This window comes from Ovis canadensis, chromosome 18, assembly GCF_042477335.2.
Source record: "Ovis canadensis isolate MfBH-ARS-UI-01 breed Bighorn chromosome 18, ARS-UI_OviCan_v2, whole genome shotgun sequence".
NCBI classification, from domain to species: Eukaryota; Metazoa; Chordata; class Mammalia; order Artiodactyla; family Bovidae; genus Ovis; species Ovis canadensis.
This window is the reverse complement of record NC_091262.1, coordinates 80,715,289-81,000,249: the sequence shown is the minus strand read 5'-3', so window position 1 is coordinate 81,000,249 and position 284,961 is coordinate 80,715,289. Positions and strand designations below refer to the sequence as shown.

Below are 284,961 nucleotides of genomic sequence, written 5' to 3'. Positions count from 1 at the left end.
GGGTGTGCAGGCAGAGTGAAGGGGTGAAGGGAAGCGACCCTCCCCCCCCCCGCCTGTCTCCAAGCCACCCTCACCTGCAGACCTCCTGTCCTGGGCGCTTTTCTCTCTGACTGGTCTCTGCTTCTCCCCAACCAAGGAATTTCCTTCAAGGATGGAGCCCACCGCTGGGGCACTCAGATCACTTTCTGCCATGGGACAGAGACTTCTCTGACCGGGAGGGAGGGAGCGAGCCCACCAGCTTGTCCCACCCTTTCTCCTGGGTGGGAAGGGGCACTCAGGAGCTCAGCAGTACAGGATCTGCCTGATGGGTGGCCCCCAGCCCAGCCTGGGATGGGGAACGTGGGTCTTTGTGGTCCTGAGTTTGACTTTGTCTCCTGTAGGGCTGACAGGAGAAGGCAATGGCACCCCACTCCAGTACTCTTGCCTGGCAAATCCCATGGACGGAGGAGCCTGGTGGGCTGCAGTCCATGGGGTCGCTAGGAGTCAGACACAACTGAGCAACTTCACTTTCACTTTTCACTTTCATGCATTGGAGATGGAAATGGCAACCCACTCCAGTGTTCTTGCCTGGAGAATCCCAGGGACGGGGGAGCCTGGTGGGCTGCCGTCTATGGGGTCACACAGAGTCGGACACAACTGAAGCAATTTAGCAGCAGTAGCAGTAGCAGGGCTGACAGGAAGCTCCATCCTCCACAGTAGTCAAGGCAGGCTTCCTGGAAGATGTGGTGTTAAAGCCAGACTGGAAGTATGAGGTCACAGCTGCAGCTCCAGGTCGGACTGAAAGGGGCAGGACAGGAGGAGCCGGGGCTGCTGGGCTCGGGGTAGGAGTGTCTGTTGCCCAGCGCGCCATCCTGAGAGGAGGCAGGATGGGGTCGGAGTGGGGGAAAAACGCACATCCCAAAGAACTCCTTCCAGTAACTAGGCGGCCACCGCGCAGCTGCTTGGGGCATGGGTGGGTCCAGGGTCCCCGTGTGCGTCCGGCTCTGCCTTGGCTTGACTGCCCTCTGTGGTCACCTTCCCCCAGCAGAGCTGGAGCGCCCCCGCCTCCATTAGGCCACCGCACACCCTTGAAGGGTCGTTTCCAGCTGAGTGCCGGTCCCGCGGCAGCAGCAGCCACTGCAGCACCCCTTAGCTGAGGGCGCCGACTGTGACCCTCCCCTGCCTGCAGCCATGATCCGCAGGCCTCCTCCCCCCGCACCCCTTCTCCGTGGGCACAGGTCCACCCCCAGGCCAGTTCCCCAGCTCCTTCTCCCGCGTTTTGGTTCTTGACTAGCTGTGTGACCTTGGGCAAATTCCTGCACCTCTCTGAGCCTTAGTGTCCCTCTGGAGGGCCTGTGGATCCAGCTTGCACGGTTTGTTCCTGGATCCCGGGAGGAGGGGTGAGGACGGCCCCCATCAGCAGGGCCCCCTTCTCTCAGTGTCTGCACAGGGCCACCCCCCGACTCTGGCCACACACACGCCCACTGTCAGTGTCTGCCACTCACCACCGCCCCGTGGGGCTCCTGGGACTTTGTTCGCACTGCGCGGGAACTGCCTGGAACACCAGAAGCTCAAAAATATTCACGAGGGGGAGGGAAGGCTGGCCCTCCCCCAAGGCTGGCCGGGCACCTCCCAAGCCGTGCGGTCCCGCTCAGTCCTGCCAGCCCAGGGTGCTGAGCCCTGGGAAACGCTTCCCTGTGTCCTGCAGCCTCCCTGCAACCTCTGGGCCTCTTGGTGGGCCTCTCCATACCACCTGGGTGGAAACAGCTGGCGCAAAGGGCCTGAGGCAGCAGCGTGCTGAGGCGAGGCGGGGCCGGGCTCAGCATGTGGTGCGGGAGCGTGGGAACCGGGGTCTCCGCTGGGCTCGGGAGGGGCTGAGCGGACCACCCGTCAGCCAGCGGCTCAGCGGGGTTGGAGGTATGCCAGGCTCGGACACGGGCCATGCCCGGTGTGAGTGCTGTGGGCCGGCGGCTCAGCTGGCCGTTTCCTCCTCCGCCTGCAGAGCCAGGCAGCAGTGCCCGCTCACAGCCCGGGGACGGGGCGCGGGGCACGTGAGGGCCGCCCTGGGAGGGCCTCAGTCCTGGCCAGCCCGCCCTTTCTCCACCTTCGAACGCCCGCGCCTTGGGGAGGGTTCTGGCAAGGGTCGGTCAGGGGCCCCCACTGTCCCGCCTGCCCGCCCCTCCAGTGGGGGTTAACTTGTCGCCTGCCCCCGCGGTTCTCTGAATGGGGGTCGGTCCGTCAGGGGAGACACCACGGGCCGCTGGGCCCAGGGGAGCCACAGCCGGAGTCAGAGATGCTCCCAGCCACCCCGGGGACCGGCCGGGCCACAACAAGCGAGTGGACCCGGGGGCTGAGTACGGGGTGACCAGGCTCCAAAGCCAGCAGGGCTTGGGGGGCCTGGAGCCCAGTGCCGCGCCGAGGGTCCCTCCCACCCCCATGACGTCTGCGGTGGGAGGACTCGCAGCTGAATGACCGGAGCCCACATCGTGGCCGGCTGCCCATCCCGTCCAGCAGGCCAAGGTCGCCCCGAGGCGCTTCTGCCCAGGGGTGTGGGCACCACTGGTGGAGCGTGTCCCCCCCCCGCCGCCCCTCCCCTGGGTCTCGTGCAGCCTCATGAATGTCTGGGAGCAGAAGAAACAGAGGTGCCCAGGGCGGGGGCCCTGCCCGCAGTCCCGAACCCCAACCCGGGGCCAGCCGCCCTCTGGTCCTCAGATCCCGGGTCTCTGAGCTCTGCCCTCCAAAGCCCCGCCTGCGGTCCTGGGGTTGCTCAGGAGCAAGCCTGGGCGCAGGGTTCGGGCCCCTCACAGCTTCCCCTCAACCTCCAGCGTCTGATGGAGTGACCCAGGCTCGGGACGCGGCCCCCAGTCCACTGGAGCTCTGCAGGGATGCAGGCCACCGCCAGGCCAGCGCTGATGCTGTGTGGGGGGGTGGGATGCAGAGGCCATCAGTCCTCACCTGGAAACACCCCCGCGAGGCCCCAACGCCCCACAAGCCAGCCACGTGGAGACAGCAGAGCGCAGCATGGGCTTGGGGGGCCACACGGCTATGGGGGGTGGCACACGGAGGAACAGGGATGGTGGGGAGGGCTGTCAGAGCCCGGGGCCTTCGTGCTGTGCCTGGGGTGCTGGAAGGCAGCCCCCACGGCTGCTGACTCGGGGGGAGCCTCATGGGAGGAGCAGGGCTTCCTGCGCTAGGGCTGGACCCCCGTGACCACCCGGGGAGGCTGGCCCCGTGGTGCTGGCCCTCCGTGAGTGAGCTGAGAAAGAAGCCGAGACTCCTCAGTCAGGTTTATTTTCCTCTAATGAGACAGTTTCAGCATTTCAAAGTTGGGCATTCTACACTCTTACAAACTTTAGTTATTAGCATCAGGAACACAAAAACGTTGCAAGACCTCAAAACACAAATAAATACCAAATAAAACCACACACGATATACAGTAAACAAAAATATCAAACATAATAATGCTATCAGGAAGTCAGACATGTTGTTGACCCACAGTTAACAACATGATTATTGCTGGGCAATAACTTACACGGTCCTTTTGTGTTTTTTTCTCAGAAGAGCAGAACACGGGATGTGATCACTGGTCACAATCACTTGGACTGTCAAGATGGGTCCTCACAGCGAGCGGTTGTACAGACGCGAGTTTTTATTTTTTTAAAACAGGCAGATTAAAAGTACAGAGTCACGTGAGAGACTGGCCTTCTTTGGTCTTTGTTTGGGGTTAGAGAACTGAACGCAGAGGTGTGCCATCAGAGAAAGAGCCGATTCTCAAAAGTGTCTGCGTGGATGTACACTTCCTTGACCACAGACTCTGTTAACTCTACAGGTAATTCTCATAGAAATCCTGGAAAATAATGCCAGCTTTTTGTGTTTACCAATTAGGTCGTTGAGTTTGCTGTGGAAGTTATCTCACTGGTCTAAAGGGACTAGTTGGGAACAGATCGCCACTTCCTGCAGGAGTGGTGCAGCCCTCCTGGACTCCACCTCTTTTGTTGCGAGTTCACAAGACAGACTAGACACAGCAGCAGCAGCAGCAGCAGCAGCAGCAGAAATGAAATGCGAGTACTGCTTCGAGCCACTCACTCGGGCCTCTGCCAATGGGGCCGACCCCCCGCGCCCCGGGTCACCAAGGCCAGCAGAAGACGCCTCCACCCCCACCGCCCCAGCTCCCCAGGGGCAACCAGCGCCGCCCGACCGACGGCAGAGACGGCCCGGCCACCTGCCCTGGCTGCAGCCCCCAGCCGACCCCATCCGACCTGGACCCTCGGGGACATGATCTACTTTGGAAGAAACAGAGCTATCGAGATTTGCGAACAGAAGGCAGAACCATGGTCTTGGGCTGAGCAGCAGACTGGGTAACGGACACCCCCCACCAGGTCACGGAGCAAAGAAAGGAGCGCCTGGATTTCCCCCAGCTCTCTTCGGCGGCCCGGTCAGCGACGGTCTGGACTAGGAGTTACAAGCGGGGCTTCCAGCTCTGCCTGAGCCCTTTCCAGCCCTGGCGGTCAGCACCAGCAGAGGGGCGGGTTTCGGAGGGCTGAGGTGTGGCTGAGCCCCATGAGGCTCCTCGTCCCTGGCCCGTGTGCGCCCGTAAAGGCGGACAGAGATGCTGGGGCTGGAGCGGTCAGCGCCCAGCTCGGAGTGACGGTCGCCCCTCCAAGCGCGGGCAGGGAGGCACAGTGGGCCTGGGCGGCTGGAGGTGTGTGCCCCTGGGGTACACTCGGGGACCCGTGCCTGCTGTGTTTCAGGGTTCGGCCGGCTGCCCACAGGCTGCAGGCTGGATGCCAGGCCCGGCACGGGAGACCGTCCCTCGGCACGTGACGGGGACACGGGGCCCCAGGCGGCTGGGGACCCTGCAGAGACGAGCTGTCAGGAGACTGTCTGCCCCTTTCCAGCCACGGTGGCCACGCGGGCCCCCACCGCCGTCTGAGGGCCTGGTGGGGCCCGCCTCCAGGACATGGGGGCCGCCTCCTCAGCCAGCGGCGGGGCTCGGGGGGCCTGGGGGGCGGACGGCGACCCTCCTTGTCCACCTGCAGTGACCGCGCCGCCCACCCGTGGGACGGGCCTGTGAACAATTGACAGTCTCCGTGTCACCGATACAACCGCCAACTGAAAACCCCTGACCTGTGACAGGGGCCCAGGTGGGCCAGAGCCCGGCCCCCCAGCCCCCACCGGCAGGCGAGACCCTCACCGGGCCCCCGGGGCCCCCGCGGGTCTCCGTTTCCACGGCAGGTGACGGGCCGGGACGCAGGCGGGCCGACCTCGCGTGGGACTCACCGCGGTTCCTCTAAAGCACTGGAACGGCCTGTTCCGCGGGGAACCCATCACTGAGGTAATGCGAAAAATGCACCCGCGCACCATGTCTGAACCCCGTCCCTTGACCGGGGCCTGGTTGGGGGCGGGGGGGGGGGGGCCGGAGGGGACCCAATGTCAGATGGACCATGAGCCGGCCGCCCCCCAGCGCGGCCTGGAGCTCCCGCGACGCCCAGGGCACAGTGAGCCCGGCCCCATGGCTCCGCGGTGGGGCCGGGGGTGGGGGTCCATCTCCCACTAGGAGGGGCTCCTGGAAAGCGCCCCCGCCCCCCGCCGCTGGCCAGATGCTTCCGGAGTGCTGCCGACAGGCTCCCCACCCAGGGCGGGGAAAGAACTGTTTTATAACAACAGACCGAGACGCTGCTTCTGTCAGTATTGTCCGTCCTTCTAGTGAAGCAGGAGGAAGTGGCAGGCGGTCCCCGTCGGTCACGTCTGGCCTCCGGGGAACACCGTCTCGAGGCCAGGTGGGGGCTTCCGGGCGGGCCCCCTCCCCCAGGAGTCCAGGCACCTTCGAGGGAGCGGCGGTCCCGCAGCACCTGCAGGAGACCCTCCTCTGTGAGCGGACGGGGGTGGGGGGGCGGGCGGGGCGGGACCGAGGACGCCGACCCGCCCTCAAAGCAACTGGGGGGGGTGGGGCGGGGAGGGAAAGAAACAGATGAAGACGACGGAGCTGTAACTGCGGGCGGGCGGGTGCTGGGAACCCATGAGGTCACTTATGGAAGCCCAGGGACGCGGTGGAGAGGAGGTGCTTCCAGCAGGCACTGGGGCGAAGGCACACCCAGGGCGGTCGGCAGCACCAGAGACGCGGGGCCGCCGGGCACCCCTGGCCGCCCCCGCGGCCGCCGGCAGCCCGCGGCAGGCAGTCTGGGGCGCGCGGCCCGGCTGGCCCGTCGTGGGCGCGTCTTTTGGACGAGCGGCACAGATGCGCGGTTCACACACATTGGTTTCGCCTAAGAAGCACCCGTCACGTGTAGCACCCATCAGTGTAAGAGCACCCATGGAGCGGGGTGCATAGCAGGGGCACAGGGCAGGCCCGCTCTTCACAGTTGGACCATTGAGAGAAGGGGAACGGGAGAGAGGCGCCCCGGGCGGGCGCGGGCTGGACGACGGGCCCCGGGGCGGCCCTCCCCGTGAGAGGGTGGCCCTGGACGCCTGTGGCCCAGCCCCGCGGCCCGGGGTGGCGGTCTCTGGAATGCTCAGAGGGCCCCGCGGCGGGCGTCTGGGCGCCCGCGCCCGGGACACGGAGGCGCAGCTCCTGCCCGGCCCTGCCTGCGCCCGTGGGCCCGAGAGATTTGGAATCTGGGATGAGGAAGCAGCGGAGGCTCGGAGGCTCCGCGGGGGCGGGGGCCGGCGGTCGGGGCTGTGGGAGGCCCCCCCGAGCAGGCAAAGGTCTAGTTAGTGGTCAAGAGAGAGTCTGGCTGAACCATCGCCTTCTGGAATCACGGGGAACACAAAGCTGGGGTTGAGAAGCAGCAAGTCACATCTAAGGCACGTGTACAGGATGCCACCATCTCTACGCAAAGGCTGGAGCGAATGCAGCAGTTATGACTGGATGGGGAACGCGGTATTTGCTGTGGCCGCCGTCAGCGCGAAGTCGCCTGCCCACCCCCAACACTGGACACAGAAGTCGGTGTTGTCAGCAAGAGAGAGCGTGTCTGAACACATGGGGCAGAATTTTAAAAACCTACAGGATTTTGTTTAGAACTCCAAAGTTCAACTAATGCCCTATTTTAGGGTGAAAACAATTATAAATCTGAAAATGATGCACAGCATCCATGAGCAATTTTCCTTTCATAGTAATTTTGAAGTAGTGTCATTAACTACGACAGATATTGAAGGTTTACATTTCTAACGAGAAATAACAACAGATTGAATATTCTCTTTCCTATCACAAGTGATAACCAGTGTTTGATATTTTACATTTTCTTCCAAGAAATATCAGTCTATCAACGTTTTAAAATAAAATGTTTGCAGTAACAATTATCTTAGAACTTTAAATTAAAAAATGATTCTGAATTTAGAGACTTTCAAAAAAGACCTAGGTGTACTTCAGGGTCTTCTGACAAACAAATTATTAAAACAGAGACCAGATGAGGCCTTAAAAATAGACAATATACTATATTTGGAACAAGATTGCACTCTTGAATTTTAGAATGAATATATCAGAATTGCGTTATTTCATAAATTCTTCTTAACATGCTGACATGTCCAGCTATCCCCAGGTGTGTGTGTGTGTGTGTGTGTGTGTGTGTGTGGTGTGTGTATGTTCTTTTTTTTTGGTGTTCAAGGAAGAAAAAAAATTCATGGTTCTTTTCTTTAGCATATATGTTTTCCACCTTAATTAACTAGATCTTTAAAAATGAAAATGAAAACCTTCTCTGACAGCAGTATTTATCTCGTCGAAGGATAAATAATTCTCCAGAGTGAAGTGCGCTAGTCTATTACAAAACGTGTTGGGCGAGTCCTCACGCGTGGCTCCTCCCGCCGGCCCGCGGCCGCCTTCTGCCACTTCCTCCGTCCCCCAAGGTCCTTTTCTCAGCGCGAGGACCTTGCTGGAGACGGCCGGTTCAAACCCCCCAGAGGAGTTGCCTTCTGCTCGATCCGCCGCCCCGGGGACGCGTCAGGGGTCCGGCAGGTCCGAAGTATCCACTATGACTTTGATAAAAATGGTGTCGTCTTTGATGTACGTCCCGTTCTCCAGCACAGTCTGGGCCACGAAGACAGGGCACCCGGAGGCGATGTTCATCTCCCCAGTGGGCTTCTTGAAGCTGCTGCTGTTGGGGTCCGGCTTGAACGCATCCCCCAGGTGCCGCCGCGAGGACCCCTGGTCCATCAGCATGAGCGTCACTTTCTGCTTGAAGGGCCAGGGCAGCAGCGCGTCGTACTCGCCGCGCATGATGACGAAGAAGAGCGAGAGGTGCGTGCCCTTGCCCATGCCGTCCCCGTTCAGGTAGACCCTGGCGCACATCTTGTAGCCGAAGTAGCCGGTGTAGAAGGGCTGGCTGTACAGCGACAGCGTCTTGCCCATCACGGCCTCCTGCTTCCGCCGCTTGTAGTCGCGGATCTTCCAGATGAGCACGCCGTTGTAGCTGGCGGTCTCCAGGACCTGGAAGCGCAGGTCCATGTCCGCCAGGCGGATGTCGTGCACGCTCAGCATCTGGTCGTGCCGGCTCAGCTGCGACTCCAGCAAGCCTGGCGGGAGACACGGCGGGCGCGCGCACGTGACCCACGGAGGCCGGCCCGCGGGGGGCTGGAGACGCACGCCCCGGACCCCCAGCCTCAACCTGCGGGGCGGGGACATCCCGGAGCACCGGCCTGCCGCCCCCGGCTCCCCGGCTCCCCAGCTCGGGGCGACTCCCCCGGAATCGAAGCTGCACAGCGTCCTTGGCCGGTTTAAGCCGGCCCCACGTGCATCCCCGTAATCGCGCTCCCCCCACCCACCCCGCTTAATCCTGCTCAGGAGGTTTTAGGACGCTCGCTCAGCAACCCCCCTCCCCTCCCCTCCCCAACGGCAGGCGGCTTCTAGGCATCAGCCACGTTGCCGGGCTGGCCGGGTCCCCTGCCGCCTGCTGGCCGCCTTCTGTCCCCTGGCCTTCCTGAGCAGCCCCGCAACTCTGCCCGCAGGCCCGCCCCGCCAGCATCCGCCCTGCCCTCTGCGCCTGGCGCAGGAAGCCGGGGAGCCGGTCACCCCGCAGGCCCACGTCTGTGCCCGCTCTCCCGCACAGCCGACCCCAGCATCGGCCTGGGTCACGCGGGCTCACCTGTGTTGCGCGCCACCTGCCCTGCGCTCTTGTCCACGCTCTCCAGCTCGGTCACCCGGTTCTGGAGGGACTCCACGCTGCTCTTCATGCTGTCTGCCTCCTCCCAGTTCTGCCGGAAGGGCCGGATCTCCTTGTCGAGCTCCTTCAGTTTCTCTGCTTGGCTGTCGATGACTCGCTTCCAAATCAAAGTGTCAGAAAGGCAGAACACGGTTAGGACCTGCTGTGGGGGCCGTGCCTCTGCAGACCCCCGTCGGCCCCCACAGGGCGCCTCCGCTCGGGCCCATGGGCCCTCAGGGACCCCGGCCCTAGATCCAACTGCAGGGCATGCAACCCCCATGTCCCTCTCTCCCAGCGTCTCAGCTGGACCTGTGAAGGCCTCTGTCCCATAAAAGGTCAAGTGACCAGCAGGCGTGGAACTGTGAGCCTCCAGGGCCAGAGGGGCCGCTGTCTCTGCGGCTGCCGGGAGCACCAGAACCCCTGGGTCCCCCCACTTCCCCTGCTGCAGAGAGAACCTCCTCCCCAGCAGGATAGGCCCCCAGTGAAGCCAAGAGGCCAGTGCCTATGGGGGGTTTCTCCCTCGATGCACTCAGTGCCCAGTGCCCTGTGCTCCCCGTGGCAGAAGAGCTCTGCTCTCACACATGTGGCTGTCGACAGAGAGGCTTGATTTAAATCACTCAGAAACCCCCTTTTCCAGAAGCACATGACCACAGCACACCTGTAACCATCACTGGAGGGGGCCTGGGGCTGAACTGGGAGGTCCAGTTGGCAGGTCTGGCCTGCCCACTTGTAGATGAAGCCAGGGACCTGAAGGGTTTTCACCTCTAAAAACAATCTGCATTTTTGAAACAGAGCACCTGAAGGGGGGCGGCTTAGCGCCTGGAGCTGTGGGACAAGGGGGCCACCCCCAAGGCTGCGGGCCAAGCAGGGGGAGCCCCAGGGGCCTGCCAAGATCACTTCTCCTTTTGGGGCCTATTTTTAAACCTCGAGGTTTCAGCGCCTTTGCTGGCTCTTAATAACCTTGAAGGAACAAACGTGTAAGCATGTGCTACTTTTCGGGGTAAAAATTACAGCGTTAATCTCCCTCATCTTTCCAAGAAACCCTGGTATCAGCTAACATCTAAAAAGTAAAGATGACTTCTCTACAGAACACTTCTTTCCACACTGGGAGCACTTCACTTTCAAACACACATGATAAGAGGCATGGTCGGCTCACAAAGTCTGTTTTCTGGGGCCAGTGCTGTTGATAGGCATGAATGCTCGCAGCCACCATGAATGTTTGACCCGCTCAAGTGACAAAGCGACCACCCAGGCTGACGTGGGTGCTCATGAGGATGGAGGGCGCTGACGGAAGTCTAGACTGTCAGCACGGCTCCGAGGGGGCCCGCAGGGCTGCTGAGCCTGGGGTAAGCGCGGGGCGGGGCGGCTGAGGCCAGCTGCTCCTCACTTCCGAGCCCCCCGGCAGGGACCGCACAGGACAGCGGCCCGAGGCCACGAGGCACTCTGGGGACAGAAGCAACCGTGATGCCCCCACTACACACCAGGGGCGAGGAGTCAGCAGGCGGGGCCGGGCAGGAGGGGACACGGGACCGAAGGAGCACGCATGCACACACACACACACACACACGGACACACAGGGCCGGGCAGGAAGGGACATGGGACTGCAGGTGTGCGCACACACACACACACACACACAGACAAGGCCCACCCACTGCCTAGAAGCGCTCCTCTCACAGCAAGGGGAATGTGAACACACACACACACACCCACTACCTAGGAGGCGCTCCTCCCACACCAGGGGACCCTGCAGCCATGGAGCAGCCCTTGGCTGGGTGGAGGCTGTGGGTGAGGGCGGCATGCAGACCCGCCCACCCTTCCCTGCAGGATGCAGTGAACACGACCTCATGGTTGACGAGTCATCTCCGCCTAGCCACCACAGTGTCTCTGTAAACACAGACCTTAAATGCAGGTGAGGGTTTTATTAGAAAAAAGGGAGGGCTCAGGAGCTGAGCCGCGTGGCACAGACCGTTCAGAACCTAAGTACACCCTAGTCAGGAGACCCGCTCACAGGGCGCCAGCCTCTCCGTCTCGTGCTCGGGCCCCTTGGGGCTCACATCCCCGTCTGTCACTCGGCCAACGCGGGTGGGTTCCAGGCTCAGCAAGGGGCCTGGGGACAGGGTGGGACTCACTGACTGGGGGACCACCTCGGCATCCAACTGTTCAAGGAGAAAGGGGCTTCCCTGGCGGTCCAGCGGCCAAGCCCGTGCGCCTCCAGTGCTGCGGCGCAGGTCCCACCCCTATCAGGGAGCCAAGACACCACGTGCCGCGAGGCACCGCAAGAGACAAAACAGAAACGTTCTTCACAAGTGAAGTATTAACAAACTGCCCTTCCAGGGATGGAGAACCAAACACGCTCTCTGGTTCCGCCTCTTTAAGACCCTCTGCCTGCCCTGCCCGGGGCTGTCAGGCTGCGCTCCTCGTGGACTCCTTCCAAGCCCGCCCTCAGGGTTCAGACAGGGAGGACACCACGCAGAGAGCTACAGGCCTGTTACCAGTAGGTGGTCCGAGGCACAGGCTGAGGAAAGGCTTCCTGGAGGAGGTGGCGTCTACCCTGCCATCTGAGGTGTCCCAGAAGGAGCCAGAGTCGGGACAGGAGGTAGGGAGAAGGCCCGGCCCGCCGCAGAGAGAGTGGTGAGGCGGACACGCGCAACAGCGGCCAGGCAGGCAGCGTCCCCAGCCGCGGTCCAGCCAGTGAGCCCTCCCCCGGCGGCCGGAAGGCTCTGCGGGGGCGACTGAGGTGCAGGGCTGAGCCAGGCTCTGTGGAAACGGTGGCGGAGGGCACCCATGACCTCAGTATGGACTCTCTCATTTTTTTTTTTTTGGTTATAAATGAACCTACTTCTTCATACATACAATGGGATACTACGCAGCCATAAGGAGAGTGAAATAATGCCAGGTGGCAGTAACAAGGATGAAAGTAGAGATTATCAGGTGAAGTCAGAAAGAGACAAATACCATGTGATATTACTTACGTGTGGAATCCAAAATCGGACACAAATGAACTCTTCCACAAAGCAGAGACAGTCCGACATAGAGGCAGACTGGTGGCTGCCGAGGGAGAGGGGTTTGAGGGAGGGATGGAGTGGGGGTTGGGGGTCAGCAGACGAAAACTATCATACGTAGACCGGATACACAGGGTCCTGCTGCATAGCACAGGGAACTATATGCAACACCCTGTTGCAACGCCATAACAGGGAAGAATGCCAACCTATGTCCCGTCACTGCTCACCTGGACCTGTGGCAACACTGCTAACTGGCTATACCCCAATAGGAAATAAAAAGCTGGACAAAGGCAAAATGTATATACATCACTTTACTGACCAGAGCATCTAGTCAAAGCTATGGTTTTTACAATAGTCACATACGGATGTGAGAGTTGGACCGGAAAAAAGGCTGAGTGCTAAAGAATTTATGCTTTCCCATGTGGTGCTGGAAAAGACTCTTGAGAGTCCCTTGGACTGCAAGGAGATCAAACCAGTCAATCCTAAAGGAAATCAAGCCTGAACATTCACTGGAAGAGCTGATGCTTAAGCTGAAGCTCCAACACTGTGGCCACCTGATGCGAAGAGCCGACTCATTGGAAAAGACCCTGATGCTGGGAAAGATTGAACGCAGGAGGAGAAGGGGGTGACACAGGATGAGATGGTTGGATTGGCATCACGGACTCAATGGACATGAGTTTGAGCAAGCTCCGGGAGATGGTGAAGGACAGGGAAGCCCAAGGTGCTGCAGTCGATGGGGTCGCAAAGAGTCGGACACGACTGAGCGGCTGAACAAAGCAACACACGTGTGTGTAACTGAGGCACTCTGCTGTGCAAGCAGTAGTCAACACTGTAAATCAACTACACTTCAATAAAAAAAAGTTTGGAAACCATCACATTAAAATAAGAATTAAATTAAAAAAAAAAAACGAACCCCTGCCTATTCATTCTTCCTTCAGTTGCTGACATGCTTAGTAAGTGGTTTCAAATGCAGCGCCACTTCCTCGGCCCTCCGGCGCACGCACCTCCAGGCCCTGGGCCGGGCGCCGCCGCTAGCCTGCACACACGGGCCCTGCTCACGGGACGGCAGCGCAGGCCTCAGTCCCGGCGTGCTGACCGCCGCCTCCGGGCCCGCAGCAGCCCTGCCGCTCTTTCAAGCGGCACCCTGCTTTCCTGGCTTGATTCAATACCTGTGACTGGCACCTTTTCAACTATGACCTGATGTTTCACTGTGCTTTTCACTGTCTCCGGACAACTACCAGGTTCAATACAAATGAAATTAATTTAATAAATCCCTAAGAATTAAAAGCATCATAACTAACCTCAACAATAAGACGGGAGGCAAGACGATCTCAAAGATGCTGTGACTCTGAGCTATTAGAAAAATTTCACCTTCCAGGTGATTTAGGGAAGCACTGGGCGCAGGCACAGGAGGACCATTCTGGCCACACAGGAGTGACTCTCGCCTGAGAGTGTGGCACACACAGGAGCTGCCACCCTGAAGGCGCCCGAGTCGGCCACTGTGAGGACAGCATCTGGAAGAATAACCTGCAACAAGCACCTGGTGGAAGCCCGAGTGGGTTACAGAAACCAGGAGCCACGGTCTCATCAGGTGTGTTTAGGCACCACCCTTCTCAGAGCAGCGAGGGCCTGCGTGTTTGGGATGGAGGTGCCTTTGGGTCACTATGGCGAGATAGAGTGATGTGAGCACCTGCGTTGCTGGAAGACTCAGAACAGAACAGCTTGGCTTCACTTCACTTTAGGAAGTGAAACTTTACACATAGCTACTCAGGACCAACACGAAGTCTTAGATGATATTCATAAAAGCGGCTAATTTTAAAAAACCTAGGCTTCAGTCTTATTTCACCAACAATGAATCAGAGGCACAGGGGAAAGGGGATGGGGCCGGGCCTCCAGGAACAGGCGGTGGGGGGCGCCTGCAACCTTCCAGGCCAGTTGCAGACCGAGGCGCCCCACGAACCCAGGCCGCCCCGTGAACCTAGATTACCCTCAAACCCAAGCCAGCCACAAACCCAGGCCACCCACGAACCCAAGCCAGCCACAAACGCAGGGCGCCCCACGAACCCAAGCCAGCCACAAACCCAGGGCACCCCAGGGCACCCCACGAACTCGTGCCATCCCGTGAACCCAGGCCAGCCGCAAACCCAGGCCACTTTCCCAAGTTTCACTTAAGCAAGAGAAACAAGCTGCCCTGTGGACAAAGGTCGGGCCTTTGGCTCAGATGTCTCCCTGAGAAAGTCCTGGCAGAGAAGACAGACATATTCCCTCCGACCCAGCCATAGTCTTACACCTCTTACCTGTAAATGGAGGATTTTGGATTCATTATTTCGAAGCATTTCCTTCTGTCTCTCAATTTCAATTTCGAAGCTACATATCTGGTTGTGCAGACTCTGTATGCTCTTGTTTTTTTCTACACTTTCATTCTGCAGCAAGGAAACCTGAAAAAAGAGAGTCTTCAATTAAGCAAACAACACAGTCTTAACGTGAATTAACAACAATTCTAACACGAGCAATGAAATGTTGACAACACGGGCCTTCTGTCCACTCACTGGAAGGAGTTCCAGGAACAAACCCCTCCCCACAGGAAAGGGGGGTCCTGGCCATTCAACAGGGACCCGAACCGTGGTTCTCAGAACCTTTCCTAGGAGTCAAGTAAGATGAGCCAAGTGCCTTTCAGAACAAGCAGGACTAAAGACAAGCTTTCTAAAGATTTTGCTGAAAACAAATAAATCTTTTATCAGAGTGGCTTTCAAACTCTGATGAGGAAATAGCGGGAAACACCTCCCTGCCGCTCCGCTTCTCGGTACATACCTTGAACACGGGTGCCTATTCCTAAAAACAGGATCACAAAACCAAACCTGTCCTAATCAATTATAACGTACCTGGCACTTTCTATTCCATTTTACTTTAAAAAATGCTAGCTGCAACCCAGTAAATTATTTCACAGCTACCAGTGGGCCACTTGCCGCCCTATGAGAAGCTCTCAGCAGAATGAGGGAGCAGGAAGGGGAGGGTCTCACACGTGCCACAGGGAGTCCTCGGGGCAGCCCGCCACCCCACAGAGAGGAGGCGCAGATGGCGGAAGGGGGTCCCGGGGGTGGGGGTGTCGGGGGAACTGGGAGCGCCAGGGGATGGCGGTGTTGGGGGGATGGGAGGGGCACCAGGGGATGGGATGGCCGGGAGACCACGGCGGTCCAGGAAGGGCCTGCTGGGGAGCAGTCCCAAGCCCACTTTTGACATTTTCACAGTTCCTTTCTGAAAAATAATCAGCTCCCAAGAACCAATTTACACAGGACTTAAAAGCCCTGGGGTGAGGAACTCAAGGACAACTCTACAAGGTGTCTTTTCACAATGTTTCCACAAGAGGCAGTCTGGACGGCCCTGGTGGCTCAGTGGTTAAAGAATCCACCTGCCAATGCAGGAAACTCAAGGGTACTTCAACCGTCGGAAAGGCTCCCTCTACCAATGGCCTTCTCTGCCCACAAGCGCTGGGCACCTCGCCCCCAACCTCCCTCCCCGCCGCCCGGAAGACAGTGCGTCCCATCGCGGCTCCACTCGGAGGTGCCCTCTAATACTGCCAGCACCTGAGGACCACCTGGCCACATGACAGCTCACGGGCGTCTCAGGTGGCATCTGGGTTCCTGACCTCGTCCCTGTGAGGAACCACTAGCCCCAAATCAGAGTCCTGCTTGGAGGCAGTGCCTTTTGGGTGCTGTCTCAGTCTGTTTTATTTATAACAAACGTGTTTACAAAAGAATACAAAACCTGCAATAGATAGTTCAACTCCCTTACGGTTTCACGCAGCACAAACAGACTCTTCTTCCTAAAATAGGCCGTCTCACTGGTCCTCAGCTTCCCGCACAGGACCAGCTTGCAGCATCCAGCCTGGGGCATGGGTGGCTGGCAGCGGTGTTTTGCTTCTTCTAAACTTACAACTCCGTCATTCCCATCTGCTGAAGATGGACACAGTTCCTGGGCCCCGTAGTCTCACACCCCCAAAAAGAGCAATCGTGCACACAGGCTGGCCGCTTTCATACGACTCTCGGTGATATTCCCCAAACCAACGGCAACTTCCTCTGCTGCGAATCAGGCTACCTGACCTACACTGACCATCACACACCCTGCCACACCGAACTCTCTCCTTTAAAAATTGTTATCTATTTATTTAACTTTATCTCTGGCGGTGCTGGGCCTGTGCTGCTGCACACGGGCTTTCTCTCTCTGCAGTGACCCGGGGCTACTCTCTGGCCACCTGATGCGAAGAGCTGGCTCACTGGAAAAGACCCTGATGCTGGGAAAGACTGAAGGCAGGAGAGGGGGGCAACAGAGGATGAGATGGTTGGATGGCATCACCGACTCCATGGACAAGAGTTTCAGGAGGCTCCAGGAGTCGGTGATGGACAGGGAGGCCTGGTGTGCTGCAGTCCACAGGGTCGCAGAGTCGGACACGACTGGGTGCCTGCACTGACTGAGTGGGGCTGCTCTGCGGCACGGGGCTCCGGCCCCCCACCGGAGGCAAGTGGCTCTCTTGCTGCTGAGCACGGGCTCCAGGGCACGCAGGCTGAGCTGTTTCACAGCATGTGCGATCTTCCAGAGCCAGGGATTAAACCCTGTTTCCCCTGCACTGACCGGCAGATTCCTACCCACTGCGCCCCCAGGGGAGTCCGCCACATCAAACTCTTAATGTCTTTATGGAGGGATTGTCCTTAAACTCAGTTTTCTTTACATATTTTAATCAAGGATCCCAGCCCCTGGGTGCCAGCAGACCCCCACTTTCACCTGCCCACCAGGTAGACACCGCAGGCACAGGGAAGCCCACTGGCAGGTGTGTTTCCCAGAATCCATGCAGCAGACGGAGCAGGGTCCCCCAGCCCGAGACCCTCCTCCCTGAGCACACCCTCCACCCCTGCCTGTCTAGGGGTACTCTAAGACTTCCTTGTGACTTAAGCTTTCGTAAAATATAAGATGGGTGTTTTCAGGTCTGGATTTTATAAAACAGTTTTGTTGTTGTTGTTGTTGTTGTTGTTTTAAAAGTTTGACTGTGAATGTAGTAATTGGTCTTTCTGAATCAACTCAAATATTCTATTTTCCACCCTAGATGAACAAAATAACTCAAGATCCAACTGAACAATTCCACGATGAGAAACAAATTCCCCCTTTAAGAAAACACAAACATCTCCCCCTGTCGTCCGGGTTGGCTCTTGGGCCCAGAGAAGAGATGCCAGCTTCTCATGGACACAGGCAAGGATGCGCAGGGCATGGCTGGCTGTCCTGAGTCGGGGGTGGGGGGGTGGGCCTCAGGGAGGGGCTCACCCCTGAGCAAAGTCACGGGAACAGATGTTTCAAATCTGCCCCCCTCTGGCTGGTGTGTGGTGTGTGCAAGGGGGAGGACGGCTGGGGAGGGCGTGTGGGCCGGGCAGCCGGGTCCTGGGGTTTCCAACAGTGCAAAGAGGATGCTCTCAGGGTGCTGGGGTGGCAGGGCAGGAGGGTGTAGGACGGGATGACCCCTGTCTCCCCCTCCTGCACCTCTGGGAGCCCTCCTGGTGGCAGCCCTGCCTACAACTGAGGGGCGGACACATCCCCCAGCCCCGCACCGCGGTTACATAACCAGCACAGCTGGAACAAGACCAATTCACTTCACAGGAAAGGAAGAACCTTTTAGATAAATGAGAAGCCGTATCTGTGAGAAACCAAAAGCCCTGCGATCTGTGCCTACAGTTTGAAAACCCAGAAACAACGCATTCTTCAAAAAGAGGAGAAAAAGGGATTCATAGGTAAACCGTCGCTGAACTCAGAGCAAATATGTGCTCATGGGAAAGTTATAAATCATTCATGTGACACAGATTCTGTTTCACGGTCAAACAGAAGGCTCCTCCTGTCCCACGCGTGTGTACACACAGCACACAAAGCCTTTCAAAGCTTCTCATCTCCAGCTTAAGCATTTATACTAAAAAAATATTTAATGTCATATTTAATAAACATCTTTTGATTTAAAACTTTACACTCCTTCGAGCACATTTACATTTTAAATTGCTTGGGTTTAACACTCAAAACAAGATATTCAAATCTTTACAAACCTTTAGAAAGCAAACATCAACCCCCGGGGCTGCCGTAACTCATCCCAGCGCCCTCCCATCACACGCCCTCCCTTTTCAACACACGTTTGCTGAATATCAAATTAAGTTCTTATTTTTGTATACAAGCCACAAGCCACAGTGGGAGATTTATAACCTTTTTCTGTCAAGCCTTGGAGGTTTTCATCCTTTCTTTGGGAAAGCAGACCTGGCGAGCTGAGCACCACAGAACAAACGCCCCCAGAAAGGCGTGTTCTGTGAGCAGGCGCCTGCGCTGGAGTGCAGACCCCACAGCGGGGCTTCGAGGAGACGCCCAGGAGGGCAGGTGTGTCTGGGGAGGGGCTGTGTGGCCCCCCCAAGCTTCCATAATCAACTGTAACCCTGGGATCCCACGTGCTGCGGGGCAGCTAAGCCCGTGCAGTGCAGTGAAGACCCGGCACGGTCCACAAACAAAAACGGAGCAAAACAGTGACCCTGCTGATGTGGAGGCGGCCTTTCCTCCTGCCTCTTAGAGGAGGACCACACACGTGGCACCGGTGCCCTTCCGGATTGCGGCTGGCGGACTTTCTGTCACAGCCAGAGAGCGGTGTTCGGGGCCTGTGCGGGCCACAGGGTCTCCGTGTCGACACTGCCATCCCGGTGTGGAAGCAGCCGCAGACCGTACTGAAGTGAGTGTGTGTGGCCGCGTTTCAACAAAGCTTTATTTACAAAAAGACGGGGGTTGGGGGTGCAGACTGGAAGTGACAATCCCTGCTCTTACTCAATACTAAGAGAATCACCATGTGAGTTTTTAAAAAGCACTTTATACACACTTGGCAACTGAAAAACAAAGAGCAAGCTAGCAAGCTAACAAAACCACACACCTTCATTTATAAACTCAAGATTGCTTGAAAAGAATTTTACTTTTTTGACACTTCATGCTGTTTCTTTTATCCAAAACCCCTTACTAAACAAAAAGAAGGTTTTCCTCTTCACACAATACGAAGAAATTATTAGAAGCCGGCAGAAGCTGGGAATGGCAGGGCGTACCTTCTTCTCCAGGGAGTTGCTCCACTCCTTGAGCAGGTTGACGTGCTGCACCGCGGAGCTGGCCTCGTGGGCCTTGATCTGCTGGTTTGTCCCCTGAGAACGAAGAGGAGATGCGGTCAGCCAGCCTCCCTCGGTCAGAGGCTCAGACCCTCAGACGACCTCACGCCAGCACCACACACGAAGGCGGGGACTGAACCGGGGAAGGCTCACAGAGCATCTCCAGCCTCGGAAGGGCGGCGCTCAGCGGCCCCTGAGCTACTGTGTGCAGGCGAGGGGGCCACACTGAGAGGAGCCGAGCAGCTCAAGGACGAGGCGCTGTGATTCCACGCCCACTGCCTCGAGGCCGTGTGCTCCACTCACCCCTCAATTTACCTATGCTTCAGACTTCCAACATGAAGAAATTAAATTTCAGACATAGCCCTTTTGTTCCTTAGCAAGTTTTCTGCACTAAAATATAAATGAAAAACGTTGAGACATCTACAACTAGATGCTGCTACAATAATCTAGAGAATGTGTAATCCAAGTAGGATTCTAAGTAATCTGTTAAGACATTAACTTACTAGTGAAATACTAGCATCATAAAATGCACTGTCCCTAACTATTCTAAGTATACTTAGAAAGTTACGTACAGAACATAAACAATCTACAGAGTACATAAGATGTAGACCATCTCAGAGTCAATAATGAGCTCGTGGAACAGTACTTCATGTACCTGAGAAAACAAGCGGTGTAAGAATGTGATTTGGTTTTGATATTGGAAAATTTAAAAGCCATGGCAAGCATTTTGATGATCTCCAAAACATATACTCTGTACATAGAATATTCATATATATATGTTCATACAAGTATTGCTAAATATCAACATATATATATACATACACAGAATGAATGGCATAGAAGTACATACGACATAACAGCGGTGAGGGCTCAGTCTCCTTAAGAGACAAGCGCAGGGAAAGCGACACTCGTCCTCACTCTCAGGCTTTTTGCTTTCGAAGAAAATGCTGAGATGCCAATATCTCTGCACTGATTTCACAATAACGTATTGATTATACATAAAAATCAAATATAAAATGCTTTAACTGAAGTATATACTGCCCTTTGATAGTTCTAAAATCAAGATATACATTTCAATGAAAACTAGTTCAAATTCACTAGCAATCTTAGGTGTGTTAAAAAAAATCACTTTCTAAGAAAATGTTGAGATGCTAATATCCCTGCACTGACTTCACAATAACGTATCGATTATACATAAAAATCAAATATAAAACGCTTTAATTGAAGCATATACTTCCCTTTGATAGTTCTAAAATCAAGATATACATTTAAATGAAAACTAGTTCAAATTCACTAGCAATCTCAGGTGTGTTAAAAAAAAACAAAAAAACCAGGAACAGGTTTCTCAGGGCATAGGCACGGCAGTGGAGGAGACTCCTCTCCACCCGGCAATCTGGGAGGTGTGGCACGTGCATGGGCCGCGCTAAGAACACACTTGTGTGCAACCCTCACGGCTGTGCACAGGAGCACACGCTGCCAAAGCCGTGTTTGGGCGCCACAGTCCACCTAGAAACCCCGCCCCGCGTCCGTCCTGCTGGTTTCAGTGTGATCCTTCTGCTACGGCATTAACTCCCCCTCAGCTCAGGCGTCCACCTGAAGTCTCTCGACACCCCCGGCCGGAAAAGTGGGCCCCCAGTGGCTGCTGCACGCGGCTTCGTCACCCGTGTGCAGCTGGTGACTCAGTGCCATAACAAAATGGAAAGCTCAGAGCTTGCATGTTAAAATGTCGACAGAGTTAACTTTCTCTCATGGCGTAATGTCAGCGACTGGGAAGGACGAATGTCGGATACTGACCTGAAAAACGCAGCCATAGCGCTTAAAACTACAGGTGCTGGGGGCATTGACACACTCTGACAAGTGTGCACTCAACTGCAACGGGAAAGAGACGTGAGTTGTGGCACAAACGTTTGCATGAAAATGTTCAAACATATCAAGGGCACAGGTAGCATCTGGGTTCTACTATTATGAACAGGGTTTATCGGCAGGTGTGTTTACACCACCGGCTTCCTGGACTTCTACCCAGTAAGTATACAGTATCATCACGTGTATACACATATATACACCAATATACAAAAATACATTTACTGTAACATTTCTTACACTTGCGGCTTTTTTAAGAACAACTTGTTTTGTGACACGCTGTCTGCAGAATTTTAAAAAGAAAGGGAAAAAAAAACATAAACTGAAAAGCACATTTAAAGACCATAAACAAAAAAATTGCATGAAACACAAAAAAATATAAAGCATTCTGATGCAGCTGGGCCACACACCTGTATACAGGAGACAGAAGTAGGTGTCTCCCCAGGGAAGCGCACACAGGCGCCCCCACCCCCCACGCTCACGACAACTGCAGAGGGGACTCTCCTGGAAAGACTCCCTCCCTCAGCTTGCCCAGAAATTCATGTGGCTTTTCAGAGACCCGTGTCATCCTAAGGGCACGGATCTGAACGTGCCCCCCTCCACTTTGCGGAGGACAACTAGGAGGCGCTCTGCTTCAACGTCGGCAAATGGCCAAGCACACACCGCTCAGGGTGCCCCGCAAGGGAGGAGGGAGTGGAAACATCTGCATTTTATAGACACGGGGTTTTGCGTTAGGCTAACACAATCTTAAAGAAAATCTCTTTCTTTATTGGAAACTCAAGGGACAGATCTTCTTCAGAGAAAATGATTAGACCCTGAATTAGCAGAGCGGTGTGTGAGCGCAGCGCAGGGGGGCCTGGGAGTGCGTTCTCCCGGGAGCCAGCACTTGAAGGACACTGCTCTGGTGGGTGCAGGTGGCCACAATGCCTTTTCCTCTGTTCTCTGGGACAAAGTCCCCTCCCGCCAGGTCCGTACTCAGGATGAGAGGGAGAGGCTCACAATACGGCCTTCCTGCCTGTGCCAGTTACAGGACAGGCCCGAGGGACCCAGCTGCCCACTGCCAAGGCCGACCCGGTGGAAGGTCCAGGCCTGGGCGGGGTGGTGGTGGCCACACCTGGAAAAAGCACCCAGGAGGCATGTGGCGGGCGACAGGCACAGAAACTCAACAGGCGGCCACGTGTGCAGTGACGTCAGTTTGAAAATCATGAAACATTTTCTTTCACTGCCATCGGTACAGTCGTAAATCCAACCAGCTAACACTTGTAATGTTAAAATTGGGGACATATCGAGTTTAGCACTATTTTCTACAACTATAAACTCAGGGTTGTACTTTCCCTAAATTGGCTTCATCATCATTACTCTCAGAGCCCTACAGAATTTAGGGGAGCTTGGGACTAGAGCAAGAACCATCTGTAAAAGGGCACCTTTCACCAGAAACCCGAGATCAATGCAGGTTTAAACATTTTTAAAAATAAAGCTAACTTAAAGGCAAATGGAGACAATTTAGTTCCTAATATAGATAGCCCTGCGTGAGTCAACACTAAGGAAAGTATATGGAACCCTGGAAGTTATTTCTACAGCAGCCTCTTCGTATGTTCACTTGAACAGAGGGGCTTCCCAGCCGTGGAGACAGTGCCCTAGCTGTTCTCTGAGGCATGGCCAGGGGCCCAGGGACCACCATCACACCCAGCGAGACTTGCCCCTGCCCAGCAGGGACGTCCCGGGATGGGCACCTCGGTGAGAGGGGCTCCGGGGTCCTGCTTCAGGGACGGGAGAGACCAACCTCCCCAACTCCTGCAGTATCCAGGTGTCAAATCCCAGGCGGCTGACAAGGGCTGAGGTGAGCAGGCTCCTCAGGTCAGAGTGCCCAGGCCCAAGGGTGCTGAGAGTGGGGACCAGGGCTGCAGGCACCCTGAAGCCCATGGCCGCCCCAACGGCTCCCAGAACAGCAGCGAAGGGGACCCGGGCCAGGACAAGGTGAAGAAGCACCGAGAAGCCTTGGAACTGTTCCACCTGGATATACTCTGGTCAGACAAGGCGACCGCAGGATCTACCTGCCTCAGGGACAGTGGACCTGAGGGCCGCTGTCGAGGCGCCTCCCCTGCCACCTGCCACCCTCTCACCCCAGGGTAGACCCTGCAAGGCCTGTGTGGCCGAAATGGCTCAAGTATCTCTCAGTCAACTGACCTTCCTGAGACAGTGGTAGAGTAATTTCTCTTCTACAGATTTAAACCTAAAAACCGTTGCCCCTTCCTGCACTGTACATATTCCCGTTTTCTCAGTTCTCAACAGTATTTTTGCTCTGAATCCACCACTCTGTAGCTTTTAACTGCTTGTTTCTGAAATATCTGATTTCCAAGAACAGCATGAGGCTTTGCATTGCTCTGCTCTATCACCACTGTAGTCTGATGACCTCGGGCCTCGGCATCAAGGGGGAAGAGGGGACCACAGGACGCCCAGCCCCTGCAGGGGCCCAGCCGCAGCCCTCACCTCGCTCCTCAGGAGGGTCTGGACGCCGCACTTGTGCGGGCAGGGCACCGCCACGCAGGGACACTCCGTATCTTCGTGTTTCTGGAGGAGAGAGAGAGACTGTTGCCAACTCTGAAACACACGACCTGCCTTCCTTCAGAGGCTGCCGGCGCCCCCATGAGGCCCCCATCACACCTGCATGGGCCGCTGTGTTACAGAAGCGTGAGTGCTGACAAGGCGGGCCCTCACCAGAGCCACCCAGACCTGACTGGTTGGAGCAACTCAAGAGGGGGGTCACTCTAGTTCAGCCCCGCCCCAGCCCACCTTCGTGCCCTCTGGCCGCGTCCCCTAGGCCGACGCTGCCCCACCACCTGCGCCTGGCAAGCTCGCTCACACGGGGGTGGACACCAGGGCCCAGCCTCTACTGGCTGGGGCAGACACTTCCCCTCTGGCTTCTCAGCTTAGAGTCTGGAAACGATGCTTCTCAAGAGCCTAAAAACAGTGTGATCCCCAGGAATTTCAATGACTGTCCTGAGAGTGTGCCTGGATTTCCTTTAATGAAAAGGCAATGTAGGTATGTGCCAGTGTGGCCGTTCTCTGATGGCACAGATTTCAACACAGAGCCTGGGTGCTGGCCACTGCCGAACTCTGTGCCATGGGCACCTGCTGGCACCTGTCCAGTACACCTGCCACCCGCAAAGCACGGGCCAGAGCTCCCGCAGGCCAGCAAGCCCAAGCGGGCCTGGAGACAGCACCTCCAGACATGTGATGGAGGCCACACAGGGAGACCCTAGACCCGCTATGAAACACAGCTGTGGGGCCAGGCTTCAGAGGGCAGCACTCGGCAGGAGGAGAGACAGCGGGCTCCCCTCAGGCCTAGGACACGCCAGTTCTGCCGGCAGGGCCTCCAGCCAGGCTGCACCAGGGCAGCACTAGCCACGCACTGTCTGACCAGGAGGTGTGTGGGCCAGGGACAACAGTGCCCGCCAAGGACACTTCTCTGGCCTATGAGGCCAGTCATCCTGCCACCTGCAGTCCCTGGTCTGGATCAGCCTGGCAGGTGGGCAGTGTGGAGAGGACCCCTCTGCTCCCGAGCGCGGTCCTGGAGGCCCACAGAGGCCCCAGCGCCTGCAGCGGGCAAGCCCATGGCTGTCTGGAGCTCATCGGAAGGCTCTTGGCTGGACTGAGCCTGACCAGCACCTCCCACAAGGGGACCCCCGGGTACTGCTGAGAATCCCTACGAGTTCCCCAGTGCCAAGTCAAGGTGTCCTGCGTCTTTCAGTGGGACGTCTCGGCCAGATGGCGTCACCTGTAGGCGGGGAGTGATCAGATCTCCCTCGGAGGGCAGCGGTAAGGATGGAGTCAGTCCTGGGCCTGGAGAATGGGCGTGGCCAGTGCTCCAGATACCAAGCCCCCCTCCCAAAGCTCCCATTCACCCGGCCGGGCCTGCCTTGGCCTTGGATCAGCCTGGCCCAGGACAGTGAGGAGCACGGATGGACAATCACCCCGCGGCAGGGGTGCGGGGAGAGCGCCTGGGGGTGGGGTTGCGGGGGGAGCGCTGAGACGACTCAGGGGAGGGGCCGTGCACTGGGGAGGGCAGGCAGGGGGCAGTGGGAGGAGAGGCTGGGGCCTGCACGCCAGGCCAGTCAGGAGCTTCATGTGCGCCCTGCAGACCTGTGCAAGGATGATCAAAACAGGCTTTTCTGGCTATCGGAGGGTAAGCGTCTCACATGGGATTTGGGGGGTTTTGCCAGTTCTGTCACACCTTCCCATCTCCAACAGCGATGACTTGCAATTCTTTAACGTGTAGCTATCAGCACGCTCTTTATCTTACGCATTTCTATTTCCTGTGACTTGCCATTTATAGCTTTGCCCACTTCAGTGGGTTGAACAGTGACCCCTGAAATATCTCCCTCCCAGACCTCAGAATGTGACCCTCTTGGAAAGAGGGTCTCTGCAGATGCAATGAGTTAAGAGGTGACCCTTGGCCACCCTTTACAACTCTTTGACTTTTCACAAATTAACAGAACTGTTCAAAGAGAATGATACTCTATAATCTCTGGGCTAAATGGAAGAGATTTTTTTCTGATGCTTTATGCTAACAGATTAAAAAAACAAACTCAAAAATACCTGACACGCCAATACTATAGTTCAAAGATAGAAAAGAACTGCTCATAAGACCTTGTGGGTCTCCGTGCTGTATCAGTCTATACCACAGAACACAGGACAAGGAGGAAAGTCAGGATGACCTGGGGCTTCGGGCCTAAGTTAAACTGTGCTTTTAAAAAACAGACTTAAGGCCTGAGAGGATGAGGCTGTATGAGAGTGGAAGAACAAGACCTGGGAGCCGAATTCCGCCACTACCAGGGCCCTTTCCTGGCGGGGGAGGAAGTACGGGTGTGGCTGCCTGCTGGCGCTGGGGCCCCGGGGCCCAGAGGGGCTGCACCAGCATGACCCCCAAGCAGGCGTGTTCCCCACAGTGATCACAGGCGGACAGAAAGTAAGATCTGCCCCCAAACGCGCTGCAGGGTCAGCACCCTGAGGACACGCCAGGACGTCTCCATCACTGAAAGGTAGGAAGATTTACGAGGAAGGCCTCCTGGTACAACTCAGGCCCCAAACTTGCAGCTGCCGCTCTGCGCTTCTGCACCTGCCTCCTCTCCACAGTCAACACATTTAAGACCCCTTGTCAGGTCAGATGCCACTTCCTCTCAACAGCCCTCAAGGACCCTGTCTGGCCAGGTGAACCGGCCCTTCCCACAGCGGCATTTACACAGTTGTATAACTGGCCGTCTCCCCCACCAGATGGTGGAGTGAAGGGGAGAGACTGTGATTTGTTCTCTTGTGTGTCCTGGGCAACTAGCTTGGGGTCTGCTGCTCCAGCGTTTCAAGCCACCACGAGCGATGGTGTTATTCCAAAACCCGCCTCTTCGCAGGCTTGACTGAAGCTTAGAGTGGGTTCCTGACAAGCTATTTCACTCACATGCTTTACAATTCTTTCTCAAATGAAAATTAATTTCTGAATTCTATTCTGCAAATAGAGGTAATTGATTTTTGCAAGAAGCAAAGTATAACTTTGATAGCAACATGGTAATATGTGTAAGGTCGGCAGGACTGCTCATTGGGTACATGTTGCCTTCATTCAAATTTAATTACTAAAGAAGTTATTCAATTATGAAAAATACTATGTCTATTTTCCAAAGGGGAGGGCACTTAAAGGTTATTAATAACCAGAAACAACAATCAAACAGACTTCACCAGGGAAGAAAGTCACAGGCACAGAAAAGTTAAACAAAGAAGGTAAAGTGGAGGTTACAGGGATTACTCTCACTTCATACAGAAAAACTAAGACAGCCGTTTCTAAATGGGGGTCAGTATGTACTCCCGAACATCTGCCAGGAACCAGCCGGTGGTCCTCAGGCCTGGCTGCCTGTCCAGGGACCCTCTGTCTGCTGACCCACCAGTCACTGGCCTGGCGGGTTCAGAAGCCCCACCCAGCCCCAGCTCCGCCCCCCGCCCCGGCCTATCTCCCTCTGGGACGTCCCCCTCAGGGCCCTCCCGGGCTGGCCGCCCCTCCACTGGATGACCCCCCCATGCTTTGCAGGCTGTAAGCACTGTGCACCCAGGCCTCAGGCCTTGACTGGCCCTTCTCTCTACTCGCTCCAGGCCCTGGGCTGCCAGGACCAACTATTAACATACCCTGTGGCACAGACCACTCCCTCCTCCCCAGAGCCCGCTCTCTCCCTCTGAGCCACACCTGGGCAGGGCACTCTGGTTCACCCACTGCTCTAGTTACAAGCACTGGGCATCCACTCAACTCACACTCCGTGCTCAAGCCACCGGCTAGTCCCACTGGCTCTGCGTAATGCTGACCAACCACATCTGCCCCTTGCTCAGGGCCACCCCGACGCCCACCGCTAGTCTGCTCCCATCAACTTCCCACCTCACCCCTGCCCTGTGTGAGGCAGCCCCTGAAATCCACCTGCTGAGTCGGCTCCATCTCGGAGCCAGAGCTGCCCGTGGCCGCTCCCCCTGCCCTGATGCTCTTCCCGCATCGTCCCGACGGCCTCGGAGGGGCCCGCCCTCACCACCCCTGCTCCCATCTTTGTTATACTTATGACCTCTTCCCACTGGAAGATGAGGTCACCCTGAACCCCTAGCCCCTAGAACAGCGCCCATCACACAGTCGGCACGCAGTAAATATGTACTCAACAAGCCAATGTTCAACAGTGTCCACACCGCTGACTCTTTTGGAAGCTTGTCCTCCATCCCAACATCTGTTTCTCTTTAATTTACATGTAAGTGATCTGATTCTAACATGCGCACAATATAAAACTGTGTGGAAACAAGAGAGGCACGAAAAAACGTTAACTTCTCCTCTCTCTCCGAGAGACAGCTGTACTTCAACGCTGTGGGATCAGTCACCCTGCTGAAGTGATGGTTCTGTCTCAGTGTCTCGGAGCCATAGAATGGTTAAGCGATCCGACAAGATTCTGAGGCTATTCCCTGGGACAAGTGGAAAATTCTACCTTTTTTTGAATAATCAGTCTTCATTTCTTTTTCTTTTTTTTGGCACCCCAAATGACAGTCGATCAAGGCAATGGAAAATGCTAATTGCATAAATCAAAACGGGCAAAACAAATACAGCTTAGCTCTGAAATAAAGTCAGATGAAAATTGCTAGTTACGCCTATCTTTTCTCTTTATTTCTGAGAGAACAGTCATTTGACAAGCTACTCTGTGGACAAACGGTGTCTGGGTGGAGCCAAGGTGGGGAAGCGAGGACACTGCACCTGCAACGTGACCATCGGGACCTGGCTCTTGCAGTGGCTGCACGTGGCCTCGCGGTATTTACAGGCCTTCTCCACGTGGTCACGCAGGTCCTTCCTCAGCACTCTCTCTTTGCAGTCAGCACGGACACACGGAAGCTCCTCAAACTGGCAGTCATTCTTCAAATGCACCTGGAAGGCAGACCATTCGGCGTTCTCAACTGGCAGACCTCCAGTCTGAAATACCAATTCTAGCCTCTATGCAGTCAAATCCTATGCAAGCGTTTCCTATCTGCTGCTAGACCAGTTTCCCATAGAGAAGAGTGACCAACGTATCAAGAGATACTGAATTTCATATTCCATTTAGTGATTACTCAAACCATATTGCTTTTGAAGAACTAAGTCAATTAACCTTTCTTCCTGGATAAATAAATGGTTATCCGCTAAGGACTTCATTTTATTCTAATTCAAATATCCTTCCAGGATTAAATATATGTGATAGTAATAAAAAAAAATAAGAAGTTACATGGAATTTTATGGTTATAAAAAGGAGGAAGTGTAAATGGGCCTTCTATAATTAACAGTCAATTCAGATTTCTTTCTATTCTAAATAGGGCAGGGTGCTCAAAAACCAATTGACATTTCTGCCTGTGATGTCATAAAAATAACACTTGACACCCAAGTGGCTCTGCCTGCTCTCCTATTTGGTTGTGTCTGAAAGATGGATACAGACATGGTCTTAGGGGCTCCATGGTGCTGACCGGGGACTGGTGTTTCTGGACGTCTCACCACACTCACCAGCAGGTGCCCCAGGGCCAGCTGCTCCGCACAGCCCCGGCCCTCGTTCCGACAGAATATCTGAAGGGCCAGAATCTCCCTCTTGCAGCAATTATCCTTAAACACCTGAAATTGAAAGATAGCTATTTTAGAGGATTAAGATTTCTTAATCTCCACATGCCGCTACTTTAGACAAGGCAAAACCACTCTGAAAAGTCATGAGCACATCCCTGAAGAGGGCTCACAAAGCACTAAGGACCGTTTTAATGTCTAAGTGAGTAGAATGAAGGAGCCATCCCCACTAAGAGACACAGTTCACATGATACAACCTTAACTACCAGCTTTTAATGGATAAACCCAAAGTAAGCAAGTTGTACTGAACAACTGAAGATCACTTTGGAGCATCCAAACGTTTTAGATGGACTCTGACATTCTCAGGACGATCCCACACCAGGACCGAGTTCACACTGGGATCCTGGACACTCCCAGGCCCCAGCCTTGCTGGGAGCGGAACCTCCCATGGAGGAAAGGGGCGATGGGAGCGGGTGCTACAGCGTGAGGCCTTGCTGGAGGAGCAGAGAAACCACCGTAAAAGACAACGAGCGGCAGATGGTTTGTACAACATTTACCTTGGTCCCTGCTCTGAAGGGTGTATCACTTGCAACTAACTCATTTTTCACCAAACGGAAGGCATTAGCTTGCTATTTAAGAAACTTTAAAAAACACGTTGCAAAGATATAGTTAATCCAATAATGAAAATGTCCCCCTTTGAAAATGAAAACCCTCCTTTAATTTTCTTTTTCCCTTAGAAAACAAGTACTCTCACTCCTTCTAACATCACAAGCTACACCATCCTAGTACTCAGGCACTTCTAAGAAACCCCCATGCACTAATGCTCTGTAACAGCAGAAAATCAGAGAGCTCAACAGGCTTTTCTTGACTCCACAAGTAAAGAAATAGAATCAACAGCTGCTAAGAGTTAAAAATAAATTAGTTCGGAGGCAAATCTAATCTTAGGTAAACATGACTTTTTTAAAACAGGTCATAATTTAAGATGTTGAAGTCAACAGAGTAGGTATTTTTAACCAGTAAGAAATAATGTGATCACAGAAAATGATCCTTCTGTGCCACTAAGTTTCTTTTCTTTTCTTTGGGCTGCCCCTCCTGGCTTGTGGGATCTTAGTTCTCTGACCAGGGACTGAACCCAGGTCCACGTCAGCAGAAGCACAGAGTCTTAACCGCTGGATCACCAGGTAATTCCCTAAGTTTCTTAAATCACTTGAGTTTAACTTTGGTTCCCTAGTGGCTCAGATGGTAAAGAATCTGCCTGCAAAGCAGAAGACCCAAGTTTAATCTCTGGGTTGGGAAGATCCCCTGGAGAAGGGAGTGGCAATCCACTCCAGTATTCTTGCCTGAAGAATTCCACAGACAGAGAAGCCTGGTGGGCTGCAGTCCATGGGGTCACAAAGAGTCTGACACATCTGAGTGACTGCTGCTAGGCTGCTGAGTCACTTCAGTCGTGTCTGACTCTGTGCGACCCCATAGACGGCAGCCCACCAGGCTCCGCCATCCCTGGGATTCTCCAGGCAAGAACACTGGAGTGGGTTGCCATTTCCTTCTCCATGCATGAAAATGAAAAGTGAAAGTGAAGTCACTGAGTCGTGTCCAACTCTCACCGACCCCATGGACTGCAGCACACCAGGCTCCCCTGTCCATGGGGTTTTCCAGGCAAGAGTACATAACTTCGTAACTTAGGGAGAAAAAAACATAGATTGAAAACATAAGAATGACAAAAGTAGAGAACTTCAGGGCTGAGAAAGAGCTCATATCATTTCTGCAACCATCCCATTTTACAGATGGGGAAGCAGAGGCCCTGGGGCGGTGCCATCCTCAGTGACCTGCCCAGTGGCTGAGGTCAGTCTCCCGGGGCCCAACCAGACCTACATTTCCCCATGAGGATCCCTTGCTTATTCAGTCTCATTTACAAGTCTTCATCAAATTCCATAATCATTCTTCAGCTATCAATGCCATTGAAAAATAGGGATAACAACTCTGACGAATGAAATGAGGCACTAAAAAGTTCGCCTCAGCCACTGTTTCAACCTCCTCTCTCAGTCACATTGGTTTGTTATTTAGTCGCTCAGTGTCTGACTCTTTGTGACCTCATGGACTGTAGCCCACCAGGTTCCTCTATCCATGGGCATTTCCCAGGCAAGAATACTGGGGTGGGCTGCCACTTCCTCCTCCAGGGGATCTTCCTGACCCAAGGATGGAACCTGTGTCTCCTGTATTGGCAGGTGGGTTTTTTACCATTGAGCCACTGGGGAAGCTTGTTATATTGGTTAGATAATCGCTAACAGGTTTCCATGTCAAGACAACGGGTAGAGCTGAGTGAGCAAGCCACAAGTCCCCATGCGAACCGGTGCTGCCGAACAGCAAGGCCGCGGGAAAACCCGAGTAAGAACTTCAGTGTACAATTTAATGGCCTACACTTAAAAAATGGTTAGGTTCATTAATCTAAATATCAGAACCACATATTTTTATTGATCTTTTAAGTACTTCAAGAACGAGTGGTTTCAAACGAGAAGTGTGCCCGGGAGGGCTTGGCAGGGTGCAGACGACCACATGGTGGGTGAGAAGGGCCCGGGTCCCTGGGTGCTGGGCTGCGGGACCCTCACGAGCTCTGAGGCACCCTCGGCCACACAGGGGACGGGAGAGCTGAAAGTGCACATGTCTAATGACTTCCAGACACTGCGTGGGGCGAGAGAGAGCACATTCAGTGGGGCCCGCAGACCAGCACCATCTGAAGGCTGAACGCAGCCATCTGGGAGGCGGACCCGAGATAACAGCGCACATCCCCCACCCAGGGTCTTGGAAGGTGAAACCATGACTGACCCAGGGGAGGAGGCAGGCTCGGGGGCTGAAGCACCTGCCCAGCATATCTGCCCAGTGTGTCGGGGTGCTTACAGCCCCCCTGCCTCGACCCTGCTCCGCCAGCCGTCAGAGCCAGGGAAACTCAGAGCCAGCGTGCGAGATGCAAACCTTGCGGAAGGCACCACCCAGCGCAACACGGGGACCAAACAGCTTATTAAAAAACCAGGAATACCTTGTCTTTGATGATGACTTCTTGACAAGCAGTACATTTTGGGCTGGAGGAGCTGAGGGGAGAGACACAGTAAACGCGTTAGAGGGCGAGCACCTTCTCATCTGAACCCACTGGGAACCCTGAGCCATTCCCTTAGGGGTCGTGTCTGCTGTGCAGAGCTCGGAGAAACAGGGCTTCAGGATGCCAGGGTAAGTTTGGTTTAAATATGGTTTAAACGGGAGAAAAGGGTTAAGATTCTTTTTTAGTAGTGATTTTTCATAAGGAAGTTTTTCAGCAGAGCAGCTGAGATCAGTCCCTCTTGGAAAGTCCCTTTCAATTAAAAGTGAAATTTCATTTCAGAAACCAAAAGCAGCTCCCCGCGGAGGGGCTCTGCGGCGTGAGTGTCCCCAGCTCCCCAGAGGGCCTCTGAGCAGTGCTGCCTTAGCAGCACAGAAAGTGCCGGATCCGCAGGCTATCTCTTCACAGCTGCAGAAAGGCTGATGGAGTGCCAGGACTTGAGTCCCATGGGAATCGAAAGCTGAGCCTGTCTACAGAGACCACGAGTCTCCTACATCACTCTTGTCCCCAAACTCAGGACGCGAGCCACTGCTCCCTAGCTGCCCTTTTTTGGACTTGAGTCTCACCCCCATCCTGTGCTGGAAACCACCTCCGAGAGATTAAAAATAAAAAACTAATTTTGAGTGCTCCTTCCTTCCAGGGCCCCTGCCCTCGACAGCCTGAGGGCACTTGGCATCCAGGCCAGGGGGGCACAGTGGGAGATCCTGGAACAGCAGGCAGGTGGGCAGGGGGGTCCTGGGGAGGGGGCGGGAGATTAACAGGCTTTAAAATGATAGCTCGCTCATCCAGACTTCACCAGCACGGAGCCTGTGCTCACCTGTTTTAATCATGGGACTCTCTGAGCAGCCTTAGAGCCCAGGGCGCCTGGGGGGGAATCCCCTGACACCTGCCAAAGGCAGAGCAGGAGGAGCCCCAGGAGCAGAGGAGGGTGGAAACTGGAAGAGACCCCGCCCCCGCCCCCCCCCACGGGCCCCCCCAACCCCACGAAGGGAAAGCGGCACCCTGGGGCTGCACTGCCGCAGTCACTAAACTCCGTTCCAGAGCTGAGTCCTCAGTCTCGGGGGAGAGGACAAGAGCTCAGCAGCAAGTCCCCAGAGGGGACCCTGGGGAGGGAGGCTGCCCCCAGCGGAGGGCTGGATGAGCCAGGGCAGCCTTCCCGGCTTCCGCCCGCCGGCGGGGCCCAAGCTGAGCACAGTGCTCGGCATCCTGCCGGGCGAATCCTGCAGGATGAACCAGCACGCTCCGCTGTACAACTCCAGCCTCCCTGACGCTGGGGGCTTTGCATGGCGTTAATTCACAACGACATGCCCTCGGGGGCTGCTGCGAGCTCCCTGACACTCAGCTCCAGGGCGTCCTCTCCTTACCGAGGACCTGCCCCCCACATCCCGAACATGTTGCACATCCCCTATCCTAGGGGATCGCCCCAAAGGGCCCCACCATCGTCGGTGGACGGGGTGGCTCCTCCCCAGAACGTGAGCGCCTCCAGCAAAACTGGGCCCCGCAGACAGGGGACGGGGGCCCCAGGGGAGAGACCTCACAGGGGGAGTTGGGGAGGGCTGCCCCGAGACTGCGGCGAGACCCAGGCCCTCCAGCTAGACGCACCTGAGCAGGGCGCCCATGCAGGTCTCACAGAAGCGGTGCCCGCACTCCGTCTGCTTGGGGCTGCAGAGCACCAGGCGGCACTTCTCGCACTTGTACTTGTCCTCCACGGCCTTGACAAAGCGCTCCTTGTAGCCGCCCTGCTCGGGGACCAGCACGGCCGGCCCGGCTCCACGCTCAGGGTGCAGCTTCAGCGGGGGGTTGGCAGGCAGGGTGCCGGCCGCATCCAGCTTCTTACTGGGCTCCATCCTAGGAGAAGGGGGTCCATCAGAGCGGGGATCTGGGGGGGGGGCTCCCCGTGGGCTTCCAGCCTCCAACACCCAGGCCCCTGCCCGGGACCTGCTGCTGGGAAGCGCAGACCACATTATTAAGGCTCTTCAATTTAAAATGCAGATGCTGCTCTGGTTCTACGGACCGGACCGTTCTGACGGGAGGCTCCTGTCACCCAGCGACCACCTCCCTTGGGCGGGCTGCCTGGCCCCCTTCTCGAGCCGGCCCCGCAGCCTCGGACCCACCCTGAGTGTGCGGGACCCGGTGCCCAGGACTGGACGCCAGTGGGGACGCTGGGCCTGGCCAACCGCACGGTGACGGGTGGCTGGTCCCCACCTGCAAGGCCCTGTCCCAGCAAAGTAGGAGGTGCCTGGAGACACAACGGAGCTCCTTTCAAAACTTACCAGGTCTCTCAAGATCAGCTGTGCTCCTGCTCAATCCATCTATTTCTGCTGCTGACACAAATAAGGGCCAAACGCCTTCTCCTTATGAGGTGCTAGGCGTCCACCCACCCCTCCACTCCCCTCAGCCCGAGGCTCCCCACCAGCCAGGTCGGGCCAGACTCGGGTTCTGCGGGAACGGGGCATGCTGCACACCTGGCCCCAGAGCAGCTGGCAGGCCGGGGGCAGAGGCCGCGCTGCCCGAGAGGCTCACTCCTCACGCTGCCTCTTCCCGCCCCTGGACAGGGCCGAAGGGAGGCACGCCTGTGGCCAGGACGTGCAGCAACCATGCAGGAGGCAGTGCCTGTGACAGGAAGATGACCCGTGCCCCAGCCACACGGGCGTTACTTTTAACAAAAAGCACACTACTGTGCAAAGCACAGGAGCCTCCTGTGGCATCAAAAAAAAAGATTTCAAAGTGACCCCAAAAGGCCAGCGACCCTTTGCTCCCCATCACTGATTAGAATCCTATTTGTCAAGACACTAAGTAGGAAGGTGCCTGTCCGGGAAACGGGTCAACCAGGAGTCGGCCTGCTGCCACGGGATTGCCTGCCCATTCTCCTGCCAACGCTGACCCCAGCTCCACCCCCTCCTCCCCACACCCCTCCCGCCTTCTCATGGAGCCCACCCTGGTCGGCCCACTCAAGGCCCGCCCCGCGGTCCATGCTCCCAAGACTGCTGCTTACAGCTTATTTACTGCCTCACTCCCTGAGGCAGGGCGTGGGTTTGGATCTGCTTTGTTGAACAGATCCTGGACACCCGGAATCACTAGGGCCTGAGGTAAAAGATTCTCATTACACATCTGCTGAGTTAACAGAGGGAAAGGTGAGGTCTGAGCCACTCACAGCAAACTGTGTTTCTGTGAAGCCAGAAAAAAGAAAAACTTCAGTTTTCAGAACTGATCTCATAGCTTCATGCCTTGAAAACCTGTGCTTAGATCAGACGCTACTTGGAACTGTGGTTTAGTATTTTATCCTATAATGCGTGAGGAACGTGTGCTCCATAAGTAAACAGTTTTCAGTGAGACGTGTTTGATTCTTCGGTTGTGAATTCCTATTTCAAATATAAGAGACAACTCAGGATGAAGCTAATGACAAACCGTAACTGTTTGTTTACCTATAACTAGGTATAGGTCACATGTCCTCTGAACAGACAAGTGAAGAACACAGGTTTGGATCCTTGGTTTTTACAGGCTGCTTAAGAAAGTGAGCACGCACCAAGAATCGCAAGCACATGAGCAGAACCTCCCTGCAGCCTGTCCTGAAGGCAGAGCCCAGGCCTGCCAGGACTCCCCTGGAATGTGGGGTGCTGACCGGGCACATGTGCCACACACCCCAAGGGTGCCTCGAAAGCCCGCCCAGAGCCCCCGTCCTGCCCCACGCATGGTCCATTCCTGAGCTGAGCTGCTGGCTGGATAACGAGCTTCCAGGGATGGAGAGAAGGAAAGCACCTGGGCAGGAGAGACAGGAAAAGCATCAGCCCTCCTTGAATACTCGCAAGTGAGGTCAGAGAAGACGATCGGAACACGGCGCATCCAGGCCAGGCAAACCCCAGAGCCCCGGAGCAGGAGCTCCATCAGCAGGGGTGGGGGGAGTGGGCGTGCCTACTAACAGGAACAGGGCTTCCTGGGCGACCCAAGGGTTCTGGAACTGGGCACAGGGGTGACTGCACACTCTGTGAAGAGACTAAAAACCAGTGAGCCGTATGCTTTAAAGGGGGTGGACTCTATGGTATGTGAACGATACTTCAATGTAAAATCTAAACAAAGAGTATTTCAAAGTACCTGTTTAAGCCAGTTCCATTTAGGTTTGGTTAATTTGTGACATTTATACATAGCGTCATACACTTTAAATGTAAGACTAGAATCAAAGTGGCTGTGCCCTATGCTGGGGAAGGGCCTCAGGAAGATTTCTCTGTCAGAGTACACGCTCGCAGAGAAGACAATGAGGCCCAGAGGCGGATGCTCTGCTGGTGTCCGCGAGAGTGTGCAGACACCCAGGATCAGCACACGCACGTGGAGGGAGCGCAGCTCCCCCTTCCTCCGCACAAACCACGCTGCGTGTGCAACACATGCACACCAACCACGGCTCTCCTGGCCTCACCGACTGCACCCCGGGCCTCTCTCCACAGCGCCCTGTAAGCACGCCCCGTATCGCGGGGAAGGGCCACACGGCACTCCACACGGACGGCACTCCACGCGGGGGCACTCCACGCGGGCGCCACCAGTTCTGCTCACGGGCAGTGAGGCTGGCTTCAGCTGATGATATAAACGACCCGCGGAGAACTCTCCCGAACACACCTCTGCACACTTAGGCAAGCACACAGCAACATGGCTGCTGGGTCAAAGACCACGTCCGTTTTAAAATACACTGTTATTCAGTAGCCAAGTCGTGTCCGACTCTCTGCGACCCACGGCCTGCAGCACGCCAGGCTTCCCTGTCCTTCACCATCTCCGAGTCTGCTCAGACTCATGTCCATACAGAATCACTGCCCAGTATCTTTCTAAAAGGGCTGTCCATTGCATGCTTCCTCCAATGGTTAGTAAACTGTTAAACACTGCTTTAGAGGACAACAGCTGGTTTTGCTCCAATGCTGAAGCTCTGACTTTCTTTTGGCCTCAGCCGTGTTTTCTGGAGGGCACTGCTGGCCGTGCGTGAGCAAGTCTCAAGTTCTCCCGTGGGTTCTCGTCTCCTCAAGAGCCGCCGGTCAGCACGGCTGTGCAATGTGGGAGGGCACACCTGCTGGCCTCCCACCAGGCGGGAGAGGCCTTCTCAGGTGAGTGGCTCTGCAGGGGTTGCCGAACCATTCACATTTCATTTCAGCAGGTAGCCAGGTACCTCCAGCACACATGGCACTGCGCCTTGCTTGTCAGGGAAAGGAGGTGAGAGAGACTGTCCCCGCCCCTCGGGAGCTCTGCGGGAGTCGTGAGGAAGGGGGGTGCTCCAGGGGCAGCAGGGGTAATGGCGGCAGGAGCAGGAAGCACCCCGTGAGAACTTGCAGAGGCTGCAGGTCCTCAGACTGGGAGGCTTGCACCCCATGCTGGGAGATGGGGCTTCCCAAGCGGGACTTGGGGCAGAATGATCCCAGCTCTAGTGGAGGGCAAGGCAGACACACACAGACGCAGCACGGCTGGGTGGGTGGGGCAGGCGGCCAGGTCCTGGGGGCTCCGGGGGCGGGGGGGGGGGGGGGCGGGTCGGACAGGCCTGGCGTCCGGCTGCAAGTGGCCTGGGTGGGAAGGCAGGCCTGGCGCTCCTGCCCTGAGGCAAGTCCCCGGGCACAGCTTCTGTCCTCAGTTCTTGTTTTCCCATGGAAAGCAGATGGCGCCCCTGACTCTCGCGTTTTCGGGGATCACCGAGGCATTACATGCAGGGTCCCTCCGCAAACCGCAGCACGACACCCAGAAGATACTCTCCTCCCGCTGGGTCGGGAAGTCCACGAGCATCAGCTGCTTCCCCACTCTGGACAGCTTACAGCCTTGTCAAAAAGCCCTTGCTCAGCAATTAGGCAAGAAAAATAAGAAACAAACAGCTTCCAGACTGGAAAGAAGAAGTAAAACTATTTCCATTTTCGGATGACATAATCTTGTGCATAGAACATACTCACGAATCAACTAAAAACAAGCTGAACTAATAAACTTGTTCAGTAAAGCTGCAGGATATAATAGTTCAGTCAGTCAGTCGTGTCCGACTCTCTGAGACCCCCACGGCCTGCAGCACGCCAGGCTTCCCTGTCCATCACCATCTCCCGGAGCTTGATATCAACATATAAAGTCCAGCTGCATTTCTATAAACTAGCAGTGAACAATTCAGAAATAAAACCGAGAAAGCAATCCAATTATGAGTATCAAAAAGAATAAAATATATTCTGAGAATGATAAAACATTGTTTTTTATGCTAGGTGGAAAGCTACCCCATGCTCACAGACGGGAATGCTTAGCATTGCTGAGGTGGCACCGCTACTCAGCCTGACCTACAGACCCGTCTACACCCAGACCTGAATCCTAGCTGGGGTTTTTTTCTTGCAGAGATTAATAAGCTGAACCTAAAATTCACATTGAAATATGAGGGACTCAGAATAAACAAAACAATCCTGAAAAAGAAGAACAAAGTCGGAAGACTCACACTTCCTTATTTCAAAACTTACTATAGATGAATCAGGACACTGATTACTGGTAAGAAGGACAGACAGACAGTCAATGAAGCAGAACCAAGAGTACAGACAGAAACGCTCACGTTTATGGCCAGCTGGTTTCCAACAAGGGCACCGAGCCCGTCGCTGGGGAAGGGGCAGGGTGTGCTCGGGCCGGCCAGCTCACGGCCGGCCAACACCTGTGGGACACCTGCATCCTCATTCCCAGGTGGGCAACTCAGTTCAACTCTAGTACAGATTCATGGAGAACAGCGGGGTGGGCTCTAAGTCCTCCCTGGCTGATATCCTCTGCCTTTCAAGAAAATGTACTGTGTGTTCAGTTCAGTTCAGTCAGATCAGTTGCTCAGTCATGTCCGACTCTTTGCGACCCCATGAACCGCAGCACGCCAGGCCTCCCCGTCCATCACCAACTCCCGGAGTTCACTCAAACTCATGTCCATCGAGTCCGTAATGCCATCCAGCCATCTCATCCTCTGTCATCCCCTTCTCCTCCTGCCCCAATCCCTCCCAGCATCAGGGTCTTTTCCAATAAGTCAACTCTTCACATGAGGTGGCCAAAGTATTGGAGTTTCAGCTTTAGCATCAGTCCTTCCAAAGAAATCCCAGGGCTAATCTCCTTCAGAATGGACTGGTTGGATCTCCTTGCAGTCCAAGGGACTCTCAAGAGTCTTCTCCAACACCACAGTTCAAAAGCATCAATTCTTTGGGGCTCAGCTTTCTTCACAGTCCAACTCTCACATCCATACATGACCACAGGAAAAACCATAGCCTTGACAAGACGGACCTTTGTTGGCAAAGTAATGTCTCTGCTTTTGAATTTGCTATCTAGGTTGGTCATAACTTTCCTTCCAAGGAGTAAGCGTCTTTTAATTTCATGGCTGCAGTCACCATCTGCAGTGATTTTGGAGCCCCAAAAAAGAAAGTCTGACACTGTTTCCACGGTTTCCCCATCTATTTCCCATGAAGTGATGGGACCAGATGCCATGATCTTCGTTTTCTGAATGTTGAGCTTTAAGCCAACTTTTTCACTCTCCTCTTTCACTTTCATCAAGAGGCTTTTTAGTTCCTCTTCACTTTCTCCCATAAGGGTGGTATCATCTGCATATCTGAGGTTATTGATATTTTTCCTGGCAATCATGATTCCAGCTTGTGCTTCCTCCAGCCCAGCGTTTCTCATGATGTACTCTACACATAAGTTAAATAAGCAGGGTGACAATATACAGCCTTGATGTACTCCTTTTCCTATTTGGAACCAGTCTGTTGTTCCATGTCCAGTTCTAAACTGTTGCTTCCTGACCTGCATATAGGTTTCTCAAGAGGCAGGTCAGGTGGTCTGGTATTTCCATCTCTTTCAGAATTTTCCACAGTTTATTGTGATCCACACAGTCAAAGGCTTTGGCATAGTCAATAAAGCAGAAATAGATGTTTTTCTGAAACTCCCTTGCTTTTTCGATGATCCAGCGGATGTCGGCAATTTGATCTCTGGTTCCTCTGACTTTTCCAGACACATAAAAACGATTCTGGGCGATGTCCATGCAAGGTGGGAATAAGAATACAGCAACAACAAAACCCCAGTGCCCGGCACCCACGTGACAGTCACCGTCGCCCCGTGCGCCCCACCTCAGCCGCCCCCTGCCTCGCTCCAAGCCAGTGCCAGCCTCAACTTTGCACTTACAGTTCTCGTACTGTTACACATTTTTCTTCTTAAAACATTTTTGTCTCTTTTTAGCCTCATAAAAATGATATACCATATGCAGCCCTCTGCCATCAGTGTTGTTATATCAATGTTACGCCACGTGTGCTGTGAGCAGCTGGCAGGTTTCATTCACTTTTTACTCAGCAAAATGCTGCTCAGTGCACCTACCTATCTTTTTATCACACTGCTCCCATTTTCTGCTGGCATGGACACTCTGTTCTGAACATTCTGGGGCATCTGTCCTGGGGAGCTTTCTCTAGGGCACACACTCTAGATCACGGGACTAGTGTTAAACAAACTGTGACCTGCGGTCATATGTGGTCAGTCGCCTGTTTCTGTTAGGCTCTCAAGCTTAAAACGCTTTTTACATTTTTAAAGAGTCAAACAAACAAATGAAACAAAGGCAACCATGTGACAAGACCGTATACATTACCCACAAAGCCTAGAATATTTACCACTTCGCCCTTCAGAGAAGAATTTGCCAACTCCTGCCCTGAACTCCACATCTAGAGTTCACAGGAACGGCTGGTTTGCAGGGTGTAGGCGTGGCCAGCTCACAAGCTTCGCTAACCCACCCTCTCACCAATGCTGGGCACCATTAGACAGCTTAATTTCCACCAATCTAGCAGGCACGAGGGTCCCTTTTCTTCTTTACTCTGATAATTAAATAGGTTTAGCATATTTTCATATGCTCACTGGCCATTTGTGCTTTTCCTTCTGTTGAAATGCCTGTGTCTGAATTTTTTAATTGGGTTATTGGTCTTTTAAAATATTGATTTGTAGAGGTGATTCATATGTTCTGACTGCTAATCTCTTGTTAGTTACATGTATATGTTTTCCCCTTAGGCTGTGGCTTCACTTTAACTTTCTGTATTTTAATGAAGTGAAGTTCTTAATTTTAATGTAGTCAAATGTATCCTTTTAAAGGATATCTTTATCTGTACCTCTTGGCCTTTTAAAAAGATTCAGGTTAGCTTATGGGTGATGCTGATGAAAAAGGACAACCTAATATACAGGGAACCAAACTGAAGGCAGTTCTATCTCTATCACAGAATCATTTCCAAAAGAAGGATGTTCTGCTTAAGTAATGGGCCACCAACTATGTCAAATAGACTCACATTACTCAAGGGAAATATTCTACCTAAACAAGAGCTTGTTTAAGAAAGAAATTACATGGACCCCGAGCAGGGCCCAAGGTGCAAGCCCACGCTCTGCTCTGTTGGTGAGACGGTAAATGTGGGCCTCAGCTGGCCCACGGTCCTCCCTGGTGCCAGGACAGGTGGATGAATGAATCCGCTCAGGTTTACCCATGATCCCAGACTCCACCGATGATCCCAGACTCCTCTGACAATCAAGGTCACTGTAAGAAGCCAGTTCTAATTGAAAGCATACAAATCACCTAATCACCCCCTAAAACAACTAAGACAATTCGATGATATCTTTAAGTCTTAAGACAATTATCCACTGACTGTGTCCTGAAGAAAAGGAAGTTTTGGATTTAGGAAGACCATCACTGGAGGCGAATTTTCCACAACCAGCCCAGAGGCAGACGGTAGTGAGAGTGAGCACTGCTAAAGCTGGCCACTGGTGGGTGTGTCCTAAGACCACACACAAGGTTAGGCAGGAGAACCGCCAGAGTGAACCTGCTTCAGGTGCCCGCGCATCTACATGGCAGGGAGGGTGAGAACCTCAAGATCATCAGAGGAGATAAAATGTCTATCTGCAAGACCAAAGTCTGCAAAAGCAACAAGGGAGGACACGGAGATTAATTTCTCTCTCATACTGTTCACCACTGTAAGCCAACTTAACTCCTTTCTGAAATCAGGTGGGGTGGACATAAATGAGGCAGATTCAAAATTGGTCACCAGGTTAAGAACAGACGTGAGCAATGTCAGTGAAGACGGCTGAGTATGTAACTCCAAAGGTTCATCCTTCAAGAAAAAAGATGGCAAGATCTGTCAGAAACAACCTGTGTGGAACTCTAAAAACTAAACAGAAAGCTTACAGCAATCAGAGGGATGCTTAATCAACAGCAACCTGCTGCACCTCGGTGAGGACAGTGAGCTCTGCAGCGCTTTCTCCAGCCCCGGCCCCTCCCCAGGAGGCACTGGCCTGGAAGACAGAAGCCTGTAACCCCAGCACGGAGACTGGCTGGAGGCTGGGGGCCGGTGGAGCGGAACACACTCACGTGCAAAGAGTTTCGGGAGGAGTTACAGCCTACCTGGTGGCTCCCCAGAAGGCCCGCTCAAACGGCTTGGCCCCATCAGACCCAGGACTCTCCCAGCGCTGAGGCAGCCACAGGGGGCTGGCGGACTGTCCTAAAAACACTCAGAGGCAGACAGATTAGTCGCTGCTGCCTGGGCCAACCAGTAATGGTAGAAGAAGACGAGAGACAAACCAAAAGGTTGACAGGAAATACTGGGAAACGAGGGCTCTGAAGAGCTCCAATGTGCTACCAGGATCCCAGAAGGCCACGCACATGCTCAGGGCTGTGTGCACGCTCAGGAGAGATGCAAGACCCTGAACTCTCACCTCCGGCTGACCTTCAGGTTCTGTACAAGCAGGAAGTGATGCTAAGGCAAACCTGTCAACTGCCTGGCGGGGTGCTGAAAACACACCCTGATGCACACGAATACCCTGTGGGAAGAGATTTGGAGATAATTTTGGTTCCAGGCACTTACAGAAAATCTCTGTCTGATTCTTAGCTGACTACCACACTGGTGGAACAGAGACTTCAGTGACTACGCATGATAAAGAATGTGGACTTCACAAAATCAGCTCAAAAAAGTCATTATGCAAACAGTTAACTAAAACAAGCAGCAAGAAATACTGGGGAGAATCTCATTTCCATCTTTGCCATATTATAATATTCAAAATGTCCATTTTCAACAAAAAATTTTAAGTCAGGCAAGAAATAAGGAAGCATGGCCCATATACAGGAAGAAAAAAAAAGCAAGTAATAGAAACTGTCTAGGAGGAAACCCAGACATTAGACTTACAACTGTCCATGAGTTCAAAGAGATACAGGGAACTGTGTCCAAAAAAGTGAAAGAAACCATCTGAACAATGTCTCATGAAATAGAAAATATCAATAAAAATCAATAAAGTTTAAAAGGAACCAAATGGAGATCCTGGAGTTAAAAAGCACAATAATGGAAAAGAAAAATTCAATAAAGGGGCTCAACAGGAGAGCTGAATAGACAAAAGAATGAATTAGAGAACTTGAAGACAGGTCAATTGAGATTTGAAGATAAGACAATTGAGCTTATCCAGTCTACGTAACAGAAGGAAAAAATAATAAAGAAAAATGCAAAGAGCTTAGAGACCTATGGGACACTATCAGTCATACCAACATATACATTATCCTGGGAGTCCTAGAAAGGAGAGGAGGGAGGAAAAAAAGGTGAAAAGAATATTTTAAAATATAATGGACAAGAATTTCCTATTTTTGATGAAAAGTATTAATTCGCACATTCAGGAAACTCAACAAACTCTATGTGGGTTAAACTCAAAGAGATCTATACTAATACACATTATCATTGAACTGCTGGAGGAAAGAAGGAAAATTTCGAAAGCAGCAAGAGAAGTGATTCCTTACATAAAAGCATTTCCTCAATAAGATTAACAGTTGATCTCTCATCAGAAACAATGGAGGGCAGAAGACAATGGGATAATATTTTTGAATGGCTGAAAGAAAAAAATATCAACTAAGAATCCTCTGTCCCTGGCCCCCCTCCGCAAAAATACCATGTTTCAAAAATGAAGACTCAACAAAATACTAGAAAACTAAGCCCTAAAGCACATTAAACATATTCTACACCACGATCAAGTGGAATTTGTCCCAGGAAGGTAAGCGTGGTTCAGCATAAGAAAATCAATCACTGTAATACACCACAGTAACGGAACAAGGGTAAAATACACATGATCATCTCAACTGGGGTAGAAAAACAAGTGGACAAGATTAAACACCCTTTCATTTGAAAAAGATCCTTAGAAACTAGGAGTAAGAGGGAACTTCCTTGGTATGGGGCTTCCCTGGTGGCTCAGATGGTAAAAGAATCCACCTGCAATGCAGGAGACCTGGTTTCAATCCCTGAGTCAGGAAGATACCCTGGAGAAGGGAATGGCTGGAGAATTCCACGGACAGAGGAGCCTGGCAGGCTACGTTCTGCTGCTGCTGCTGCTGCTGAGTCGCTTCAGTCATGTCCAACTCTGTGCGGCCCCATAGATGGCAGCCCACCAGGCTCCCCCATCCCTGGGATTCTCAGGCAAGAACACTGGAGTGGGTTGCCATTTCCTTCTCCAATGCATGAAAGTGAAAAGTGAAAGTGAAGTTGCTCAGTCGTGTCCGACCCTCAGCAACCCCATGGACTGCAGCCTACCAGGCTCCTCCGTCCGTGGGATTTTCCAGCAAGAGTACTGGAGTGGGGTGCCACTGCCTTCTCCGAGGCTACAGTTCACGGGGCCACAAAGAGTCGGAAACGACTGAGCAACCAACACTTTCATCTTCACTTTTCCTTTACATGATAAAGGATAAAAGGTATTTGTGAAAAACCCACATTTAATGGTGAAAGATCAGGAAGAAGGGAAGGATGCAAGCTTTCACCACTGTTACTCAATATTACACGGAAATTCTACCCAGAGCAATTAGGCAAGAAAAAGAAATGAAAGGCATCCAAATTAGAAAGAAATTAATAAAACCAGCTCTATTCACAGATGATATCATCCTATGTATAGAAAACCTCAAAGACTGCACAAGAAAGTAACCAGAACTAATAAAAGAATCCACCAAAGTTTCAGGAAACAAATGCCGACAAACATCATTTCTGTTTCTATACAACAGCAACAAACAAACTGATTTAGAAAGTAACTCCATTTATAATAGCATCCAGAAGGATCAATTACCCAGGAATAAATTTAACCAATACGTGAATGATTTGCTCACAATCGCTGAAAGAAAGAACACATCATTGAACAGTAAGATATTTGTGTGCTCCAAAACAAATCTATGTACATGGACTGGAAGACAATATTATGATGGCAATACTACTTCTGATGGTTAATATTATGTGTCAACTTGTTGGGGTCACAAGGTACCTAGATATCTGATCAAACATTCTTCTAGGTGTTCCTGTGAGGGTGTTGGATGAGTTTAACATTTAAATAGGTAGACTGAATAAAGCAGACTGCCCTCCCTAATGTGGGTGAGCCTCCTCAGTCAAATGCCTAAACAGAACAAAAAGGTCTGCCCTTTCCCCAGGTGAGGAGGAGTCTTTGTGCCTATCTTCAAATTGACACACTGGCTTTTTTTCCTGCCTTCAAACTAAAACAGAAATATTGGCTCTTCCTGGATCTGAAGCCTGGGTTTTGGATAGAAACCACATCCTTCCTGTCCCTCTTGATGAAAGGGAATGTTTCATGCAAAGATGGGCACAATAAAGGCAGAAACAGTATGGACCTAACAGAAGCAGAAGGTACTAAGAAGAGGTGGCAAGAATACACAGAAGAACTGTACAAAAAAGATCTTCATGACCCAGATAACCACGATGGTGAGATCACTCACCTAGAGCCAGACATTCTGGAATGCAAAGTCAAATGGGCCTTAGAAAGCATCACTATGAACAAAGCTAGTGGAGGTGATGGAATCCCAGTTCAGCATTTCACATCCTAAATTAAGATGATGCTGTGAAAGTGCTGCACTCAATATGCCAGCAAATTTGGAAAACTCAGCAGTGGCAACAGGACTGGAAAAGATCAGTTTTCATTCCAATCTCAAAGAAAGGCAATGCCAAAGAATGTTCAAACCACCACACAACTGCACTCATCTCACACGCTAGCAAAGTAATGCTCAAATTCTCCAAGCCAGGCTTCAACAGAACATGAACCGTGGACCTCCAGATGTTACAGTTGGACTTAGAAAAGGCAAAGGAACCAGAGATCAAATTGTCTACATCTGCTGGACCACAGAAAAAGCAAGAGAGTTCCAGAAAAACATCTACTTCTGCTTTATTGATTATGCCAAAGCCTTTGACTGTGTGGATCACAGTGTGGAAAATTCTTTAAGAGACATTTGACCTGCCTCCTGAGAAGTCTGTATGCAGGACAATAAGCAACAGTTAGAACTGGACATGGAACAATGGACTGGTTCCAAATCGGGAGGGGAGTACATCAAGGCTGTATATTGTCACCCTGCTTATTTAACTTAAATGCAGAGTACATCACGCAAAATGCCAGGCTGGATGAAGCACAAGCTGGAATCAAGATTGCCAGGAGAAATATCAATAACCTCAGATATGCAGATGACACCACCCTTATGGCAGAAAGCGAAGAGGAACTGAAGAGCCTCTTGATGAAAGTGAAAGAGGAGAGTGAAAAAGTTGGCTTAAAGCTCAACATTCAGAAAACTAAGATCATGGCATCTGGTCCCATCACTTCATGGGAAATAGATGGGGAAACGACAGAAATAGTGACAGACTTTATTTTTTTGGCTCCAAAATCAATGTAGATGGTGACTGCAACCATGAAATCAAAAGATGCTTTCTCCGTGGAAGAAAACTTATGACCAACTTAGACAGCATATTAAAAAGCAGAGATATTACTTTGCCTATAAAGGTCCAACTAGTCAAAGCCCAAACTACTGGTTTTTCCAGTAGTCACGTATGGATGTGAGAGTTGGACCATAAAGAAAGCTGAATGCTGAAGAATTGATGCTTTTGAACTGTGGTGTTGGAAAAGACTCTTGCGAGTCCCTTGGACTGCAAAAAGATCAAAACAGTCAATCCTAAAGGAAATCAGTCCTGAATGCTCACTGGAAGGACTGATGCTGAAGCTGAAGCTCCAAGACTTTGGCCATCAGATGGGAAGAACTGACTCATTGGAAAAGACCCTGATTCTGGGAAAGACTGAAGACAGGAGAAGAAGGGGATTGACAGAGGATGAGATGGTTGGATGGCATCACCAACTTGATGGACATGAGTTTGAGCAGGCTCTGGGAGCTGGTGATGGACAGGGAACCCTGGTGTGCTGCAGTCCATGGGGTTGCGAAGAGTCAGACATGACTGAGTGTGTGAACTGAACCGAACTACGCCATTAGCCCTCTTGATTTTCAGGCCTTTCGACTTAGACTGGAACTAAGCCATTGGCTCTCATAGCTGCCAACTTACACTGCAGATCTTGGGACTGTCCTGCCTCCATAGCTGTGTGAGTCCCAATTCCTTAGAATAACTATCTCTTTACACGCACACACCGTATTGGTTCTCTTTCTCTAGAGAACCATAACAAACATACTACCCGAAGCAATCTACAGATTCAATGCAATCTCTATCAAAATTCCAGTGGCCTTTTACAGAAGTGAGAAATCTGATTCTAAAATTCTGTAAAGCAATTATCCTTCAATTAAAAAATAAATTTTAAAAATTCACATGGAATTGCAAGAGTCAAAACAGTATCGAAAAAGAAAAAGAAAGGTGAAAGACTTATCAAGCTTACTACTTCAAAACTTCCTACAAAATGACAGTAATCAAAATAATGAAATACTAGCATAAGGACAGGCATGTAGAAAACAGAACTGGGAGTCCAGAAATAAATTCATACATCTAGAGTCAAACGATTTTTGACAAGGATGTCAATACTATTTAGTTGGAAAAAAGAAGTCTCTGAAACAACTGGGTATCCAGGGAGATGAATGAACTTAGACCCTGCCTCACTCCATACACGCAAACTGACTTAAATGGATGAGCGACTAAAATATAAGAGCTCACACCATAAAGGGCTTCCCAGGTGGCGCCAGTGGAAAAAGACCCATCTGCCAATGCAGGAGAGGCAAGAAGTGCAGGTTTGATCCCTGGGTCAGAAAAGTCTACTGGAGGAGGTCATGGAACCCACTCTGGCATTCTTGCCTGGAGAATTCCAAGGACAGAGCAGCCTCCTGGGCTACAGTCCATATGGTTGCAAAGAGTCGGACATGACTGAAGTGACTCAGCATGCATGCAACACCATAAGGTTTAGAAGAAAACACAGGGACAGGTTTTCATGTTGCTGAATCTGGCAAAGGATTCTTAGATTTGACCCTAAAAGCACAAGCAACGAAGAAAAATAAGGGAAATTGGTCTCACAAAATTTGAAAACTTTTGTATATAAAAGGACACTATCAAGAATGTGAAAAGACAAAAAAATGGGAGAGCTATTTATTTTCTTGGGCTTCAAAATCACTAAGGATGGGGACCACAGCCATGACATTTACAGAGGCTTGGGCCTCGGAAGAAAAGCTATGAAACTTAGATGGCGTTATTACAAAGCAGAGACATCACTTTGCCAACAAAGATTCGTATAGTCAAAGCTATGTTTCTTCCAGTAGTCATGTACAGATGTGAGAGTTGGGCCTTAAGGAAGGCTGAGCACAGAAGTACAGACGCTTTCCAAACTATAGTGCTGGAGAAGACTCATGAGAGTCCCTTGGACAGTAAGGAGAGCAAACCAGTCTATCCTAAAGGAAATCAACCCTGAATATTCATCAGAAGGACTGATGCTGAAGTTGAAGCTCCAATACTTTGGCCACCTGATGCAAAGAGCCAACTCATTGAAAAGGATGCTAATGCTGGGAACGATTTCGGGCTGGAAGAGAAGGGGATGACAGAGGATGAGATGGTTGGATGGCATCACTGACTCAATGGACACGAGTTTGAGCAAACTCTGGGAGATACTGAAGGACAGGGAAGCCTGGGGGACTGCAGTCCGTGGGGCTGCAAACAGTCAGACATGACTTAGCAACTAAACAACAAAGAACAACAAAATCTGCAAACCACGTGTCTGATAAGAGTCTAATATCCAGAACAACAAAGAACTCTTACAGCTCAACAACCAAAAGACAGACAACTCAACCAAAAAATGGGCAAAGGAGGTGAATAAACACGTCTCCAAGAAAAACACAGAAACAGCCAATAAGCATATGAAAAGATCTTCAACACCATTAGTCACCAGGGAATTACAAATCAAAACCACAGTGAGTTATCACTTCACACCCACCAGGATGGCTATGATTTTTTTTTTTTAACAAGGTAAAACAACAAGTATTGTTGACGACGCAGAGAAGCTGAAGCCCTCATATATTGCTGGCGGAGACAAAATGGATTCGTTTTTTGTGGAGAACGTTTTCAGTCTCTCAAAAAGCTAAACACAGAGTCACCAATACGACCCAGCAATTGCGCTCTTAGGTGTAGACCCAGAAGAGCTGAAAGGAGGGACTCAAATCAACTGATGTGCAGACAGGTTTATAGCAGCATCATTCACAGTGCTCAAAAGGCAGAAACAACCCAAATGAGCATCAACAGATAAACGAATAAACAAAATGGGGGGGGGTGTAAATATTACTCAGGCATAAAAAGAAACGGAGTGATGATGATACAGGCCACAACATGGACGAACCTGGAAAATACCACGCTAAGTGAAAGACGCCAAGAACAAAAGGCCACACAGTGCACGATTCCATCTGTATGAAACGCACGGAACAGGCAAATCCAGAGGCAGAGAGCAGAGCGGTAGCCTAGGAGATGAGGAGAAGGACCTCGATGGTTACCTGCTTCGTGGGTCCAGGGTTTCCTTTTGAGGTGATGAGAATGTCTGGGACCAGAGGGAGGTTGTGGTTACAACCTGTGAACGTACTATACACCACTGAATTGCTCACTTTAAAACGGTTAATTTTGTGTTCTGTCATGCCAATTTAAAAAAACTATCTTAAAAAAAAAACAAACCACCACAAGATACTACTTCACAGCTATTAGGGTGGCTGTAACTTAAAAAAATGGAAAACTTCAAGTGTTGGTGAGGAATATGAAGAAATTGGAGCCCTCGTACATTGCTGAATATAAAATGGTTCATCATCACTGTGGAAAACAATTTGGCAGTTCCTCAAAACAGTTAGCAGAGTTACCGCGTGGCCCAGCACCCCTAACTCCTGTGCACACACCCAAAAGGAGTGGAGAAAGGCGTTTACACGGTTACTTGCACACGCATGTTCACGGCAGCAATATTCAGGACAGACAGGGCCATTCAGCCCAGAGGTCTGTCAAGAGAGGGCTGGATACACAACGCTTACATGTGTCTATAACGTACTGTTATCAACCATAAAAAAATAAAGCGCTGACACACGGTACAACATGGGAAAACCCTGAAAACGTTTCGCTAGAGTAACAGGAGCCAGAAACAGAAGGCCGCGCGTCGCACGACTCCATCTCTGTGTCACGTCCAGAACAAGCAGATCCAGGCAGACGGAACACAGAGTCGTGGTTGACAGGGGCTCAGGCGAGAGGAGAGTAACAGAGAGACTGAACGGAGTTTCTTCTTGGGATGAAAATGTCCTAGAAATAGGCAGCGATGATGGCTATACAACACTGTGAATATACGGAATAAAACCCACTGAACTGTACATTTTGAATGGTTTAAATGACATTTTTTGTAAAAAAAAAAAAAAACAAAAATAAAGTTTTAATAAAAACAATGGGGTCTAAAGAACTTAGACACTCTGATTTCTTTCTTCATCACTGAGCTTGATAACCACTCCACACCAACCCTGGCAAAACCATAGCAGAACCCCAGCTTGCTCTTCGGCTGGAACAATGCCTGCTGTAGGTACAGCAGCAAGAGCTGACACTATGCTCAAAGACCCGCAACTAAAAGCCACTGGTAAAAAAAAGCTCCTTGGTTCTCATTACAATTCTCTAAAGCAAACAGACAAAATTAACCTGCTAATTTTATCTAAAATACCTGCGATGGTCATTTCTCACCTACAAGTGTACCTGTTCATTCACGCCCACCTGGGGGTGGCCAGGAAACCCACGTGTGCCCCACGCGGAGGCTGACCACCCGAAGCATCAGTGAGTAAGCAAAGTCCCATCTCTGGAAGCTTCTAAAATGGGGGACTTGTGGCAACCTTTGACTAGATTTCTTGATTTAAAATAAATACCTTTATTTCACTTACTTTTATGTGGGTATAAAATAGTTAAATTTTCCCTTAATCCTAAAGTTTAGATGTGACAATTACAGGTTAACAAAGCTTATGCTTAAAATAATGATTGTGCTAATGAAGAAAAATGATGCAAATTCAGTCAAAGGCCTTAAGGAGATGGTGGAGGCAGCTTTCAGGGACCTGCAGACTGGTGCTGAACAGCCTGATCTGGGGAAGAGGCTCAGGCGTTGCAACACCCACAGACGGGAAGCACATGGCTCCGGTGAGCACACGGGGGCATGCGGAGATGGGAACCCTGGCCCCAGTCATCACTTCACCTTCCCGGCCTCATCCCAGCATTAGGTCTGGAAAGAGGATATCTGCTTCCACACACAGAGAAACGTTCTGCCGAACAGGAATGGCAGACACGCCAGGCGGAGACAGCACAAAGGGAGTGACCGTGAAGGGCAAGTGTGGGCTCGAGAACGGCCCCCTACGTCGGTGTGCTAGGAGGACTCCGACAGGAGGCGGGACCAGAGCCCCAGGAAGCAGCGGCCTGGGCAGGCGTGCCGGGCCCACACCGCGGGGGAGGCGGGCAGGGAAGGCGGGGCCTGGCGTTCACAGGGCGAGAACTCCGATGCTGCAGCTTCCAACGGAGCAGAATTACTGCTCTGTTACTACATGTTTACTGCTTGCTACGTGTCTAGGTATTTTGAGGCCACATTTTATCCAAATGAAAAAAAGTCTCTATTTGAGACATCGGTTTCATAAAGTTTTAGCTTCTAACCAGCTTCTCACTCAGTTGAGGCATCAGTCACTCAGTCAGTTCAGCTGCTCAGTCGTGTCTGACTCTTTGCAACCCCACTGACTGCAGCACACCAGGCCTCCCTGTCCATCACCAACTCCCAGAGCTTACTCAAACTCATGTCCATTGAGTCGATGATGCCATCCAACCATCTCATTCTCTGTCGTCCTCTTCTCCTCCCGCCTTCAGTCTTTCCCAGCATCAGGGTCTTTTCCAGTGAGTCAGCTCTCGGCATCAGGTGGCCAAAGTATCGGAGTTTCAGCTTCAGCACCAGTCCTTCCATATGAATATTCAGGACTGATTTCCTTTAGGATGGACTGGTTTGATCTCCGTGCAGTCCAAGGGACTCTCAAGAGTTTTCTCCAGCACCACAGTTCAAAAGCATCAATTCTTCAGTGCTCAGCTTCCCTTATGATCCAACTCTCACATCTTTACATGACTACTGGAAGAACCATAGCTTTGACTAGACAGACCTTTGCTGGCAAAGTTGAGGCGTACCTGGACTCAGAAACACAGTGAAGAGCCAGACTGGGTTCCCTTCACTTTGCTCTGCATCTCCATTACGTTGATGATTTATTTTATATCCCTTGCTTTGGTGGTTTAAGTTGAGCTACACTTGGAGATTAGAAACTGGAAACAAACGCACATCTGCTGACAAAAGGGTGTTCCAAGGGTTGGAAAGCCCGGGGAAAACCAAAAAAGGGAAGCATCAGATAAACAAAGAAAATGGCTCCTGCCAGCAAGAAAGTGCTAAACAACAGAGATGCAGGAAAACCAGCTCCACGTCAAGCCCAGGAGAGAGATTAAAACAGCATCCATGCGAGGCCAAGGAAGGGAGAAAGCCACAGGCAGACAGGTGTGCCCTGTTGATAAGAAAGCGCTCTGGCAATCCACAGTTATGCAGACATTTCAGCACACGGACTGCTCAGGACACCTGATGCCAGACGCTCTGCTCAGGGAGCCGCCTGTGGCTAACTCACTGGGAAAGCACAGAGGGGCCTGGACTCTCACCCAGACAAACAGGCCGCTCCTCATCGCACAGGAAAAAGCCCCGCATAGGAGAGAGGGAGGGGGAGAGAGAGACTGATGCAGGCAGACGGCTGGAAAGGAACCTGATTAAACCATGATACGAAACTTGGTCTCAAATTCTTTAGGAAAACAATAACTGCCTGAGACCCAGCACTGCCAATATTGCTCAGTTCAAATGACTTAGGATGTTAAACAAGGGTTCATTCAACTCTGGCTGCTCCTGGACCAGGGCCAGAGCCCAGCCATCTGGACAGGAAGGAGCTGAGGGCTCCGTCTGCCTGACAGCGACTCAGGGCGGGCAGCACCTTTCCCAGAGAGGCTGCCCTGAGTCAAGCCCGGCCTGGAGGCTCGGGGGCTGCACGCTGTGAGAAGGTGCGCTTTCCTGAAGCACCGACTTGACTAGGAAGTCAGAGTGAGAGCATGAAGCGTGGCGCCACTCAGGAGTGGATTACAGCATTAAACCACTTGGAGGATACAGGCAGGAGATGCCAAAAGTCAGCGGCTCTGAGCTCTGCGCTCCTGACCGCTCCCTCTCGCCAGCTTCCCCTCTGCCACCGGTGGTGCACACGCGGGAGCTGTTCAGGTGCTGATCCAGGCCCCTTCTCTGTCCTGCTGGGTAATCAACCTGCACAGAGGAGCCCCTGCTCCGAGCCCCACGCTCGCGGAGCTCCTGGACAACCTGCTCCCCCTCAGCTGCACGGGAGTCCCGTGGTCAGCGCAGCCCAGACGGAATCTGCTGTCTTCGGCGCTTCCCATGGCTGTTGGGCAGGCCTCGACCTACTCAGAGACCCGCTCTCATCTCGGGGAATGACGCTGTCACCCGGCTAGCTGCCCACGGCAGACCTGCCCTCGCCTCCCTGATTCTGACACACAATCACTCTATAATACCTGCCGATTCCATGGCACCGTCACGACCCTGCTTATAGGGCGCTCACTCCGTGGCCAGGGAGACGCTCTCAGGCACAGTTTCCTCATCTGCAGTCTCTTTCAGCTAACACAACTCACCCTGAGTTTCTAGTCCAAGTCTTTGAGTTTAACCATAAGGAAAACCGGGCCACGGTTGGGAATGTACTTGCCAGGTCCCAAAATTACTAGGGAATCTGCAGCTGGACAAATTGATGACTTTTATATGCAGGAGAAACACATACTGAATAATGCCGACATATTTCTAAGTTACTCTTCCTCTATAAGGTAACAACCAACATTGTGGATCGCTAAACAGCTGTTAAAATGGATGAGGAGAATCCCTGTATATGGCTATGCCGCAAGCTCATGATATGTTGTTAACTTTTTTAACAGATGGAGAAAAGCTCGTACTGTACACTGCTATTTTTAAAGAAAGAGGGCTGTGGGCACAGACACACACAAGTATTTATATTATAGTAAGTGAGTGTTAGTCGCTCAGTCGTGCCCAACTCTTTGCGACCCCATGGACTGCAGCCTACCAGGCTCCTCTGTACGCGAGATTTTCCAGGCAAGAATACTAGAGTGGATTACCATTTCCTTCTCCAGGGGATATTCCCAACCCAGGGCTCGAACCTGGGTCTCCTGCAGCGCAGGCAGATTCTTTACTGACTGAGCTACAAGGGAAGTCCATATTACAGTAGATAAATAAAAAACGTTAAAAATGTTACCTGTGGAAGAGAGAAGAAACAGGCTATAAAGATCAGAAAAGAGAGCTAGATTTCTGAAAATACTTTGGCTGTTCACCAAAAAGGTCCAGGACAGTAACCAGCCCTGCAGCAACGATGTACAGGTTGTGGTCACGAGACACCACGCTCTATAAGAGGGAGCCGGAGCTGCTTAGAGAAACAGCCAGCTCCAGGTCTGGGGAGAAACAGCACACACGAATCTACAGACTCTCCCCAGTTTAGAGAGCAAAGGACAAGGAGGCAACGGACAGAGGCACCACCGCACAAGTGGCGCAATCCCCCCATCTACGGGAACAACAGCTGCCGTGTCTTACAACACGTCACGTACGTTTAAACTCACGAGTTTATACTGACACTTCTTCCCTGGTCACTTGAGAAGCGGCTATGAGACCGTCTCATTGTTTCGAGAATCCATAAAGAGAAAGAATCAGGCATTCGTCCTACTGCTTCCATCTGAACCGTCCCTTCAGTTCAGTTCAGTTCAGTTCAGTCGCCCAGTCGTGTCTGACTCTTTGTGACCCCATGGATTGCAGCACGCCAGGCCCCCGTGTCCATCACCAACTCCTGGAGTTCACTCAAACTCATGTCCATCGAGTCGGCGATGCCATCCAGCCACCTCATCCTCTGTCGTCCCCTTTTCCTCCTGCCCCCAATCCCTCCCAGCATCAGAGTCTTTTCCAATGAGTCAACTCTTTGAATGAGGTAGCCAAAGTATTGGAGTTTCAGCTTTAGCATCAGTCCTTTCAATGAACACCCAGGACTGATCTCCTTAGGGTGACCAAATAGGATTTCAGTGAATCAAGGCAAAGTAAAGGATGAAACTTTCACCATCATCATTTGCAACCCCTAACGACCATGGGTCCAGGTGCTGAGCACCATGAGGACCAGAGCAGATGCAAGTACCGCCACCTCCGAGCACTGAGCTCAAAGGCTCAGCCGCTCGAACCTCTAGATCCACCTCCCACCTCCCAGGAAATAAAAGGAGAGAAGAACGCGTTCCATGTAAACGGGGACACCCCTGACTACAGAACAACTGACACAGAAAACGCCAGGAAGAAAAGGGACGGGGCGGAGCAGTCAGCGACTGACAGAGACTCAGGAGGCAGAGCAGCTAAACGCAATTGTTTGGACCCTGTTTCAAACTAAAAAAAACTGAGACTATTGGGGAAAACTGAATGGTACTGTGATTATGAATAAAACTAAATACCAGTTTTCTTGATGCTTCTGAATGTTATCAAAAATAGCTGTGTATTAAATCTCACTTTGGATGCAAACATTTCAAACCTATTTTATATTCACGCTAATGTTCTAAGATATGAAAGAGTTCTTAATTTCAAGAATAAAATGCCACTCAATCACAAATTAAGAGATTAAAACACAGGGTGTTTTGTTTCCTTTCAAACTCCCAGAGAAAGACAGTGAAGAAGTAAGCAGTTCCTGTATCAAAGATGCAAGCCTCGGCTGGGCAGGCCTCCACGCGCAGCACTGGCACCTCTACTGCGGCGGCGCCCTCCCCGGGCAGGAGCACGCCGCCAACCCGGGTTTCCAACCTCATCAACTGTCACTAAGCCCTCAGGGGCAATGGCTATTACTCACAGAGTTTAACGCTGGTTTAAAAGGAGAAAAAAGAAGTCAGAAACACATACCCAAATACACTACCACGGATCCCGAAGACACTCAGATACACCTGTTACAGAAAGAGACTGCTAACACCGAAAATGGGTAAGTTCAGGATGTTTCCTAATTTAACTACTTCACTGTCAGGCAAAGGCACACCGGGAACAGCTGGAGAAAAACCTACGCAAATGGAAACTTCTAGTGACATACCTGTATGTTGTATGCTGCAAGAGGATATATCTGACCTTGACCAGGCAGGAAGAAACTTCAATAAAGAAAGAAGCAAAGCAGAGTCAACTTTATCCTTCTTCAGATACTGTAGTGGAGTCCCTCACCTAGGAAGTAAGAATGACACGTGGTTAACTCACATGCGGAAAATTTTTTAAAGCTTTGAAAAAACTGAATTTCAAAAATGGAAATTTCTAAAACGTGATAAAGTAAGAAGCTCGAGAGAAAACATTTTTAATCATTCTATATACACGTATGCTTTGGATTTTCTGCATTTTTTGAGGTGAACATAAATTACAAAGGCTGGGTAACTTCAGATAACTTTTTTAAAAATCACTTTTATCATGAAATAGAACTATATGTACATAGTCAAGCACAAGAAACACGTATGTGCAGGTTCATCAGGTTATTAAACAAAACCCCAACTACCACCCAGGCCACAGAGTGGGGCACTGCTGGGATCCCCAAAAGGCTGGGTGCCTTCCTCTGACCCCTAACCCTTTCCTTCCCCTGTAAGTACCAACCACTCTAACTTCCTGTGATCCTACCTCTGCTTTTCTTTAGCCCACCCCTAGGCTTGTAGCTCTGGTCGTTTATTTTTGCCAGCTCCTGACTCCTACACAGACGTGATCACACAGTGTATATTCCCTCGTCTCGCTTTGTTTTTGCCCCATTGTTGTTGCTGGCCCTGCTGTTTATCTTCACTGCTGTATATTATTCCACTGTGCGACACATCGTCGTCTACTCACCATTCGGTTTCTGCTTTGGAGCCAACACAAGCACTCCTAAGATCTTTCTGGCACAGATCTCTTAAGCATTTGGGGGTAAATACGTCTAGTGCATATATACATGCGAGAGTGACCGCTAGACTGTGAGGTCAGCATATATTCAGCTCCACGACATAAAGCTAAACAGACTCTTCCCACAGCAGCTGTAGTGATTCACACGGCTGCAAGAAGGGGAGGAGAGTTTCCACTGCGCAACATTTTCAGAACTTGTCAGACTTGTTCATTCTTGGTAACTGGATGGCTATGTCCTGGGGTCCTAAGAATTCTTATTGTATAGAATTTTATAATTATTTTGACGAAAAACTCATGAGATTTTACATCTAACAGCTGCTGCGAGAGAGTATTTTGAAACCAAACACTCGTGCACTTTTCCAGGTGTTACCACACTCCAATTTCTGACCAGTTGAAACCTCACACTCTTGGTCCACCAGCTTCCAGAGACACTGGTTACAGATCCCAGGCACAAGGGGATGGTGTGTGTGTGGCTGGCCAGTAAGAGCATCCTATTCCTGGTCAGAGCTGGTTCATCTCTGTGAGCACACAAAACCCAAATCAAAATGAATCAAGTCTTTCCTTCCTCCTCTGGGACTTACAGAGATTCTCCCTCTTTCCTGAAGAACTTGAACTTGAGCACATGGGCGTCAAGAGGCTCTTTGAGGACAGAGCAAATAAGGAGGACGACACCAGGGGAAGGACCCAGCTGCAGCCTGCCCTGCCCGAGGGCTCTTAATTAGGTGGCCAATAAAGCCCCCTTTGCTGTTATCAGCTAAGGCCCAGTCACATCCCAAAGAGCCCGCACTGATGTGATCAGTCATTATAAAACATGGGTTTTAATCTACTCAGTAAGCCACATAGGTCAATAAAGGCAACACGTGTACATACACACACAACCTTAATATTTTTTCAATCACATTTTATAAATCAAAATGGTTTATCACTCAAACTTAAACTATAGTTCTTGCCAAAAGGCAAGTTAACTCTGAATGTTTCTTTGGCAAGAGAATGAAAAATCAATAGCTGTAAAGTATTTGTCCTTGTCTGCTATAAACACACTAGTATACCATCCCTACTGGGTTTTAGTAACAAAATTATGATAACCTCATAAAATAAACTGGGAAGTGTTCCCTGGTTTATTCTGAGGAAGTTTTTGGGTAGAACTGGAATTATTTCTTCTTTGAAAGTCTGGTGGAATTTAACAACGAAGCCATCAGTGCCTAAAAATTTTAATTACTGATTCTATTTTTTTAGTGGTTACAGGAATTTTTTCTGTAGCTACTTTTAGAAAGCTACATTTTCCAAGGAATTTGTTTATCTCATCTAATTTTCACATTTACTGACATGATGCTATTTCAACTCATGACTGTTGCTGAAGCTCCAACACTTTGGTCACCTGATGCAAAGAGCTGACTCACTGGAAAAGACCCTGATGCTTTTAGAAAGACGGAAGGCAAAAGGAGAAGGGGGCGGGCAGAGGATAAGATGGTTAGATGGCATCAATAACTCAATGGACATGAATCTGATTAAACTCCGGGAGACAGTGGAGGACAGGGAGGCCTGGCATGCTGCAGTCCACGGGGTCGCAAAGAGCTGGATGCAACTGAGCTACTGAACCACCACAGCGACGCTGCACTGGGAGCTCAGAGTCTCAGCCACTGGACCAGCAGGGAGGCTCCCAGCCTTGGGCAATTTTTATAAATCTCTACGCGTGCCTGAAAATAAAGTATAAGATGCAGACTTTGGATGGAATATTATTTATGTGTACATTAGACCAAGGGTGTTGCTCCTATGTAAATCATCTGTGCTTACAGGGTTTTTTAATCTGTCAAATACTGAGACATGTATCGAAATCTCTACTATAAACTGTTGTTGTTCGTTGTTCACTCACTAAGTCAGGTCCAGCTCTTTGAGATCCCACGAACTACAGCACAACACGTTCCCGGTCCTTCACTGTCTCCCAGAGTTTGTTCAAACTCATGTTCACTGAGTCGATGATGCCCTCCAAGCATCTCATCCTCTGCCGCTGCCTTCTCCTGCCCTCAATCTTTCCCAGGATCATGTCTTTTCCAGAAAGTTGGCTCTTCACATTATGTGGCCAAAGTACCGGAGCTTCAGCTTCATCATCAGCATCTGTCCTTCCAATGAATATTCAGGGTTGATTTCCTTTAGGATGGACTGGTTGGGTATCCTTGCAGTCCAAAGGACTCTCAAGAGTCTTCTCCAACACCACAGTTCAAAAGCATCCATTCTTCGGGGCTCAGCTTTCTTTACAGTCCAACTCTCACATCCATACATGACCACTGGAAAAACCATAGCTTTGACTAGACGGACCTTTGTTAGCAAAGTAATGTCTCTGCTTTTCAATATGCTATCTAGGTTGGTCATAACTTTGCTTTCAAGGAGTAAGCGTCTTTTAATTTCATGGCTGCAGTCACCATCTGCAGTGATTTTGGAGCCCAGAAAAATAAAGTCTGTCACTGTTTGCATTGATTCCCCATCTATTTGCCATGAAGGGATGGGACCAGATGCCATGATCTTACTTTTTGAATGCTGAGTTTAGGCCTACTTTTTCACTCTCCTCTTTCAGTTTCTTCAAGAGGCTCTTGAGAGCGGTTATCATCTGCACATATGAGACTGTTAGTATTTCTCCCAATAATTTTGATTTCAGCTCACGATCCATTCAGCCCAGCATTTGTTCCCTCTGCAGCATACAGCCCTGACGTACTCCTTTCCCAATCCGGAACCTGTCCACTGTTCCACGTCCAGTTCTAACTGTTGCTTCTTGTCCTGCATACAAGTTTCTCAGGAGGCAAGTAAGGTGGTCTGGTATTCCCATCTCTTGAAGAATTTTCCACAGTTCGTTGTGATCCACACAGTCAAAGGCTTTAGCGTAGTCAATGAAGCAGAAGTTTTTCTGGAATTCCCTTGCTTTTTCTATGGTCCAACGGATATTGGCAATTTGATCTCTGGTTCCTCTGCCTTTTCTAAATCCAGCTAGCACATCTGGAAGTTCTTGGTTCATGCACTGCTGAAGACTAGCTTGAGGAATTTTGAACATTACCTTATTTGCATGTGAAATGAGCAGGAGTTTGAACATTCTTTGGCATTGTCTTTCTTTGGGATTGGAATGAAAACTGATTTTTCCAGTCCTGTGGCCACTGCTGAGTTTTCCAAATTTGCTGGCATATTGAGTGCAGCACTTTCACAGCATCATCTTTTAGGATTTGAAATAGCTCAGCTGGAATTCCATCACCTTATTAGCTTTGTTCACAGTAATGCTTCTTAAGGCCCACATGACTTCGCACTCCAGGATGTCTGGCTCTAGGTGAGTGATCACACCATCATGGTTATCTGGGTCATGAAGATCTTTTTCATAAGTTCTTCTGTGTATTCTTGCCACCTCTTGTTCATCGCTTCTGCTTCTGTTAGGCCCTTACTGTTTCTGTCCTTTATTGAGCCCATCTTTGCATGAAATGTTCCCTTGGTGTCTCTAATTTTCTTGAAGAGATCTCTAGTCTTTCCCATTCTATTGTTTTCCTCAATTTCTTCACACTGACCATTGAGGAAGGCTTTCTTATCCCTCCTTGCTATTCTTTGAGAACTCTGCATTCAGATAGGTATATCTTTCCCTTTCTCCTTTGCCTTTTGCTTCTCTTCCCTTCTCAGCTATTTGTAAGGCCTCTTTGGACAACCATTTTGCCTTCTTACATTTCTTTTTCTTGGGCATGATTTTGGTCACTGCCTCAGGCACGCCGAGTCTACCAGAGCTGCTGCTCCTGCTGCTAAGTCGCTTCAGTCGTGTCCGACTCTGTGCAACCGCATAGACGGCAGCCCACCAGGCTCCCCCGTCCCTGGGATTCTCCAGGCAAGAACACTGGAGTGGGTTGCCATTTCCTTCTCCAATGCATGAAAGTGAAGTCGTTCAGTCGTGTCTGACTCCTAGCGACCCCTGGACTGCAGCCTACCAGGCTCCTCTGCCCATGGGATTGTCCAGGCAAGAGTACCGGAGCGGGTCGCCACTGCCTTCTCCTAACTCCTTGTATACGGTGCAGTTTTGGATGGAGTGTTACTTATATGCACATTACACCAAGGGTACTGATCCTACATAAAACATCTGTGCTTACAGGATTTTTTTTTTTGCCTGCTTAATCTATCCATTACTGAGAAGTGCTGAAATCTCTACTGTAACTATAAATCTGTCTATTTCCCCCGCCGCACTTATGGCAATCTCTACTTTGGATATTCTGAAGTCATATTATGGCTTATCCACGTTTAGAATTATTATGACTTCCTTTTGAATTGAACCTTTTATCATTACAAACTGCAGCAGAGACCACATGTTGACCAGATTTTTCCCTTCTACCTCCTGGGCACAGCCTCTCCTGCAGTGAAGTCTGGTTTAGGACCTGGGCTCCGCCTAACAGGATGCAATCCTAATATACACCACCTCACCCTCCAGCCCAGCCGTGAACACCTGCGTGATTCACTCCTTCCGCCCCACACAGAGGCGCCTGCAGAGTATCCCGGGCCTCAGGAGATGGCAGAGATGGGGGGAAGCAGCTGAATCCCCAAACGACCATCGAAAAAACATCTGCCAACCAGGACTATGTGTACTGAACTTCATGCAAGCAAGACATGAATTTGCTTAAACTACTGACTGCTTTGTTAAAGGAGCCAGCTGCCAACTGTATTAAGTGAAATGACACTCACTATCTCCAGAACTGCTTTTTGCTTTAAACTGTGTTTTCTCTGACACTACAAAATCCTGCTTTTGGCTAGAGTTTGCAGTTTCTTTTTTTTTTCATTTTTCTTTCAAATCTCTTAATCTTCATGCTTTAGGTGGGTCTCTTATAAACAAAATACAGTTGAGTTTTTAAAAAACCTTATTTGATATCTTTTTTTAAAAATTCAGTTCAGTTCAGTTGCTCAGTCGTGACTGACTCTTTGTGACCCCATGAACTGCAGCACGCCAGGCCTTCCTGTTCATCACCAACTCCTGGAGTTCACCCAAACCAATGTCCATTGAGTTGGTGATGCCATCCAGCCATCTCATCCTCTGTCGTCCCCTTCTCCTGCTGCTCTCAATCTTTCCCAGCATCAGGGTCTTTTCAAATGAGTCAGCTCTTTGCATCAGGTGGCCAAAGTATTGGAGTTTCAGCTTCAACATCAGTCCTTCCAATGAACACCCAGGGCTGATCCCCTTTAGGATGGACTGATTGGATCTCCTTGCATCCAAGGGACTCTCAAGAGTCTTCTCTGACACCACAGATCAAAAGCATCAATTTTTCTGTGCTCAGCTTTCTTTATAGTCCAGCTCTCACATCCATACATGACCACTGGAAAAACCATAGCTTTGACTAGAAGGACCTTTGTTGGCAAAATAATGTCTCTGCTTTTTAACATGCTATCTAGGTTGATCATAACTTTCCTTGGAACATTTAACTCCACTTACCTTGGAGACAGTTACTCACTTTTAGGTTCAATTTTCTTTTATTTTCTTTCGATTTGCTTCTTTCGGATTCCTTGCTATCATTCTAGTCCCCCAGTAGTCTGCACTTCACATACTGTTTCCACTCTTTAGTAACTGCTGTGGAAGCTCTAATGCACAGGTCCTTATCAAAGTCCAATGTCAACCAACACATGTACCTTTCTCTTGGACAGCAAGAGCCTTGAAACGTCGACTCCGTTCACCGTGACTTCCAGCCTCACTTCTGCTGCAGAGTCCGTGTGCGTGCGTGTGCATGTGCTCGTCATGATGGACGTTTTGCGCGACTCTCCGCAGTCATCCTGCCTTCCCTTCATGGTTCCCACACCCACATCGCTGGGCCTCACGCTCCCTTTGCTGCTTTCCGTCCATGACTGTGGTGGGTTGCACTGCTTGACTTTCTGGTGTGAAAACCACCTCTATTTCCTGAGATAAGCTTTCCTCGATTATTATGTAATGTCCTTTCTATATGCCGCCTGGTTGGCTCTATCTGCTAAACTTTGCAGAGGATGTGCGCATGACGGACAGCGCTCGGTGGCTTTCCTCTCCTAGAGTCTCTGTCTGATTTTGCTTTCAGGTCGTGCTGGCCTCACAGAAGGAGACAGGAAGCATTTCCTCCTCTTCTGTCTTCTGGAAAAGCTTTTGTCAGATTGGTATTCTTTCTTCTTTAGGTGTTTAGTAATTATCGGTGACGCTATTTGGACGTGGAGTATGCTTCACGGCAAAGATTTCAACTACAAATTAAACTGCTTTAATATAGTCATGAAAGGCTATACACTTGCTCTTGAGTAAGTCTGGTGGTTTATGTCTTGCAAGGGGCTTGTTCATTTTACTGAGGCTGTCAAATTTATAGCGTAACGTTATTCACAATACTCCTTATTACCCTGTCAAATTTACTAGCGTAACATTACTCACAATACTCCTTATTACCCTGTCAAATTTACTAGCGTAACATTATTCACAATACTCCTTATTACCCTGTCAACGCCTACAGGATCTGTAACAGTGTCCTCTTTTACATCCAACTAATCACAAGCTGGAATCAAGATTGCTGAGAGAAATATCAATAACCTCAGATATGCAGATGACACCACCCTTATGGGAGAAAGTGAAGAACTAAAGACCCTCTAGATGAAGTGAAAGAGGAGAGTGAAAAAGTTGGCTTAAAGCTCAACATTCAGAAAACGAAGATCATGGCATCTGGTCCCATCACTTCATGGCAAATAGATGGGGAAATAGTGGCTGATTTTATTTTTCTGGGCTCCAAGATCACAGCAGATGGTGACTGCAGCCATGAAATTAAAAGACGCTTGCTCCTTGGAGGGAAACTTATGACCAACCTAGATAGCATATTCAAAAGCAGAGACATTACTTTGCCAACAAAGGTCCGTCTTGTCAAGGCTATGGTTTTTCCAGTGGTCATGTATGGATGTGAGAGTTGGACTGTGAAGAAAACCGAGCCCCGAAGAATAGATGCTTTTGAACTGTGGTGTTGGAGAAGACTCTTGAGAGTCCCTTGGACTGCAAGGAGATCCAACCAGTCCATTCTAAAGGAGATCAGCCCTGGGTGTTCATTGCAAGGACTGATGCTGAAGCTGCAACTCCAATACTCTGGCCACCTCATGCAAAGAGTTGACTCATTGGAAAAGACCCTGATGCTGGGAGGGATTGGGGGAAGGAGGAGAAGGGGACAACAGAGGATGAGATGGCTGGATGGCATCACCGACTCGATGAACATGAGTTTGGGTAAACTCTGGGAATTGGTGATGGACAGGGAGGCCTGGCGTGCTGCAATTCATGGGGTCACAGAGTCAGTCACGACTGAGTGACTGAACTGAATGCTTCCCTGGTGGTGGCTCAGCTAGTAAATAATCCGCCCGCAATGCAGGGGACCTGGGTTCAATCTCTGTGTTGGGAAGATGCCCCGGAGAAGGGAAAGGCTACCCACTCCAGTATTCTGGCCTGGAGAATTCCATGGACTATCCATACGGTCTCAAAGAGTTGGACACGACCGAGCAGATTTCTTTCACTTTCAATGGCAATTAATGTTTTTTTCCCCCCACAGACAAGAGATCTTTCTGGATAAAATAAGCATCTTTAACTCATCAGCTCACCTTGAAATAACACCACCGAGACACAATGCGCCGTGTTTCCATTCCTTCCCTCCCGAGCCTTGTGCCACTACTGCCATCCACTTCCCTCTGCAAGGACTGCGCGTTCCCAAGCACATTGCTAATTTTGCCAATTCTTAAAGATTTTAAAATTAAAAAAAAATTAAAATAAAAAAAATTAAAAAAAGGAAAAAAAAAGTCTAAAAAAAAGATTAAAGTGTGAATATTCACCAGTCCGTGGACTGTTTCCAGTTCTTCTCATCCCTTTGGGTAGAAATTTCCATCTACCATCTTCCTTCTACTTGAACCTCCTTTAAGCTTCTGGTTTGCACTTCTGTTGGCAATACATTCTGCCAGCGTTCCTTGGTCCAGAAATGTTTATTTCACTTTCGTTCTGAAAGATACTTTCACTGGGTACAGGTTTCTTCCTTTTGGCGCTTTAAACACGGCAGTTGTCTGCTGGAGGCAACAGGTTCTGATCAGAGCTCACTGACCTTATTTTTGCTCCTCTGTAACATGTCTTCTTGCTGCTTTTTAAGACTTTTTTCTCTTCATCACTGACTTTTCAGTAACTGGACTCTGTGGACCTTAGTATGATTTTGTCCACTCTATTTGGAGTTTGTGAGCTTCATGGTTTGCAATCTTCATCAAATGTGGACATTTTTCAGCACTATTTCTCCAAATACTGTTTCCGTTCCTTCCTCTTCTTCGGGAACTCCAGTCGCACGCATCTTAGCTCCGCTGATTCCGCCCCACAGGTCACTGACGCTCTGCCACTCTGCTCAGCCTTCCTTGTTCTTTGCACCGTATTTTGGATAATTTCTATTGCTGTGTCTTGAAGTTCACTGATGTCTTCTGTACTGCCAGTTTGCTATTCGTCTCTGTATGTTTCGCCTCTAAAGTCCTCGTTCAGTCTGTCTCGTATCTGTCACCCATGCTCGCCTTCCTCATGAATGTGTACAACTTGTTTATATCAGTCATTTCAATGTCCTTGTTTGCTAATCTCACAGCTTTCTACTGACTGATTTTCCCCCTGGCTACGATCACATCTTCTTGATGCTTTGCATGCCTGGTAATTTTTATTAGATGCTGGACACTGAAACGTTTTTACATTGTTGGGTGCTGGATTCTACCACATCATTTTAAGTACAGTTGGGGCTTTGTTCTGGAAATGCAGTTAAGTTACCCGGAATCAGTTGGGGTAGGTGTGTAATGGTCTTTTAGTCCTGGACTAATTCAGCCCCATTACTGCAGTGATACCCTTCTGATGCCCTAAACCAAAGAGCTGTTCTGAATCCACCCTCACCAAGATTAAAAACCACGCTTTGAAAGGGCCTGACACATCACCGTGGGTGGTGGGAACGCCATCTCAGCTCGTGTGGTGCCCGCTCTTCTCTGGGGCTTCTTTTCCCGGTTTTGAGGTGCTTTCTCTGGTGCGTGTATCAGTTCAGTCAGTTCAGTCGCGTCCGACTCTTTGCGACCCCATGAATCGCAGCATGCCAGGCTTCCCTTGTCCATCACCAACTCCCGGAGTTGCATGTGTAGACCAGCCCAAATCTTGGGGGTGGGGGTCCTTCTGCAGACCCCTGGGGTTCCCTAAGTAGCTCTCTACTCTCCTATACTTTGGCCCTCAAATTCTAGCTGCCTGTCCTCCCCAAACTCTCATCTGTTTTGCCACTTCAGTAAGGCTAGGGGCTGTTTCGTTTCTCTCCCCTGACCTGTAATGCAGAAACTGTCTCTAGACCAGGACTGGCAAACTATAGCCTGAGGATTAAATCCAACTTGCTGCTGTTTTTATAAATAAAGTTTTACTGGAACACATCCATGGCCACTCATTTACATACTTGGTATGAAAGCAGCCACAGAGAGTACCAGAGTTGAATGGGGTTGTGATAGAGACCATCTGGTCTACAAAGCCTGGAGACTCTCTAACTGGCCCTTTATCTCAAAAAGTTTCTTTACTCCTAGCCCTAGAGAATAAGCTAGAATACTTACAGGGTTCATTCCACTTGTTTCCCTTATTTCAGGGAACACAATCCTAACCTTCCTGTTAACCGATGTCTGAAAACTATTGTTCCGTACATTATGTCCGGTTTTCAAGTCTGTGAAGATGAAAGTCAGGTTTGGGGCCGGGGTGAGGTTAGTGAAGCACTTGCCACAGGTACAGATTTTCAGGGAGTGACAAAATACTCAGTGAGGGGGTAAAATCAAAATTAATGCAAAAAATCTATGTGAGGCAAAATATCAACGTTTTAAATAAGGATAGTATCAGTAATAGTGTGGAGCCAAGCCATCCTGGAGCTGAAGCAAAGGAAAAATTAACACTGACCCTGTCTTTATTTAAGATTTGACATTTTTCCACCACGGATTTTTTTTTTTGCATTAAATTCGATTTTCTCAAAGTATTGCATTAAAATGTTATCAATCTCAACTACTGAGTTTTCTGGGGCATCCTGAAATTCGGCGCCTGAGGCCAGTGCCTCACTCTCCTCAGCCCTCTTGCTGTGTCCGACTCTTTCCGACCCCATGGACTGCAGCCCACCAGGCTCCTCTGTCCATGGGATTCTTCAGGCAAGAATGTTGGAGCAGGCTGCTACGCCCTCCTCCAGGGGGTCTTCCCGATCCAGGGACGAAACCAGCATCTCTCACATCGCCAAAATGGCCAAGTGGGCTCTACTTCTTAGCGCCACCGGGGAAGCCCCCAGCCCAATCCTGGTGGGCAGTAAACCCGGTGTCTGTTATTTCATCAAAGGGAATGGACGACTCCAGGAACAAGTCTCTTGCCAGGCAGCATCATACTAATGTGTGACGACTACAAGGGTTTCAGTGTTTTCTCAGAAACAGAAAATGCTGCAATGTGAAGAGCCATTCTGCTCTAATTACTTCTGTCTGCAACTGCAGTCTGCTGTGAGCAGTTCCCATACGCATCCATGTTGTAGACAGGAACACAGCGTGAGAATATAAACACTTGTCATTAAATAATATATATGCACGCAGACAACGGGACTATGAAACAATACCATAATTATGTAACAGCTGGTCAACACATCTGCATTATGACGCATAACAAGAACCACCATCCACAGCCAAGTGCCACCGAGTCAATGCACTGACTGGGGAAAGTTGGGGAATGTATTAATTGCAGGAGTTGCAGGAGTCCAGGCTCTGAACACACGAATTCAACTCAAAGCAAATCAACCAGCGAAGTCCCTGTCCCAGTGCGGCAGGAGCACCGTCTTCGGAAGCCAGCCAGCTCATCTCCCAAGCATCCCCAGCTCCCGCTCCTCTATGGCGAATGGAACAGTAAAGCACTGGGCAAACTGAAGACACCCATCCACGCGCCAAGCAGAGGACTGCTACACAGAGTCCAGTTTCTGCATATGATCCATTTAGTTTTCTAAGGCACAGATGCAGAAACATGCCTGCAAGTGTGACGACCAAAATGAGCATTTTTCTTTTCAAAAGATTTGTCTGGAGTAGTTGCTTTACAACGCGGTGTTAGTTTCTGCCGCACAGAAGAGTGACCCAGCCAGACCCTCTCCTTTATGCACATCCACCCTCTTTGCTGCGGATCTCCTTTCCTCTCAGGCCGCCACAGAGCACCGAGAGCTCCCTGCGCTACCCAGCGGGTTCTCGCCAGCTGCCTGTTAGTCTCTCAGGTGTAGCATCAGTGTGTGCGCATCAGCGCTCGTCTCCCGGTCCCTGCCATCCCTTCCCCCTTGGTATCCATTCGTCTGTTCTCTACATCTGTGTCTCTATTTCTGCTTGGTAAGTAAGATTGTTTATACTGGCTTTTTCAGATTCCACATGTATGTGTGAATAAATGACATCTGGTTTTTTCTTTCTGACTTACGTCACTCTGGATGACAATGACTGTCTCTGGGTCCATCTGTGTCTCTATAAATGACCCAATTTTGTTCTTTTTTACGGCCGAGAAATATTCCATTGTGTATTGTGTACACACACACACACACACACACACACAAACACATCTTCTTTATCTGCTCCTCTGTTGATGGACATTTAGGGTGCGTCCATATCCTGGTTATTGTAGACAGTGCTGCAGGGAATATTAAGGCTCCTGTGTCTTTCTGAACTATGATTTGTTTTTCCTGGGTATATGTCCTCCCAAAGAGTTTCTTTTCTTCATTTAAAACACTATGCCAGCAATAACTATGGATCTAGAGATAATTACACTAAGTGAGGTAAGTCAGACAAAGACAAATATGTGGTATTACCTGTATGTGGAATCTAATCTTAAGAAAAAGATACAAATGAACTTACCTACAAACTAGAAGCAGACTTACAGATACTGAAAGCAAACTATGGTTCCCAAAGGGGTGACCTGGCGGGGAAGGACACACTAGGAGCTGAGGCCGGACGTGGGCGACGTGGCGGGGAAGGACACACGAGGAGCTGAGGCCGGACGTGGGCCCACCCGTCCATGTGACACAGGCAACCAGCAAGGACCTGCTGGACAGCACAGGGGACGCTACTCAGTCTTCTGCGATAATCTACACGGAAAAGGAATAGATACGTGTACACGTATCGCTGAATCACTTTGCTGTACGCCTGAAACTAACACGACACTGAAAATCAACTCTACTCCTCCAATAAAATGAAGATATTTTTGAAAATATGATGGTGTTAAATTTGGTGAAGAAATAAAAAACTATGAAATGAAAGGTTTTAATGTCTGTGAATAAACAGTCTAGAACTCATGAAACTCAAACAAATGTAACAACTCAACACAATGCAAACTCAGGAAGACCGTGCTCTCCCCTGTGTCCTGACCTGGCCTGAGGCCAGTCGCCCCCCAGCGTGCTCGCCCTCAAGCCTGGCTGGCCCAGCTCCATGCACCACGAGGGGGGCTCACCGCACCCCCACCCGCCGTGCCCCCTCTCTTGCACCCTCTACTGTCCTGGCAGATACTTCATCCTCAAGACTATATTCAAGGGCCTTGAAATCTAGTTTTCACACTAATTCTCAGTTTTTCACTAATTTTAGGTCTGGGACCATGATCCCTGTAGTCTCCCGCAGGTGCCAGGCACACAGGGCAAGCCCTTGATTTCCGTGGAACGAGACTCCTTTTAATGAAGGTGGACTAGACCCGCATCTTTCTGCCATCCTTCCCTTCCCAGGGAGAGTGGCCCTTGGCACACCCTGGTCTGTACCACGAGGACGCCAGTCGCACCTGACGGCGGGCCTCCTGAAGACACAGCCATGCCTCCTGCACGCTTGCATCCTCAGCACTTGCAATGCGCCCACCACACTGGAAACACTCAATACATATTGCAGCTTGTATTTTAATAGTTATTATTAACTCAGCCTTGCAGCTCTTCGTTTACTCCTCACAACTCTACAAATACCTTTTGCCTTCCCACCTCCGTTATGGAGATGAGGACACAGAAACAAAGATTCAGCAACTTCGCAACATCACCCATGAGCAAGTGAGGGGCGCCACCTGTCCCCGGGACCTCTCTTCTTCACCTGCGTGTCTGTCATCGGATAGTGGCTGACTCAGGTTGTTGTGGGAATCCACACAGATTTATGCCGGAAAATCGGATTTGCTATTTGCACACTCAAATTATCTGTAAAAGGTAATACAGTCCAAATTCCTCCTTGGTCTATTGAGGAACTAAAAGAATGACATTTAGCAACCTGTCCAAAGTTCAGAGTCACCAGGACTAAAGCCTGGTATCAAGGACCAGTGCGCCCTCTGTGCGAGCTTGCCACGATGGCTCTGCAAGACGTAAAACACACACCTCAAAATTCCCAAGACGCCAGCAATCCATAATGGAAGCATTTGCTCTTTCTAAAACCAAGCATCGTTTCTCACTGTTTAGAATGTCAGCACTGACATCCCTGGGTTTCTTTATCCCCTTACGATGAACACATCACACTCACGACCAGATGGACTTAAAAAGCACCTTTAGCTGAGCCAAGCAAAGCTAGTTCTGACTTCAAGAATCTTTATCACTAGCGGAGACCTTGGCTAGGCTAAAGCAAACTTTCTCACATCATTTAAATAATTGTTTGCTTAGTTTCTAGCTACTTCAATATGAGAACTGAATGGAATTACTTTGCTTACTTTTGAAAACCATTATCCGAATAGATCTGAACAAGGACGAGGAAAGGAGCTAAGAGTAAATGACTGCCCCATCGCACTGGGTAGCAGGGTTAGTTAAAGCTGCCCTTGGTGAAACAAGCCATGGCTTGGAACTAAGAGGCAACGGTGAGTTTGGTTTTGTTTCTGACATTGTCATAAGTTTCTCTGAAGTCTTCTTACTCCCCTGAAATGGTGAATGAACACCCATTACCACTCCATACTTACTTTAGTCTTAAAATATACACCTGAAATATTTTTATACAGTTATGTTGAAATTTATATCAATATTTAGTGTATTTTTGTGATCACTTTGAATTTAATATTCTTCACGCTACATAAAGCCTCTAGAATAAACATACTTCCTAATCAAATCTGACCCCTGTTGCTAAGATTGCTAGACTCCCCAGTGCAAAGTTTCCAAAGTGGCATCTGCCTGTTCACATCATTTTAACTTAGAACTATACAAAAATGTGAAACCTTGTCAAGTCACCCTGAAATTTTCACCTAATCGGTCTTTCAAATAAACTCCATTCTGCAATGTTGGCTTTTGCTTAATAGAGTTATGATTCACTGCAGTTCACTCAGTGAATTTAAACAGAGGTTTATTATGCAACATCAAATCTCTTTGGTTTTCCCCTAAATTAATCAATATTTTGAACACAAAATACTCTGTAAACACTTTTTATAAGAATAAAATGCTTACATTAATAAAATTTTCCATCAGAATAATGTGAAAATAAATCTTTATTTGCAGGTTAGAGCAGTGCTGCTCAGCTATGCCAGGACAGACGGGACCCGGCAAGCCAAGCGCGCCCTGACGAAGGGCAGGGAGCAAACATGTCCACACCGGGGGCCCAGAGCGCCGGCTCCGTGCCCTGCACCCAGCCCCCGAGTCCCAGGTGGTGCAGGGCAGGCGGGGCAAAAGCGAGGCCTGTGTGACCCCAGCGGCCATTCTCACAGGTGCCTGATAGATATTCTTGAATGACTTGTCCCTTCCCACCATCTGGCACCTGTCATGAGAAAAATGAAAGAGAATTTCCTATAAAGTATCAAAAGCACCAGAACAGGTTTTACTAGTTTCTCAAAAACGACCTCATCCTCCTAAAGAATCTTTATCACTGAACTGGAAGGATCCCTCCACCTCTGTCCCCCTACAATCCACTGGTCCACTTACAAGAACTTGAGGGAGAGCGAAGGAGGGAAGAACCCACACAGAGTCATCTATTCTTAGTAGTTTCCACATCCTTGGAGGAGGAAGAAAATAGAACTATTCAATGACTTGAAAAAATAGGAAGCTAGTAATGGAAAAAAGATTTCTTGGCTGAATCAGAAAACACTTGAAAACCTCCAAGACAGCTCCACAAAGGCAAGATGGGTACAGATCACAACCACCTCCCCGGAGAAGAACTCTGGGACCCAGTCTCCCCGGGAATTCCGGAGCATCCAAGTGCCCAGGGTTGGGCAGGCTCAGCGCGAGGAGGAGGGGGCAAGCAGCAGAGGGCCCGCTTTCCAGAGCTGCCCGCCCGGGGGGGGAGTGGACGTGAGCAACGGGAAAACTGCCCAAGGGAGGCACGCCTCATCCAAAGGAGCAGAAGAAATCAACGATTTCTGAAATTCTCAAAGGGGCTCATGCTGAACATCAACTCAGTTTCTGGTTTTATAGGGGAAAAAAAAAATCCCATGATAATCCTAGGGCATCAAACATTTTGCTATACTTCTGTTTGATTTTAATGAGTGTGTGCATGTATATATAATGAGTATATATATATTTATACATATAGTAAGTGTATAACACATAAACATATACACTAACATATATTTAGCACAAGGATGTAAGTACATATACAAATATAATAATATACTATATTTATTAACAAACATTAGTGCTTGATAAAAACTAATAAATATTAACTGAAAGAGTGGGTTGCTGGCCAGAGGTTAGAAAATGTGTTCACTGAAAAGATACTTTTCGGGAATTCCCTGGCAGTCCAGTGGTCAGGACTCTGCGCTCTCACTCCTCAGGGCTCAGATTCAATCCCTGGTCAGAAACTAAGATCCCACAAGCCATGCTGCATGTCCAAAAAATAAAAGAAAGAAAGATTCTTTTCTTCTCACATTCTTTTCCAAGTGACAAACTAAAACCTCCAAAGTAATTCACCTTCATGCATTAAATAACATTTCAAAAGTATCTTTATTGAAGGTAATACAGGAGCTGTTTTTCAACAACTCATTAACAGAAGCCTTGTTCTAAATTAATATCATAAACAGAACTTTTAGTGGCACAAATCTCAACGTAGAAAACAAATCTGTTGTAACATGCCACACTACTCCTGGTGATGAATGACAAAATCGTCCAGCGCGATTCTCCAAGTCCAAGGCAGAACAAGTCCGTGGGTTTGGACTTGAAGTCCCAGGCCAAGATTCCAATACCCTGGGCAACAAGATCTATGGCTGGGGGTGGGGATGAAGGTCACCCCAGGAGGCGGGATGGGAGCCCAGAGGCCAGGGCTCAAACACACCCCTCTGCACCCTGGGGTGGGTTTCAGTGAAAAAGACGGAATGAAATCCTTTCCTGAGGTTTTAACATTTCACAATCAATGTCTCAATCCCCCAGAGGATCAAAGGTGTGTGTTCAGGGCGCAGCAAACCCAAGCCCCATCCTGACTAGCTCTTTCTCTGTAAGCTGGGAGTTCAGGGACACAGTTAAGATGCAACAGTGGAGTCTCGCGGGAGACAGGAGTCATCTTGTTTCAGATGTCCTACTGCCGAGCACAGGCTACAGGGCAAGCGTGTGAAAGGGGTACTTGTGCTGACAAGGATCTGAAGACCCCTGCAAGATAATCCTAATTAATGAATTTGCATGTGAAATGCCATTTTGTAACATGAAGGGAGCTTCCCATGTGGCTCAGAGGTAAAGAATCCGCCTGCTGATGCAGGAAAAGCAGCTTCAATCCCCGGGCTGGGAAGATTCCAGAGGTACGAACAGCCACCCACTCCAGTATTCTTGCCTGGGAAACCCCATGGGCAGAGGGGTCTGGTGGGCTACAGTCCATGGCGTCACCGAGTTGGATACGACTGAGCAACGGAACAGCAGCAGCAAACACACACACGCAGGCCTGAGACAGTTCATCATTTTTAATTGAGTGTATTTTTTTTTGACTTGCCAAGATACCTTCCTCCTTCAATTAAAGGAGTTTTCATTCTTCTAAACCAAAGAACAACTGTAATGAGATGACACTGTGGGACCCACTGCAGGTTTATCGCAGGTGCCTGACACGCGAACCGCGATATTCGCGACCAGGATGTGAACAGGGGAACAGTCCAAGAGTGCGCTGGCCTTCTTCCCCGGGGCTTCAGCTCGTCTAAACTCCCTGGGGAACTGAACACCTTGCAGTTTATTAAGGCATTTGCTTTAGAGGCCTGATTATTAGACTTTTTTTGACCATGCAGTAGCTGGAATCTTAAATCCGAGAGGAAGGATCAAACTCGCACCCCCCGCAGTGGAAGTGCAGTCTTACCCACTGGACCACCAGGAAGTCCTGGGGCCTGATTAATTAGACTCTTAGCTAAGGCATTTAGATTACATGATTCCATTAAAACAACAACAAAACCAGCGTCTCCCAAGATCTAAAAAGCAGAAATGTTCTCCGGCTGAAAGGTTACTTCTAAGGCTCCTGACGCAGTTCCCCTGACAGGTAATTTAACCTCACTTCAGTGACTGACCCCTGATCCTGGAGGAAATCTCTGAAGTCCGCATGCTAACCTCCTCACTGTCCCAGGTTTCCCCACATTTTACCGCATGCCCACTAAGTGACGGGGTCTAGCCTGCCTTACTGCCTCCGTCGTCTTCGCCCACCACCCCCAAAGCCGACAGCCCTATCACTTTCCAGGGGCTCCGAAGCTATTCAGACACTGCTGAGCTCCTGCCGGGTCCTGAGCCAGAGCTCCAACCTGCCAGAGGTGGGGGCTGCCCTGCTGAGGGCTCTGGGCCGGGGCAGCAGCCGGGCGCTGAGAACCCACTGCCCCGACGGCCCCGCAGCCTGGGCAGGAGACGGGCAGCGCCAGCCCCACCTGTCTCAGGGCCAGAGACCCGGCAGGTGGCACAGACGGATCCTGCGGCTGGAACGCAGCCCTGCTCCTCGGTTCACTCACTGCCTCCAACGGCGGAGATGCCGGACTGGCCCACAAAGCCTAAAACATTTACCATAGCAAGTGTGCTGACCCCTGGCCTGGGATGTCAGCAGCCCTGCCCTCCGTGGGCTGTCCTGGCTTCCGCCCAGGTGGTCAGCTTCTGCATGTGCCCACAGCCCACAGTGGGGCATGAGCACGTGTGGTACTCATGGAGGAGGTAGGCGCAGGCGCAACTCGGTCTGAATCTGCCCCCGCCCAGCAAACGCCACGTTCCTTCTCTCTTGACAGGGACGCGTCCAGAGACGCCCTACCCTTGGGCAGCACGGTCTCTGTCCCTCCAGCACTTTCCTTACTGCCCTCTCCATGAAAACCCAGTTTCAGGCACCCTCTTACCACAGACCCAGTGTGAATCCCTGCACATAACAGATGCTCAAAGGGTTGCAGCCAAGCCCAGTTCAATTTGCCAGGTTAGCGTCTCCACCCTTCCACGTGAATTCACACATTGACAAACCAGGTGGAGCTCGTGGCAAAGAATCCGCTGCCAATGCAGGAGCCGCAGGAGACACGGGTTCCAGCCCTAGGTTGGGAAGAGCCCTGGGGGTAAGAAATGGCAACCCACTCCAGTAGTTTTGCCCAGGAAATTCCATGGGCACAGGAGCTTGGCAGGCTACAGTCCACGAGGCCGCATAGAGCTGGACAGGACTGAGCAACTGAGCATGCACACATCTCAATAAGCATGTCCTGAGAACCTACTAGGTCCCAGACGCACAGCACCACAGCTCAACACAGTGTACGGGAATTCTAATCTTCCGCTTGTATGTGTCTGCTGAATAAACTAGGCTAAGAGTCTGATGATCATTTTGAGGTGATAAAATTGTGCTGGATGAACAACTGGGAATGTACAGAAAACTACTGAACTGTGCGCTAGAAGAGGGGAGAGCTTACATTATGCAAATTATCTCCCAAAAGCTGTTATTAAAATTTTTATAGCTAATTATTTTTTTAAAAAAACAGTAATTTCTTAATTTTTCTACATGCAGCGTGTAATAAAATGCCATATCTAATATTGGTGAATGGAAACACTAAGGACTGCAGTAACTAGGCTTCGTAATGTTGTTCAGTTGCACGGACTGCAGCCCACCAGGCTCCTCTGTCCTCTGCTATCTCCTGGCGTTTGCTCAAAGTCCTGTCCAGTGAGTCGGTGATGTTATCTAATCATCACATCCTCTGCTGTCCCCACCACCTTCTCCTCCTGCCCTCAATCATTCTCAGCACCAGGGTCTTTTCCAATTAGCTGGCTCTTCGCATTTTGTGGCCAAAGTTAGAGCTTCAGCATCAGTTCTTCCAATGGATATTTGGGTTGATTTCCTTTAGGATTGACTAGTTTGATTTCGTTGCTGTCCAAGGGACTCTCAAGAATCTTCTCCAGCACCACAGTTTAAAAGCATCAGTTCTTCAGGCTCAGCCTTCTTTATGGTCCAACTCTCATATCCATACATGACTACTGGAAAAACTATAGCTTTGACTTTATGGATCTTTGTCAGCAGAGTGATGTCTCTGCTTTTTAAGATGCTATCTAGGTTTGTCACAGCTTTCCTTCCAAGGAGCAAATGCCTTTTAATTTCATGGCTGCAGTCACCTTCCACAGTGATTTTAGAGCCCAAGAAAAGAAAATCCATCAACGCTTCCACTTTTTCCCTTTCTATTTGCCACGAAGTGACGGGATCAGATGCCATGATCTTAGTTTTTGAATCCTGAGTTTTAAGCCAGCCTTTTCACTCTTCTCTTTCACCTTCATCAAGAGGTTATTTAGTTTCTCTTTACTTTCTGTCATTACAGTGGTTATCATCTGCATATCTGAGGTTGATATTTCTCCCAGCAATCCTGATTCCAGCTTGGGATTCATTCAGCCTAGTGTTTCTCATGATGTACTCTGCATATAAAATAAATAAGCAGGGTGACAATATCCGGCATTGCCATACTCCTTTCCCAATTTTGAGACAGTCTGTTGTTCCACGTCTGGTTCAAACTGTTGTTTCTTGATCCACATACAGTTTTCTCAGGAGGCAAGTAAGGTGGTCTGGTATTTCCACCTCTTTAAGAATTTTCCACAGTTTGTTGTGATCCACACAGTCAAAGGCTTTAGCGTAGTCAATGAAGCAGAAGTAGATATTTTTTTGGAATTCCCTTGCTGTCTCTATGATCCAATGGATGTTGACTATTTGATTTCTGGTTCCTTTGCCTTTCCTAAATCCAGCTTGAACATCTGGAAGTTCTAGCTTCATGTACTGCTGAAGACTAGCTTGAACGATTTTGAACATGACCTTATTTATAGGTGAAATGAGCGCAATTGTGCAGTAGTTTGAACATTCTTTGGCATTGTCCTTTGGGACTGGAATGAAAACTGACCTTTTCCAGTCCTGTGGCCACAGCTGAGTTTTCCAAATTTGCTGGCATATTGAGTACAGCACTTCAACAGCATCATCTTTTAGGATTTGAAAAGGCAGAACTGGAATTCCACCACCTCCACTGGCTTTGTTGTAAAGCTTCCTAAGGACCACTTGACTTGGCACCTAGGATGTCTGGCTCTGGGTGAGTGATCAGACCATCCTGGTTATCCAGGTCATTAAGACCTTTTTTCGTTCAGTTCTTCTGTGTATTCTTGCCATCTGTTCTTAATATCTTCGGCCTCTGTAGGTCCATACCATTTCTGTCCTTTATTCTGCCCATCCTTGCATGAAGTATTTCCTTGATATCTGCAGTTTTCTTGAAGAGATCCCTAGTCTCTCCAATTCTATTGTTTTCCTCGATTACTTTGCGTTGTTCACTGAAGACTTTCTTATCTCTCCTTGCTATTTTCTGGAACTCTGCATTCAGTTGGGAATATCTTTTTTCCTTTGCCTCTCGCTTTTCTTTCCTCAGCTATTTGTAAAGCTTCCTCGAACTATCGCTTTGCCTTGTTGCACGTCTTTTTCTTGGGGACGGTTTTGGTTACCACCCCCTGTACAATGTTACAAACCTCCATCCATAGTTCTTCAGGCATTCTGTCTATTAGATCTAATCCCTTGAATCTATTCATCACCTCCACTGCATAACCGTAAGGGATTTGATAAACCACCCCAAACAGAGCGGCCTAAACCTCCACTTGTCTCAGCCTCTGTGGGCTGCGGATCTGGACTGGGCACAGCTCTGCTCCACGGTGTCTGGGGTCTTGGCTGAGAAGCGAAAAGAGTAGAATGCAGAGTCACCTGCCAGGATGTGTCTCGCCTGCTGGGAGGCTGCTGACTGAGGCCTCAGAATGGCTTTCCCCACAGCAAGTGTCCCCCAAAGAGAAGCCAGGTGAAAACTGCTCCGTGTCTTTAAGACCTAGCTTGGAAGGCACACAGCATCACTCCTGCCATGCCAGCGGTGGAGGTGGGTCATACACCCGGCCCCAGGTCACAGAGAAGGAGCAGAGACTCGTCTCCTGGCCAAAGCCCCATAGTAAGGCCGTCTGCAGGACGGGAGGCGCCACTGAGGAAAACACGGTCTGTAAGACAATCTCAATCTTCCGGAAGACCAGCAAATTAAAAGTCTGGGTTGGGGGACTCCCCTGGCGGTCCACTGGTTAAGACTCTGAGCTTCTAATGCAGGGGGCATAGCTTTGATCCCTGGTCCGGGAACTAAGACCTCACATGCCAGGTGAGGTGACCAAAATCTTTTTTTAAAAAACTCTGGGTTAGCCAGCATTTAACATGGGATGATGTGTCAGTCGCTCAGTCGTGTCCGACTCTTCCCGACCCCGTGGACTGTAGCCCACCAGGCTCCTCTGTCCACAGGATTCTCCAGGCAAGAATACAGGAGTGGGTTGCCATTCCCTTCTCCAGGGGATCTTCCCGACCCAGGGATCAAACCCAGGTCACCTGCCTGCAGTGCAGGCAGGTTCTTTACCATCTGAGCCACCAGGACCCTATCAAGTTGTACTTTACACCTCGTGAGCTGAACCTCTTATTATCTGTAACAAGGTGTAACTTTGAGGCTGCACCCAATATTGCTAGGTTATTCTGCCCCAGTGAGCACAGTACTGTGACCTTGAGTCAACAGGTGATGATTCAGCTTCACCCCCGGTGACCACTGGGCAGTGAGCTTCTCTGGAAAACACCTCAGACAGGCCCAAGTGCCACTGTGAAGGCAGAATTCATTTGGGCCCACAGGCCGCATGCCCCACGCACTAATCCCTCAGGATGGCACGTGGCCTGGGGGCAGAGCTGTGCCCTCCTCCACCCCACCCCTGGAGTCTCCAACACATTGTGCTCAATGAGTGGTGGAGGAGAGAAGAAGGGGAAGGCAGGAATATTCACAACTGTAAACTGGAGAGCACTACTTCAGTCCCTACGGTAGGTCTTTGGATAAAAAAGGAAAGCGGAAAACAGCGGCCTGAGAGCACACCTCTACTGTCAGGAAAGGACCCTCAGGAGGAGGCCGAGCAGGCCTCTGGTCCCCGAGCTGGCTGTGACCTGCTCGGGGACCCTGACCAAGCAGCCTAACTCGTCTGGGCCTCGGTCTCCTCCCGGTGAGATAAAGGACTGTCAGGTGGCAACTCCTAACCAGGGCCTGCAGGTGGGGCACACCCAGCGCCACGAGCCTGGAGGCCGAGCCTTCTTCAGGATTAAAGTTTAAACTATATGGTCCGAACGTCTGTGAACAGCGAGAAGGAGGGCGAAGTGTCCTCTGGGAACCTGAGGCTTCTCTCAGGAGCCGTCCTTGCCCCGGGGCTACCTCAGACCTCAGCCCCCCCGGCAGCACTGTCTAGACTCTTTTCACAAAATAAAAGCAAACAGGTATTTCAGTCCCATGCAGTCAAGACATCAGTACAGTTTCAATGCACAGGGGAACTGATCTGCAAACAACCAGACTGCACACATTTCCAACGAAGACAGACACTAGGCCTTTCTTATTATTTTCACAAGTTTGGAATTTTGAACGCGGGTCTTTCTAACTGGGGCCTCCCTCTCCAAAACCAACCTCTCAGACCTCCCGGAAGCAGAAGCAGACAGGGCCGCCTCCCTGGAGCCGGGCGCTCCCGGAGCCCCGCGGTGTCGCTACAGAGCTCCTCAGGTGGACGGAGCTCGGCAGGCCCGCACCAGCACACAGGGCGGCGACCACGCTGGGGGCCTTCGGGACGGCCAGCCCACGCCAGGCTGCCCGCCGGCAAGCCAAGGGCCAGGACACTGCACACACACGCACACAGGCAAGTCAAAAAACCACCTCTCAACCGGAGTCTGTCGCCAGGAACCGAGAGACCGAGGCGGATGTCAGCAGAGGAAGACGGGAGCTGGAGGGACAGCTCTGGTAACAGAGAGGGGGGCGCGTGGCTCTGGGGAGGCTGAATTCATTTACACTCATCGTGAATGCAGGCTCTCGGCTGGAACATCTCACTTAAAATGCCAGAAGGTTCAGAACCCATTCATAAGCTTTCTGGAATGCATGCAGTCACCATGGCAACGCTGACATTATACTTCTTGGCGCTGCACATATAAATTACCACCCATAATGCATTTAATACAGTTTGGGGCCACCAATTCAAAGCAAAATAAATCTGAGTTCTGACTCTCAGCCTGCCTCTTAGATAAACAAAGAGGAACAGCTGGAGGGAGATCCAGCTGGCCCTGGGATGGGACGGGGCTGCACACACAGGGATGCTCAACTGAAGGCCGACGAGCACCGAGGACACCAGACCTCACCGTCCGGCACCAGACTCTGCGATTCTGAAAACCAAAACGTTCCACACCAGATTCACGGAACTGTCGCCCCCTAAGTTAAAGATACAGCACATTACATCCATAGCTACATCCCTGAAATTCGACTGTGGCTGTTAGCAACGCAAAGAAAAGGCAGATCTCTTTAAAGAACATCTTTTATGATTCATTTCAAGCGCATCTGTCAACACAAATAAGGTGGCTGTTCAAACGTCCAAACTGTCCTTAATAAAAAACCAAAGTTTTTCTCTCTCAGGTTAGAAGACATCTCCTCAGTCATAATTCTTTGCCTTCGTCGGGGATATTGATAAATATTTAAAATACATGTCATGCATGGTTTACAAAGTCCCTTACCTTCTCATAATCCACCGTGAGCACAGAGAAGGAGACAGAATCGCCGTGCACAGACTGCAAAGGCATCTTCAGCCTCGCGTTCCCCGGCAGCCCACTGCATCAGTAACTTCACGGAGCTGCTGCAGGACAGGCCTGTGCTGGCCACAGTGCCCACAAAACCCACTGACCAGCCTCACCACTGACCGGCTACGTCCAGGGGGGCATCGCCTTCTCAGTCTCCTCCTTCAGACTGCAGGCCGCGGGCCGCGGCTGTGGAGGGGGGCAGGAGACCTCCCCGCCGGTTGCTGCCATATTAACAGGCACTTTGGTAGCCGCTGCATTGCAGTCTTTCTGAAGCAAGCCACCAAGCTCAGAAGCAGGAGCGCCGGAGAGAGACTCCCCAGCACAGGAAGCTGCCTTCTGAATCACAAAGATTTTCTAAAGATCTTTTAAAAGACAAATGTTGCAGAAACCTGGGGTGGGGGGAGAGGAGAGCATTTCTAGATTTCCAACCTGCTTCCTGCAGGCTGGCGAGTTCGTGGCTTTCACTGGAGGGCGGCTCTGACCATGTGCTGTGCTGGGTGGAAATGCGGAGAGGAATGAAACGCGCTTGATGACATACCGTCTTCACTGCTCAAGTGCCCCGGTGAGAACCCTGCACCTCTGCTGCCTCCCGCCAGCCCCGGGGCCCAAGGGGAGCCCCCAGCGGCCAGAGGACTCAGGCCAGGAGATCCGGGAGCTTTGGGCGCCCGGGTGGCAGCAATCACCCTGAGCGCCCAGCTACCGCCTCCGACAGTGCGCCTGAAATCCTGAACCGCAGCCACACAGCCAGCCTCAGGAAAGACACCGGGAACAGCAGCAGTGCGCCTGCTAAGGGACCTTTGCCTTTCGTCGCCTCATTCGGCCCACCCCGTGAGCCGCACCCACGTGCTGCCTGTGAATGGCCGTGAACGAGGCCGAGCTCACCGTGCCGCTGGCGAGGGCAGGCTGGGGGTGGCAGCACAGGACAGGTCATCCTGGGCATGAGGACTGGGGCATGGGAGGGCGGCCGGCTCAGTGAGGAAGAACACCTCACAGGAGCTGATGGACGGGCACCCCCGGGAAAAAGGGGAGATGAGGGCGGCAGCCCTCGAAATGGTGCAGTGTCCCCAGCACACATTTGCGACCCCCTGCAAGAGTGGTTTCTGCCCTGAAGCCCATGGGACCCTCAGCGCCACCGCCACTGCCTCACAGACACCCAGGCACCCAGTCCCTGAAGCACACGGTTGCCCTGAGCACCTGGCCACCAAGTGCAGGGGCCAGAGCCTGAACTGAGCAGGGGGCCCTGCGCCAGGCTCCCCACGCCACCACCTTTTGGAGACGCCAGCTGCCTGCCCCGGCTCCGGTGCTCCCCACCGAGCCCCACCCTGAAACCGGGGCCCAAGGGGCAAGTGAGGGGTCCCTCCTCCAGGGACATGAAGTGGCCCACGGCTGCCTGCAGACGTCCACTTTTCTCCCGGGTGGGGGGTCCTGCTCCGCCTTCCCCTGTCCACCTGGCTCCCCTCATGCCTCCAGCTCCGGAATCTCCTCCAGGAAGCCCTCACCACTCCAGCCCCTTCCCACCACAAGCAGCAAGCAGCAAGGCCCTTCCTCTGGGCTCCCATCTGCCCTGGAAGTGACCACGCCATGAGGAAATGAGGCTGAGTGCCCGCAGAGCCCAGCATCACTGGTGCACAGGGGCGGGGGCAAAGGGCAGACCCCCGGCCCCACACCGGAAGGCACCCCCCATGTCACCTCCACCTGAGGCCCAGAGGATGTCAGCCATCGCCCAGGTGGGAGCCCCAGCATCACCCCACCACTCACACGGGCCCCCAGCCCAGGTCCAAGGGCTCCGCCTGGGGAAGAGGGTGCTTCCAGGGGCTTCACGCCGCGAAGCAGGAGGGAGCATGTTGATGGAAACATCACAGCCTTCCCACCCCGTCTCTCCCCAGGGAGGTGTGGTGTGAATAAATGAATATCCTGGATCAAACCAGGTCACCTCGAGTCAGCTCCCGACTGCCTGGATAACTCACAGCACGAGGTGGCTGATCAGAAGGGAAGGCAGAGAGGCGGCATGGGGACACCATGCTTTACAGACACTCACTGGAGTGGTTTAATGGACCCAGAGGAACTTCCATCAAACGTCTCCAGGCACAGTTAGAAGCTCCCCACAGACTCTCCCCTAGATGCTGCCTTTCAGATCCGGGATCAAGGCTGCTGTCTGCAGCTGCACTGCTGTCTGGCCACTAGAGCCCAGTGCTCTGGCCCAAGCGGGTTCTCCCAGGAGGGTCTGGAGGAGCAGCCAGGGGTCTCACCTCAAGACTCTGTGCCTCCTGGAACAAGCAATACCTCAGGACGGGCCAGGGAAGCTGCCTGGGGCTGAGACCCGGCCCCCAGGTCCAGCACCGAGAGCACTTTCAGGGCAGTGCCCTGGGGGAGACGGCGTCCCCAGGGAGATGGGGGAGGAGGGGGAGCAGGCTACAGGACCACACAGGACCGCCGGCCAGGTTCACTGCCTGAACACTGAGGGTGGCGAGTCAGGCCCCCCGCCTGCCCAGCTTCCTGCTGTCTCCACCGTCCGCTGAGCAGGCAGCCAGGCTCCGACATGAGGAGTCAGGTGCTTGCATGACTAGGGGCCGGGCAGAGCTGCCTGCTGTCTGCCCTGGACCTGGCACGAACCTCCTGGGGCGGGCACACAGCCCGCAACCTCTCAGCCTGGAGCTGGGGCAGGGCAGAAAGGGTGCCCCGTCTCCCTCTGACACGGTCCCCCAGTCGACCGCTCGCTCTTTATGAATCTGGAATTTCCTGCCGACAGAAAAGGAGTAAGGCTTATTCTATGAACCTGAGTGTTGATTCGATTCACTGCTATAACACACGTGAAAAGTTGCTGAAAGCATAGGCTTCTCAAAACGTAGACACAACTGTTACAAAATAAAGCCCGCATCCACAAAGCGCGCGATCACTTCTCCAAGCTTGACTCAGTTCAGACACATGATGAGAGACCTGAAGGGCTCTCCCCACTCACTGAAATGACCACACGGAACCTGCTTCTTTACTAAAGAGCAGTGATGAAATTCACAACCAACTCAGGCAATCAGCTAATGCTGTTAATGCACATTTACATGAGCTCCACACAAATTATGGAAACGTCCCTACAGATCTCATCTGGACACTTACCAAAATGCTCAAGAGGATCACGACTATCTTAAGGTGTTTATTACTTCAAAACAGACAACCCAGTTACCAAAGTTAACCTCAAAAGAGCCAAAGGAGTGAGCGTACGCTGCCTGAAGGGGACATACACAGACAAACCACTCACTCAGTCACCCCGTGCAGCTGGGGCCAGGGAACAAAGGGGTGTCCCTCAAGAAAAGCGGGGGGAAGAACCCAGGAAAAATACAAAATACAGGTAAGGGTTAGTTGGCTTAGAAGCGGAACAGACTTAATTAGCTGCAGAAAAATCTACAGGGACACTCACTTGATGAGTGTCAAATGTGATGTGATCTCAGGAAAGAAGGGGCTTCAAACGTGAAACAGGAGCCACCAGGTCACCAACAAAAGGCAGAGAGGCCCCAGTTACAAGCAGCAAAGCTGCTTTACACATTTAAATGGGAACCTGGACAGTATGTCAAAGAAGCATCCCCAGCCAATGCCAACACCTCCAGGTCTGCACCCGAGACACGAGGACGTCCGCCTCACGAACACCCGCAAGTGACTATCCCGAGGCATGCTGTTCACAACAGCCAGAAAGGCGACGTGGCACAAAGGTACCAGCAGGCTGAATGAACAGTGCCTCAGACACACAGCGCGTCCACACGGAGGCGTATGATTCAGCCACAAAAAGGAGCAGTCTGCCGACGTAGACCGCCATGCGGGCGAATCCTGAACACACGATGCTACGTGAAAGAAGCCAGACACAAGAGGCCACGTGCTGTGTGACTGAGGGCATACGAAATGTCCACGACGGGCTACGGCCGCACAGCTCGGTGGACACACTAAACCCCACTCAACTGGACGCTGGGAGCGGGCGAACCGCACGGTGTGGCTACACAGTCCAGCGCACGGCCACGTGTCTGGCCATTAGCCTCCCTCACTGAGGCTCAGCGCACCATCTAAAAGAAACCAAACAGGGAACACGCTATGAGTCTTCATTCTGCCCCCCCAAAACGCATTATTCTGGGGGTGCCCCTTCCAAATAGTAGTAAATAAGCTTCTCACTGTTTAGAACAAATCACAACTGTTTTTGGTAACTCCTTCTCCCCCACATCTCAGAGTTCAACAGTTTTGTAACAAGTAAATTGATCTGAGCTTTAATGTAAAATAGAAATCACACCTACATGCAAATGTAGCACTTTTGAACACAACGGAGGATGCTCATTAGGGAAACTAGGCACCCACCACCATCACCAAAAAGTGCTCATTAGTTTTTTCTGCTATGAAATAAATATGAGCACTGGGGTTTTTAACATCCAGAAATATTTGTAAGACGTCAAGTCAATACAGTCAAAGAAAACACTCGCACTAACTGAACATGAAACTCACAAAAACAAAAACAAGCTTCTGTAGAAAACAACAGATTGATAGAAAGACTATTTCCTCCACACCCAGCAAACAGCTCCCACTCACTCCCGTTGCTGTGTGTCCATCTCAACGTCCTCAACAACCCAACCAACAGAAGGCAATGTGCCATCTGAGCAGTTCTGTCATTGGCTGAAACCGTCATTACAATAATATGTGTTTCTATTTTCCGCAGGAAGAGAATCATGTCTACTCACAATTCACAATGAGTCAACCAGTGTGTAAAATATTTTACATAATGGGAAAATTTATCGTGACCCAAAAGTTCAGCGTGTTCTCATTAAGTTACCAGAAATTACAGATGTGAAGATTCTTCTGTTAACTTAACCAAAACCAAGAAAAGAAACTTACTCAGATACACACGCGTTTTCGGTTTGGTAGAGCTGATTTTTTTTTTTTTAACGCTACTGTATGCATTTCAAATTACTCAGATTGGTAAATCCATACTTTAAGTACTGAATAAAGAAAATCTGCATGCTGACAACATAGGTAGCTTGAAACTGGTTTTGACGCTGCGTCACTTGCTACCTAAACAGCTAAGCGATGCCAAAACCTGGCAGAGGAGGCTTCAGGTTTTGTAAACACCCCTACGGTGAGGTGGTTTTTCCAGAATTATGATACCATCTCATGAGTGAATTAATGGAGCCTTCCCAGTGGGCCTCACTGCGAATGAAAACGCCTGTGGAAAATCTTATACGCAGTGTCGCAGACAGTTAACATTTTCTCACACGGTCCGGTCACTGTTGTGTGTCCGTGTTTTTTTTTTTAACAATCCCAGGAGGAAAAAACACATAAGCAATTAAAACACACACAACTTTTCTATTATGACCTTTTACAAAGCCCTCAGTCTTCTATGACGCTCTAAAGGCTGCCCTGGGAAACTGATCCGTTTATACAAGCAATACAGATGCAAGCATTGCAAACTACACAATCTACCCACACGCACACCCTGAGAAACCAAGTACTTCCAGGTCTATAAGCATAAAGCCTCTGCAGCAAACACAGCATCACCAGATATTTTTATGTTACAGGCTAGTCCCCCCAAAAGGGTAATTACAAAACACGAGGAGGAGTCTCTTTAAAACGCTGTTAAGTAAATTACTTGCAAATACTGACCACAAAACTCTGGGTAATGCCAACATTAATCACTCATAAAACCCCAGAATGTGTCTCGAAACAAGATTTTACAATACAAACTCTGTTCTTAACTATCTTAAAATACATCGCAGAAGACCGTTCTGACAAGTCTTTTTGAAAACTACAATGTCTCTTATAAAATCTAAAAGACTGAAAGTGTGTTTCTGATTCAGTGACATGGCTCATTACACCTTAAGTTCAGTGCCTTGGACAAAAATGATTCTAAATCTTTGGAAAGGCTAATCTTTAATACACATGTTCAGATGAGAGTTAATACAATCTACATAATTTATCAAAGACCACAGGAAACTGTCAGAAATAACACAAAGTGACATCTGCTTCAGGAATAAAGTTTTGGACCCCGTATCCGTTTCAAATGCCTGAAATACACATTTTGAGGCATATTTCAGTCTTGACTCTTCATTTTCTAACAACAAAGGGCAGCCTTTCCTGCAGCCTGGCAATTAAACATTTTTTTCAAAATGCACACACCATACCAAAAAGCAGGTAAAGTTTTTTAAAGAGTTCCATTTACGTCAAAAACGCATCTTAAAAACAGTAAAGCAGAGCTATATTCATATTTTAAAAGTCAGAAAACACCTATTAAATCCACTCAATGTTGAAAAGTCAAAGCCATGGTTCTTCAGTGAGAATGTGAGAGCTGAACCGTCAAGGCTGAGTGCTAAAGAACTGGCGCTTTCAAACTGTGGTGCGGGAGAAGACTCTTGAGAGTCCCTTGAACAGCAAGGAGATCAAAACCAAGCCATCCTAAAGGAAATCAACACTGAATATTCATTGGAAGGACTGATGCTGAAGCTCTAATACTTTGGCTACCTGATGCAAAGAGCTGACTCACTGGAAAAGACCCTGATGCTGGCAAAGACTGAAGGCAGGAGAAGAGGACCACAGAGGTTGGGACGGCATCACCGACTGAATGGATATGAGCTTGAGCAAACTCCAGGAGACAGTGAAGGAAAGGGGAGTCTGGCGTGATACAGTCCACAGGATTGCCGAGAGTTGGACGTAACTGAACAACAACAAATGCTGAAAACTCTTGGCTCAAGAGGGCACAGAATGAGGGCACAGACAGGCCAGCCTGGCGGAGGGCCTTCCCATTCTCCTTCCGGCCCCAAGCTTAACTCGCAGCCATGGAGGGCACAGAGGTGAAAGGGTCTGAAATAGAAGACCCCCTCAACACTGTGCAGCACCCCTGAGCCCCCGGCCAGGCTGCTGGGGGACCCAGGATGACGCAGGACAGCCCATGTCTACAGCCTGGCACCAACATGCCCTGCACCGCATCCAGTGCCCTGCAGCCAGCTCCCTGGGGACACGCTTCTCCAAGCAAAGGAGGCCGGTGGGGACAGCAAACCCTGTGACCAAAAGAGGTGCCCTCCCCAGGGTGCTCCTCCCAGCATATCACAGGAGGGCTGCGGCCGGCTCCCTTCTTTCCAGCACCAATGCCTAAAAACCAGACATGCACCCAAACTGGCCCACAATCTCTTATCTGAGTCCCGAAATCCCAGAAGCTCTGAAAACATGTTTATAACACACCTTGGCACGGCGTCCGCCCCACTCACCTGGACGGGTCACACCTGCTGCAAAGCTCTTACTGCCTGATGACAAGGTACTAGGACCTCCTACAGCATGTGGTCTATTCACACATTCCATCCTAAAACCTCAAAATTCCAAAGCCCCAAACACCTTGGCCCCCAAGCCGTGAGGGGTCATTGAAGCTCTGGCTGCACAGTGACCCGAGCGCCCGTGGATGGCCAGGAGACGGCAGCAATCTGGACTCAAAGTCTGGGTTCACACATACGTTTGGTTCTTGTGTGCACTTTCTGGGTACACGCGTGGCAGACCCCTTAGCAGAGGCTGGACACACCAGCTGAACACGAGGCTGCAGTCCCTGCCTTCGTGGAGCTCAGAGCCCCACGGGGAGACCAGGGAGGAAAGAGCGAGTCACACCTGGCAAACAGACACCAGTTGCGGTCAGGAGAGCGCCGCCGCAGTGGAGACCCTGCAGAGGCACCTCGAGAGGCCGGGCAGGCCCTGCTCTGGAGCTCAAGAGGGCGACGGAAGAAGGAGCAGGTCCCCAGGAGGTCGGGAGAACTGGGAAGCAAGGGCCCTGTGACCCAGTCATGCACATGAACGTCCCGTTACAGATCAAGCTCCAAGCCCCGGCCATCTCATCTGTCAACACAAAGCGGGAAGAGAAGGCCCCACAGGCTCCCGTCCCATCCCATGAAGTCAACCCGACTGTTCACAGCACTTTCTGCCGAGGAGGCGGCAGAACTGAAATGGCGGGAAAGGGAAAGTTTTAGTCGCTCAGTCGTGTCCGACTCTTTGCGACTCCCATGAACCGTAGCCCACCAGGCTCCTCTGTCCGTGGAATTCTCCAGGCAAGAATACTGAAGTGGGTTGCAGTGCCCTTCTCCAGAGGACCTTCCGACCCAGGAACTGAACCCGTCTCTACTGCATTGCAGGCAGATTCTTAACCGTCTGAGCCACCATGGCGGGAGGGGCTTTAATTATACTAAAACAGTATAGGAAGGAAAGAAAGCAGGCCACGCGATTAAGTCCCTTAAAAGGCTGGCTGGAAAAAAAAAAAAAAAAGGCTGGCTGATGCCTGCCCTCAGCTCCCTCAAACCACTCTGCCAGAATTAAAAGCCGCGCAGTGCCGTTGTTAACCGTTTCGCAGAAACAGGAAAAAGGTTCACTAAAACGCCTCCGATGGGCGTGGCGCCGCAGGGCCGCTCTCCGACCGACGCCCCGCGGCTTCCCCCACGCACAGCGAAGCGCCTGCCAAGCAACCATTAAGACGCACAGACAGGGAGATTTGGAGCAGCTGCAAAAGCTCTATTAAGCATAACAAAATGGGTAAGTGGATCTCAAACTCTTTAAGGTTAAATACTCACTTGGGTGAGATTTAACAACACAACAATAGAATACCATAATGAAGTGGCTTCTCAAACTTTTCCACCAAAATACACCCCAAGGCACCTGAGAGAGAACCCCGAGGGTAAGCATTTTGAAGTGAAGTCTGAGGTTTCATATTAAAAATTCATGCAAATTTTACATCTAACCCCACAGCAACTCCTACCATCCCCTTCCCCTCCTCATCACTCTTAGCTTTCGGAAACACTGGCAATCTGAACTTTCCTCATCCTTCCCCAGGGGAATGGAAGGCCTGCTAGGCTACTCGCCTTCTCTCTGGAGCCCGTCAAGAAGCCCACCCTCCACGCTGATCCTGGCCCCCAGCCCCTGCGTCTCAGGCTCTCTCCCGGACCACTCCCACCAGCATGGGGCCCGCAGCGATGGGGTGGAAGAGGCTGTCTAGCCCCAGCTCCCCACCTCCTTCATGCTGTTCACTCACAGCAAACTTTTCAAGGAGCTGTCAATACACAGTCAATACACCCCATCCTCCCTTAAAATCCTGCACCTGCCACCCTACGGCAGCTGACTGACACCATTTGGGTAGAAGTCCTCAAAGACCTCCAGGTTCCCAAGTCCAGTGGGCGGCTCTCACTCAACCTGCCTGATGTCCAGTAGCTTTCCTGACTCCAGTCCCACCTCCTCTGTGACTTCCAGGCTGGTCCATCTCGTTACCAACTCAGCATCTCCATGTGAGCCCCCTGCCCTCGGACCCACCTCCAGCAATCCCTGGCTCAGGAAAAAGGCCCCACACAAGTGCTCAGTCATAAAAACTGGTCCTGCCTCACACGCCCCACACCAGGTACACCAGTAAAGACGGTCAGCTCCATCCAAGTATATTCCCAATCCGACTACACTTCTCCCCAAGCTCCAGCCCCACTGGCCTCCTTGCTGTTTCTAAGACACACATATTCCCACTGCAAGGTCTTTGAACTTTGACCCCTCTACTTAAAACTGTTCCTCTCCCAGATCTTCACATGACTCCCTTCCCTGCTTCTGTTTTGGTCCCTATGTAACCGTGACCTGCTCAGAACGGCTTCCCGGATGCCCCTGCCACACGCCGGCCTACATAAGCCTGCTTCTCCATCCTCTTCGGTCACTCTTCACCAGCCCGATACAGCTACTGGATGGCTGACTGTCCCTTTCCCCCATTAGAAGACCAGCTTCGAGGGGGCTAGAACCTAGACTCACTCACCACTGTGTTCCCAACTCTTGGAACAGAAGCCAGCTCAAAGCGAAGGTGCTCAATGTTCACTGAATCTGTCTGCAGTCTTATTTTGAAAGATTATTTTTTGTTCATATGAAACATCACTCACTCACTCAACACTTTAACACAAGAGTTTGCATGCCCCTGATCTGGCAGTTCAGCAAACACACTTCCAAAGTCCTCCTTATGAATTCAGACCTAGCTACATGATCAACTATCACAACACTGTATAAAGCAGAGAAAACCGGAAATAGCCTAAGTGTTCAAACAACCAAGAACTGAAACAAGAAAGCTGACACAACCATGTAATCATGCAGCCCATCGAATAGGCTGCCCTTCTAGTTAAAATCGGTTCCGTCTAACCTAGAGAAGAGAACCACGCGCTCTTAAATCTACTAGTAGCTACATTGGAAAGGTTAAAAAGGTCAACTTCAGTAATATATATTATCTAACCCAATATAAAATTTGTTGTTTCAGTAAGTACTGAATATAAACAATTATTAATGAGCTCTTCTGTGGGTTTCCCCCACACTCTCTCTTTCCAGGCCACACTTCCAGCACACCTCAGTCTGGACTGGCCACATTTCACATGCTCACCGTGGCTCAGGGCTGCTGTGTCGGCCCAAGTTTAGACTAGGAAAAAGGAAGATGCTCGGGATTTAATAAGTGACACAGAGAAAGTGACATGTTGCAGAAATTGATGCTAAAATGCATGAGGGAATGCAGGGGACTCAGAACAGACAAAAGAATCTTGAAAAATAAGAACAAATTTGGAGGATTCATTATTCCCAATTTTAACACTTACTATGAAGCAAGTAATCAAGACAGTATTGGCATAAGGACAGACATAAAGATCTACAGCAAAGAATTTAGAGTCCAGAAATAAGCCTTTGCATCTGTGGTCAATTAATTTTGACAGGGGTACCAACACCATTTGAGGGGGGAAAGAACAGTTTTTACAACTAACAGACAAGTGGATGTCCAGCTGCAAAAGAATGAAGCTAGACCCCTACCTCACACCAAACACAAAAATTAACTCAAAATGGATCACAGGCTAAAGGTAAGAGCTAAAACTCTGAGAAGAAAACAGGAATAGATCTTTCTGATCTTGGATTAGGCAATGATTTGCTTAATCATAACCAAAAGCACGAGCAACCAAAGAAAAAAACCAATAAACTAGATGTCATCAAGGTTAAAAAACACCTGTGCATCAAAGGACACCATCGAGAAAGTGAGAAGGAAGACACCTTACAGAATGGAGAAAACAAGTTATAAACCACGTATCTGATACAGGAATTGTACTCCGATTACGTAAAGGACTCTTATACTCAAGGACAAAAAAGACAACCCAACTTTAGAAATGGACAAAGAATATGAATAGACATTTTCCCAAGGAAGTTATCTAATCGGTCACTAAACACACATAAGGATTTAACATAACTAGTCATTAGACAGGTGCAAACCAAAACCAAAATAAGCTATCATTTCACGCCCACTAGAATGTATAGAATAAAAACGACAGACAGTAACAGTGTCTGGTGAAGAGGCGCAGAAAGCGGGGCTTGCGTACACTCCTGACGGGAATGGAAACTGTCCCAGCTGCTTGGAAACCAGCCTTGCAGTCTTTCAGAATGTTACACACAGAGTTACTGTGTGATCCAGCTTTGTTTACAACAGATACAAAAACTTAGGTTCTCACAAAAACTTTTATAGGATTTTTCATAGCAGCATTATTTATTATTATAAAAATAATAATTCTCCCCTAAAGAGGAAACAACCCAATGTACATCAACATGATGAATGTATAAACAAATGTGGTCTATCCATAAAATGGAATATTATTTGCCTACAAATATTACTGTTACACGCTACAACATGGATGAACCTTGGAAAAATTACACTCCGTGAACAACACCAGGCGCAAAGGACCACATGCCGCTAAGTCGCTTCAGTCCTGTCCGACTCTGTGCGACCCCATAGATGGCAGCCCACCAGGCTCCCCCGTCCCTGGGATTCTCCAGGCAAGAACACTGGAGTGGTTGCCATTTCCTTCTCCAATGCATGAAAGTAAAAAGCAAAAGTGAAGTCGCTCAGTCGTGTCCGACTCTTCGCGACCCCATGGATGGCAGCCCACCAGGCTCCTTCGTCCACGGGATTTTCCAGGCAAGAATACCGGAGTGGGGTGCCATTGCCTTCTCCGAAAAGACCACATACTACATATCAAAATATTAACAGTGGGGAGGTGATAGGAAATATTTGCTTTTTCTAAGTATTCTACCATAACTACACTGGCTTTTTTCTTGAAACAAACAAAACACACACACACCCGCACACACTCACACCACTCTTTCAAGCATTAAAGTCCTGGTACGGGGGCAGTGTGGCTCTTGGAGCTCAGCAAAAGAGTGAAAGCAGAGGCTGGCCGTGCGGATGAACCCCTTCTGAAGTCCACAGGGATCCGTGTGTGTGCACTGTGAGCTCCAGCGGGGCTCATCTCCCAGACAAGGGGTCCTAACAGGGCACACTGAGCCACACAGCCCCACCAAGGGGATGGCTGCGTCCCAAGACTGCGGCAGGTCTCGGGAACGTGGTGCAGAGGGGGCTCCGATGGACAAGCCTCGGGGGGTGGGTTGGGGCCTTGCTCTCCCAGGACTCGCTGTCAGGACTCCTCAGGGATGACCCTAGTGCAAACAAGACCTTTCTGAAGAGTTTGGTTCAAAAAAGCAACATTTACTTGGCTGGAATACAAAGTCAGCCCATCTGAGCAACTTTGGATGACGCCGAGAATCCAGATGTTAGAAGGAAGGCCTTCACCAGCTTCATACTCATACAGAGACCAGGGTTCTGATTGCTGCAAAAAACAGTCCACATGCCAATGGTCCCCCATCAGTGAGGGCTCAGAATCAGTCAGGAGCGCCCTTCCTTTGCTCAGAAGAGAAGACAGTCCGTCCCGGGGAATCCAGAATGTCTGTCCTCCTCAGGGCTCCCCTTCTACTTTTCACCTCTCAGAGAATACACGCCTGGGTGGACTGACGGAGCGCACAAAACTGAAATCCTCATACAGAGGTTTAATGGTGGAAATACAATGATGGACTTCAGCAAGGATTCTTCCACCTTTCTAGAGACTCATTCAAGTTCCTCAGTCGTCGTGGTCGCTGAGACCTCGCTGATGTCTGCTGCTGACCAGGAAACGCAAACAAGCGTGAAAAGCACATCGACCAAGCTCCAGTAGGAACGCGGGACCCAAGAGCACACTGAGCACCATCGAGTCAGAGGCCTATTTAGCAGTACAATCACTTCTGAGGAACTCTTTTACAGTTTGAGAGCATGACTCAGAGGGGGAAAAAAGGACTATTATTTCAATGTCTCACAATTAAGTCTAATCATGACATCAACATTCTACTCAGGAGCTTCTGGGGGCTCACGGGTGACTTCGGTGTCGAGTTCAAGCTTGCTGGTATTTAGCTGTGCCCGCCTTAGTCCCCACGCCCAGGCTCTGCCCCACTCTGCATGATTCCGGGCACCTGTGCTCCCCACCCCGGCTTCTCTCTCCCCTTTGGCCCTCCTGCAGCACCCCGCCCCTGCCACCTTAAAAAGCAAAATGTTATTTATCCTATAAAACGCCTGCTCAAATTTTAGTCTTTGTAAAGCACTTCCTGACCCTTAAACCAAGAGTCAGCAAACACTACATTCTCTGTAAAGGACAGATAATAAATATTTTAGGCTTTGCGGGCCACTATTTTAGGCTGTCTCTGGCACATACTCTTCTTTGCTTATTTTTAAAAACCATCTTTAAGCCTGTCATTTCCCAACTGCGGTTCTCAGCACCGGGACCCCCACGCCGCCCGGCCCACCCCAGTTATTTATGCACACGCCCTCCACCACACCCTCAGCGCTGCCTCCCGTCTAGCAGCTCACAGTCCGCGAGCCTGCCGCTCCTCAGGGCCAAGAACAGCCTACTTCTATCACCCACTGCACTGTAAAATACTAACACGTGGGAGGGGCTTTGTCCAGGAACCTTTTAAAACGATCCCTTTTGAACAGACTATGCTGAATTTTAAATTGCTTATTTAAGCATTTTCCATCACAAGTAGCTAAAGAACTTGTTTTTGGTACAGGAGATTTCTGCTGAGCTGCTTGAACACGTGAAGACTGCCTGGAGGTAGACGTGGCGAACCTCCTCGGGTTCATTTCAATGAGATGAACTTCGAAGCCAAACTGAGGTTCACCTTCAAAGATCGGCTTCTGTCCACACAGGTCTTTAAAATTCTATGCTGTGAAAGATTTTATTATAAAACCTAAAAATAATCCTCCTGTGGTATACACACTCTGCTTCCAGGAGATATGTAATCCTCAATCTTATCAACAAGCTCAGAACAATGCAAATTGAGACCAGGACTCAAATTCTTCTAGAAATGATCAGGTGTTAGAGGATGACTCTCTGCCTCATTAGGAAACTGGACCTTCAGCATCTCCAGCTTATTACTTCTTGCAAAATAGCTCTGTGTCCGGGGTCCACCTACTAGACAGGCGCAGAAGCATCTCTGAGCAGCAAATCATTTTACATAACTTCTCTGCCATTTCCCTTCTCACAGGCTGGGAATCCCTCTAGCTCCTGACTACCTTGGGCCTTCTTTCGTACTCAGCTTTCCCCTTGGAAAGTTGTGAATTCTCCACCAGCAGCCTGTGGCAGAGGGGACAGGGCCAACTGGCCCCTTTGTGCCCACTTCCCACATCCTGCTCATCCGAAAACCCGAGCCAGTTACACACACCGTGACTCGGCTGTGAATGCCTGAAGCGGGCGTTCTCTCTAACAAAACAAGCCTTCACTTCTTCAGCCCTGACTGGGGCCCAGCAGAGCATACACAGCGATAACCGGCCTTCCTTCTAGCAGCCATCTGCATGCTGGAGCAATTGGCACCAGCTTGCTGTTTCCTTTTTCTGGAGGAGGCAAGACCTGCTAGCTCACCATGCTTTACTTCAAAAGCTAGCAACAGAGTTCATGCAGGACCATCTCCCCGTGCTGTGTGAGAACGGTGGGATATAAGCCAAGCTATAGGGACCAGAGGACCCTGGGGAGGTGTGGGCACCGCCGCCCCGCACAGCACTACCGCAGCTGCTAATACTCCAAAAGAGGAGGAAAAAAACACCTAACAGAAAAATCCCCTCTGCAAAAACCCCAGCTCTGCGGGAGGAGGGTGGCTCCCATGAGTCACCCACTCCTCCTCCCTGCGAACGCGCCAGGTGAGTGACTTCTCACCTGAACACTTCTGACTTGGAGGACGCAGGCTGCCAGGACCGGAATCCAGGCAGGGCGCGGGAGCACCGCGCGGGCCCTCCGAGGAGGACACGGGCAGGGCAGGCGGAGTCCAGGGGAGGATGGCCACGGCCTGGCCAGGCAGGTTCGTACGGGAAGAGGTCCGAGGGATGCCAGACCGTCTGCACTCAGCCAAGAAGGACGGTTCGGCGCCTGGTGAGTAGGAAGCTGACTTTCTGGACAGCAGGGGGAAGCCAGGAGGGTTTCCAGGGAAGGGCAGGAGGCAGCCCAGGCTTCTAAACGACCTCTCTGCCCACCGTTGGGAGCAGGGCCCGAGTGACCCAGGGGGAGGCAGAACTAGCCAGGGGCCGCCAGTGTCAGCGAGAGGCCCGGCCCAGGCAGGGGCCCGGGAGGTGGAGATGACCAGGATGTAGGCCCGAGCGCCTGCGAGGGGACGAGGGATCAAGGCCCACTCCCCAGTCTCCTGGCCGAGCAGCTGCTGGGAGGCGGGAAGGAGTCCAGAGTTCTCTCGAGGACCAGTTACGAGACAGCCAGGTGAAACCAGGCAGCCTCAGGTGTGCTTGGCCCCGCCCGCTCAGGGCATGCGGACAACATGCCCCTCCTCCTTGGTGGGTGCAGGCACCCGGCTCCTGGCTCCTCGAGGCGCCCTGCTCTTGGCCTACCCTCACTGCCCTTCACCCCACCAACCCTCTCTCCCCAAAACCCGCCTGTGGACGTCCCTCTCGGTCCTCACGGCCCAGGCCTCAGGACAAAGGGGAACTGCCTACACTCAGAGGTACCTTGTACATGCCGAGGACCCAACCAATCTGTGAAATCAACCCTTGGGCTAGTCTAAAGCTCAAAGAGAGCTACGGGTCAAGGACATGAATTGGGGAACTTGGGAACCACAGCAGGAAAATTCTTTTATTTTTCTAATGATAGCTACCAAAAAATTCCCATCCTGCTGACCAAAGTTTCAGTGTAAACTAGGGCATCGTGAAAGGGTTTATCCAGACTGACGAGAAGGACACCGGGCTTCTGTTCCGCTGCTGGTTATAACACACCCTCCCCTTGGGCAGGACTGATGCTCCGGGCCCTGGGAGCTGGAGAAGGCCCACAGCACCCTGCCCCATGCCCGCTGGGCAGCAGCACCCTCACCCCCTGGTGAATCTCCAGACACTGCCCAGTGTCCCCTGGGGACAAAACCGCAGTCCCCTCCCCCAGCTGAGAATGACTATCCAGCCTGAATAGTCTTTTTCGTATTATTGACATAGCCAAGGAAACAGGGAAAAATTTCTATGTTTCAACCGCTCACTTAAAAACTGACCCAAATTACATCCTCTAGTGAAACTTCCCTTGTAGCCCAAACGGTAGAGGATCTGCCTGCAGTGCAGGAGACCTGGGTCTGATCCAAGAGTCACACTACTGAGCAGCTAACACAGACAGCGAAACTGAAAGCTAAACAGATACTTACACGCGAAAATCTTTGGAAGGGCTGCCCCCTGCTTCCTCTGAAGAGCTCATCACAAGCCTGTCCACTTCCCCAGGACAAAGGTTCCTGAGAAGAATGCCCACGTGCCCAAGGCCCTCTAGGCACACGCCAGAACACGGCCCGGGGAGCTGTCCTTCTCACGCGCACACAGTGGGGGGAAGCACATTAGTGTGCGCAGGTGGCTCCTCAGCGCCCTCCCTGAGCGTCAGCCTGGAGGGGGAGCCCCCAGACGGCTCGGGCAGTTCTCACTCCAGGCCCCGCGACATGGGGACCCTGAGGAGGGCTGCCTGCAGCCCAGGGGTGAGGCCCTCCTCAAGGGGGCTGCGAGCACCCTGGAATCCACAAACCAAGGGCAGAGACAGCCTCTCACGGGCGTTCTCTCTCCCTGTCACTGCTTTCATGCTCACTGCTCTGTATAAAGGTTAGTTAAGTCTTACTTAAATCACCGGAGGCATTTGTAATATCAGATTCCCACATCAGTCTACCACAGAGTTTTGAGGTTTTAACTTTTCCCTCCCACCTTAAAAGAGCACTCAAACACAAAGCAAGCATCCAATGTGTTTCTCAACATGCCCCCTTAGGTGACTGGTGATGGTGGTACCCAGATCAAAATTTTTAGAAGCTCAAAACTGGTTGCCAATTACCTAAATTATATAAATCAAAAGACACCAAATATACATGGAGAACAAACACTCCCTTAAGGATCCAAAAAAGGAAAACTGAAGACAAGAAATGTAAGGATTAAAGAGACGTCAGTCTCAACACAGACTGCTCTGCCCAAGGGAGGTCAAGATCTTTCCTCTTGCCTGTTAAAGAGCAGGGGCAGGCAAGGGGGCCATGGGAACATGGGCACATTTTCTTGTCTGGAGGGTCAATTTTGATACACAGAAAGATATTTTAGAGGTGAGTAATATTAGAACATATATAGGTGAATGCAAAATTCATATGAATTTCAGGAAAAAACAGACCACAAAAACCCCGTCTGGCAAACGCGCTGCCTCTCAGCCCTCTGAAGGGTGCGCGTCCACGGTCCACTCTTCCAGCACTGGGGGCCTCCCAGTGGGAAGGCTGGGACACGCTGATGCTCAATATCCGCCACTGTGAACCAAGAACAGCCCGCCTGTGTTCCCAGCCTGCGACGGTCACAGATCGGAAGCATCCTGATAAACACACCCGAGAACCCAAGGTTCTACATCTCAAGAGAAAAATCAGTGTGGGGCCGGAGTCGGGGCGGGGGGTGGGGGGCAGTGTTTATAAAGGCATAGACATTAACATACTACTATTTCTGAGCGTTTAACCAATTTCACAGGGTCACCTCCTCCAAGTCAAGACTGATACCTGTGCACGTTCCTACGGTACACGCAACAGCAGGATGCCTCACAAACGACAGGACAGGCTGAGAGAGACGGAGACTGCCCGCAGCCTGGCTCCCAGCCACCACGTGGCACTGCCCCAGGGGCCTCCCCGGGCACAGGCCACCAGGGGAGGCTCCATCATCCCAAAGCCCCCAGGTCTCTCATCCCCAACAAGAACCTCCCTCCTCTACAAAGGCTCCTCCTAACGCACCTTCTCCCCTTGGCTTGAAATCTGATTAAGTAGGTGCCTTAAAAAAAAAAACAAAAAAAACTTCCCATGTTTTCTATTTCCAGGACTAATTTCTAAGCCCTCTGCCGGCAGGGACCATGTTATACACACACTTTTACTCTCCTGGGACATACAGCCCAGATACATGTACAGAATAGATGATGGATACCCAGCTGCAGATTCAATTTACTTCTGATTTGTAGAAAATATTGAATTACCTGAAGAATAAAGTCTGGCATACCAAATATAAAGGTGCTGGGAAAACAAAGGAACCAAATGGGGAAAGTGTAAACCCAGAGACAGAGGAATTACAAGAGCACTAACAGCTGAGTCTGCAGGACGCCTGCTTGTGGCGGGGAGTGTTACACATGTACTCACACGTTACCATCATCTGTACTGACCGCTATGACCACCTATATTCGAAGTCTCTGCAGCTCCACAAGCCCTTACCCCAAACTGAGGCCAGAGGTGTTTCAGAGTTCAGAATTCAGATGTGTTTTAGAGTTCAGAACTGTCTGGATTTTAGAAAGGAAATAGTGTATGTATTATGCATTACATAACACTCCCACTGGAGTCTGGGACGGCAGCCGTAAGAACACACATTCACTAACAGTCTGCAGTGAAACACAGGAATATTCATACCAAGCGAAATAAAGATTATAAAAAGCATCACATCAGTTCAGGCCAGGTTTTGGCACCAAACCTGTGACAAAGCCAGCGTGTTTTCAGAACTCTGCGGCTTCAGAACCGCGGCTGAGGCACCAGGGGCCACCGTGCCGTCCCCGGCTCGGGACGGTCAAGCAGCTCAAGTCCACTCGGCCCCAAAGCCTGCGCTTCGCCTGCGCGCCTGCTGAGGCCCGGGACTCACAGGTGTGAGGCAGGCCTGTGACCCCGTCTTTCCAAGGGCCAGGAACCATCCTCTGGGGAGAGAGAAGCGAGCCTTCTGACTACACCACAGGCTCAGCCCTGCTGGGGGCACAGCAGCATGCCCCTCGGGGCCCTTTAAAGATGTTAGGGAAATCTGATGTGCGGGGCCTTGGAAGAGCTTGTGGCCCCTTCTAACAGTCTAATGCACAGCTGGGACTCAGAGTCGCTGGGAACGGAAGCCTCCAAGAAGGCAGCCTGCCGTCGTCAGGAGAGCCACTGACGCGTCCCTACTGCCCATCGGAGGGGCCTGGGACGCTTCCAGGGACAACCAGGACACGTTATGAAGTTCTTCAGGGATGGATGGACAGTCCAGCCACACAGGGCTCTGTGGATCGGAAGTCTTCCCTCCCCCGAAACCAATGAGACCCTAGACACACCACAGTAGAGGCCAAGCGCGAGGGGAAACCGCGCATCAGTTCAGAATCAAGACATCACCGCCGCCCGCCGGGGGACGAGCAGCAGGAGGCTATGAGGAGAGAGAGAAGTGCAGGCACTCAGGCTGTTGCGACGCCACGGGCACGAACTGGTGACCGGAGAGAATCCGCACACACCCGTCAAGCTGGACTTCGCGGTATGTCCCCTAGCCTCCGACTGACAGGGACGTCGGCCTGCCTTTCCTGCCACCAGGGAGGCCAGCGCCCGCCGAAGGCGCCCCTCACGAGGAGGCCCCCGAAGAGCCTCCGCCGCACGCGTCTGCCCCCCAGGGCCACCACAAACCCAATTCCATCTCCCAAATCCCAAGTGCGCAGTCACCTTCTGCACGCAGACCCAGGCCGCTCCCGACGGGACTCGGACTCACTCCAGCCTGTTCACCATCTGGCCGCCAGTGCTCTGGAGAGGCTCCTTTGGTCAAAGTCCTCGTAGAAACAAAGCAAGAATCCCATTCTGATCCCTAACTTACGGCCCCATCCCGTCATTCACCCCCTTTTATTTCTGTTGCACGGCTTTTGGGGCCACACAAGACAGCACAAGGGCTGTCTCCTCAGTCTCAGGGAAGGGTGGCCATCACCTGTGTTTCAACAGGCCGGACAGCAGCTGCCCAGCGCGACCCCCACGCCAGCAACCCAGGAGGCCAAACCAGAGAGGTGACCCTCGAGTCTCAGGCGAGTGGATCTGCTGTGCGACGCTGTGGACCCGCCCGGGGCTCTCACTACCCCTCCCCTCATCCCCGCTTCTCAAAGGCGAATGCTGGGGCGCCTGCCCCAACACTGTATGCCAGAAGCACACAACCCATCTGGGTTCACTGCTGCTGCTGCTGCTGAGTCACTTCAGTCGTGTCCGACTCTTCATGACCCCATGGACGGCAGCCCACCAGGCTCCTCCGTCCATGGGATTCACCAGGCAAGAGTACTGGAGTGGGGTGCCAGTGCCTTCTCCGCTGGGTTCACAGGTGGAGAGGAATTCTGCTCAAGATGGACCACACCTCCCATCTCACCCACATGTTATTTAGAGGATATCTATCAGACTGAACACAAAGTTCATTTAGGTTTTTCCATACCATCTAACAACTTGAACAAACTTGGTGACAAATCCAGTATGTGAGACCTTGGACTTTAGACTTCCGAGCTTAAGGTTTTTGTGGCTGTTGGGATGGAATAAATATATTTTACATGTCAGGAAACATGAATTTCGGGGTCCAGAAGAGAAGGCTATGGACTGAATTGTGCCCCCTCAAAACTGATATGTTGCAACTCTAACCCCTAAAGGAAAACTCCAATCCTAAAAGAAACTGATCCTCAATACTCATTGGAAGGATTGATGCTGAAGCTGAAGCTCTAATACTTTGGCCACCTGATGCGGAGAGCTGACTCAATGGAAAAGACCCTGATGCTGGGGAAGACTGAACGCAGGAGGAGAAGGGGGCACCAGAGGATGAGATGGTTGGATGGCATCACCGACTCGATGGACGTGAGTTTGAGCAAGCTCCGGGAGATGGTGAAGGACAGGGAGGCCTGGTGTGCTGCAGTCCATGGGGTCACAGAGTCGGACACGACTAAGCAACTAAACAACAATTCTAACTCCTAGTGTGATAGCATTTGGAGATGGGCCTCTGGGAAACAATCCCAGTAAGAGAAGATACCAGAGAGCCTGCTTCCTGTCTCCCCACCATGTAGGACATGCTGAAAAGGGGACATGCCTGCACTCCTGGAACAGAAACTTCACCTGGAGACTGAGCCAGCAGACAGCTTCACTGTGGACTTCCAGCCTCCAGAACCACAAGAAATAAGCTCCCGTTGCTTAATCCACACAACTTGTGATACTGTGTTAGGACAGCCTGAGCTAACACAGGCCTCTTTCACAAAGTATAATGTCCCAGGTTGAAATGAGCAGTCTGAGTTTCTCAAGAACAAGAGTGTCTCAGTTATTTATACAAACATACACACACATACACTTACACACACACACCCCTAGCATGTAACAGCATGACTAGCCTTCATGAAGTGCTTCATAAAAGTTTGCCGACTCCAGAAAGTAAGCAGAGGGGGAACATACCTCAACATAATGAAGACCATATATGACAAAACCACAGTTAATATCATACTCAGTGGTGAAAGGCTAATAGTACTTCCTCTAAGATCAGGAACAAAACGAGGATGCCCATTCTCACCACTTTTATTCAACAGAGTTTTGGAAGTCCTAGTGAAAGCAGTCAGAGAAGAAATAGAAATAAAAGGAATTCAAATTGGAAAAGAAGACGCAAAACTCACTCTTTGCAGATAACATGGTACTATAGATAGAGAATCCTAAAGATACCACCAAAAACCATCAGAGTTCATGAATGAATTCAGTACAGCTGCAGTATACAAAATCAATATGCATAAATCAACTGCATTTCTTACATACTAACAAGAAGAGAAATTAAGGAATCAACCCCATTTACCACGGCATCAAAAAGAATAAAATACCCAGGGCGGGGGGGAACCTACCTAAGGAGGCAAAAGGTCTGTACTATGACAACTGTCAGACACTGATGAAAGAAACTGAAGATGATACAAACAAATGGAAAGATATACTGTGTTCTTAGAAGAGTGAATATGGTTAAAATGCCTATACTACTCGAAGCAATGTAGAGAGCCAACACAATTAAATTACCAATGGCATTTTTCACAGAACTAGAACCTACAAAGAAAAAAAGAAAGAAAAAATTTTGAAAGACCCTGAATAGCCAAAGGCATCCTAAGAAAGAAAAAGGGAGCTAGAAGAATCAGCCTCCCTAACTTCAGATTATACTACAAAGCTACAATACTCAAAACAGTGCTGTACCAAAAGAAACATAGATCAGTGAGCCAGGACAGACACCCCAGAAATAAACCTGTGCACCTGCGGTCAATTAGTCTACAACAAAGGAGGAAAGGATGTACACTGGAGAAAAGACAGTCTCTTCAACAAGCAGTGCTGGGAAAACCAGACAGAAATGTGTGAAAGACTGAAATTAGAACATCCTCTAACATCACCTGCAAAAACAGACTCAAAACGGATTAAAGATCAGACTTTCCTGCGGGTCCCGTGGTTTAAAATCTGCCTGCCAGCGCAGGGACATGGGTTTGATCCCTGGTTCGAGAAGATCCCACACGCTGGGGGGCAGCCAGGCCCATGCCTCACAGCTACTGAGCCCGCACTCCAGAGCGCGTGTGCTGCGACAGCCGAGCCCGAACACTACCAACTACTGAAGCCCGTGTGCTCCAGGGCCCGTGCTCTGCAACAATAAGCCACCACGAGAAACCTGGGCACCGCGCAGGGAGAGCACCTCCGCTCACTGCAGCTGAAGACAGCCCGTGCACAGCACAGACATAAATAAAATAAATTAAAATAAAAAAACAGGAAAAGTCTTTTAAAAATGGATTGAAGACCTAAACATAAGACCAGATACTATAAAACTCCTACAGGAAAACATAGACCGAACACTCTTGGACATAAATTGTGCCAATATCTTTTCAGATCCATCTCCTAGAGTAATGAAAATAAAACAAACCAAAACATGAGACCTAATTAAATTTAAAAGCTTTTGCACAGCAAAGGAAACCATAAACAAAACAAAAAGACAACCTACAGACTGGGAGAAAATATTTGCAAACAATGTGAGCAACAGGGATTAATTTCTAAAATATACAAATAGCTCAAACAACTCAATATAAAAAATAAAAATTACTCAATCTAAGAATGGGCAGAAGACCTAGACATTTCTCCACAGATATGCAGACGGCAAACAGGCACACGAAAAGCGCTCAACATCGTAGTTATTAGAGAAATGCAGACCAAGCCACACATCGGTCAGAACGGCCATCACCAAAAAGAATGGAGGAAAAGGAACCCTCCTGCACTGCTAGTGGAAATGTAAATTGCTGCAGCCACTATGGAGAACAGTATGAAAACCGAAAGCGGCTCAGTCGTGTGCAACTCTTGCGACCCCATGGACTATACCATCCATGGGATTCTCCAGGCCAGAATACTGGAGTGCGTAGCCTTTCCCTTCTCCAGGCGACCTTCCCGACCCAGGGACTGAATCCAGGTCTCCCACATTGCAGGTGGATTCTTTACCAACTGAGCTATCAGGGAAGTCCAGAGAACAGTATGGAGGGTCCTTGATGCTGCTGCTACTAAGTCGCTTCAGTCGTGTCCAACTCTGTGAGACCCCAGAGACGGAAGCCCACAAGGCTCCCCCGTCCCTGGGATTCTCCAGGCAAGAACACTGGAGTGGGTTGCCACTTCCTTCTCCAAAGCATGAAAGTGAAAAGTGAAAGTGGAAAAAAAACGAAAAATAAGAGTTGCCATCTGATCCTGCAATCCCAGTTCTGGGCATATATCTGGGAGAAACTGTAATCCAAAAAGACGCATGCACGCCAGTGTTCACAGCGGCACTGCTTGCAATACCCAAGGCATGGAAGCCGCCTAAGTGTCCATCAACAGAGGAGTGGGTAAGAAAGCACGGCGTGTGTGTATATACTGAGCAGCGGCATACTACTCAGCCGTAACAAAAAGAAAGAAATAATGCCATCGGCAGCAACAGGGATGGACCCAGGTATTATTACACTAAGCAAAGTAAGCAATACAGAGGAAAGACAAATGTCTTATGACATCACTTATCTGCAGAATCTTAAAAGATACAGATTAACTTATTCACAAAACAGAAACAGACCAATAAACATAGAAAACAAATGTATGGTTTCCAAAGGGGAAAGGGTGAGAGAGGGTTACCACATAACACACCATTATACATGAAATAGACAAACAACAGAGGTCAGCACAGGGGACCATACTCGATATTTTATAATAACCTATGAGGGAAAATGTTTATGCATATGTAAGTAACCGAATCACTGCTATATACCTGAAACTAATACGTCACAGTAAACCAACTATACTTCAATAAAATTTCTCTTAAAAAGTTTGCTGAGCTAAATAAAATCTGGTCAACGTCCATATTTAACTGTTTTCCCTTATACTCTTCACACACACACAGCACTGAAATTGGCCGAGCACCCAGCAGATAAACGCGTGCTCAAACAATGAGTGTCTGCTGGAAACCTCCTCTACTCTCTCCTGGGCTGAAACTTGCAGGCTCCTTTAGCCTTAAGTACCGTATTGCCTTTCTCTGGTGAACTCCTTTTTTAAGGCTTACTATTCCGTTATCACAATAACCACTCTGGTCACCACTATTCCTGTCTAGCACGAAAGAAAACAGAGGTTGCAAAGGGTAAACGTAAGTTACTGGAGGCCACAAAGACTGTGGGTCTTGTGCACGGGTCCCGGCGCCTGCCAGAATCTTGTCGCCCTGTAGCAGGGCTTCCACTGCTGGGAGGCCCCTATCCCCCGAGCGCCACCTCTCCAGACCCTGGCTCACCAACAGGTGGTCCCCACGCTTCCCATCACTTCATGTAACTGAGAAACTTTTTACGTCTGCAGTGTTATACTTAAAAGAACACAATGTCAAAGCTTTCAGAGTCCTACCTTTCGCCGTGAATGCCACTGCCCTCCTGACCCCTCATCTTCCCCAGTCTGCTCGTCTCATCACCCTTCTTTAGCCCCTATGTTGGTCACCCCTGGGCCACAGTCACACAGTCACCACATTCTGGTACAGACTCCTACAGGTAATAATGAATGAAAAAAGTAAGTAGTATCGAAAGAACCATCCCCCCAACCTTGCAGAGAGCAACTACTTTCTTCCTGATGACAAAGCCACGGCCAGAAGACTTCTGGAATTCATAAAAGAATAAGGAATAGGAGGCCCACAGCCAGAAAATTATATATATATATATATATATATATATGTTGGGGGAGAGGGCTTCCTTGGTGACTCAGAGAGTAAAGAATCTGCCTGCAGTGCAGGAGATCAGACCTGGGTTCAATCCCTGGGTCAGGATGATTCCCTGGAGAAGGGAATGTTTACCCACTCCAGAATTCTTGTCTGGAGAATTCTCCATGGACAGAGGAGTCTGATGGGTATGACTGTGCGGGTGGGCATGCGTGTGTGTGTGTATAATATGGGTGTTTATGTACATGTATGTGTGTGCGTGTGTGTGCATAGTGTGTGCGTGTACATATGTGTATGTATTTACGGGCTTCCCAGGTGGCAGTAGTGGTAAAGAACCCGCCTGCCAATGCAAGAGATGCAGAGAGGAGACTTTGATCTCTGGGTCGGGAAGATCCCCTGCAGCAGGAGATGGCTACCCCACTCCAATGTTCTTGCCTGGAGAATTCCATAGACAAAGGAGTCTGGCGGGCTAAGGTCTAGGGGAGTCACAAAGAATTGGACATGACTGAGCAAACACATATATATTTACATAAAACTTTACTATAAGAGGCCTCAGATCATCTAGACCAGAGGTTTTTACATCAGGCCTGATGGGAGGCATCCAGAAGCTCCCAGGACTCCCTGAAATTTCACGCATTAGTCACTCCAGTGTGCCCACCACACAAAGGGACACTCACACTACTTTGGGCAAAGCTTAGATGCCTAGGAGTGATGGGCATCTGGGAACACAGGCGAGCCACGCTTGGGAAACACGAACCTGGGCGGCTCTGTGGCACTGCTCCTGGGCCAGGGCACTGCCATGGCAGCGCTGGGCAGGCAGGGCTCTATGCGGGCACGAGCAGAGGGTACACGTGGGCCACAGCTCCACCCCGCTGCACCCCTATTATCCCGGTATTTGGTGGCTTCACTGGAACCAAAGATGCAGATTCCTTCTTTCATGATTTAAATCCACTTCCTCCATCCTCTCTGACCTCATCACATCTGCTCCCACTCAAACAGTGTTGCAATCATCTGCAGAGATAGGCAGAGAAGGCAGATTTACAGAAAATGAGATTTCTAGTTAGAACCAATGCAGCTGCACCTCTGCACATGCTGTCAAACCCTAACTTTATTCTAATAAATCCCTACTAGAATGATCTAGAGCGAAGAGAAGGAAATTTGGGATATAGGCTTACTAATATATTCTTGATGAAATTTTGTTTTAAGAACAGAGAATTGTAATACTCTTCAAAATGAAAGTGAAGTCTTTAAATAACTTTTAAAATGAACTAATAGGAGGGAAATTTCATAGACCCAAAATTATTCCTGAGAAACCTCTGACAACAGATGATCAAGGATGCCTGACTAAATATAAATCACACATTTCATATAGGCAATTACCATTTTATGAAGGGGTGTGTCCACTCGTGAATTCTTGGTTTAGAACACAGAATGCATTTTCTCACCAAAGAGGGTGACACGCAACCGCTGGCATTTCCATTTTAGCCCACAGCAGCCTCTCTCAAGACAGTAAACACAATGTGGATATTGTTGCCAGCACCACGGAGTCTAACCACTACAGGTAATGGGTTAAAGAAGGCACAAGCTGCCTGCCACTCCTCTCGACAACAGGCAGGCTGTGTCCCCTCTCCTTAGTCTGGGAGTACGCTGCGGGTTCTTCAACTAACAGATGCAACGAGAGTAACGCTCCACCCGTCTGTCCGCTCCACTTCCTCACAGCAATCACTCTAGGAGTCTTTGGGTGCCATGTAAGAAGTCCAACCAGCCAAGCAGAGAGGTCACCTGACGAGGCCCTGGCAGTACGTGGAAAGTGAGGAACCACCAAGCCTGGCCTTCTAACCATCCCACACACGTGAGCACTGCCATTCTGGACCCTCAAGACCAGATAAATACTAGTGAGCAACTTCAGTTAATGCCACACAGAGCAGAAGGGTCACCCAGCTAAACCCTGCCTGACCAACACACAGAACCATACTATCTAGTAATAACAACAAATTGCTGTTTTAGGTCACAGATGCTTAGAATGGTTTGTTCCTCAGCAATCATTATCTAGAACAATCTGTGGGTTTTTCAGGAAATAACAGAAGCTCTGGAGCTGGAATCAGGAATAGAGTCCCTTCCTCCATTCTCCAGGGTTGACACTGAGTTAAGGTGGTAATGTCAGCCAGGATTCTGCTAGCTATTAGCTACTGGGGAAGCCTCGTGTTGGAAAGCAAGCAGGTACATACAATGATCATTATCAGAGAGCTTTCCCGTCTGCTTCAAAACCCTCCTAAAAATTTTATACACACTACTGAGGACAGATTTCAAAATTCTGAAGAAACACAATGTACAGTCACAATGCAGTTGATACCTTGATACCAAAGCCAAAGATACAAATAAAGAAAACGAAGGACCAATATTCTATGTAAACACAGATGAGAAAACTCTCAACACAACAGTAGCAAACCAAATCCAACAACACGTTAAGAGGATTACGCACCATGACAAAGTGAGACGTATCTTAGGAAAGTAAGGGAGGTTCAACACACAAAAATCAACTAAGGGAGCATACCACATTAATAGAAGGAAGGAGGGAAAACCAGACCCAGAGAAAGCATCTGACAAAATTCAACCACCTTTCACTGCAAAATAATCAGTATGCTAGGAATCTAAGGGAACTTCCTTAACATGACAAAGGGCGCTTATTTTTTTTTTTTAAACCACATATAACTTCATGATCACACTGAAGAGTTTTCCCCTAAGATCAGGAACAAGACAAGGACGTCTGCTTTCATCCCTGCTATTCAAACTGCAGGAGCAGGCCCAGCCGGAGTAATGGGACAAGAAAAAGAAATACAAGGCACAGACACTGCAAAGACAGAAACAAAGCATCTCTATTTGCTAGTGACATCACTATATATGTAGAAAATCCCATGGAATCTACCAAGAAAACTGACAGAGGTGATAATACCTAAATTCAGCAAGGTTGCAAGGTATATTATCAACACACAAAAATCAGTTGTGTTTTTATAAACCAGCACAATTCAAAAAGAAAATTAAAGAAACAATTCCATTTATAATAACATCCAAAAGAATATAATACCCAGGTATAAATTTAACCAAGGAAGTGAAAAATTTATATACTGAAACTATAAAATCTTACTGAAAGAAATTAAAGACATCTCAGTCATGAATTGGAAGATTCAGTACTATATGGCAATTCCCCAAAGCAGATTTAATGCAATCCCTGTCAAAATTCCAATGACCTTTTTGAAGAAAAAGAAAAACTGATCCTCAAATTAATATGGAGCTATGAATGGTGCCAAGCAGTCAAAGCAATATTGAAAAAGAAAAATAAAGTTGGAAGACTCACACTTCTCAAACTTACCACTTCAAAACTTTTCAAAAAGCTAAGATAATCAAAATGGTATGCTGCTGGCATAAGGACAGACATACAGACCAATGGAACAGAACCGAGAGTCCAGAAATAAATGCAAACACATATGCTAATTTATCTCCAATAAAGGTGCCAAGACCATCCAATGGAGAAAGAACAGTCTCTTCAATAAACGGTGGTGGGACAACCGGATAATCAAATGCAAAAGATGAAGTGGGAGTCCTACATCACTTATAAAAATTAACTCAAAATGGACCAAAGATCTAAAGCTAAGAACTGAAACTATAAAATATACGGGTAAATCTTCATGACCTCAGATTTGGCAATGGATTTTCAGGTTTGATACCAAAAGAAAAAGGAAAAACAACAACAAAATAAAGTGGAATTCATCAAAATTAAAAACTTTTGTGCATCAAAGGACATTATCAAGAATGTGAAAGAACCACCAACAGAACAGGAAAAATATATCTCAATCATAAATCCATTAAGAGTTAAATACCCAAAACGTACGAAGAACTCCTACAACTCAGCAACAAAAGAGACAACTCAGTTAAAACACAGGCAAAGGCCTTGAAGGCATGTTGTTTCAAAACAGATACACAATGAAAAGAGGTTCAATATCATCGGTCATTAAGGAAATACATAACCACCATGAGATACCATTTTACATCCACTAAAATAGCTTTAATCCAAAAAAAAAAAAAGGCAAATGCTGACAAAGATATGCAGAAATTGGAACCCTAGTACATTGCAGGTGGGGACAAATTAGACACAGAATGACCATATGACCCAGCAATTCCACTCCTAGGTATATTACGCAAGAGAAATGAAAACACTGTGTCTACACAGAAACATATACGTATGTGTGTGTGTGTCCACAAGGATTAGAGGCTCCAAGGGTTAGAAGAAAAGGCAGGATAGGGGAAGATTACGTACTGAGTACAGCATGTTTTACAGGGTGATAGGAAAGTTCTGAAACTAGGGCAAGCCCCGTGGTTGCATAAAATTGTGACCACACTACATACCATTGAACTGTACACTTCAAAATAATTAACTGTTATGTAAATTTTGCCTCAATAAAAGAAAATTTGGTTAAACCACTGATCAACTCATACAAACATCTGAGTATCTAACATACTCCAGGCACTCTTCTAGGAAACGGGTTAAGATGATGGACAAAAATTGAAAATGCAAGGTAAGTGACTAGAGAGTGAAGGCAGGGGCCATCTTAACCAGGGTGTTGAGGGAAAACCTAGAGGAGGCGACATCCGAACAGAGACCAGAACAAGTTTCATACTATCACGCTACATAACGAAGAAAACAATGTACTAAAATATAGTTTTAAACTTATCAAAAAATCATATGTAAAAATTGCTAAAAAAGGGAGGGCCTATCTAGAGACATTCCTTTTTGTGCAAATAGTGATTTTTAGTTTCCAGATATTTCATTTTTTGTTAAACATACTTTCTTTACAGTCCAGTAATGTGCTGCTTCTCCCCCTCCCTGCCTTCCAGCGCCAGGCTCACTCCCAAGACAGCTACTGTTCGCCTTGCTAGCAAGCATCTTCTCCCTTCAGGAGCCCACGCAGGAAAGGAATTCCCACTCATGACCTGCCGCGTCCCCACATCCACTCACACTCTCACTTTCAGTCCTCACAATTATCCCTTCACAGATGAGAAAACTGAGGTTCAGAAAGGATAAATAACTTACTATCACAGTGACCTAAAGGAAGGACCAGAATTCAAACTGGGTCTGACTTCAGACCCAAACTCCTCCCACATGGAAACTCATCCCATCGGAGATGGCCCGAGAACATTTTGGGCCAGACTGGGAAAATACGATGAAGCGGCCCTGTCCTTAAGAAGCTTGTCATAGCAACACTAGAGATCTGTCCCAGGTATACCAGAACCTTCCTCAAGCTGGAGAAGGCAGGGCAGTCCTCCCCAGAAACATGAGGCCCTTACTCTCTCTCCCACACAATGCCTCAACCCCACTGCCTCTAACCTGGCGTGAGGACAAAGAAGATCTACCCTCTGTCACTTGAGGAACCTGACCTTGAGACCTCAGGGTCCAGCTGAGACCCCAAGTACACAGCCCTCCCCCTGGCAGGTACGGATGGCTACGGAACACGCCCCCGCCTCTCAGTCCAGGCATTACCAGCTTCATCTTCAAAACTTTACAGTGGTTCCAGCAGAAGCGCCACATAAAATCTTCAACAAAATACCAGTGACATCATTTCCTTGCTAACTGTGGAGGTTTCTTTGTCTTTAACTCATATTCCCATAAGCGATCCGCAGTTATAATTAAATTCCACATGAATGGGTGGAATCTGTCCATGTTGGGCTGTAACCAGCTCTCTCTAGAGTGACCAGGCCTCTGAGACTTGTTCACCACTAACAAGTTAATATTTGTAAAACCCTGTAAAGACATAATGACTACATACTATCGTTATTACTAGACTACCGGTTTGAATGTAAATTAAGACAGAAAGGGGAAAGAAAACACATTAGTAAATCAAGTTTGGGACCGCTCCTCAGCAAGAACCACAGAGCAAAGAATGCCTTCACTGATCTTATTAAAAGGACGTGAAGTGCAGGGTAGCTGCTGTAGGAAAATGAAACAGAGAGAAGGGATGGAGCACCAGCAGGAAAAGAAGTCCATACAGGCAGAACAGACGCTGGAGCAGAAGAAGGGCCGTGTGAAAAGCATATGCTGGAAAAACACACGATGTCAAACCTCTAGAATCTGAAAGCAAAACTAAAAAGTCTAGAATAAGAACAAGATCTAAAAACGGATTGTAAATTCAGCCTAAACTGACCACAGAGCCGAGTGGTGAAAACACTGACTCTGGAGGCCAGCAGGCCTGAGGCTCTTCCTTTTCCCCATCTGTAGAATGGGGACAAGTCTTCTCTCCAGAGCCAGGCTGGCACAGAGGCAGCGCCCAAAGGCAGCCCGTTTCCTTCTGAGGCCGGCACCCTGATCGGCAGCCACAGAGAGCCCCGCGGGCTCTCAGGCCCGCCCCTCTCGCTCTCTCTCACCGTCCCCGGAAAACACCTCTGCGCCCTGCGCCCCGGCTCCCACAACGCCTCTGCCCCTCCGACGCCCACCACTCCCCCAGCTTACTCGTCTCGCAGAAGCTCCTTGAGGGCAGTGCTCACACAGTGTCTTACTTCACTTTTTAGCACTAGCAAACTAGCCCAGCTCCTGGGTAAGTTCTCCCTAAATATGTGAGTTGATTAATTTTCAATTATCCCAAACTGGATAGAGGCCAAGCAGCTTCCCTGGGGCCAATCCTGGGGAAATGAAGACTGCAGGGGGCAAGGGGGAAAAAAAAAAAAAACACCTCTACTCTGGGTGAACCATGCGGGCCTGCCAGACAATGGACTGACTTGGGAGCCCTCCTCACCCAACACTCTCAGCCAGCTGCCTCCCGTGTAAAAGGAGGGAACTTCTCTCGGACATCTCTCCCGTCCATCTGACGCATTAGTTTAGCTCTTGAAGTCCTCTATTACTACAAAAATTAACATCAGTAGAAGGTTCTTTCACCCATTTCTTTCCTAAGAAGCAAGTCTGCGCCTGCTGCTGCTAGTCCCATTTTACAGATGGAGACACTAATTCAGAGAGGCCCAGCAGCCACTCTGGGTTCTGCTGGTGTGCAAAAGGGCAGGACTGGGATTCTGATCTTTAAAGCTGGTGCCTTCCGCCATGCCCATACTTCTCAAGCCAGAAGGTGGATGGCCCCTAAGACATGTGGCAGGAATGCCAGGGGACCCTCACCAACCCTGGGGGAGCCAAGGATGGACACAACGCATCTTCTGGAGAATCCAATGCACTCAACAACTGAAGGGGGCAACGTGTGTTTACAGCAAAAGAAAAAAAACACAAAACAGACCTATTACTGAGTACAGTGTAAAATTCCTATTACATTTTAAGAAAAAACTTAATGGGCTTGGACTCCTATCAAGGGCTTGAGACATACTGAACTAAAACCATGCCTTTCCCATAGAGAAAAGCCTTCTGAAACCAGAACACTTAATTTACCCCATAATAACATTTCAAACACTAGGCTATATTAATCCAAAAAGGACAGAATTTAATTTCCAGAATAAAGTTGTGACTCCCGGGCATTACTGGGCAAGGCAGGACTCAGGAGAACAGATTTCCTTGCGTTTCCTCTTTAAGTCATTCAAAGCACCCAGGGAAGTTAAGATGCTGGATGAAGACCCCCATCTCACAAGCCCCCTCACACAACAAACCTGGGAGCTAAGCACCATCAGAAGTGGGGGCAGAGGGAGCACAGTCCAGAGACGCGGCCACAGGGCGTCCCCACCTACAGACACATATGCCAAACCACACGGAGCCACGAGGCGAGCATCTGTTACATCCCTCTTCCTTCCCATACTTGCAGATTCCTGACGCGAACACTGACGGAGCGGCAGTCGACCGCGTGCCAGGCCCTGGGGGTGTCTAACCGGCACCCCGCTACCTCAAGTGTACGCACATCTCCTGCCGGACGCTCACCTTCCAGGGGACAGTCAGTCACTGAAAACCTTCACTACAATTTGACTCCTGGAAACTAATGTTTTAGTATTTTTGATGCTACTGTCATCCTGAAGATTACATTATCCCAATCGATTAATAAATTTAGCTTCTGTCTCCACTCAAAGAAACCAAGTTCCCAATAAATACGCTTATGGTTTTTGCCACAGAATGGCTGTTTTAATTGGAAAAGAAATTAGGATATCAGAACAGCAGGCATGACACCTTTCTTGGTGGAATGGCCTCATGAGAAGTTACCAAGTAACCTCCATTAAAAAAAATACAGGGAGTCAGGAATTTCGTGAGGCTCCAGTGGTTAGGACTCTGCACTTCCACTGCCTAGGGCCCAGGTTCAATCCCAAGATGGGAAACCACGATCCCAAAGCAGTGCACTGTAGTCAGAAATAAACAAAGAAACCCGTGGAGTTGTGCACCAGTGTGGAGGAAATCTTACAGAAATGGAAGCCATGAAATGAACATACAGGGAGATTCTCTATTTCTTGAGAACTGAAGAGACTTAGGTCACTTCAGCATGGCTGACAGAGCAGTAGGTTTGAGGGTGTCCCCTGGGGAAGGGGCATTCTAACACTTACTCCCCTCCCCACCACATTTTGAGACTTTCCACCTATAGTGAGAAACGGCAGGGACAGCCAAGTGCGGCCACCCAGGTCAGGGACCACCGCTCCGTCCCCTACCACAGACCTGGCGCACCGCAGGGCAGACCTCTTGGTCACAAAGGGCCTGGAGGGGGCCAGGGGACAGCATGGGAAGCATTACAACCGGAAACCCACTGGCCACCAGCATCACCGAGACCGTGTCTACTGGCATAAACAGGACCGCAGACCGTCAGACGCCATCTTCCCAAAACTAAGTGGGGCGGGGAGAAGTCCTCTTCCTGCCAATCTCAGGGTGGGCCCGTGGCACTGGCCTTCTTAGCACTGGGTCTCAACACCCACTTCCCAGAAGCCTTCCCTGACTACCCCGCCAGCCAGGAGCTGTCCACCCTTTCCTGAACCTCCACCATACTTCCAGTCCCCCGCACGACCCGCTCATCCACTTTAGTCTCCTCTGTAGGACTTTTCTTGCCTCTTCCTAGTGGAACTGCACTCTCTAGCTGAGTGGCCAACTTCCTGAAGGCAGGATGGTGAAACCTTCATTGTCCCTCTCCCTTCCGGGCACAGGCTTCAGTCCTGGTGCTACCTGGTCAAACAGTGCTGGTTTCCGGCTTCCTCCTCCCCCGCACAGGGGCTGAGGCCACGCTGTCAAAGGCAGGTGCTGCAACTCCCTCACCCGAGCACGGGAGCCAGAGAGTTATGAGAACTCAAGGCACAGTCACTGAACATCAAATTCAAGGAGAAAAAGACTCCCCCATTCCAGCCGTGATCTACTTATCCTGCAGAATATAGATACTCAGCAAGGGATTCCAACGTGATTGCTGGAGCTGACAGAAACCCACAACAGTCACCCGCATTTATGGCCTCTCACCACCTGCCAGCCTCCCCCTCAACAAGTCTGCACAGAGAGACAAGCAATTCTGGCCCAAAAGGAGGTTTCAATGCTTGATGACAAGAACCTCCCCTTCTCCTTCCTGGAGTGGTCAGTCCCCCAGGCCTCCCTGTGTTGGGCACACCGCAGTCGATGAAGGCCCTCTAAAGGGAGAAAGCCATTTCGTACTGTTTAATTGTGAATACTAGACCTCACCTGAGCACACATAATGTTTTCTTACATTTTTTTCCTTTTCTGTTGAGAGCTGCACTGTCTCCTACTCCATGAGCAGCTGTGAACCCAAAGCCAGCTGCAATGGCACAAGCCATCCTGTCCCCATCCGCCTCTCGACCGCCCTCCTGCCCGCAGGCATCCAGCCCTCTCTCGCTGGCTCCATTCCCTCTGCCCAGAGCAGGTCTGAGCATCATCTCCACATTTAGGCCTCGGCTGCCTCTCTCTGGTCACCTTCCAAAACCACTGGCCTTGCCACCTTCTTTTTTCTCACTTTGGAGCTCTTTCCTCAGTTTCTCTCTGTATTTCAAGTCAATATGATGACTCTCCTCCACCAGCAAAATAATAATAATAATAATTTTCCTTCCTCACAGAACACTTGAAAGAAGCATGCAGGAGGTCGGGAATCCATGGGATTGACACAGAGGCCCTGGCTACATGAGGTTTCCTCTGCTAAGTTAACAATTCTTAAACTGACCATTACAAGGAAACTCAGCTATTGCATAATATTTGACAGGTTAGATCACTTGCTGTTTGTAGAGTCTTGCTCTACAGAGATGAGAAAATAGAGACGGGCAAATTTAACGCAATTTCCTTTGTTTGCTTGAGCTAGCCCAGACTTGCAACACCACAGTGACAGTTTTTTCTTAAAGTACAGCTTTAACATCATCAAAAGGGACTTCAACGGAGTGATAAACCATTCTTGTCCTTCAGCGTATTAGCATATCTATCTCGACAAACGCCCCCCTCCCCAAGGTCCTTCCCGCTCTGCACAGCAAAAAATTAAACGAACTCTTGTAGGGGGTCTTTACAGAATCAAAACCCCAAACGCGGGGGAAAACAGCTAGAAGCAGCTCAAATGTTTCAGTTAAACTAAGGACTCTTTTCAAGACACAAACAAGAGTAGGAATATTTTGATTGTATTAACAGAAACCACTGGCCAGCTGCTACTGCTGGTTTCCAGTGGAAGATCTTTACACCCTTCTTTACAACGAGTGAGGCCATCTTATTAACTCCAAAATGAATGGACAGCATCCAAGAAAAATAACTGGTTTTCTTCCCCCCCTCACAGAAAAATTCACATGAACGTCTTAGGAAAAAGGGAAAAAAAATGCTGGAATTCTCCCTGCCGGCTCTCTGCTGCCGTGGCTTTTCTGCACTGTGACAGCTGGAACAGATGGCGTCTGGGTGAGACACCTTACATCTTAAACCTCATCCCTGATAAGGTCTGATTTTGACTAGTGGTTCTGGAATCCTAGGTCTGTCAAGGTTTCGGTCCTGAACACCTACTCACCAGATTTCCAATCCTGTGCATTTTAGGGTTTTCACACTAATAAGGCTTATTTTTGTTTTGGCCAAAAAATTCGTCTTGAACTAATTTTCAGTATGTATATACTGTCACCACACAACAGTGAAAAAGCAAACACTTCCTTTCATTTGCAAAACGAACGTACACAATCTTGCCAGACATCCTTCACATGCTGCAGTCTTTTGAACAGGCCATTTTCAGAGATGTGAGAGACGGGAAAAGATTCTAGCACCAACTGATGGTTCACTTGGTCATCTCCTTAGATAAGGATTTTATAGACAAATGCAAGATTACAGAACACACAACATTTCCAAAAGCTTCACCAGCAAATGCTAAGAAAAAAATAAAAATTATGGCTCCCCTCAGTTGTATGCTGTGAATGTAAATTAACAAGCGGCAACAACGCTCAACACAGCCTTTATGAATCCACAAAAATAAGTGAATAAATCACACACACACACACACACACACACACACCCCCTCATCTCATTCTGAAAACTAATTCACAGCTTAAAAGAAAAACCATGAAATAAAATTGCTTCCTTCAACGGACAATTATATGAAAGCTTCTTAGATTTCAAAGCACGTCCACAACACTCCATCGATTTCCATTTTGTTGCTATGTTTTCAAGAGAAAGGTAAAAGAATTTTTTTCCCCACGAGATTCTTTCTAAAGGCCTAAATATTAAATAGATGTCCCCAAACGGGGTGAAAACGTGGCAAAGTGTGCGTGAGCAATTAACCCAAGGAGGAATGTGTGCCTTTCGCCCCAAACTGGATCCCAGTACCCGCCTGCCTCCGAGGCCACTGCAGCTCTTCGGTTATGAATCAGTCAGAGGTTCATCTGCAGAGGAATGACTCAGTATAAACTTTTAAATAATGGCTTAAAAAAAAAAAAAAAAGAACCCAAGCCAGCCCAGGGTGAACACGTTCGGCTATGGAGACACCCGAAACGGTCCGCTCCTCACCCCGCAAAACAGCCTCGTCGGAGATGCTGATCTCTCGCCACCCCGGGGGTAAGGGGGGGTCACGTTTCCAAGCGGCTTCGGCGCCCCGTTTCCTGAAAAGCTGTGGGAGCCCGGGCCCGCGGGGCCCTCGGCCGGGCCGGGCCGGAGGACAAAGTTTCCCGAAGTTGAGGCGTCCGGGGGGCGGGCGGGCGCGGGCTGGGGCGGGGGCGAGACGGCGCCGCACCGGGCACTCGCCGCCGGGCGCCAGGCCTGCGCCGCCCCGGCCCCGCGCCGACCGACCCCGCGCCCGCCCGCCGCCCGCCGCCCGCCGCCCGCCGCCCAGGGCGCGGGATGGAGCCGCCGGGGATGGAGCCGCCCGCCGCCCGCCAGGCCCCTTACCCGCGTCCGCGCCGCCCGGCCGGCTCAGCAGCGCCGAGCGCGTCCTCCGCCGCGGTCCGCAGCGTCCTGCTCCCCGGGCAGCCCCATGTCGGGGGGCGGGGAAGGGCCGGCGGCCGCCGCCGCCGCCGCCGGCTGGAAAGTCCCTGCTGGGCTGCAACCCGGCTCGCGCACGCGGCGGCCGCGCCGCGCCGCGCTCCCTCGCCCTCACGCACCCTCTCGCAGGCACTTCCTCTCGCGCGCTGGAAATCCCCGCCGGCCGCCGGAGCGCGCCCGGGCGCGCGCGCGCCCCGCCCCCGCCGCCCGCCCGCGCCCGCGCGCGCGTGGGGGCTGCGGGAGCCCGCGAGAGCGGCCGGCTCTCCGCGCCGCCGCCCGGCGCGCCCCCGCCCGGCCCCGCGCGCGCCCGCCGCCCGTCGCTAAGGCCCTCCCCCCGGCGCCCGCCGCCCGGCCTTAGCAACGGCGCCGCGGCGCGGGCGGGGGCGGGCACGGCCGCCCTCAGCGCCGCCCCGCCCCCGCGCGCGCGCGCGCGCCCGGCCCCCGGCGCCTCGCAGCCCCCGCCCCGGGCGTCCCCCCCTTTCCGGGTCGAAAAGCCACGCAAGCCGCGTGGGGGCCCGAAAGGTGCAGGTCCCCTTAGGGTCGGGAGCCATGGCGTCACGCGTTTCACCAGCGCGGCCACCCTCACTCACATCGACACACATTGAGCACACAGGCTCACACTACTCACTCACCGACACACAGCCAACTCGCGTTTTTACACATGCTCAGACACACATGCTCACAAGACATAGACACGCTCGCAGACACACAGTGCACACGCCCTCCAAGACACACTTGGTCACAGACATGCTCTCATGCGCTCATACTTGTACATGCATTCACACACTCGCTGACAGCCATGCGCCGTCACGCCTGTGCACACTCACACATACACACCCGCTCCTCCACACCGCCCCCTCTCCAACACAGGACCAGGTGGTGGAGCTGAGGGAGACACCGCTGTCTGGGCCCCGCTCCCCATTGAGGGGGGGGCTCCTAACCCTTTGGTTGGCCTTTCCTTGCTGCCGGGGCCCCTCCCACACCCAGGAAGTTGTGTCTTGATCGAGTGTGAAAAACGTGGCCAGTCTGCCACAAGCTCCCAGAGCGCCCCGCTGGCCTGTGAACCCCCTCCCCTCCCTGGGCCCCAGGCCTTCTGGGGCACCCGTTTCTCCACAGGCCTCGGCTCTCTGCCCCCCTCCAAAGTCCTCTAGGTCTGTGTATCCGACCTGTTTGGGCCTGGCACGATGGGGAACGGCAGAGGGCATCTCTCCGTGAGGCTCCAGGCCAACCAAAGAGCAAGGCCATCTCTGCACCAGTTGACAGTCAACACCGAGGGGACAAAATGGCCTGCCCCGTTTCCGCTTCCTCAGAAGGTTCATGGAGATCTCCAGAGCCGAGGCCAGTGTCACCAGCTTAAGCCAGTGCCCCTTCTTATACGTCTCCAATGGCTCGTCGAATAAAGGCAGGAAGTTCAGCATCTCCTCCAGAGGCTTTCTCTGTGGAACGTTCCAGAACTCTCGACAGTCTGGTCAGGCTGCTGGAACCCCGAGTGTGCTTGTTCTCCAGCTGCAGAGGTGGGGCCTCGCTCTCTAGACTCTCAGTCTGCAGCAGCGCCCCTGCTCGGGCCACTTGCTCAGAGGACACAAGCTCCCTGAGTTCAACCCGGAGAACCCAAGATGGCTGTCGTCCCCCCAGCAACCATGTGGAGGTGGCGGGTCGGCCTCGGCCAGCCCTGCGCACAGACCGCTGGGCTCTGACTGGAACCGCGGTCACCAGAGGCGCTCCCCTCTCGGCGGCACGGGGTGCTTTCCCTTCTGCTCCCGAGCCTTGGGTGTCCTTTCCTGCCTGTCAGAAGCCTTAATGGCTGCTGCTGCTCCTCAGACCAGGGCCCGGGCTCCAAGGCCCCTGTGCATCTGCTCATCTCCTCCCAGGTCCCCCGGGCCGGCTCGGGCCGCACTCCCACCTCCTGCCTCAAGCTATACTGGGGTCTTTTTAGGACTTTGCCAGAAATTCTCTAGGCTGGACCATTTTTTTGGCTCTTTTAACACAAATAACAAGGTAGAAGTTTCAAAGACCCGTCAGAGGGGTTTTCTACAACTCGCCGTGCTCTCCACCAAAGCGGTGCCAAGCAGCAATGCAGGATGAAGACTCAGGTACGGCCACGGCTGAGCCCCCTGCTGGGCAGTGAGGACCTGCTCCCTGTCTTCTCCCCGCTTCCTCCCCGCTTCTTTCTCTTCTCCAACCTTCTGAGCAGTTCTGGACCCTCTGCTTTGGGGAGTTGGAGGGCGCTGCAGCACAAAGTTTGCCCCGAAGCAGGAAACCGCTTTGGGGGGCCGAGCGTTCCGTCCTCTGCAGTTACGGCCGCTGGGCAGCAGTGACGGACAGCCAGGCTGGCCAATCACAGCGCTCCTCACTGCGTTTCAAAGGCTGAGCTCTCTGTTCCCTATGGCAACGTGGGACAACAAGCTGACACCATTTCTGGACAAAGAAATTTCTCGCAGGAATTTATGTAGCATTACATGTTCTGTTTGCTGCATTTCTGGGAGCAGTGCACACAGGATATTGGAGTGACTCACTTAAGTATAATGGCTCAGAAGCCATTCCTGTTTTTCTTCTGACAGAAGGGGAAAGTGCCCACTGGTTAGTGTTAGGGTTCTAAAGGGGTTTCCTCAGACTCTCCCGGACAATCAGACCCGCAAGGGACAGCTCCCCACTCAAAGGCCGGTGGCCGGTGGGTCTGATTGGACTGAAATGTGCTGGCAGCTTCTCCCACTCAAACGCCTGGGCACCTCGCAAAATAAAAAACCATTAAACTAATTGTTCAGACAAGTGTCTTCCAAACTTTTGAATGCGATTCACTTTACAAACCGGTTGTGTGTAACGTGTGGCATTTATATACACACATATATACACATATATGTAGCAGATGCTTCATCTCAAACATGTATTCCGATATTTTCTATTTCATTCCATTTATTTATTAATGCTGGTTTTGACTGTCCCAACTCATCGTGGGTTCATGGCCTGAAGTTTGAAAATACTACATTAGATTAAAAGAGCTGCTGAAGATGGTGGAAGTGGCCTGGGGTTTGGGGTGGTCATCATGGGAAGGCACCCCTCTTCTTCCTGCTCTATCACACATTTGCTCTGCAGTGTGGGGCTGCAAAGCCAAGGACCCCAGTCCCCCTTCTCCCGCCCAGTCCTGTCCTTGAAGTAGGCCCTGGCTAACATCAGAGGTGCACCAGCAAAGAAGCAGGCTGCCAGTGCCCCTTCTCTGGACAAGGACTGCCAAAAACAAATGCAAAGGAAATGGGGCCTGGAGAGGCCCAGGAGGCCTAAGCGGGGTGTGCAAACACCGCCATGGGTTTTGTGCAAGTGATGAGACAAAGGGAAAGCAAGGTGGGAGATTTGGGTAACTGGCCACACAAGGTGTTAATTTCCTCTCAATTCTGTGGGCCTCTTGGGGATGAAGTTGTCCTTATTTTAGGGAAACCTGTTTCGGGATTTGTGTGCACAACTGTACACACATCACCGCCACCACCATCTCTGGCTCCTCCCCCCAGTCCTTCAGGAGGACATGAGTTCCAGGTAAGGCCAGCCTCCCACAGGCAGCCTTGATCAGAATCCCCCACTCAGACTTCACTTCTGAAAAACAGACTCAACTCCACCAAGAAAAGGGATTTTTGTTACTGCAGGCCTCACAGGAGACAGGGAAGAGGGTTTGTATCAAGGTCACACAGCAAAGTCCCAAAACCCACAGAAGCACAGTGCCAGCCTTCAGTCCCACTCAGAGACTCCACCTGTCTTTGTGATCACCGTTCCTCTCCTCCATCCAGGGTTGGGGGGCTCCTCATAGCCTCTGTGTTACCCCACACACACACAACAACTCAGCTCTGGCCTTAGCTGGCAGACCTCGCTCAGCAAACAAAACTCAGTGGTTCCTGGAGCCGCCCCCTCTGGGCACTCAGCTCATCCCACCCCAGCAGCTCCACAGTGAGCGGTGCTCCCCACACACACATTAGAAATGAGGCGGGAGAAGATGACTGGGTCCAAATCCAGTGTTGGATTAATGAGATAAACGGTCTGAAGAGTACAAGGATTCTAAACCATCAGAAATGCAATACGCCATCTCCTTAGGAATAAAGGCATCTCTAAAGGCTGGTGACGGCAAGCCTGAAATGTCACATGCTGCTGGATCAAGACATCTTGTTCCACCTTTGCCTGGTCCTTCCGTTCGTGTGGTCAAGACCTGCTTGCTGAGTGTGACCCCTGCTCGCCTCTCTTCTAGCATGAAACCAATTACGTGCTTGTCCTTTGGGAGTTTACCTTCTAGCAGGTGGAGACCAAGCAAACAAATCACAAGCGAATCTGTAACAGGAGGGGAAGAGGGAGGCCTGGAGCAGGTGGTCAGGGGTCCTGAGGGATCAGGGGCCATTTGAGTGCAGGCCCGAGGGCAGAGAGGAGGGTGCCCTGTGAGTATGGGTGGGGAAATCATCCAGACAGAGGGAACAGCGTAGGCAGACACCCTGAGGTCAGCAAGGCCTGGGGAGACCAGTGTGGCCTGAGCCCAGTGAGAAGGAAAGTCACAGAAGATGTGGGGGTTCCAGTAAGGAGAGTCACAGAGGATGGGGGTGAGCGCAGGGGTGAGGAGGCAGGGCCATGTGGGGTCATCAACAGGACCTTGGTTTTGCTCCGAGATGGGGGCCACTGTGAAGTTTGATGGATAACGTGTTCTATCCAAACGAATCCTGTAGCTATCTTATTTTATTGTCCTTCAGCACCCGGCAAATCCAAACAGCGGGGCATGACTTGGCTGTGGGGTGAACAAGGTCACAGCCGAGGATACTCGGCCCTGGCGATGGCGCACACTGGTGTGAGCCCACAACTGGAGCGCTGGAGGGGGCGGGGAGCCCTGGGACCCAGTGGCCCACATCCGGGACTCTTCCAAAGAAATAAGACCACACACAGGAGACTACTAGGCACCTCCCACCTTCAAAGCCAAAGAGAGGGAGTGGGCCCTTTTCCGCCAGCCAGCAGGGCGATGCGCCGAGCCCAGGCAAGGCTCCGAGTGCGGCGTTTGCTACCAGATGGGGGCGAGGACCCACGGCCCATTGCCTGGAGCCGGGGTTCCAGCCACAGCCCCGCTGTCCCCACAGAGCAACCTCTGCAGAGCGGCTCTCAGTGGCCGAGTCCCATGGTTGTCACCTTGGGCCCCACGGCTGCCTGTGCTCACCTGCTCCCCCCGCACTGGTCTCCAGGGAACCTCGTGGACCCAGGCAGATTCAGCCCAGGGCCTTGGCCCACACCACTCCCTTGGCCCAGAACGCTCCCCTCAGCTAGCTACAGGATTTACTGTCTCTTCCTTTGGGTCAGAGCCAGCTGTGAGGATTCTAGATGAAAGATTTGTCCCCGGGGCTTACCACAGTGCACCTCCAAATGCCCCCTGGCCCGACACGGTGGAAAGAGGCCAGGGACGAGCTCCCCAGATATCCTAGTGATGAGTTCCCTTGGAAAGTTGAACAGGAGGAATTCATTCAAGCGGGAGAATTCAAGACCAGGAATCGAAAAAGCAGAACTCAACTCATGACTAACTGATGTTAGGAAAGCACTTTTTACCTCCCTGCCCCCGGGTTTCCCCTTTTGTAGAGCGGAAATATGATGGCCTGCCTGACCCCAGGGGGCTTTGAGAAAGCGCCTGGTGCCAGTGGGGACCCTGTGGCCAGCGTGTCCCTGGGAGAGACCACGGTACCCCGAAGGGAGGCAGGGGCTGTATTTCCGATGCTGTTGCTTTTATTACATGTAAAGGGTGCACCCGGCTTTCCCAGAGCCGGAGGGATTGTTTTAATTTCAGGTGTCCACGATCAGTTGCCATGAATAAAGATCAAATGCTCCGTTGTTTTTCAGGGATGTTATTAATGCTTTCCCATCACACTTTGCCAGCCCTTTGTGTGATGTTAAACTGATGACAAACTTCCCTGTCAATTCCCTGAAAAGGATTTTCTGAGGGACTGGTCCTCAGACCCACACAGTGGATACAACAAGCTGTCAAAATTGCGCTAACCCCTTTATGGGAGAGGTGGTGTTTTAAAAACTGCAGTTTGCAATCTATTAATTGGTTGAAAAATCAGTTGAGTGGGTGTGACCAGTATCTTTTTTAAAAAATGAGATAAAATAAAAATAGGAAATAGCAAAACGCTTCACGCTTACTAGGTGTGAGTGACTCGGATCAGTGTAGTTTTGTGAACTTTGGTTTTTGTTCTGCATGGGTATACACAACTAAGCTGGGCTGTCTTGAGGTAAAACGTATTTCTTGCTGTGGGTTCTGGAGCAGACGTTTGAAAAGCCGCCATGCTAATGGAGTCACGGCTCGGGGGTCTTGTTTAAAAGTTATTTTCCTCGTTACCTGCTGACATCTGTTTTGTGTGTCCTGCCAATTGGAACTTCCACCTGCTCTGGGTGAAATACTCAAAATTAGTACAGTTTGAGTTAATGAGGTTTGTTATATTAAGCAAAATAAACAACGGTGCGGTTGAACTCGCATGCATCCTCCTGAAGATTCCTGAGTGGAGGATGCTGGGCTCACTTCTCCACAAGTGACTTCTCCATGTCACCACCAGAGGCTTCGGTCCACTTGGCCAAAGTGGTTTCCTTGCTCTTTCCCTGGTGGAAAGCCCTGGGCAGCCCTTAAAACATGTGACTAAGGGAAGCAAAGCATGAATGGACGGATGAATGAATCATTGGCGCTGCCCCAGGCTGAATCATTCCTGTCCGCTCCGTGTACCTCGTTTCACTTCATCAGCGAGTCCCCAGGTAGGACTCTGGCCTGAGGATGGACGCAGGGCTGGGGCCAACTCCAGGTCTCCACACAGGAAAGGTTTATGGTCTGGTCAGCTGTCTAGAGGAGCGTCCGAGGGACTTGTCCTGAATCCTCACTGCTGGAACAAGCACGAGTCCTTTATTTACCATGTGGATTTGGGGTAGGCCTGGGGCTGTTGGAGACTGGGGCATCTTTGGCCCCCCTCTGGCCTCACCACTGAGTGTGGACTCAGAAGAAACCCGAGCCCTCTCCTCCCCGCTACCAGGCTCATGAGGAATCCACTCTAGAACCTGTGGACTTCAGGTTCCGGGGAGCTGCCATGATGACCAGTTCTGACTTTGTTCTTTCTTCCCAGGTTGTATCTGGGGCGGCCCAGTTTACTTGAGTCTTGTGATTCACTTGAAATCTGTGATTACAAAGTCAACAAAAACTAGAGTTTCCAAACTGAGGGGGTGTTTTCAGGCCAGAAGCATAAACTGAGGCCACTGGTGGGTGAGCCGGCGTGGAGGAATGTGTCCGGCCTGTCCTTCCACGATGGGGACTGGGATTTCTGGAGGCTGGAAGGATCTACTTGGTCCTATAACTGTCACATCTCCTCCGAGTTGGGGAACAGGGACGAAAGGAGCAGCAGATTCATAAATTTAGGTTCCTCTTACACCTCTAGCTAACCAGTTGTTCTAAGATGCTAATTTCCATGAGTGATTTGCAACGTAGGTGATTTTTCATAACTACCAAGTGTGAATTTCCCTCTATTTTTCAACGTGGACCCAAATAAGCTCATTTCACAGGGGGAATCTAACTGTACTATGTGTGTACAGTCTCGGGGTTTAAGTAAAAATTCGTTTCTTTGTAATTAGCAGGCTTCCTAAATAACCCTGCTTTATCAGTGTAACAAGAGTTTGCAGTGCGCCAGCTGGATTGTCCTTCTGAAGGTGGCGAGGAGAGGCAGAGCTGGCTTAAGGAGCCCTGAGGACATGACTGAAGGGACAGGATGGGCGTCCCCGGGCTCTCTCCTGACCCTGGGGCCCGTCCCTGCACCTCCCAGGTGGTGTTCTAGGGGATAATAATAGGCACCCGCCGGCTTAAGTCAGTGGGTTCACATGAGACCGGAGGCCCCGGTGGAAGCAAGGCCTGCGGGGGCGGGGGGCACTTGGGCACCGAAGCTGGGGCGGCTGCCCCGGTGGCTCTGTGACAGGAAACGGCCTTTCCTCCCTTGCTGTTTCTTTTTGAGTGTGAGGCAAACTACAAAATTCCCCCACAGATGGTTAAGGAACCAAAATCGGACACTCTCACTCGCCTGGGGGGATTTTACTCAAGGGACCACTTGACTCTGCAACTCCGAATGCAGAAGCTGGGACTCAGAGCACAGGCTGCTCTGGGCAGCCTCTTCCAGGCTCCCGGGAAAGGCCCCTTGGACCCGGGGCCTCGCTCTGACCCTGCGCTCTCGGGAAGTAATTTGAATAGGCAGGGGTCTGTGTGAAGTTGCTAGTTAGGTGATGGGACTCAGGCAGACGTAACATCTGTTGATTCCCCAAAGAAAATAAAAATTAGGAAAGGATTAAGGAAGACTCCCCAGTTTGTCCAGAGCCTTGATTCCACTTTTCACCACCATTTTTAAGGATAAAAGAGATTGATTTTGCCCCAGGATCAGAAAAAATAACATCCATCTATGTATCTCTATAGCCATTACTTCATCCATTCAGACACTGTGGCATTCACTGGACAGTTGGGGTTTGCCCAAGCCCGGTCCACCTGTAAACCCCCAAAAGCTGCCCAGCCCTGGGCCCAGGGGCACTGCAGCTGCCCATCCTGTGAGCCCCACTAATGTGGCTGTTATCTGCCTTGGAAAGCATCTCCCCTACTCTCCTCTTTTTTAACCTCACTCTGCCTGAGCTTTGACCCCCTGGGATGGACCTGGACACGGGGCAGCCATGAACTCGCTGAATTTGTCTTCAGAATTGTGTGTTCTGAGTTTTTTTCCCCTGGTCAAGGACCCAGCTGTCACCATATTGTCAAAAGACCTGAAACCCCAATAATGCAATAGTATCTCTGACATTTGCCCAGAAAAACAAGACATTCTAAATTTACAACTCCTGATACCTTTTGTAATCAGGCAAAATCCAGTAACATCGTTTAGCTACACACATAGAAGTTAGTTAGCATCCTTTCAAAAGCGCTGGAATTTTTTCCAAGCCATTCTCTGCCACTCACAACCCCTCATCATACCTTCCTATTGAATGCCCTGCCCTCACCATCTCCACCTCCCTCCCTCTTCCTCCTCTCCCCCACTCTGTCCCCCCCATGCCCACCTCTCCCCCGACCCTTCCTCCGTCCACCACTTTCCACCTCCTGGGTGGTGAAGGGTGTCATTCAGCCCCAGACTCAGCTGTTAAGCAAAGGCTGAAGAGAAGGCAGGCTCCGTGGGCTGGGAACAGAAGCCAACACCTCTAGATTGCATCGTAACCCCGAAAGCCGCAACCCCAGGATCCACGTCTTTCCTGGCCCTGCCGGCTCTCCTAGTCCTTGAAGACTCTAGGTCCTCCTGTCTTGCAGAGCTGCCCTCCCAGAGCTGCACATCTATTCTAACAGGATGGAGGGCGCCCCGCAGGCGCGGAGCAAGTCCAAACAAATTCCAGTTCCTTTGGAAATGGCTGCTTCCAGAGTTCCCGATAGAGAAGATCTTTAACCAGCCCTTACCACCATCCCTTCTGCTGGGCAACCACAGAGGCACCTACTGTTCTGGAAGTTCCTCTCCTGCTTCGTCTAGTGGAAAGGAGGTTAGAGGGGCAGAAGGGCTTGCCGGAGACTAGGAGGATCCGTCTGACCAGAGGGCCCCAAGGTGTAGGAGTTTGCACCAACATCCAGGTGCTTTGAGAGGCTCTGGGGACAGAAAGACAAATGAGATAAAAAAGCCACACACATGGCTTCCCAGGTGGTCCACTGGTTAAGACTATGTATTAATATTTCCAAGGCAAGGAGCATGGGTTTGATCCCTGTTTGTGGAACTAAGATCCCACATACCGCATGGTATGGAATGACAAATGGTGCTAGAAAACCTGAATATCTCTTTGCAAAAACAAGCAAAAAAAAAGCAACCCCCCCCCCCCACACACACACACAAGTTTGGACACAACACCTCAAGTCCTGGGGACGTCCCTCCTTATCTGTGTTCTCCACTATCTAAGATCGGTGCATCAAAAATTAGATCAAAATGTAGGGGCTCAGCAACATTGTTAATCAACTATGTGTGTGTCAAATGTTAGTTGCTACAGTCATGTCCAACTTTTGTGACCTATGGACCGTAGCCCACCAGGCTCTTCTGTCCACAGAATTCTCTAGGCAAGAATATTGGAGTGGGTAGCCCATTCTCTTCTCCAGGGGATCTTCCTAACCCAGGGGTCGAACCTGAGTCTCCTGCATTGCAGACAGATTCTTCACCATCTGAGCCATCATAGTCCAATGCAAAACAAAGAGTTTAACTTTTAAAAGTAGGAGCTTAGACCACAACGATCATCTTTTTATCTCTCAAGGTTTCTGTGGGTCAGGAATCCAGGAAAGGTTTAGCTGGGTAGGGTCTCTCTCAGGCACAGTCAGATAATAGCAGAGGTGAACAGGGTGGGGCTGGCGGGTTGGGCTTCCCCAGAACACAGCAGCCTGGGGGCAGCTGGGCGGGAGGAGAGCTTCAGTCAAGGGCAGCCAACAGGCAGGACCTGCGTGGTCCCTGATAACCTTCCACTGGAAGTCACACACTGTCACTTTTACTGTTCCCTGTGATTCCAGGCAAGTCGCCAGCCTGCCCAGTTTCAGGGGAGGGGACACAGACCCCACCTCTCAACAGGAAGAGCATCCAGGGCACGCCGTGGAGACACATGTGGGACAGGAAGTGTCGCTGGACCAGCCTGGAAATGCCTTCAGCACAGCAGGGTTCCCTGGAAGCAGCGCTGGAGAGGGATTTGGGGGCATGTGGTCTGTTGTGGTTCAGTCGCTCAGTCATGTCCAACTCTTTGTGACCCCATGGTCTGCAGCACGCCAGGCTTCCCTGTCCTTCACCATCTCCCAGAGCTTGTTCAAACTCATGTCCATTGAGTCAGATGTCATCCAACCATCTCATCCTCTGTCTCTCCTTTCTTCTGCCCTCAATCTTTCCCGGCATCAGGGTTCTTCCAAGGTCAAAGTATTAGAGCTTCAGCTTCTGCATCAGTCCTTCCAATGAATATTCAGAGTTGATCTCCTTTAGGATTGACAGGTTTGATCTCCACGCTGTTCAAGGGACTCTCAAGTGTCTTCTCCAACACCATAGTTCAAAAGTATTTATTCTTTGGTGCTCAGCCTTCTTTACAGTCCAACTCTCACATCCATACATGACTACTGGAAAAACCATAGCTTTGACTAGACGGACCTTTGCTGGCAAAGTGATGTCTTTGCTTTTTAATACACTGTCTAGGTTTGTCATAGCTTTTCTTCCAAGGAAAAGCATCTTTTAATTTCATGGCTACAGTCACCATCCACAGTGATTTTGGAGTTCAAGAAAATGAAATCTGTCACTGCTTCGTTTTTCCCCATCCATTTGCCATGAAGTGATGGGACCAAATGGACCATGATCTTAGTTTTTTGAATGTTGAGTTTTAAGCCAGCTTTTTCATTCTACTCTTTCACCTTCATCAAGAGGCTCTTTAGCTCCTCTTCACTTTCTGCCATTAAAGTAATACCATCTGCATATCTGAGGTTGTTGATATTTCTCCCAGCAATCTTGATTCCAGCTTGTAATTCATCCAGTCTGGCATTTTTACTCTATATAGAAGTTAACTAAGTTAACTAATACAGCCTTGTAGTATTCCTTTCCCAATTTTGAATCAGCATCTGCTTTCAATAAAAACCTGAGAAGAAGGGAGGGAAGGAAGGAGAGAGTGGGAGGGAAGGGGAAAGAGCCCAGCACGGGTGTGGGTCAGGTGCAGTCTGACCCCAGACTGGTGCCCGGTGGGCTTGGGAGCACAAATCACACCACAGCTACCTGCTCCCTGCAGATAGGGGGCCAGCCTTTTGTACCCTCACCCAGGCAGAGAGGAGGGATATAAACTGGGGGTGTGATTCTCATGAGCTGAAGCCTCTCTCTGGAGGAGAAGGCAGCTGATTCCGGGCCAGCGCTCACAGCAGCGGGGGAATCGATGTGTCGGCCTGTGAAGCTGGTCTGGGGGCTCTGTGCTAGTCTGCAGAATGACTGCAAGCTCCACCCACCCCTGCATTCATGCCCTTCTCTTTCGATCAACAGGAGTCTGTCTCCTCCTCCTCAAGTCTGGGTTTGGCCATGGGACTAGCTTTGGCCAATGAGACATTAGTAAACCTGATGCACGCAGAGGTCTCAAAAGTGCTTGTGCAGGGGCCTTCCTGGTGGTCTAGAGGTTAGGACTCTGCATTTCCAACCCAATGGGAGTGGGTTCAATTCCTGACCCCCCGCGGGAACTAAGATCCCACATGCTAAGAAAATATATATTTTTTTAAATTAGAACATATTGTCTCCTTTAGTGCTTGTGTGTGCATTGGTTTATGCTTTCCTATGGCACTTGGAACCTTGAGACTATGGGAACAAATCCAAGCCAACTCCCAAGAAACCACATGGAAGGGAACCAAGGCATTCTAACCAATAGCTTTCATCTGCCTTCAGCTGCCAGAAATGTGTGTCAGGCCACCCTGAATCAGGCAGCCTCAGTGGGCCATATGAGTCAGCCCAGGCAAGACCAGTAGAACCGCTCAGCTGAGCCCAGCCCAAATTGCTAACTCACAGAATCAAAGTGTTATAAATGCTTGTTATTTGAAGAGATTAAGTTTCTCAATTGTTTCCCACACATCAAAGCTGACTAATATAGGCACCAATGGTGTCCACTACAGAAATCTAGCTTCCCTAAAGGCTTGCTGACCCCCTATAATTGCAGGGAGGGAGAAAAAGAGGCACTTTCTCCTGGGTCTGGTCCTGGACCTCTAACTCTGGCACGCTACTCACACTGACCTGCAGAGTGAGTCAAAGACCAAGGCTATTCCCTGCATAGCCAGAGGCCACCGCCCCATAAATGAAACCCGTGGCCAAGCTGGAGGTGTGGGGGCACTAAGGATCCTGGAGGTATGTAGGAATAAGCCCTCAAGGAATTCCCAGAGTAATGATCTCCAAGCCCTTACTTTTTGCCCTTAGGTCTCTGACCTCTGGGGCCCCAAATTTGGGATCCAGGTAAAAGTCAGGGTCACCGGGTCATCTTTCCAGTTGCCACGGCTTCAAATTAGATCCAGGGAGCTTTGTCAGCAGGTTTGGGAAATGCCAAGCTGTCCCTTGCAAAAGATTTTTTGGGTCTCTTGGATAAGGATTTCAATATTAAGCGTTAAGATTTTGCTATGATTAAATTCTCACTGGGCACAAGGAAAGAGCTGTAACTACATTTCAATGTAGCATTTGAAGGGATTTAGTGATTTTCCATTAATTTTTTTTTAAATGTCAAGGGTATATATCTTTCTTCGAGGACTCAGCCTATGGCAAATTTCAGATTTAAAAAGACCCAGCGATGGACTTACAAGACCAAGAAGGGGAGGTGAAAATCTACAATTCAAAAATTATGAAGCCGCTAAGTTTTCAGTTAATTCAAAAATCATCTCAGTGGAAAATTTTGTAAGCTTTCCATGCATAATCAAAGAGATCTGGTTTGGAATCGCAACGGAAATGAACCATTGTAAGAGCTTGCTTTCCGACTCAAATGATCAGCCTCAGATCAAAGGCGCTGGTGAATGAGCAGATCTCATTACCGAGAACCCAAACGAAGGACCCCGGTGACGCTACAACAAGGAGACAGGTCAAGCCCTCCCCCTCCCCTTCCCGGCCTCACCCTCCCCCAGCCCTGCCTCGCCACCAAGAACGTATGCAGAAGGTTCAGTCTTCAATTTTATGGAGCAATGAGATTTGTAGTAAACAGTTATTAGCTACTTAGTAAATACAATCAGAATTCTGGCAGCGCTTGGCATGGCTATTTTATTAGAATTAGCTAAGGTTTACTTGCAAGTCTAAATGGATACCACAGAGCAAAGCGGTGAAGACATGAACGTGCAAATGAGAAATTGGTGCTGATCGCAGCAGGAGGGCAGGGTCTTCCTGTCTCTGGGAGCCAAGGGCCTGGTCAGGGAGCCCATGCCAGGGCAGAAGTCCACCTCTGCTGCCTTCTATACCCTCTGCGGGCAGGCACCTTCATCTCCCCCTAGCACAGTGTCCGGGGAGAAGTGGGCCTGCAGGTTACCCTCTCAGGGCAAGGGCTGGGAGCATCTGCTCCAGAACACAGATGGCTGAGATCTGCCCAAGGTTCCAGAGCCCCCAGACGGCGCAGCCCAAACCACAACCTCCTAACTCCCACTCCAGTGCTCGGAACACTCTGAGCCCACCCGCTAACCCTTAAATAACCATGTGCTTCCACCTCGGAAAAAGGACTCTCACCCATGACACCACTCCTGGGTACCTACTCTAGAGGAATAAAACTCTGTTCTCAGCAGCATTCGTCACAGTAGCCAAAAGCCAGAGACAGCCCCATGCCCGGCAGCTGATGACTGGTAAACGCAGCGTGCTGTGGCCACGCCACCGGCTACGGGTAAGAGGAACAAAGCATTGTCACCTGCTCTACATGCACGAGCTTGACATCACCACGTTAAGTGGAAGACGGCCAGACACAAAGACCTATGTGCTGTCGGAGTCCCGTATATGAATGTCCAGAATCGGCCAGTCTACGGAAAGTAACCCAGTGGTTGCCTGGGGCTGGAGGCAGGGAAACGGGCGACCACTGAGCCTGAGTGGTTTCTTCTGGGGGTAATGAACTTGTTCTAAAATTGAATGTGGTGATGGCTGCACAACCTTGCAAATATACCAACAACCACTGAACTGTACACTTCAAAAGAGTGAATTGTATGGTATGCAAATTACATTCAATTTTTTAGAAAGGACTTTCGCTGGACGGGCATGGGTGACACTGTGAGCTCCCGGTCCAATCCCGGCTCCCCTACTGACCAGCTGTGGAGCTTTGGGTGATTTATCTCGGCCTCTGCCCTCCGGTCTCCCCGGCTCTGGAGCTGCCGAGGTGATCAAGTGAGCCACCTGGGGAGCTGGGCTTGGGACCAGCAGGGCTTTTAAACAAGGCAGCCTCAGGAAACACTCAATGGAGGTCCTTCCAGTTTCTAGAAGTTTCTAGAAAGAATTTTCTCCTCCCTCAGGGACCTCAGGCTGACCTCAACCTTGGCAGAGCACAGCTCCATCTGAGAGTTTCGTCACAACAAGGTACAAGTGGCTTTGATGATAGCCTTCGGCAGAACAAGCCCAGGGATCTGTATTCCAGACCCCATGGGCCCACCTCCCTGGCAGAGCCCACCTTTGCGCTGTAGTCCAAGCCCTGCCCGGGGTGCCTCAGAAGTAACTGCTGATTGGCTAAGCCCATGAGTCTCCTAGCCAATGATTGGTGTAGCACAGAGCACATGACCCAATCCTAGCCAATGAGATGGGGGAGGCTGGCTTCTGAGGGATACTGAGAGAAGTTTCTTGGCTGATAAGCAACAGAGAGCAGAGATGACTTGTTTCCTTCTTCTGTTGGTTGGGGCTGCAGGTGACACAGTGGTCTCAGCCACTTTGCAGCCACCTGAGTATGTCAGGGCAAAAGCTGGAGAATGGCCCTTCAAGATGCCACCGTGGGGGACTCCCTGTGTAGTCCAGTGGTTAAGAATCCGCCTTCCGCTGCAGGGGACCTGGGTTCGATCCCTGGTCGGAGAGATAAGATGCCCCATGCAGGGTGTGGGTGTGGTGGGGGGCAACTAAGCCCTCAAGCCACTACTACTGAACCTGCATACCGCAGTAGAGAGGAGCCTGCACCCTGCAACGAAAGGTGCTGTGTGCTGCAACTACGTCCCAACACAGCAATAGGTAAATATTTTTTAAAATAAAATAAAGTGAAAAGTGAACTGGAGCCTGCACGCTGCAACGAAAGGTCCTGTGTGCTGCAACTACGTCCCAACACAGCAATAAGTAAATATTTTTTAAAATAAAGTGAAAAGTGAACTAAGTCCCAACACAGCAATAAATAAATAAATAAATAAATTTTTTATAAAATAAAAGTAAAGTGAAAGGTGAAAGTCACTCAGTTGTGTCCCACTCTTTGTAACACATGGACTATATAGTCCATGGAATTCTCCAGGCCAGAATACTAGAGTGAGTAGCCTTTCCCTTCTCCAGGGGATCTTCCCAACCCAGGGATCAAACCCAGGACTCCCGCATTTGAGGCAAAGTCTTTACCAACTGAGCTATCAGGGAAGCCCGGATAAAAATAAAATGATATATTAAAAAAAAAAAAGATGCCACTGTGTGGTGAATTGGTCAGCACAGAGCTGCTCTCCCTGGGAAAGGACACATGGCTCTCCTTGTTGTTTAATTCAGCTGGATCTGTAGCTGAAGTGTCCCAGCTGATAGTTTATGAGGCGCAGAGGACCCCAGCCTGTAATGACGAGGGGTGATTTCGCTGGTACAGGGCGTCTCATCTCACCAGAGGGACCGCCAGTAGGCATATTTTCCCAATAGATTTCTAACTAAGCCACCGGGTTGTTCTCTCCTGGAGTCACATGCTTTCCTCTCCAGGGCGTGGCTGCAGAGAGTGTATTTCTTCTTCTATGATGGATAGGTGTGCTGGGCTCTAGGACTAGTTGCTAGAAAAGAAAAATGACGCCTTGCTTATGTACGAACTTCGCCATTCACTTGAAGTTTTCTCTGTGTGTCTGATCCTTGACCCTAAAATAGAGAGGATATCAACCCCGCTGATGCTGTGACCTAGGACTCTTCTCAGAGGTACCCTGAGAGGCTGGAGCCGGCATCACATGCTTCTTCCTGGCTCAGGGAGGAGCTGCCAGGAGAAAGCTCCCATAAGGCCTTGGAGAGATGCTTGCTCCAGCCTGCAGCTTGGGGTCCCCTTTAGGAGACTGTGGTCTTGCAGACCCCGGTCTGTCCTGAAGGTCAGGAGGCTGGGGCCAGCTCCACCTCTACCTGAGCTTCTCCTGTTGACCAAGAGGCCTGGAGGATTTCCATCCGCCTCCTATCACAGGTGTGCTATGCTTCCACCGTGATGGCGGCAGGTGGCGGGAGGAACAAAGGGCCACTCTCGGAAGCGCCCATTCATTCACTCACTCATTCATCCTGTGACATGAGCTGGATTCCTCAGGCTCCACAAAGGCAGCAGTGGTTCAACTGCTTCTCCAGACTCAGAAAGAGAGGAGAGGTCTTCAGGCAGTGAACCCAAGGCGGGCTGGGGCGGAAAGACACCAAAGTGCCGTGCACTCTGGACACGAAGGAGCGGCAGGGACACCCCTGGGGCGTCACTGGCTGTGCTGGGAAGGGTCAGAGCAGCTCTGAATCCTACCTGTGGGCTCCGGGCACAGGCCAATGAAAGAAGAGGGGCAGGATGCTTGAATCTCTGAACAGAGTGTAGACCGAGGCGGCCCCGGGGCGGGCTGCTGTGACCAAGCAGGCCTGGGGCCTGCTGAGGGTCTGCCGCGAGCAGGCAGGAGGGCGGGGCTGACGTGAGGTGGGCTGAGGCTCTGTTGGCAACAGGACTTGGTGACCACCTGGCCATCGAGGGAGGAGTCGAGGTGGACGCTGAGGCTTCGAGGGCTCTGGCCTGGGCGCCTGGGGCGGGGGTGCAGGGAGAGTGGGTCTGGGGAGGGCGGGCGGCACGACCTTGCTCGTGGGCAGTTTGAGGCTCCCGTCCCATGTCCTGGGGAGACCCGAGGGAGCTGTGGGGCAGCAGGGGTGCTGGAGCTCAGGGCTGGGGGCCGTGGACGTGCAGACAGGGGCCCCACAGTGGAGGAAATGCACCCACAGGGCCCCAGCCGGGCGGTCCTTCTCGGCAGGGAGCCTGGTGGACCAAGGCTGAGTCCTGGCCTCGCTTGGTTCCTGTGAGCTTGAACACCTCAGAGGACGAGGGGGGAGTCAGGAGAGCAAGAAGGAGGCCTCGGTGATAGACATCGCCTGTGGACACTCATCGTTTAATTTAGGGTGGTAAAAATCACTCAGACTGAATTTCTCCCCGAGGTGCTGGAACTCCCCACTTTTAGAACGGGGTTAGCTCCAGCAAGAGCGAGGCGAAGCCAGCTCTCTGGGAGACCGTCCAGGTCTCCTCCAGGCTGGCTGGCTCCATCCTGGCCTCCGTCTCCCCATGACCCATCACGATCATCAGACCTGCTCCCTCCCGCGATGTTGCCCATGGAGTAGCCCTCACCCTTGAACCCGAGGCCCCAGGTGAGACAATGAGCCTTGGCCACTTTCAAGCCCCTGCTCCCCGCTCACTCCTTCCTCCAAAACCGAGCTTCCTCTCCAAGCTTCCAGCAGAGATTTATAAAGATTTAATAGCCGAGGGCTGTAATGAGAGCTTAGATTATTAAGATCTCATTTCTCTTTGAAAATATCTCATGAAGTATTCTCCTAAATAATTAAAACTAAATTCCACCTATCAAAATAAATGAAAAGGCATGTTTGGCTCCGGGGTGTCCTCAAGTGACTTCTCAGGCCACCAGCTCTCTTCTGTGGACTCTGTCCCCAGAGGAATTGGCTTAGAGTCCTGGCCTTTCTAAATCCATTCTCTCCTTCTCTCAGGCCTGGGTTGTCCACAAGGACACTGGCCAAGTTACTGACCTTCCCAATATGCCGCCATCCTGAAGATAGTCAGGTCCAAAAAAATCATGCCGACATCAGATGTTGACGCCAATTGGCCAATCCTAAAATAAGGATTTATATATATATTCTGAGAATGCAGTTTTAGGAGGCGGAATTCAACCTCACTGGATGCCAGCGAGCTCATCACCTCCAAAAGCCAAGAGCTTGGGCCACTCAGGCTCTCATGCCCAGGGCCAGCGATGCCCTGCAGAGCCCTGATCTGGAAAACCAGGGGTTGCCGCTTTATGCAGTCTGCCGGCTGGGCCCTCCCAGCATCCCCATGGCCCCGCAGCTCAGTCCTCCTGAAACCACCGCAGACACGTTACTCAGCTCATGAACTCACAGAGTGAGTCCAGACGCCAGAGCGGCTAATTAAAGAGCGCCAGGGGCTGTGTCTGCCTCTGAGGGGTGGACATATAAAAGCAAATAAGACACAGTCTTCCCTGGTGGCTCAGCCGTAAAGAATCCACCTGCCAATGCAGGAGCCGCAGGAGACTCGGGTTCGATCCTTGGGTCGGGAAGATCCCCTGGGGGAGGGCATGGCAACCTACTCCAGTATTCTTGCCTGGAGAATCCCATGGACAGAGGAGCCCGGCGTGCTACAGTTCGTGGGGTCGCGGACAGCCGGACACGACTGAAGAGACTTAGCACACATGCATTACCCTGAAAGGGCTTTGCTTTAGCAGGGAAGGAGCCAACATGCGCACAGTGTGGTCAGTACGGGTGGGGGACCCAGGGCTCAGGGCCTGGGGTCATCGAGTGGGGCTCCCCAGTAGAGGGCAGGCCTGAGCAGAGTGAGCTGGCTGAGGGGTCCAGGCAGGGGGCCTGGCAGAAGCAAGAGCTGGAGGGGGCACAGGTGGGGGAGCCCCGGGTGAGCCCCAGAAAGGAGGGACCTGGTCGGATGTACGCTGATGGGCATCCTGGAGAGTCCCTTGGGGGCCCCATGGGGGCTGGACCAGAAGATCGGGGCAGATGGAATGGGGGAGCAGGTTCGGGGCAGCACAGGACCACGAGCAAAAGGTTTGGTTTAGGGAGGTGTCGGAGGCAGACGGGCTGGGGGCTGGCGAGCTAGGTGATGTTCTGGATGGCGGCTTGGATGGCTGGATCGACGGGGGTGCCACCCGCTGAAATGGGGGCCTGGGAGAAGTCACGGACCTTGTGAGAAGGGCTGGGTGGGGGCTGGTGATGGGAAACAGCAGAAAAGCGAGTTTCCAGGACAGCGTGGTTAGTCATCCAGCGGTGCCCCTCCCAGGACCCACCAGAGGCCCTGCAGCACACAGACCAGAGACTTCCACCAGATGACCTCCCTGCCCCGAGCGGAGGTAAAATCACCTATCAGAGTGAGACCCTCCAGGAATGCCCGGGGGCCCGGAGGCTTTTCGGAGGTGAAGCCTGGCTGAGCCTGGAGCGGGGAGATCCCTGGAGGAGGGGGAGGGCCTGTGGGGAGAAACTCAGAGGTTGTCCGTGGGCAATGCTCACATGAGCCAAACTGCCCTGTTAAATGAGCACCTGAGCCAGATGCTTCCCAGCAAGAACAGAACGAGGATGGCAGGAACCTTTCCGTGGTGGCCCTGTGTGTGAACCACACAAGGTCAGAGGTCTGAGCAGGTACCTTTCTCAGTGCAGACATCTGAGACCCGTACACGGCAAAGGGACGTGCTCTAACTGATCAGTGTGGTCTGATGGCTTTCCTTTGGGTGCTCTGAAGGGCCCTGGGGAAGGGGTGTCCCCTTCCAAATCATGCTTGGGGGTCATGAGGGACAGTCCGGCCACAGGTGCACTTGCCAAAGGGGAGGGTCCAGAAGACCTTGGATAAAACCACTGCTCCCGAGCGAGTGTGGGGACCGGAGCCCACCGGGCAGGCAGCCCTGGGAAGGGAGGAGGTGCGGCTGGGCTGGAGGAGCCAGGACTGTGCGGGGCCTCGGCAGGATGGAGGTTGTCTGCGCAAAGGCAGAGACGGGGGCCTGGGCTTGGGCCCTGCATGGTAGGGGGGACAGGGAAGGGACGGTTCTGCCGAGAGCGAGGAGATCAAGGTGCGAGAACATCTGGCTGCTGACTCCAGAGGGTCCCCAGGTGGCTTTGACCTCCAGCCCACATGTGACCCAGGAAGCAGGCCAGGTACAGCTTAGGGCCCATCAATTTCTCAGGTTATGAGAACGTTCCACTGAAAGAACATGCAGGCCAGTTTTTCTGTGAAATAATCTAGGGGTGTTTATTGTAAGAGTAGGGGCATGCTTATTGCTTGGAAGAAAAGTTATGACCAACCTAGACAGCACATTGAAAAGCAGAGACATTACTTTGCCAACAAAGGTCCATCTAGTCAAAGCTATGGTTTTTCCAGTAGTTACATACGGATGTGAGAGTTGGACTATAAGGGAAGCTGAGTGCCAAAGAATTGATGCTTTTGAACTGTGGTGTTGGAGAAGACTCTTGAGAGTTCCTTGGACTGCAAGGAGATCCAACCAGTCCATCCTAAAGGAGATCAGTCCTGGGTGTTCATTGGAAGGACTGATGCTGAAGCTGAAACTCCAATACTTTGGCCACCTGATGTAAAGAACTGACTCATCTGAAAAGATCCTGATGCTGGAAAAGATTGAAGGCAGGAGAAGGGGGTGACAGAGGATAAGATGGTTGGATTGCATCACCGACACAATGGACATGAGTTTGGGTGGACTCCAGGAGTTGGTGACGGACAGGGAGGCCTGGCGGTTGCAGAGTCAGACATGACTTAGCGACTGAATTGGACTGAACTGAGGGGCGTGCCTCACTGACTGCACTTTGCAGATGCTGCAGTTTTACAAATGGGAGGTTTGTGGCCACTCTGCCTCGGGCAGGCCTGCTGGTACCATTCTGCCAACAGTATTTGCTCGCCTCACGTGTCTGTGTCACAGTTTTGCTAATTCTTGAAATAGTTCAGGCTTCTCATTATCATTTGATTGGTGACCTGTGCCCAGTGGTCTTCACTGTGACTCCCCTTAGGCTCAGACGATGTGGTAGAACTTTTTAGCAATAAAGTGTTTTTTAATTGCGGCATGTACTTCTTTTAGGCATAATGCTATTTATTGCTCCATATTAACAGATCACACCTAAGTGTGAACATGACTTCTATATGCACTTGGGAACCAGGGAATTCACGTGAGTCCCTTCATGATGGCATTTGCGTTACAGCTGTGGTCTGGGACGGAACCCGCAGTATCTCAGATCTCTCTGGATGATTTTTGTCTGTGGGTCTCAGTGAAGTTATTTTCATCTTGAGTTGGGAGAAAAGCCATGAGGCTCAATTTTCCTAACTTGTCCCTGGGTTAAAAGAAGCCTCCCGGGACCTCCCTAGGGGCCCAGTGCAGGGGGCCTCGGTCCCATCCCTGGTCAGGGAACTGGATTCCACGTGCTGCAGCCAGGACCTGGAGCGGCCACATAAACATTTAAAAAAAGAACTCTCCCCAAACCCTAGGTGTGCACTGGTTGCTCACCCTGGCCCCCAACCCCATCGACCCCCTGGGGCTCCCCAACTCCCCTCCCACCTCAGCCAGTACCCCACCCTCCAGCCCTGTCCCCAGTCTCTGGAGAAGGAAGATGCGGCCGTCGGTGGTGGCCTCAGCCTTGGCCCAGCTGGCTCTTCCCGATTCAAACCCTTGTGGGGAAGGAGGAGGGTGGTGAGGGACCAGGAGGGGACAGGGGAGCCCCTGAGCGTGGCTCCCAGAGAAGCCGTAACGTGCATCTGAAAAGGAAGCGCCTCTGCCCCGTGGACACCATTAATAATGATAAAAAAGTAATAAGAGGCTGCCCTTCCCCTGCTGCTGGGCCCAGCTCTCTGAGCGCACCTCAGAATCACCTCACTTGATCCTCACTGCCGCCCCACAGGAGCTTGCATCATCTCTGTTTTAGAGAGGAGAACGATGAGGCCAAGAGTGGGGAAGTAACCCACCCAGGGTCACACAGCACCTGAACCCTGGAGCGGAGATCTGAGTGCAGCCGCGGAAGCCTGGGCCTCCCGCCTTCCACATCACCAGCGGCCCCAGCAATGAGCCGAGCTCAAGGGCAAGCTCACGACTCAGCAAGCACACACAGCATCAAAGCAGACACTTTGAGATGGGCTTTGTCTGTCTTCCCAGCCCCTAACAACCCCACAACGGGCTCCTGGGGTCTCAGTGACTGCACTTCAGAGCCCTCCATGAGTCCTGACCTCCCAGCCCCCCGACTCCTCTCCCAGTCTGGGTGCGGGTGTAGCTGCACTGGGATGTCTGTCCTCCTCTGAGCGGGTCACCCCGTGACCTCTTCCTTGTTCCTGCTCATGGGAGACCAGGTTCCGGGGAGTCTCTGAGTCCTGGGCAGGCAGCTCCCCGCAGAGCCCGTTCTATGAGGTCCTGGTGCTGAAAAGCAAAGGGCTTTGCTGATCTTTAGCTCTCCGGGCGTTTGTAGAAGCAGACCTCCTTGTCAGCATCACGGTGTTCTTTTCTGGGGCCAGGCCCCAAGGCCCAGATCTGACGTGTTCTCTGGGTGTCCCTGTCCTGAACCCCAATTTCGTCACAGCCCCGGTGGACAGTGCCGGGTGAGGCCAGGTCCTATGTTAGGCCCGCCCCGGCTGGTCACAGATTTCTGGCCCCAGGGGTCATAGGTTTCTCAGAAGCCAGGGCGACCACCCTGCCCCTCCCAGTAGAAAATGTTAACCCCCCCAGGGGTGACCCTCAACCAACTGGACCGGAAGCCACTGGATAAACACCAGCCTCCCCTCCTTCTGACCAGCCATCCCGAGGTGTGTGATACACACTTTCTGGGCGTCCACAGCAGCCTGAACCCCGGGAGCCCCTGGGACAACAGGGCCTTCTCTCTGCCTGCAGGTTGCCCCCGCCTCCCGGGATCCCCTGGACAGAACTGCTTGCTCCCAAGCTCTTTTTCAACTTCTGCTTCCCAGGCACTCACTGCGCACTGGGACCTCTCTGAGCCCCAACCTCCTCACCTACAAGGGGGTATAAAAGATCGCAGGCCACCTCGGGAGGTCAGACAACTGATCCCGGTGTGGCCTGGGCTGTGACCATATGGCACCGGGCCCTGCAATCTCCAGGGCAAGACACGGAAGCTGAGAAATGTCCTAACGCGGAGTCTCGCTCTTGGTACTTGTGGATGCCTGGTGTATTCTTATTTGTTGATTGTTGGTGTAATTTTTGTTGATTTGCTGATTATCATTTGTTGATTCCAGGTCTGCACAGCCACAAATATTCACGTATCTCCAACCAAGTTCCCTGCTGTTTGCCAGCTCATTCAAGCAAACCCCAGAACATCCTAACTACATGCTCGCCCCCCCGGATCGTGGACAGGAGAGGGCCCCTCCCCCGCTCGCTCTGGGAGAACACACGCCGATTAGTGGGAAAGGTGTTGCCAGCGGGTAAGCAGCTCACAGAGAGGTCAGCTCCGGCCAGCTCCGCGCATTCAGAAAGCCGACTGCAGTGGAGGGGCCCCACTCAATGGGAGCCGCTGAGGCTTTGGGATGGGCTTCCCTGATAGCTCAGTTGGTAAAGAATCTGCCTGCAATGCAGGAGACCCCAGTTTGATTCCTGGGTTGGAAAGATCCCCTGGAGAAGGGAATAGCTACCCACTCTAGTATTCTGGCCTGGAGAAGTCCATGGACTACACAGTCCATGGGGTCACAGAGAGTCAGACACGACTGAACAACTTTCACTTTAACCCCGGGCAGCCACACACCTCGCTGCTTCCCCTCCCCTGGGTCCAGCCCCTGGGACTGGCACCTACCAGTTGCCACCTGGGTTGTCGCGATAAATCGTGACACGCCAGCATGCCAAGGAGGGTGTGCAGAATGGGCGATAGCTAACGCCATCCCTATGGAGGCCCGGCACAGCTGCTTACGGTGGGCAGGGTGCACGGGTGTGGCGGTTAGCAGCATGGGAAGCGGGCAGCTGGTGCACAGGGCCCTGAGTTGTTTTTTAATTAATTAATCGATTGATTAGTTTCGGCCGTGCTGGGTCTTGGTAGCTGCGTGTGGATGTTTCTCGAGTTGCGTCCAGTGGGAGCTCCTCTCTGGTGCAGCGTGAAGGCTTCTCACTGCGGTAGTTTCTCTAGTTGTGGAGCACGGGCTTCAGGAGTCGTGGCTCCAGGCTCTAGAGCACAGCAGCTTAGTAGCCCCGTGGCATGCGGGATCGCCCCAGACCAGGGACCGAGCCTGGGTCCCCTGGATTCTTTACCGCAGAGCCCCTAGGGAAGCCCTTCTGCTCTTTTTTTTAAGATTGTATTTTTTTATGGGTTTTAATTTTGTTATCTATTTTTAGCCACGTTTTGTGTGTGGCATGTGGAACTTCCCTGACCAGGCATCGAACCCATGCCCCCTGGAGTGGAAACAGAGCCTTAACCACTGGTTCAGCAGGGAAGTCCCAGCCCTGCTTCTTTCACAGCGACTCTGCCACAGGTCCGGCTCTGTGGCACTTGCAGTGCAGCCTGGTCCAGACGCTGGCTGGGCCCTGATGCCCAGCTCTGCAGAAGAAATCGCTGACCTGGGAGCTGGGGGACGCAGGGCACATTGCTGCTGTGGGCAGAGAGGTCTCTGGGGCCCAGAGAGGCTGGGACAGTGTTTACAGCAGCCTCAGAGCCCAGGGTGCTAAAAATAGCTGGGGCCTTGCCCCTGAACCCACTCCTCCTGGCCGCCTGGCAGGTGGTAGGACAGGAATAGACCCCCAGCATGGTGGGCACAGGCTGCTGGCACCTCACGGGGTGGGAGGTGGGGGGTCACCCTCCAGTTGCGGCAGAGGAGAAGCCTAGCGGTGGGACCCCAGATCCGGGAGCTGAGCTGCAGCAGGGACGAGGGAGGGGGGATCGGGCCCTCGTCCTGCAGGGCCGCGGAGGCAGGCAGTTCCCACTAAGTGTTTTCCAAGGATGGGTGGAGGAAGGGCCCTCTCCCTGTCCACGATCTGGGGCGAGTGTGCAGGCAAAACATTCTGGGGTTTGCCTGAATGAGCCAGCAAACAGCAGGGAACGTGGTTTGCAATACGTGAATATTTGCGGCTGTGCGGACCCGGAATCAACAAACGATAATGACGGGACAGGCCCCGCAGCTTGAGGCCAAGCACAGCCCCAAAGCGGAGCCAGCGCTGGGGGTCCTGGCTGTGTGAGACGGGGGCATTTGCACTCTTGGGGTGCACCTCCTCACCTGCCCTCGGGGACCATGAGCCTGTCCTCACAGGGGGATGGGAACGGGGGACTGCAGGGAGCAGGCAGCCCAGCCTGGCACCCGGCTCAGGGCTCAAGGGAGGACCCAGTCTCCTGCGGGCGACGTTTCTCTGGCCAGGGTGGGACAGGTGGACATGAGCTGGGCATAAGCACTCTGTTCCCAGGGCAGAGGAGACGGACGCCAGGCCCCCACCCAGCCTGCCTGGGGTCCCCGCCCCGCTGATAAGAATAAGCTACCACTGGACAGCGTTCCCATCCAGAACTTCTGAAAAGTGACACGTTCTGGAGGCTAAAATGGTCTGATCACCAAAATACAGCAGCCGGGGCGCCAGACGTCCGGGCTGGAGGGCCAGCCCACAGTCTCTGCCGTTCAGCTCATGTCTTCAAAATACCGCACCCTGGGACTATTCCCGGCGTGGCCAGAGGGCAGCCTGGCTTCCCAGCTTGGGTTTGGAGCACTGTGGGGCCTGGCACCTGGGAGCTGGGACAGGTACGCGGCCAGGGCAGGGCGTGGGGTGGGGTGCTGACCCCGGCCCATCACCAGGAGGTGCAGATTTGGGGTCAGGAGAATCCCACATGCCCCCTGGAGAAGCTGATGACTCGCAAGGCTAATCTGGGCTTTGAGAGGGTGCCCATAGCACAGCCCTGTCCCCACGAGACCGCCGCCCTCCCTCCAGGTGGCAAATCCACCATCACACACCCGCGTCCCCGTGCAGCCGGTGGTCATGCAGGAAGCTCCCTGCACCGGGCAAGCTGCCTGCAGCAGGGGGCACAGGCCCGAGCTGCAGCCAGCAGGCGTGGGCTCCCTTTCTGCAGCAGACCCTGGCCAGGACAGAGGGACAAACAGGCTGGAGGGGTGGGGACAAGCGGCGGCCCCCTGCCTCCAGGGCCTCCCAGAAGGGCCTGGCCCTCACAAAGGGCCTCCTGCCAGCAGGCGCTTCAGGCGATGAAGCTGGTCTGTCTGGGCCCCGGGAAGACAGTCACCCCCGCAGTCCCGAGCGGACCAAGCAAACAGCCCTCCCCGCCTCCCCTGCCCCGGCCGAAGCCTCCTGAGCAGACAGACAGGGGCCAGCTCTGCCCCCGGGCACTGCGTGTACACTTGGCGGCTGTCAGGAAGCATTTGCCTAGGCTCAGGGACCAGTGCTGGGCAGCACCCGTCTCTCACGGCTCACTTGAGACTGCTGTCACTGTCTGCCTCCTCGCCTGCGGCTCGGGACACCCCAACAGGCCGCTGCCCTGCTGGTGGGAGCCGGGTGGGCATCCCTGTGAGGCCCAGGCATTCCCCAGGACCCAGCCCTCAACCCCTCTCCTGCCCGGCTTGGCCCCTCGCCTTGAATCCCTGCCGGCTCTCCCAGCCTGCCTCCCAGGGTGGAAGGATGGGGAGAGGAGCGACATCCCGCCCCTGTGCACCGTCCACCATCTTCCACTGAAGACCCCTCCCCCGGGGATCCTGCCCCATGCCTGAGCCACCACCTGCATGCCCAGGACCCAGGCTGCAAAGGCTGACGGTCCAGGCGGGACGGAGGGCCCTCAGGGGCACAGGGGCAGGGTCCGGGAGTACAGCAGCCCCCAGGAGGGGGCACAGGGAACAACGGGCACTTGGCTTCCACCAAAGGCCTCTCCCCTCAGTGTTTGGGGCTGCCGCCGGCAGCTGATGCCCCTCAAGGGTGGGCTGAGGGCAGGACAGGGATTCGCTCCAGACTTCTCCTGGGGTCCCTGTGCCTGCACCTCCCGGAGAGCCGCCACAGTGGCTTCTGGGGGACTTCGCACCCCAATCCCGCTTGGGGGTCCTGGGGACGGCAAGGGCCCCAAAGGCACTGTGTGCCCCTCCCCATCCATCCCCTACACGGTGCCTCCAAGGGTGCTTCTGGAAGTTCCTAGAGCCCAAGGTTTCAATGGGTTCACCCCGCAGCCAGGCAGCACCCCCAGAGGCCTGTGTCCACCATGTGGGCCTCAGGCACCCTCCCCAAGGAGCCGGGTAGGGCAGCGTCTCTGCCGAAACCACGTCCAGCAGGCGCCACCCCCCCTACCTGCTGCCCCGACGCTGAGCTGCTGCACCACCGCCCGAGGGTCCTTCCAGAACCAGCCTCCTCCCAGGTATGGAGAAGCCCCATCCTGGCAGCTCCTTCTCCCAGACCTGGGGTGAAGGGGCATGCCTGCTGCTACCGTCCAAACCCTTGCCCAGGCCGGCGCCCAGGGGCTCAGGCATGGGGCTGGGTTCCAGGCCAGGGGCCCTCAGCGGAAGAGGGTGGACAGCGCACGGGGGGCTCCTATGGACCCTCCCTCCGTCTTCCACCAGGACCTCTCCTGGGAAGCAGACGCCCTCCCTGGCCAGCCATGGAGACCCAGCGGGCTTCTGCCCATCCAGAGTGCTGATGGTCCCAGAGACTGGGGTCCTTAGAGGCCCAGAGAGGACCCCGTCCTGACAGGGGGCGGCAGGGAGGGAGGGCCCCAGCAGGGGCCCTGGAAGGACCCGGCCTGGGCTGAAATCCCGCCTCAGCACTTGCTGCTGCTGGGCTCTCCAAACTCCGGTCTCAGTAACAAGGGGGAGGAACAACGGCTGTTGGAGGATGAAGGCCTGGAGGGTGACTCACCGGGCACGGCGTAGGCTCCGGGGGGTGGGGGTGGGGGGGCATGCTCAGAGGATGGGCTGGGGCGGGTGGCAGGGAGAGCCAGTGCTGGGGAGGCGGCAGGACCCAGGTGGCCATGGCTCCAAGCCCAGGGGCTGGTCTCAGTGGCTGGGGTGGGTGCAGCCTGCGGGGTTGCTGCCCAGGAGCCAAGGCAGCCAGGTCCCAGTGGAGGTGCTTAGGTCGCGATGTAGGTAGGGGCGGTTGCCAGCAGCAGGGCCTCCTGGCCGGGTTCTCAGCCCCTCGCAGGTTCTGTGGACTTCCCAATCCTCTTCCTGGAGTCCTGCGTCACTTCCATACCCAGCCGTTCTCAGGATGCTGAGACAGGGGTTCAAGTCTCCAGCTGCGATCACAGACCCGCCTCCGCCCTCTCATCAGACTTTGTGTCCCATGTTTGGAAGCTGCTTTCAGGTGCATAACCGCTTACAACTTTACGTCTTCCTGATGAACTGACCCTTTCATCAGTAAGAATTGTCCCTCTTTGCCTCTAATAATATGCTTTGCCTTAGAATCTATTTTATGTGATATGAACACAATCTCTCTAGCTTTCCTAGGCTGCTTGCAAGGTACACGCGTACCCACGTTATTGTGCTTTGCAGATATTGGAATTTTTACAAATTGAAGGTTTGTAGCAACATAGTATTGTCAGATGATGGTTAGCTTTTTTTGGGGGGGCAATAAGGCACTGTCAAATTCAGGTATGTACACTGTATTTTAGATAATGCTATTGCACAGTTAATAGATTAGTGTAGTGTAAATACAGCTTCTTTCCCCCAAACTTTAAAGCATTTTATTTTGTATCGGGGTATATCTGATTACCAATGTTGTAGTAGTTTCAGGTGAACAGGTAGGGGACTCAGCCATATATATGCATGTATCCATTCTTCCCCCAAACCCCCCTCCCATCCAAGCTGGCACAAAACATTGAGTAGCCCCACGTGCTATGCAGTAGGCCCTTGTTGGTTGTGCTGTTCTTCGTTGCTCAGTAGTGTCCAACTCTTTGTGGCCCGTGGACTGCAGTTCACCAGGCTCCTCTGTCCATGGGGATTCTCCAGGCAAGAATACTGGAGTGGGGTTGTCATTCCCTTCTCCAGGGGATCTTCCCAACTCCGGGATCAAACCCAGGTCTCCTGCATTGCAGGCAGATTCTTTACCATCTGAGCCACCAGGGGTAGCCCCATTGTTGGTTATCTATTTTGAATGGATAACCACTCCCAAACTCCCTAACTAACCCTTCCCCCAGTAAAGACCACTTCCATATGCCCAGGGAAATAAAAAACTTCCCATGATTTGCTTTACTGTGATATTTGTTTCATTGCAGTTGATTTGGAATTGAACCCACAGTATCTCTGAGGTCAGTCTGTATCTCCTTTTCCACACTCTTACTTACTGCCCATCTGTGCTTTTGTGTATAAAGTGTGTCTCTTGTAGACAGCACAAAGTTGAAACTTGCTTTTTTATCTAGTTCAGTTCAGTCACTCAGTCATGTCCAACTCTTTGTGACCCCACGAACCGCAGCACACCAGGTCTCCCTATCTATCACCAACTGCCAGAGTCTACCCAAATCCATGTCCATTGAGTCGGTCATCCCCTTCTCCTCCTGCCCTCAATCTTTCCCAGCATCAGGGTCTTTTCAAATGAGTCAGCTCTTCACATCAGGTGGTCAAAGTATTGGAGTTTCAGCTTCAACATCAGTCCTTCCAATGAACACCCAGGACTGATCTCCTTTAGGATGGATTGGTTGGATTTCCTTGCAGTCCAAGGGACTCTCAAGAATCTTCTCCAACACCACAGTTCAAAAGCATCAATTCTTCAGCACTCAGCTTTCTTTATGGTCCAACTCTCACATCCATACATGGCCACTGGAAAAGCCATAGCCTCGACTAGACAGACCTTTGTCGACAAAGTAATGTCTCTGCTTTTGAATATGCTGTCTAGGTTGGTCATAACTTTCCTTCCAAGGAGTAAGCGTCTTTTAATTTCATGGCTGCAGTCACCATCTGCAGTGATTTTGGAGCCCCCAAAAATAAAGTCTGACACTGTTTCCCCATCTATTTGCCATGAAGTGATGGGACCAGATCCCACAGTCTTCATTTTTTGAACATTGAGTTTTCAGCCAGCTTTTTCACTCACCTCTTTCACCTTTATCAAGAGGCTTTTTAGCTCCTCTTCACTTTCTGCCATAAGGGTGGTGTCATCTGCATATCTGAGGTTGATACTCCTCCCAGCAATCTTGATTCCAGCTTGTGCTTCCTCCAGCCCAGCATTTCTCATGATGTACTCTGCATATAAGTTAAATAAGCAGGGTGACAATATACAGCTTTGACATACTCCTTTTCCTATTTGGAACCAGTCTGTTGTTCCATGTCCAGTTCTAACTGTTGCTTCCTGACCTGTATATAGGTTTCTCAAGAGGCAGGTCAGGTGGTCTGGTATCCCCATCTCCTTCAGAATTTTCCACAGTTTATTGTGATCCACACAGTCAAAGGCTTTGGCATAGTCAATAAAGCAGAAATAGATGTTTTTCTGGGATTCTCTTGCTTTTTCCATGATCCAGCAGATGTTGGCAATTTGATCTCTGGCTCCTCTGCCTTTTCTAAAACCAGCTTGAACATCTGGGAGTTCACGGTTCACGTATTGCTGAAGCCTGGCTTGGAGAATTTTGAACATCATTAGCATGTGAAATGAGTGCAATTGTGTGGTAGTTTGAGCATTCTTTGGCATTGCGTTTCTTTGGGATTGGAATGAAAACTGACCTTTTCCAGTCCTGTGGCCACTGCTGAGTTTTCCAAACTTGCTGGCATATTGAGTGCAGCACTTTCACAGCATTAGCTTTCAGGAATTGAAATAGCTCAAAGGAGGAGCCTGGTAGGCTGCAGTCCATGGGGTCGTGGAGGGTCGGACACGACTGAGTGACTTCACTTTCATGCATTGGAGAAGGAAATGGCAACCCACTCCAGTGTTCCTGCCTGGAGAATCCCAGGGATGGGGGAGCCTATGGGGTCACACAGAGTCGGGCACGACTGAAGTGACTTAGCAGCAGCAGTAGCAGCAACTGGAATTCCATCACCTCCACTAGCTTTGTTCATAGCGATGCTTCCGAAGGCCCACTTGACTTCACATTCCAGGATGTCTGGCTCTAGGTGATTGTGAGTGATCACACCATCATAATTATCTGGGTCGTGAAGATCTTTTTTGTATAGTTCGTCTGTGTATTCTTGCCACCTTTTCTTAATATCTTCTGCTTCTGTTAGGTCCATACCATTTCTGTCCTTTATTGAGCCCATTTTTACATGAAATGTTCCCTTGGTATCTCTATTTTTCTTGAAGAGATCTGTAGTCTTTCCCATTCTGTTGTTTTCCTCTATTTCTTTGCATTGATTTAGTGCAATAGTACATACATTGTAATTGGAGTTTTATTCCATCTCCATAGAATTTCAGTTGCAGTTAGGTTAGGTTTAGGTCTGTTATCTTGCTACTTATCTCTTTTGGTTCCTCTTTCTAGTCCTTCTTTTGTGTTAATACAATATTTCTTCGAATCCCATAATTTTCCTATTGGATTTCCAGCTGTCTTTGCATATGCAATCAGTGATTGCTCTAGAGATGAAGCATTTCAATGTGTCCCAGTCTGCATGGGATTGGTATTGGATTCCTTCAGGAAAAACACAACCACGTGCCTCTCTATTCACGCTGCCATCCATATCGCATTTATGTCATAACACAACAATGCATGTGAAAGAAGTGAAAGTTGCTCAGTTGTGTCTGACACTTTGCAACCCCATGGACTATACAGTCCCTGGAATTCTCCAGGCCAGAATACTGGAGTGGGAAAAAAAAAAAGAATACTGGAGTGGGTAGCCTGTTCCCTTCTCCAGGGGATCCTCCCAACCCAGGAATCATACCCAAGTCTGCATTGCAGGTGGATTCTTTACCAGCTGAGCTATCAGGGAAGCCCAGACTGTGTATAGTATCTCTAAAAGGAATTAAGAGGGATTTCCTTGGTAGTCCACGAGTTAAAACTCTGTGCTCCCAATGCAGGGGGCCTGGGTTCAAACCTTGGTCAGGGAACTAGATCCCATATGTGACAACTAAGATTTCACACACTATAACTAGAAGATTACACCTGCCGCAACTAAGACCGGTGCAACCAAAAAAATACATTTGTAAAAAAAGGAATTTAGAAAAGCGGACATCATACAGTGTGCCAGGGGCTTCCCTGGTGGATTAAGAATCCACTTGCCAATGATGGAGACACAGGTTCACTCCCTGGTCCAGGAAGATTACACGTGTTGAGAGGCAACAAAGCCCGTGGGCCACAACTGCTGAGCTCGTGCTGTAGAGCCTGCAAGTCACAACTAGAGAAAACCCACGTGTAGCAATGGAGACCCATCACAGCCGGAAAAAAAAAAAAGTGGGGGGGGGGCGTGCCAGTTACCAGTTTGTTGGCTCTCAGCTCCACGTGTACCCGCCTTTGCCCTGCTTTGTGGAACTGGCGCTGGTCACAGGAAGCTCTCTTGCCTGCTGGACGATGCTAGGTTTTGTCAATAGAGGGCACAGGAGGGCCACTGCAGGGCCAGTCAGCCACAGCTCCTCTCCGCGGGCCCAGGGCTTTCATCCCCTGGTGGTGGAGCCGCCAGCAGCTGGCAGGAGGCCCACCGGGCTCCCTGGCCACTGTGGTCACTGCCTAGGACCCAGCTTCAGCCGGCATTGTTCTGCTTCTTCACCACTGCCAGCTGCACATGCCACAGAGGTCTGAAGCTCAGCCTTGTGGCAGTGGTGGTGGTGGTGGGGGCATCCCACCTTCTCAATTTATCCCCGAGCCGTTTTCCGCATTTGTATTCCTGTAATCCTTCAAGTTCTCTTTACCCATCTCTTTGTTGTCATTGTTTAGTTGCTAAGTCGTGTCTGACTCTTATGACCCCCATGGACTATAGCCCACCAAGCTCCTCTGTCCATGGGATTTCCTGGGCAAGAAGACTGCAGTGGGTTGCCATTCCCTTCTCCAGATCTTCCCGACCCAGGGACTGTACCCAAGTCTCTTGTGTCTCCTGCATTGGCAGGTGGATTTTTTACCACTGAGCCACCTGGGAGGCCCGAACCATCTCTTACCAACCTGTAATTCTGTGTTCAAAGCTCTCTGTTCAGATTGTGAGTGATTTCTGTCTTCTGCCTGGATGCTGACTGGTAGATCTAGCCCTTTACTCACATTTACCACTCCAAGCGCCGCCCATGCTGACCCGTAGCTCAGAGGTGTCATCGGAGGTCATTTCCATTTACCCTGAACAACTTGCTTTAGCACTTCTCATGGTGGAGATCTGCTTTGTGACATATTTCCTCAATTTTTGTTTGCAGAAAAGTGTCCTCATTTTGCCTCCACTTTGATAGTTTGAAACTTCAGCACCTTGAATATGATATTCCAAAATTTTCGGGCTTGTTTTTTTCTGTTGAGAAGTCAGCTGTCAGCCGGAGAACTGTTCCATATAATCTGTTGTTTTTCTCTCACTGCATTTAAGATTTTCTCCTTTAGCTTTAGCTTTTGGCAGTTAGACTATGATGTTCCAAGGACTGTTTTTACCTGCTTTAGGTTCAGTAAGATTCTTGGATCTTCAATGTTTTCCACAAAATTTTGGCTGGTTTCACCTTTATTTATTTCTTTAAAAACATCACCTGTCCCTCTCCCCACTTCCTTTCCTTCTAAGACAATTACATGCATGTCAGCTCCTTCATATTGCCCCCACATCTGAGGCTCTGTTCATCTTTCTTCTTTTTTCTCTTCATTTTTAGGGTTAATTCTTATTGATCTTGAAGTCCACTCATTCTTCTGCCATCTCTAATCTGCCATTCAAACCATCCAAAAAACCCCACAAATTTCTAATTTCACTTTTCATACTGTTTGGCTCTTGAAATTCCATTTTTAATAGTTTTTAACTATTGAGTTTTCCTACCTGTTCACTAATTAAAATAACTAACTTTAATTATCGATACATATTTATAACAGGTGTTTTGAAGTCTTTGCTAAATTCAATATCCAAATCCACTTGGAGTCAATTTCTACTGTTTTTTTTTTTTTTTTCTCCTGACAGTGAATGATATCTTCCCATTTCTTTGCATGTCTAACTTTTGGTTGAAAACTAGACATTTCAGACAACATATTGTAGTATCTCTAGATTTTGTTGTGTTCTAAGCATGACTGTTTTGCTACTGTTATTGTTCTAGAGGGAAGTTAATTTGCCTATATTCACACTGAATTCTGTCTCCCAAGGGAGGGTGCGGCAGCTGGTCTCTTGTAGGCACAGCTTTTCTTTCCCTGTTCCGCTGGGGATACTCCCCTCTGCCTGCATAGTTTGGCCATCAGTCAAGGATCTCAGTAAACTTGACACTCAGAAGCTTACCCTCTGTGGTTTCCTTCCTTCTGAGCATTCCCTCCGAAATTCTCGGCTTTCTCCCAGCACCAGGTTACATCCTCTGATATCTCAAGTGTACGGCTAGAGCTTTCTACCACTTATGCTGTACATAGTTAGGGAATGCAGTCAGATAAAAAGCAGTAAACTCGCAAATATCATCTAGGTTAGCTGCCTTCTAAGAGTAGACAGATTCCTGCCTGTTTTTCACTGAGTCTGCAGCACACGCGTAGAACTGTGGTCAGCCAGGGATTTGAGCTGCAGGTTGACTCAGATTTTTGGTGTTATCCCTTCTGTGGTTCTCTCACATCCAGAGGCTCGCCCGGGTTTTCTTTTGGCTCTGAACTCTGTTCTCTGCTACTTGAGGTTGACAGGGATGTGGTGTTCTGCGTGTTCTCCTCTGCTATGGCAAAGGGCACTGGGCAGCATCATCAGTGGGAAAACAAACTCTCGATTCTTAGCTCTTGTGGTTGTTAAAATTTCAGGAAGAATATGCCTCTCGTTTCTGTCTGCTTTGGGGTGCTTTGCAGTTCTTTTTAGTATGTATGTATTTGTCGGCTGTGCTGGGCCTTCGTGGCTGTGCAGGCTCTTTCTTTAGTCGCAGCGAGTGGGGGCTTCTCATTGCGGTGGCTTCTCTTGCTGTGGAGCGCGGGCTCTAGGGCGCGCAGGCTCAGCAGCTGCGGCTCCGGGCTCTGGAGCGTGCAGGCTCAGCAGCTGCAGCTCCCGGGCTCTGGAGCTCAGGCTCAGTAGCTGCGGCTCTGGGCTCTGGGGCGCAGGCTCAGTAGCTGTGGTGCACGTGCTCAGCTGCTCCACTGCATGTGGGCTCTTCCTGCATCAGGGATCGAACCTGTGTCTCCTGCATTGACAGGTGGATTCTTTACCACTGAGCCACCAGGGAAGCTCTCCAGTTCTTTTAAATAGTTGGCATGTATTTGTTTTAGTATTTTGCTAAAATTTTATCATAGTTATATGCAGGTCGGGCGGCCTGACCACTTCACTCCACCATCAGACTGGAAGTCTTCAATACTTCCAGTGGTAAAAAACGTGTAACATAAAATTTACCTTTTTAACCATTTAGATGTGTACAGTTCAGTGGTGTGAAGTACATTCACATTAACCATCACCAACCATCTCCAGAACTCTTTTCACCTTGCAAAATCCAAACAGTATACCCATGAAACAAATACCCTCTCCCCTCCAGCACCCGGGAGCCAGCATTTCACCGTCTGTCTCTGAATTTGCCTATTCTCAACACCTCATGTAAACGGAATCATATAGTATTTTTCTCTTTGTGGCTTATTTGACTTAGCATAAAGTCCTTGTAATAGACTGAATGTTTGTGTCCCCACAAAACCCTTATTTTGATACAAGGTGGTGGTATTTGGAGGTGGGGCCTTTGGCAGGTAGGTAATTAGGTCGTGAGGGTAGAGCCCTTATGAATGAGATTAGTGCTCTTATAAGACATTTCAGGAGGACATTTTTGAGGACACAGCAAAGATAGCTGTCTAGAAACCAGGAACAAGGTCTTCATCAAAAACCAAATCAGATGATGCCTGGATCTTGGATCTCCCAGCTTCCAGGGCTGTGAGAAATACATTCTTTTTATTAGCTCCCCAGTTCGTTATTTTGCTATTAGCAAGCCAAGTGGACTAAGACAGTCCTCAAGGTACTTCCATGCTGTAGTGCATCTCAGATCCCCTTTGAGACTGAAGAGTATTCACTTGACACATTTGTTTATCCATTCATCTGTCAAAGGACGCTGGGTTGCTCCCACTTTTTCGCTTTCGTGAATAGCGCTGTTGTAAACATGGGTGTACAAACACTTCTTCAAGACCTTCCCTTCAATTCTTTGGACATATTTCCAGAAGCGGAATTACTGGGTCAAATGATAATTCTATCTTTAACTTTCGAAGGAACCCAATTCTATCTTTAACTTTCTAAAGCCCTTCTAAGAACTCCCTTCTTTTGCTTAATTTGGCCAGTTTGTTCCCGTCACTAGCAAACATGAGTCCTGCAGATGCGCACCGTCGGCCCAGCCTGTGGCATGCTCACTAGGATGACAAGTCAGAAGACTGCAGACTGCCAGGCTCCCTGGAAACTAGAGCCAGAGGTAGAAGCTCTTTATCAGTAAGAGCAAGGCAAGGAAAGTTAGGAATAAAGAAAGCAGCAAGAGCAAATTTAAGAAGGTGCAGGGGTTTCCCTGGTGGCTCAGATGATAAAGAATCTGCCTGCAGTGCAGATCCAGGTTCATTCCCTGGCTTGGGAAGATAACTCACTCCCGTATTCTTGCCTGGAGAATTCCATGGACAGAACAGCCTGGTGGGCTACAGTTCGCAGGGTCAGAAGCGACCAGCACTTTCACTTCCATTTCTGAACCAGCCATAGCTTCAGGACAAACTGATTTGTTCAACCTCATGATACATTGGCAGTGAGGCTGTATGAAGCTATACATCTCCGCAGAGTCCAGGGTGTGAGGGAGAAGAATTAACAGGCTGAGTCCAGCCATCCTCTATGGCTGGAGTTCGGGGAGGGCATCAACGCCTGTCACAGTGCCGTGGCTACCGAGAAGATCCTACTGTGTTTGGTACTTCAGCAGCAGCAGGAAGTCTCTGGGCCGGAGGCAAGGGGTTCAGAGTCTGGCTATGAGGTGAAGCGTTACTGGAGTTTCTTGAGCCACAGGAGCCCAGGAGTCTCTGCCGCTGCAGCACACCCGAGTCCGTGATCACGGCAGCAAACAAGCCGACGCAAGGATTACAGAGCAGAGCGTGCAGGGAGGTCTAGGGTGATGTGTAAAGTGAATGTGGGATGGGGTGGAGGAAGGGCACACACAGTCAGTTATAAGGCGGATAAGTTCTGAGGATCCAACGTGCAGCATGGTGACGATCCTACAGTAGTACTATATCGTGGGGCTTCCATGGTGGTCTAGTGGTCAGGAGCTCTCCTCGCAGTGCTGGGGACTCAGGTTTGATCCCTGGCCGGGGAACTAAAATCCCACCTGCTGCAGAGCAATGAGGCCCTCAAGCCACAGTGAAGATCTGACACAGCCAAAAATTGGCAAACAAATAAATATACTCTATTGTATACTTGAAATTTGTTAAAAGTAGATCTTAAATGTTCTCACCGTACATCTTGACAATATCGAGCCTTCCAATCCATGAACATGGGATGTCCTTTGTCTTTAATTTCTTGCAGCAACCTTCTGTAGTTTCCAGTGTACAAACCTATTCTTTCCTTGGTTAAATTTATTGCTCAGTATTTTATTGTTTTTTAAAGCCACTAGAAATGGAATTGTTTTCTTAATTTCCTTATCAGATTGTTCACTGTTAGTGTATACAAAGTATAGACCGATTTTCATGTGATTTTTTTATCCTGGCACTTTGCTGCATTGATTGGTTTTAAGTTCCTTTGTGGAATCTTTAGGATTTTTTACATATAAGATCATATCATTCATGAACGGAGATTATGTTACTTCCTATCCAATTTGGATGCCTCTTATCATACTTTTTCTTGCCTAATTGCTCTGGTGAGGACATCCAGTACTACACTGGTGAAAGCAGGCATCCTTGCCTTCTTCCTGATCTTGAAGGAGGCACTTTCACTCTTTCACCACTGAACATGACGTTCACTCCCGTATGGCCTTTGTTATGCTCAACCCTTTGCCTTCTGGACTCTGGTGTTTCTCATGAGAAATCTGCTCATTATCTTACTGAGGATCCCATGTGTGTGCAGAGTTGCTTTTCTCTTCTCTTGCTGCTTTCCAGATTCTCTTGGCTTTTGACAGCCATTATAACATGTTTTTGTGTGGGTCTCTGACTTCATCTTACCTGGAGCTCGTTGAGATTCTTGTATGTTTACATTTGTATCTTTCATAAAACTTGGGAAATTCTTGGCCATTATTTTTTCAAATATCCTCTCTGCTCCTTTCTTTTTGCCTGGGACTCTCACAGTGTGTACAGAAGGTGGTTGCAAAGCTTCTCCACAGGGTGGCAGGATGTTCAACTACAAGAGAAAGCACAGGTTGATGCTCACATTATGACTGCTAAGGTTCTGTGGGGTGAAGCAAGTCCATGAGTAAGAAGAGTTGGGGTGAGTGACAGTGTGTGGTGAGGATACTCGGAGATGTGACTCACTGGGGCCACTCCTCCAAGAGTCTTTCCTACCAGCGAAGTCAGGGAAAAGGGGTCATCAGGCCCACCTCTGTGGTCAGGGCCAGACAAGGGCAGAATTACGTCCCAGTGCTGCTGTGAAGAGGGCTGACGGAAGCCCGGGCCTCACGGTGCTGCTGGGCAGGATTCACCGGGCACCACCAGGCCCTGGGCCCAGAGCCCCAGGCTACAGAGGAGCTGAAGATCACCCCCCACGAGACCTCCATGGCTGGGTGGCCTGAAATGGGACACGGTGGGGAAATTTCCAGAGTCCTCTCTGGACAGCCTGGTGCCATGGGAGGAGGTGGGGGTGCCCAGGCCTTAGTTGAGGAGGTCAGCTGGACATCAGGTCCAGTCAGCCCTGGGCACTACGCAGGTTCAGGGGCAGGTGTGCAGTGACCAGCAGGGCATCCAAAACCAACTGTTGTGATGACGGCAGCGTGAAATCAGGATCTGTTCTAGAGACGAGCAGCCCTGGAGACATGAGTTCCCTTGCAGGAAGAGAGAGTGCCCATGGCCAGCATTGGCAGAGGCTAAAGGCGGGAAAGGACACTCTACAACTGGCCCTGGGGCCTGGACTCAAGATGGGGAGCTGGACCGTGCTTGCTGGCAATGGGGGAGCTCAGAATGGGCCCGGCCTTGGGGGCAGCCAAACTGAAGAGGGCCCCCCTCACCTTTCGCACAGCAGTTCGGCCACCCGGCGGCCACAGCAGCAGGGCTGGCAAGGAGCGGTCTGAAGGTGCGCCCACCAGCTGCCAGCTGAGTGACCCTGTGCCCGTCGCTGCAGCACTCTGGCCTCGGCTCCCGCAGACACAGGGGCAGGGGTCGGCGTGCACCTCGTTCACAGTACAGTGTTCCGGAGCCTCGGAGCAGGGACGGCCAGGGACCAGCAGTGCCAGTGAGCTGTCTAGGATAGAGGGTACACAAGAAAATGGCTCCAGGGGTTTTTTCTAATTCTGAACATACTAATTACGGGCACTGCCCGTACAAATGCTACAGGTGAATATGTGGGCACGGAGGTGCCTTGTCAGTAAGTTCCTGTCTGGTAAGAGAGCGCCACCAAAACCACTGGAGAGCCACTGGTCTAGGGGTAGGGCTGGAGGTGGGAATTTGGGAAGAGAAATGAGGGCTCCGTTTGAAGGCCCATGAACCGTGAAACACTTGGTTCATCCCCTGCTCGCAGGAGACGAGGCGACACACACTCCTGAGAAAACTGGTCTTTGTGGAGGGAAGGGTGAACCTTCTGTGGGGCATCTCCTCTCTGCAGGCCCCTGAGCTGGACCAAGCCGTCTCCAGGCACTGCCTCGGGTAAGTCAGACGGCTATCGTCCCTGCTTCACCGATGAGGTGGCTGAGGGGGCGACTGAGGCCATGTCCCAGGGCCTAAGGAGGAAGCCACACAGTAGAGCAGAGCCTCTGGTGTGTCCAGCCCCAACTCAGGCCCTTTCTGCTCATCTAACTTGGGAAGACATTCTTTTCCCAGTCTCGGTCTCCCCTAAGACCAGGATGGAAGGCCCTTTGCGTGAGGCTGCCATGAGCGTTACATCAAGCAAAACATGTTTGGTCCCTGGAGGCCAAGGCCATCTTCAACAAATCAAGCAATTAATACTAAAAACCACAAATAATTTCCTATTCATGATTATGCAGAATATAAGAGCTAATTGCTACTAGATTTACTTTTCAATCAGTTAAGTGTCACGAGCCACCATCTGCCAAATAACTTCATTCCATGAAGAGTCTTGGCAGGAGGACAAGGCGCCCCCTCCAGCAACGCCTGTCCTCAGGCAGGACGTTGGCCTGAGGCCTGGGGTCACCAGCAGCTGCCCAATCCAGAGGCCGGGGAATCCCTGACAGAAACCATAGCTGGAGAGCCACGTGCCAGCGTTCAGCCCTACCCCGTCCTCTGACCCTGACGGCCAAGGGGCAGCCTTCAGGAGGGAGTCTGTGTGCGGTGCCTGCAGGTAACTTAGCTGCTCCCCATCTCCAAGCAGCAGCGACATTCACCAGCCTCGGCGTTGAGTGGGGACCTAGACTGAGACAGGGGTCACCGTGGAGCCACAGGAAGTTCCAACACCCTCCAGTGGGTGGCAAGGAAACAGGCCCGTCCCACATAAACCACGGGGTCTGCAGGGACGCCAGGCCAGCTGTCACGCCTTCAACTGTCACCTCCTCAGGGATGCCTTCCAAGAACGCCCCAGGTGGGACGATCTCTCCCCACGGCCCACTTGGATTTGAGAAGCACTGCCTGTGGCATCTCGGCTGGAAGGTGTCTGTGGAGCGTCTCCGGCCAGGATTCTTGGTCAGCTGGCACGGTGCGTGTGGCACCTTACCGGGGCGGGGCGGCGACAGCGCACGGGGACGGAGGACCAGAAAACCAGGCTGCACAGAGCACTCTCCAACCTCATTCCTAATGTACCAGCACCAGACCTTTAATTCCAGTTCATTTTTTCCTCAGTCCTTGGGCAATTAAAAAAAGGCAAATAGCTTGAGAAAGAAGCAAAGGGCCCGGAAAACCCCAAACCTCTCAGCTCATCCGTCTCTGGATGCCCAGGAATCAGCAGCCGACGAGTACCCCTCCCCTCCGGGGGCGGCCATCACAGACCACAATGGGGCCTTTCATCCTGCACACAAGGGCCAGCAGGCGCTCATTCTTCTTCTTCAACGTGCTGACATCACAGCTCTTTATTCCACAAGCCTATTATCGCCAATTGTGGGCACAGAGATGACTATGACAGTCTTGGATCTCATGAAAAGCTTGTGAAACACCTTGGATCAAAACGTTTAATTATCACAGAGTTAGGAAGGGCACAGGGCAACAGGTTGCCTCATTCACAGCTGATGGAAAGAGAGACTGCTACAACCCCTCTGGGAGAAACACACCACTATGTGTCAAGTGTCAAAGTGAACCAATTTCTGGACTCAAATTCCAATCTTAGATATTTATCCCCACAACTACACTTGCCTGTAGGCAAAATGACATAGGCTGGCTCCAGTCTTCTGATATCACATGATTCTTCACTGACTATCAAATGACACAGTTTAAATAAACAGTTACTGTCGTAACTGGATACCATGAAACCAGTGCAGAGGAATGAAGCAACTTCCTATCCATGGGTTGGTGTAGCGGTCTAAGGTACCACTATGTGAGGTAAGAACAGTATACACACTACAGTCCGCCTCTGCATGTACCCGTGGACGGGGAGCCCGTGGACAGGGAGGGCTGACTGCACCCTGCTACAGGGGCAGCTCGAGTATCCTTGGATCCTGGCGTCTGTGGTGTCCAAGAACCGATCCCCCACATACTGACGGAGAGACGACTGCACGTTATCTGCATGGAAACGTATGTGACACGTGCAAGTGAGCGTGCATGCTTGTACACCTGCTGATACGCTCTCAGAGGAGGCGCAGAAGGGGCGGGTGGCTGGAGGCCACAGGCGGGGAGCTTACGTCCCACTGTCTGCCTTTTGTAACAAGCATGCTGGTTACCTATTCAAAAGAAGAGCAAACGTAAAGCCATTTCTTTGTGGTACAGTACGAAGAGGAAGTGCAGAGACATGTAAGTGGCAGAGGCCCTGAGACTGGTTCCTCTGCTGAAGGTGGAGCCCTGAGCTGTCGGTCAGGACTTCAGGGCCCTGTAGGGGGGTGTGGCGTTGTTTCTGAGAAAAGCAGAGATTGGCCCTGCAGTAGGCATGTGATGTGGCTTAAGACAGAATGAAGGGCTTTTCTGGAATGAATGAGCTTTTCTGGAAGGCAGAGGGAGCGTTTTAAGCGGGAAAGGGCCCTGATTATGGCTGGGAGATGCAGGGTGAGAGCGAGCAGGAAAAGAGGCATGTCAGGGTTAAGATGAATCCGGAGCGAGAGCATCAGCTCAGGACATTGGGAGGGGCCTGAGCTGTCATGGGACGTAGTAATGGAGGAAGGCCCTCGAGCTGGGGGTCAGAGGCAGGCGACACCATGTTTCTAGTTTGATGAGCTTGGACATAGCAGTGCCACACACGGAGGAGAACTCAAGAGAGCGCAGTGAAGAGGGGGAACTTCATCAGAAGCCCAAACAGCCCTCACTGGGCCCACCCCAGCTGCCAACGTGGCCTCCTCTGTCCCTGCCGCACACCCTCTCAGTCTCCTGGAGGAAAGCCTGGCCCTGGCCTTGGCACTGGCTCCCTCTGGGTCTGGACCGGAGTCACCTCCAGAGACACGTGCTGACGTCTCTGAGCCTCTGAGCTCCTTTCCCAGGGGCCACCCCTGGCAGCACTGCACACACGCTCCGCAGACACTCAGCACAGTGACTGCATCTGCCAGGCAAGGGCCTCTGGGAAGCATCACGCAAAACTCATTCACTAAGGGAAGTCGCCACACAGAGCGAGCCCACCTGTGTGTTTTACGTGTTGTGTGAGGCAAGGCTGATTTTTATACAAGTGTTATCTAACCAAATCCTACATTCTGGCTAAAAAGGACCACAGAGATGGCCACTGGGCACTCACAGAGGTGATTCAGAGAGGCACTGAGGCCTGGGCCGTGTCCACTGGGCTGACCAGACGCAACACAGGCAGTCATCTCGCCTTTTCTCTCCCACAGTCCCGTGTCTGTGCTGAGGCCAGCAGCCATGCGTCAAAGCCCACTGGAGCCGAAAAACCATTAACAGGAAAAAAATTCCTCTCATCAAACCTATACATTTAAGTCCTCAACTATCACAAACGTAACAAATTCATGTCCACTGATTTGATCCAACCGTAGGATCATCATATATTATAAAATAAAAAAAAATGTAGTTCAAGTAGATCTAAGGGTTAAAAACAAAAGCACCCCAGCCATGTGCTCCCACAGTGCACAGTGCTGGGGAATGGACACTTTCAGAAACCCAGAGGCCCCAGGCAAGAGGCAGGGAAAACCCACTTGGTGTCAGTCAGGGTGGGCTGCTGCTTTGATGGAGCCTGGAGGGTCAGAACAGTCTTTTGTTTCATATTTTATTACATCAATGGCTTGAAAATTTTTATTTAACTTCAGCAAATATTGGAAATAGAAAAATGAGTTCTGCAGAATTTCACAAATAAATCTTTCAGTCTCTACTAACAAATGTTATCATTCGATGGCTAAGCAATTATAATGCTATGAACATTCACCACAATGAATGTGCTGAAATAGAAAACAGGCAAAAAGAGACATTAAAATATTACTTACAACAGCATTATTACAACATATTTTCTTTAAAATTCCAACATGGATTTTTATCACTTCAAAAGATATACAGCATTTCCATTATATTTGCAAACTTAACCTTATACATCTTTTAAAATCTTGAAAAAATTTTTAAGCAATCTAAAAAGCACTTAGCAAAGTTGGTAAGTCTACGTAATGGAATACCATCTGCTCCAGTACAGACTCGAGTTCCGGAGAAGGGCTGTAAACACTCATTATCATACAACATGCATAGGCTGTACTGACCTTCCTTCGCTGGACTGTGACGTTACTGCAATTGTGCTTCACTCTAAGGAGGGAACGCTGCAGAGGTCCGGGGAGTGGCAGAGAGAGGGTTTGTTTTGAGCATTGCACAAGATCACTAGATTCAAATTAGCTAACCACCTCGAGTCAACTTGAGATAAAGTCTCACTCGATATCACAAGCTTGAATCCGGGGTCACTCAGTTTACATCAGGCTAGACAAGAAACGAGGCTCTCGGGTGAGCTGGCTTCATCCGACCTTTGCTCATATAAGCAGGGATCCAGTTAGTGTAATGCACTATTTGGCTTATTTTTGGTATGCAATTATACCAATAGTACAATCTGATAATCAGAAAGACAAAAATAGGGCATAGTTGAAATTAAAGTGACAACGAGCACACTTAGAGTGGCGTGTGGCAACAGTCAGCTTTCCAAATTCAACTACGTTTTCTTTTTCATTTTTTGATCGGAGGTTTACGACCATCAAAGGATCTGGCAGGTTAAAAACTATCCAAAGCCATCTTGAGGAACTGATGTTTGATGGGCGTGGACGCACTGAGACGACGTGGGGAGGCGGGGTCTACACTAACCTCGGGGTCTGGCCGACTCCGGCGCTGCTGCCCCATAGCTCCCCACTTAGCAGGAGCAGGCAGGGCTGCTTCCTGCTTACAGAGTGATCCTACAGAATCCATCACTGTTTCAGACCAGTCAAAACAATATTCAAGTAACAAGATGTTCAAATGAGTAAGTGAAAAAATGTTTACCTAACACTTTACACATCTACATAAAATTAAATAAAACAAACTTTTAATGCATATGCAATACAATTTATATCTTTCAGGATTTCTAAACTAAAAGGTAAACTATCATTTGCTTCAATGGTACTATATTTTGCACAATAACTTATACTTAGGAGAAATTTTCCACAAAAAAATATATATAATTATGACATTCACATTGATAATTTTTAAGAAGACAAAGCTTAAGTGAACACTGCATCTGAAGCAGCAGTCATCATGGACCCTTACACATCCAAACACAACCTGCTGACGCACCCAAGTCTTGGTATTGTAAAAAGGGTCGTCCCATAAATAAGACCAAACCACTTCACTTCTAAAGGGAAGTGATTTCTTGCATTTACAACATCATTGCAAAGACAGTGTAATGAAACAGTTTAAAACACAGTGCTATCTTATGCATGAAACTACAACGAAGGCAGTCAGGCAAAGACAACTATCTTTTTTCCTTCTAGCAAATGAAAACCACACCCCCCTTTCCCTTGGCGAGAAAGCCAAAACCCAGTGGCCACAATGGCAAGTACACCAGCACCATGACTCTTCGGGACTGGAGACCACCTGTCGCCAGGAGCCAGGTCAGGGGATGTCTGAGCACAGACGGGCCTGGCACTGCCGGTGTGCCCGCCGTGCAACACAGACCAGCACCAGCCCTGAAGCACTGCCAAGCGGGATAGACTCTTGAGGGACGGAGCCTGGGGGTGAAGAGAGGAAGCACAACTGGCAGACAGACCACTGCAGCGAGGTGCCCACTGCTTCTCTAACGAGCAAGGAGGTCTGGAGAAGAGGCCAGGTGCAGCGGGAGCCTCCAGGCCTACTGTACCCTTTCAGCAACGTGCAAAACTCCTGTCACCTCTTGCCCGTGTTTTCCTGCCATGTTCCAATTAGGTGGCAGGCTCACGACAAAAACAAAACGGACCCTGCACAGTGACCACTGTTACTGCGCTGCCCGCCTGGCACGAGCAGCGGGGGCGCCGGGCTCCTTGGAGGCTCTTCCTCACCAGCCCTCATGTGACCAACAGACACTGCGTGCAGGGACAGGTAGGTGATGGGCGCCGGCAAAGTCCCGTCTCACTCCCTTTCTGATAACCTTTCTCCAGATTTCAAAAAAAGAAGTACAATTCCAAACATTCTAGGTGTCTTGCTGACCCTCTTCCTAAAGAGAAAATCAGCTGACTTAAAAAAAAAAAAAAAAAAAGCAAGGTGCGTGGGAGTCAAAACAACAAATTTTAATTGCATATTTCAAATTCTTAAGAATTCTGTTTATGCCTTAAAGCATCTGGAATTTTTTTCTTTTTGGTATTGAAAGCACAAAAAATACTTCATTGATGCAAAAACCAACAAAAAAAAGCTCCTTCCACATATTTAGTGCAGACTGAACCGACCACGGGCCAGGGAATGGGGCACACCAGGAGGCACGGCGCAGTCTACCCTAAGCCCCTTCACAGGCCCACAGCCCAGCAAGAGAATAAAAGTGATTCTGGAAGTTTTAGAACATTTGTTAAATATCTGTACTTGTTCCCAGCCCAACCAAAAGGCATCACATACCCCTTTGCAGATGGTTTCTTCCCACCTGGACTCACTAGAACCAGTGACCGAACACGCCCCTGCCTGTTCTGTAACATCGAGGGGGCGGTGCTTGCACGGCCAGTACATGACAGAGAAGAGGCGACGTGGAGAGAGGGGCAAGAGGCCAGGTGTCCCAAGAGGACAGCGCCCGAAGAGCACAGAGCCTTGACAGAGCCGCCGCCAGCCGGCCGCAGGCCCATATCACCGCCCCACGTGACATCGAGCATCCGCACTCTGTCAAGCACCTGCAGCAAGGCCTCCCCGTCTCCTCATCTCAGTGATATCATCTTTGGCAAGCAATCAACTTTAAAGAAGAAATAAGACACTGAAACAGAAAAGAGGGTTGAAAACATGGTTGCCAAGAGGAGAAGGCACCAATTCCCAATGTACAAGCACCAGGTACAGTGTATGGACACTCTTGGAGCTCGGGGTGGGGAGGGGAAGGAGAAGACGGGGCGGCGCCCATCCTGGGGTGACGATGCTGAAGGCAGCGAGTGCTGGGGTCCACGATCCTCCAAGGACAGCGCAGAGAATGAGCTTTCTACCACACGGGCAGGGAGAGGGGAGAGATTTAAGCCAAGTGAATTTATAAACCATAATTATACCTACATTGAGGGAAAGGGGAGCTGTATCAAGCTGTTTGGCACTATAAAGGTTATGACGCAGTCTGCCAATATGCGGTGATTTCTGAAGAAGCATGATATCACTTAGGTGGATGCCTCAGAAAAGAACAAAGGAAACTTCCCAGAAGGCCAACGGGTCACAGTTACTCTGAAAATTACATTATGCACAAAGTAGGGACTGCAGGCCATGCAGGAACAGAGTCGCACCTCCGAGTGACTCCTTGTTCCGAAGCCGCCAATGGGGAAGAGCTGCCGTAGGTGGGCCGGGGCTCCATGGGGGCGGCGGGCCCCGGCGTCGCAGAAGCGTGCAGGCCACAGGATCCCCGCACTGAGGCGGAGTGAGAGACACAGAGAGCTCTCGGGGAAGCGGCCTCGCACGAGGAACGAGCGAAGAATTAAGGCAGGTGTAGCCCAGGACTGCGAGTGTGTGCCTTTTTGGTAATAGCTGCTTGTCCACAGAGCTGTGATGCGGATGGCTGGGTGAAGTCTGGAGGTACCTGAATCCTGGAAAATGCAGGCGTCCACACCAAGCGCTCAAGCCACCAGAGTGTCTCAGGAGGCAGATGAGTATCTGACATCAAGAACAGAAGCAGCCTGAGCAAGGAGGAAACAGAGAAACACAGACAGGTCACCAGAACGCGCTGCTGACTCTGGTCTGGGGCAGGCCCCCTACCCTCTCCAGCCCCACAGCTCCCAGGCCAGGGTGCAGAGGTGGAGGCTGTGCCAGGCCACGTGGGCAGGCCTCCATGGCCACGTGCCCTATGAACTGTGCACCCGGGGCGAGTTAGCAGGGTCCTAGTCAGCAGCAGGTGCCCAACACCATGGTCCACCTCACAGGGTTAAGGGGCCCGCACAGGGCCTTCAGGTGCCCTGCTGGGAGTCCCAGCACCCACGCTGGTTAGCAGACAGCTGCAACATAAAGGCTGTAGCTTCTTATAAACTTCACAGGCCTTTCTAATTCTCTACTCTCATTTTTAAAGACTGACTGCTGGACCTAGGCCTCAAGATCACCGAGGGTCTCAGAGCTTGCTGCTCCTCCATGGTGTCTTATTTCTAAGGAAACAGCCAAACTTAAGAGTCCAAAATCTGAAAACAGCTGTGCCTTCAGGTGAAACCCCAATTTAAGAGAACTGTTACTAGTGAAATCAATTTCTCCTTAATAGTAATACACTCAATCGCTCTACACTTTTAAGTGAGAATGTTTACCTCCAAACCAGTCACCTCAGCATCATTCCACGCCTTTCTGACACCTCCCCGGACTCCATCTGTGCCCAGCCCTCCCCAGAGAACCCTGAGTCTCACACGCTCAACCCTCGTGGGTTACTCTCCCTCCTCAGCTCCAAAGGAAGAAAGCCCACAGCTGACAGATGACCATGAACTTCTCAAATCTGCCTGCGCTGCATAAACAGGTAAGACCCGCGGGCAGGCTGGACACCAGCAGACATCTTTCTGAGCTGCTGGACTCCACAGGAATGGAGAAATTACAAGCACACTAAGTTCTGAGCACTGATCAGACAGACAATTAGCTAGTTCCCTTAGGCCCTTGGTGGACACAGAGAAGCAGCTGGTCCTTACAGATTAATTTCCTTCTATGGGCTAACACAGAGACTGGAAAACCAGGGTGGCAAAGCAGGAGGCCTGGTGCCTTAAGAAGCATAAGAAGAAAGGGACTAAAGAAAAGGAAGGACAGACCTTCTGGGCTAGCAAGACAGGAGGAAACATCAGCTGACAGATTAAGCCAATCAACGGATCAGGTCTAGGAAAATGATGACTCTGCGTCCTCAACCTGTGAGCAAATTTTTCATGCTAATTCTCTGGGGCCGGCTATGATGAAATCTGAAGCGGAAAGAGATCTGAGTTTCCTCTCATTTCTGCTTCATGAGCCTTAAGTCAGAAAACAGACCTGGAAGAAAGCTTTCATTCTCCAAGTTCTAATGGCCCTTCCCCAGTAATCATCATGTTCTCAATGCTTCCTAAACTGAGTCCAGGACTTCAGGGAAGGTAATCTGATGTTAAAGGGGTAACTAGCTGTCAGATAAAGTCACTGCCCCAAGATAAAAACACCCCTTTTGCCTCTGTGCTGTCCCGTCCGTGGGCAGGCTGGGCTGGGTGGGTGTGAGTCAAGGACCACTGCACTGCCAGCACTAGAGACTGAACACGACTGCAGACATTTTCTGGGAGCAAAGTCTAAGCAGTCTAAGGAAACTGGTGTGCTTCTGAAACTGCCTCTTCTGACAGGTGTAGATGCCTCAAGGCCCTTTCTTAAACTGGCATATAGACATGGAGGGGTGGGGGTGGCTGGCAGTGCCATGCTCTCAGGGCACCCTCCTCACAAGGCTCATGCATGCACAGGTTGGGGGCCTCCAAGTTCTGCAGCCAGGCTCTGGGAACAAAGAGTCACAGGACAACACAGAAGAAGTAACTTCAAGTCTTTCCTGCCTCGTTTGGGAAAGATTTTGATGATAAAAGTAATGAGCAAATTAATCCTCACATTAGAATTCTCCAGGCCAGAATACTGGAGTGGGTAGCCTTTCCCTTCTCTGGGGATCTTCCCAACCCAGGGATCGAACCCAGGTCTCCGCGGATTCTTTACCAGCTGAGCCACAAAGGAAGCCCAAGAATACTGGAGTGGGTAGCCTGTTCCCTTCTCCAGGGAAACTTCCTGATCCAGGAATCGAACCCAGGTCTCCTGCATTGCAGGTGGATTCTTTACCACCTGAGCTATCAGGGAAGCCCACCATGTCAGTGAGCAAATGCAAAAATAAGTGGATGGTGTGCACTCCCACCCCCTAGCCCTACACACTGTCTGTGGGGAAGGGTGAGCATGCAGGGGGCAGCCCCCTGCCGCAGGAAGCAGGCAGGCAGCAGACAGACCCTGCAGCCTCAGCAATCCCCCCTCAATCTCTGCCGACTGGGCCAGTGGACTCAGTGCCACCACCCAGGAGGTCACAAGAACGTTAGTTCCACTCTGGAAATGCCAAGTAACCCAAGACCTAGGCTTGTCCCCATCAGTCCTTTACCCGCTGGCCCCCCAACAGCAGCCAGGCTGGAGGTGTGGCCGCAGAGACGCACCAGGAGCCTGCAGACACCCCTGTAAGCTCACACACCTCACAGGGAACGACTCACAGCTCACATGACTGAACTCTCCCGATCCCCAAGGCACTTCTAACTTACCGTTTCAGGGCCAAGTGGTTACTGTATTTAAGGAAATACTGGTAATGTGAAATATTCTGTGGCTAGAGAAAGTAGGGTGGACTTAAGAATTTGTCCAGGAATTCAAATGTGAATACGTACACAGTGACCAAGAAGTGACTAGTCAACATATATTACAGCATTTACGGGTAAGAGTCATTACTGACACAGCTGAAGCCTAAATCTATTTCTACAGCTGGAAAAGGTCATCAGTGAAGAAAGCAACTGGAAGTCGAGCATGAATCCCGCAGAGACCAGCTGCTTCAGACTCACCTCGTCGTCCTCCTCAGGCATCTTGATGGAGCTGTCTGGGGACTTGACAGGTTTCTGGTTGCTGGGACCATTCTCTTCTTTCCCGTGCTCTGCCTCCCATTCTTGTAAAACTTCATCTATGTTGAAGCGGCGTCGATAATTTACAAAAAAGTTTTTCACTTGCACCACTGATTTGTTCCCAATCACATCTGAGATGGCCTGGAAATCTCGGCCGTATTTCCTGATGGCTAAGGATGGAAAAAAGCGTCTTTTTCAATACAAGAGAAAAATAATAAGACACACACTCACACACACACTTGAGACTCACCCCTGATCCAGATAAGGTAGCACGGGGGCTCCTAACAGCAGACACTATCTTAGTGTAGAAACCAACAGGAAGAGCAGCACGGCAGTCTGCATGAGAGCCCGGTCACAGTCTGCGTGACCTGTCATGTACAGTCTGCACCTTCTCACCACACACCACATGGTATAACTGAGGTCACCCAGCAGCTATCCTGTGCTGTGGACATTCCACACAGGCCTTTCCAGGGTCCCAGGACTAGAACACCTCCAACCTTACAGCCCTAACCCTCACTCTGTCCTTTCTGACTATTCAGAACCCAACAAGCAGCTGCTAAAATGAAATATGCCTTGAGACACTGAGACTTCTAGATTAATTTTTACATCTTGTGAGACATGGGAAAGGAAAAAAGCAAAGCCCAAAGGGAATGCAGAAATTCAGCTAATATGATGCCCACTAGAAGGATGTCAGCTCACAGGAGTCTGTTAAAGGTGAGCAACATGTTGAGAGCAGGCTGGGGCACAACTGCCTCCGGAGGCGACTGCTCTGCCTAAGCTCTCTGTTTATAAGCAGAGCTTCTAAGTTTATAAGTACAAGCTTCCTACCTTGTACGGCGAGCAGCTGCTCTTCCGTGGTCCAGCGGGCGTTGCATTTCTGAATGACCTGGACATCCAAATGAGTCCTGTTAGCACACTACATTTAGGCATGGGTGTGTCCTTATGAGGATTAATCAATCTTATATCAGAATGTTAACATCAACTAGGGTTATAATAAATGATGTCTATACCTTTCCTTCTAGAAGATGTGTACTGGAGACACAGATAGTGAATTCTTAAACACATAAACTTGGGTGTGACTTCAAAGATGATATTTACATAATCTTACCTCTGGAAGTCGGTATGGCTCTATTCCACCATCAAGTTTTTCTTTTAGAGCACTGTTCGTCTGTTTAATATTCTGAATCTAAGAGAAACAAGATTCTCATTTTAAAAATGAAAGACTTTTATAAAGGCATGAAAAGAAAACAAAACTATGAAAGTTAAAAGAAACAAAAAGCCAAGAGGCCAAGAGGAAAGCAGTTTCTGGTCTATATGACAGCCCCAAATACAAGGCCCCTATCGCATCCTTTGAGAGCAGCTAACTATTAATAGATGTTTTAATTAACTTGCTGAGGGCAACAAACAAGGAACAAACAAGGAAGGGATGGTGGTAAGAAGGTTCCTGCACACACAATCCTGATCCAATAGCTCGTTAACAGGTGCCCATCTGGACAACAGAAGGCACAATCTGAGTCTGACACCGACCCAGCGCCTGTGCCCCCACCACAGAGTGGAGCTGGGGGAGCAGAGCAGGCAGAGTGAAGGCAGAAGCCTGCCCTTCAGACTTCTTGAACGGGGAGACGAAAAAAGCTATTTTTCCATGAGCCTAATTTTGAGCAACTGTAACTTCTTAATTTTCTCACAAATTATCTTTTCCACATTCTTGCTTTGATTCGGTGGACCTAATCTTTCACTGAGCTTGCCTAATCAAAAGAAAGACACAACAGGACAAACCATTCCATCAATTCAGGCCTGCTCCTTAATTCTGCTTGGACTCCTGAGCAAGCTGGGTCACAGATGGGGCCCTTTTCACTCCACTCTAGGTAGAGGGGAATTTCTGTGCCAGGCACCAGGGGAACTCTGGCCCCAGCACTTTCATTCTTGAGTATCACTTGAGCAAATAAGAAAGCAAGCAGAGGAACATGTTCATTTTTCCAAGGGAAACACCAAAAACATTTTGTGAGCAGAAAGTGCCCTAGGCAAATGAAGAAAAGCAGCACTCTCAGAGCCAGGGAAGAGGTGGGAGATGAGTAGAGATACTGTCATATGGGCACTTCTAATACTTGTCTCTCTAAACCTTTTCATACTTATACAATTTTCAAAAATCCCACTTTCAACTACTTACATTTCATTGATTTCCAGTTTCACAGATCCTTTCCTCCTGTGTTTTACTTCTCAAAGGTTTAAAGGCATCCGGCAGGTGGGGGAGGAAAACAGGAAAGACTTTTCGATGCTATGGGACCAGCAGGCAAGTAAATAAGACCAGCACTCCTAAGGACCAGAACCGACCCTGTCTGCCTTTAGTAAGGGCCTCACAGTCTACCCGTCATGCAGCCCACTCCAAATCTTTTGATAACAATGCCACATCAGAACACAAAAACAACTGAAAAGAAAAATACTGGAAACACACACAGAACTCATCCTACAGTAAAAACCATAAACTAGCACCATGCTTTACTGAAATTTGCTTTAGTTTATTTTGAAAAGGTATATAAATCAGAAGAAAATACCCCAAACTTACTCAGAGTAAGTAATTCCAAGCTCTCAGACCAGCATTAGTTAATAGAACACTCTCTGATAATAAGGAGGAAAATCTTAGATTCTTCTCAGACTTTGCAGTTACCAACAAACCAGGCACTCAGATTATGTTCCCTGAATTCTGAAAATGAAACCCAGAAACTTCCAACATGCAATGAGCAAATTCTCAAGTCAGGGGTCTAAAATACCCCGTTTCCCCCTCTCCTCAGGCACTCCAGTTACTCTATTCGTTCTAGCTATATGTTTATAATATATGATACAAAGCTGAGAGAGTACGTGAGATCTATTTATCTATCTATATTGCACTGGGATTAAGTGATATGTATCTTCCAAGGAGACCAATCTGTTTAGGAATCACATGCATCTTCTAAAATCAGTGGATAAAAGAGCATAGACATTAAATGAGTGGCTACAAGGTAAAATATCCACAAGCTCTGAACTAAAAGTTAGCTCAATATTCTCATTTACCTACAGGCCTTCTTCTAATCATTTGTGTTTACTAATAAGTGTAAGAATAGGGGTTGGTTGACAGAATTATGCCAACTGGAAAGGAAGCCAGAGTGGCAACCAGCTAGATGAGACAGAGGATAAGAAAGTAACCAGCATGAAAAAAAGAAACAAACAAAGCAGTCCACTTGGCTTGGGGTCTTACCGAGGGCTCCTGGCTGAACACAACTTTCTTTTTCCTGCTTTACTGCGTATTTAGAGATTCTTTTCTAACGTCAGACCTTTTCATTCCCTCCACCCAGCAAGTCCTGATGCAACAGGAAGTTGTCTGTTGGCTAACCTGTCCCCAGTCCCCATCTCACTGTATCTTTGACAGCAACTGAGGATCTCCTTGGAGCTAGGAGGAGCTGGGCTGCAAAGCCCTGGTGCATAGAACATCTGGGAGGTTCTGAGGAGGCAAGAGCTTTTCCTGCTGAAAGGGACAGAAGGATCAGCTCCGCTCCCCCTCCCTCTTCTTACTGCCCTGAACACAGGCACAAAGGTGATGAAATGGCTTCTGCAGTGTCCAGCGTGAGGCCACAAGCAAGATGAAAACCCTAGAAGCTAAGGATGCAGGAAATTCTGAAAGAATCTGGGGACTCTGAGAGCAGCACTGAGCAGAGGAACTAACCAGCAACCACTGATGTTGGAATTTCTTGCTATTTTATAAGAATAAAAAAGAAACAAACAGCTCACTCTTTGAGACATTGTTAGTCACGTCTTCGGTTACCATTAGATGAATGTGTCCCAGACAGAGGACCAGATGTGGGGGTGCCCAGAACACAAGGCCTACCACGTGACTGACCACCATGGAAGTCTGGGAGTGCAGCTGGCAGCAAAGCTAAAGGCTGCAGAAAGCAAACAACTGGCCTCATCTCCCAGTAACTGAAGACTCTGAGAATTCACTCTTTAGTAATGTCAACTCTGGGCAGCTACTTTCAAATAAAACATTCTTGCTCTTGATCCTGGCTCTGAAAACTGAAGGCTCTCTATCTACCAGTAACAGCTCTGTGGGAAAGGGTCTCATCCCCTTTCCATGTTGCTACTGCACAGCACACATCAGAAACTCACCTGGCCGTGGGACTGAAGCCCCGGGAGAGGGAGAGGAAATGCAGAGGGGAGCCCGGCCCTAACCAGACAGCCTGCGCCCCCGCTACACAGCGTACAAGTCCTCATGCATCCTGTACCATCAGGCAGACAAGGATGAATTTCCTTGTTTGACAAGAGGCCCAGAAAGATTAACTGATTCTCCTCAGATTAGAATACAGCTCTGCCAGTGGCTGGGACAGCCAGCCAAGCCCATGAGTCCGTGCGGCTGGCTCGGCCCTGGGTTGTGCACCTCATGCACCAGAGGACAGACAGGCCACAGAGCAGGCCGCCCTGCTCTTCTCGTCTCGTCCAAGCGGCGAGAACTGCCAGTCCCTAGTTCACCTTGAAGTCAGGGTGGGGGTCGGGGGAGATGACTAAGGCAAGGACAACACTGGGCCACTCGGCTGATTTCTCAGTTTGACTTCTATGCAAAATCAGACCAAAAGGATGAGTCATTTCCCACACGAGGCACAAATAATCAGGAAAGGATTCATTTTAGAAGCACTATTCTTTACAAGAGCACCAAAAAAGTACCAAACATGTAGGAGTAACTCCAATAAAAGAAACAGAAGACTTGTTCCCATCAAGAACTACAAAATTTTGGAAGAAACAAGATCACAGAAGTGCGGGGACAAATCATGTTCATGGGTGAGAAGATGTTAACTCTCCATCTTGATCTATAGATTCAACAGCATCCCCTCTAGGAAAATTACTTTTCTGGAAATTGAGAAGGTGATTCTAAGTTTTACATGGAAACACAAGGGCAGGGATCCATGACACGTTGGAAGACTCCCCTACCACGAAGCGCCATTTATAATCTGTGTATCATCAGGACCATGCGATGCTGGTGAAGAAAGGAGAAACCCAACTCCAGACCCGACCCATACACACGATGGACACTAGATTTAAAACAAAGGTCCCATGGCCTTCTAACAGGAAGAGGGCAGTCTTTAATGAATAGTGCTTGGTAAACTAGATATTCATGTGGAAAAAAAAAACAAACAACCCCACACATAACAACAAAGAAAAACATTCCAGGTAAACTGAAGATCAAAACGCAAAACAAAGCTTTTAACACAGTGCCTCATGACCTCAGGAAGGGTTCCTAACAGAACTTGAGAGTACCCACCACACAAGACAAGAACAAGAAACTGGACCACCTCAAAACTAAGAGCATCAGTTCATCAAAGATACCACTAGGAGGGGCTGGGGGCAATTCAGTGGCTAAGACTCCATACTCCCAATGCAGCGGGTACAGGTTCGACCCCTGGTCAGGGAACTAGATCCCACAGCCGCACCTAAGAATTTGCATGCCACAACCAAGACCTGGTACAGCCAAATAAACAAATACTATGGGAAAAAAAAGGTGCCACTGAGTGCGTAAAAAGGCAGGCCTCCAAATGGGAACGTGAGACAACCCCCTGCCAGCCCCATAATTCCACAACGTGGGCACAACAGAGTGGTGGAGGGAGGCGCTGCTGGTGTCCAGTGGGTGGAAGCCAAAGCTCTTACAAGACACACAACAACTCCCCACAAAAAGAGTTATCTGGCCCAAAAAGTCAGCTGTGCTACGATTAGGAAATCCTGCCAGGGTGCAACCAACACTCACACAAAGTGACACAAGCAGCCTGGGAGGCAGTTCTCTAGCGCTGGATGTGTGCAGGCTCAACAACCTGGCAGCTGTACTCTGAGGGGTGTCTCCAACAAGCACACACACACAACGCACCACGAGGCACATAAACCATGTTCCTATCAGTACCCGGTGACAGGCAACAAGGGGAGACAGCCCAAACTCAAAGTAAAATAGGAGCAGGGACAAAGGGGAGATGAACAGGGTGCCCGAGACCATGTTCCAGGTCTTGACCAGAAAGAGGCTATGTGGGTGTGTTCATGTAATGAACATCACTGAGATCTGTATCTAGATCGATACGGATATGTAAAATTCAATTTCATGATTAAGTTAGGAGAAAAAACAATCAACAGGCCTAAGATCCTCTGTCCAATTCCTTAGAAACAGAACATTCCTCTGAGATTTGTGAAGCAAGTGGGCCGTGAGAGCACAGCTGCAGTGCAGGGCACTCTTCGCCAGGATGGGGCGCACGGCACCTGTCGTTTGATCGACACCAGCTCCAGGTCCAGTTGTCTCAGCACCGTGGTAGCAGCAGTGGCATTGGCAGAAACAGCCTCCACGTCTTCTTGAGAAAGAAACATTCCTTTTGGAGGTTTCCTTTTTGCTCTATTTTTAGCTTGAGTACTATGTTTTTCCTTTTTGATCTGAGGAATCGTCTCAGTAGGGGGCACCTGCATGGTACACGTATTTGATAAATGAGAAAGTGAAAAAATTAAAATGTCAAATGAACAGCAATAAGCATATTTTAACATGGCTCCAAACAATCTAAGACAAATACCATGCCATATCAAAATAAGCATCCACAAATTCTAAAACACAGTTAACAGACAAAGAACACTCGCTAAATAAACAACTCAAAGTGGACTCTACTTCCTTCCTTTATTCTATAAACCTCTGACAAGAAGCATTCCCAGCTTCTGGGAGAATACAGGGAAGAAAAATTATCCGTGCTCCCTCCTGGTGAGCTGTGTATATACGAATAGGGAATGATTTCATCCTAACAGTCCCCAGCAATGTAGACAGACATATGGCCACAGAAAGAAAAAAAAAATGGTTCAGCACATGTATAAGGATCCACTTAGATTCCTTAAATCTTGATAGAAGGTTATAAAAATTAACACTTCAATATGAAACTTGTTTATATACCCCTTTTTGAGATGACACACTTTCCATGGCATGTAACCTGCTTCAAAAACTATAAGCTGTCATTCAGAAATGTGTGACTGCTGCTTATTTTTTAAAATGCTCTTTCTAAAACCAAAACCTTTGGAAATGAAATGTACTCACATGTTGGCAAGGAAAGGATAACATCCTATTGGTAACCATTTTAATAAGAAGTTTAGGTTAACTGATTATAATACCTTGTTAGTCTATTAACACTGGCTGGTAAAGCTGAAAATACATTCAAGCTTGTTGCTTCACATTTTAAGACAGATAAAAAGACCATGCAGACTATGATGGTAGCAATAAGCTCTCAAACAAGTGGTAATAAACAACACATAAAAATCTGAGTCAGCAATAACCTGTGTTCTATAATAGCACGGTGCCGGTCACCTACTAACCAAGTCTGTTTTCATACATTTTAGCACGTTAAGAAGCTAAGAAACTAAATAAGAAACTAACCATTTTTCTTTTCAAATCAGAAATTTTGCTATGTAAGTAAGAATTATAGAAATTAATATAAAACCAAGCCTCTTCTCTTTCATTTAAAATGTTCCACTGAAGAACCTAATAAATAACAATGCATCAAAAACAAAGCTTACTAAAAACTGCAAATTCAATCTGATTTCACAAACAATGTAATTTAATCCTTAAAATGATCTGGGCACTCATAGATCACTGGTGAGAGTGCCATCCAGAAAGTATGACCAGTTTCCTATTTGATAATAATATACTATGCCAAAAGAAGTCTTAAGATCTAGAATATTTTGACTCAATAATTCTACTTCCAGAAATTAATTCTAATGGAAAAAATTAAGTGCACAAATATGTAGTTATGTACCAGATTTCAGCATTAATTATAGGGAAAAAGACTGTTAAAAATTTGTATAAATCAACTCAATTATAAAAGATTTGTATGACAGAATAACAAACATACTGCTATGCATACAAATATATCTGACATAAAAATACATCCAGGATTAGTAGTAGCATTCCTCAAGAAACTGGAAACAGTGTTGCCATGTGGTTCAGTGACCCCTGGACCCCTGGCAGGCTACAGTCCGCTCCTGGGCATATATAAGGACAAATCTGTAATCCGAAAAATACATGAAGCCCTCTCTTCACAGCAGCACTGTTCACAACAGACAAGACATGGAGACAACCCAAGTGTCCACTGACAAGACGAAGGGATAAAAAAAGATGTGGTACGCATGTGCTGGAATCACTGCCTTGTCACAGTGAAGGGCTTGTCTAACTCAGTGAAGCTACCAGCCAGGCTGTGCAGGGCCACCCAAGACAGACGGGTCACAGCAGAGTTCTGACAAAATGTGGAAGAGGGAACGGCAAACCACCACCACCCCAGTATACTAGCCACGAGAACCTCACAAACTGTATAAAAAGGCAAATAGACTCGACACCGAAAGATAAGCCCCCAGGTCGGAAGGTGTCCAATGTGCTACTGGGGAAGAGCGGAAGACAACTCCTCAGCCATAAGAAGGAAACAATGCTATCTGCCACAACGTGAATGCAACGAGAGTATCATATTAAGTGAAGCAATACAGAGAAGGACAAGTATCACATGATTTCACTTATATGTGAAATCTAAAACAGAACACAAACAACCTTATCTATGAAACAAACAGAATCACATACAGAACAGACTTGTGGTTGCTGGAGGGACAGGGGGTTGGATTGGGAGTTAGGGACTAGCAGAGACAAGCTATTATATATTTAATGCAAAAACATGGTCCTATTATATATATAGCTCAGGGAACTATATAATATGGCAACCTACTTCAGTATTCTTGCTTGGAGAATCCATGGACAGAGAAGCCTGGCGGGCTACAGTCCATGGGGTTGCAAAGAGTCAGATGTGACTGAAATGACTGAGCATGCACACATGCACGTTTTACACAGAAGGTCCTCTGGGAAGAGTCACCAAAATGTTAACAGTGATGGCGGGTGCGTGCTCAGTCACTTCAGTCGTGGCTGACTCTGCATCCCCGGACTCTTCGCATCCCCATGGGCTGTAGCCCACCAGGCTCCTGTGTCCATGGGATTCTCTATGAAAGAATACTGGAATGGGTTGCCATTTTCCCCTCCAGGGAATCTCCCTGACCCAGGGATTAACCCCATGCCTCTGGCACTGGTAGGTCTCCCTGGTGACTCAGCTGGTAAAGATCTGCCTGCGGTGTAGGAGACCCTGGGTCAGATTCCTGGGTCGGAAAGATCTGCTGGAGAAGGGACAGGCTACGCACTCCAGTATTCTTGGGCGTCCCTTGTGGCTCAGCTGGTAAAGAATCCGCCTGCAATGCTAGAGACCTGGGTTTGATCCCTGGGTTGGGAAGATCCCCCGGAGAAGGGAAAGGCTACCCACTCCAGTAATCTGGCCTGGAGAATTCTGTGGACTGTATAGTCCATGGGGTCACCTGAGCAACTTTCACTTTCACTCCTGCATTGGCAGGCGGCTTCTTTACCCAAGACTTGATAAAGGTTGATGATATTATAAGCCATTTTCATTTTTCCCCTTTTGTTTAGCTGTATTTCCTACATATCTATAAAAAAGCATTTATTACTGGTATATTTTTAGTTTAGGTATGTCTAGACTCTTTTGTTTTTTTCATACTTCGGTACCTTCTGAGACAGAGAAACTTTTAGATTTTAATGAAACAACAGACACTTATTTGAATACATGTACAAGTAATACCAATGCTGGGATTCCACACTCCAGCCTGAATGGGACTCCAGGGGACGGACACCAGGGGGCTTGGGACCTCTGCCCAGGTGGTGGGGGCCGCATTAGGGACTGCCTGCAGGCACGTATGTATTGTGGGGGTTTCCACTGGGCCACAGTGACAAGGCCTGATGTCCTCAGAGGGTCCTCACGGATCCTACATGTGCTTTATTCAGTTATGAATCAGCGAAAGAATCCAAGTTTATCACCCTCATTTCAAAGGCTAAGATCACCCAGACACCCCATTATTCTCAGTGAACAGTTTATAATAAATAAATGCTATAAATATACCCCCCAAAGTCATATATAATTGCGGGGGTTTGTGGGCCTCTTGAATCCACAGACTAAAAACCTCTGGCATCATGGTTTTTAAAACGTGAGAGATTAAAGCTTCTCCATGACCCAGAGGTCATAGGCCCCAGGCGCCCACAGGAGGAAGGAGCCCCAAGGCCGAAAGGAGGGCAAGAGGCCCCTTTCTAACCTTCTGAGTGAGTGCCCAGCAAAGAGGACAGTGAGGACTGCTACCCTACAGAAAACCTCTCATTAATGCCATCTTCCCCTTTAAGGCTTCCTTTCTTATATTTCTTGGCAAACAAAACTCTTAAGTTCTATAAAGCAAGGTTCAGTTCAGTTCAGTTCAGTCACTCAGTCATGTCTGACTCTTTGCGACCCCATGAATTGCAGCCTGCCAGGCCTCCCTGTCCATCACCAACTCCCGGAGTTCACCCATACTCATGTCCATTGAGTCAGTGATGCCATCCAGCCATCTCATCCTCTGTCGTCCCCTTCTCCTCCTGCCCCCAATCCCTCCCAGCATCAGTCTTTTCCAATGAGTCAACTCTTCGCATGAGGTGACCACAGTATTAGAGTTTCAGCTTTAGCATCAGTCCTTCCAAAGAACACCCAGGACTGATCTTCTTTAGAATGGACTGGTTGGATCTCCTTGCAGTCCAAGGGACTCTCAAGAGTCTTCTCCAACACCACAGTTCAAAAGCATCAATTCTTTGGAGCTCAGCTTTCTTCACAGTCCAACTCTCACATCCATACATGACCACTGGAAAAACCATAGCCTTGACTAGACGGACTTTTGTTGGAAAAGTAATGGCTCTGCTTTTGAATATGCTGTCTAGGCTGGTCATAACTTTCCTTCCAAGGAGTAAGTATCTTTTAATTTCATGGCTGTAGTCACCATCTGCAGTGATTTGGGAGCCCCCAAAATAAAGTCTGACACTTTCCACTGTTTCCCAATCTATTTCCCATGAAGTGATGGGACCAGATGCCATGATCTTAGTTTTCTGAATGTTGAGCTTTAAGCCAACTTTTTCACTCTCCTCTTTCACTTTCATTAAGAGGCTTTTTAGTTCCTCTTCACTTTCTGCCATAAGGGTGGTGTCATCTGCATATCTGAGGTTATTGATAATATTGTTTAAAAACTCATACATACCATGATATCTCTTGAAAGTGAAAGTGAAGTCACTCAGTCATGTCCAACTCTTTGCGACCCCATGGACTATAGCCTGCCAGGCTCCTCTGTCCATGGGATTTTCCAGGCAAGAATACTGGAGTGGGCTGCCATTTCCTTCTCCATGGCATCTTCCCAACCCAGGGATCGAACCTGGGTCTCCCGCATTGTAGGCAGACGCTTTTACCGTCTGAGCCATCAGGGAAGTCTCCTATATGGCACTTAATATATTAAGTAGACTAAGGAAAAAGAATGCTTTACTTTGAAACTAGTAAATGAAATTTATTTGCCTTAATAATACTAGGGGAAAAAATACCTCCTTTTTGCTTTCCTTGTTTTGATCAATCTCCATGTCAATGGGGTTATTTCCATTTGTTTCTTCCAGTTCATCCTCACTGGAAGACAAAAACAAGTTACTGAAAGATTATTTTGTGCTAATTCTATTTAATATACAAATATAAGCAAGAAATTGATTTAATATAAAATCAGTATATGTTTTCAGAATGTTGAGAAAAATGTTTTTAAAATTCAAATAAAATATCAACTCCATAGTTCTTTTAGTCTAAATGATTAAAAAAGCTATTGAAATAGGTTTCTATCTCCCAAACCAAGCCTAGAACACTGTCACTTTATATTTGTAAAGTGTTTTCTCTCAACTGAAAATATCAAATTTAAGACTTTAATTCTCCTTAATTATCTAGTAGAGGACCAGGACATGATCATTAGATATAACTGAGAAATTATTCAAGAACACAGGCTCATGATATTGGGAATAAATTCACCCACAAGTAAAATCTCATTTTCATGTCCCATCTGTGTTCCCACAGCTACACAATTCTGAGAACTGGAGGTTTCTGGTGGCCTGAAAAACTCAAAGTGAACTTCAAAAAGAATGCTCACACCGATACGGTGCCTCAAATGCTTTTGTTTATATTCTTCCATGAGGTATTAGCAAAAAAAAAAAAAAAAAGCTCTGTCGGGGGTAGGAGCTTTACAAAAATTGAGCATGACAGCCCCCAGAGGCCAGACACCTGCCTTGTCTGCCCGCAGCTAAAGCCAGCTGAGTAGGGCTGGTGGCACCGCACTCAGGGCTTTGAGTGCCAACACCCCTTGTCTCAGGGGCCCACCCCGGTGGGACGCCCACCAGCACCCCGTCCTCTTCTCTCTCGCCCAGGCCCGCACTATAAGCAGTTCTGGCTGAGGAAGGCGCTGAGAGGAGAAAGGGCTGGGGGCGGAGGGGATTCTCCCCGGCCCTGCCATTCCCTTCACAGGCAGGTCCCGCCAGAAAGTCAGCCGTCTCCTGGGGTCTTCCGGGGCCTGTGTTCCTCCTCTGTCTGCTTCCTGATGGTGGTGCAGGCGCACAGGGCAGACGGGAGCAGCCTTAGGCGGACAGAAAGTGAGAACCTGGGCATGTTCGCCAAACTGTTATGGTTCCACCCTCAAGGATGACAAACCCCAATCTTTCTTTTTTAGATTTAATTCTGATTTCAACTTAGCAAACTGCACCTGTTTGTAGTAATAGATTTATTTCACAAATGGTGAATTAAACCTAAGGTATAATAAAAACAAAAAATGTTAATCAAAAGTTGCTAACACTAAAAACAAATTCAATAGTTTGCTGCTTTTCTTTGGTTACAGAGAGTACTGATCCATAAATAGACCCACTGGTTACACGTGATACAGACCAAAAAATATGCAGACTGTCAAGGTCAACAATTTCACAGAATCTTACAGCTGGAAAGAGCTCTGCAGATGTTCGTCACATTGCTCTCATTTTATACTTGTGCCCAGACCTTAGAATTCTCCAGAAGTGACACCCGATTATCAGCTTGTCCCCACACGCCATTCCTTTCATTTGAAATCATAGAACACTCTCCTGAGACAGGGCCATGAAGGCCACAGAGTTTATTTTATTGCTTCATTTTATTTTTGCATTGTCAATTTATAAAAGTAATATATTATAGAAAACATAATTTTTAAAAGCCACCTATATTCCTAGTAACACAAAACTCATTCTGTGTCTTGCCTTCAGACCTGAGGAGACAGAGGCCTGGGAATGAGTGCATGGACCCCACCAGTAGGCCTCTTACTAAGACCAGAACCCACTTCCGTGGGCGAGCACAGGCTGCCTCCACACCTCTGCTGTACAAAAGGCTGAGGGCATGGTGTCTCAGGTGTGTCCTGCACACCGAGCTGTCCTTAAGACTAAGCTCCTTATAAAGAAGTCATAAAAGGATCCCCTACCAGCGCTCTCGCTCACATACACAGAACAGATGGTCGATAAAGGGAGGAAGGAAATCTAAACTGCAGATTTTTAACAAATCAGACATAAAAACATGTCAGCTGAATCCTGCAGAAGTACATGAGTGAATTTCAACCCCGGAAGTAAGAGATTCCTTTTTGCTAAAGGAGACACCCCTAAGGGGAAGAGAGGAATGTGTGGGGAAGTTCACTCACTGTGACTGCAGAATGCTGAGGAAAGATGCCTTCAGAACGTAACACCCTGAACGCAGCTCATCTGTGTAAATTTTGGGTCCACTCTGAAGGCCCTGGGGAAACTGGTCCCTCTCCCTTTCCTCTGTGTGTCCACCTGCTCCTAGAGACGCCAGGGCCGTCAGAGCTCCCCGGACGGCTGGGATACCACCCGTGCCTACTGACCTCTCCTCCCGCTCACGCTTCTGTCTCCGAGCATGGCGGTCCATCACGCTGGTTTTAGTCCTCGTCTTCTTCCAGGAGTAGTAGAACTTTACCAGACTTGCTATAGATTTATCAGGAAGCTGGACAGAAGAGATGAGCTGGTTCAGGTTTAATCTTTAAAGATCAAATGTGTGTACATATATTTCATAAGGATCACGCTCACATATTCAGAAATGTCATAAGTCACAGTCATTTTTCTCTGAATTCATAGAAGAACCCTCATCAATACAGTTTCAAATGACTGAAGTTTTGACTCCAAGTGAAACTTGGCCCATGAAAGACTGCAGAGTCAGTTTAAGGTGAATCAGGGTTTTCAGACTGCTGAAGCTTCTAACATAATTTCTAGGTTGTTTTTGTGACCGTCAATTAGTGTTCATGGTAGGAGTCCACCAAATACCATTCTAAAATGTGAGAGATCAGCAGAACTCCTCAGGGAAACAGTGCCTCCAATGCCACGCCTCACCCACTCACCATCAGAGACCCTGTCTCTCAAGACAGAGAGAACTCTAGGCAGTCCTGACCCAAGAGCTGGGCTGGGGGAGCTATCAAGCAGGGAGGTGCAGGGAAATGTTGCCCACCCAACAGCTCCCACTGCACCAAACACAGGACCTTTCACACTGGAGGAGGGCAGCCCTACTGGGGCACTGGAGGGGGACAGGGGGCTGGCGCGCACACACAGTGGTCTCACCTACTCACCATTTGTTGGATTCTATGAAAAGTTTTCCCGTGAAAACTAAAGGCTTGCTCAAACAAGACTTTATCTTCCACAGTCCACTCATCTGGGAAGGGGGTAAAGTTGGGCAAATCAGCCAATGATTTTTCAATATTATGCTTATGCCAAAAGAGCATCCCAAGAGCCTAGAAAAATAGTATCAGTGAAATTTTTAGACCAACAATGTGACTAAAACATCGTGGAAATGAGGCTGGCAAAGGGGAGCACATTGTACACCTTGACAAACACACATGGGAACTCACAGACAATGCCGCTGCGTGCCCCTCTGTGCACTAACTCGTTTATCTCAGGCCCTACAAGGTAAGTCCCCCTCTCCTCATGACTCAGACTGGAATACAGGGGCCTGTGAAACCCAGTCTGATGGTCACAGTGGACAATGGCAGAAGCAGTGGGCTCTGGAATCTGCTCTTATAAAAGGGTCACACTCTAGTGCCAGTGGACATGAAAAGAGGAAGTGACTCAAAGAGCACGCCACTGTTTTTCTTTGGCCAAAAAGTTCAAATATAAGAGTTTTGTTTTTCAGCTCAGAAAGGAGAAAAAATACAAATGAGTAAGGAACAAAGTAGAAACAAGAGAATTCAGGAATACTCTTCTAAGAAAACTCCCCGTAATTCTACTTTAAAGTGGAAATAATCATACTTTGGGAGACCAAAATCCTTACAAATTTCATACAAGTGCACTTAGCAGTCACCCAATAATAGTTACACTTTCTAAACAAAATGAAAAATTAATAATTTCTAAGCAGCTTTGTGAGGTTCAAGAGCAGGTTTTGGAGAAAGAGACATACATTTCTTGCTTCAAAAGATTCTGTAACTCCCTTCTTGTAACTGGCTTCCCTAACAGTTCTACCAGGTAAAATAACCAAAATTGAGGCCATGGCAAAAAGAAAGGGTCCACGTCTATGTAACCAAAATTAGTGGTATCCTTGGGCATTAGGGTAAATGAAAAAAAATTATTTATAGGCTGTAAAATCTATATCAATACAAAGGAAAGTATTAATCTAACAAGGTGATAATCTGAAATAACTGTTACTAAAAATAAGGCTGAATAAGATATCACGCTTCTGGAGAAAAATTAATCTTGTGGATTTCTCATTAATTGGCTCCAAACAATTCTTAACACCTGAGTAAAATTTTACAACCTGAAAAATGATTCAAAACAATCAAAACAGGTCTGAGTAGATTTGAGTGTGACAACATGCGTCAGGAAACCACAAGAACAAGAAACAAACCATACATTTCAGTAAGAAAGCACTGTGCCCAAGTACCCACTGAGAGCCACTGCTGACCTGGGCAGCGAGGACCGGCAGAGCCCACAGACGCCCCTCCAGGCCAAGGGTCTCTACTGCTTGTCTCAGGCAGTAACAAGTGGATCAGAGCCCCTGTAGCACTGCCAGTAACCACCAGGCATGGCAATGAGGAAACCACGCTGCCTAACACACAGAGCACGAGACACCTGACAGGTGAGCTATAAAACCCATTTTAAACAACAACAAAATCCCACCGTTACCTGCTCCATGTTGTACCCATGCTTCTCTTTGGCAATGGCGATGTATTCATCCACTGAAAAACAAGACAGGAGGCCGTGAACAAGAGCAGGCGGGCACGGTCTATGGGCACCAGAACTGGTACTAACTACATGCTTCAGGCTCCCACGCGTGAGGATGAAGACGAAGGCAAGACCGGAGTGAAGCAGAGCTACACAGTGTCACCTCGTTACGGATCTTACACGCACAGTCTCACAGAGAAGTGGCGGAACGAATAAATACAGCACTTATTTCTGGATGCTGAGGTTATGATACCGGTTTTCCCTTTTTTTAAAACAAGGTTCTACTTAAATTTTCTTTTCTTTTTTTTTACTTAAGTTTTCTGTGATAAGCAAACATTACTTTGGCACTTGAAAACGTAATTATTTATAAATAAAAAGAAATATGAAACGGGGGTTTATTCTCAGACGCAAGAGCAAGCAACCTACTTTCACGATAAAGAAAATCTCGGCAATAAACCACAGGAACAGCACCGAGTACTTGCTCTCCAAGTCCGGCACAAGGTGGCGAGCGCCAGCGCGCACTCACGAAAGGAGCTCGAGGAGACTGCCGGGCTCACGCTCCCTCAGCTGCCACCCCAAGGAGGGCCCACATCCTCGCTATACCTCCCAGGCTTTCTCCCGGAACAGGAAGAGACCACTAACCAACAGCACCTCCTTATGCTCCTGTGTGACTCTCCTTACCAACTACAAAAGCAAGACAAACTCAGAAAGGAAAACGCAGGTGGCACAGAATTGCAGGAAACAAACACGCACTCCTTCCAGCCCTAAGACCCTTCCCTCAGATCTCACTTTCCAGGGGCAATGACCAGACTCGCGCTGAGGGGACAGGCTGAGGGGCAGAGCGAGCAGAAGACGCCTGAGAGCCAGAGCGCCTGGTGATCAGCCACACCGCACCAGCCTCCCTAACTGCAGTAAAGCTGACCACCAAGTAGGAAACAGAAATCAACTCTGAGAATGAATTCAAGTTCATTAGCATATATTCTAATACCAGGGGGGATTTTTTTTCTACTGACAAAAGACCCAATTTAATTCAGACAGTAACTACATATAGTGCATTTTAATAGTAAGGCACTAACTTCTGTTTTTTTTACATCTAATATACTCACAAACTGACTGGCTACTCCACTCAGAATAGAGTAAAACTCCCATTTACCTGAGAGTCAGTAAATGATAAAGGCCCTTGTTTGTCCCCAAAGTTGAAACTGGTGATTTTTTAATTGGGGGCTGAAATGTTTCAAATTATGTCCCTTGCTTATTACTTCACAACAGGGTAAATTATGCCAAATAACAGAAAAATGATGGAAAGTTCTTTAAAAAGAAAAAAAAAAAAAAAAGGTCTTGAAAAGTAAGGTTGCTAAAGCAGGGGCTGCATGCCTGCCTGAGAGAAGCCTAAACGCTGCCCGAGGCACCCTAGACCCCGGGGATGGACCTCAGGTCAGAGGACAAAAGCCAGGTAATGAGATGTGCTCAAGTCAAGAACACGTGAGAGGAAGAGAGAAAAACAAACTACACTCAACTGAGGGTCAGCCCTGGAGGTCTGCTTTACGGGTTCCTTCTTTTTATAAATATCTGCTGAATGAACAATAAACGCACCTCAAACTTCTGCAATATAGTCTCTGCAAGCATACAGGTTTCCAGAAGCTATTATTTACCTTAACAGAGTACGGAATGTGTGGTGTGTGCACACATTCGGGCATGTGATCCCCAGTCAGTCCTTCGATCTTTAGGCAAGAAAACGCACAGGCCGGCTGTGATGCAGGAGCCCTTGGGAGCCTGCCCTGCCCACCCTCTCAGGGCAGAACCACAGTCTGCTACAAAAGTAACAGAGTCCACTAAAATGGTCCCCACTGTTTCTGATCAGATTTCCCTAAAAATATTACAAGGGAAACAAAAGCTTCCTTTAGATGCTTTTTCTATCTTTATCTGTTCCTTTGTTTTTATATGAAAAATTAACTGGTGGTAGGACCAGTAAAACAGACTAAAACAGTGGATCCCAGCTGCTGCTGCTAAATGCAGATGTAACATCTGCCGTGTTGTACACAGATTGCTGGGAGAAATACCAACAACCTCAGATATGCAGGTGATACCACTCTAATGGCAGAAAGTGAAGAGGAACTCAAGAGCCTCTTGATGAAGGTGAAAGAAGAGAATGAAAAAGATGGCTTGAAACTCAACAGGCAAAAAACTAAGATAATGGCAACCAGTTCTATCACTTCATGGCAAAAAGAAGGGGGAAAAGTGGAAATAGTAACAAGTTTTCTTTTCTTAGGTTCCAAAATCACTGCAGATGATGATTATAGCCATGAAATTAAAAGACACTTGCACCTTGGAAGGAAAGTTATGATAAACCCAGACAGCGTATTAAAAAGCAGAGATATCACTTTGCCACCAAAGGTGTGCATAGTCAAAGCTATGGTTTTTCCAGTAGTCATGTATGGATGTGAGAGTTGGACCATAAACAAGGCTGAGCACCGAAGAATTGATGCTTTTAAACTGTGGTGCTGGAGAAGATTCTTGAGAGTCCCTTGGACTGCAAGAAGATCAAACCAGTCAATCCTAAAGGAAATTAACCCTGAATACTCACTGGAAGGACTGATGCTGAAGCTCCAATACTTTGCCCACCTGATACGAAAAGCCGACTCATTGAAAAAGATCCTGATGCTGGGAAAGACTAAAGGCAAAAGGAGAAGCAGGTGACAGAGGATGAGATGGTTGGATGGCATCACCGAGTCAGTGGACATGAGTTTGAGCAAACTCCGGGAGACAGAGAAGGACAGAGAAGCCTGGCATGCCGCAGTTCATCAGGTCGCAGAGTCGGACATGACTTAGCAACTGAGCAACAACAACAAACAGCAAACGGTGGCTTTTTAAGTCATATCTTTTAGGTGTTCTTAGAGATCACCCTCAGGACTCAAACCTAAAGCAAAGGAAGAAAGACCTGTATCACAGCTACTGAAGTGACATCACCTGCCCTTGAAGGTTCGAAGAAATAAGTTAACATACGGGGGACCTTGCAGCTTAGAAAAGGGTTACCGTCTGATACCTGCCAGTGAAAACCCAGTTTTTCATTCTTTTCATTGTCCCCCTGCCCAGTGTTCAATAAAGGTTAGACAAACATCTGCTGAATGAATGCTAGCGTACTGTGATATGTACAATGTTAACATTTTAGGTTCTTTTACTGGCAAGGTGAAAGGCAGCACCTATCATCAAAAAGGCTACAGATAACAAATGCTGGAGAGAGTGTGGAGTAAAGTGCACCCTCCTGCACTGCTGGTGGGATGGAAACTGGGGCAGCCGCTAGGGAGAACAGTGTGGAGGCTGTTACCACAGAACACGTGATCCCACTCCTGCACACACGTTGGAAAAGACAGAGGCCCCGACATTCACAGGAGCACTGTTCACAAAAGCCAAGACACGGGAACAACCCAAGTGCTCACTAACAGGTGGCTTAAGGAGATGCAGTGCATTTGTACGAGGGACTACTGCTCAGGCATAAAAAAGAATGAAATATTGCCATCTGCAGCAACACGGATGAACCTAGAGATTATTATACCAAACGAAAGACCAATATTATATATCATGTATATGTGGAATCTGAAAAATAATACAAATCAATGTATACATAAAACAAACAGACTCATAGACACAGAAAACAAACCTATGGTTACTGAAGGAGAGAGGGAAGGGGTAGATAAACTAGGGGCATGGGATTAACAGATACCAACCACCATACACAATAAGACAAGTAACGAGGATTTACTGTATAGCACAGAGGATTATATTTAGTATCTTGTAATAAGTTATAAAGGAAAATAATCTGAATATATATATATATAAACCTGAACCACTTTGCTCTTCACCTGAAATTAACACAATACTGTAAATTAACTATATCTTAACTAAAAGAAAGAAAGGGAAGTAAAGAGAGGCAGCTCAGGTTAGGTATGGGGTAAGAAAGACTCAGGTCAAATCTTGGCTCTGTCTGTTGATAAAATGCGTTCGTATCCAATGGTGCCTGACAAGCACTGTATTTAAGACTGTGCTACCCTCAGCAACTTGCTCACACCAGCAGAGCTAGGTTATCCCGTAACTGAAAACTACACCACGGAGGGAAGGCCTCCTTGTCCCCTGCTACTCAAAGAGCGCTCTGGACCAGCATAAATTCAGCACAGCCACAGGCACAGACAGTGCTGTGACAGGCCTTGTCTCCCCTGCTTGCCCTCTCTGAGCCGTCCCCAGCCCTTGTTCCCTTTCATCAGCGGTGGACAGGGACCCCTACCTCAGCTTCTGTGCTCTCAAGGCCCTCCCCACTACCTGCCTGGCTGCTTTACACAGCCTGCCAGGAGCTGTTGGCAGTTCATGAAGAAAATGGAACACTTTTTGAAACCTCTCGCAAGGCTTTCTTAAGTAAAAATGAGCTTTCAATCTCAAAAAACAAAACTGACTCCCACCTGCTCCTATGAAAAACAAAGGATGACTGGATATTTGAGGTGGGGGACAAAGATGAAACAAGGGAAACAAGAAAAGTACCAGCTGCCTGAGACAAAGAACGCAGGGGGGGTGGGGGTGGGGACATTCCCAGCACTTTCTATTATCTGGCAACAATAATCTTGATTTTGTCTCTAGAAGATTAAAGGTTAACCAGAGTTCATCCCAATCTGGGGCAAACAGCCACTGCAGGCAGAGTGGTTGACTGAGTGTGATCAGGTTGACGAGCAAAGTCCACGGGGCTTAGGGAAAGGCCCAGGCTCTGCCCCCACCAGTCTTCCCCAGTGCACTCGGGACAGGACCGGGGTCATGGGCGAGCTACAGGCAGACTTGCCTTGTGCAGCTTAGCTGACACTCTAATCTATCATCAGAAGTAGGAGACTCAAACACAGCGTTAAGTGTATTCTGCTTTAAAAACAATCCTATCATTGCATAATGCCGTGTTTTTAAAAACCTGAAAGCTCCTACAGAAACAGCCAGGAAGAATGGGCTAATCTTAAATTGTGATGGATGCATCACTCTAATCCTTTAAAGAACTACACAGACTACACAAACCATGCCTTTTTCGACAACAACTTACCATTATGCAGAGCACAACTGAATGAGTTGTTTGGGGGGTAACATCATTTAAAGGTAGAATGTGTGTGAGATTCATCAAGAAAATGTACAAAATTTAACAGAGCTTAGTCAAACATTTACTGAACTACCCTCACTACGTACAGAACACCGTATTAAACAGCAGGCCAAATACAAAAGAAAGACGATCTCCTGCAGTGCCGTGACCCAACACACAGGTGGCAGAGGAGAAACGAATGCACGCGGCAGCAAGTGCAGTCGCAGGGCAGCCTGAGAAGGCAGTGCCGCTGCTGACGGCCACTCAAGAGAAACTTCCTGAAGACTCGACAGCGGTTCAGTTCAGTTTAGATGTTCAGTCGTGTCCGACTCTGTGCGACTCCATGGAGCTGTACTGATTAACAAAAGTCACTAACGTCTGAGAATCTGCTACATGCGGGCCACTGGTCTAAGCTCTTTACCAGGCTTCTCTTTTTAATCCTCTCCAATAATTCTACTATCACTCCCATCCACAAACGAAGACATTGAGGTGCAGAGAGGTTAGGTCACTTGGCCAGGGTCACACAGCTGGCAAAGGCAGAGACAGGACTCTTGTATCAATGCACCCCCAGTGTTTGGCCCCAGGACCCATCGAGTTAAACCTCGGTTAGCAATCCTCTCTCCTGAGTAAGGGAGACAGGAGAAGCTCACTTCAGATAAGGACAGCTCCATGGCAGAGAATGCTGAGCAAGGCAGCAACACAGTCTATTCCGTTTGAATGGAGTCAAGAAAACAAAACTGTGGTGAAGGAAGTGACGGAGTCAGAAGCTAACAGACAGATGACTGCCTTGAGCAAAGCTTCATAGGTTTCTATATTCATGTTCTAACCTGATGATCTAAACGCTCCCAGTACCATTAGTAAGAATCTCAAATTCGACTGCAAAACTGGGAAGAATGCAGAAGAAAACTGCCACAGTAACCTTAACTCACCCTTCCCTCCCCAGATACTGCAGCGACTTGGAATACTTGTGATCCTGCACAGTCTATGCAGAGCAAGAGGCTGACACCTTTGCTGAGAACAAACCCACAGCCCTAGGACAGCTGTAAAGTTTTTATCATCATATTTACTATAGCTTCAGGTGCTGCAAAGGAAATACGGTACCACTTTCTCTCTCATAACTCAAAAACAGCATGCTAAAGTTTTCTTCAAGAATATGATAGATAACAAATATTGTGGCATCTCCTTGAGCTATTAAAATAAGAAATGAATCATCACCATAACTCGCTGAGAATCAAAAATGAGCTTGAATCGGTTAGGTAAAGCAATTGTGCCACCTGGTGGGCACACACATCACTACAACATTTCAATGATCCCTGTGTTATCTGGAGGTGGGAGTAGTGGGCTGAGACTCAGCCAGAGACTCAGTCAGGCTATGATGAAAGCACCAGTCCCTTCTTGTCAGGGATAAAATATGCTTCCTTTATGACAATGCCATTTCTTAATGTAGTTTTGTTAGAAGCCCACTTTAGAGAAAAAGTTCCCCCCACCCTCTGCACCCAAGTAAACACTACAAATCCAGCCCAATCTCACAGACAATCTCATCAAGCGAAATAAGAAACACGAGCACCTCACTAAGCCACACACAGTGGCATTCAGCCGCGAGCATCTATTCCTACCTGGTCCACCCAGAATCAGCAGATATGACTCTGGACACATCCTCCCCCACCTCAGTGCCGCAGGGCCCTCCTCTAAGAGTAGGCAGACCATCGTGCCTTCCAGGGCTAACCATTTAACTGTTAGATTTACACTTGCTTGTGTGTTGCATTAATTTTTTTTCCAATAAAAAGATAAGTGCACTCCTCCCCGTTTACTCTAGTACTCACACACAAAGGCATATGCCTATTCTCTGTTGTAGAAACTGATCATCACTGGAATGAAGGACATTTAGTTGTGACTAATCAAAATAACCATCCTTCTCCTTAAACATGGCCCAAGTCTGTGGCAAGGAGTAAGATGCACGCAGTGGCAACTCGCCTGCTAGCCGCCTGTACCCCATCACAGCACGTCAGCATCTGATGGCCACGGCCCCAAGGCAGCTGTGCCCTCAAGCCTGTCCTGTCCACTCTCGGGAGCTGCTCTGTGCACACAAGCTGAGGAAGGAACCACGCTCACAAGGTCTGCATCTTCCTCAATTAAAGGCAACCTTTCCTGACATTAAAAGAGGGAGAAAAAGACTAACCCTTGACTCACCTATAATCTCACAGTGAACTACAGTGCAAACAGCCCTGGACGATGAGTAACAGCCCTTAAGTTTCTATCAGGAACTTGCAGCTAAGTCCATTTCATCATTTGTCAAATAAGAGGTATTTTTATAAATTCTCTGTACAAAAATATACATATACATAAATACTCAGAGGCACCGACTCAGTCCCTGAACACCACCAGAGCCATGTTCTATTTCAGTAGTTTCCAATCCTGACTGATAAGAACTGTCTGACAAACATCTTTAGAATACTGACTCAGGTTCCACCCTGTTTTGTAATGTATGTGTATCAATATGCATGTGTGTTCATGTTTATGAACATATGTGTGTGTGCATGGATGTATACGTATACTTTATGCACATATAGAGCTTCTAGTAAAGTATGATGTGTGTAGAGAAAAGCACGTATGTAAGGATACAGCTAGGTTCATTTTCAGGAGATGAATACACTCAGATCAAAGAAAGAATCCAATATGCTCTTGATGTTATGGGTTTGTTTTTATAATGATCCCAGGTGACTATGATCAATCAATGAATTAGAGAGTAACACTGATGTGTAAAGAACAGTTCCCATTTTAATGTGACAGAAACCACCTCAATGAGCCCAAACATTTAAACAATTACACCAATATCAGAACTACAAAAATGAGGAGAAATGTGCTTTTTATGTTACTGTAAAATGAAGTTTCTAAATTTGTGAGTTGTGAATTTTAATCATGTGAAAGAATTTCCTTTCAAGCCTCCAGCTGAGGGGTTATGAACAGGGGAGAAAGGTGGAACAAAGGAAAGGAAGATCAGACAGTATGGTCTCTACAGTGTGGTCAAGAAGGGGCCCCCCCAGGGACACTTCAGCCATTCCCAGGAGGAGGGGAGGGGACAGCACCATGTAGAACTCAGCAAGAGGGATGCGGACAAGGGGAGCGGGCTCTGGTTGCGCCCAGAGGGCAGAGGTGGGCTCAGACCCCAGGGTGCCTAGTGGCAACTGTCAGGTCTTCTGACTTCAATTTACAGTCATCTAGAAAGGTGTGAATAGAGACCCTGACACATTTACTATATATTTCTATGAAAGTTTAGGCATTTACTACATACCTGTGAAACTTTCACTCATAATATAATTTTGAAAATGGGTACTGAAGTCATATGACTTAATACAGAAATAACTTTTTATATGCAGGTCCAAGGATGGTTCTCATCCCCTAAAAGCTAAAACTTACTTTAAAATCCCTAATTTGACTTGATTTTAAGTTCTATATGTCTACCTGTTGAAAGCGTTAATTTTTTTCTTTAAAGTTCGGAGAGGTGATTTCCAGTTTCTCTCACTGTCCGACGTCCAGATTCCATTATGGGACCGAACCGTCATTTGTGCCTTTGCCCCCTAAATATCATGTCATCACTTAATCAAGTAATTCGCTACAATAGTGTTCATAATAATGCCCAAATGCCATGTTCTCATCTATGCTACTTGGACTTATCCACATTTCCTCTACATGAAATGCGTCTCTGCACATTTTCTAGGCATACTCCAAAGGTTGCATCCTTCCTTAAGGAAGTTTTACTTAGACACACCCAAAAGCAACTGTGTAATATCAGTAATACTTTAAACTTTTTGGTTTATTAAATCAGACAGCACACCAAGGGAGACCTGTGTGATAAGAGCTCAAACCAGAAATCTAGACCAACCCTGGCTACTAACTAGCTGAGACCCTAAACATTTGCCCTAACTTCTCCAGATCCCAGGTTTTTGCAACTAAAAGGAAACAGCTGGACTAAAGGAAATACATATAAATGATCTGTTTACATTTCATTGCCCCCCTCTTTGTGCGTCAGAATATAAACTTCCTGAATCCCTCCCTCCAGGTACCTACCAGGCATACAAGACCGCTCAATAAAAATGTGAAGGAAATCAATTCTCACTGAATAAACACAAATTCTATATAACTCTAACTGAGATCCTTTTGGAGGAAATGTGCTTTTTAAAAAATAAGAATAAAAATATAAAAAGAAAAGACTAAATTATGGTGTACCCATACTTGTTAGTTTCAGTTCAGTTCAGTCGCTCAGTCATGTCCGACTCTTCATGACCCCATGAACTGCAGCATGCCAGGCCTCCCTGTCCATCACCAACTCCTGGAATTCACCCAAACTCATGTCCATCCAGTCAGTGATGCCATCCAGCCATCTCATCCTCTGTCGTCCCCTTCTCCTCCTGCCCTCAATCCATCCCAGCATCAGAGTCTTTTCCAATGAGTCAACTCTTTACATCAGGTGGCCAAAGTATTGGAGTTTCAGCTTCAGTGTCAGTCCTTCCAATGAACACCCAGGACTGATCTCCTTAGGATGGACTGGTTGGATCTCCTTGCAGTCCAAGGGACTCTCAAGAGTCTTCTCCAACACCACAGTTCAAAAGTATTAATTCTTCAGCAATCAGCTTTCTTCACAGTCCAACTCTCACATCCATACATGACCACTGGACAAACCATAGCCTTGACTAGACGGACCTTTGTTGGCAAAGTAATATCTGCTTTTCAATATACTATCTAGATTGGTCGTAACTTTCTCTCCAAGGAGTAAGCGTCTTTTAATTTCATGGCTGCGATCACGATCTGCAGTGATTTCGGAGCCCCCAAAAAATAAAGTCCGACACTGTTTCCACTATTTCCCCATCTATTTCCCATAAAACTAAATAATTGTAAATATATTCAAACAGAACAAAGTCCCAGATAATATTGTCAACAGAAAACTGCTAAACAGCTCATATATGTGATTTAAAAATTATACACTTATTAATATGTATAAACTTACTAGGAAAAGTATATAGATATATAGTAAATAGTAATTATAAGAGGGCTTAATTGTCTACATTATACATTCTATATTGTTCAAAATTTCTACAACAGCACTTATTTTTATAACCACAAAATAATCGTGTAAACTTGCAGTAACCCTAAGAGGAAGAACTCTAAGCAGTTACTTATGAAGAAAGAAACCAACACAGAGAAAGCCAGTGATCTACAGACATCCTTACACATGGGGACATCTCTGCACTTCTAGTAGATGTCCCCAATCTCCTGCTTCTACATAAAATCAGAATCAACTGTTGGACAATCAAGATTTCCACTTTCTTTCAAAATAAATGAGAAAGACAAAAAGAGACTTCTTTTTTGTCTATATACTGGGAGGGAGAGAAGCTGAGGGGGAAATGACAGATGGTAAAGAGAATAAATTATGTATATTTGTCCCCATTGACACTATAGTTACATTTTAGTTATGATTAGACGACTACTCAAAGAGTGTGATCCCCAAAGCTCCACAAGTGGAACCTAACTGACACCATGGATTACACTCACATCCTCACACTTGGGCAGTTAAGCAAACTCTCATGGATCCACAATTCCACTCCTAAGGATGTATCTTCAGTTCAGTTCAGTTCAGTCGCTCAGTCGTGTCCGACTCTTTGTGATCCCATGAATCGCAACACGCCAGGCCTCCCTGTCCATCACCATCTCCCAGAGTTCACTCAGACTCACGTCCATCGAGTCAGTGATGCCATCCAGCCATCTCATCCTCTGTCGTCCCCTTCTCCTGCCCCCAATCCCTCCCAGCATCAGAGTCTTTTCCAATGAGTCAACTCTTCGCATGAGGTATCTTACAAAATACTAAAAACACAACAATGGCAACAAAAGAGAACAAAGCTCTGTGATTCAGTTTTTCACCATCACCTTCTTTTACAATAGCAACAAATTAGAAACAATCTAAATTTTAAAGAGAATGGTTAAATACCCAATACATTCATATGATAAAATATTCAACGTTATTTTAAATGTTCACCAGGGGTCCAACAAGGTGACAAAGGCAAGTCACTGTTCAGGAAGATAATATGCACTCACACACACAGAAATCCATCACCTCACTTACAAAAACATGCACAGAGGAAAAAAGGGACTGGGAAAACATCCCAAAATGTTTACCAACAGTTATCTCTGGGTAATGAAGTGATAGGTGAGGTGAACTGTTTCTTCTTCATACTCTTCTGTGTCTTCTGAACTTTCAATAATATATAAATGTTACTTTTAGATTAGTTTAAGAGTTAAAGTTTTAATCAACAGTATCAGGACTTACATCAAAGCTGCAAATTTATTTTAGGCATACCACTGTTTAAAAATCCATTACTGTTCATATTCTGTTCTTTACGTCTAAGTCTAGGAAAACCAAGCTAATATTAAAATTAAATTCTGACTCCCAGGATTTTCAAAGGTAATATAATAACAGCAAGAGTTAGTACATACAATCTTCAGTGCAATAACAGCAGGAAGCAACTGGAATGAAGAGGGGGCTGAGACCTGATGCCTGTGACCTGAGGGACACATCGGGAGCACCAGCTAGGGTGAAGATCAGCAACACAGACACTCCCGGCGCCACTACTGATGCTCTGTGTTCACAGCCTCTTTAAATTGTGGAATGCCATCTGTAACATGGGGACAAAAAAGTCCTCTTCCGTTACAGTAAAGGCTGACTGATACAAGAATATGGAAAAGCATTTTAGTCCAATGCTCAACAAATGCTCAACATTCTTAATGTTTAGTTCTGGACATCATAATTTAAGAGGGGCACTGTGATTAAATAGAATATACCCAGCTGTGCAACAGAGATGAAAAAAGACTCCAAAACTGAAGCAAGAGGAAACCCTGGAGGCCACCAGGCAGAGTTAGCTTGGACAGGGACAGCAAAGGTGGCACGAAAACTGAGCACCTAAGACCCAAAGGGAAGCAAACTTACTCAGCAGAGATCAGAAAACAAAGCTTAAAAATCACATGGACACAGATTTTCAGCTCTGTTAGAAGCAACAATATGTTTGAGCAAATGATCAAAGGGATAAAGCCAACAGGAAATACGAACAGGACTTCCTTCCCCAGCACAGCAGGGCATCAGAAGCACCAACACCCCTCCTTCTGCTCTTGCTTCTTCCATGACACACTCCTCACGCAGTAGCCTGATGGAGGCAAAACTAAGATGCTCTAAAAACCAGATTAGATTTGAGATTACTTTATTCTTGCTAAATTTAGCATTACTAAGAGCAGTTGAATTTCCTGTGCTCCACAGAGGGTACTGCATTTTAAAAGAAGATCCTTTTTGGTCAAAATTAACCGTTTCTTTACCATATGAGCTCTCTGCATCTTAAATGTGCAAACATGCGTGTCACCTGTGTAAGAGGGGTACACTCAATGTGCATCACCTCTAACTCTTACATGATGGAGGAAACCTGCTGACACGACTGTGAAGCACAACCTGGGAAATTCCGGTCGAAGCCTGAGAGCACAGCCTTCATTCACAATTCAAGTTTCCTGACCAACACTTACCACTGATGTTTTCTAAGCCCTAACACATTTTAGCGCACTGATTCTTATCTGATTTCTTTCAAAGAGCCCTTGAAAACCCCAGTTTTCTCCAGGAAAACATATATAAACCCCACCCCCCAAAAAGGCATGTGATTTCTGAGTTCACAAATCCCCATAAATTTCATCCATAGACAACCCCACACACACTGAATAATTCTCAAAGAGGGGAATTTAGAGTTTTTTCTGTCTTTAAAGCTATGACAAAAACAAAAACTTTGAAAACAGCAAAGACTTATGGCAATATATCAAATATAAAATTATTCTTGCCTGATCATCTGAGCAGAGGGGACAGAAAAAGTGAAAAGGCAAAGTTGGGAAATACAATTAATCTCACTCTAGGATCCCCATCCCTTAAAAGAAACCCCAAAGTAGCTCAGAATATTCATGCTCCCAAAATGTAAACACAAAAGAGCCAAGCTCTGCTTCTGACCAGGCTGAATTGTACATCATGAAATCTGTTTTCAATAAACACATGTGCCTTCTGTAATCCTTCCACTAAGGAATCTGTTCAACTCTTCATCTTTATAGATCTATAAATTCCCAGCTGAAGGAGTTATACACTGAATTATCATTTTCTTTCCACTCTGAACCTTTCCTCCTAGTTACTTCAGAATATTAGCTACTTCCGCATTTACATATAAAGTAAATTATGAAACCATACTTTAAGAATCTTTAAATCATTATGACAGGATACAACAAAGAACATATTTTCAGATTCTTCAAATTACTTACTTAAAAAATGTAAAATAAATGTACTATATCTAGAGACTTTTAGCTACAAAGGTAACTCTAAAAGTTTGGAGTAAATAAGAAAGATGGAAGATAAAAGTACTTTAACACTTACATTTTGCTTCTGATAGATTTTGATTAGGTGACCAGACCAGCATTCCAAGATTGTCTCGTTCTTGACTGCGTTTTGCTAGTTTGGCTTGGGAGAAATAAAAAAAGAAAATTCGTATTAAAAATTTAGCAGACATACTACCACCACCACTCTGGTCTGTTTTAAAACCTCAGAAGATGATGACATCACCCAGTCTACTGAAATCTGCCCCAATGGAACCTGCGCATTTAACATGGGCAGGTGTAGGGGGAGTCCTGAAGTTTGCTGAAACATTTCTGCTTCCAAGTCTTTTTCTACCTAAACTTTTATTTATGTAACAAGCACATATGAGGTAGGTGTGATTGCTATTCTCATTTGTGAGGTGAGGAAACAAACAGGTCACTCAGCCGCTGGGAGGCAGACCTGGCTGAGCTCACGCTCAGCCGGGACGGCTACGGCACCTGAGGGTTAGTCACCACCGACTAAGATGCTCCACGCCCAGACGGGGACTCAGAGAATGGAAGCTGATGCAGCATGGGAATCTGCATGTGGCAAGCTGTTCAAGGATTCTTTTCAAACTATGAATTTTTCACGTGCGCTTTGAATAACCTTACCCTTCACTGTCATTAGCGTACTGGTTATTTTAGTGATTTGACAGCAGGAATTCAAAAATTCTTTTAACAACTTTAAGAAAGAACATTATGTATGTGTTTAGTTGCTCAGCGTCCAACTCTTTGCGAGCCCATGGACTGTAGCCCACCAGGCTCTTCTGTCCATGGGGATTCTTCAGGCAAGAATACTTGAGTGGGTTGCCATGCTCTCCTAAATGGGACCTTCCCAACCCAGGGATTAAAGTCACGTCTCCAGCACTGCAAGCAGGTTCTTTACCGACTGAGCCACCAGGGAAGCTTTTTAGAAAGAATAACCAACCGTTTAAAAAGATTTAAATTGAAAAGAAATATGTGAAGTGCATTCAAATTCTTAAAAATCTGTGATACAAAACAGTAGGTCAAAAGGTATACAAATGACATGTACAACTGGACTAACCACAAACAACAGTCAAAAATTAAGATATTATCTTCAGAAGGTACAAAAGACTCAAGAGACAAGAGGCTCACTAATCAGTCTTTAGACTGATTTAGATCCAAACTCATTCATTCTAAAGACATTCTCTTATTTTACCTTTTTTTCTTTAAATAAATTCCTCTGAAACATGATGAAAGTTTTGCAATCTACTTCCAGAAAAAAATTCAACTTAAACACACACACCAATATAAACATACTTTTATAAAATTTATCAAGTCCTGTTTAAGAATTCCTGCTTTTATGAAGTTGCCAGATCTTTTGATCTTATCTTTTATATAAATTTGTATAACAATGTATTCTAGATTTTAATGAATTTATGCACTTTTGCTAAAATCTGTGTGGCAGCTACTTTAAAGAAAACTGATGGAATGGTGGGAAGGCAAGACTATGATGAACAAGGCAAGATTAAAGGTGGAATTTACCTGCTGGGTAGGAACAGGGTGTAATGAACAGGGACACTGGAGTATGATAAAAGATGGGAGTGACTGCTTTTAAGTCACTTTTTTATATGGTTTTTAAATATGGTTCTGACTTTTAGAACAATGTTAAGGCTACACAAAATCTAAAAGTAAAAATAAAGTCAACAAATACTCGTGTGAGGATGGACCAGACATGGAATACGGGCTTTCGGTATTTCAAATAAAAATCCAAAGTCAAAACAGAAATAAAAGAATCCACATTGAGAAAGCAGAATTAAAACTGTTTTTATTCACAGATGACATGATCACCTGTGTAGAAAATCTACTGTACCTACAAAAAGTTGTTAGAATGAATGAGTTTCGGCAAAGTTGCAGGAAACAAGTTGTTTCAACTCAATTTCTATATATGTGTGTAATCAAAAATCAAAATCAAAGAATACCCCTATTTAGTTGATAGATGTGATAGACATGGGCTTCCCTGCCTGCAGTGCAGAAGACCGGGTTTTGATCCCTGGGTCGGGAAGATCCCCTGGAGAAGGAAACGGCAACGCACTCTAGTATTCTGCCTGGAAAATCCCCTGGAGAGAGGAGCCTGGCAGGTTACAGTCCATGGGGTTACAAGAGTCGGACACGACTGAGCGACTTCACTTTCACTTTGGGCTTTCCTTGTGACTCAGATGGTAAAGAATCTTCCTGCAATGCAGGAGACTCGGGTTTGATTCCTGGGTGGGGAAGATCCTCTGGAGAAGGGAATGGCAACACTTGCCTGGAGAAATCCATGGACAAAAAGAGCCTGATGGGCTACAGTCCAGGGGGTCAAAAAGGTTTGGACACGAATGAGTGACTAACACGTCAGAGTGAAGACAAACACTGAAAACTGCTAAATATTTGAGAGAAACTAAAACTAAAGATCTAAGTAAATAAAAAGATATATCATGTATATGGATCAAAAAACTCAAATATTATTAAGGTAGCACTCTCCCCAAAGTGCTCTATAGATTCAACACAATGCCATCAAAATCCCAGTATACCTTTTTGTAGAAATTGACAAACATTCTAAAATTCCTGCAGGAATGGAAAGAACCTAAAAGAGCCACAACTACTTTAAAAAAACAGCAAAGCTGGAGAACATACACAGTCTGAACTGAACTAATCATGAAGATTCAGTAATCAAGACAGTGTGGTATTGGCACATAGAGAAAGGAATGGAACAGAATGGAGTCCAAAAACAGAACCCCTTATATAGGATCAACAGATTTTCCACAAAGGTGCAAAGGTAAAATTCAATGGAGAAAAATAATCTTTTAAACAAATAATGCCTGAACAAATGGATATTCATACTTAGAAAAATTAATAGATCTAGTCTTACTCATATTCAAAAATTTGTTCAAGACTAAATATAAACCCCCAATTATAAAACTTGTAAAAAATATTTTTTATTTTAGGTTTAGAGAGATCTTATTAGATAAACATCCAAAAGCACAATCCATAAAAGAAAAAAGTTTATAAATTGGATTCATCAAAGGTAACAACTTATTTTCAAATTCTACTAAAGGGATAAAAGCCAAGCCAAAGACTAAGAGAAAATAATTATAAACCACATATCTGATAGAGACTTGTATCCAGAATATATAAAGAACTCTCTCAAGACTGAACAATAAGAAAAACCTCAACTGTCAAGAAATGGGCAAAACATTTGAATAAATACCAAAGAAATGGATAGCAAACACATGGGAAGGCATTAAACACCAACAGTCATTAGAGAAAGACAAAACCACATGAGATGTCACAACATACCTACTACAAAGTATAAAGTTAAGAAGACTGACAATGCCCACCATTGGGCCATAATGTAGAGAAATCAGAACTCTCCTAAGCTGCTGGCAGAAGTGTGAAATGGTACTATCCCTTTGGGGGAAAGCCCAGCAAACTTCCTAAAATTGCAGTGTATCCATTTAAAGGAATAAACCTCAGCAATAAAAAGGAATGAACTATTCAGGCACACGGTATGAACGAATCTCAGAAGAATCCTGCTGAGTGAAAGCGTTACAGACACAGAAGGGGAGATGAGAAAGGATTCTGAGGTGCTAGACAGAAACTGGTGCTTACCAGTAAGAACCAACGGGTTTTAGTGTCCACAGACGTACATATGTGTGCATACATAAATACATTACTGATCCCGGTTTGTCCACCTCAAGACTAGACACAATGACAACCTAGTAAGAAAATGAGCACATCTAGCTGTCAAATCTTGGTCTCTAACTACCATTCTACAATAAAGGAAACTAGATCTCCATAGGATAATGGTTGACTCCAGGCCTAGGAGGGCTAGGACAGGAAAAGTGTAAGAGAACCTGGAATATTCTGTTATGCCAGGAGGTAGCATGCATGCTCAGTCACTTCAGTGTATGACTCTTGCAACCCCATGGATCTTAGCCCGCCAGGCTCCTCTGTCCACGGGATTTTCCTCACAAGAATACTGGAGCGTGTTGTCATTTCCTCCTCTTCCCCACCCAGGGATCCAACCTGTGTCTCCTGCATCTCCCGCACTGCAGGAAAATTCTTTACTGCTGAGTCACTGGGGAATCCCAAGCGCTAGCAGAGTGCTCAAAGAATGATGGAATCTATCTACCATGGATCGAATCTGCAACAATCTGAGCAAAATAAATGATCATAATAAAATAATAATCCATAAATCATGAAGTAATAATGATCTATGAGTTCATACTGACACAGACAAATGGACAGCATAAAGGCAAATGAGGCCACAACAGCCAGGTTGAAGCTGGATAACTCCCACCACTCTGCTTTAAGACTCACTATATGAAAGCACAGTATTCAGGCAGTATGGTATTGGTAAACGAGGCACACAGATCAATGGAACAGATGGCAGACCAGAAATAAACCCATATAAATACGGTCAACTGATTTGAAACAAAGATGCAAAAGCAACTCAATGGAGAAAGGGTATGCTTTTCAACAAAGGGTACTTTAATAATCGGAAGGACTTCCTTGGTGGTCCAGTGGTCAAGACTGCGCTTCCACCGCAGAGGGCGCGGGTTCGATCCTAGATCAGGAGCTAAGATCCCACATGGTGTGTGGTGTGACCAAGAAGTATTTTTTTTAATGGATCTCTATATGCAAAAGAAGTGAAACTCGACCTATTCCTCATACCTTACAGAAATTCAGTTCAAAATGGATCTTAAATATAAACCGACTCTGTGCGACCCTGTGGACTGTTCCCCACCAGGCTCCTCCATCCATGGGATTCTCCAGGCAAGAGTACTGGAGTGGGTTGCCATTTCCTTCTCCAGGGGATCTTCCCGACTTAGGGATCGAACCCCGGTCTCCTGCACTGCAGGCAGACACTTTACCCTCTGAGCCACCAGGCAAATATAAAGGTAAAATCTAAAGCTACAAATCTTTTAGGAAAAAACATGAGAAAATCTTCATGAACTTGATTAAGGAAAGCATTCTTAGATATAACACCAAAAGCACAATCCATAAAAGTTAAAAACAATAAACTGAGCTTAACAAAAACTCAGACTGTGAGAGAACATCTGCGAAGCACGGCACCAGACAAGGACTTGTACCCAGATCAGAGAAAAGACATTTAAAACACGACAGTAAGAAAATAACCCAACTTTAAAAATGGGCAAAAGATTTAACAACTGTTTCACCAAAGATGGCACATAAGCACATGGAAAGCAACATCATTAGCCATTAGGGAAATGCAAACTAAAGCCACGATGAGAAACCAGTGTATAACCATTAGCACTTCAGAGATAGATAATACCAAGTACTGATAAGAATAAGGAGCAACTGAAGCTTTCTGACAGTGCTGGGATTGGTGCAAAATGATAAAATCACTCAAGAAAAGTTCTGCAGCTTTAATCAGATACAACTGTATTTAACGAGTGACTCAACAACTCTATCTGACTATATACCCTACAGAGTTAACCTACATGCATGCATGTTAAGTCGCTTCAGTCGTGTCTGAATCTGTGTGATCCTACAGACTGTAGCCTGCCAGGCTCCTCTATCCATGGGATTCTCCAGGGAAGAATACTTAAGTGGGTTGCCATTCCCTTCTCCAGGGAGAGTTAATATATGTTCACAATAAAACCTGCACACAATGGCTTACAATTCACAACTGTCAAAGACTGGGGAAGAAACTCAAATGCCCTTCAAAAAGTAAAAGGTTAAACAAGCTGGAAAGGTTAAACACAGACCAATACTACCTAGCATTCAAAATACATGAACTACTGATAGAGCAGCAACGCGGCCATACCTCAAAAGCTTACACACTGTGTAATTCCATTTATGGGACATTCTGGGATAGGTGAAAACTATAAAGGTAGGGAAGGAATGGAAGGAAGGCTAAGAGTTGTGTGAGGTCATGTTTTGAGGAGATGGAGCTGTTCTGTATCCCAGCTGCAGGGGCGGCTACATGAAACTACACATGCCCTGACACTCACAAACACGGACGCCAAATACCAGTCCCTTTCGCTGGATGCAATCTGAATACAGAAAATGAAAAGAAAGCAGTGCCATTCATTTCTGGACAGACACTGATATCTGCTGAAGGTGTTAACAACTCTGCAGCTGCTCTCTTTTGTTCAGTAGAGCTTTTATTGAAGTGTCATTGATGTACAAGATTTTTATAAGTTATAGTTGTACAACACAGTGATTCACAACATTCTCCTCATTTAAAGTTGATTACCAAGTGTTAAAAACCTTCCCTACCTGGAGGGAAGCTGAAGAAAGACAAGGAAACTGAAATTATCAGTTGCCATCAAGGGAATTCGCACTGCCAGTGGGAATGTACATCGGTACAACTGCTTCAGGGAAAGCTGGCAACGTATGAAGCATAGATACTCTGCAACCCAGCAACCCATTTCTAGATATAATACATGTATCAGCTGCAATGCTTTTCAAAGTGCAAGTTAGGCCAATTTACTGATTGGGTCCTAACCAGCATTTTAAAAAAAAAGAAAGAATAAGAATAGAAAACACCAGCATATTTTTCAAAGCTTTTAAGTACCTGCCTAGAGATTTCTTAACACAGGTGTCAACTGGGCTGGTTGTAACACCAGGCATGGAATCCAGCATTAATCTAGGAGCTATAGCTTTGGCCGTATGAGCTGACATTAAGTAAGGAAGAAACCCTCCATCCTGTGGGTGTGTTTTGTCTAATCACTGAAAGGCCTTATGGGGAAAACTTGAGATTTCTCTGCCTCAACACTGAGCCTCAGCTTCCTCCTGCAGGACCTGCCCTACAAAGTTCACACGTGCTGGGCATCCATGGTCACAGAAGTCAATACCATAAAATAATGTCTACACACTCACCCACACACCACTGCTTCTGTTTCTCTGGAGAATTCTAACATGGATGGTCATTACAACACTGTTTACAGTGCTATAATGTGGCAAAATCTTCAAAGTCCATCCACAGGAACTGGCTGAATCACAGTATAGATATCCAAAGGGACCAAGCACAGAAAAGAAAGGAGTCGAGTGGTTCTTCAAAAGCCTGAACAGAGTCACCGTAACTCAGCAATTCCATTCCTAGGTGTACAGCCCAGAGAAAGGAAAACGTGAAAGTGAAAAGTGGAAGTGTCAGTTGCTCAGTCATGTTCAACTCTTTGTGACACCATCCACGGACTGTAGCCCGCCAGGGTCGTCTGTCCATGGAACTCTCCAGGCCAGAATACTGGAGTGGGTAACCAGTGTGTAGCCACATAAAAACTTGTATACAAACTTTCACAGCACTATTCATAACAGCCAAAAGGTGGAAACCATCCAAATGTACATCAACTGATGAATGAATAAGCAAAATTTAGTCTATGTATATGATGGACTACTATACTGCCACAAGCAAGAATGAAGTATTGATCCATGTTTAGTATAGATTCAACCTGAAATCATATTGAAAGTGAAAGCAGTCTGTCACAAAAAAAGACATAGTATACAATTCCATCTATATGAAATGTCCAGAGTAGGCAATTCTATAGACAGAAAGTAAGTGAGTGGTTGCTAGTGGGGGTGGGGTGGAGCGACTGTTACTGGGCAGAGCATCTCTTCACAGGGCAGCAAGAATGGTCTAAAACTGAGTAGAGAAGGTTGCACAATCCTGTGAACACCCTGAAAACCACGGATTTGTACATTTTAAACAACTAAATTGTACATTTTGTGAATATCTTAATAAAGCCATTATTTTAAAAGTGAGAAAACTTGTTTCTAGCCTAAGTATTTTTTTAATGAGTAAATGAATTAAAATGTAAAAATATCAAACCAGAGATAAGAAAAACCACCTCGTAAATTTAAACAGTGGATAAATCCCAGAAAAGAAGTGGGGGCACTGGAGTGAGAGGAAAAAATGAAATTTGTGCTTTTTGTTCCACATACTTTCTTATTGTTTGGAGTCTCTTCATAAGAATGCATTCAAGTAATACATGATTAAATTCTCTTTTACAAAAGAAAAGAGAATTCATTTAAAACTTACAGAGAATTATTTCATGATTGCAATTTTATATCTCTTATGTTGCTCATTTCCTAAAAACTGGAAAACCTGCACAGATTACTTAAAAAAGAAAACTAAGTATGTTTCCAAAATTAAAGAATTTAGACCTTTCATGGGGAAACCCACTGCAATGGAATAAAGGCAAGCAAAGCCTCACTAAGTTCCAGGAAACGCCGTCTCACTCAGTTTCCTCGTGTAATCACAGGGAGGCACATAGTGCCTAAAAATGTGGGCAACAAACAAACAACTTGAAAACCTACAACCTATTTCTTGTTTACTCTCCTTGACCAGCAGGAGGAAAACAATTTTAAGCTAACTTTCCTTGAGGATTAGCCTCTCAGACTGCCACGATAAAAATATACTCAAAGAGGACAAATACTCAACAAAACACTGTATGCAACAGTTTGCAGACACTGGACTTCAGACACTGCAATTAACAAACACAGAATTATAAACACATATGGAATGCTTAAAGAAACAGAAGTGGGAATCACAGAAATGAGTAAGCAACAAAAGAGCAAACACAAGGACATGTATAACAATGTTAGCCCAAAACCAAAAGCACAAAAGTAAAAATAAATAAGTGGGACTACATCAAAATAAAAGCAAAGGCATTTATCAGCAAAATGAAAAGGCAACCTATTGAAAACCACTGAATCAAAAGAGAAAATACTTGCAAATTTTGGGAGAAAATACTTGCAAACCATATATCTGATAAGTGACTAATATACAAAATAAAAAAGAACTCATACAACTTCACAGCAAAAAAAAAATTCAATTTAAAAATGAGCCGAAGACTCAATTAGACAGCTTTCCAAAGAAGATATATAGGTGGCCAACATGTACATTAAAAAAAAAAAAAGCTCAACATTATTAATCATCAGGGACATGCTATGAGGTGTTACCTGGCACCTGTTAGAATGGCTATTATGAAAAAAGACAAGAAACAACAAGCATTGGTAAGAAGGTGGAGAAAAGGCACACTGTCAGTGGCAATGTAAACTGGTATGGAGGTTCCTCAAAACTTAAAAATAAAGCTATCATATGATCCAGCAATCCCACTTGTCTGAAGAAAAGGAAAGCACTAGGTCAGAAAGATGCATGCACCTCAGCGCTCACAGCAGCAGTGGATGCAGCAGCCAGTGCTGGCAACAACCTCAGTGGGTATCCATGGGTAAAAGAATGGACACACAGGAATACTATTCAACTATGAAAATGAAACGCTGCCATCTGGCACGATCTGGGTGGATCCCGAGGGCAGTACTTAAGGAAAACATGGCAGAGACAAACACCACATGAGCTCACTGATGTGGAATCTGGAAGAGCTCAGACACAGAAAATAGCAGTGCTTACCAGGGGTGGAGGGCGGAACGGGGTGATATCATGAGGGGAAGATCAAAAGGTGCAAACTTTCAGTGCTAGAATGAATAAACCATGGGGATGTAAGGAACAGCATAGTGACTATAATAACACTTTACTACAAAAAATAAACTCAAAATGATTGAAAGACCTAAATATAAGACATGACACCATAAAACTCCTAGAACCGAACACAGGCAAAAAACTCTCTGACATAAATTCATGCCAATATTTTCTTATATCGGTCTCCTAAGGCAAAAGAAATAAAAGCAAAAATAAACAAATGAAACTTAATTAAACCTAAAAGCTTCTGCACAGCAAAGAACACCATCAGTGAAACAAAGAGACAACCTACGGAAAGGAAGAAAATATTTGTAAATGATATGATCAACAAAGTGTTAAGATCCAAAACACACAAACAGTTCACACAATTCAACATCAGATAAAGAACCCACTCAAAAAATGGGCAGAAGATCTAAACAGACATTTGTGCAAAGCAGACATACAGAAGGTCAAGAGGCACATGAAAAGATGCTTAACATTGCTAATTATTAGAGAAATGCAAATCAAAAGTACAACAAGGTATCAACTCAAACCACTAAGAATGGCCATAATCAAAAAGTCTACAAGATAAACACAGATGAGGGTGTGAAAACAGAACCTTCCTACACTTCCTGCAGCTGCTCTGAAAAACAGTATGGAGGCTCCTTAAAAAGCAAAAAATAGGACTTCCCTGGCATTCCACTGGTTAAAACTCCATGCTTCCAACGCAAGTCGAAAGGGTCAGGGAACTAGGATCCCGCATGCTATGTGGTACAACCAAAAAAAAAAAAAGAGCTACCACATGATCCAGCAATGCCACTCCTGGACATAAATCCAGAAAAGATGAAAATTCAAAAAGATACATGCACCCCAATGTTCACAGCAGCACTATTTATAATAGCCAAGACATGAGAACAACCCAAGTGCCCATAGACAGATGACCGCCTTAAGAAGATGCAATGTGTATACAAATCAGTTCAGTTCAGTCACTCAGTTGTGTCTGACTCTTTGCAACCCCTAGACTGCAGCACACCAGGCTTCCCTCTTCATCACCAACTCCCGGAGCTTGTACAAACTCATGTCCATTGAGTTGGTGATGCCATCCAGCCATCTCATCCTCTGTCGTCCCCTTCTCCTCCCGCCTTCAATCTTTCCCAGTATCAGGGTCTTTTCAAATGAGTCAGTTCTTCGCATCAGGTGGCCAAAGTACTAGAGCTTCAGCTTCAGCATTAGTCCTTCCAATGAATATTCAGGACTGATTTCCCTTAGGATTGACTGGTTTGATCTCCTTGCAGTCCAAGGGACTCTCAAGAGTCTTCTCCAACACCACAGCTCAAAAGCATCAACTCTTTGGCACTCAGGTTTATGTTCCAACTCTCACATCCATACATGACTGCTGGAAAAACCATAGCTTTGACTAGACAGACCTTTGTCGGCAAAGTAATGTCTCTGCTTGTTAATAGGTTGTCTAGGTTGGCCATAGCTTTTCTTCCAAGGAGTCAAGTGTCTTTTAATTTCATGGCTGCCGTCACCATCTGCAGTGATTTTTGAAGCCCAAGAACACTGTTTCCACTGTTTCTCCATCTGTTTGCCATGAAGTGATGGGACCGGACGCCACAATCTTAGTTTCCTGAATGTTGAGCTTTAAGCCAGCTTTTTCACTCTCCTCTTTCACTTTCATCAAGAGGCTATTTAGTTCCTCTTCGATTTTCGCCATACAGGTGGTATCATCTGCATATCTGAGGTTATTGATATTTCTCTGGGCAATCTCGATTCCAGCTTGTGCTTCATCCATTTCATATGTGTATACATATGAACACACACTATAGAATATTACTCACCCATAAAAACAGAATCAAATATTGCCATTTGTGGCAACATGGACAGACCTAGAGAATGTTACACTTAGTGAAGTAATGCAGGAAAAAAACATTTTATGGTATTACTTAAATATGAAATCTAAAAAATAATAAAAATCAATCTATATACAAAGCAGAAACAGATTCACAAACATAGAAAACAAACATACTAAAAGGGAAAAGGGCAGACGATAAATTAGAAACATGGGGCTAACATAAAATCTACAATCTACTATACATAAAATAGGTTAGCAACAATGAGGTACTGTATAGCACAGGGAATTATGGGGCTTCCCTGGTGGCTCAGATGGTAAAGAATCTGCCTGCAATGCAGGAGACCTGGGTCGATCCCTGGATCGGGAAGATCCACTGGAACAAAGAATGGCTACCCACTCCAGTATTCTTGCCTGGAGAATTCCATAGACAGAGGAGCCTGGGGGGTTCAGTCCATGGGGTCACAAAGAGTCAGACATGACTGAGTGACTAACACTTTCACTTTCATTTGGGGAATTATATTCACTATCTGGTAATAAACTATAAAGGAAAATAATCTGGAAAAAATAGATACAGGACTTTCCTGGTGGTCCAGTAGTTAACAATCCAGCTGACAATTCAGGGCTCACAGATTTGACCCCTGGTTGGGGAAGATCCCACATGCCAGAGAGCAACAAAACCCATACCCCCACAACTACTGAGCTCCCATGCCACAGCTACTGAAGCCAGGTTCCCCTAGAGCCTATACTCCACAAAAAAGAGAAGTCACCACAGTGGGCAGCTCACACACTGCAGCAAAGAGCAGCCCTCGTTTGCCCCAGCTAAGGGCAATCCTGGTGGCTCAGTCAGTAAAGACTTCACTTGCAAAGCCAGAGACCCGGGTTTGATCCCTGGGTTGGGAAGATTCCCCTGGAGGAGAGCACGGCAATCTACTCCAGTATTCTTGCCTGGAGAATCCTCATGGAGAGAGGAGCCTGGCGGGCTACAGTCCCTGGGGTTGGTTGAAAAGAATTGGACATGACTGAGCGACTAGGCACAGCACAGCCCCAACTAGAGAAAGCCTGTATGCAGCACGAAGACCTAGGAAAGCCAAACATAAACATTACTGTTGTTCAGTTGCCCAGTCGTGTCCGATTCTTTGTGACCCATGGACTGCAGCACGCCAAGCCTCCCTGTCCCTCACTATCTCCCGAAGTCTGCCCAAGTTCATGTCCATTGCATCAGCGATGTCATCCAGCCATGTCATCCACTGACATCCTCTTTTCCTTCTGCCCTCAATCTTCCCCAGCATCAGGGACTTTCCCAGTGAGTCAGCTGTTCATCAGGTGATGAAAACACTGGACCTTCAGCTTCAGCATCATTCCTTCCAATGAGTATTCAGGGTTGATTTCCCTTAAGATCGACTGGTTTGACCTCCTTGCTGTCCAAGGGACTTTCAGGAGCCTCCTCCAGCACCACAGTTCGAAGGCATCAACGCTTCGGTGCTCTGCCTCCTTTACAGTCCAGCTGGCAATACCATAGTCTTGACTATAAGGACCTTTGTTGGCAGAGTAATTTCTCTGCTTTTCAAGACACTGTTGAAAACTTTCCTGCCAAGATGCAAACATCTTCTGATTTCATGGCTGCAGTCACCATCCGCAGTGATTTTGGAGACCAAGAAGAGGAAATCTGTCACTACTTCCACCTTGTCCCCCTCTACTTGCCATGAAGTAAAGGGGCTGGATGACATGATCTTAGGTGTTTGGTTTTTTTTTTAAATTTAAGCCAACCCTTTCACTCTCCTTCACCCTCATCAAGAGGCTCTTTACTTCCTCTTCGCTTTCAGCCATTAGAGTGGTATCATCCACGTATCTGTAGTTGCTGATGTTTCTCCCACCTATCTTGATTCCAGCTTGTAACTCATCCAGCCCGGCATTTCTCATGATGACATCATATAGACTTAACAAACAGGGTGACAGCAGACAGCCCCGTCACACTCCTTTCCCAATCCTGAACCAATCAGTTGTTCCATACAGGGCTCTAACTGTTGTTTCTTGACCCGCATACAGGTTTTTCAGGAGACAGGTAAGATGGTCTGGTACTCCCATCTCTTGAAGAGCTTTCCATAGTTTATTATGATCCACACAGTCAAAGGTTTTGAGGTAGTCGATGAAACAGAGGTAGATTTTTTTCTGGAATTCCACTGCCTTCTCTATGATCCAGCCAATGTTTGCAATTTGGTCTCTGGTTTCTCTTCCTTTTCTAAACCCAGCTTGGACAGCTGGAAGTTCTTGGTTCACATAACGCTGAAGTGCAGCACGCAGGATTTTAAGCACGACCTTCCTAGCATGCGAGGTAAGTGCGACTGTCCGATGATGAGCACATCAGCACCACCCTTCTTGGGAACTGGGAGGAGGGTTGCTCTTTTCCAGTCCTGTAGCCACTGCTGCATCTTCCAGCTTTGCTGACATATTGAATGCAACACCTTGATGGCATCGTCCTTTAGTGTTTTGAAGAGTTCTACTAAAATTCCACTACCATCCTAAAAGCATCCACTGGCTTTATGAACAGCAGTGCTTCCCAAGGCCCACTTGACTTCACTCGCCAGAATGTCTGGCGCTGGGTGACTGTTTGCACCATCGTAGTAATCCAGTTCATTAACATCTTTTTTGAACAGTTCTTCTGTGTAGAGTTTCCATCTCTTCTTGATCTCTTCAGCATCTACTAGGTCTCTATCATTTCTGTCCTTTATTGTGCCCATCTTCGGGGCAAAACGCTCCCTTGATATCGTCAGTTTTCCTGCAGAGCTCTCTGGTCTTTCCCACTCTGTGTTCTCTTCGAGTTTTAGGCACTGTTCACTGAAGACCTTCTCTCTCTCCACGCTGTCCTTTGGGGTGTGCGCTTAGTCATGTACACCTTCCCCTTTCCCCCTTGCTTTCTGCTTCTCTTCTTTAGCTATTTGTGATGCCTCCTCAGATAACCACTTTGCCTTTTTGCTATTTTTCTTTGGGATGGTTTTGTTTACTGCCTCCTATACAATATTACAGACCTCTGTCCATAGTTCTTCAGGAACACTATTTACAAGTTCTAATCCCTTGAATCTATCCGTCATATTCATAGGGCATTTAAGTCGTACCTGGCTGGCCTAGTGGTTTCCCTGTTTTCTTTAGTTTAAGCCTGAATTTTGCTATGAAAAGCTGCTAATCTGAGCCACAGTCAGCTCCAGGTCTAGTTTTTGCTGACTATATAGAGCTTCTCCATCTTCAGCCACAAAGAATGTAATCAATTTGATTTTTGTATTGACCATTTGGTGATGTCCATGTGTAAAGTCATCTCTTGTGTTGTTGTAAAAGGGTATTTGCTATGACCAGTACATTCTCTCGGAAGAATTCAGTGAGCCTTTGCCCTGCTTCATTTGGTATCCCAAGGACAAACTTTACTCCAGGTATCTCTTGACTTCCTACTTTTGCATTCCAATCCCCAATGATGAACAGAACATCTTTTTTTGGTGTAAGTTCTAGGAAGTCTTCATAAAACTGATCAACTTCGGCTTGTTCGGCATTAGTGGTCGGGGCACAGACTTGGATTACTGTGATACTGAATGGCTTGCCTTGGAAATGAACCAGTATCATTCTGTTGTTTTTGAGGTTGCACCCAAGTATTCCCTTTTGGACTCTTCTGTTGATTATAAGGGCTACTCCATTTCTTCTATAGGATTCCTGCCCATAGTAGTAGATTTAATGGTCATCTGAATTAAATTTGCCCATTCCCACCCATTTTTGTTCACTGATTCCTAAGATGTCGATATTTTTTCTTACCATCTCCTGCCTGACCATGTCCAGTTTACCTAGAGTCATGGACCTAGCACTCCAGGTTCCTATGCAACACTGTTCTCAGCAGCATTAGATTTTACTTTCATCACCAGACATATCCACAACTGAGCACTGTTTCCACTTTGGTCCAGCCACTTCATTCTTTCTGGGGCTACTAGTAGTGCTTCTTTGCTCTTCCCCAGTAGCATATTGGACACCTTCAGACAGACCGGGGGGACTCATCTTTCAGTGTAATATCCCCTTCATGGATCACTGCCTTGTCATGGTGAAGGGGCTTGCATAACTCAATGAAGCTGTGAGCCATGCTGTGTAGGGCCACCCAAGACTAATGGGTCATAGTGGAGAGTTGACAAAATCTGATCCACTGGAGGAGGGAACAGCAAACCACCCCAATATACTTCCCTTGAGAACCTTATCAACTGTATAAAAGAACAAAGATCAATAAGTAAATTCAAAAAAAACACACACAATAGAAAACATCAACTAAACTGACTGTTGACTCTGAAAAGATAAAATTGATAGGCCTTTAGATAGACTCATCAAGGAAAAAAAGAGAGCTCAAATCAATAAAATCAGAAATGAACAGAAAAGGTTACAACTGACACCACAGAAATACAAAGGATCACAAGGGACCACCACAAACAATTATATGCCAATAAGATGGACAACTTAGAAGAGACACAGACAAACTCCTAAAAATGTACAATCTCCCAAGACAGAACCAGGAAGAAATACAAAATATGAACACACCAATTACCAGTAATGAAACTGAACAAGTAATTTTAAAAACTCTCAACAAAGCCTAGGACCAGACAGCTTCACAGGTGAATTCTATGAAACATTTAGAGAGGAGTCAACTATCCTTCTCAATCTATTTCAAAAAATTGCAAAAGAAGGAACACTCAACTCAGTGAGGCCAGAATCATTCTGATGCCAAAACCAAACAAAGATATCACACACACACACAAAATAAAATTATAGGCCAATATCACTGTCACAAAAATCCTCAACACACTATTAGCAAACCAAGCTCAACAATAAACCAAAAGGATCATAAACTATGAGCAAGTGGGATTTATCCTAGGTGTACAAGGATGGTTCACTATCTGCAAATCAATCAATGCAGTACACTCCATTAACAAACTGAATAAAAAAATCAAATCATCATCTCAAAAGATGCAGACAAAGCTACGGACAAAATTCAACATATATTTATGACAAAAACTCTCAACAAAGTGGGTACAGAGGAACCATACATCACCATAATAAAGGTCACATATGACAAGCACACAGCTAACATCATACTCAACAGTGAAAAGCTGAAATTATTTTCTCTAAGAAGAGGAACAAAACAAGAGGCCCACTCTTGCCACTTTTATTCAAGATAGTTTCAGAAGTCCTAGCCACAGCAATAAGACAAAAAGAAATAAAAGGAATCCACACTGAAAAGAAAGAAGTAAAACTATCACTTTTTGCAGATGACATAATACTATACATAGAAAACCCTGAAGATGCCACCAAAAAACTACAAGAACTCTTCAATAAAGTTGGAAAAGTTGCAGGATACAAAATTAATATACTGAATCTGTTGCATTTTTATTCACTATCAACCAACTATAAGTAAGAAAAATTAAGAAAACCCCAGTTACCATCACATCAAAAAGAATAAAATATCTAAGAATAAATGTAAGGAGGTAAAAGATCTGTATATGGAAAACTATAAGACAATGATGAAAAAACTAAATGATATAAACAGAAGGAAAGATATGCCATGCTCACGGACTAGAAGAAATTAATACTGCTAAAAGGATCATACTACTCAAGCCAATGTTCAGACTCAATGCAACTCTACCAATGGTATAAAAAAAATTCCAAAATTTCTATCAAAACATAGGACCCTGAATAGCCAAAACAATCTTCAGAAAGAACAGAACTGAAAGTGCATGCTCCTTTAGACTTATAGACTAAAGACTTATTCTAGACCTCAGACTGTAATACAAAGCTACAGTCACCAAAACAGCATGAGCCTGGCACAAAAACACACACACAGATCAATGGAATGGAATAGAGAGCCTAGAAATGAACTTGCACTTCTTTTTGACAATTAATCTACAACAGAGATAATATATTTCATGGCAAACAAGGGGGAAAAAAGGAAGCACGGATAGATTTTACTTTCTTGGGCTTCAAAATTACTGCAGATGGTGACTGCAGTCATGAAATTAAAAGACGTCTGCTCCTTGGAAAGAAAGTTATGTCAGCTCTAGACAGTGTATTAAAAAGCAGAGACATCCTGTGCTGACAAAGGTGCGTTCCATCAAAGCTATGGCTTTTCTAGTCACGTACGGATGTGAGAGCTGGACTATAAAGAAGGCTGAGCATCAGAGAATTAATGCCTTCAAATTGTGGTGCTGGAGAAGACTCCTGAGAGTCCTGTGGACCACAAAGAGATCAAACTAGTCAACCCTAAAGGAAATAAACCCTGAATATTCATTTGGAAGGACTGATGCTGAAGCTCCAATTCTTTGGCCACCTAATGCGAAGGGCTGACTCACTGGAAAAGACCCTGATGCTGGCAAAGATTGAGGGCAGAAGGAGAAGGGAGCAGCAGAGGATGAGATGATTAAATAGCATCACTGACTCAATGGACATAAATGTGAGCAAACTCCAGGAAACAGTCGAGGACAGGGAAGCCTGGCATGCTGCAGACCATGCAGTTGCAAAGAGTCGGACAAGACTCGGCAAATGAACGACAGCTACAACAAAGGAGGCAAGAAGAAGCAACAGGGAAAGACAGCCTCTTCAAAAACAGTGTTGGAAAAATTGGACAGCTATATGCAAAAGGATCAAACTGGACAACTCTCTCAAATCATCCACAAAAATAATTTCAAAATGGCTTAAAGACTTAAATGTAAGACCTGAAACCATAAAAATTCTAGAAGAAAACATAGGCGGTAAGCTCTGTGACATCAATTGATCTTGGTAATTATTTTTATATGTCTCCTCAGACAAGTGAAACAAAAGCAAAAATGAATAGGTCTCAAATCCAAAAAGCAAACAACCCAATCAAAACTGGGCAGAGGACCTGAAGAGACACTTCCAAGAAAAACATACAGATGGCCAACAGGCACATGAAAAGATGCTCAACTTCACTAGCCATAAGGGAAATGTAAATCAAAACCAGTGAGATTACCACTTCACATCTACTAGAATTGCTATTATCAAACTGAAAATCACACAGTCGTGTCTGACTCTTTGCGACCCCATGGACTATACTACAGTCCATGGAATTCTCTACGCCAGGATACTGAGTGGGTAGCCTATCTCTTCTCCAGGGGATCTTCCCAACCCAGGGATCAAACCTAGGTCTTCCGCATTGCAGGCAGATTCTTTGCCAGCTGAGCCACAAGGGAAGTCAAGAATACTGGAATGGGTAGCCTATCCCTTCTCCAGTGGATCTTCCCGACCCAGGAGTCAAAGCAGGGTCTCCTGCATTGCAGGTGGATTCTTTGCCCACTGAGCTATCAGGGAAGCCCTACTGTTTTTTTGTGTGTGTTTATGTGCCTTTCCCTTCTCCAGGAGATCTTCCCAATCCAGCGATTGAACCCACATCTCCCACATTGCAGGTGGCTTCTTTACCAGCTGAGCTGCAAGGGAAGCCAAGAATACTGGAGTGGGCAGCCTATCCCTTCTCCAGAGGATCTTTCCGATAGCTCAGTTGGTAAAGAATCCACCAGCGAGGCTATTATCAAAAAGACAACAAATAATAATTCTCGGTGAGAATGTGGAGATAATAATTCTTGGTGAAAATGTGGAGAAAAGGAAACACACACTGTTGTTGGGAATGTAAATTGGTGCAGCTGCTATGGAACAATATGGAAATTCCTCAAAAAATTAAAAATAGAACTACTATATGATCCAGCAATTCCACTTCCAGGTACTTATCCAAAGCAAACAAAAAAACATTAATCAGAAAAGATATAAGCACCTCTACGTTCACTGCACTCAATATGTCAGCAAATTTGGAAAATTCAGCAGTGGCCACAAGACTTGAAAAGGTTTGTTTTCACTGCAACCCCAAAGAAGGGCAATGCCAAAGAATGTTCAAACTACCACACAACTGTGCTCATTTCACATGATAGCAAGGTCATGCTCAAAATCCTCCAAGCTATGTTTCAAGTACATGAACTGAGAACTTCCAGATGTATAAGCTGGATTTAGAAAAGGCATAAGACCCAAATTCTCAACATTCACCGGATCACAGAGAAAGCAAGAGGATTTCAAAAAAACATCTACTTCTGCTTCACTGACTACACTAAAGCCTTTGACAATGTGGATCACAGCAAACTGTGGAAAATTCTTAAAAGAGATGGGAACATCAGACCACCTTATCTGCCTCCTGAGAAACCTGTGTGCAGGTCAAGAAGCAACAGTCAGAACTGGACATGGAATAACAGACTGGTTCCAAACTGGAAAAGGAGTACTGGTCAAGGCTGTATATTGAAACTCTTATTTAACTTATATGCAGAGTACATCATGTGAAATGACCACCTGGATGACTCACAAGCTGGAATCAAGATTGCTGGGAGAAATATCACCACCTCAGATGATACCACCCTAATGGCAGAAAGCGAAGAGGAACTAAAGAGCCTCGTGATAAGGATGAAAAAAGAGTGGAAAAGCTGGCTTGAAATTCAACATTCAAAAAACTAAGATCATGGCATCCAGTCCCATCACTTCATGGCAAATACAAAGGGAAAAAGTGGTAACAGTGACAGATTTTATTTATTTTCTTGGGCTCCAAAATCACTGTAGATGGGGACGGCAGCCATGAGATTAAAAGACACTTGCTCCTTGGAATGAAAGCTATGACAAACCTAGACAGCGTATTAAAAAGCAGATATATTACTTTGCTGACAAAGGTGTATATGGACAAAGCTGTGGTTTTTCCAATAATCATGTTCAGATGTGAGAGCTGGACATTAAGAAGGTTGAGCACTGAAGAACTGACAATTTTTGAACCGTGGTGCTGGAGAAGACTGTTGAGAATCTCATGAACAGCAATGAGATCAAACCATTTAATCCTAAAGGAAATCAACCCTGAATATTCATGGAAGGACTGATGCTAAAGCTCCAATACTTTGGCCACCTGATGCAAAGAGCTGACTCACTGGAAAAGACTCTGATGGTTGGAAAGATTGAAGGCACAGAGAAGGAGAAGGAGGCAGAGGATGAGGATGGTTGGATGACATCACTGACTCAATGGACAGGAGTGTGAGCAAGCTCTGGGAGATAGTGAAGGACAGGGTAGCCTGGCGTGCTGCAGTCCATGGGGTCACAGAGTTGGACACAACTTAGTGACTGAACAACAACATGTTCATTTAACAGCCAATAATCAAGATACGGAAGTAACCTAAATGCCCATCAATAGATGACCACATAAAGAAGATGTGGTATATATACGCAATGGAATACTAGTCAGCCATAAAAAAGAAACCTTGTTGGTTGCAAAAACATGGATGGACATACAGGGCATTATGTTAAATGAAATAAGTCAGGGATGGAAGGACAAATACTGTATGATTTCACTTATATATGGAATCCAAAAAAAGGAACGAACAAACTATAGAGTTATAGATTCAGAGAACAAATAGGTGGTGCCAAGAGGTGGGGTGAGGAGGAAAGAAGTAGATGATAGAGAATAAGAGGTACAAACTTTCAGTTGCAAAATGTGTCACAGGTATGAAATGTACAGTGGGGAATACAAACAGTAATTATGTAGTATCTTTCTATGGTGACATAGACTTATTGTGGTGATCATTTTGAAATGTATAAGAATACTGAATCACTATGTTGTGTGAAGTAAAGTGAAGTGAAAGTCGCTCAGTCATGTCTGACTCTTTGCAACTCCATGGACTGTATTGTCCAGGCCAGAATACTAGAGTGGGTAGCCTTTCCCTTCTCTAGGGGATCTTCCCAACCCAGGGACTGAACCCAGGTCTCTTGCATTGCAGGCAGATTCTTTACCAGCTGAGCCATAAGGGAAGCCCACTATGTTGTGTAACAGGAACTAACATAGAGCTGCAGGTCAATTAAAAAAAATTTTTTTTAATCACAGAAAAAGACATTAGATTTGGGATTACAAGGTTGGGGAGAGGGGAGGGATGGGATGAAGGCAGTCAGACGGTTCAGTTCAGTTCAGTTCAGTAGCTCAGTTGTGTCCGACTCTTTGAGACCCCATGAATCACAGCACGCCAGGCCTCCCTGTCTATCACCAACTCCCAGAGTCCACCCAAACTCATGTCCATCAAGTCAATGATGCCATCCAGCCATCTCATCCTCTCTTATCACCTTCTCCTCCTGCCCCCAATCCCCGGGGTCTTTTCAAATGAGTCAGCTCTTCAAATCAGGTGGCCAAAGTATTGGAGTTTCAGCTTCAGCATCAGTCCTTCCAATGAACACCCAGGACTGATCTCCTTTAGGATGGACTGGTTGGATCTCCTTGCAGTCCAAGGGACTCCCAAGAGTCTTCTCCAACACCACAGTTCAAAAGCATCAATTCTTCGGTGCTCAGCTTTCTTTATGGTCCCACTCTCACATCCGTACATGACTACCGGAGAAACCATAGCTTTAACTAGAGTGACCTTTGTTGGCAAAGTAATGTCTCTGCTTTTCAATGTGCTGTCTAGGTTGGTCATAGCTTTTCTTCCAACGAGCAAGCATCTTTTAATTTCATGGCTGCAGTCACCATCTGCAGTGATTTTGAAGCCCAAGAAAATAAAGTCTGTCACTGTTTCCACTGTTTCCCCATCTATTTGCCATGAAGTGATGGGACCAGATGGCATGATCTTCATTTACTGAATGTTGAGCTTTAAAGCCAGCTTTATCACTCTCCTCTTTCACTTTCATCAAGAGGCTCTTTACTTCCTTTTCGCTTTCTGCCATAAGGGTGTTGTCATCTGCATATCTGAGGTTATTGGTACTTCTCCCTGCAATCTTGATTCCAGCTTGTGCTTCATCCAGCCCAGCATTTCGCATGATGTACTCTGCCTGTATCAGGCTTCCCTGACAGCTCAGCTTGTAAAGAATCTGCCTGCAACGTGGGAGACCTAGGTTCGATCCCTGGGTTGGGAAGATACCCTGGAGAAGAGAAAGACTACCCACTCTAGTATTCTGGCCTGGAGAATTCCATGGACGGTATAGTCCATGGGGTCACAAAGAGTTGGACATGACTGACTTTCACTTCACTCAGACTGTAAGTTAATAAGCAGGGTGACAATATACAGCCTTGATGTACTACTTTCCCAGTCCATTGTTCCATATGTTCTAACTTGCTTCTTGACCTGAATACAGGTTTCTCAGGAGGCAGGTAAGGTGGTCTGGTATTCCCATCTCTTTAAGAATTTTCCACAGTTTGTTGTGATCCACACAGTCAAAGGCTTTAGCGTAGTCAATGAAGCAGAAGCAGATGCTTCTCTTATTTTTTCTATGATCCAACGGATGTTGGCAATTTGATCTCTGGTTCCTTTGCCTCTTCTCCAGCTTGAACATCTGGAAGTTCTCGGTTCACATACTGTTGAAGCCGAGCTTGGAGAAGCCTATATACTCCAACAAAGTTTTTAAAAGATACCATCACAGACAAGAGGAATCTAAGGAGACATGGCAATTAGATGTAATGTGGTATCTCGGATGGGATCTTAGAAGAGAAAAAGTAAAACTAAGGAAGTAAAAATAGGAAATATATGGACTTCAAGTAATAACAATGTATTAACAATGGTTCATCAATTGTAAGAAATGTACCATACTAATTTAAGACAGCAGTAGGGGTGCTGGGTATGTGGGAACTCTCTGGATTGTCCTGGTAACTTCTGTAAACCTGAAATTATTCTAAAATAGAAAGTTTACTTTGAAAAACCTCCATTCACAGCTTTCCCACTGTCTTCAGAATAAACGTATGGCATTCCAATGCCTTGCACAGTCTGACCAGCCTTTCTAACTCCACGCCCCACTCTGCCAACAATCATCCCCATGTGATAACTAGGTCACTAAGCCTTTCTGCTCTCTCACATATTTCCTCTTACACTTCCTTCTCACTGCAATGTTCCTCTCTATCTTTTCCCACAAGCTAACTGCTACTAGTCCTGTAAGACAGCCCCAGGATCACCACCTTGGGAAAGCCTGCCCTGACTCTCCTAGAACAGCTCAGTAGTCCACCCCCTCACCACTCCTGTATCACCAGGGACAGCTTCTGTCACAGCTTAAGACTTCGACAATGGTCTCCATAAAGACACAAGCTGCTGTGGAAAGAACAATGACTTTGTAAGTTACACTCAATTATTACTGGTGGCAATTATTACCAGAGGCTTTGGGGTCAGTACGATCTAATTATTACCTATTAATACTATGTGCCAGTAACAGGGTTAAAGTACTGTACCTATCTATGTCATAAAACACACAAAACAGCCCTGTGAGATAAGAATTGGTTTACCTTATGAATCTTTCTATACAGTGGCCATTATCTGAGGTCCTGTCTGAGACTGCATTCCTACTTTGCCACTTTGCTGCCCAATGAGGATGAACTCAGCTTCATGGATCCAGGATCCGAGAGCCTGGGCTTCATTCAGAAAGGTACATGCTAAGTACCCAATACATACTTATCACTCCCTTCAGTCTCCTCTGTTAGACTGGGGCCCTGGAGACTTCTGTGTCTTCACTGCCTGGACCGTGACCAGGGCTTCATAAAAGCTGAATAAACTGGAATGCATAAAGTAACAAGTTAGGCCGCCAACTAGTGGAAAGTTTTAGGAGGGAGTGGTATGATGAACCCCTCCACCTCTAGAAGGCAGGTCTCACCTCCCCCCAACCCCCCAACACCTCTCCTCAAAGAGGACAAGAATCTAGCCTGACAAGAAGGCCATTTCAAACATACAACGATGTACAATATTTCCAGCTGACAACACCGGGTGCAAACCTTCCTCAGTTCTGGTAACCTGAGTCCAACCAATCCTGATCTCTGTCCCTCTGATTCTTCAAGGAATTTAGGTTCCGATCAAATGCTACTGAAGTAAACGCTACACTAGAAAATGCACGTGTATGCTCGGATCCTTTCTAATTAAAAAATGTTGCATGAAGGGGGACCCCCTCCAGGGCTGGAAAGGGCACTCTTGTCTGACACTTGGAAACGAACTGTCCAAAGAGACACGCGTGCTGACAAAGCAAGAGATTTTATTGGGAAGGGGCGCCCGGGAGGAGAGCAGGCAGGTAAGGGAATCCAGAACTGCTCTGCTGCATGGCTTGCAGTCTTGGGTTTCATGGTGACATGAATAGTTTCCAGGTTGTCTCTGGACAATCATTCTGACTCAGGGTCCTTCCTGGTGGCACACATTGCTCAGCCGAGATGTATGTCAGCAAGAAGGATTCTGGGAGGTGGTTGGACACGTGGAATCTCTTTTTGACCTTTCCCAAACTCTTTCTGTTAGTGGTGGCTTGTTAGTTCCGTGTTTCTTACCAGGACCTGCTGTTGTAAAATAACTCACATTGAATGGTTACTATGGTGCCTGGCCAGGGTGGGCAGTTTCAGTTAGTGTGCTTCCCCTAACAAAAACATCATGTTTTCTCTCACTCTCCCTGACCTATCAGTTCAGTGCAGTTCAGTCGCTCAGTTGTGTCCGACTCTTTGTGACCCCATGGACTGCAGCACGCCAGGCCTCCCTGTCCATCACCAACGGCTGGAGTTAACTCAAACTCATGTCCATTGAGACGGTGATGCCATCCAACCATCTCATCCTCTGTCGTCCCCTTCTCCTCCTGCCCTCAATCTTTCCCAGCATCAGGGTCTTTTTCAGTGAGTCAGCTCTTCGCATCAGGTGGCCAAAGCATTGGAGTTTCAGCTTCATCAGTCCTTCCAGTGAATATTCAGGACTGATCTCCCATAGGATTGACTGGTTTGATCTCCTTGCAGTCCAAGGGACTCTCAAGAGTCTTCTCCAACACCACAGTTCAAAAGCATCAATTCTTCAGCACTCAGCTTTCTTTATAGTCCAACTCTCACATCTATACATGACACTGGAAAAACCATAGCCTTGACTAGACGGACCTTTGCTGACAAAGTAATGTCTCTGCTTTTGAATATGCTATCTAGGTTGGTCATAACTTTTCTTTCAAGGAGTAAGTGTCTTTTTATTTCATGGCTGCAGTCACCATCTGCAGTGATTTTGGAGCCCCCCAAAATAAAGTCTGACACTGTTTCCACTATTTCTCCATCTATTTGCCATGAAGTGATGGGATCAGATGCCATGATCTTAGTTTTCTGAATGTTGGGCTTTAGGCCAACTTTTCCACTCTCCTCTTTTCACCTTCATCAAGAGGCTTTTTAGTTCCTCTTCACTTTCTGCCATAAGGGTGGTGTCAGCTGCATATCTGAGGTTATTGATATTTCTCCTGGCAATCTTGATTCCAGCTTGTGATTCATCCAGCCCAGTGTTTCCCATGATGTACTCTGCATAGAAGTTAAATAAGCAGGGTGACAGTATACAGCCTTGACGTACTCCTTTTCCTATTTGGAACCAGTCTGTTGTTCCATGTCCAGTTCTAACTGTTGCTTCCGGACCTGCATACAGATTTCTCAAAAGGCAGGTTAGGTGGTCTGGTATTCCCATCTCTCTCAGAATTTTCCACAGTTTATTGCCATCCACACAGTCAAAAGACTTTGGCATAGTCAATAAAGCAAAAATAGATGTTTTTCTGGAACTCTCTTGCTTTTTCCATGATCCAGCAGATGTTGGCAATTTGATCTCTGGTTCCTCTGCCTTTTCTAAAACCAGCTTGAACATCTGGAAGCTCACAGTTCACATATTGTTGAAGCCTACAGGTGTCTTGAACTCAAAATCAGTCTTCTCTAGAGAAAACATAAACATTTTCCTTCCATTCTGTCAATCTAACAAACTCATTCCTTAATACCAATGCAATATTACTATGTATATAATCTTTAAACCAAAACAAGGAGGGACAAAACATTTCCAGCACCATTTAAATACACAGTGAAAAGTTTTGTGTTCTGGGTCTCCCTATTTCTCTTAACACTATTCTAACCAGCAATGTCACAAAAGTACACTGGGTCCCAATGGGCAGAACTACTGATGTTTCACCACCAGGCACACCAAGAAGGGAAAACCCCTCTGGCCACCATCTGACTAATGGTGATACACCACCACCATGAGAAATACACAGGGCTGGTTTATCCTACACAATCATCCCCACGTCTGCATGGCCCAGGGAAAATTTCAGTCACTGAACTACCAGTTGAGGACACAGCTTTAATATTGTACCCATTTATTAATTAGAATCTACTTATAAAGAGTTGGGTTGGGGAAATGAGAACATGGAATCCTTTCCAAAAGTTTGGCAGAGAAAGATGTTAGAGAGGAATACAGAAAAACTGGCAAAAAGCATTGACAGAATACTGACAATTGACATAAATTAGTTTAGCTTTCAGAAGGGCAGTTTAGTAATGTTTACCAAAGCCTCTAGCAATTTATCCTAAAACAAAATCATCATAGAGTTACATAAAAACTCATCTACCAAGCTGCTCATCAAGCGCTGCCGAAAATGGCAATAAACTGGGAACAACTCAAACGTCCAAGAGACTTTAAAAGTTTGATATAACGATACAAGGGAAACTATGAACACTTTAAAAGAAGTTGCTTTTTTTTAATGTACATTTAATAACATGAGGAGACAATACACCAACTAAAACAGAGCAGACTACAAGAAGCACTGTATGTTACTGAATCATCCAGGGTAACAACTCACGTCCACTTACAATTACGTTTCTATTAACATAACTCCGTACCTAGGAAAACCCCAATATAGCCCACTCACCCGGCTGGGCTGCCTTGTAACAAGAGCACCTACTGTCCTCGCAGATGCTCCCTCCCCAAGGCTTCTCTCACAGCTGAAGACTTAATAAATGATTAAATTGTTGACACTTAGTAAGAAATTATTTCCTTCCATCTGATGTCTTAGGAAGTTAGGAGATGCTTAGAGTATAAACCCAATGACACAGTTTAATCAAAGAAAAAGGAATGATTATCCAATCTATTGATGGAATTAAAAAACAGCACTATGGATCAAATTCTTTAAAATCTTCATAATTATTGCTGACTCTTCCATAACTAATCCAGATTTGTGAGGATTTTATTAGCTTCTTGCCTTCTTAATCTCTCTTTACAGTGCTTTATCCCTTTGAAAAAATTTTGGACGTCCTTGGTCCCACATGGGTGCATGCTAACTCAGTTTAGTCGTGTCTGACTTTTTGCAGAACCATGGACTGTAGTCTGCCAGGCTCCTCTGTCCATGAGATTCTCCAGGCAAGAATACTGGAGTGGGTTGCCATGTTCTCCTCCAGGGGATCTTCTCCACCCAGGGCCTGAACCTGCGTCTGTGTCTCTTGCATTGTTGGCAGGTGGGTTATTTACCACTGAGCCGTGCAGGAAGCCCCCCATGGTCCCATAAATGGTCTTTAAAAACAGCACTACGAGAAATCTAACATGTAGAATAAGCATACTTTCCGTGGCTACAATGCCATTAACCTAACTGAACCCAAGATACTGTGAAACACTTTGCACCCAAAGGTTAAATATCTATGCTTAAAACAGAACACATGAAACCAAATTTAAAATAAGACTTTTTGTTGTAGTTTTAAATAGAAATTAGGGAATTCCTCTCTTTTTGATATACAGTGATATACAAACAACTTAGTAATAGACTTTGGGGGGTGGGTACCACCTGTAAGCAATGGGTCTCACTCCTGTAAGCAATGAACTTAATTGGGCATATAGTCTGAAGCTAGGACTATTACTATTCTAATTCAAACAGTAACATATAAATACAAAAATCACATCATATCTCAGAAGAGTTTAGAAATACCACAATACACAATTTTACTGTTTTCTTTTCTTTTAAAAACAAATCTAAGCCAATTTATAAATCACACCATATTAACAAAACCTCTATCCTTAATATTACAGCTGAAACTAAAAACTGTCATACAATGTTTTCATTAACATACTAATCTGGTATGCAGATGACACCACCCTTATGGCAGAAAGTGAAGAGGAGTTAAAAAGCCTCTTGATGAAAGTGAAAGAGGAGAGCGAAAAAGTTGGCTTAAAACTCAACATTGAGAAAACGAAGATCATGGCATCCGGTCCCATCACTTCATGGCAAATAGATGGGGAAACAGTGGAAACAGTGTCAGACTTTATTTTGGGGGGCTCCAAAATCACTGCAGATGGTGACTGCAGCCATGAAATTAAAAGACGCTTACTCCTTGGAAGAAAAGTTATGACCAACCTAGACAGTATATTCAAAAGCTGAGACATTACTTTGCCGACTAAGGTCCATCTAGTCAAGGCTATGGCTTTTCCAGTAGTCATGTACGGATGTGAGAGTTGGACTGTGAAGAAGGCTGAGTGCCAAAGAATTGATGCTTTTGAACTGTGGTGTTGGAGAAGACTCTTGAGAGTCCCTTGAACAGCAAGGACATCCAACCAGTCTATTCTGAAGGAGATCAACCCTGGGATTTCTTTGGAAGGAATGATGCTAAAGCTGAAACTCCAGGACTTTGGCCACCTCATGCAAACAGTTGACTCATTGGAGAAAACTTTGATGCTGGGAGGGATTGGGGGCAGGAGGAGAAGGGGCGAGGATGAGATGGCTGGATGGCATCACTGACTCGATGGACGCAACTCTGAGTGAACTCCGGGAGTTGATGATGGACAGGGAGGCCTGGCGTGCTGCGATTCACGGGGTCGCAAAGAGTTGGACACGACTGAGCGACTGAACTGAACTGAACTGAACTAATCTGGTAATATCACATTTTAAAAATGTTGGAAAACCAGATGCCTTCAATTTCTTAACACTAGTCTTAGAAAAGGAACATCTCGTTTTAATTCAGCACAAATGGAAAAGTTAACTTTATTATATAAGATTATTAAATTATAATAATTTTATTATAAACAAAACTTATTTTTGCTCCCTAAAGTAACCTATGCAAAAATTTCTGTTCAAATTTTTATACTTGTTAGGGAAATCACAACAAATACCACTTACACTGTACATCAAATTCATAGAACAATTTTATTAAAAAGCAGCAAAATGTTCATGTTCATCAGATCACATAAAGCACACAAACTCTGGTTCACATCCACAGAGAACCCATGATGATGAACCGGTTAAATAGATGGGTTCAAACTCAACCTACTGTAGGTCAGAATTCTAGGTGTACTGCCTACAAAGTTTAAGACACTGAAAAAGTTCCTTGGAAAGAAGTCTTCATTTTCTCAAATGAAAAATTGACTACTCTTACTATGAAAGCCAGTGTTTGGAGTAATACAAGCAAAAAGTACCACCTGAGAAAAACTGAACATAACTTTCTAAGTGCTTCCCAGCTATGGCTCTCTTCTCCTACATTCCAAACCACTGACCCAGGCCCTCAGTGCCTTGTTCAGGTCGCAACATCTTTATCAAACTCTCTGCCTCCTCCCCTTGCCTCCAAATCCAAACTTGTTCCAAACAGATTCAGGAAACATCTGTCTTGCCTGTGTAATTCTATTTCACATTACCTCATGTAACTCTACTTCACATTTTCCTCCAAGAATTTCTCCGAAGTTCATGCCGGCTCCTAACCTGACTTATAATGTTACAGCTACAAAGAACTTCACAGTCTGCCTAATTTACAAGTGAGGAGACCATCCTCTAGAGACATGCAGTGTCTTGCCCAAGGTGATTCAATGCCAAGGCTAAGTCTTTAATACAGGCTCCCACTTCTATTTCAGTCCCCAGCTCTCAGCCACACTTGATCACATTTAGTCCAGACCTTTCAGGCTCAGGAAAAAAGCATGGTTCCTTGTCATGGTGCTGTGGGACTTCACAGAAATTTCTGTTAAAACAAAGTAATTGTTCTTGTTACTATTATGTTACCTGGCACCAGAAGAGCCAAAATACCAACAGAAGGCTCATGAGCTGGAATGACTCTGCCACCTAGCCACTCATAACGCTGGTGAGAAGACATATTTGTTTTGATAGTAGAGATCTCATAACTTTCTATCAACCAAACAAACCAACTTATTTATATGCAAATAGCTAAGCTCAATAATTTATCCAAATATTTGTTAAGATACTATGTAAAACACTTCAGTTAACAGTTAAATTTTAAAAAGCCCAATAAGCCAACAGAAAAATGGGCAAAGAAGCTATTTCCTAGAAAAAAGTGGCTTCCCTGAAGAATTCCAAGTAATTTATGTAAATACTCCCTTTCTCCAGGAGGTGGAGCTTTACTTCCCACCACTCCCTTGTGAGCTGGACTTAGTAACTGGATTCCAAAGAAAAGAGCAGGAAAGAGGGCGGGGTAACTCTACGGGAGAGAGATCTGGTTACCATTACCTTGGCCAGGTAATCAAGGTTAACATGGCATGGCTCTGCTCTCTTCATGATTCCAGCACGTACGCCATCCCCGCTCCCCCCACCCCCGACGCACACACTCTAATGTGATGAGAAGTGAAGGGAAGTCTGCCACTGTACAGTCTTCCCCAAACCCATTACACCAGCCTCACTGTAAGAAAAAGGACAGATAAATTCAGGAATATTCTACAAAACTCCTCAAAACTCTCAAGCTCATGAATAATAAGGAAAGACTGATTAACTGTCACAGCCCAGAGGAGACGGCAGGCAAGACAGTTCAATGCAATATGGAGACCTGGACTGGATTCTGGAACAGAAAAGGCACATCAACGGGAAAACCAGTGGAAGCTGAATAAGGCTGAGGCAACAGCGACGCAGCAGCGCTGGCCTCTTCCTTCGATGCTGCGATAGACGGGAATGGTAACGTAAGAGGCCAGCACCAAGGGGCCCTGGGAGAGGGGCCTGATGATCCACAGTGTACAGGAAGGGGACAAGGGCAGTAGCCATCGGCTTCTGAGAAAGTAACACCCCCAAAACTTCTAGAATTAGAGCAATAAACATAAGAAAATGTCAAAACTACAATTTGCAGATCATTTTTAAAAAGATCACTCATCAGAAAGAAAAACCCTGTACTTGTTTCAGACAAACAATGCAATGGGAAACTGTCCAGTTAAAATTTTATCCTTAATAATCATACCTTAGGAGAAACATATGAAGTTTAAAATCTCACTAGATAAATAAACCAAATTATCTAATATCAAAAAGGATGGGTAAGATCTAAAGTTTTGCTTTATACTACAGATAGCTTTTCCAGGGTGATGACAGCCATTTTAATTATATGCCAATTATGAAAATTTTTTTCATCTTCAAAAGCCATTAATTAATCAATCCTCACAATACTTCTGTGTTATAGAAATCTTATTCAAAGCAAAGACAACCTGCCTAAAAAGCTTTAAGTCAGTCAGCTTCAAGCGGAAGTAAACCAGGTTTAGATAAAAATACTTGGGCTTTAAAGCACCTAACAAAAAGCCATTATGTCTCCATGCCCTAAACCTGAGGACATGAAGTCACTTGGGAAGATTCACCAAAAGAACAATACAGGCGGGAAATCCTAAATCCAGACACTGGGCACATACTAGTATCCGCCACTGTGATGAGGAACATCTTGAAAACAAAGAAACAAAATGCCTTTTGAAGGTTGGGTGTGTTAGTTGCTTAGCCGTGTCTGACTCTTTGAGATCCCATGGAATTCTCCAGGCAAGGAAACTGGAGTGGGTTGCCATTTCCTCCTCCAGACATCTTGCAAAGATATGTTCAAGAGCCTTTTTTACACATTCCTACCTTGCATGTGTTTGGGCTTACACAGTCAATCTAACAAAACTACTTCAGGGCAAAAACCAAAACTAGAAGAATTTCTTTTTTAACAGCTGAGGCAAAGTGAATTAAAAGAATAAAAATAATTTATTTCTACTCAAATGAGTTCACCAAGAAACATTACTACTCACACAAGCTTAATCTTAATTTTGGAATTTACTGTATTGCCTGGTTCACAAATTTTTTTTCATCTTGTCTTTTGTTTTATACAAACCAAGTGGGAGGAAGAGATGGGGCAAGACAAAAGGAAATATTTATTAACCAACTATTATGTGCCAGGTACTTTCACAAACATTAACTTACAATCATCTCTAAAAAATATACCAAAGTCAGTTCTTAAAAATTGAAAGACCATAAAAACATAGGAAAACATCATGATAAAGTGGAAAAAAGTAAATTATGAGGCTTGCCATAGACAAGGTCCTAATGCCAATGAGTACCATAAAAGGAAAAGTAACGTCTGAATATGAGTCGTTCTAAAGGACGACAGATAGGACACTCTCTGGAAGCCAGTGCCAACACACACAGGAGAAACGAGTAAAATGGCTGTCTCCAGAGAGAAGAAACAGAAGGCTAAGAATGCAGGAGAACTCTCCTTTTCATCATACAAACCCTCTTGCATCTTTTAATTGTGTACCACATGCCTATAATACCTATCCAAATATTCAATAAATTTTTATTTGAGAAGGAAAAAAGTTAACTACAGGGAATGAGCTGTGTCCATGACCACCGATCCTCAGTTACTGAGACTGGCTGGATCACCGCCCTCTGGCTGGGAACACCGTGGTTCCCGCAAACGTCCAGGCCTTCCACATCACAGGAAGGGGGATGTTGTCAGAACCCACAGCCATTATAAGGCATTACTCAATGACAAGCTCAAATCAGAATTTAATCTTGTCTTTACTTCCTCTTCAGCTTTATGCAAGTGCCCAACTCAAAATGGAATCCACATTTTACCTGATGGCTACAAACATGTAACAGGAATCTTCTACGAATTACTAAGAAATAACACTAAACCTCGACAGCAGCTATATTCAAAGGATACACACACCCTTCTAATTTATTTTTACCTATACATTCTAAGAGTCAGGCACCACTGAGCGACTTCACTTTCACTTTTCACTTTCATGCACTGGAGAAGGAAATGGCAACCCACTCCAGTATTCTTGCCTGGAGATTCCCACGGACAGAGGAGCCTAGTGGGCTGCTGTCTATGGGATCGCACAGAGTCGGACACGACTGAAGCGACTTAGCAGCAGCAGCAGCAGCATACATTCTAAGCACATTCACTATTTATCAATAGTAATATTTTTGTCAACTGGAAGACAGAAAATGTTAACAGTAGGTGGCTGTTAAGCTTCTAAGCAAAAAATCTCAGCTGGGAGGCTGGTTCTAGGTTGACAAAAACAGAATATGCTAGAGAGAAATGCAGTTTTGAGAATTTTCACCCGAAGTAAGGCTTCAATGAAAGGACATAATAAAATACTTAAATACAAATGTAGGTAGATGGTACAACAATATGTGAAGGGAAATGTTCAGAAGGACAAGCAGATAGGCAAGCTTAATAAGAGGACAAAACAAATAACATCACACAAAACACTTAGTTTGAGGACACAAGAATCAGGCAAAGGTCTGAGAAATCTAAGCACTGCCCAGAGGAGACAGAGGGCAGGAAGGTACCCACCGGGCACTTCTCAGCACCCTTCTTGCATCCTGCCAGTCATCCTCTGATGCAGCCATTTACAGGGTTTAGTGAAACAGTTCTGGAATGCAACAGGACTCTGTCCAGATTGAAGTAGAGTTCCCGAATATTTTTAAGCCCCAGTTTTCTCTACTGTAAAGATGGAGAAAACAATTTCTTCCTCATAGAGATTAAATAAAATAGCATTTTAAAACAAGCAGCAAAGGTTATTTAGCACATATGAGGGGCTTAAAATAAATGATCCAGACATCAGGACTAGATTCAATCCTAAAGCTGCTTCTAAGAGACCCGGTTACCCTGCTCCCATCGAAAGGAAACCTAACAATTCTACTTATTCCAAGCATAAAGATCCTCTAGATCTAAAACTTAAAGAATAAGTTTTCTTTATTTAAAAGGCCTACTACTAATAATCAACTCAGGCAACTCTCAGCCACCAAAGATCAGATACATGCAAGTCTCTAAATAATAAGGGGACCCATTCACTCTATAAGTACGCTTACTCATATCAAGAATTGCTACTTCAGTCTGAAACTATTTTTAACTCTATATCCCTCATAAATGGCAATACTCAAAACTTACAAGTCAAACTATTTTCCCTAATCACAGTCGGTGATCTGTGATGCAACCGTGAGAGTTCTATTAGCTGCTGGTAAATTAGGAGTTCACTTTAAAAGTGAGAATGTTCTCATTAAAATACATGGATTCTACTATGAGTCCAAGTCCTAATACTTACACAGCAGTTAGGAGTGAGAAGACAGACTATTCAGTACATGGCAAGCCATCCAACACTGAATAATTCATAACTCTAAAAGGGGGCACCTTCCCTGGCCATCCAGCGGTTAAGAAGCCACCTTCCAATGCAGGGGATGCAGGTTCCATCCCTAGTCAGGGAAGTAAGGTCACACATGCCCACAGGGCAACTAAAGCCTGTGGGCTACAACTAAGATCCGATACAGCTGAATAAATTAGTTCATTTAATTTTTTAAAAGAGAGAGATCCATGATGTTAAAATATCTCAGGGAAACCAGTTCCAAACTCAGCTGGAAAAAATATCCATGACAGCAATGAGACCAAATAGAGTTCAGTAACCCCAGAGTTCACTCCTTCATATATTAATACAACAACTGCAGAATAATCAAACTCCTGCAAAAATACAGAAATTTCAGAAAGTATCTGGGACTGTTTCCCCATCAGTAAAACGAAAAAACTGGACCTGACCTCCAGATTCCACTAACAGGCAAGAGAGGACATCTCCCTCCCTACTGCACTCTGAAGCCTGCCCCCTCTTCCCGCTCTCCCCGGGGAAATCCTGCTCGGTTTTATTTTGGTTTGTTTCACTGATGGGTGTGGTGAGGTCTGTGAGGTCTGTGTGCTTTTTTTCACTCACTTCCTCCTGAAGCTTTACCACACACTGATTCATGGTGACCTCGGTCGTTAGCACTGCTTGCTGGTCACTACACTGCTTCCAGCTCCCTCTGCCTCACTGCCCTCACACACTGCCAGGCTAGAGAACCAACCCATGGTGGGTCATTAGACAGAATGCCCGTTTCCTCACTAGTCAGACTTTTTCACTGTAGAGCACAGACTGCATTCTAACCCAGCAACTCAGTTGTTCACACCATCTCTAAGAGGGTCAAAGACTCAGCTTTAGAAGTCACGGGGTCAGATGCCACAGAACTGCTTCTGAGGAGACCTTATAGCCACAGGTGCTCCTCACGATGAGGCCAGGGGCAGTGAACACCACTCCTAGAAACTGCTGCCTGAGGCTGGTCCCTTCAGCTCTTCTGGCTCCTTCCCATCCTCCATCTTGCCCTGGTTCATGGAGCAGAAGTCACATGCCTATGGCTAACTGCACAGAAGGGTGGGAAAGCACAGTAATGGCTTCCACTTTAGGACAAATAATGTGGGAAATTCCCTCCAAAGACAGTGTTCTAAAGGTGCTGGTGGCCAAAAAGATTAAAGGTATTACTGAATCTATGTTCCAATTTCCTGATTTTGATATGTGCTTATAAAGGAGAATGTCTGTCTTTATAGGAAAAACAATGATACATTAAAGAATAATAATCTACAACTTAATAAAAAGACAACCAAATTAAAAGTGGAAAAAGGATCTAAAAAGATATTCATCCACATAAGAACATGAAAAGATGCTCAATATCATCAGTCAACAGGGAAACACAAATTAAAAGCACCAAGGAAATTCCCTGGTGGTCCAGTGATGAGTGCAATGGCCCAGGTTTGATCCCTGGTCAGGCAATTAGATCCATAAGCCACAGGGCAAAGAAGGAAACAGAAACACACACACACACAGTGAGATATCACTTCACACCACCAGGGTGGTTATAATTTAAATGACAGACAATAACAAGTGTAGACAAAGATGTGGAAAAAATGCAACCCTCATACACTGCCAGTAGGAACATGAAGTGGAGCAGCCCCTCAAGAACGGAAAACAGCTTGGTGTGGAATCCAAGACTGGAAGCAATGCTCCCAGGACCCAAGGGTGCCAGTCCACTATCCCGGAGATTCCAGAGCCACACAGACCCCAGTCCACTGCTGAACTTCATCTGTTCCCTCTGCAAGACTGTGGGATCCTCTCCACCCTCAACATCCTGAAATTCGTTCATTTATTTTTTCCTTTACTCACTGTGCTGGGCACTTGGTGGATCTGCTTAATCTGGGGATTTATGACCTTCAATTCCGGGAAAACTTTTAAGGACTAATTTAATCACTGTGCCCTTTCAATTTTCTGTTTTCCCCTCTCTCTAGTAATTCAGATGTAGGCTCCCCTGAATTGATCCATTAACTGTGATATACTCTTTCTGTTTTGCTTCTGCATTTATCACTAATTATTAACATAAAGTCGTAATTGCTTTAATCGTCTCTCTCCCGGCATGGCATCTCTCTTCCCTGTACATATATACATACACGCGAGGAAAGCAGACAGCATATTGTGCTGCTTCAGTACACTTCTGCTACAAAGCCTCAGCACCATTGCCATACTTGAAGAAAACCGGCACTTAATACACAGTCCACATTCACATTGCCCCATGTAGTCCTCTTCCTCAAACAATATTCTCCAATGATCTAACCAAGGCTCAGGCACTCTACATTCTTTTTCATCGGTCTTTGCTTAACACATTCTGGAAGATTTTTTTTCAGTTTCCTATTGAAAATTTCCTCTGCTATTCTATTTTCCAAGAGCTCTTTCTTATTCTCTGAATGGGTCCCTATTTTGTGTGTGTGTGTGTGTGTATATATATATATATATATATATATATATATATATTTTTTTTTTTTTTTTTTTTTTTTTGGGCTGTGCAGCACACAGGATCTTAGCTCTCTGACCAGGGATCAAACCCATGCCCCTTGCAATGGAAGTGTGGTGTGTTAACCACTGGACTGCCAAGGAGGTCCCTTTAAAATACTATTTTTGTATCATGAATTTAACATTTTCTTGAAGTTCTTTGAGCCTTTTGTTTTTGAAGTTTGAACTTTCCTTCTGCGATTTCCATTCTCTCTCTTCACTCAATGTCTTTTTCACCTGCTTGCATTACTGTCAGAGGCTTTCTTCAGGTTTACAATGATCCTTGACTGCTGAGGCACAGTTAGGAAGAAGTCTTAACTAAAAAGCAGCTTTTCCCTGCATGCGCACACAAGGCTTCCTAAGCAGCAAGGCTTGCAGAGTGACGGGACACGGATCCTTCTGTTTCCCTGAGAGCCATGATGGACTGTATTCTCTAAAGCTGACCACAGTACCTCCTACTTCATGTGAGCTTCTAACACTGTGACCAACTGGAACTCTTGCCTCCAAGAGGTGAGGTTTATGTTCCCTCCCCCTTGAACTTGGGCAAATTTGTAACCAAAGCATGTGACATGCTTTGACTTTCAAGCATAGAGACAAAACAGATTCTACCTGTTTCTCCTGAGACACACACCTTTGCAAAGTGTGTGTCCGAGTACGTGATCTGAATGCCTTGAAGCAGCGGCACAATCTAGTCCACACGCAGAGACCTCGTGGAGAGGCCCTGAGACTACATGCTGAGAAAGGAGCCTGCCATGCCCCCACCACACACGCAGACCCGCCTCCCTGTGCCCACAGCTCTTCCAGCTCCACCGACTGAAGGCAGCCAAGATGTTACCTGAGCATCAGAATCGCCCAGCAAAGCTCCCCCAAATTCCTGACCCACAGAAACCATGCAAATAGCGTGCGGGGTCGTTTTTTAGTCACGAAAGTAAGAAAAATACTACTATACACTGGAAAAAAGGGGACCTTTGTTATGTGGTGTGCAGTCATGTGGAATCTTTTACCTAATCAATTCAAACGACCCATCGAAGGAGACTCCCAGGCATAACACTGAACATGTCACCAGTCTCTTCACAATGCCTATGATAAAATGAGAGGGGAGAGAGAGAAGGAGCAGCTAGGGAAAACGAATTGTTAAAAATAAAGGAAGTCAGCTGCGCCTGAGTGCCGTAAGTAGTAAAGCCTGTGAGCCTAATGCCCATGCTCCGCAACGAGGGAAGCCTCGGCAACTACAAGCCGCACACTGCAGCTAGAGAAAAGCCCAGGCAGCAACAAGGACCGAGCACAGTCTAAATAAATAAAGGAATAGATCAAAATGAGAAGTGGCTATGGGGGAGAAATCAAATCCAGGCTATGGCTGAAAAACTTTTTTAAATACCTCAGAAAGATCCAAGAAGGTTCCAAATTGGCATTTCAAAACAAACCAAGGGTCTTCTAAAAACATTAAGGGCTGCTTCTAAAGAGCCTCTCCACTGAAGCAGTGGAGCTGCTCAGACTGTTAGGAGCAGCTGTCCCGCAGCAGATGCACAAGGAGCCGGAGGAAGTGAAGGACCCATCAGAAGTGTGGCTTTTGTCTAACTGGAATGGATTAATAAACTGACACACAGAAAACCTACACAAATTTTTAAGGAAGTATACCAGTTTGGACTGAAAGAGACAAAAATAATACAGAACGAACGCCTTTTTTTTCCCCAAAATATTATGAGCACGAAGCAGGCTAAGAAAACTTCCCTCAGCTTTAAAACCCAGCCAGTCCTTTTTTCTTTAAACTTTATACTGGAGCACAGCTGATTAACAATGTTGTGATAAGTTTCAGGTGCGCAGCAAAGGGATCCAGTTATACATATACATGTATCTGCTCTTTTTCAAATTTTTTTCTATTCAGGTTATTACAGAGTAATGAACAGAGTTCCCTGTGCTACACAGTAAGTCCTTGTTGGTTATGTATTTTAAATACAGTAGTCAATCCAGAATACATGTCAATTGCAAACTCCCAACCTATCCCACTCTAAAAACCAGCCATTTCTTGAAAAAAATTTGCAAATCATAGATCTAATAAGAGATTAATAACCAGAATACACAGAGAAGTTGCAAAACTCAACAGTATCAACAAGAGATTTTAAAAATGGGCAGAGTATTTCAACAGACATTTCTCCAAAGAATACACACCAATGGTTAAGAAGCACATTAAAAGATGTTCAGCATCACTAATCATTCAGTTCAGTTCAGTCGCTCAGTCGTGTCCGACTCTTTGCGACCCCATGAATCGCAGCACGCCACGCCTCCCTGTTCATCACCATCTCCCAGAGTTCACTCAGACTCACATCCATCGAGTCCGTGATGCCATCCAGCCATCTCATCCTCGGTCGTCCCCCTCTCCTCCTGCCCCCAATCCCTCCCAGCATCAGAGTTTTTTCCAATGAGTCAACTCTTCTCATGAGGTGGCCAAAGTACTGGAGTTTCAGCTTTAGCATCATTCCTTCCAAAGAAATCCCAGGGCTGATCTCCTTCAGAATGGACTGGTTGGATCTCCTTGCAGTCCAAGGGACTCTCAAGAGTCTTCTCCAACACCACAGTTCAAAAGCATCAATTCTTCGGCGCTCAGCCTTCTTCACAGTCCAACTCTCACATCCATACATGACCACAGGAAAAACCATAGCCTTGACTAGACGGACCTTAGTCGGCAAAGTAATGTCTCTGCTTTTGAATATGCTATCTAAGTTGGTCATAACTCTTCTTCCAAGGAGTAAGCATCTTTTAATTTCATGGCTGCAGTCACCATCTGCAGCGATTTTGGAGCCCAAAAACATAAAGCCATCATCTGTTTCCACTGTTTCCCCATCTATTTGCCATGAAGTGATGGGACCGGATGCCATGATCTTCGTTTTCTGAATGTTGAGCTTTAGGCCAACTTTTTCGCTCTCCTCTTTCACTTTCATCAAGAGGCTTTTTAGCTCCTCTTCACTTTCTGCCATAAGGGTGGGGTCATCTTCATATCTGAGGTTATTGATATTTCTCCCGGCAATCTTGATTCCAGCTTGTGTTTCTTCCAGTCCAGCGTTTCTCATGATGTACTCTGCATAGAAGTTAAATAAGCAGGGTGACAGTATACAGCCTTGACGTACTCCTTTTCCTATCTGGAACCAGTCTGTTGTTCCATGTCCAGTTCTAACTGTTGCTTCCGGACCTGCATACAGATTTCTCAAGAGGCAGGTCAGGTGGTCTGGTATGCCCATCTCTTACAGAATTTTCCACAGTTTATTGTGATCCACACAGTCAAAGGCTTTGGCATAGTCAATAAAGCAGAAATAGATGTTTTTCTGGAACTCTCTTGCTTTTTCCATGATCCAGCGGATGTTGGCAATTTGATCTCTGGTTCCTCTGCCTTTTCTAAAACCAGCTTGAACGTCAGGGAGTCCACGGTTCACGTATTGCTGGAGCCTGGCTTGGAGAATTTTGAGCATTACTTTATTAGCACGTGAGATGAGTGCAACTGTGCAGTAGTTTGAGCATTCTTCGGCATTGCCTTTCTTTGGAATTGGAATGAAAACTGACCTTTTCCAGTCCTGTGGCCACTGCTGAGTTTTCCAAATTTGCTGGCATACTGAGTGCAGCACTTTCACAGCATCATCTTTCAGGATTTGAAACAGCTCAACTAGAATTCCATCACCTCCACTAGCTTTGTTTGTAGTGATGCTTTCTAAGGATCATTAGGTAAATACAAACAAAATTATACCCAGTAGAATGGCTACTACCAAAAAAAATGGAAAATAACAAGCATTAGTGAGGATGTGGAGAAATCTGAACTTTTACGTGGTGCTGGGAATGTAAAATGGTACAGTTGATGTGGAAAACAGCAAGACAGTTTCTAAAAAAAAATTAAATTACCATATGAGCCAGTAATTCCACTTCTGGGTATATATCCAAAAGAATTAAAAGCTGGGTCTCTGTGATATTTGTACACCTAAGTCATAGCAGCATTAGTCACAATAGCTAAAACATGGAAGCAACCCAAGTGTCCATCCACAAAAGAATACCCAAGCAAAGTATGACACATCCATACAATGGAGTATTATTCAGCCTTGAAAATGGAAGGAAAATGCTGGCACAGGACAGCATGCAGGAACCTTGAGGACATTATGCTAACAAAAACAGGCCAGTTACAAAATCACAAACACTGCATGAGTCCACTTATATGAGGTACTTAGAGTAGTTAAAAATTACAGAGACAGAAAGTAAAATAGTGATTGCCAGGAGCTGGGGGGAAGTGGATTGTGGGAATGAGAGGTTAAGTGTTTAATGGATACAGAGCTTCAATTTACAAAATGAAACGCATTCTGGAGGTGGATTTTTGCTGACGGCTGTACACTATGAAGGTATTCAATATCACTGAACTGTTCACTTAAAAGTGGTTAAGATGAACAAGAAGGTCCTTGTGCAGAGCACAGGGACCTGCATCTAGTCTCCAGGGATGGAGCACGATGGACAAGACTGGGAAAGAAGGCGCATGTGTGAGACTGAGGCACTGCGCAGCAGGGGCTGGCATGGCAGTATGACCTGTAAAGCAACTATACTTTGGTAAAAAATGGCTGAAGAGAACTGAAAGTTGCTCAGTTGTGTCTGACTCTTTGCAACCCCTGGACTATACAGTCTATGGAATTCTCCAGGCCAGAGTACTAGAGTGGGTAGCCTTTCCCTTCTCCCGGGCATCGTCCCAACCCAGGGATCGAACCTAGGTCTCCCACATTGCAGGCAGATTCTTTACCAGCTGAGCCACAAGAAAAAATAATTAAGATGGTAAATTTTATCTTACATGTATTTTAACCCAATTATTAAAACCTAGACACTACTAATAGTAAAGGATAACTCAGAAGGCAAAACAAAACTCTCAGAGTAGAGCCAAGAGCCTTGGAGAATCACTCCCAGGTGAGAGAACGGATTACTGATGAAGGGCCGGCAGCTGTGCCCACCTGGATTTCAGAAACACCTTGGACCCGTGACTGCTGTGCCTGTTTTCTCCTTTTCTGAACAGGTGTGCCTGCAGCATCTATCCTAAGCCTTACCCACCATGTGGAGAAAACAGTAGATTACTTGGCTCTAAAGTTCACATGTGTCCAGATCCAGAACTATGCCTGAGGAAACACATCTGGCTACAACTGGCCTGATTTAGGGGACAGGATCTGATGTCACAACTGGAAAAGGGTGCTGGGGGAGGGTATGAATATAATTTGCATGTAGTAGGAACATCTTTGACTATACAGATAAAGGTCCATATAGTCAAAGCTATGGTTTTTCCAGTAGTCACATACAGATGTGAAAGTTGGACCATAAACAGGGCCAAGAGCTGAAGAAGTGATGCTTTATAACTATGGTGCTGGAGAAGCCTCTTCAGAGTCCCTTGGGCTACAGGGAAATCAAACCAGTCAATCCTAAAGGAAACCAGCCCTGAATATTCATTGGAAGGACTGATGCTGAAGGTGAAGCTCCAATACACTGGCCACCTGATGCAAAGAACTGACTCACTGGAAAAGACCCTGATGCTGGGAAAGATTGAGGGCAGGAGGAGAAGTGGGTGACAAAGGATGAGATGGTTGGATAGCATCACCACTCAATGGAAATGAATCTGAGCAAACTCCAAGATACAGTGAAGGACAGAGAAGCCCGGTGTGCTGCAGTCCATGGCGTTGCGACAACTTGAACATGACTTAGCGACTGAACATCAACAATGGGGAACATCTTACAATCAAAAGGTAAATTGTGGTAAATCATCTTTTCCAAAAGTGGCCACAACATCCTCCTACACATTCTCCTCAGAATCAGACTTTGATTCAAATTCTGCCAAGAGGTGGAGTCTACGTTGCCTCACTCTGAGGCTGAACAGACATGAGACAAGGGCAGAACTGAGGCCATGAGGCTCCCGAGGCAGGTCACAAAGGCGATACGACTGTCACCTGGCTCTCCTGGCACGTGCCCATGCTGAGACCCAGGAAAGGAGTTGCTGGGCCAGTCCAAGCTGCTTCAGTGGCCCTGCTGATCTGTGTGCAGCCGCTATGTGACCACAACCTGAAGAGAAATACAAGCCAAACCAGCCCACGTGAGCCCTTCCTAAACCTTGACCACCAAAACCCATGTGAGATAGTAAAATAACAGTTGTTGTTTTCAGGCAATAGCCATGACAACAGCACTACAAACAGTGACTAGGATACAGGCTGACAGTTGTTGGAGGCTGTAGGCCTTTACATCTGGGCCAGTTTTCTCTCAAAGAAGAATCTTCTCATCTGCTGCCTGGAGGGTATAACCAGGCTGCAAGAATTCTGGGATGTCCCGAGGTTCTCACCACTCAACATGGAAACGTCACGCAATCTCTGCACCTAGCACCCTCTCTGGTCTAGGCACCCTGACTCCAGCCCTCCCCTCCAGCGTCCCTGAGGCTCATACTCCACTGGCCCTCTGCTGGGAGAGGGAAGGGGTGGCTGCTGGGTGACCGGAGTGGAGCCAGACTTCCGGCCGGGCCAGCAGCTGAGCCCTGCCCACCCCACACTAGGCCCTGCAGACAGCTGGCACGTCCACCTGCCTGCCACCCTGGCCTCTGGGAGGCGCTGCAGCAGCAACCTTCTTGCTTCCTAGAGCCTCACACCACCTCTCCCTCCCTCGGCTCAGCCTCCTCAGTTCTGCCAAGGTAGTTACTTTACATTAGCCTACTTTCAGTTTCCAAAACACTAGTGACATCTCCAGACTGCTCTACTCTTTCCAGTATCCCATTACTCAAGGCATCAAAACTCAGTCTTTTTACTTCCCTACCCGTCTGCCAGCTCTAATTGCTTTGTTCACGTTCCCTCAAAGCTAATCTCTTAGTTCAGCTTTCACTTTCACTATAAAAATCTTTCAAATGGCCTTCCTAACTCTCTTCTACACTCTACCCAGGCCTTCCTATGATGTCTCAGAATACTTCTCTGCTCATATTATGCTAGCACATACAAAGTGTTCAGTGAGTTTAACGATTAGTATTATCATTAAATAATCAGCCCAAGACTTTCGTAAGGATTATCTCTTAATCCTCATACCAACCCTATGAGATAAATATTATCCTCACTTAATAAAGAAAGTAGTTCAACAATTACCTATGGAATTGAATCATTTCTCATTTTCCTCTTGCCAAATAATCTCAGTAGTGTTACCCAAGCTCTAAAATTTTATTTTCTACAGTTCAAAGGTAAAAAATTGGAGGCACTACACATAATTTACACTAAACACAGATTTCCAAAATCACAGACACTTGCTAATACTGGCATTTAACAAAACACTTTACTCCTTCTAGATGACTCCTAGTCCCACTTATTCCTTCTCTTACATCATGAAACTAAAAGGACATGGGCCAAGATACAGCTGAGGCAGGAGAAAAGGGGATAAAAACCAAACACACCCACAAGGAATGGAGTCATAATTATATCAATGCCTATGTTAATACCCTCATCCTCAAATACTGAACTTATCCAATCACAAGGGAGGTTCTCCCAAATGTCCCCAACATGAGATCCAGAAATATAAGATTCCTTTCATGAATATTCAGACGCAATGCCGCGCCAATCCTCAGTGTAACTTGTCTACAAAGAGAACTGAGTCACAGCTACACAAGTTAAAAGCCAACAGATGCGGATATGACCACCTGTGTAAAACCAGCCTTCACACTACACTTTACACACTACCCCAATCCCACAGTCATTGTACTAGACACAGGAGGACAGAGCAGAAATAAAATATGGATTAATCCAGTGGGCAAGAAATACGAAACCTTGTGCAAGTTATTTAACTTTCTGAAGCCTTAAGAGTAGGCTTCCCTACCTGTAAACCAGTGAGTAGAAACTGCTTCCTAGGTTGTCCTGCGATGCGCTGGCCACAGTGGCTGGCATACAAAATGCATAAATGTCATCTACTATTTCTAAATAACTACTCAGACATGTTCTTTACCTTATAATCAGACAAGAGGTCAGTAAGTATGGTGGTCTCTGGGCAACTGTGAGATTCAAGAGGAAAAAGGTAAGAAACCAATTATATTTCACTCTGTACCTTTTTCAAATTTAGCTGTTTTACACCAATGACACATTACCTATTAAAAGATTTTAATTAAAAAAATGAAATTTCAACCAAAACAGGAGAGGCATCTAATGCCCCACAAGGCCTCCTTCATGAGTCTGCCAAGTCTGGGAAGGATGACCTAGAGTATCTGTCGTCTTTCTGGAATTGAACGTGTGTTCTGAGATAGATTTAGGGGTCCACATCTAGTCCCTACACCGCTGAATACTAACCTTTTAAACCTAAAAGGCCAAGCTTGCAGCACAGAGTTATCTTATTCTCTTCAATTTCAAACATTCAACTAATTAAAAACATGACCAGTTCTTTCCACTATAAAAGGTTTATACAATTTCACGGTTTTAATTCCAAACTATTCTGTTTAGTTACCTTCCCCCACAGAAGGTAAAACATCCAAACACTTTTTAATGAGGAAATTTTATCACAGTTCAAGCTAGATCTGCCTAGCAACAAGTTATAAACTTGTGTCACCCTACTTATGTTCCCATGGATACAGTCATGAACAGTACAGTGGCAGCTGTACAAAATCAGGAAAAGAACCCCAAGAGATTCATATTGAAAACTTGAACAGAAAACACTACTACAAAGGCAGGGATAATGTCTAGCACCCTTCCCATTAAAATTCACCTCTCCGTTACTTACAAGTCCAAACATCCTTCTGCTAGAATCTCCTTCCTTAAACCAACCCCCAATCAGTGTTTCTGAAAAAAACTGTTAATAAGAGTTCAGTAACAACGTCCACATCTGTATATTCCCAGGGTTGGTTTCCATAGTTCTTTCTGATGTAGCAAATTTGTCAAATTGGCTTGGACACAAGGTGGAAACCCATTCTATGCGTTAAATCTATCTGAGGAAAGTTGAATGTTTTTACTGGTTTCTTAAACTAATATTTTTTTAAGTACCGATATTTGAAGTAAAAGAAGTACTTAATACAAACTGTGAAGACAATTACTTTAAACTTGGATGTTTATTTCCAGTTTTTAAACACTATAAAAACTATAAAAAAACTAAATTTAAATATACTACAACTAGAGAAAATAAAGAAATGCTCCCTCATAACAATGTACTTTTTCCCAAACTGTAAAACTTCTAACACAGAAAAGGCAAAGACTTTTCTTTAAACCATCTTTCTCCTAGCAATCTGACCAAAAACTAAAAATCCTAGAAGTCGTAAATAAAATGACAAATTTGTATCCATAAAATCTAAAACTTAAAAAAAATTTTTTTTTAACTTTTTAAGAGCTAAACTCCTTACATCATCAAAATACAAGCATTTACCAAACTGGTATCAAGGGCTTCCCTGGCAGTCCAGCGGTTAAGAATTTGCCCCCTAATACAGAGGACACGACTTTGATCCCTGGTCTGGGAAGATCCCACACGCCGTGGAGCAGCTAAGCCGTGCGTCACCACTACTAAGCCCAGGTGTCCAGAGCCTGTTCTCCACAAGCGAAGCCACTGCAGTGAGAAGCCCACACACTGTAACAAAGGGCGGCCCCTGCTCACCGCAACTAGAAAGAGCCTGGGCACAGCAATCGAGAGCCAGTGCATGAATATATATCAAAAGGCTAGTGCCTTTAATGTACAAACAGTCCTCATGAAGCAGTAAGAAAATAAAATGGGCAATGGTCACAAATAGTTCATAGAAAGAAAAAACAAATGATCCATAAATATATGTATACGTATACAAAAAGACTGAGACTCATTCTTACAATAAGGACACTTTCAAAATCCTCCTAGTTTTCTGTCTAAATTTTGATCCAATTGTTTCATTTCTAGGAATCCACAGTTGTTGTGTTAGTCTCTCAGCCATGTGGGACTCTGCAACTCCATGGACTGTAGCCCACCAGGCTCCTCCGTCCATGGGGTTTCCCAGGCAAGAATGCTGGAGTGGGTTGCCATTTCCTTCTCCAGGGGATCTTCCCAACCCAGGGATTGAACCTGCATCTCCTGTGAGGCAGGCAGATTCTTCACCACTGAGCCACCTGGGTACCTACTGTACAGAAAAGTGAACCTAAGTGAGCAGAGACTGCATGTAGCAAGACAATCATGCAGAAGTTGTAACAGAAAATACTAGAAACAAGAATATGTTCATCAATAGGGTTAAATTATGACTGTAGTGAAGTGAAGTTGCTCAGTTGTATCTGACTCTTTGCGACTCCATGAACTGTAGCCTGGAAGGCTCCTCCGTCCATGGGATTCTCCACGCAAGAATATTGGAGTGGGTTGCCATTTCATTCTCCAGGGGATCTTCTCGACCCAGCGATCGAACCCAAGTCTCCCGCATTGCAGGCAGACTCTTTACCATTTTAGCCACCAGGGAAGTCAAATTATGACTAAATCTACACAAACACTACACAGTCATTATGAAGAAAAATAGCTGCCTTTATAGTTCATTTCTATATATGTGTATATATACAGTGTAATAAATATATATGGCTTCAGTATTTCTCTACATAGGAGATTTTAGAAATTTATATGGAGGAAAATTTTAAAGTTGGCATGAGAGAAACTAGAGATATGGGACAGAGAAGGACTTAGAAATTAAAAACAATAGCAGTACATGCAAAAAAAAAAAGCCACAGATTTACTAAAAAAAAATTGTATCTAAATGGCAAGCAATCTGAGACCATATATCTGCAACAGATAACTAATATATCACATTGATAAGAAAATCATAAAAAAAAAGATTCAATGATAAAAGGATGTAGAGACAATTCAAAAGAGTACAGAGAAAATGTTTTACCTCTGGAAGCTGCAAAAATTTTTATTAAACAAGGCACTCTTGTTTATTAATCTGTTTGTCTAGTGCAAGCAAAAATATATACAGCAAAACAGACTGCAATTTACTGCTGCTACGCACTACTGTGTGCCTTCTGGAACGCAGCCTGGAAATATGTCTAAAGATCTTCAAAATGTTCATACATGGTGACCTAGTAATTTTGCTTTGGGGAATCCACAGAAAAAATCCAAAATACAGGGAACTGCTTTATATATATGGAGATTTATCTCAAATTGCTTATAAGAAAAAAAATTAAAACTGAATATTGAAATTAAACCTGAATATTACCAACAATAAAGAGAGGGTATGTCTGGTAATATTCTATTTCATGTACCGTTATCCAATTATTAAAAGTTTTGAAGACCATACACATAGAAAACTATTAATGTCATCACAACACTAATAATGAGCTTACTTCTTGTCAGGTACTGTTCTAAGCGCTTTATGTACTTTAATTCATTTAATAATAATGCTAGGACAATACTAATGGCACAAAGCATTACTGTTGGGGGTTGGTATTTTTCCTTTTATTTGAGTCAGAAACCATTGAGAATTTAATGAAAGTTTTCAATGCTGACATTTTCCACAAAAAAAGCACAACATTTTGCACACCACTTCAGAGGGTTCCTAGGTCCCAGGTAAAAAACCCTGTCTGATCAGTATGTTTACAACAGCGTAAGAAACAGGCGTATGGAAAACACAGGGCAATACAGCCAGGTGGAACTGCTCTACACTGGGCTGTGGGTCTCCATATTCAGTGGAAGAGAAAGCACAGACCGTCTCTAGTTGGGAAGGATTTTTGTGTAAATTACCAAGGTGGGGGGTAGGAGAGCGGAAGGGGTGATCCGTGAGAATTTTTAAGTCAAACAAACCTGAGCTCAATCCAAGCTTGACAGATGACTATGTAACACTGGGTGAGTCAGTCTTAGTTCCCTCTGGGTAAAAGGCCAGAGTTCTTCACAAGACTGCTATAAATGTACATCTAAAGGGTGTTCTATAAAAGATAATCCTCTCCCTACATAATTACTTAACAATTTTAAAAATTAACATTACCTACCCCAAACTCAGGATCTCCCTGGTGGCTCAGTGGTAAAGAATCCACCTGCCAATGCAGCAGATGTGGATCCCTGGTCCCTGACCCAGGAGAATCCCCTGGAAAAGGAAATGGCAACAATCCGGGAAATGGCAACAATCCAATATTCTTGCCCAGGAAATCCCACAGACAGAGGACCCTGGCGGGCTATAGCCCACGAGATCACAAAGAGTCCAACACGGCTGAGCAACCAAATGCCACCGCCGCCAAACTCATCTGAAAAGCGAACAAACTAGCTACCATCCCTGAACCTCAATACACACGAGTCTGCCAAGCGCATCCCAGCCCACTAGTCACCCCAGCCACCTTTCTCCCCGTCCTGCAAGTGGAAAACAGACCAAAGGCAATATGTAAACTGAGCCTTGCCCCTTACTACAAACACAGCTCCCAGTGTCACAGCTGCCGCAGCATTAAAAACATAACTCAAAACACACTGCGGAAAAGAGTCATAAATACCGAAACATTTGTTGTATACTACATGAAACCCTCTGCCCCCAGTGGCAGAAAGCATGGCGCTTCACTTGACCACAGTCCACTTCTCAACGTGTTGAGCAAAAAAGAGGTCTCCTAACTACTCAAATCTGCAGAAATCTGGTTTGGAGAGGTCGGTTTTGTTCTGGTTTTTACACTACAGTCAGGGCTAATAAAGACGCTATTACACTACATTCAAGCCTAGAATTTTCACTGACACTCCCCCTCACCAGCTGGGGCAAGATAGCACAGGGCATCGGGAAGCCCTCCTCAGGAAGTCCGTCCCTCCCCAGTGAACTCAAGGAAGACAGAACGGCCCTCAGCCCACACTCCGCAAGCGCAGCTACGTGTGGGTGCACAAGCATGTCAGTGCAAGACACTCTGGAGGTGCTTCACATCCAAATGGGATCTTAAAGGTCACACCTCAGAAGTCTACCTTCTATTATACAGAAAAACAAGGTTTTTAATTTTAGAATTTTCTTTTACAGATGAAATATTCTACGGAGCACAAGTCCCATTTTGGATTGCAAACTGACGTTCCTTCAAAGTACAGAGTAAAAAGAACTCCACCCACACAGCTCTCTGGATCCCACCTGGCCCCAGACCACATGGGAGCTGCGGATGCGCCCGCTGTCCTGTGAGCACCTGTAACAACTTCCTACCAGGTGAGAGGGAGTTTCTGAACAAACAGACCTTCTGAGATCCTCTGATTAACTGCAGAATGAAGCTCTATCTTAAGAAAGGATGAGGTTCCAAGTTATCATGTAATGTGAAAAAGGCACACAGTCAAAATCAATCTTGAAAAATACCTCAGGAAAACTCCCCACTGGAGGCCAAAAAGCAAAGTCATCTCAGGAAACGTAAAGCCCTCACTGTCAAAATAACTCCTGTACTCACTTACTGAGCACCCAAAGTTGTTGGCTTGTTATTTAAAAGTCATGTTCCACTTAAAACATGAGACCCGAACTTCACATGGTCAAACTCCGTCCTGAGTGAGAGAAACCCAAGACTGAGGGTAAGCCCAGCTCCTGCCTCCTCCAGGGCACAGGCATAACTATGATGATCGCACGTGCAGGCAAAGCCTAGCCAGCTTCAGTTTATACCCACCAGCTCAACGTAAGCTTTAAAAGGCCCCGGTTCACTCTCAGAAGTAGTTTGGACTAGTCTACTATCAACGAACCTGCTCCATGCCTCGTGTAGTGAATCCACAACACATCTGGGCTGGTCTATGACCCGTGTTAACCAAGCACATGTGACAGGACTGACGATGTGCCAATTTTGGACCTACAGGTTAAAAAGATTAGCAATTTCTGGGACTTCCCTGGTGGTCCAGTGGCTAAGGCTCCACACTCCCAATGCAGGGGGCCCAGGTTCGACCCTTGGTTGGGGAACTAGGTAGGATGCCGGATGCCACATGCCACACCGTGTGGCCAAAAAACAAAATAAAGTAAAAGCTTATAAAGTTTTTTTATAAAAAGAACAGGCAATTTCTGCTTCCTCCTTCTTGAAATGCTTGCTATGGGGAGCCCTGAGCCACTGCGTAAGAAATCTCACTGTCCCAAGTACAGGCCCTGCAACTGCACGGAGAAGCACAGAGTCCAGGTGTCCCAGCTGCTCAGTGAAGCCAGCAGACAATACCAACCCCGGCGACTTCCAGACAGCGACCTCATGAGGCACCCCAAGCAAGCCCAACAGGACAGCTATCCAGCCTCTGCAAGAACCACAAAGTAAGCATTGTTATCTACAGCTGAGAGGTTTGAGTGGTTTGTCACACTTTTCTGTAATTCCTTATGGAATACTCCAGTGGCAGGTGGAGCTGATTTGATAACCTGAGCCAGAAAGGGCAGGATCTTTGGTGATGGCAGTCACCACTTCCTATCTAATCTCCTAGACAAGGTATGAACCTCAGATCCAGAAACCTAACATAACAAGTAGACGAGCCCAAGAAGATCTGGGAAGGCTAAAGCTGAGAAAGGCTTGAGGTTCAGTTACTGCTCCACTGATGTTAGAGAGGATTCCTGACTTCCAGTGGAATCTCAAACACCTTGAATATTTATCACCATAATGGCTGAAATGCAACAAATAGCCTGTCCAAGATTTCTAAATTCCTGCATGCCACAAAACAACATGACTTCTCTATTAGTCGTCAAGAAGACAGGATCAAAATCAAGGTACTCCAAGCTGGGTTCTGCCACTCACCAACTGAGACCTTTGGGCAAGCTGGTTAAGCTCTCTAAATCTCAGTTTCACCATCTGTACAAGGGGGATGATACAACTTGTGTTGCAGGATATTTTTAAGGATTAAATAATCGTGTCCGTAAAGCGCTTCAGCAATGTTGGTTCTTGCACACATACGCGTGCATGCACACGTGCGTGCGCGCACACACACACACAGAGCTAGAAACAAAGGTGAGAAAGCCGATAATGCGCCTTCAGAATGACATCAGCTCTTTCACAGTTAGACTACTAAAGACGTATCTTAAAAGGACATATACAAAAGGCACCTACAAGTCAATAAAGGTATTCACTGCTGAGAACTCAGGCTAGAAACCTGTATTTTATAAACTTCCTGGGAAGAGATTCTGTCCATATCTTTAAACAAAAAGAAAGTTGCTACTGAGAGACAGATTTGCACCAGGCACTATCCCAGAAGCTGGGGTATGAAAAGCAACTAGATTGAAAAGCTCTCACCTCAGAAAGCTGACCCTTCTAGTGGGTGTCTGAGGGAGTCAGACAATAAACAAAATAAATTAGGAAGTATGTCTGATTAATGAGAGTGAATAAGAAAAAAATAAAGCAAGGAAAGGGAACAGGAAGCAGCTGAAATGCTTAGACAGACTGACCCTGGAAAAACTTCAGTGAGAATGTGGTATCTCAGTGCAAAGGGAAAGAGATAAGGCCATGAGCCACATGGATTAAGGGTTGGGAGGCAGAGGAACAAGAATCAAAGTGAGTGCAGAGACCCTAAGGCAGGTGCGTCTCTGACAATGGTCAAGAAACAGCAAGCAGGCATCTGTGACCGGAGTGAAGCAAAGCTGGAGCTGAGGTCAGGGGTGACAGTGACCAGATCTCAGAGGGATGACCAGGCATCCTGCTCTAGATGTCAGGAGAAGATGGGCCAGGCCAGAGGGTGCCCAGATACTGGTCACACATGACTGTGGCTTGTCAGGGAGGGTGTGCTTCCAATGAAGTTAACACTTGAATCGGTAGGCTGAATAAAGCCTACCTATTATGAAGACTATGTTCATAATTTGGATGGCCTGCAACCCATCAGCTGAAGGCCTGAATTGAACAAAAACACTAAGAGGAAACCTCTCCAACCTGACGACTTGAGCTGGTTCTCAGGCCTCTGAACTCAGGCTAGAACTTATACCGTCCTCTCTCCTGGGTCTCCAGCATGCCAAGGGCATATCTTGGAACTTCTCAGCCACCAGAGTCACATGAGTCAATTCCTTGTAATAAGCCATATAGATATTGACACAGATGGTTCTCCTATTGATTCTGCGTCTTTGGAGAACCCTGCCTGACCAGACTTCAAAGAGGAGTAATCTACTGGGTCTCTTGGGGGTAGACAGGTCAAATAACATGAGGACTGCAAGCTGACCACTGGATCTAGCAACAAGGAAGTCACTAATGATGTTATGAGTGATTTTGGAGTGGGGCCTAAATGGAATGTGTTCAAGAAAGAATAAAGGGATAGGAAAGAAGAGAATATAGACAATTAACTACAAGAGGAATTAAAAAAAAAAAAAAGGAAAAGTAACAGTGCTGTATAGGCTACTGAGAATGGTACAATAGAGAAGACAAATCTAATAGCATTATATGAAGTAGAATAACTGGAGTGAGTCTTCGAGTAGGAAGAAGGTCAAGTGCACATGAAGAGGTGGTGGTCTCGGCCAGGAGCATAAACACTCTCACAAGACAAGGCAGAGGGCCAGGCACACAAGTAGGAGGGGCACATATGCCTGTGGGAGCCTGTGGACGTTTCCTTCCAATGGCTTCAGTTTCTTTTCCAGTGAAATAAAGGAAGGATGGGGAAGGAAGAATTGGAAGGTTTAAAGTGAGATATTTAAATAACGTTCAAGAGAGTAACTAGAGTAAAACAGAATGTGACCGAGAACTGGCCTGCTGAAGTTTGATGACCAGGATTCTGAAGTCAGACTAGTCACTAGGCTTTCTCAGCCACTCTTCAGCTGTGCAGACACAAGCAAAGGATAAGCAAGAGGCTGGATTAAACAGGCCACGACAGATGCAGCTGTGCCCCTCCCCCAGACCCCACCTCCCAGCTCCAGCTGCCCTACCAGGCTGCCAAGGCTCGCAAGCTTCACATGCTCACAGAGCCCCAGCCCACACCCAACACCCCAGCTGTCCCCACCTCCCCCAGGGGTGAGGGTTGGGCTTTGGTGGGCTTTCTTCTGTCCACTCTAGCACAAGCCACACCAGCTCCAACACCCAAATTCAGCTGCTTTTCCAGCAGGTACTTAAGGAAGCCAAGAGACAAACCCGAATGCACAGAAAACTTTAGACCCTGGGAGGCAACTCTGACCATTAAGAGACAGGAAGGAGCCAAGGCATGTCTCCGTGGGCCTCCCCACACCCCGCCCCTGGGAGTGTTCTCAGAGGTGCTATGGTTCTCTGGGGATTTTCAGCATTGCTGAGCAACCAGCTAAGGTCCTTGTGAACCAGTGGCCAGCTTGGTAACATACCTTTTCCTATATGCTTTCTCTCCTTCTCTGCCTCACTTTCTTGTTCCCCTCTTACTCTAACTTCACATAAAGTATTAGCATATAAGCTTTGTCTTATGCTCTCTTTTCTCGCAAATCCAGGCTAAGACACAGGTTGTGGCTTAGCCAAGATTGTAGATGAAACCAGAAGAACACAAGCGAACAGGAGTAGAGGATGTGATTATATTGACCAACTATGGAACTTAAGTGAACAAAACCACGACAATGCTCAGAGGAAAAGTGGTAGGATCAATGAACTGAAAGTCACGATGGAGTTGAAGTCTGTAGGAAATGGGTTAGGGTTAGGGTTAGAAAGATGTGAGCTAAAAAGATCAAGGAGGAACAGTCAGAGTGCTAAGTTTGATACTAAGATGACAGAGGAGTTTCAGATGATGGTAATCCAAGGGGATGGAAACACAGGGACGGGCAGAGAACAGGGGACCTGGAAAGGGGTCAAAGAACTAGGAAGCTGAGGTGCTTAAGGACCAGGGTCACTGTAGTGTAACCGTTGCCCAGCCACTCACAGCAGCTCTGAGATCAGTTATCTTCAGGGATACTGAAATCACAGAGGACTACAGACATTGGACTGTACTCAGCCACAGAAAGGTAGAATCTACTCCTGTTCTAGGGACAGTCTAGTAACTCAGACCCCACCCACTGAGGATACTTACAGAAACTGAGCAAAATATTTAAAACATGTGCTTGAAGCAACAAGACAACTGACAAGGTAACATCAGAATGCAGGAGAGATAGGCTTGGGGAGGGAAGGCCAGCCACTGAGGTCACGTTTTTCCCCCAAGGTGGTTTGCCAATTTCACAGGGGACCACTGAGAGACTGAGCAATGCCTCTGACAGGCTTGCGGAGCTAGGGCAAAGACACTGGCCTGCAGCAGCACTACGCCAGAGCGAGGAGAGAAAGACAGGCGAGAGGGTGCCCATTTCCTGGCGGACACTCCAGCAGGCTAGCCTCCAGGAGTTAAAGATGAAACTGAGGAAAACAGACCTTCAAAGGGATTGCACCTTAGCTCTGAATCATTTCAACTGGCTCCTCTGAAACTGGATTAAGGTGATTCCAGGGTGCTAGCATAAATAAGATATTATCCTGGACCTCAAATTTCTTCTATAATCAATTTTGCAAATTCCAAGTTTGATATAAAGCATGTAATAAAAAATGACCAGGCATATGAGGAAAAAAATACAACATGAACAAAAGACAGAAGAAATACAAAATAGAAGCAGATCCCAAGCATTCCACATATTAAGAGATACCAGATTTTAAAATAACTGCACTTACAATGTTCCAGGAGATAGAAAACAAAACATACTATCTTAGCAGAGAACTAGGAACTATTTAAAAAAAAAAAAAAGAACCAAATGGAAGGTCTAAAATTTAAAAAAAAGACTATACAACTGAAACCAAGAACTCAATGGATGGATTTAGAAGCAGACAGAGAAAGACAAGTTAGACCAAAATATGTCAAATGAAGCCCAAAAATATTAAAATCTGAAAAACATGGACCAGAGGCTAAGAGACAGGGATACAGAACATATATGAAACTGAAATTCCAAAAAGGAAGAGGAGAATGGAACAGAAGCAATAATTGAACAATGACTGAGAAGTTTCTAAAATCAATGAAACACAGCAAGCTACAGAAGCCTAAGAATTCTGAGCAAATTAAAAAAAAATTCATATCTAGGAACATCATAATAAAACAGCTGAAACAAAGAGAAAAAAATTTAAGCCACCTAAAAAAAAAAGGCAGGTCACAATTATACTACTTTACTAAAAAAGAAGACAAAACACAATGAAATACTTCTAAAGTGCTCAAAGAAACCCAATAAAAACAACCTTTCATAATAAACCTGAAATAAAAACATTTTCAGACAGATTCATCACCAGCAGGTGTCCCCTAAAAGAAATATCATAGGATATTCCGCAAGCAGAAGAAAAATAAACCCAGAAAGAAAATTATGAGAAGACACAAAGAAACAAAGGGCAACAAAAAGGGTAAATATGTTAATAAATCCAAATGAAATAACTGTGTAAGAAAACTGTTTCTTATAGGAATTAAAACATGTAAGACTTAAAATATAAAACAACCAAGGCACATAGGGAGCAGAAAGGTAACTGAAGGGGTCTATAGTCCTCACACTGTCCTTCAAGAGGGTAAGAGCACTTAGTTTACCTCAGATTGATAAATCAAGCATGTAAAAACCGTAATCGCTAGGGGAGAAGATTCTGGGAAGATGGTGGAATAAGAAGCACAAGAAATCTGTCTCCCCAGCTAGACCACAACTACACTGGCAGAATCTGGTGATGTAGCTGCTGCAGAACTCTGGGGCTACTGAAGGCTTGCAACTTCTAGAAAAAGACTTGGAAGGTACACTGTGTTATTTTCAACTTCAGCTTTTATACCTGCATCCCTGTGTTCATAGCAGCACTATTTGCAATAGCCAAGACATGGAAACACATGTCCAGTGACAAATGAATGGCTAAAGATATAGTATATATATAAATGGAATATCACTCAGCCATAAAGAAGAATGAAATAATGCCACGTGCAGCAACATGGATACAACTAGTATCATCTCACCAAGCAAAGTCCGAAGGAACAAGACAAATACCATATGACACCACTTATGCAGAATCTAAAATATGACACAAAATGAACATATCTACAAAACAAAAATAGACTCACAGACATAGAGAACAGACCTGTGGCTGCCAAGGGGGAGAGAGGTGGCAGCTGGATGGATAGGGAGTTTGGGGTTAGAAGATGCAAACCATTATAGATAGAATGGATGAACAACAAGGCTGTACTGTACAACAACCGGTTGTACTGTACAACACTATACTCAATATCCTGTGATAAATCATAAAGGAAAAGAATATGAAAAAAGTATACATAACTGAATTACTCTGCTATACAGCAGAAACAGTCAAACTTTTGAAAGTCAAAGACAAAGAGAGATTCTCAAGAGAGAGAAACGACACATCACATCCCAGGGATCCTCAGTAAGAGCACAGGCAGATTTCTCATCAGAGACTCTGGAGGCCAGAAGACAGCAAGTCAGTATACTCGAGACTGCTAAAAGGAAAGACTCATCAACCAAACACCCTGTCTCTGGCAACACTGTTCTTTAAACAGCATTAGAAAGGAAGGCGATTCTGACAGATACGACGACGTGAACGAATCTTGAGGACATGATGCCAAATGAAGAAATCGGTCTCTCTCGCACACACAAAACAACCAGAAGCGGTATGATTCCACTTATATGAGGTCCCTAGAGTAGTCAAATTTCAGAGAGACAGAAAGTAGAGTGGTGGTTGCTAAGGGTTGCGGGGAGGAGGGAATGGAGTGTATTGAATGGGTTGAGTCTCAGTTTTACAAGATGAAAAGCATTCTGGAGATGGATGGTGGTGATGGTTGCACAATATCATGAATGTATTGAATACCCTGAACTGTGCACTTAAAATGATGAAAGATCATAAATTTTCTATTACATGTATTTTACCACAATAAAAATATTTAAAATCCAAAATTAAACCTCTCGGGTAACCATTAAGAGAATAGTATTCTGAAAAAGATCATATAACTACCAAGCTAGGGAGAGAGGGTAGAAAAATAATAAACACAAAATGCAAAAGAAGATCAAAGGAACAAGAAAGAGAACAAGTGGGTCAAATAAATAGAAAGCTTTGAATCAGCAGATTTAACTACAAATATATGAGTGAATACTTAAAAGAAACTGTGAACAGTACTAAATGTCCAAGGTAAAAGCAAAGAGTTGCTTTTAAGATTCGGATGAACATGTGTATAGACATACCTAAAACAGGAGAATAAAGAAAGACTGAGAGCACAAAGATAAAAAAAAGTCACTATGCAAACACTAACGAAAAGAAACTGGCCTAACTGTATCGACGAGGCAAGAAGCGTTAGGAGAGGCAAGGAGTGACACTCCATCACTGGGGTTGGCTCTTCCACAGCAATCTTGGGAGAGGCAGCAAAAAGCAGTACTGAGTGGTATAAATCTTTGACATCACAGTCATTGTGGCGCTTTATGGAAGAGAAAAAAATGGTACAGAAGTATTAACACAGAACAAGGAAGATATCCCACTTCTTGAGTGGGATGTGACAATGACAGGAGGAATGTAAGGGGAAAAGCAAGGGCCACTTGAGAGGGCTGCGGGGAAAACGGTGTCACCAGGAAACCACCAAGCTGCAGTAAGAACAAGAAGGTGACGGACATCACAAAAGAAACAGGATCAGAGGGATTCTGCTGCTGCACCCCGAGTTTAAGGCTGAATGAATATACAAGTGTCCAGAGAAGGTCAGGGGTGCGAGATGGGATCAAAAAGAACGTACAGTCTTAGAGAGCCCATAGAACGAGGGAATGCCCTAGGAACCCTGGCCTTCCTAGTGACTGATTACTAAGGAAAAAAGCACATAATGAGATCAATACCAAAGGCAAAGCGAGACAGAGATGCTAGGAGCGCTAAGGGAGGGGATGGTGGGGTGCGGATCCGCCAGGAACACCTTTAGTTCTGGGGCTTCCTCTGAACTTCTGTTGAAGCCTTGAGGTTGGCAGGGTAGCCATCTCATTCTGAGCACAGGAACGCTTTCTTGATCCCCTGAAAAAGGCTGGGACTCTGACCTGGGATTTTAAAGGGCCAATAAATCTCTGGTAGCTACCAAAAGGAGGTTTAGTCTCAGAGGAAGCAGCAGATCTGGTTACACAGCCCTCTCCCAAATCTACCTGGGGAGTTCCTAACTGCCCAAGACCCAGAAGAGTTTACACTGTCTCTAACAGGGTTGTTAAACACAATTATTCTCACAAAAGAAAATGTTACTTTTCTATCAAAGGAATCAGGCTAAGAACAGTTCACCAGTTCTACACCTTTTACTGCATTAATTTTTTTTTTATTCAAAAGATTTATATTCTGTGCCAACTAGATGCTCAACAATGTTCTAGACTCTGAGGATACAGCAGTAAACAAAGACCTGCGCCTTTATGGAGTCTAAATTTTAGAACAGACATTAAACAAATGTACACATTTATGTTAGTAAGTGCTACAAAAATCAGAAACAGTATACTAGGATAAGAGCTTCCCAGGTGACTCAGTGGTAAAAAATCCATCTGCCAATGCAAGATACTAGGGTTCAGTTCCCGGGTCTCTCCCCCGGAGAAGGAAATGGCAACGCATCACACTACTCTTGCCTGGAAAATCCCATGGACAGAGGAGCCTGACAGGCTACATACAGTCCAGGGGGCTGCAAAAGAATCGGGCACGACTGAGTGTGCACACACACGTTACAGAAAGCACAAAGGAACATGTTTTTAAAAAAGCACAGGGATGTAATGAGAAAACCTAGAATGAGGGAAACTCAGCCAGACAATCTAGTGGTTTTCTATAATTAAATTATGAGAGAAATCAAAAACAAAGGGTGAAATTTAGATATTAAAATTCACGTGTGTGCTTTTGGCCAACATGGGAGTAACAGAGCCCAGAATTACCCTCCTCCTTGAAAAATCCAAACAAACATGAAACAACGGTATTCCAGACGCCGCACATCAGTGATGGCTCAGAGATGGGAAGCGAGAGAGGCGAGCCCTACCGCTGTCCCAGCTTCCTGTTCTGAGAGCTTCCACGCCATGGAGGCAGGAAAGTGAACTAAACTGTTACAGGCAGCTACAGAGATGGCAAATATACTTATTTTTAAATGTCCAATACCATCTGTCAGTAGGCAAATGTAAGGTAAAACCACAGTATGATACCACTACATACACATTAGAATGTCTAAAATTAAAATGACTGACCATCCCACATGTTAGCAAGGTTGTGGAACAACTGGAACTCTCATACACTGCTGGTAAGAATGCAAAATTATATTGGATAAACCCACTTTGGGGAAGTCTGCCGTTTCTTAAAAACTTAGGTATACAACTACAATATGATTTCATCCTGAACATTTACCACAAGAGAAGGAAATACATGTTCACACACAGACTTGTACACAAGTATTATTCACGCGTGCTCAGTTGTGTCCGACTCTTTGTGACCCCATGAACTGTAGCCCGCCAGGCCCCTCTGTCCATGGGATTTTCCAGGCAAGAACACTGGAGTGGGTTGCCATTCCTACTCCAGGGGATCTTCCCGAACCAGGGGTTGAACCTACATCTCCTACATTGGCAGGCAGATTCTTTGCCACTGTGCCACCTGGAAAGCCAAGGTCATTACCACCTATAATTTCTTTTAATAAAATACATATAAGGGGGAAGGTATATTGTTAAGTATTACTCTATCATTCTGGAATTTCTAAATGACACATACTATTCATACTAATATTTGTCACAGCCCAACAATGGAAATAACTCAAATGTCCATCAAGAAGTGAGTGAATAAAAAAATTCTGGTGTATTCATACAAGGTAATATGACTAAGCAATAAAAATTAATCAAATGATACACACAACAAGGTGGATGAGTCTCAAAATAATTATGCTGAAAGAAGCCAGATGTCAAGATAGTACAGAAGTTAAGCTTTCATTTATATAAAACACAAGAAAATGCAAACTAACCTCCAGTAACAGGAAGCAGATGAGTGGCTGCTTGGGGGAGGAAGGGCAACTAGCAGGAATCACAAGGAGCAATGAGGAAACTTGGGTGTGGGATGATGAATATATTCAGTCTCTCTTTTTTTTTTTTAATTTTTTTTAAATTCAGTCTCTTGATTGTGGTAATAATTTCACAGGTGTGTACATATGTCAAAACTAATCAAACTGTACACTTTAAATATGACAGTTTACTGAGTGTCAATTACACCTCAATAAAGCTACTTTTTTAAATGCAACATGTACATCATTTTGAATGCTGGTCTAAACAACTGTTTAAAAACAGCTGACTGGAGATTTAATCACACGAAGGAACAAACATTATTTTTACTTAACTGTGCTATCTGTGGTTATATATTTGCTGATGCTGTTGTTGTCTTTTACATTTAAAGACAATTATTTTAGAGCAGTTCCAGGTTGACAGCAAGACTGAGAGGAGCATACAGAGATTTCCCATATACTCTCTGCCCCCACCCATGACAGCTGCTCCCACCACCAGCACCCCAGCGGAGCGGGACATCTGTCACAGCTGACGGACGTGTCCTGACGCATCATAATCACACAAAGCCCAGCACACACCAGGGCTCACTTCTCGGCCGGACACTCTTGAGTCTGCACGAACGTGTAACAGCAGGTATCCATTACCATGCATTCAACAGTGTTTTTTCTCTGCTCTAAAAATCTGTTCTGCCTAATCATTCCTCCTCCTACTCTAACCTCTGGCAGCCACTCATCTTTTTACTGTCACAGGATATCATCGAGTTGAAAGAATACAGTATGAAGCCAGACTGTATTTTAGAGACAGCATACTTATAGATGGATAGTAGGTAGGTCAAGATAGGCCTCATTGAGAAGGTAATATTTAAGCAAAGATTTGAAAGACACAAAGGAGATAAAAGTTACAATAGTAACACAAGAACCAGACTTACTAGGTCTCGTAAGGCCACTGTGAGGTTCCGGGCAGCAGAGAAACATGCTGGCTTACACTGCAGCATGTGGAAGCAGAACACTTACTGGAAGGCGAGCTCAGTGATTCACGCTGCAGACGGCGGTGCACAGGAGGACCGCAGGAGAGGCCAAGAGCAGCGACCTGTTCTCCAGGCTGGCAGGGAGGGCTTGCAGGCAGGGATGGGGAAATGATACAGGTAGTTCCCACCCTCAGTGGGCAGGGAGAAGACAACAAGAAAGTCAGTAATTACCTAAAGAGACAGAAGTGCTATAACAGATGTAAATCCAAGGTTCACTAGTAAGACAGATGAGGTAGACCCAAGTTAGAGGAGAGATGGCAGGACAGTCCATGAAAATTCCCCATAAATGTTGCCGGACTTAAGTGCGGGTATCCCAACCTCAAAAGAGCTACATCCTCTATTGGCAGAATGGTACCACCAATCAGCAAGTCACTTTGGCCAAGACCCCAGGAGCTGTCGTCCCCCCATGGCACACGTTAAATCCATCGTTCCAGTCTGTCTACCGTAACCACTTAAGAGCTTGCCAGCACATCCTTGTATCCCAGCCACCTTCACAGCATCCCCTTACCACTTAACTCCAGGAGGGCCAGGTGTGCAGTCTGTTCAGAGTGCCCAGCAGTGTCTGGCACATAGTACATGCTCATTTACGAGTTTCTGAATAAGTGGTCTTCTCTACCTTCCATTAATTCATTCTCACAAGCTCTCCTCATCACAATAACCAATGATGTTTCCAAACTGCAACTACATTCACAGCACTCTGTGGCTCAAAGTTCTCTAGTCTTTGAACTTCACTGATGGTCCAGTGGTTAAAAATCCACTTTCCAAGGTAGGGGACGTGGGTTCCATCCCTAGCTAGGGAACTAAGACTCCACATGCCTCAGGGCAACTAAGCCCACCAGCCCAGCACAACTACTAAGGCCCATATCGCAACTAGACTGGCCCTAGCACCACAATGGAGAGCCTGCATGTGGCACCTAAGACCCAACACTGCCATAAATAAATAAATACAACATTTTTTAGAAAAAGAAGTTATGAAATGAATTTTTAAAAACACACATGGTCAACACCTGTGACACAGTATTATTTCACAACAATATTACACTACTGCCTTCACAACACAAACGTTAGGAGGGTCATTTTTAAGAGAAATAAGTCTTAAATGATTATCAAAGCTCATTTAATTTTGCGCAGCAAAGGGAACCACTGAAAAAAACAAAAGGACAACCTATAGAACGGGAGAAAATACTTGCAAATGATGCAACCAACAAGGCGCTAATGTCCAAAATATACAAACAGCTCATAAAACTCAGTATCAGAAAAACCCCAAACCCAAACAACCCAATCAAAAAATGGGCAGGAGACCTGAAGAGACATTTTTCCAAAGAAGAAATACAGACGGCCAACAGACACACGAAAAGAGGCTTAACATCACTAATTATTAAAGAAATGCAAATCAGAACCACAGTGAGGTAACTCCTCACACCAGTCAGAATGACCATCATCAAAAAGTCTACAAATAACAAATGCTGGAGATGAAGAGAACAGGGAACCCTGGAACATTGCTGGTGGGAATGTAAACTGGTACAGCCACCATGGAGAACAGTACGCTGCTCCTGCTGCTAAGTCGCATCAGTCGTGTCCGACTCTGTGCGACCCCATAGATGGCAGCCCACCATCTGGGATTCTCCAGGCAAGAACACTGGAGTGGGTTGCCATTTCCTTCTCCAATGCATGAAAGTGAAGTCGTTCAGTCATGTCCGACTCCTAGCGACCCCATGGACTGCAGCCCACCAGGCTCCGCCGTCCATGGGATTTTCCAGGCAAGAGTACTGGAGTGAGTTGCCGAACAGTATGGAGGATCCTTAAAAAAGTAAAAATAAAACTATCATATGATCCAGCAATTCCACTTCTGAGTATATATATTAAAAAAAAAAACCCACCACAAAACACTAATTCAAAAAGATAAATGAAAAAAAAAATGCACACCAATGGTCACAGCAGCACTATTTGGTACAACAGCCAACACATGAAAGTAACTCAAGTGCTCGACAAAAGACAGTATGATTAACAAGATGTGATACACACACACACACACACACAAGAACGTGAGTCATAAAAAAAGAACGAAATATTGCCATTTGTGGCAATGTGGATAGACCTAGAATAATAATATGCTGAGTGAAATAAATTAGACAAACTGTATTATACTGCTTACACGTGGAACCTGAAAAATAAAATAAATGAATGTATATGCCAAACAGAAACAGACTCACAGATACAGAAAACAAGCTCACGGTTACCAAAGGGAAGAGAGAAGAAGGGAAGGGAAAGTGAGGGGTATGGAATTAACGGATATAAAATACTATATATAAAATAGATAAACAACAAGAATTTACAGCACAGCTCAGGGAGCTATATCCATTATCTTATAGTAACTTATAATGGAGTATAATGTGTAAAAACACTGAATCACTATGCTGTACATTCAAAACTAACACAATATTGTAAACCAACTCTAAGTAAAATAAAATAGGTAGTTTCCTGGTAGCCTAGTGATTAGGACTCCACGCTTTCATTGTCATGGCCCAGGTTCAGCCTTTGGCTGGGGAACTGAGATCTTGCAAGCCACACGATGCAACCAAAAACAAATAAATAATAAAATACAATAAAAACACTTAAATGACATTTAAAATAAATTCCAAATGGGGAATGACTGCTAATAAGTACAGGGTTTCTTTGGAGGTGATGAAAACAGAATCAGACAGTGGTAATGGTTGCACAACTCTGTAAACACACTGAAAATTGCCCAAGCTGTACACTTTAAGAGAGTAAACTTTATGGATGTCAATTACATCTTAGTAAAGTTATTATTTAAAAATTAAATAAGCTCCTCAGCTTAGCACACACAGCCTCAGTGATCTGTCATATGCTGCCTCTACAGTCAGATCAAACTTCCTCAAAAACATCACATCTCTCAGTCCTGGAGAGCTCCCCTTCGTCTACCCTTCCAGACCGACCTCAGGATCACCTGGGGAAAGCCTTCTCCTCCACACTGATTCCCACCACCCCCCCAACCCCCCACTCCCCCCCACCCCCGTCCCTAGAGCACAGGCCCGCCTGTCTCACACAGCACCCACCGCACCCCAGGCGAGGTGCTTTATGACTGCTGGACCAGGAAGCATCCAAAAGTCTAACACACAACTTCACCTTCTATAATGTGGAAAGCGAATTTACTAAACTTTAGCCAAAAAAAAAAAAAGTGTTTTTATTTATTTGGCTAAAGATGGCTGCCAGACAATACAGGACTCAACAATATTTCTATTGCTTTCTACATGTTCAAATTCTCCATAAGCAAAAAAGCAACTCATCAATGTTTAGGAAAACTATACAAGTGTAAAATCCTGTAACAGAGGGAAAAATTAGTGTTTTTAGACCACCAGAAGTAAAAGCAGTCCATCATTTTTTCACACGAGTTCCTTAAAATAGTACAAAAGTACTATGGGTAAAAAGCTAGACAATATATGTCAGAGCGGAATTATGTTCCTGAAAAGCTAAAACTAGAAAACACCTAATTACATCTCATCCTGCTTTTTCCAGAGCATAATTCCAATTTCATACATGTTCTTAAATTGTTTTTTTCCTTCACAGTTAAACACAGTCCACCAATGAATGCGTCCAACTGAGGTAAAAGCTGCATGTTTTTTAGACTGCCTAATGATCATTAGCCTGTCTCATCTGCACCAAACTTTCTAGAACTTAGACTTCAAATCACTGGTATTAACACTTCACTGGTATTAACACTTTCACTTTGCTACTGCTACTTGATCACATAAGACCGAAAGTGTGATTTAAAACTTTTTTACAGCAATAGAACTCTTGTTTTTAAAATTATCTAGAAACTTAAAATGCAAAACTAAATAAAAGCTCAGTTATTCCAGTTCAGACCCTGTTAGCAGGCGAGGGCCTGCATGCCCACCCCCAGCCTCTCTGCTCCACCAACCGCTGTACAAAACGGCAATGCCATGGAAGCTGGCCCGCTGCCACACAAGCAGAACACCAGCAGGGCTCAGAATGAGAGTTCATCAGTTATACAAAACCCTAATGCAGTTCAGGAGTGTCAATACATGGTATATGAAAGTGGCAGATGTTCAAAATCTAGAAGACATCAAGCTGAAAATGACTAGGAAACAATGAAAATTCTATAAGAAGGGCTTCAAAAGGACATACCAATTTTATTACAAATACTCGTTTTTTTTCACATCCCAGCAAGATGGTTCCTCTGTCCATGGGATTTTTGTGGGCTACAGTCCATGGGGTCACAAAAGAGTCAGACACAATTGAGTGACTAAGCACAGCAAAATGGAGATCTTACACAGTCTAAGAAGGAGATATTTCCTAAATTACACTTTTCAAAGAGAAAAGTATACTTTTCTCTGAAAAAAAAAATTAGTTCCTAACTAGGGCTAATAACTTTTAACGCTAATTTTTAATAGTTTTAATTTATACTAATAATTTATAAAGAATAGTGAACTAAAAAAAAAACTATTCTGCTTTGGAAAATTCTGGGCTAGAATCATCCGATTTCAATGAGTAAGCAGTTAGTCTGAGCACTTTGTCACGGGCACTAAAATGAATAGTGGCTATATAAAAACGTGAAATTTTAATATCCTAGTTTCTAAAAGCATTTACAGAAGGCTTCCATGAACATAAGACTCAAAAGTTTAAAAGCTATAACACACCAAAGCAGTCTTCAGAAGAAAACAACAAAACTGAGGGTATAATGTTCCCTGATTTCAAACCATATTACAAAGCGAAAGTCATCAAAACAGTATGCTACTGAACCCAAAAAAGACACACAGAAAAATGGAACAGAATATAGAGCCCAGAAATAAGCCTACATTTATTCAGTCAATTAGTCCATGACAAAGGAGACAAGAATATCCAATAGGGAAAAGACAGCCTCTTCAATAAATGGTGCTGGAAAAATTGGACAGCAACATGCAAAAGAATCAAACTGGACTACTTTCTCACACCATATACAAAAATAAACTCAAAAAGGATTAAAGACTTCAATTTAAGACCTGAAACCATACAACTCCTAGAAGGAAACACAGGCAGTCCATCTGGTTACTAGAAGGGATGGGGTGGGAGTGGTTGTGAAACAGAGGACGGGGAAAAAGAGATACAAATCTTCAGTTTGTAAAAACAAACCTCCAGTTATGGGGATGTAACAGACAGCCTAAGGTGTATGGTCAATAATACTGTGACAGCCCTGTATGGGGACAGATGTTTACCAGACTTACACTGGTGATCATTTCATAATACATGCAAAAGTCAAATCATTATGCAGTCTACCTGAAACTAACATAGCACTGTACATTAACTATACAACAATTTTTTTAAAAGCCCTAACAGCTTTAAGAAGAAATGAAATAGATTAAGAGTAACAGACAACATATAAATGTATACTAATATTTTCTTTAAAAAACGAAATGAAACCAATTCCTCTACTTTTCTTTTTTAAAAAAACCTAGACTTCTGTTTCCAGCCAAGGTGGGGTGAACCAGATTTATCCTATCATTATAAACAACTAAGGGCTTCCCTGATAGCTCAGTGGGTAAAGAATCTGCCTGCAATGCTGGAGACCCTGGTTTGATTCCTGGGTCAGGAAGATCCCCTGGAGAAGGGAAAGGCTACCCACTCCAGTATTCTGGCCTGGAGAATTCCATGGACTGTATAGTTCATGGGGTCGCAAAGAGTCAGACACGACTGAGCAACTTTCACTTTCACTTCACTTTCACTATAAACAACTAAAGACCAGTCAAATCTACAAAGCGACAATCTTCAAGACAGTGGACATCAAGCAGCAGAGTACACTGAGCCCTGAGAGAGAGGAAACAGACAGGGTCAATTCCACAACTGCCCCAGCCACTGCCTAGTGAGCGCTGCCAGCTGGCAGCACAGGGAGGGAGAGCCCAAGGAAGCCAAGCAGTTTCCCCAAGTTTAGGAAGCAAGCTGAGGCCACGGAAGCCAGGGCAGCTTGAGTTTGCAGGGCAGGGTTCCAAAAGGGGAGTGCCTTACCGAACTCCAGAGAGCTCCTTGAGGACTCAGCACAGTACTGAGCAGCACACGTCTGTAAAGAAAATACTTGAGGTTTCTGATTGGGTAGAGCACGCAGAATGGAAAATAATTAGCCCCGGGCTACATGGCTCTGATCCCACCTAACAAAGCAAGATGTGCAATGAACAAACCATTTGTAAGGAACTTAACCATGTTCTAGAACAAAGCTCAAGAATATTTATAGAACTATAGAGATATCCAGCATCCATCAAAATAAACTTCATAATGTCTAGCATCTAAACAAAAATTACCAAACAAGCAAAGAAACGGGAAAAGACAACTCATAATGAGGGAAAAAAATCAATCAACTGATACCAACTCAGAAATGAGACAGATAAGAGAATTACTAGACAAGGGCATTAGAACAATTATAAAGTGTTTATATGTGTTCGAGAAGTTGGAGCAAAGGCTGAGTATGCTCAGGAGAGATATGAAACCTAACGTTTTCAAACAAGGGCAACCCTTCACATTGCTGATGTTTTAAGTTCTGCATTTCTCTTCAATATAGTCACACATCTCGATTATCCTTTTGGTTTAACTAGGTGTTATACAACCATCCCCCTACCATCACATAAAAAGCTTTCAATTTCTACTTGCTTTCTTAAGAAGCCTTATTTTGAATACCTTAACAGCAATATTTTAACAAATACTCCACTAGAGGAATTCCATACGCAACCATCACATTCCAGTATCACATTTCACCATGCACCTTGATTAGAGGCAGAACCTCTGAACTAACTATAAAAATTAAAAAGAACAAGCTTTCACTCCTATAATTCTCTGGCTTCGTGCTGTCCAACAGCATGGAAAATACCCCGCTCTGTGCAGTCTGACACAGCAGCCAGGAGCCGCATGCTTGAAATGATGTGGTTAGTGTGACAGAACTGCATTTTCAGTTTGATTTTATTTTAATAAATTTAAATAATTATAGATTACTAGTGGCTACGTTACTGGACAGCACAGCTTAAAACAGTTTAAAAGAAAATCTGGACTGAAATTTTCAGAAAGATTAACATTTTCAAAATAACAGTTTTATAGTTTTAAACTTCATAGTTTAATATTAATTTTTAAATTAGTAAACATTATAAAATCATAAACACAGGAAAACCCCTATTTTCAAGACTTGGCTCAAAGAACCACTTCACCTACAACTTCTTTCTGGTTTCTTCAATCACTAAGCCCCAAGTAAGGAGACGCCCCCCACTATGCTGCCAGCACCCTCTGTCATCAGCAATGTGCAGGGGGAGGGGGAGGGGAAAGGAACCACGTAATAGACTTGAGATTCTCTCTTGGGGTGAGGGAAACATTCTAGGACTAGACGGTGTGGCGGGAGCTCCACAACAACGTAAGTGTCCTAAACACCACTAAATTACTGACTTCACAACGGTCAACCTGGGGATGCCTTGGCAACCCAACGCTTAGGACTCTGTGCTCTCACTGCTCAGGGGCCCAGGTCAAAGATCCCACAAGCAGTGCAGTGTGGCCAAATAAATAAACAAACAATTTTTTAAAGGGTTAATTTTATGTTATATGAAAGTGAAAGCATTTTAGTCACTCAGTTCAGTTCAGTCACTCAGTCCTGTCCGACTCTTTGTGACCCCACGAATCGCAGCACGCCAGGCCTCCTTGTCCATCACCAACTCCCGGAGTTCACTCAGACTCACGTCCATCGAGTCCGTGATGCCACCCAGCCATCTCATCCTCTGTCAACCCCTTCTCCTCCTGCCCCCAATCCCTCCCAGCATCAGAGCCTTTTCCAGTGAGTCAACTCTTCGCATGAGGCGGCCTAAGTACTGGAGTTTCAGCTTTAGTCACTCAGTTATGCCCAACTCCTTGGGACCCCATGGCCTGTAGCCCACCAGGCTCCTCTGTCCATGGGGATGCTCCAGGCAAGAATACTGGAGTAGGCAGCTATTTCCCCTTCTCCGGGGGATCTTCCTGACCCAGGAATCAAACCCAGGTCTACACAGCAGGCAGATTCCTTGGCATCTGAGTCACCAGCGAAGCCCCATGTTATATGAAATTCACCTTGGAAACAAAAGATTGTAAGAATGCATCTAAGATGTATATCTCTAACTCATACAAATTCATTATTAAGAAAGCACCTAAAACAGGGAACACCAGGTTTTTAAAGCAACTTTAAAGCTCACTTATTCCCTTAGGTTTCCATTTTTTAAGTAAACTTGGTTCTCAATTATCAACTGTCCACTACAAAATGCCTATTCGAGCAAAGTCAATCAGTGCACACAAGTGCTCTTATTAAATGCAGAACCACATTCGACTATGTCAAGTGAGAAAGATAAACCTTTAGATATTTAAACAGAACTGGTGGCTCAGAACACTCAGAAAGCAGAAGTGCATGACACCACGAAGACTTCATGGGACCACCTGAGATCAGACTAGCCAAGTCTTACCCTACCCGTCTTACCATCCTGCTCCCGCACGTGCACGCTAAGTCTGAAAGCAGACAAGTCCCAAGCCCAGAAGCTTCTGTGCCAGTAAAACAGGATGTGCAGCCTTCAGTAAGTGTGTGTGTATATGTGTGAAATAGCACAGAAATACCCTGAGTTCAAGTGAATGGAATGTTCAATCAATCCCAAAATTTTAATTAACCTTTTCAGACATAAAGAAGGCCATCAGGGAGTATTTCCTGGTCACTAGATGAAACTGCTGAAGAGGGACAAGCACAGCCAAGCTCCGGAGCAGAGGCTCACCAGGTCCCCTCGGTGAAAACACAAGGCAAGCCTTGGTTTCTAGGCAGACAGAAGCTAGTCCTCAGTTAACCTTATGATCAAACCAACCATGGCAAACCTCACATTTAAGTCAACCAGAATAGAACTTACAATTTTCTGTAAGTATACTCTGGTCTTTGAAAAACAGAACACAATTCACTAATAACACTAAGAAACACATACATCGGGGTTTTTTCAGGGGAAGAGAGGCAGAGTTAGTTTGGTTTTCATTTTTTTGATGGGGAAGGAGATTGGGAATAATATACAAGGAAGGAGAATTAGTTGCTGAACAATACTAACCAGATAGTTGTACAGGTGAAACCAATGGCTTTTAAAAATACTCTTAGATATTTTAATGTGTGTATCTTTTCACACTTTATTCAAGACATGGTTCTTAAACTCATTCCACAGCTCAAGTTCAATGTGAACCTGCAGAAAAACATATGGGGAGGGGGGAAAATTGATATTTAAATGTTATACCCTTATCTGTTAAACTAAAAGGTAACCAACATAACACGGTCCTTTGTAACCTTAAGTCATCCAATCACAAAAAATCACTCCCCTCAAAAAACAACTATATTTTACACTCTGAAAATGACTATTTCAACATACGTGCAAGAGTAAAGCAACTCATTCCAACTCGCCTCAGTCAACCAAGCCAGACACCTCCCATTTCATTTGTGCTTTCATTGAGAAGAAGAGGAAGAATGCAACTGGGCACGAATCAGGCTGTGGCCACCTTACACAAAAATCTCCACAATACCTGGGACCACATGCAAACAACTAAGCAATTGATCCAGTAAAGTGCTGCTCTAAGTGGTTTTTCTTAAGAGAGGATTTCTGGCTAAGTCTCCCTGAAATACACTGGATTGCAGTCTGACCGCAACTTATCTTAGTGGTATCCTGGTATTTTTTCTTCCTTAGCAATAAACAAAATAATGATGCTTCTGACAACAGATGGCATCGTAGAATGGGTCACCTTGGGCAAGCTACTAGGGTGAACCATAACAGTGAACCTCTCTGTGCCACTGTTTCCTCATGTGGAAAATGGTAATAACAACTTTATCTGATGTGATTGTTGTGTTGTTATGTTAAATTATTAATGAAGTATTCAAACCAGTCTGCATATAGCAAACACTACACTAACCTGGCACTGACATTATTCCTTCAAGGGTTTTCTGTTGTGACGACAAGTGGCACCATACCACTCATCACCCCCTCAAAATCAGTGACAAAACTGTAAGACAGCTGAATTGGGTTTTAGTCCACAGCACATTCATCTTTTACAGAAAAATAACTGACCATCATAGAAAGTAAAGTTATGACTTTAACCTCTAACTCAGTTCAGTTCAGTCACTCAGTCATGTCCGACTCTTTGCGACCCCATGACCCGCAGCACGCCAGGACTCCCTGTCCATCACCAACTCCCAGAGTTCACCCAAACTCATGTCCATTGAGTCGGTGATGCCATCCCTCCATCTCATCCTCGTCGTCCCCTTCTCCTCCTGCCCCCAATCTTTCCCAGCATCAGGGTCTTTTCAAACAAGTCAGCTCTTCGCATCAGGTGGCCAAAGTATTGGAATTTCATCTTCAACATCAGTCCTACCAATGAACATCCAGGACTGATCTCCTTTAGAATGGACTGGTTGGATCTCCTTGCAGTCCAAGGGACTCTCAACAGTCTTCAACAGCACAGTTCAAAAGCATCAATTCTTCGGCACTCAGCTTTCTTGGCAATGGCATCCCACTCCAGTACTCTTGCCTGGAAACTCCCATGGATGGAAGAGTCTGGTGGTCTGCAGTCCATGGGGTCGCTAAGAGTCGGACGCGACTGAGCGACTTCACTTTCACTTTCATGAATTGGTGAAGGAAATGGCAACCTACTCCAGTGTTCTTGCCTGGGGAATCCCAGGGACGGGGGAGCCTGGTGGGCTGCCTTCTGTGGGGTCACACAGAGTCGGACACGACTGAAGCGACGCAGCAGCAGCAGCAGCAGCAGCTTTCTTTATAGTCCAACTCTCACATCCATACATGACCACAGGAAAACCATAGCCTTGACTAAACGGACCTTAGTCGGCAAAGTAACGTCTCTGCTTTTCAATATGCGGTCTAGGTTGGTCATAACTTTCCATCCAAGGAGTAAGCGTCTTTTAATTTCATGGCTGCAGTCACCATCTGCAGCGATTTTGGAGCCCAAAAACATAAAGCCATCATCTGTTTCCACTGTTTCCCCATTTATTTGCCATGAAGTGATGGGACCGGATGCCATGATCTTCGTTTTCTGAATGTTGAGCTTTAGGCCAACTTTTTCGCTCTCCTCTTTCACTTTCATCAAGAGGCTTTTTAGCTCCTCTTCACTTTCTGCCATAAGGGTGGGGTCATCTTCATATCTGAGGTTATTGATGTTTCTCCCGGCAATCTTGATTCCAGCTTGTGTTTCTTCCAGTCCAGCGTTTCTCATGATGTACTCTGCATAGAAGTTAAATAAGCAGGGTGACAATATACAGCCTTGACGTACTCCTTTTCCTATTTGGAACCAGTCTGCTGTTCCATGTCCAGTTCTAACTGTTGCCTCCTGACCTGTATATAGGTTTCTCAAGAGGCAAGTCAGGTGGTCTGGTATTCCTATCTCCTTCAAAATTTTCCACAGTTTATTGTGATCCACACAGTCAAAGGCTCTGGCATAGTCAATAAAGCAGAAATAGATGTTTTTCTGGAACTCTCTTGCTTTTTCCAATGATCCAGTGGATGCTGGTAATTTGATCTCTGGTTCCTCTGCCTTTTCTAAAACCAGCTTGAACATCTGGAAGTTCATGGTTCTCATATTGCTGAAGCCTGGCTTGGAGAATTTTGAGCATTACTTTACTAGCATGTGAGATGAGTACAACTATGCGGTAGTTTGAGCATTCTTTGGCATTGCCTTTCTTTGGGATTGGAATGAAAACTAACCTTTTTCAGTCCTGTGGCCACTGTTGAGTTTTCCAAATTTGCTGGCATACTGAGTGCAGCACTTTCACAGCATCATCTTTCAGGATTTGAAATAGCTCAACTGGAATTCCATCACCTCCACTAGCTTTGTTCGCAGTGATGCTGCTTAAGGCCCACTTGACTTCACAAGTCACTATGAACAAAGCTATTATGCTGTTAAAACTAGATGTTGAACAGAAATTAAATCAGAGCTTTTCAAGTCATCCAGCACTGCAATTTAGGTCAGTTGGTTAGTAATTAGTACACCGAATTAACTGAAGAAAGTTGCAACGTAACGAAAAAAAGATGTATCAAATTCTCAGTGACAATCATCTTAGAAACCAGGAGACCTAGTGACAACTGGTAAGGAGCTATGTACCAAGTCCAGTCTCTGAGCAGAAATATATCCAACCAGGGATATGTTTTTATTGCTTCCTGAAAAGAAATTCCACCAACTCCCATACTAGAGAGGAAAACTACAACAAAAACTTTACAGCTCTACAACCCTAAGAAAGGATCGGTATCCAAATATACAAAGAGCACACACAAATCAGTAAGAAAAAGAACACCCTACAGAAAAACAGCAAAAGACATATACACAGAAGGAAACCAAGTAGCTGCAAAAACACATAAAAGCACACTTGACCTCACCAGCCATTAGAAAGATGCCAACACAGACGACAGAAAGACAGCACTGCAAGAAGTCAACAAGCCCAACACCTGTGAAAACTGAATGAAGGAAAGGAATTTTCTGTGCCTGTTACAGGAATATGCACAAAGAATTCCATTTACCAAAATACTTTGACAATAACAAAACATACCGATTTTCATACATAAGTATATACTCAAGGACAAAAACAGGCATAAGCATTTTGATGACCTTGAGAGCCTGCCACTCAGATTTTCCTTCAAGAGAGAAAGAACTGGGAGGAGTGTAATTAGCTGACAGTCCCAGCTGCCCAGCACCTTCATGGTCCCCTGCAGCACGCTGCATGCTAACTCCAGGCCAACGACAGAATACAGCCAGTTTTCTAGAGAAGGCCTGGTCCTGCCCAACACACGCTAACAAACCACCTTTGCTCCGGCTGCACTGCAGTCTCAGGCTCCTAGATCTCGCCATCCATCGCCCTTCCTTCTGTTTTCCTTCACAGGTATCACATCTGCATCCACCCTGAAGGCTCTGCTGCCTCGCCTTCTTCCCTCCTGCGGTCTCAGGCATTTACATCTATGAAACTCCTGCACAAGAGTTTCATGTCCATCGAATCGGTGATGCCAGCCAACCATCTCATCCTCTGTCATCCCCTTTTCCTCCTGCCCTCAATCTTTCCCAACATCAGGGTCTTTTTCCAGTAAGTTGGCTCTACGCATCAGCTGGTCAAAGTATTGGAGCTTCAGCATCAGTCTTTCCAAAGGATATTCAGGGATGATTTCCTTTAGGATTGGCTGGTTTGATCTCCTTGCAGTCCAAGGGACTCTCAAGAGTCTTCTCTAGCACCACAGTTCACAAGCATCAATTCTTCCACATTCAGCCTTATGATTCAACTCTCACATCTGCACATGATTACTGGAAAAACCATAGCTTTGACTATACAGACCTTTGTCAGCAAAGTGATGTCTCTGCTTTTTAATATGCTGTCTAGGAGAAGGAAATGGCAACCCACTCCAGTGTTCTTGCCTGAAGAATCCCAGGGATGGTGGAGCCTGGTGGGCTGCCATCTGTGGGGTCGCACAGAGTCAGACATGACTGAAGCAACTTAGCAGCAGCAGGTTTGTCACAGCTTTTCTTCCAAGGAGTAAGTATGTTTTAATTTTATGGCTGCAGTCACTGCTCACAGTAATTTGGGCGCCCAAAAGAAAATCTGTCACTGCTTCCACTTTTTCCCCTTCCATTTGCCATTAAGTCGTGGGACCAGATGCCATGATCTTAGTTTTTTTTAACGTTGAATTTCAAACCAGCTTTTTCTCTCTGCTCTTTCACCCTCATCAAGAGGCTCCTTAGTTCCTCTTCACTTTCTGCCATTAGAGTTTTATCATCGGCATATCTGAGGTTGTTGATATTACTCCTGGCAGTCTTGATTCCAGCTCGTGAGTTATCCAGCCCAGTATTTCACATGATGCACTCTGCACATAAGTTAAATAAGCAGGGTGACAATATACAGCCCTTGTCATAATCCTGTTCCAGTTTTGAACCAGTCAGTCATTCCATGTCCAGTTCTAACTGTTGCTTCTTGACCTACATACACATTTCATAAGAGACAGGTAAAATGGTCTGGTATTCCCACCTATAAGAATTTTCCAATTTGTTGTGATCGACACAGTCAAAGGCTTTAGCATAGTCAATGAAGTAGAAAAATATGTTTTTCTGGAAATCCCTTGCTTTCTCCATGATCCAAAGAATGCTGGCAACTTGATCTCTGGTTCCTCTGCCTCTTTGAAAGCCAGCTTATACATCTGGAAGTTCTCAGACCATGTGCTGCAGAAGCCTAACTTGAAGGATTTTGAGCACTGCTTTGCTAGCATTGAGCACAACTGTACAGAAGTTTGAACATTCTTTGGCATTGCCCTTCTTTGGGATTGGAATGAAAATTGACCTTTTCCAATCCTAAGTTTTCCAAATTTGCTGACATATTAAGTGCAGCACTTTAACAGCATCATCTTTTAAGATTTTAAATAGCTCAGTTGGAATTCCGTCACCTCCACTACCTTTATCTAAAATTATGCATACGTTATTGTACCCAGAAACAATAAAATGATAAAATGATTTAAACTGATAATGATAAATAATGATAAATATAATGATAAATTTTAATTGATAATTATTTAAAATGATAAAATTTGGTGTCACACGCCTCAAACCTACCTGGAGATGCTTTTAATGACTGAAAGACAAATACAAGTCACTTTGTCTCTGCAGGCTTTACCTTCCTCATCTAGAACACAGGAAGGCTGCATTGAGTGGACACTACAATTTTCTCTCTCATTGCTCTGAGGGAGAGAAAATCCAGAAACTTCAAAGAATTATGTCTAGCATGCAATTTTTACATGATCCTCATATTAAATAAAGAATATGACTAACTTAAACAAAAAAAAAAAAAGAAACAACAAAATTTGACTAATTTGGAAAAAAGTAGGCGTTTTAGGGTTTACTATCAACATTTCACTTAAAGGACATTTTAATTTTACTTAAAAATATTTATCTCAAACATTTTATCAAAACACTTTTGGTCACATTAAACCATTCTATTTTATACTCTGTTTTCTAAAAAATCAACAATAAAAAATATAAAACTCAACCAGAAGATATGTGTATTAGTAAAATTTCCAGAACACAAAACAGAAACAATTAAATTACAACCCTTATCCCTGCTCAATCCTAGGTCACACGTATTTTCCATACTCGCTATTTGAGGCTGTAGAGGTGACTCAGCCCAGTCACTGAGCCAGCACGCAATCCCCATTCCTGCCTCAGTTGGGCCTTTACTGCTGCTCCAGAGACTCCCTCTATGGCAAGGTTTTTCCAGCTCTCTGTTTTAATGTAAATACCAACAGAACACATCCTCCTTAGCAAAGATCACTGTTTTCCATCAGAGTAAGGGGACAAACAGAAGCCTTATTTCTTACTTTAACATTATGCATGGAACCTCTAAAGAAAGGCTCAGAAGAAAATGAGGGCTAAATTATAAATTAAGTATAACAATCAACATAGCAGAGAGTAAAATATAAAAAGTAAAACAAACTGGGGAAGAATACAGTAATTTGGATAGACTCTGATGTTTCATTTCCAAAGACTAAGAAGATTTTTTTCAATTAAACTGCCCTATAGAACTTTATAACACTAAAGAAACTAGCTTTCCTAGAGTAAGCCTAGGGAAAAGAAAAGAAAAAGAAAAAGAAGGAAAAGAAAAAAGAATAAGCCTAGGGCTTCCCTGGTGGCTCAGTGGTAAAGAATCCACCTGCCATTGCAGGAGACACAGGTTCGGTCTCTGATCTGGGAAGATCCCACATGCTGCAGAGCAACTAAGTCGGTGCACCACGACTACTGAGCCATGCATGCTCTGGAGCTAGGAGAAGCGACTACTGAACCCACATGCCTCAGCTACTGAAGCCTGCATGCCCTAGAGCCCATGCTGCTCGACAAGAGAGCAGCCTCCATTCACAGCAAGTAGAGAAAAGCCCAGGCAGCAATGAAGGCCCAGATAGCCTAAACAAATTAATAAAATTGTTTTTAAAAAAGAAAAGAGTAAGCTTACATTTCTTCAGTACCAATGACTTTCAACACTGCTTTTAAAACAACTCTGCTCTGATGAGCCTTTACCAACTAACCTTTGGATCACACCCAAGGAAGTACTCATCACCCAAGGAAGTACAGCAGCAGCAGAACCTCACTTTGACATTAACTCTCAAAGACAAGGACTTGAGAATTGAGAGTAAAAACTCCCTGACTCAGAGTGTAATTAATGTGTGCTTCACTTTGGCCCAGGGATGGACTCAAGGTCCATACTATCCTGAAACTTGATCTGAACAGGGTTATCTATTCCCTCTGGATCTCAGTGTACTTTTCTGCTATAAAAATGTTTTGGACTAGTTCTCTCTCCCAGCAAAGGGTATTTACCTAAATTACAGCAGGTCCATGTAACTTCAAAGCAATCATCTTCAATTATCTTTGAGTGCATAATTCGCATTCAAATCTATGGCTTTATTATAATCCAGCCTTACCTTTGCAGTAAAGCAGGCAACGCAAGGACCACTACTTGGCAACTTCAAAGTCCTTCAAATGATAACTAAAGTAAGACAGCAGAAGATGTTTGCTTAGCATTTGCTGAGTGCCAGGCACTGCACTGGACATTTTACGTGTATTAACTCAGTTAATTTCTTTTCTTGAGGAAGAAGTTCCATTACCTCTACTTCACAGATGAAAGCAAAAATAAAGAAACCTGCCCAGGGCCGAAATATAATTGTCAAGAGGCACTGTCAAGATCTGAACTTGGATTGATGGTTCTCACAACCCAAGCTCACAGTCTGCTCTATATTGCTTCTGAAATTAAAAAGATGACTGTAACTGACATAATCACAGGCCACAGTGATGAAAGAACCTGATTCACAATGCAGGAAACAGAGGCTCCTGAGATAAAATGACCAGCTTGACCCTTTTAAACCACCTTGTTAATCACAGAGACAAGGCTCTAGACCTCCCAAGAGAGCTTTAGGCACCTCCTACTGCACTGCATCACAAAGGGGATCACGCACAGGACTTCTCATTACCCTCACCTCTCATCTGGGTAAACATTGCCTCCAAGCGTGCCTCCACCATGACTTCACCATAACTTATGAATTTTTGGATATCTATTAAATTTATTTTTACAATGAAACTAAAGCAAAGCAAATAATGTGTTCAAAGAGGAAGACAGAATCACCACCAAGAAGAAATGAAAAGCCGGTAAAGACACTCTGTTCAGGAAAATTATTCTACATTTTATTAATATAAGTCAACTCTGAAAGTGACAGTTGAACCAATGACAACCACAAATTTTCTAATCTGGTTAAATATATTGGATTCAATGTTCCAAATACAGGTTGCATGTTTAAAGAGCCATTACCTCAAAAAAATTTACCATTAACACTTCCTCTTCTGTAAGAGCCTTAATTTTACTATTAGTGAACTGTGATCACTAACTCCGATAGAAGTTGACAATAACAACACATGCTTCAGAAAACAAAGCACTTGAGTCAATCTTAAAATCCTGCCACTGTGTTCCTCTAGTTAGAAGACAACAAAGAGGAAGAGTATCAAACAAGGGATCAAAGAAACACAGAGGCTACCGCTTCTTCCTCTGCACATTTATCGGTAAGACCATGGAATTACTTACATTTTTGTATAGAAAAACACTACTAGTTTCAAAATAAATTATGTTTTGCAAATGCAAGAAATAACTGACCAGAGGTAGGCTAGCATAAGCACTCTTCCCTCTTATTTACTGTGTGTTTATTAAATTCTAAAAGAAACCAAAGCCAACTCAGCATACGATATGGCATAGAGTATGAAATAGAGTATGGACAGTCTGGACCCCACACAGGAACAAAGACAAAGTTAAATATATGAAACTGCATTCTGGTCTTTGTTTTTAAACCTACCTGATAAAACTCGTTCACCATTATAAACAAAGATGTTATTTTAACTACCAAGTTCTGATCCAGTGGTCCAGTTTAGGTCATAATTAGGTAATAAGACATGAATCAGCATTTTAGGACGACTGCTCGGTCCACTTTGTTCACCATGTGTGAGGGATGACACAAATGCATCTTTCCTGGACTATACAGAGAATTTCAAGAGGATCTAGTTTTAACCATTTGTTTTTAAAGCTAAATAGGGTCAACTTGGGAGACTGTGGGTAAACAAAACCTGACCTTAAAAAAAAAAAAAAATCAACATTCTTCCACTCATACATCTTTACAGAGATAGATTTTTCTGTGTTTGTTTTTTTTTTAAAGTGGCTTTCTGGTGAGTTTCACATTCACTAGTTTGTTCAAATGGTGGTAAAAATAAATAAATAAATAAATATGCATTCAAAACTCAGGAAGAGAAAAAGAAAAAGCAGTAACAAGCACAATCTCAATTCCATATTATTCCTAACTTGTACTCATGGAAAAAAACTAAGTCCAAAGACCTAAAAAAAAATTTGCTTGACATGAAACAAAACTGGTGTGTCATTTCTATTCCAAAATGGAAGTCTTCCCTTCCCTTAGATTTTAAGTTAAATGAGAACACATCTTTTAAATAAATAAATAAGTAGTAAAAAGTAAAGTCCTACAATTTCCAGCCATGCCTAGGAATCTGTCCCACTGCTCAGAACAGCAAAACAAGGCTTCAAATTATCTCACACCAGTTAGATTCCTTTCCAGATTAAAACAAACACAAAATAGGAAATGTTAATGCCAAGAGCCAATCAACTGACAGTAAGACTATATAGCAAAACATTTGCAGTGTTTCACTGTTTAGAATGGCAGGTCTCTGACAAATTTATGCTTGCCCTTAGTCCATCAAAACTGCAAGGACAGCTCAAAATATGATCCTACTACATGTGCTGTTTCAAAGATAACAACTCCAAAGAAGTCTGCCTCATTCCTAACAACGCAGAGCTAGGCATCAACATTTAGAACAATATCAGAAATCTAATTCTCGCTGTTGCCATCAAATATGCACTTATCTTTAGTCAAAGCCAACATATTTAAACAAAGCTTTCAAATGAATGTAACCAAAATGTACCCCAAAACTGAACAACTTATTCAAAGATGTGTACAAGTTGATATATTTTTTTTAATATGTGGGGGAAACTTGGTGAAGAGCTTTGCTTTATGGTCTGTGTATTAAAACAAAGATGGACTTGACCTACAAAATGAAGATAGGGTCAACTGTAACCAAAAAACAGTATGCTTCCCCTGGCGGCCAACCGAGGAATGGAAAAGGCATGCACAGGGGAGAAGAAGCCTGGCCTGGGAGTCCCAATCTGTCGCTCTTATAAATGAGAAGTGACGACCAAAAAAGGAAGATGTGGGGGAAAGAGAAACTATAGGAAGACTAACAGAAGTTTAAAAGGAATCAAACCTAGGCGTCAGACTACAGATACTTTAAGAGATTTAAATCATCAACAGACCAAAACTGCAGAAGGCAAATGCGGGAAAGGTCATTTATTTCCAGAGAACCCAACAGCTCACTCAGGGATGCCTACGTATTTTCACTTCAAAGAACACCCAGAGTTTCATACCTTAATAACAGCTTAAGAGCAATCGCCTTTTTCAAGGGCTAGATCCTTGCAATTTTCTGCAGTCTTGTTTCCAAGGAAAAGCATTTATGCATTTATTCTCTCAAATAAACTCGTGGTGTAACCTACATAGAGAACCACCAGTTCTAAAGCCCTCCAACCAGGAGGACTGTTAACTCCAGTTCCACAAGGTTCTCTTTTGAATTTGATTTCTGAAATAAAACCCACGTCCTTTCAAACATTTTCCACGCCAACAATCTTTAAAGACAGTCTTATACGGAGACAAGCTAGAATCTCACTGACGAATTCCTTTGTCTGGTAGGATTTTTCTGGTACTTTGAATTTGCTTGCACACAGAAGCGCAGCAAGGGTAACAAATGTTCCAAGCAAGGGGGTTGGGATGCCTTGGAGGTGTTAGGCTAAAGCTTTCCGAGGGTTCTAACCTTTCACAACCTCTTCCTTTAAAACAAAACAAACAACAACAAAAAAAGGAAATAACACACATATTTACAAATAGGTCCCACAAATCAAACTGCCACCGGCAAGCCTCTCTTCCCCGGGCAGGCGCCCTCTGGGAAGCACACTTCTTCGACTAACTGGTTTTGGGGGGAATCTCAGGACGGGAGGGGAGTCGGGGGCAGGCAGGAGGCCGGGGGCCGGCAGGAGAGGGCACGCGGGGCAACCTTCCGCAGGGGAGAGGCGGGTCCGAGGCCGTCCCGAGCCCTGGGGCGCTCGCAGGAAGCTAAGTCTCCGGCGCGCGGCCACCCCCGCCCGGCCCCGGCGCGGCTCGCGCGGACCCGGGACGCCGGAACCCCGGGCCAGGTGGCCAGGTGTGGCCGGCGCGCCGCCGCCTCGCGTCCGACCCGCCCGGGCGACCCTCGGGCCTCCCCGGGGTGGGGGGCGGGGGGCCCGGCCCGCCGGCAGGACACACTGGCACGAGCGTCTCCCCGCGGACGGCAGGACCCACACCCACAGAAAGAAAAGTTGTCCGAGGCCGTCCGCCCCCTCGGGTCGCCGGCCGGCCCGGGGCGCTACTCACCGGGGTCGAAGTCGGGCACCACCGCCTGGTACTGGGGTCCGACCCGCATGCCGCCGCCACCTGCGGGAAAAGCAGAGGGGGGCGGTCAGCGCGCGGACGGGCAGGCGGGCGGGCGGGCGCGGGGGCGGCGCGGGCGGCTGCCACCTACCGTGCTCCTCGTCGCTGGACGAGCCGGAGCTGCCTTCCTCCCAGGAGTTGCTGCTGCTGTTGCCATTGGGCGCCGCCGCCGCCGCCAAACTTTTATTCTGCCCATTATTGGGGGCGGCGGCGGCCGAGGCGGCGGCTGAGGCGGCGGAGGCGGCGGCGGCTGAGGAGCCGGCGGCGGCTGAGGAGCCGGCGGCGGCCGAGGCGGCGGCCGAAGCGGCGGCGGCGGCCGAGGCGGCCGCGCTGGACGCGTTGTTCCTCCCTCTCCGCTTCCCTGAGACCTCGGGGCCCTTCTCCACCATGGCCGGCATCGGCGGGGGGCCCGGGCCGGCGAAAGTGACGGGGGACCCCGCGGCTCCTGAGGAGGCGGGGGTGGGGGTGGGGGTGCGCTGGGCCGGGGGAGGGGGTGCGGGCGGGCGCGGCCGGAGCCTGCGGGCGCGAGTTGGGGCTGAGGCGGCCCTGGCGGGCGGAGCGCGGAGCCGCTTCAGAGCCCCCGGCGCCGAGCCCAGCACAACTTTCGCTCTCCTCGCCGCCCGCACTTCACTGGCTCTAACTACTCCGGGAGCAGAGAGCGGGAGGGGAGGGGGGCGGGGCTTGGGCCAGCAGTGAGGTGAGTTGGGGAGGGGGGGGAAGCCGCGCGCAGCCGAACCCGGCGCGGGGAGGGAGTGGCTCCGCCCCCCGCGCGCCCCATTGGATCTCGTGCGATTTGGACGGCGAGCGGCAGCCCGATTGGCTGCGCGCAGCCGTCCGTCCGAGGGGCCGGGGCGGGAGAGCGGGGAGGGGGGTGGTGCCAGGCTTCCGTTGGTCAGGTTCGGTTGACGCGTATCGCCCGCTGTACGTGGTTTGAGGTTTGCCGTCTCTCTACGCCCCATGATCCATCTCTCTAGGCAATAGCGAGGAGTTAGCCGCCCTCCCCGCCCCCTCCTTCTGCCGGCACCCCCCCCCGCCCCGCTTCCCCTGAGCGCACCCCACCCCCACCCCGCGGCCCCGGCCCCTGCGTTCCCCGGAGGGCTTCGCCGAGAGCCCCACCGATTTCCTGAAGGGAAACATGCTCGACGCGAGAGGAGACCGAAGGCGAGGTCGGGACTACTTTCCCCCTCGCGCGGAGGACTACCTCTCGCAGTTTGAATGGGTTCTTATACAAAGAAGGGAAACTAATTGGAAGAAACTAATTGCGGCCCCGCGGTTCCCACGGGGTTTTTGGGGGGGGGTGTGTCTCCGCGCCGGGGGCAGCGCCGGTGCAGGGGGACAGAGTTCCCAGGTGGCGGTGTCTCCTGGAGTCGGAGGAGGCAGTGTGGGAGCTCGGGGTGCGGGGTGGGGTTTTGGTGGGGCTTTCTGCTAATTGGGGGGTAGGGGGGACGTTGGAAGTCGCCACAATCGCCCGAGTTTCGGGGCGCCGCCGCGCCTGCGAGGCCGGAGGATAGGGTCCTGAGCGGGGGCCCTGCCCGGACGCAGAGTCGGGGCGCGGGGTGGGGTGGGGGGTCCCCCTGCCATCCTAGATGGCCGTTTGGAGAGCTGTGAAGGGGCAGGATTGTCCCCGGGCGGGGAGGGGAGCCCTTAGAAAACGGGGACGGGGGCTTACAGAAACGGGCTGGGGGTCCAAGATGGGTAAAGGAGGCAGAAACCGTTTTCATCCCAAGCCCTCGGTAGGGGGAGGAGGGTCAACTTCCTCCGAGGCAAGAGCCACTTTTCCGGATCTGCCGCCTGCACGGCCTCCGCCGCTCCACCCTGAGCCCCCCGGTGAGGAAACGCTCGACCCAGGCCGAAATAACCTCGCCCTGGACAGTGACCAGTGAGCCCAGGGGCTGCTTTTATAGCTGTGAGAGGGGGATGGGAGAGTGTGACCCCCTCCCCCCAGGTCTGTATCTGCCCCACCCCCACCGATTCCCCCAAACGACGCGCGCTCTTCACACATAATTGGGAGGCGAGAGCAGGTCTATAAATGAAAAAAAAAATTTTTTTTTTATTTTAAATGCAGCGGATGGCTATTTTTCTTTTAAGTTACTTCGAACCTGCGCTTAATATGGGGACAGTTTACACCAGCTCTGGTTATAAATAGCTACAGGGAGAGATCTGGAGTTTGATGGTTTTAAAAGCCTGAATAAATAAGCAGGATGTTCTCCTCCACGTTTTCTGCAGCATGGACCGTCGTTATTACTTCAATGAAGTGACCACGTTCACTTCTGCCCGAAGGGCCTGTAAGAAAAGGCGCTGTGCCCTCGCAATAGAGGAGACTTGGCCTCACCGAGTTCAGGGTCTCAACTCCTGGATTCCCCTTAAAAGGACACCCGTCTCCTTGGAGAGCCCAGGTGGTGCAGGTGTGTGCCACCCCCCCCACTCCATAACTCCCCACCAGCCGCAGTGAGAGGATAGAGGCAGCAAAGCCAAAGGTTGGGAACCAGAAGTGGCCTTCACACCTGGCTGAGGGCTGTGACTCATCTCCGGGGGAGCACTGCGTGAGAAATGAGGTTAAGAACACTGCCCTGCTCACTTGGTGTCTATGGAGCTTTACTACCAGACTCTGGAGAGATTAGCCTACAAGGGCACATGGCTGATATTGAGTCATCTATTAGGGCCACAGGGAAGAGGCAGGATATGGGGTCACCAGTTCCACCTATACCAAACCCCAAGGTTGGAGCTACTTCCTAGCTGGGTAATGACAGTGGATACATCACTGGGCCTTCCAGCCAGTCACTTTTTTCAACAAATATATAACAGCTAACATGTGCCAAGCCCAGTTCTAGTTTGACCCTGAAGTCATACAGAATTCCATACTGGCCTTGACCCTCTCAGCTTCCTGGTCTGTAAAACACAAATAGTAGTACTTACCTCCTAGCCTGCTGGATTTTTACAAATTCCATCTCCCCACCCCCTCTCCTTCCACCTGAAGCAACCCTGCAACCTAAAGGAAAGCCCCTTTCCTGC

The 284,961-nt window shown here is 47.5% G+C and overlaps 3 protein-coding genes and 1 long non-coding RNA gene across 9 annotated transcripts; 2 read left to right on the top strand and 2 right to left on the bottom strand.

The window, feature by feature from the left end:
• Positions 1 to 7,078: 7,078 nt before the first annotated feature.
• Positions 7,079 to 119,486, bottom strand: TRAF3 (TNF receptor associated factor 3). 5 transcript variants are annotated; one of them, XM_069559851.1, is made up of 12 exons: positions 119,105 to 119,486; positions 56,722 to 56,846; positions 33,915 to 34,160; positions 32,256 to 32,307; positions 29,171 to 29,275; positions 28,397 to 28,564; positions 23,626 to 23,706; positions 21,070 to 21,144; positions 19,219 to 19,311; positions 14,413 to 14,553; positions 9,057 to 9,231; positions 7,079 to 8,487 (listed from the first exon to the last, which is right to left on the bottom strand). In XM_069559851.1, exons 3-12 carry the CDS (start codon positions 34,157 to 34,159, stop codon positions 7,916 to 7,918), a joined length of 1,707 nt encoding a protein of 568 aa, XP_069415952.1. In that variant the 5' UTR covers position 34,160; positions 56,722 to 56,846; positions 119,105 to 119,486; the 3' UTR covers positions 7,079 to 7,915. The 5 variants fall into 5 exon arrangements, with proteins under 5 accessions (XP_069415952.1, XP_069415954.1, XP_069415955.1 ...); XM_069559853.1 differs by lacking the exon at positions 119,105 to 119,486 and adding an exon at positions 118,727 to 119,039; XM_069559854.1 differs by lacking the exon at positions 56,722 to 56,846 and having other exon boundaries at positions 119,105 to 119,474.
• LOC138423670 (uncharacterized) lies at positions 37,247 to 40,526 on the top strand. The gene is made up of 2 exons (XR_011250391.1): positions 37,247 to 37,396; positions 40,275 to 40,526. It is a non-coding gene; the product is annotated as an uncharacterized lncRNA (long non-coding RNA).
• LOC138423427 (basic proline-rich protein-like) lies at positions 118,696 to 119,802 on the top strand. The gene has a single exon (XM_069559313.1). The coding sequence runs from the start codon at positions 118,696 to 118,698 to the stop codon at positions 119,800 to 119,802; it is 1,107 nt and encodes a 368-aa protein (XP_069415414.1).
• A 33,419-nt stretch (positions 119,803 to 153,221) lies between these two features.
• Positions 153,222 to 282,642, bottom strand: RCOR1 (REST corepressor 1). Of its 2 annotated transcripts, XR_011250390.1 has the most exons (14): positions 282,041 to 282,642; positions 281,893 to 281,952; positions 199,620 to 199,703; positions 186,037 to 186,089; positions 184,491 to 184,652; positions 183,756 to 183,874; positions 181,414 to 181,492; positions 176,217 to 176,411; positions 171,064 to 171,141; positions 170,784 to 170,841; positions 169,899 to 170,125; positions 166,931 to 167,027; positions 158,685 to 158,917; positions 153,222 to 157,864 (listed from the first exon to the last, which is right to left on the bottom strand). XR_011250390.1 is itself a non-coding variant. In XM_069559850.1 (12 exons), the coding sequence occupies exons 1-12, from the start codon at positions 282,345 to 282,347 to the stop codon at positions 166,986 to 166,988; spliced, it is 1,464 nt and encodes a 487-aa protein (XP_069415951.1). In that variant the 5' UTR covers positions 282,348 to 282,582; the 3' UTR covers positions 162,960 to 166,985. The 2 variants fall into 2 exon arrangements, 1 of the variants encoding a protein (XP_069415951.1); XM_069559850.1 differs by lacking the exons at positions 153,222 to 157,864; positions 158,685 to 158,917 and having other exon boundaries at positions 162,960 to 167,027; positions 282,041 to 282,582.
• Positions 282,643 to 284,961: the final 2,319 nt, after the last annotated feature.

Excerpts from the sequence above, each read along its gene's own strand:
- RCOR1 (XM_069559850.1), bottom strand. The coding sequence starts at position 282,347 with ATGCCGGCCATGGTGGAGAAGGGCCCCGAGGTCTCAGGGAAGCGGAGA. Across the intron at positions 281,953-282,040 it reads GTCCAGCGACGAGGAGCACG|GTGGCGGCGGCATGCGGGTC; the intron begins GTAGGTGGCAGC and ends CTTTTCCCGCAG. Across the intron at positions 176,412-181,413 it reads ACAAGGAAAGCAAAAAGGAG|GTGCCCCCTACTGAGACGAT; the intron begins GTATTTTTTCCC and ends TGTACCATGCAG.
- LOC138423427 (XM_069559313.1), top strand. The coding sequence starts at position 118,696 with ATGGAGACACCCGAAACGGTCCGCTCCTCACCCCGCAAAACAGCCTCG.
- TRAF3 (XM_069559851.1), bottom strand. The coding sequence starts at position 34,159 with ATGGAGCCCAGTAAGAAGCTGGATGCGGCCGGCACCCTGCCTGCCAAC. Across the intron at positions 29,276-32,255 it reads AAGTCATCATCAAAGACAAG|GTGTTTAAGGATAATTGCTG; the intron begins GTATTCCTGGTT and ends TTTCAATTTCAG. Across the intron at positions 14,554-19,218 it reads GCAACTCCCTGGAGAAGAAG|GTTTCCTTGCTGCAGAATGA; the intron begins GTACGCCCTGCC and ends CTCTTTTTTCAG.